This window comes from Anabrus simplex, chromosome 3 (assembly GCF_040414725.1).
Source record: "Anabrus simplex isolate iqAnaSimp1 chromosome 3, ASM4041472v1, whole genome shotgun sequence".
NCBI lineage: Eukaryota > Metazoa > Arthropoda > Insecta > Orthoptera > Tettigoniidae > Anabrus > Anabrus simplex.
In genome coordinates this window covers 57,274,511-57,516,887 of record NC_090267.1, presented here as the reverse complement: position 1 = coordinate 57,516,887, position 242,377 = coordinate 57,274,511, and the positions used below count along the sequence as shown (strand labels likewise).

General features: G+C 40.0%; 1 protein-coding gene across 1 annotated transcript; it reads right to left on the bottom strand.

The window, feature by feature from the left end:
* Nucleotides 1-74,011: 74,011 nt before the first annotated feature.
* On the bottom strand, nucleotides 74,012-216,184 carry LOC136866997 (neurobeachin). The gene is made up of 16 exons (XM_067144093.2): nucleotides 216,090-216,184; nucleotides 201,586-201,701; nucleotides 132,376-132,488; nucleotides 132,085-132,225; nucleotides 125,853-125,972; nucleotides 120,811-120,963; nucleotides 120,140-120,212; nucleotides 118,554-118,648; nucleotides 108,658-108,747; nucleotides 101,153-101,330; nucleotides 95,370-95,450; nucleotides 92,181-92,348; nucleotides 90,363-90,626; nucleotides 85,332-85,528; nucleotides 82,107-82,258; nucleotides 74,012-77,324 (listed from the first exon to the last, which is right to left on the bottom strand). The coding sequence occupies exons 1-16, from the start codon at nucleotides 216,182-216,184 to the stop codon at nucleotides 77,234-77,236; spliced, it is 2,127 nt and encodes a 708-aa protein (XP_067000194.1). The 3' UTR covers nucleotides 74,012-77,233.
* Between the last annotated feature and the right edge of the window lie 26,193 nt (nucleotides 216,185-242,377).

Below are 242,377 nucleotides of genomic sequence, written 5' to 3'. Positions count from 1 at the left end.
GCAGGTCTTTTCCCCTCCACCTGCCTTGCCAAATTTATTCTAGCTGTTCTTGTACGCTCCATCCTCATCACATGCCCATACGATCGTAGTCTGGATGTGCCGATTTGGTCTAACGGATGTCTTTATTCCAGCTTCTTTCCTCACGTCATCATTTCTTAACTTGCCCATCTTGGTCTTCTGGTTGGCAGATCTAAGAAATTTCATCTCTGATGCTTGCAGTCTTGATGGATCTCTTTTTGTGGGGATGCACGCTTCAATACCATAGGTCAATATTCGAATGAAATAGCTGCCCTGCCTTAAAAATCATCAGTTTGGCCGGTTTTGGAATTGTCATCCCATGGCCGGTTTTTGAATTGTCATCCCATAAGTGTTCTTACTTGAATTCTGATTCCTTTTGCACTCTGTAATTTCCTTTCTGACCAAATTCACTGGACATTACACTTACAAGGTAAGGGAAACTATCCACACACTCTGGTTGGTCGTCTTCTAGTTTTACACTTGCTGGACACCCTTCTCTGTTGACTGCCATCACCACTGTCTTGGTCTTGCTGATGTTGGTTATATTCCAGGAACTGGGATTTCCATACATTGATTCTGGTCTGTACTTCCTCTTCTCTTTCACCCCAAATCATGATATCATCAGCAAAGGCCACTGCATGCAGCTGACCTAAATTTTCCTTGACGTTCTTCATTATATTGTCCACTAGCTGATGTACCCGTGCTTTGCTACGGAATTCAACATTTTATACAGAATTCTAGGTTAGGTAGTGTACACGTTGTGGTCAAGATTGTATTAAACTGCATGGCTCTTGATGTACCCTAGAAACACGATGGAGAAGTCGCCAAACGTCTCTTCTCATATGAAGACTGTATTGGAGAATATTCATTGTAACGGTAGGCCCTCTTGCCTACCATCAGTCACAATCAAGCTGGGGAGCGTTATAATGGCAGACATTAAATCTCCACCTGCCTCTTTACATCCTCAGAAAGACTAAGTAATTTTCGCAACTGAAATGAACACAGGTCATTACAATGGCATAAATGAGAATGAAGTCCGGCTCCATGGCTAAATGGTTAGCATGCTGGCCTTTGGTCACAGGGGTCCCGGGTTCGATTGCCGGCAGGGTCGGGAATTTTAACCATCATTAGCTAATTCCACTGTAGTCTTCATTTCATCCTCATCACGACGCGGAGGTCGCCTACGGGAGTCAAATCAAAAGAACTGCACCTGGCGAGCCGAACATGTCTTCGGACACTCCCGGCACTAAAAGCCATACGCCATTTCATTTCAGTACGAATGACACTATTAAAAGAAATATTTTCATATGAAATACTCTATCAAATAAAAAACCACGCATTTTCTTGCTTTTAAAGAACAGTACTATGCTTCCGATCTAACAATCCAAATTTTCAGGGCTGGAATGACCAAGCCGCAGACAGCCGTGATCCATGAACACTCTTAGTCTTTTTTTCGGCAGGGGAGGTCGAATAGTGGAGTCCCAGGGCAAAAACTATGCCCTTTTACTAATCTTTCCTAGGAATATCCGATGAATCGGAAAATCTTAATTCACTACACTGGCGGCAGAAAGAACTATGACTTAGAGGTAAATTCTCCCTCCAAGCCAGAGGAGAAAGCCCCTCTTCACTGCTTAATTGGAATAAAATGAATGTAGATTTAATAAAAGTGAAGCGGAAGAAGCTTTTATTAGAAAACGGCTCATTTCAGGGTTGAATTTTGAACGATTTAGTGATTTGTGGTGCTATAATTTGGAATAGGCCTAAATTTTTTTTTTCTTTTCTTTACGTCGCATAGACACAGATAGGTCTTATGGCAACGATGGGACAGGAAATGGCTAGGAGTGGGAAGGAAGCGGCCGTGGCCTTAATTAAGGTACAGTCCCAGCATTTGCTTGGTGTGAAAATGGGAAACCACGGAAAACCATTTTCAGGGCTGCCGACAGTGGGTATTATAATTCTGGACCAGGTCATAATAAACTACTACTACTACTACTACTACTACTACTACTTGTACAGGCCAGACTACTCGAACATAAGATTGAAAGATGGGAATCGCTAACTGGGACATTAGGAATGCTAAAGAAGATAGTTTTCTAACTCCCCAACTATTTCCCGCCAGTATTCAGTTAGGCTGTTGTACTCGGTACGCAGCAGTAATCCCATCTATTGGAGTTGAGTGGCAGCATAAGACATCAAACAATGGTCAATATAATATTATTGTTGATGAATGTTATGCGTTTTCGATATTGTAGGCCTTCACATTGTTTTCTTCCGACTCTTGAAATACCACTCTGATCATAGTCGGTACGGTAAAACTGAATAAAACATAAATGATCGGAAATTGTATTCTCTAACTTTTGTTATGCAGTACTTTTGGATAGGATCAATAACATACTGTAGGTATTTAAAAATTAAATTTTAGGTGCCTTTCCCTAAACTACAATTTCATCCAGGATGAATAAAATTGTTCATAGCTTAGACTGTAGTTTCTTATTCCCCGACTTTGTGTACTGATTTTCATTAAATTCTGTTGACCCATTTTCTCCTGGTTCGGCGTTGATATGGACTTAGCAACAAAAATACAAATTCATGAATATCTGTTATCATAGCCGGTACGGTAAAAATGTATGACATAAATGATCGGAAATGTAATTCTATATAACTTTAGTTATGTAATATTTGTTGATAGGATCACTAATAATATAAATATTTGAAAATTAATTTCCAGGCCTTCCCCTAAACTACCATTTCACTCAGCGTGAATAAAATTATTTATAGCCTAGATTGTAGTGGTTCATCCCCCGACTGTACATACCGATTTTCATTAAATTATCTTCAGCCGTTTTCTCGTGATGAGTGTACATACAGACAGACAGACACAGACAGAAATTACGGAAAAGCAAAAACGTGCATTTCCTTGTTACTGTGGATATGACCGATACAGAAATACCATTCTTTCCAAATTCTGAGCAATGTACAGACAAAACTCTTTTATTTATTTATATATATATATATAGATAGATAACGGTGAACAGTAGTGGGGACAGTGTACTCCCTAGCTGAACTCCACTCTTGATCTCAAACCATGATTACCTTCCCCAATTTGTACACAGCTAGTACAGTCTTCGAACAACATCTGAATTTTCCTTACCAGTCCTTCAGGCACGTTTTTCCTCACACTCCCAGATGTTATCTCTTATAACACTATCATAGGCCTTTTCTGTATCCAGGAATGCAATGACTAGGTTCTTGCCTTTCTGTCAATACTTTTCCATCAGCATGTGGGTGCTAAAAATTAGAGCCATTGTTGATCTATTACTTCTGAATCCATATTGCTCCTCTTGGTTCAATGATGGTTCTCGATCTCCCTTCTATGATCTCTAGAATTCTTAGCCCATGAGACAGCAGGGTTAATCCTCTATAGTTGGTGGCTTTACATCTGCTGCCTTTCTTAAACAGGGGAATTATAACTCCCTTGCTCCAATATGCAGGTATTTTGTTGTCTGTCCATATGGCATTTAGTACTCTTTGCAGCCATTGTATACCCTGGATGCCTGCTGCCTTTGTCACGTCTGCATTCACTTCATCTGAACCTGAATATTTTCCTTTAGGCATAGATTTTAAGGCTGTCTGTTTCTGTCCAGGTGATGGGAGGTTCTTCATTGTAGGCTTGGATTTCTGGTTCTGTATTTTGTTCTTAAACTGGTCTATTCAGTAGGTGGTCGAAATGGTTCTTCGAGACTTCTCTCGTGTCACTTTCTGTCCTAACCAGATTTCCATTTTCATCTTAAAGTTCCTTTACGGTATTCATTGGTTTCCTTTTACCTCTGATAACACTACAGTAGTTTCTTATTGCCTCTGTCTTCCTCCAGTTTCTGAGTTAATACATTACATGCCTTGGTCTTTTCTTCTGTAACTGTTCTTGTAACTTCGTTTCGTTATAATTGTTAGAGGTTAGAGGTTTCTGATCTTTCTCATCTCTTAAGATCCAGTATATTTTTCTCTCGATCCCTTTATTTCTGCAAGAGATTTCTTTTCCTGATTGTTGCTCTAGTTCATTCCACAAAGGGGTTTCCTTCTCTTATTTTCATACTTGTCTTTCCACAAACTTCAGTTGCTTCCGTAACTAATGTGTCCCTTAGTCTGGTTCATTCTGCCTCTCCATTTTTCTTTTCATCTCTTGGTAACAGGGTTTTTATCTGGTTCTGATATTCAGTTCTCTTATCTGTTTTCTGAAGTTCCCATACTTTGATTTTTGACATTTTCCTGTTCTGTTCTTTTGGCACATAGAAGTTTCTCAGGTCTGCTACTAACAGACTGTGGTCACTGTTGCACCCGCCTATCGAGCGGTCAGTGCCAAGTTCTCCCGGTAACTCAATTTCTTCTCAGGGTATTCTATCTATCGCTCATAAAATCTGTGATTTTATATGGGTTTGTTTTTTTACGTGGTTTCGCAAGAGACTCGGTCTGTTGAGATGCACATCATGGGAATACCTATACGCTCAAGTAAGGACCTGTGGCCGATAACCTCAAAAAGAATCTTTCTTTTTGTCAAACTCATCAATTACTTATATCTACAAAACTTATTAGCTAACTTACAAACTAGCCGTTACCCAAAAGGAATTCAAAACACAGGCACTTTCTAAAAGAAAAATATAAGAAAATTTATTGAATAAATCATATTCAATGTAAGTTAATGTGAATTCTGGGTAGTATTATCTTAATAATATTTAAGCATAAAGAATTAGTCAGCGCTGGCTCAAATAAAAGTAAAATAATTAAGCTTTAAATTATTTACATTCTTTCTCATTTAATGTTAAAGTTCATATTAGTTATTTACTTCTATATTCGTAGCCATATTCCGAAGTGTATTTGATTTACTCGAATTATATTCAAGAGATCACTGAGCAATTTCGGTCTCCATATAAATACTCGTGAATACCGTCACGATAATTATATTATTCTCACCACATTTAAGTCATCTCACTGTGATAAAAATGGATGGTTTGCCAAATTGAAACGTAATAAAAATTAAATGGGATAAAGTCAGATTGCGAATGTAAATCTGATTATATCTTTGCGCATGTATTTCCCAAACAAACTCTTGCGTGAGTATGAAATCGTAAAACTGCTCTCAAAATTTCCCATTCATAAATCTGAACTCTGATTATTTGGTCACCCATCTTGAATACACATAAATAACAACTTACGGGCTAAGACAATACCTCCCTAGAGCCTACGACATATGGCTCCTAACTAACCATTATCCTATTCTCTATATTTAAAACACTTCAACTGAAATCATATCTGCGTGAAAAAATGAACATCTATCTAACTGTTCAAGTAGTTTCCGATCCACACACTCCTCCATCAACGGCTCAATGTGCTTTAGCTAACTGCTCTTACTCAATATCTCTTATGTGTACGAGCTACACAACTCGTATGGACAGTACAGAATGAAATTAATACGTATTATATTGAAACGTCACCGCACCAAAGAATATCACATGTATACTTAGTCATGAGCCTAGTAAACCGTATGTTAAAGAACTCTCTTATACTCGGTACATGCCATTTATCAATGTCAGATAAAAACTGTCACGATTCACAATTCTACCATAATACATGTCAATCTTACCTTGAAATGATCATCTGCGCGATGTTCACACTTTGACATATTCTTTCCATATGGCACAGAAACGCACCTCATGTAAATCTAACACGTTTCCTTGGCGAATAGCAATTCTATCTCATACCGTAGAATATAAACAAACATCTGTATTTAAAGTATTCCTTAATATGCTCCAAGAAATAACCACATTTCAACACCATTCAAATATACATTATCATACCACCGGCATACATATTGCCGTACGCATATAGCTGAATACACCCAAAACTATATGCCAAACATTTTAGAATTGCCTTGTAATAAACGCATTTTAATAACCTTTTATCTTAAAAACAGCAGTTTGAGTTCAATGCCCTCTTTCTATGAAGAAAGGAATACGTAACTTAACTATATTCATCTGTGTCGCGCAGGTAAATTCGTGACGTAATCTTTGTACAGGTAAACGAGATTAATCGAAATTTCACTAGTTATATAGACTCATTGCTATTGAATACAAAACTCAAGAATACAAACCTCCGCTTTACCCTTACACAAAACAAACCAACAACACGCACATTTTCAACTGAGGAAAGGGCACGAAGATCGGAGCGTCTGAAGAAGTACTGGGAGGACCGCAAAGCCCAAACAATCCCTTCAAAGAGACCTGAACGACGGACTGACTAAAGTGATCCTATGTGGTCATAAAAGAAGAAGAAGAAGAAGAAGAAGACTCATTGCTATTAGGTCTTCACAAGTAACACTTCTTTCATTTACTCATGCTAGTTGCTACTGTATGTATGCAAGTGCGGTAGCCTGTATATGATATAATAGAATTCTAATTCTACACTGCCATCTTATCTTATAGCCTTAAATATCTCACACTTCACTTTATGTTTCACACACGTTCTTAATTAATTCATAAATATCACCAATTATTCAGCACATGCCGAAATTAGATTGAGGGTGTAGATTGCAAGGAACTACTCTACTAAAAAAATGTATGGACTTAGCTCGTCAGATGCTACGTTTGGTCTGGTTGTCGCTCTATTCCTTGGTTGTGGTTAGACCCTCTGTTAGGATCTGGATCTCCGGTTGGATAACGTCTTCCTGGTCATCAGCTGGTCACATGGCTCACCGGTGCATATCCCCAGTTCAGTCCATCATGTAGATTTAGCAAACAGTCATGATATATTCCATAGTTCTACTGCTATTCTAAACGACGAAGTTTTCTTCGGTTGGAATAAGTTCTCCGTATATAGATATTAAGTTTATAACCACAGGGGTAACTTTCTTCTCATACGAAATTGTCGGTTCTGCAATATGGCGAGTCCTTATTCTTCAATCGCAGAGTGGTTGCTCACCGGACCCAAGTCAGACGTATCTCACCACAAATTATTTATTTCTATGATATCTCGTCTCTTTATAACATACGTAGGTGAATTATTTTATCGGATGTTATCGCCGATTGTAAACAGTCTATCTTCCTCGGGAGTTTAGGATAATCTTCAGATGTAAAGCTTCGCTTGTATTTGCGTCTTACTTCTGCAGTTGAAATTTTTTGAGAATATTTTTAAACAATCATTCCGCTGCTATATTTTTTTCAAAACAATTCAAAATGAGCCTCTACTGTCCTGCAGTGTCTTCCAAATCAGTCCGTTCCGTGACGTGCATGGTCTCCTATATGCTGTATTAATAAGAAGTTCATTGCCTTAATAGATCGCATGGGCCATACCTTCCTACGCCGCCATTTTGTAAATGGTCTACGAGATGCGAACGGGCACACTGTCAAGGCTCTGGCTGGGTATTTCTCAGACATGTTACCGTTCTGCTCCTTCATCTGAGATGACATAATCAATTACAGTATTTTGTAGTCCATCCCAATTGTATCGTGTTATCTTATGGCTCTCTCTTCTTGAACCAACTATTTTTTACCACCAACCCATTCCACATTCAGAAGTTAAGATGTTCACCTTCTATATTTCGTCCACCATATCCATGAGGTCCCATTACGTTCTCATATCCTGTTCTATCCATCCCAATCTGTGCATTCAGATCTCCTATAATGATTACTCTCTTTATTGATAACTTTTTCCAAATCAAGAAACTGGTTCTTATCCTCTTGGCAACATCCAGTTTGAGGTGCATACATCTGTACCAAAGTTAGTTTTCCTTTCCCTAAATGCACAGTCACCTTTATTATTCTCTCACTAACATAGTGAATGTCAGACACCTAGATCTTTATTCATGATGAAACCAGTACCATTCTAAATCTTTCATTTCCATGTCAATACAGTGCATAATGTTTAATTTCCTCCTTTCCATGAGGTCCACTAGTTCTCACATTTTCCTGCGAGACCGAGACTGAGTAAGTTGATGGTCCCAATCAGTGTTAGTCTCGTCCGGGATTTTTGTATTTTTGCAGGACCCTGTTTATCATCAGGCCATAAACCATCGTCCCTGACATGAGTCTGCTCATGCTGGCATCATAATTTAGTTAATAAATGCATTCAAAGGCTCTTATGTGTTTTGGAAGCAACTACAAATAAGCTAACTCATTCTTGGTTGCCAGCGTTTCACCCTCGTGTGCTAGGGTAAGTGGCTCCAGTTAGCCTACGCAGTGGCCTCCACGGTATGCACTAGCCAGCGTATTGGTAGGTGTGCTAGGTACCAACTGATGAGCCCACCCTAGCACACGAGGGCGAAACGCTGGCAACCAAGAACGAGTTAGCTGGAAAATTTACAATGTCCAATGACGGACCATTTATATCGGTATTATAAATTTACTCATTCAGGACAAATATTTCAGATTCCCTATGGGAATGAACATCTATGTCATACAAATAAGCTCTCGTACTGGCTTGCTAGGCCTAACGTAATTGAGGAATTTCTTTTGGGGTTTACTTCCTTAGCCTTTGAGGATCCTTCCTCATCCCACAAGGCAGTGGATTACATCTGTACTACCCCCAGAGGAATGGGTTGCCTCCTCCGCCAGCCCCACCGAACCGAATAATATTCTCCACTTTTGCTGCCGTTGAGGTCTTCACTTGTTACCCTGAGCTGGGACCTTTTACCAGATGTTACACACCAGGTCAGTGTGCTCTGGAACTCGCATAGGCAGGACACCATTCCCTGGGCAGGGCTGCCTCTAAGAGGGTCCCTACATGTTGTATCATAATTATATTATCCGTTTTGTATGTGTTTTGCGTGTTTCTGTGCATTTGTGTTCATTCGTACTTCATAATTTGAATGAGTTGAATGTATTTCACCAGGTCTAGAAAGCCAAGAATAACAGCCGACGAGATCAGTCGTGCTGACCACACAACACCTCTTAATCCACAGGCCTTCGGGCCGAGCAGCGGTCGCTTGGTAGGCCATGGCCCTTCGGGGCTGTAGCGCCATGTGGGGGGTTGAATGTTTTTCAGGGAGTGGTGTCGGTGACATTTTCTGGTATTTTCTCTTCACGTTATGGCCAAAAAACGTAAAAGTTATCAGAGAGAGAGAGATATTATTCCTATCTCATAAATGAGAATGATTAGGTACATTTTCTTGTAACCAGTTTTGTGTTTTCTTAGTTTGATTTTAAATTTAATGGACAATTCGCATTGTAACTGTAGATATGTATTGCACCCGCCCTACCCATGAAGGCACCGGCGTGAGATATCTACAGGGCGACAAAGGGTTGAAAGTGTATTAAAATAGGCGCTTATCTAACATTATCTTAAAGGTATACTGGGTAGGAAATACAGGTCATACCTAATTACAATGAGAACATATTCGGGTTAAAGTTTAGATTAACACAAGCGATTTATTAGGCCTTGATGATGATGGTAATGACGCATTTATAATTACAAATGAATTACATGGATTATTATCAATTGTGGTTTGTTATCGACCTTTAGTCGTGTGTGATGGATCCGAGTATTGTTTATCGCAGAGCGATTCGCCACGACGTGATACGAACGGAAAACATTTACCACAAACACTGAGGCTATATGATATTAACTAATAAGAGTAACATGCATGCAATAAGTCTGAGCAATCCCTATCTTAAAACACACAATTATTACCCAACGAAATACCAAGAAAGAACTCGCATAAATATGGAACAAACGCCCGGGTTTGAACCGACCCTCACTAGGATACAATTCGCCGCCCTGATGGTCAGGACCATCGTCAACACGAATTATCACAACATGATACATAAACAACTCAATGAAACACAGATTATATACAGTAAACACGTGAGACACCCCTCCTTCATTTTGGCATTTTGGAGTACCAATGCCGACGCAGGGAACTGAACTGACACCCCGGTGGAAGTAGGACACTGAAACCCTAGCTACATTATACTCAAATGAATAATGACAGTAAACTAACAAATATTGGTACCAATCACCGTGTCATTTAATAACGAACACCTCATTCTGGCGTGTTGAATATTTCCACTATTAGCCGATTCCTACAGGCCTTGTTTCCTTTAACTCATGGCTCCCCTCTTATACGAGCGGTCAGGCACACACAAAAAAAAAAAAACGCTTTTCTTTACTAGGTCAAACGCCCCAACCCCCTGCCGTGGGCAGTTGATGGCTTTGGCCTTGACATGCGTAACACGGCCTTTCTTAACAAAACACCCCATCTCGAGGTTCGTTCACAATAAACTGAGCTCTGTTGCTCATTAAGCAAATTGCATCGGCCCTTAGTACTTCCCCTCAATTCAACACACATATTCCTTTTACATTATCATGACTTCACGACGTGACACCGGTTTCGATGATACCAATACTTGCATGATTACCTTCATTACAATTTATTATTATCATCATCATCATTATTATTATTATTATTATCATTATTATTATTATTATTATTATTATTATTATTATTATTATTATTATTGGATTCCTCATTACACTATCTTCCTACAGGTCTTACCTGGTAATTAGATCATACTGTGTGATCATACCGAACTTCTCGTAATGACGACGTAATCAATCGCTAATAAATTTGTGATTAACAGTTAATTTCTAATTACGTCACACGGTAATACAATAATAAATTAAATATTCACAGTGACCAACCCAATTAAATTTTCATACAATGATTACTCAATTAAATATTCACATTCAATTATCCTCACGAGACTTACCTCATCCTCATATTGCACTTAACTTGTGATAAGCCTGCCAATTTATTGTAACAATGCCTATCTAAATATTTCAGTGGGAGGCCTGTGGTGTCAGTTCCGTAGTCATCTCTCGTAGTACTGGGTGCTCACGTAATCTAATTACACTATTTATCAGCCATGCATTATCAACGCTGGACTAACTACAAGCTAACTTGAATTACTCCAAATTACTAAAAATTGGTCTCATGGCGCATCAATAATTACAAGTTCCCCAAATAAAATGAATAAGTATTATTAATTAAATAAAGTAAATAAAAGCTACGTGCATCATGATAGCACATCTACATTAACTGAAGTTACAATCTCTAACATTATAGCGTCAGGTTATGATAACTGCTTCCCGCCCCATCTGATCATGTCATATTAAATATGGTTAATACTCATCTCCATCACTTGATGACCCGTTGTTGGCTTGGGAAGTCCATTGCTGGTTTAGTGCTGACCCATGGGTACCAAAGCAGTTACTGGTGGCACCATTCTTCCTCCAGGCTGGGAGTCCATAGTTCTAGGTTGACGAAACCGCTGGCAGTAAATCCTGTGCACAAACACGTCACTATTTTAATTCCACACTCTGGTTAACAGCGTTCAGCGGAACGTCCGGTCACGATCTCGGATACGACTATGTAGTCCGCGGTTCAGTACCGAATCCCGTCTATCTCTCAGCCACTATTCAGTCTGCTGCTACGTAATACTATCGTGCTATAGTAATAATAATAATATTGCTTTCCGCACTGAATGTTCGCGACACATCACGGTTTTATAAAAACTAACACTGGTGTCACGGAGACCAAATCTATACACTGTTTATGCGAATTCTATTATTTCACTTGAAATTGAAGTTAAATTCACTTGAACAAAGAACTAATGAGAGCTTAACCAAACATAGCTTCGCCGTCGGTAAGCCGCGAGTCCCGAGTGACGCTCTTCCCTTACTGCAGTGGTTTTTACCAGGGAGCGATTCCCCTTCCACAAATTTGCGTATTGCCTCTCCACGGCACATTAGAGGTGTAATAGTATAACTTATCAGGTGACCAATATCTGGCTTATGTGATCGAGACATATCCATACGATTATTCTTCGCAGGATCTTCTGTAATTAATTAAAATTTGTCCGGCTTCCCCTACCACGCGGGGTGAACTCCCTTCGTCAAGTAGGTGTCATGAGAATAAACAGATGGCCCCAGTACTTTTCCACACAGAAACACCATATTCTTTCTTCGTCCGTTAGTTATCAAGAAAGGGGACATTAGACACTCTAAATAAATGTCCTAGTGACATTTATCTCTTTTAAATCGGGAGACGACTCCAGAATCCTAATTTCATTAATTTTTAGATTGTAGATAATTAAGTTGGCTATTCCGAATTCAAGATGGCTCCTATATTTCGTTTCGAAAAAGTTGGTTTCCCCTCATTCTCAGAGTCTTGAGGAAGGGATGTCTTCTCTCGAGTGATGTCATAGGGAATCCCCATTCATAACCCCTCCTGCTAGGGTGGGTCGGCTTGGCGTCTGCCGCGAGTTCCAGTTACACAAAGGACAATATTGCGCGATAGGTCACAAACAAAGAAATCTTGTAAAATAACTTTAAAAGACTCAATTTATCTATCTTAATGGTGCGTATATTAATTAATTTCGGTCTCCCTTTCTTTAAATAGCATTGCGTCCATAATTTCAAGGATCAGTATTAACCAAAGGTCCTTGGATCATGCCCCTGTCGGTTGCAGTATGGCTTTTATCCTGTACCTTTTTCATCTAGACAGTGGTGAAATCCAAGAATTTACAAAATCTTCCTATTTTTTATTTCTAAAAGTTGGCAGGTATGAATCGTTTAACTGTCTACTTAGGCCGTTTTCACCTGCAAACAAATAAATTAACCCTGCTTTACAATACATTCATCTGTTCTGTAATGTCAGTTTTCTTTCCTCAAACTAATTATGATATTGCATGAAAAAAAACAATCATTCTACCTTTCTGTCAGTCTAACTTGATACTTTCCCAAAATTCACCTTAACCCGGTTACTGTAGATTTCTTGTTCCTTCAAAAAAGGTATTTAGATCTTCACTTAAATCAAATATTCGAACTAACGCAAAAATATACAAAAAAAATCAGTACCTTCAGATATCGGGGTCTTTCTAGACATCCTCAGCTGTACTAGTCATTCAGCTAGTGCATGGCGATTCTGCAGTACGTACGGTAGGAGAGATCAAATCCTCGTATTTAGCTTTATTCATTTTTCTTCTTGTAGGATGAAAATAATGGTACAAGGACAGGATGAGATGGAGGAGGCTCATATACCACACCTGGGAAACTGGAGATGGTTTAGGATGATGATGAGAATGAAAATGTTTCAGAGAATATGTGAAATTTTATCAATTCTTTTCCTGAGTAAATGCCACTGCATTATTGCTGCCTCCTCTGTTCAAAGAAAACAAGAATTTTGTGCATTAGTCACAAATTTTATAGAAAAAACAATATTTTTTAACGATTATAAGTTAGTGGCACGCAGCTGTGAGTTTGTATTGGGATAGTCCATTCGAATTCCCACTGTCAGGAGATCTGAAGATGGTTTTCTGTGGTTTCCCATTTTCACACTAGACATGCTGGGGCTGCACCATAATCAATCCTTGAACTGTTAGTTGAAATCGCTCTAACCGGTGGGTGAGCACCACACATTTGGAGTACCTGATGTATGTCACTCTGACAGATGTATTCACAGAATATGCACACATAATACACTGAAACATTCAGCATGAACTGGACTATTTGATTAGTGGTTTGCATTTACCTTCAATATAATATTTTTAAAAATTTTCCACCCCTTTAAATTCCCCCTCAAATCGAGTATTTCTTACTTACGCATCAAATATGACTAATCAGTTTTTTTTTAAATTTCTTAAAATATATATTTTGTAGAGAAATTACTTCTGATAAGCATGCAAATTTTAAATGAATAGTGTTATACTTCAGGAATGATTAAATAAATAGTACAGTAGTTGATAGAGCTCTAACTGGTGGGTGTTCATAACCTAACTCAGGTGGCACAACACTCATCCATTCTGCTGCAGTAGGCCTTGAATTTAGAGATGCATTTAATTCTATTACAATATCTTCATCATTTAAATCCAAAATCAACACGGATTTTAAAGCTGTACGAATTGTGACCTTGATTTTTTTCAAAGATATCACAAGTAAATGGATGTATTTAACACCGAAACATTCCACATTCCAAGGAGAAAATATGCCTGAAGGCTGCCATCTAACGGAAAAAAATTCTCAACTTCTTCTACCTGAATTTACTGGTAAAGTGGACCTGACGATCTGTTGTCGGGGGGGGGTTGAGATCTATCGTCAGCTACCAGTTCAAGGGTTAAGGCCACGACCGCTTCCTTCCCACTCTTAAGCTCTTTTCAATCCCACACAACACGGGGACGATGCTCTCGAGATCTCTCTGAATTTCTCGCGAGAAACAGTGTCTGCGCTGGTCTCGAAATCCCATCACTAGGGCAGAATACATTGAGTGCTTCTGTCTGCTTGGCATAGCTCACTGTTTCACAGTACAAACATAAGATGAGCAATTCATGTAAAGGAGAGAAGGATTGTATGCCTTACTCTAGGGTAGTGATGGGCAACGCTCTTGATCGAGATTCACGAGACTGATGTCGCAGATCTCGAGGCTCTCGCGAGAATCTAGAGACCGATTCTCCTGTAGTGCGAGCTGTGTGACGTACCTGTAACTAAGAGTGTAAACTTGATAGTATATCATCAGCAGTTATTGCATGAAATAACGTTCTCATATGGAAACGTGCGAGTCAATAAATAATGTCAAAAGCCTGGAAATGTACTGCATGTTTAACTATGAACCCCTTAATATTATTATTACAAACTTCCCCCATCCGGAGGCTGCCACAAGGACAAAGTATGTCAACTACACGGTATTTTGTTTTCTAAGTTACTGTTGACTTTGCTAGTGTGCCAGGTAGAAAAATCACAAGGCTCAGGAATAAATTTGCAATATTGTTGTTCAAATGTTATATAGATGATTGTCGAGTATGGTCACTGAACCTCGTATTGCGGCGATAGCGATGTCGTGAAGTCGTGTCCGGCTGAGGCCGAGAGAATCCCATAGCTGTACAAGAAATTTAGGGATTGTGCCTAGAGCTCCGATCATGAGTCCATGGACGGAAATATTGTCTAGGTGATATTTATCTTTATAGTAATTTACAGTCGGCTGGTAAATTGACTTCTTTTCGGCGTCCACCTCTTCGGGCTGGCCAATGTGCGACTCGAAGCGCATTGTGGGATCTAAGATTAGTCCTTGCTTGCTAGCTGGTTGAAAGGCTATCATGTCAATACGCCTGTTACTCCCGTCAGTAGCTAGGCCAGAGACCTCTTCGAGCACCGTGAAACCGTGATCCCTCAGCGAGGTCGCAATCATGTGTCGTATTGTATGATGGCGGGAATTTCTCAATACCTCCCCGTGAAGGCAGGCTCCCAGGACATGGGCAAGAGTTTCGTGCTCTCTGTGGCAACGCCGACAGAAGGTGTTGTCCTGGGACCTTCCCGGCAAACGGCGCACACATTCGCAGTCATCTTAATGGCCTCTCTCCATTCCGCACAGGATAAGCCTCGGTGATCTCTTATCCATTTGTTCCCTGGTGTGTATTCCTGGAAGAGTCCAACGCCCTTTCCTTTGTGCGGCAACTTCGTCCATGACTGAACTTCTCTGTCTCGTAGTATCTGTCGGACCTTCCTTACATTGGGAAGATGGCTATTTTTGGACATACAGTAACTCGATCATTTATTTCTATGCCTAGATCTTGCAAACAAATTGTACGTTCTTGTTCCAAGTTCCTAGTTGCATTAATGTAGCCGTTATTTTGCAAGCGATAATTTATTGCAGATGTTAATATGCTGTAGTTTGGCTTCCCAAGTGGCGCGAAACAAACCGAGGCCTTTATATTTCCTTTCGGTGTATACCATGAGATCCGGAACGTCTGCTGGTAGTTGTAATAATTCTTTAGTTCCACTCTTTAATATTTTATCCGCATCTGATAGAAAAGTTTGAGGTATCTTGTTTAGGGGAGTAACTTGGAGTGGGTAAATAAGAGTAGGTGATATTGAACTTTTTAAAATTGAAAATTTCTGGTCAGATTACAGCAATGGTGAGCTAACAAGGGTGAAAACAGAATGTCAGTATCGTAAACTATTTACAACTTATTTGGGGTGGACATCTTAGCTGAATAACCCTGCATAATTTGTGAGTAGATGGGATGCACACCTACTTGGAAACAAGAGGCGTGCATTAATTCGAACTTGAGACGGGGAAAGATGTGCTTTGCTACATACGCAACTGCCATTACACGAGTGGAACGTGTAATCTAAAATGCCAGAGTTTGCTCCAATTCTTTTGACACGGATGATGGGCAATGCTCTCAAGACCAATTCTTGTGTGCTGCAAGCTGTGCGACGTCCCAGAAACTAAGAGCGTAAGCTTCATAGTATATCATCAGCAGTTCTCGTATGGAAACGTGTGAAGACTATAAATTTTGTCGAAAGCCTAGGATAGCACTACATGTTGAACTATGAGCTCCTTAATACCATTTTCGAAAGTGAAAACAGAATGTCAGTATCTTAAACTGTTCACAAGTTATTTCAGGTGGACTTCTTAGCTAAATAACCCGTATAATTTGTTAATAACTGTAGATAGGATGTACATCTAGCTGGATACCTCGCAGTCGTTGTCGATAGGGTAACTTCTTGTGATGCAGACCGGGCCGGAGGTGTTCTGAGACTATTCCTCATCATTGATATTATGCGTTTTTAAGTGCCGGATCATCCCAGAAGTATTTCTGCCGATGTATTTTACTTCTTTTGAACAAGCAACACAGCGGGTTGTGCTATGTGATCTCTCTTCAAAATAAGTCATCCACGACTTACGTTGTGTTTCGGACATCGTCTTAAAGTTGTCGCGTACAACTAGACACAATTACACATTCCACCATCATATATCTAAGTACGTAATTATGACGCGACTACTGTAGAACATTGTAAGGAATTATTTCAGTTGTCACCAAAATATCGGTAAACGCAAGCAGTGGTCATATGATATTGAATATGGGGTCTGATAACGATGTATACCTACCTATCGAAAGAATTGGAGGAAACTCGAGCATTTTAGATTACACATGCCACTCATGCGTAATGGTGGTTGTGTATGCAGCAAGGTGCATCTTGCCTTTTCCCGAGTTCAAATAATGCACGCCTCTAGTAAACAGATGCGTATACCTACAGTAGCAGTCAGTTTCTGTACTTAGCCTATTATGCATGTTCTTACCAATGCATGCAATGCCAAGATGTGTATCCTTTACAAGTATGTTATACTGCGTCAAAATAGACCTCGGTAGAAATGAACACCCTAGTCGCTTGTTGACACACATTTACGGAATGGAGAAGGCGCACGATTTGCTATTCGCATACTCGGCACAAACAGCATTCAGCTCCAACTACCTGTAGGCCTACGGCACGCTGCTCGCCATACAATGCGGGGACAACGCTCTCGAGATCTCGCACGATTTCTCGCGAGAAATAGTGCCTGCGCTAGTCTCGAAATCTTGAGAAATCTCGACGTGTTAGACTGCCCATCACTACTCTAGGATACCAAACATTCAAATTGACCAAATTCTTGGCGTAGCCCACTCTCACTTGCTGTCTCAGTTACTTCCTTTTTTTAACATTGTGGTGAAGGAGCTAAGCAGCAAGTTGGAACAAACTTCATTGACTGCTTCTCTGCCTGTTAAGATTAACAGATGGGGAAAGGTTTTCCTGCCTCCTGCTGTTTTTGTGAGCCTAACTTTAGGGCTGTTCCCTGGGTTTTACTACCAATATACTTGACCTGTTCTGAGACTGTGAAGCAAGTTGTTTAGTATCTAGACTACAGAATACTGTAACATAATAGAAGCAAGATTGAGAGCTCATGAAAATTAAACGTGGGAAGGTATAGTGAAATTAGCGCAAATTCACGTGTTGCACAATACTGACAGCCTGGATTTTGTATAAGTACAACTAATATAGGGTGGTGTAAAGCAAATGGAGATGCAGTTAAAACGAGTAATGCACCTATGAGGCATCTGAGCATCATAGGGTTGCTTCAAGCCCAGGAAAAATGCAAGTGACAGGAGTAGATTATGGACACAACAGAAATACCTCATTAAGGTAAGGCTGCTGATTAGATTATATAATGTGAGTTACATTATTTCATTCATCCTGGGGAATAACCAGTCGTCAGTTTTTTCGTTTTGTTTTTTTTAATTTTTTGCAGCAACCTAAATTCATTGCTCTCTATCCTTTGACACTAACAAGATGAGTCATTTTGTCATAATATTTAAAAAAAATAAAAGACAAATTTTATATCCAGATTATTCAACAATACAAAACGGTTCTCGGTAAGAACGATAGGAGTTATCTTGTTAATATTCTGAATATTATTAATAAAAATGGCTTCAACCCCCGGTCTAGAAAGCCAAGAATAACGGTCAAGAGGATTCATCGTGCTGACCCCACAACACCTCGTAATCTGCAAGCTTTCAGGCTGAGCAGCGGTCGCTTGGGAGGCCAAGGTCCTTCATGGGCTGTAGTGCCATGGGGGTTTGTGGATTTTGGCTTCAACCAGATAAAACAGTTTCTTATGTGTAATACATTTTCTGTGGTTATTGTAATCGTGTCCCCCCTGTGGGTGGGGACACAGACGAAGAATACACCCAAGGTATCCCCTGCCTGTCGTAAGGGGCGACCAAGGAATGATCGAATTAGTACCACCACGCGGGAACACCATGGGTCTCTTTTACTTGTGCGTAATTCTACTATGTTACAGTAGGTACAAAATAGGTTTGTGATTAGTAGCAACAGTGCACTTCCAACTTTTACAGTACCTGCGACTAGTACCACTACATGAGCGACACCATGGGTAGCAGCACCATGGTTGTGGCTTGCCCATGATTAGTAACCACCATATGAGGAACACCACAGGATAGTAATAGTCCCTGTGGTTAGTACACTTCTGTGATGAACACCATAGGTTTGCGTTGTCTGTAAATGGCGCCACAATGTGCGAAACGCCATAGGTCTGTATTACATGTGCGAATTTCATTACCTGTGAGTAGTACCATAATGTATGGAATACCGCGAGGCCACGCTACTTTTGATTAGTACCATGGTTCTACTTTCCTAGCGATAAGTAGCATTATGAGGGGCCGATGACTTGGATTTTGGACTCCTTTAGACTACAAGCATCATTGATTCAGTATTATGGTATAGGAGCAGTCCCTTGGTCAGTAATACTCTTGTTTTACGTCAGTTTCTGTGAATGTGAGGCATTGCGGGTCAGATCCACTGATTGTTTTAAATTCATTTCCATCCATTCATTCTTCGTCCTCACGTTTTGAATTCTGATCAGTGGAGGATTTTGGACTTTTAATTTGTCATTACATTTCTTCTCATGTCGTACCATTAGGGGCTGATGACCTAGATGTTAGGCCCCTTTAAACACCAAGCATCATCATTGTGGTCGTGGACATTATCGTGTAAATGAATTGTTGGCATTATACAGCTACTTTTGTTAAAGAGAATTATTAAATCTTACTGTACTCCGCACGGCTCTACTTCTAAATTGACGTTTTGGCAGATTTTGGCTCTGTCTGGTGGTTATGCGCTGAAGCATAGGCATCTAACCAATCCCAATCTGCCATTCATATCGATTTATATCGGCAGAGCACGATCTCGAAACCCAGTTGTCAACTCTAATATTTACATTCGCCACGTGGTTAACCTATCTCGCTCAGCATGTATGATATTTGGTTCGCTTCGCGATCTTCGCATTTTCCTTCAGTAATTAGTGTGTTTTTTCATATTGTTGGAGGGTTCTAATGACTGAAATCAGTGGAGTGCTTCCTTTGTAGGCCATAACTTCCTTCCTGTGCCAGCCATTAGCGGTAATCTCTTTTATTCTTAATAATATATTCTCTTATTAGTGTCAGATGTTGTTAGTAAGTGTAGTTTTTTCACCGAGCTCGATAGCTGCAGTCGCTTAAGTGCGACCAGTATCCAGTATTTGGGAGATAGTAGGTTCGAACCCCACTGTCGGCAGCCCTGAAAATGGTTTTCTGTGGTTTCCCATTTTCACACCAGGCAAATGCCGGGGCTGTACCTTAATTAAGGCCACGGCCGCTTCCTTCCCACTCCCAGCCCTTCCCTGTCCCATCGTTGCCATAAGACATATCTGTGTCGGCGCGACGTAAGCAACTAGCAAAAAAAAAAAAAAAAAAAGTGTAGTTTTTGTGAATTTGTTTTCAATCCATATTCATTAGTTTTTCTGAGTACGCTATTACATTTTACAAGGGCTGTTTACCACGGGCGTATTGCATCAGCTGTTCTCACGGGCGTAGCGCAATGGCAACAGAGGAAATGCGATGCTCATTTGTTTTGCAAAACTTCAATTCAGAAGTAAGGCCGTGTGGAGTATAGCTAACAATACACAAATGTGACTTACATACTTTGATTTTTACTGGTCTACATAAGAAAATAATGCCTGGTCAACGTCGGACAAGTCAGTTGCCTTCACAATCCAAGGCAGATACTTCATTCATTTTTTTAATTAGACAAAATCCAACCAAAACCATTATTTAAAAAGCTGTTCATATAATGCAGAATGGTTTGATAACATTTAGTGAATTTCTGATTTTGTATTGTTTAAAAAACAAATTGCTTTCCCTGAGAACTTCAATTTCTTTTTCTTATCTTGTTATTCCCTAGGATGAGTGATTTGATCAGTTAAACATTTGCACAATGTAAAGATTTTATGAACTTCGAAAAATGGAATGTGTTTAAGTCTTATAATGAAGTTGTTTATTCTTTTTAGCAAGTCATTTTCTATTAAAATCATATTTTAATTATTTTCAGTAGTAACAATTCAATTCATTGCTGTAACTTTGCGGAACAGGAAAGAGTTTACAGATATTTTAATTATGGTTAATTTAATTAAAGCCACATAGTTATAGTTTCCCTTTCCTCCATCAAATTAGGTCACAAGTTATGGTCATGATTGAAATATCTAAATTTATATTCATACACATTGTAACGAGTTGGTGGGGTAGTAGGATCAATTAACACTAGACTGGTAGCTCCAATACTAAGATTCATTAGCTACGCACTAAACTACACAAGACTACACACAACTTTCGCTCATAACACAAACTTACACAGTTCGCGCGCTCTCTCCCCCTTCGTTTCTCACTTGTTCTCTCACTACACAGTTTTACACTCACACACAAGGTCCCACGTCGACATGGCTACACGTTCTCTCCTTCACTGACAGTCCGCACTGTAGCACACTAGTCCGATAATCATGGCAGTTCACACGCTTCACTACACTGGCAGTTGCTCACGACTGAACCACACCAACTTCTAACTCGGTCTAACTCTCACTGACTACAGGCAGGTTGTTCCTCTCTTATATACCTGCAGTGGCCCTTCTAGAATAGTCCGGATGCTCGATGGATCCAGGAACATCGTGAGATGGAAGACTCCAGATTAATCGTGGAGTCATTTCCATACTCCTCTGCTACGGGACCGCGGGCGGAAGCGAGTAGGGCTGGCCTAGCACTCAAGTGCTGCTCGTGATTGGCGCGGTTGAAGCGTAACGGGTGGGTGTATACGGTGCCGGGCTGGGCCCATAGCCTGTTGGCATGGTGGACGCTATAACCATTACAATATATTGTGCACATTTTCTGGCATAAATTCATTTATTTTAGGTTAGCATTCCCATTGAGAAAGTTGAAAATCCTGCTGTAAAATCATGGATGAAATTATGTCTAATCTTCAGGAATTTTACGTACAGTGGACTGGCTAAGTAAACAAATCTCCCAGTGCGTGTAGAAGCAGCTAATTTAGAAATTATAACTATTGCTGTACTTTAAGGGGCTTTAAATGGTGAAACTTGCCAGCAACTATATCTGGTTCACTAGTTTCTTGGAAGTAGCAAACACAAGCATATCATATCGTGCAGTTTTGCAGACTTTAAATGACTTTATTGATTTCAATGATGTTAAAGCCATTTGTACTGACTGCACCTTATGCTGAAATGTATGAAGTCTTGAAGTAGTAATTGGGATACTTCTATAGTTTCACTTACAGAAGCCATAAATTCAGTATGTTAGAAATGTGGCAGAAAAGCTTGAAAGAAGAAAGTATTATCTCTGGGCTCAAGAATATGTTTCAGAATGCATGAAAGTTGAAAAATAAATATAAACATTACCTCACTTGCAACCATCCAGATTTAGGGGTAAAACTTTTCCCATTGCCTCTATTTGACATGTTGGTCTAGCTGGTTTCATTCTAAATATTTTGATGAAATTGTTAATTTCTTTTCTGAAAAAAAAAACATTCAGTTCCTGCACAAAATGTATAATTGTCAAGATACGAGTAATATTCATTTCTAATAATTGCATGTTAATATCCGATCACCGTGGTTCAAATCTCGGTGACTCCATGTGCGATTTGTGCTGGACAAAGCAGAGGCAGAACAGGTTTTCCTCCAGGTACTCCAGTTTTCCCTGTCATCTTTCATTCCAGCAACACACTCCATTAACATTTAATTTCATCTGTGACAGGCTTCGGCAGCCGGCACATCTATCCTCGCTGCTAGATGAGGGCTTCATTCATTCCATTCCTGACCCAGTCAAATGACTGGAAACAGGCTGTGGATTTTCATTTTCATAATATCCGATCCAATCTTGCTACTTTTTTTTTTTTTTTTTTTTTTTTTTTTGCTAGTTTGTTTTACGTCGCACTGACACAGAAGATAGGTCTTACGGTGATGATGAGACGGGAAAGGCCTAGGAATGGGAAGGAAGCAGCCATGGCCTTAATTGTGTGAAAATGGGAAAGTGCGGAAAACCATCTTCAGGCCTGCCAACAGTGGGGTTCGAACCCACTATCTCCTGGATGCGAGCTCACAGCTGCGCGCTCCTAACCGCATGGCCAACTCGCCCGGTCGATCCAATCTTGGAGTGTCAATCCGAAGCAAAGCTCATAGATAACCTTGTTTCTTCTTGAATTAGCTCTCTGAGAACTAGTTGGCTAATATGTATGTTTCAAAACACTGAGCCAGCGCAGTCAGCTGTTTCGATGTCTCGACACATCATCGCTTCACTGTTTCCAAGCAGTGAGATTGCTTCGTGTGTTGTGTCGCATGAACAGAAACAACAGTTGTTCCGTACATGTCAGCTACATCGATGCTTCGAAACAATGATGGTGCTTCATCTTATCACCTCAGTATAGACTCATCACATGTATGTGTATGTACGTTCAGTCTTCAGCCCTAAGGCTGGTTGGATTCTCAACAGCTCTGCCATCAGCTGTCATAGATGACCTACGCATCACTGAAGAGGCGTACTAGGGAAATGAGGAGTGAGGTAGTTTCCTGTTGCTTTCCTCACTGAGCTAGAAGTTGCTATTACATATCAGTCTGCCAAGCCCACTGAAATGCATGCACCGACCGACCCTATGAGCAACATTTGCACACCATTCATAGCAGGGACTGGCTGCAGAAGGAATGGCATTACTAGCATCGCTCATACCTCAGTAACTTTCATATTGTCAAAGCCAAGGATAAGACAGAGACAGATCAATGAAAGTAACAAAATTACTCTAGCCCATACCAGAAGACATAGTGCACTGTAAACACTAGGTCCTGCCAGCAAAATTCAAATTACTAAAAGAACAATATACTCCGCAATGTAAGGTCTTAGTTTTACACAGAGAAAGGACATTGTTTCTAAAGCAGGGTCATACTATAACAGAAATATGCTCCCGTTTGTCAAGTGCAAAATTTTCGACAGTTATGTTATTAAACTTCAATTTGAAGTAGATTAAGTCAAATTGTTACTTTACATATAATACCAGCCTTGGACTCTTCTTAGATTTAGGGCCGGTTCTACCACCTACTGGTAAAGTAGCGCGTAACTTGCCCTCCGCGTAAAAGGATGTTTCCGTTCGACCACTCCCAGTTAGCATTATCGGCAGCATAAATCGTAGTTACCCGCCACGTAATTTATCGGCCACCTCGAGGGCCAGAGAAGACTTTACCTTAAGTTAAGAACTAGTGTTAGGTTTAATGGTCCACCCAATCATTACACTTTACAAGTGAAAACTATTTAATTTTAAAATATATTAAACATACTTTGGAACATGCTTCATCTAATTTAAGACTTCTTCAGCCATAATGTCTCGTAACAGATGACGATACTCATTGTTGCTGTCTAATAATTTAAAAAAAGGAAGAACCAGTGTCCTTTACGAACTGTCTGAGAATACACTAAAGACAGTAAATAATATTTACATAAAATTGTCCATCACTTCTTGTAAAAAAAATTCTTCAAAGTTAAAATTTGAACGACATTTCTTGAAAATATGACATACAGTGCTGGTAGCTGGTAGCTTCAGTGTACTGACTGAGGGAGATTTGAATTCTGTTCTTGGAATAGGAAAATGGGACCATATCCACATCAGAATACTTAAAAGCTAACCGACCTTGATAGCTGAGTCGCTTAAGTGCAGCCAGTATCCAGTATTCGGGAGATAGTGGGTTCAAACCACACTGTCGGCAGCCCTGAAGATGGTTTTCCGTGGTTTCCCATTTTCACACCAGGTAAATGCTGGGGCTGTACCTTAAGGCCACGGCCGCTTCCTTCCCACTCCTAGCCCTTTCCCGTCCCATCGTCACCATGAGACCTATCTGTGTTGGTGCAACGTAAAGCCAATAGCAAAAATCTTAAAAGCTTTAATTCTTATGAAATTTCCTTTCAAAAAATAAGCTATTTCTGGTAGAGAGAATCTAATGATTCTGCGATAGCCTGTTGTATGGCAAAGATCTGCACTGCATGACCATATTGATAGCTTAATTCTTATGAATATTCCTTTCAAAAGGCAAGGTCATCAAAGTTGGTGAAACTCCCTATAGCTGGTTCACATCTGAGCCTCGCTCTGACTTTCTTTTCGCAATAAGCCTTTTGAAAGGAATATTCATAAGAATTAAGCTATCAATATGGTGGCCATGCAGCGCAGGTCTTTGCCATATGACAGGCTATCACAGAGGCATTAGATTCCTTCTACCAGAAATAGCTTATTTTTTTGAAAGGAATTTTCATAAGAATTAAACCTTTTAAGTATTCTAATGTGGATGTGGTCCCATTTAACTATTCTGAGACCAGAATTCAAATCTCCCTCAGTACATTGAAGCAGCCAGCTACCAGCACTGCATGTCATATTTTCAAGAAATGCCATTCAAATTTTAACACTGAAGAAAGTTTTTTTACAAGAAGTGATGGACAATGTTGTGTAAATATTATTTATTGTCTAGTGTATTCTCAAACAATTCGTAAAGACATGGGTTCTTCCATTTTAAAAATTATTAGACAGCAACAATGAGTATTGTAATCTATTAAGAGACGTTATAGCTGAAGAAGTCTTAAATTAGACAAAGTATGTTTTATATTTTAATATTAACTAGTTTTCACTTGTAAAGTGAAGTGTATTGATTGAATGGACCATTAAACCTAACACTAGTTAATTTAAACTGTATTAACACGGATCTATATGGTGAAGTTTGTAAATTGTAACAAGACTTACCTGCTGGGCAAGTTTTTGAGAGCTGAACATTATTAGCTGGATTTATGGTGATATACAACTTAAATTAGCTTAGTATACTGATAAAAGCATGATACTGTAACAGTAATCGATATTGTATTGCAGGATTTTTAACATTAATGCTTCCCTTGAGTTGCAACGGTCACACCAGCCTCCTGCATTGACAGCGTCAGAGACACGTTTTATACGTCAAGCTTTCGCAAAGAAACTCTACAAGGATATAATTAGAAATCATCTCAAATGGGCTTTAATTTTCTAATTTTAATTTTTCAGTTGTCAGACACCAGGTATAAGTTAGTATATGTATCTCAATTACCCCAAGCGTTCTCATAGTGTAATGGCTTACATGCTCGCTTCGTAATACGAGGTATGCAGTTTCGAGTCTTCATTAAGCGGAATATTATTTTTATATTCATTATTTGTGCTGTATTCATCTGTATGTCTCTTTTCATACATTCTTTTGTTAATAATATATTTCACTGAAATGTTAAATCAATATTATGTCTACTAGGAAAATGCTTTATGTGTGTGCTACTTATAGAAAGTGATGTTATAATTAATTCCAATCATCATTAGAGTAGTAAAGCCTATAGGACTGTCGCCCAGGTAGCAGATTCCCTATCAGTTGTTTGCATAGCCTTCTCGTAAATGATTTCAAAGAAATTGGAAACTATTCCATTTCCGAATTCCTCTTCCTCTGAATGGATATTTATCCCAAATAGTTCCTTACATTTACAGTATCTTCCAACTTTATCATCATAAAGTTAAACATTAGAATGGAATGCATTATCAATAAATGGAAGCAAGTGGAACTAAACGAGGTCACAGAGCTAGTTGCAAATACAGGATCGTGGAGATACAGAAGCCTGCAGATAGAATGCTCAAAGTCCATAAGGAAAATGTGTGTGTATGTGTGTATATGTATATGGAAGCGCGTAAAAGAGCATTAAGAACAACGGCAGGGAACAAAAATACATTTTAAAATGTAAATTACAAAGACAAAGACAACCTGTGTATTTTCTATTACGGAGCAAGCGACTTGACCAACTTACTACGAGAATACTATAATGGTCATAGCGTCCGCCATATCAACTGGCAGTGGGCCCGGCCCGGCACCATATAGACCCACCCCTTATGCTTCAACTGCGCCAGTCACTAGCAGCGTTTAGTGCTAGGCCAGCCCTACTCGCTTCCGCTCACGGTCCTGTAGCAGAGGAGTATGGAAATGACTCCACGATTAATCTGGAGTGTTCCATCTCGCGATGTTCCTGGATCCATCCAGCATCCGGACGATTCTAGAAGAGCCAGCGCAGGTATATAAGAGAGGAACGATGTGCCTGGAGTTAGTGAGAGTTAGACTGAGTTAGAAGTTGGTGTGGTTCAGTCGTGAGCGACTGCCAGTGTAGTGAAGTATGTGAACTGCCATGATTATCGGACTAGTGTGCTACAGTGCGGACTGTCAGCGAAGGAGAGAACGTGTAGCCGTGCGACGCGGGACCTTGTGTGTGAGTGTAAAACTGTGTAGTGTGAGAACAAGTGAGAAACGAAGGGAGGGGGAGTGCGCAAGCTGTGTAAGTTTGTGTTATGAGCAAAAGTTGTGTGTAGTCTTGTATAGTTTAGTGCGTAGCTAATAAATCTTAGTATTGAAGCTACCAGTCTAGTGTTAATTGATCATACTACCCTGCCAACTCGTCACAATACTTTCCAAAAACGCTGCCTTACAGGACAGATTATAACTGAGGTAAGAAAATGTAATCTCAAGATTTTAATCCCAGTTAGGTATTGATTTTGAAGCTCACAGATTAAAATCACGAAAGCTTGATATAAATAGCTTTCCATAACTCTTAAGACTTCCCTTATTAGGCTTTCTGGTGATAATCAGCAGATGCAAGCACAGGAAAATAAAATAATCGAAATGAGCTTCATACATCTAACCACGGCCGACTTGATGCATTGCTCTAGCTAGCTCCTTATCGGCCTTGACAGTCAGGTCCACGCACTGTAATCGGAGTAATTTCACGGCTCGACACATGGCACTGGTGGCCTAGTTTTTGCGGTAGAAATGCCTACTCCTCTATGGAAAAGATATTGACCTTGATTGCTGATTTATCATAATTTAGAGGTATGGAGTATGTTACATATGTTAATTCTGTTAAAATTATTAGTCCTAAAGACTACTTTAGTTGACATTCACCAAATATTGTCGTGAAATGAAACTTTGGAGAGGTGGTGTAGGCCAGCTGACGTTCTGAAATGTCTTTGATAGTCGATTTATTTTAAAAGAATGAAGGAGTATGTTATATTGACTAATACTGTTAAAATGATTAATCCTAAAGGTTACCTTCGTTGATATTTACCAAAATAACATTGTGAAATGAAACTGTGGAGAGATGGAATAGTTCAACTGACATTCCTTAACTGTGAGGAATAATAGTAATTACACAGGAGCCTCGTTTATCCAGATTAAGTGGGAGTGGAACTGATCCGGATTATCGAAAATCCAGATAATCCGGCAAAACAAATACAGTACATGTTATTTAATCTATTGTAAAATGTAACAAAGGCTTTTCAGTCTGTCAAACGCACAGCAAATACAATGTAAATTATAACACTATAAACATATCTGTAAAATACACACTAACATACAAAGAATGACATGTTTCGTTCTACAAGAACATCCTCAGATTCTATCAAATCACTTAAAAACAAGCTTATATATGTACAGTATTATTTACATAGCATAAACTGTACATATTGATTGAGTTTTGGTTGGCTGCACAATCTCAATGAAATCTCAGAGAAACCCAACATAATCTTCGATCTATTTATCACCTTCCTCAGAAACAATAATGCAGCCAACCAAAACTCAATCCTAAATTTAATCAAAGGTACTTTTCCGAGACAATTACCCTTTCTCCCGCACCCTTCAACCCCACCTTAAGCCCTCTTCCCCTCCTAAACCACCTCCACTCTTCCTATGCCATATATTTTATATGTGTCATTTCACATTGCATTCTTCATTATAAGGACTTACTGTTTTCCATGATTATATCATTTTTACAACACTAAGCCCCCTTTTATACTTTGTTCCAAACCTCTTATGTATATTCCTTGTATATTTATTAGCTATTACTCACCTGTCACATACTAACATCTCTTTTCATTTACCACATTCACTTTCCATAATAATCTTACTGTTAAATTAACTTGTTCTTAGGATTTCGTCAAGAGTGATCTTTGCTTTGATGTGGCTGATGATGACCCCTAGATGGGTCGAAACTAGTTCCATGTAATTTTAAAATATTGTGAATATATTTTGTATTGAATAGGTGGAAACCTTTATTGTGTTGTTACAGTTATTTTTTCACATCTATTTACTAATTAACACACACATAACCTTAGTCACAGTATCACAAACAAAACACGTCACTTCGAGAATATCAACAAAGCCGCCATTTTAAAACAATGGCCTATCGCTTCAACATGAAGACTACAACCACTGCATGTCAACACGAGTTCACAAGTATATTCGTGCTACACCATAACTCTACTAAACAATAACTCTTCTTTCTGTCAAGATCGCTTCCGTATATACGTGCCCGGCCAGCTTCTAGAAAGCTACATTACAAAAAAGTACCTTATTGAGAATTCTAGAGTGCTTAATACATAGATATAGTGTAAGCGTGCAGAGCGAGGGAAATACCAATGGAAACATTGGGAAAAAACACTTCTCAGTGCTTCTAAACAGAGAGAGCAGGGAAACGTGACACCGCAAACCACTCTGTCAATCCAAACACGAAATTAGACTAACCATGGGGAAAGTACAGACGGCAATCAGTAAAAGAAAAAAGGGGAAGACAGCAGGACCGGACAAGATATATAGAGAACACTTCAAAGCTGTAGTAAATAATCTTGAGTACTTTTTGACAGAACTATTCAACAAATGTCTAAATTTAGGCAAAATACCAGAAGTTTGGGAACGGCAACACTGAAGATACTCTACAAAGGGAAAGGAGAAACTGGCAACCCCAACTCGTATAGAGGTATAGCTCTAGAAAGCAATCTATATGAAGCATTTGCAACTATTGTAGCGAATCACCTGAATAACAAAATAAACCCATTCATACCAGAATGCCAACTAGGCTTCCGCAAAGGAAAAAGCACATTACAAGATGCAGCATACCTAAAAGAAAAAGTAGAAGAGGCACTGAGGCACCCAAAAGGGAAGTACTATGTCGTCTTTGTTGACTATAAGAAGGCTTTTGATCTTATCGACAGAGATATCTTGATAGAAAAATTAAAACAAATGATTGGTGACAACATGCTCGTGAGAATTGTTGAGACCATACGAGACTAGAACCTAATCAAAACTGAAGATGGAGCATCCTCATCCGGGAAAGTAATTCAAACAAATGGGGTACCCCAAGGAGACCCCCTAAGTCTGCTACTATTCAACGTAGTGTAGAATGTTCCTGACTCTCTTACTGACTTTACAAACATACTAATCTGAATTAAATTGAAAAATATGAAAATTACTATTCATTAAATAAATTACTCAATCGTTGGACCTTGTACTCACACTTGGTACTTACCTGATTACTTACACATACGTTATTTGAAGGGCACCAGCTACAAGTCAGTGCAGCAATAATAGAATGAGAATCTTGACTATCTCTAGTGGTGTGGGGTAATAAGCTTACTTTTGACAACATACCATATAAGTTCTGGGAAAAGGAGATTGGCGTTCGGTTTCCCCATTAAATTTAAGGTTAAGAAATTGTACTGTTTAAATAAAACGATGAATTAATTTGATGGAACAAATTATATTCTTTAAATAATTTCAATAAAAATAGTGAGAACTGCTGTGATTAAAACAGATGAGAATATGAAATTATGACATTGCAACTGAAAGAAACTAGGCATAAATCTGAATTCTTCTTGACCGGACATTTAACAATTATACATGAAATTTACTGACTTGACTGTACCTTCAACACTTCGAGTGTAATTACGACGTATTCCTTTGATCTGGTGTTTACTGTAGATGTATCAAGCCTAATTTGGTGATGTATCCTCTTTATTTCATTGACGCCTAGGTATCCATGTGACTGCTTTGTTCTCCATCCTGAGGACTTCTTGGTAAGTCTGTTCTGTATGACTTCATTGCAAGTCTATGCCTCTAACTGAACTGACCGACTGAGGTCTTGCCTTCCACTTGACTCCATCACTGATCACTTATCCGCTTTACTTCTTCTCTCTTCACCTTCTGTTTGGTTAATGACTGACGCTACAAGATACACCCAGCTTATATAGGCGTTGGTTGACACACCTACGCAATCTCCAGGAATAACTATGATCTACTCCCACCTCGCGACACATGTTTCACACTATGGCGAAATCGCCCGCAGCACACTGGATTACTCAAAGAAAGTGAGCTCATCGCTAAATGTACACGATGACGTAGTGATGACTTGGTAGTAACGCCAGCAGTATTTCACAATATAGCAATGTCATATCCACATCTGATATATAGCAACTCTTACTGTACATGTTTTAAGTGTTAATCTACACACACGTATATATGCATACAGTACATTTAACTACAATGACGCAAGCAACAAGCATTGCCGAATTGAACTGCATAATACTAATAATAATAATAATAATAATAATAATAATAATAATAATAGTAATCTCACAGATAAAATAATAATAATAATAATAATAATAATAACAACAACACAGATATCATCTTGTAATGGGATTTGAACTGTTACAATTCGCCTCCCTCATAAATAAATCGAAGAACAAAGAATCGATTGATTTATGAACAAAATGATATATATAACACTGACACATATGAACACTTGAAATGAGTATACAACAATAATTGTCTTTTTCAACATCCATTCATTTTATAAAATATCACAAATATGAGAATTTTTCTCGCACATTGTCATCATAGATAACTGTCCAGTGTCCCATTCTCTCCTTCTCATACAATTCACAAGAGTATAGCACTTAATTTAACACACACAAATAATTTTAAATAAATATACATTCTTTTTTTTTTTAACATATCAAAACATTTTATGAAAATTCACTTATATATGAGAACTTTTCTTGCATATTGTCATCACAGTTAACTGTTCAATGTCTCATTCTCTGCTTGTCATACAATACATGACAATGTAGCACTTATTCTTCCCATGCACTAATATGACACTTGGTTCACATGCAAATTCACAGATGTTAGTTTTATTTTGCCAGTTTCTCACAAAAATTAATCATCTCAATCTTATCTCAACAAATCTCACGTGACATACTTCTTCAAATTTTTTATGTTATAAGTACCGACAATCTTCCCTTCCTGATCTTTTAAGGAATATGCACACTTCCTGATACGGTTCACAATAGTGAAATACCCCTGATACAAAAGAAAGAATTTTAGACATATTTCCCGCCTATGCAGATAATAAAAATGGAACTCTGAGTAGCACTCTGTCACTCAAACTGAATCATTTTGCCCTTATTAACTTACATATCTCAATAAATCACATCCTTCTTGGCAACAATAATTAAAAGGATCAATACTATGGCTACAAGATGGTTCAATTATTCCATAATCCAGCATAATGTTTATTTGTTCTTAGACGTCACTAGCATTTTTATGTTGAAAGGGGTACTTACCTCCCACAAATTATGAATGGTCATGCACAACAAATTTATGTTCATATACGTTTTCTTCCTGACTTACCACTAAATACATCTCGATGGTTACCTAACATCGAACATGATTACTCCTCCTGTAATTCACTGAAATTACCTCACGTCGCTGCCTCATACCGACTATCCCTCGGATCCTGGTCGTATAGACACGTGACACACATCAAAACATTTCCACTCACTAGGAACACCTTCATCTCATCTCATTAATAGAGCACACATTACCTTACCTCACACCATCATAATTAATATGTACTTCTTTGCTAGTTTTTTCCAGAACAAATACACACTACCTAAATCAAAGTCTATTCTACCTCCATGATTTGCAACCAAGTCAGCTCCTAAAATAACTGAATACACAAGCTTTGGTACAACCAGCCATGGCTGAAACTTACAATTATCTTCAATATTGATTGGTACCGCTGTCATCTTGTTGACTCACTGTGACTTACCCAACGGCTGTTATAATATCTAATAGTACCTTCACATACCTTCTTCATATCACAATTTCCATCATTGGAGTTACTACCTCACTACTTGCATCATATTCTCAGTATTACAAGTACTTACATCACTTAACATCTCACTTCTTACTAGTATCATTAATTACTTCATTTCCTACGACTATGTCACTACTTAAATATCTCGCTTAACACTATTTAGGTCACAATCACACTGTACTCTTAAATCTACTTTCACTACATAACTACTTATACTAAATACCAGTTCAACTTCTACCTTCGGCCTGTTCACTTAACTTACTTTATCCGATTCCCTTTGCATCTGAAATACTCTGGCTTGATGACTCTTCCTGAATACCATTAGCATTTGGCCTATTACTCTCTCTCTGATGATTTACATCCTCATGCCTTCCGTCAGTTTGGCCTATAAAGTTTCCTCGCCTTCCTTCTCCGGATTGCCCCTGGTAACTCTGCTGAACCCTATCACTATTGAAATGTCTATTAGTCGTCTGCTGATCATAATTATTACCTCTCCAGCTATTCTGTCCATAATCCCTCACATAATTCACATCCGCACGCCTCCCATCTTCGTATTGTCTCTGGTAACTCTGCTGACCTCTATCACTACTGAAATTTCTATCATTCCTCGGCTGATCATAATTATTCCCTCTCCTCTGATAATTATCTGACCTGTTTCCCCCTTCCTCTACTGTTCTACTTTGTGGTCGATTACCACCTACACTACCATTCAGAGCGGAAATTCTAAGTTCCCAAGGAGGAAATTAGATATTCTTCCACCAATAGAGCATGTCAAAAAACAGATCAGATGTAAGGCTTTTCAGGTGTTTGCTCTATTAACCAGCGTTTCGTCTTAGGTCTGACACTAGACTCATCAGAGTGGGATGTGTCAGACCCTACCCACTGACGCTGGGGTGTATGCAGGTGAACTACTACTACTATTAATGCTTTCATTCCCCACCCAGAAGGGGTGGGGCGGACCACCTAGAGGGTAACGCCCTCTCTCTGGGGAAGATCTTGAACAATGGCTGCAGGCGCTATGCTTGGATCCACACCGCGAATAACACAGCTGTAGGTGGAAGAAAGTTCAGGTGGCAGTGAACGTACCACGTTCGTAGGAGGAGCGGTGGAAGGTCCCTTGGCAGACGGCTGAATAGATGTAGGCTGGAGATTCATGGGATCAGGGGTGGGAGGGTTGGGGAGAGAGGTTATCAATAGGGGAAAAGGATGGGATGTAGTGGTATTAGTAATAGGAAGGATGGGAGAGGAGTGAGCAGAAGTAGTGGTGGTGGTGGTGGTAGTAGTGGTAGTGGGGACAGGTATGGTAAGAGGAATATTGAGGGATGGGTAAGCAGATGCGGTGGAGGTGATGGTAGTAATTGTGGATGATGGAGGAGGTGGGGGTGAGAATTACAGAGGAGGCGTACTTGCAGCAGGCATAGCAGGGTCTTCAACATCCAAGATCTGGGCGATGACTTGTGAAGGTGTAGATGTCGCTTGGTGGAGACGGCGATGAAGAAACACTCCATTAGTCTGGACATGTTTGCAGGCATCTAAAGTGTGGAAAAAGTGAAGCACCTCCGGTGCGAGCTCGGGGCCATCATAAAGTCTGGTTACACTAGACACCATGTGTGCGAAGGGCACTGTAAATGTCCTCGTTCGAGATCGCTGGGTCAATGTCATGGATTATACAGGTAAACATGGCTGGGGAAGGCTGGCCTCCAACTTGGTGCCAGCCGATATGCTTATTGGCTTGGCGAGGTGCAAAGTTACAGGTGTGGCGTCATCCCGGCCGGTCAGAAATTGGATATATGGTAGTAGAAGCGTGTCGGCGTCTTGTGTTGCGTGCCGCCTGCAGGTGAACTTATCAGAAGCCCATTATAAGAGGCACAGTCTGATAACTGCATACGGGAGATAAAACTCCACAATGGAATTATTGCCCGCCTAGCAATTCTGAATGGAAAATTCTAGTTCCCATGGAACAGATGACACCACTAAAAACTATGATCATGCACCCTGGTGCGAAGTAAAAGAACTTATAATTTAAAGAAGTTTTGTATTTCTAGGTTTTTGTAACTGATTGATGCTCATTTATTTTTGGTACACCTCAACGCTGCGCATTCAAAATTGGCGCCTAAATGAACTCCTCTACTGGTAAAACAGTGCAACTGAAACTACACCAACTTGGAACTTTAATCAGAAGATGTCACCACTAAAACATTGAGTAATTTTGTTATTGTGAATTTTCCTAAACTGACTGAATTTCTCCTAGTTTTGTTTGCTATACATCAAGAAGTTTGGACATTTTTCCATAGATGACACCACTAAAAACTATGATCATGCACCCTGGTGCGAAGTGAAGGAACTTATAATTTAAAGAAGTTTTGTATTTCTAGGTTTTTGTAACTGATTGATGTTCATTTATTTTTGGGTTGGCAATATTTACCTGTTATTTCCACCAGTTTTGAATCTAGCCAATCCCTAATTTTTGTAATTAATTTTCCACCTATCACAGGCTTCTTCTTCGATTCTGAGTGTTACTTTTGAATTTAACCAATAAAATTAAGAGGGTGTGTCTTGATTACTCGTGAATGATCTCGAATCTTCCCTGAGGGTTTATAAACTGCGGCTTTTCACGTTTCTTGGCCAATTGATCGTCATCTTACTGAGTGTGTGTGTCAGAGCAGGAGGCGGGGTGGCCTCTTTCGTCGATCAGCAGAACATGTACAAGGTAATGGCCACATAACTTCTTTCTTTCTTGCTACCTCTGCAGTTTAACCCGAGGGAAAGGTCCGAATCATTAACTACGTAACCTACCTTTCTAAAATGTATCTTTTCTTTTGCTAATGTAAAATCTCCTAAAATCTTTAATTGTAAACCGGGGATAGAGAGTAAAGTACCCTCTCGAGCTCCCCTTCATCTTGGTTTGGAGTGACTACGTTTTCCTCTAATTATTTTTCCTACTGTAATGTGTTAATGTAATTTCTATACGAGTCACCTCAGTAGTTTGGTAATAGCACCTGTTTCATCGCCCTAGAGCCCCTCAAGTTTTTGTAGTGTGCATATCTAGGAGTGCAAGTATTCGCCTCCATTCATTTTTGTGTTTGGGCCATTAATTTAACCTGTTATTCTTATTCCACGAAGGCCCCGTAGGTTGGGTATTATATACCCCTGTAAAAATAAGTCCAATTTGTAAATGGTGGTTTGAGAGACCAGAGATTGATGTAATGTTGCCTTGAGTAGGCAGTAAGAAACTGAGAGCTGGTTAGCTCTTTTTATAGTTTGTAATTGTAATGAGTGCCTCTGGAAGGCTAGATATTGTATTTTGGGGGCAAGTGCTCTGTGAATTAGGGGATTTCTGCCCTTAACTAAATATTTCTTCTTCCATTTGTAAAATTGTAAAACTAGAGGCTTAAAGCCCAAAAGTGTTAACGTTCTGAATCTTGAATTTTCCCAACCTTGTTTGCTAAATTGCTAATTGTACCTGTTATGTTTTTTTTTGTTGAATTTTGAAATTCTAAAGAAATATAACCTTTGTTAAAGTTTGAAATCAATTCTTGATAATGTAGATAGACTCATTCACCCCGGCACCTTCTTTAACCTCTTTCTGCTCCATGGGCAACCCCGGAACAGAGGGAATTAGATATTTTTCACCAATAGAGCTTGTCAAAAACAGATCAGATGTAGAGCTTTTCAGGCATTTTCTCTATTAATCAGCGGTTTGTCTTAGATCTGACACTCGACTCATCAGAGTGGGATGTGTCAGACCCTACCCACTGACGCTGGGGTGTATGCAGGTTACATGAACAGTGTCTGAATAAGGTAAAAGATGGAAGTTGTGAAGAAGGTATGCATTATGACTGATTGTTGGACTTCCATAAACAATGAAAGTTTTTTGGCCATTACCTGTCATTTCTTTGACTGAAATTTTTTTATTAAAGTTAAAAACTTTTTATTACCACTTATTCAATACAAAAATAATGCACTCAATTATTTATAAAATATTCATGAGGTACATTGGTTAATAAGACATGTTTCATTCATCTTTGCGAACATCATCAGCTATAAATACACAAAGCTTAAGGTCAGGGCCCTGAGTTTATTTAAATGGTTAAAAATGTCATTATATTAAAAGAATGGTAAAGTTGTAATAAAAATGGTTGTATAGTATTAAAATTAGACTGTAACATATTATACAGATTAGCATCAAAGATTTTTCATAAAGTACAATGAATATTAATAATCTGAAAAGTAAAAACAATCATAAAGGTTGTTAGAATAGAAATGATGTAATAGTAGACATTAAAAAGAACTTCGATGTTTGAAGCGTGGATTAATTGTAGAGTTGTTGGGTATAAACTTGAAGTTTGAAATCTGAAAAGAAAGAAAAAAGGGGAAGAGTGAAGTAATGTTTTACGAAAATAAAAAGGGGATGGAAATTGTAAAAAGGAGAAAGCTTACCCGTTAGGCCGGTGAAAATATTTGCTAGCGATGACAGCGTGAATAGGACAAGGCGGGCTACTTGTTATTGCCTCTAGTGAATTGTGTTGAATTGAGACAGATAATATTGTAGGCACTAAAATACGTCCATATGTGACGTGTGGATAATGTTGAAAGCATGAACTTGAAAATTATTTTTAAATCTGAAAAGAAGGCAGAAAAGGGGAATTGAGGCCATGTTATGACGAAAATTAAAAGGGAGAGAAAGAGAAAATTGAAAAGGAACTTACCTGCTGTAATAGAAAGGGAGTGTCCGCTAGCGTTAACTGCGTAAGGCAAACTGGCAAGCGGCTTTGTTATTGCTTCTCGTGTTGTAAGTGTGTATACGTAGAGGCGGGGAGTGAGTCATGTGAGGAGGGGAAGTAGCTAATTCCTTAGACGCGCCAGATGTACGTGGAGGGGGTGTCACATGGGAGGGTGGTGGAGTAGTAACTGTTGTTACCGAGGAAATGCTCTTAGCGGTTGGATAATTAAAAATGTTCATAAAGTTGTTGTTATTTATATTAAAAAAAGAGAGTAATTCTGGGATTTTCTCAATTAATGGGCTTTTGATTTCTGAAATTTCGTTTAAGTTTTGATTTCCATTGAAATGTTGGTCCAAGGATATGTGAATGTTCTCGAACTCTGTCATTAGTTTGCTTTTACTGACGTATTTTAGGATTTGAAGATCTTTTTCAATCGTTGTAAAACTGTGTCCGGTTTCTTCCATGTGAATACTCATGGCGGAATATTTTTTGTGTTTTGAGGCGTTGTAATGTTCAAGATACCTAGTCAAAAAACTGCGTCCAGTCTGTCCGATATAAGAAAAATCACAATGAGTACATTTAAGTCTATAGACACCAGAGTTCGAGAATTTAGTGTGATTACTGTTAACTATATTTGAATTGAGAAAAATATTACGATTCATGTATCGGGTTTTATGGGCGATGTTGATATCGTATTTTTTTAGGGGGTTGGTGATTTGAAATAGGCCTGGGTTTGTGTAGGTGAAGGCAGCATATTTCGATTTCTTAGGTTTGTCCAGAATCAACTTAGTCGCAGTTTTTAATTTTACCTTATTGATGATTTTGTTAATCATCAAAGGGTTATAGCCGTTAATTCTGGCCAAATCTTTGATGTAATTTAATTCTTTTTTACGATTTACGGTTGTGAGCGGGATTTTTAATGCTCTATAAACGAGACTGAAAAATGCAGCCTGTTTATGGGATTGCGGGTGTAAAGAGTCGTTTCTTATAGTGATGGGGGCGCAAGAAGGCTTTCTATATTTTGTAAATTAAACTTATTATTCTCTCTTGAGATGTTTAAGTCCAAGAAGTTTAAGGAACCGTTTATTTCGTCTTCCTTAGTGAATTTGACATCGTTGTCAAGTTCATTAAGGAAAGTTAAAATATTGTGACTATCATTTTTTTGAGTATCAATAATAGCAAAAGTGTCATCAACATATCTTAGCCATAATTGGAGGCCGTTGATGTTATTAATTATTTTGTTGTTTTCCAAATCATCCATGAAAATATTGGCTAGAATGCCCGAGATTGGATCTCCCATTGCTAAGCCCTTTTGGTGATATATTTTATTATTAAAAGTGAAATAATTGTTATTAAGGACAAATTCTAATACACTAATGACATTTTCTATTTCACATTTGCTCAAGTTGCTGTGTTTTAAAAGGTTTGTTTCAATAATTTTAACTGAAAATTTTGAGCAGAAATCTGTCCTGTTAGAATGTTGTGTTTTAGAAGGAAGCCATACAAGTGAGAATTTATCACAGGAATTAGAAAGGATTATGAAGGAATACAAATTGGAAAATAAAATTGTGCTTGCAGTGTCAGACAATGCAGCCAACATCAAAAGAGCTATTACAGACCTTCTTCACTGGAAGCATTTTGGCTGTTTTGCTCACCAGCTGAATATTATTGTGACAAAGGCTATCCACCTAATCGATGGGCTCCTGAACAAAATAAAAATAATAGTGAAATTTTTTAAAAGGAGTTCTCAAGCAACTGAAAAATTACTGAATTTCCAGAGAAATAGTGGAGTCGCTCAAGTAAAAAAGTTAATTCTTGATGTACCAACAAGATGGAACTCCACACTCTACATGTTAGAACGGTTTTGCAAGTTAGAAGATGTCATCAAAAGCACCACAGCACTCATTGACAAAGATCTACCAGTTCTGAACACCCAAGAGTGGAAAGTTACGATATCTGTGAAATGTGTAAAATATTAAAGCCCCTTGAAATTGTGACAAAAGCAGCTAGTGGTGAAAAGTACATGTCTGGATCACTTGTCATAGTTTGGGCAAATGGGCTACAGTCAGTTTATGAAAAGTAGGTACTGAAAGTTTTACTGACTTGTCAGAAAATATCATACAAACATTAAGCTCTGGGCTCAAGGAGAGATTTGGACATATTGAAGAGAGCAACACTCTTGCTTTATGTACCTTTCTTGATCCAATATTTAGAAAGTTTGCTTTCCAAAATCACCAAGCACTGGAAAACTGTAAAAGAAAGCTACAATATTTGATAGCTTCGAGAATTAGGTCTCTGGAAGGTGATAAACCCCGAAATCTCATTGTTGAGAACAGAGATGAATTTTCACCATGGTCACTAATAGACAAATGTCTTTCACGAGCACTTCCACAAGGGACTCCTACATCCAGGTCAATTATTCAAGTCCAGAGATACTTAGAATGTGATATTCTAAGTAGAACTGAAGATGCATTAAAATGGTGGTATGAACACTAAGTTCAGTTTCCCTTCTTGAGTGAAATAGCTCAAGAAATTTTGTTTCATCTAATTCGGTACCATGTGAATGAGTCTTATCCAATGACAGGAGAACGAGACTGCATGGAAAAAAGGCACAACAAATCATGTTTCTCAATTCCAACCTTGGAGTGTAGAAAAGGATTCTTTCATTGTCTTGTGTAAGTCTAGATACTGCAACTTCCAAACCTAGCAACATCCTACATTTGTAGTTATAGTTTCTAAGGTGTATATTTCAATGTATTTTATACTTGCTACTAAGTATGTGATAATCAATGTTTATATTCTGAGCGTATTTGTTTCATATTTATTATATTATTCTATAAAATCATGTTTGCTTGTATATTCATTCCCCTATGCTTCAGTTATTATTGTTATTCCACTGAAGCCCAACTTGTAGGATTCAAGCAAGATATAGCAGATATCCTGGATTCAGGAGGTCAATTGGACTGTATCGCGATTGACCTGTCTAAGGCATTTGATAGGGTAGATCATGGGGGACTACTGGCAAAAATGAGTGCAATTGGACTTGACAAAAGAGTGACTGAATGGGTGGCTCTGTTTCTAGAAAATAGAACGCAGAGAATTAGGCTGATGACACACGGAGTGGTTTTTGCCGAGTCGGCAGCCGCGTCGGCCGCCGCCTGTGATTGATACGCAGAGCGGTTTTTGCCGACTGTGACGAAACCAATGCCTGCTCGAACTGGATCTAAAATGACTGCTTATAAGCAGTCATCAGGTGCGTATCAAACAGGCAGTGGACAAAACACATTAGTGAGCATGACGTTAGGTGAGGAAGCTAGCTAAAATTACCGAAAAATAAAGGATTGTTCTTATTCTTATTCCAAAAGTCTACTTACTCTATATGTCCTTTTACGTGTATATAATTGAATTTCAAAGATACTTCATGATATCTAATACAAGAATACCTACCAATGATGCAATCGCCGCGTAAATTCAGCCACGCCCGACTAGAGCGAAGCATCAAGTCGGCCGTGATTCAGCTGAATGTATTAAATCTATGGTGCTAGAGCGCGCACAAAGTCTTCAAAACGCTCGCTGCACCGCCAGCTACACGACAGGCCGAGTCGGCAAATCTGCCGCCTGTCGGCGAGCACCGCTCTGTCTGTTTCATCCCATCTGATACAATAGAAACATGTGCCGACTCGCCTGCCGACTCGGCGAAAACCACTCCGTGTGTCATCAGCCTTAGTGTAGGTGAAGCTTTATCTGTCCCTGTAATAATTAAGAGGGGAATTCTGCAAGGCAGTATTATTGGACCTTTATGTTTTCTTATATATATAAATGATATGAGTAAAGGAGTGGAATCAGAGATAAGGCTTTTCGCAGATGATGTTATTCTGTACAGAGTAATAAATAAGTTACAAGATTGTGAGCAACTGCAAAATGACCTCGATAATGTTGTGAGATGGACAGTAGACAATGTTATGATGATAAACGGGGATAAAAGTCAGGTTGTGAGTTTCACAAATAGGAAAAGTCCTCGGAGTTTTAATTACTGTGTTGATGGGTTGGGGATTATTGTAAATATCTAGGTATTAATATAAGTAAAGATCTTCATTGGGGTAATCACATAAATATGATTGTAAATAAAGGGTACAGGGTATTTATGGGTTGTAGTAAGGATGTAAAGGAGAGAGCATATTTGTCTCTGGTGAGACCCCAACTAGAGTATGGTTCCAGTGTATGGGACCCTCACCAGGATTACTTGATTCAGGAACTGGAAAAAATCCAAAGAAAAGCAGCTCGATTTGTTCTGGGCGATTTCCGGCAAAAGAGTAGTGTTACAAAAATGTTGCAAAGTTTGGTCTGGGAAGACTTGGGAGAAAGGAGATGAGCTACTCGACTAAGTGGTATGTTCCGAGCTGTCAGTGGAGAGATGGTGTGGGAGGACATCAGTAGACGAATAAGTTTGAGTGGTGTCTTTAAAAGTAGGAAAGATTACAATATGAAGATAAAGTTGGAATTCAAGAGGACAAATATTCATTTATAGGAAGGGGAGTTAGGGATTGGAATAACTTACCAAGGGAGATGTTCAATAAATTTCCAATTTCTTTGCAATCATTTAAGAAAAGATTAGGAAAACAACAGATAGGGAATCTGCCACCTGGGCGACTGCCCTAAATGCAGATCAGTAGTGATTGATTGATTTCACAACACTTCAATTAGCACTACAAATTTCCATCTGTACATTCTTGGCAAATCACCATTTATACGTGTTTCTGCCATATACAGCTGATGACTCGCCACAGAGTGACCGCAAAGTTTCTTGTGAATTTGGTGTACCGGTACTCTCCTCATTTAAGTCAAACTCATCCTCGGATGCAGAATCATGCATAGAATTAAAATCAGGATCATCATCATCGCGATCACTTTGGTCACTATTATCAGCATCCTCGTCGAGGACAATATTTAACTCATTTTCAATCATTTCTGAAAATTAGGGTCCAGAACTGAAACACCAGCTTCTGTTTCCGATGCCATCACATACCTAACCTACCCACAGACTCCTTCAGTCACTCACAAAAGTTAGTATATACAATGAACGAACACGCATGACAACATTTTCGACATAAACTGTGTCATGGGCTCGAATGTGGTACCACTAACGATTATCACATTGTTACAAAATGAATTAAACTGAGCACAACCTTGCTAGCCTGGCAACAGTTAAACGGCACAAAGGTGAGAAGGTACAGTGACTACCAACAATAGAATACGAGACTATAAGAGCAAGTTAGTTCAGCAGAGTCCGATTCGTTGGCTGAACGGTCAGCGTACTGGCCTTCGGTTCAGAGGGTCTCGCGTTCGATTCCCGGCCGGGTCATGGATTTTATAATTGGTTAATTCCTACGGTACGGGGGTGGGTGTATTTGTTGTCTTCATCTTCATTTTATCCTCATCACGACGCGCAGGTCTCCTACGGGTGTCAAATAGAAAGACCTGCACCTGGCAAGCCGAACCCGTCCTGGGATATCCCGGCACTAAAAGCCATACAACATTTCATTTCAGTTCAGTATTATCATAAATGACCCTACGGCACAGTTTGAGGGTTAATAGTATATCTATATACAGTATATAAAATACATTGCTCAGAATTTAAAAAGGATAGCATTTCTATATCGGTTGTGTCCACGGCAACAAGGAAATGCACCTTTTAGTTTTCCGTAATTTCTGTCTGTCTGTCTGTCTGTCTGTCTGTCTGTCTGTCTGTCTGTCTGTCTGTCTGTACACGCATCACGAGAAAATGGCTGAAGAGAATTTGATGAAAATCGGTATGCAAAGTCGGGGAATGAGTCACTACAATCTAGGCCATAAATCATCTTATTGACACTGAGAGATTTGGTAGTTTAGGCAGCAGCGGCCGTACCTTTATGTGCTGAAGTGCTGCAGCACATTGTCTATTTGAAAAATAAATTACTTGAATAATATTATCTACAATCAAATACAGTGCAATGAAAAAGACGCCAGCCAAAGAATAACAAATCATTCAACTCTCCTCGTGTGCTCCACGCCGGGTGCTGGCTGTGCAGATCACAGCTCAGCGTGGCTCGGCGAGAATTTCTAAGCCTTTTGCCAGAAAGCAGGAACTCCGCCTTTTGCGCATGAGTGCCTAACTTCTTTGATAGGCTGTGGAAGGAACAGCCAAGACATCACTTCACAGCGAGTCTTCGTTCGACCACATAGAGGCAGCACTGGTCACACCAGCATTTCGACGGGAATGAGAACGTGGCATCATCATCATCATCATCATTTCTAGTTTTCATTCCCCTCCCTGAAGGGGAGGGGCGGGCCACCCTGAAGGTAACGCCTTCACTCTGGCCAGGAGTTTCGGCAGGTTGGAGAAGGAGTGATGGTATGGGGAGGAGGGTAATTTGATGTATGGAATTAGGAGGTGTGTGCGGATAGTATTTAATTATTGGGGATGTGTGCAAGGATTAAATATAATGAAAAAGGGTAAAGGAAGTGAGAAAATGAAGGAGATTTGGTGGGGGGAGGTTGCCTCTTGGGTGAAAGATTTTAGACTTTATTTTATTTCTTGCAGTAACAATAGCTATGATAGAGATTGATTGTATACATAGATTGCTATATATATATATATATATATATATATTTAACAAACGAGAGATGAGTCTTTATTGAGCTGAGATTGACCGATGATCCTTCTGGAACTGGAAGAGCGATGTAAGTTTGTCACTGATGTGATACTGGAGCTTTCTTCCATCACCATTGTTCTGTTTGCTGACTGGATGCTGCAGTGTTCACTGAAAAGAAGAGTTAGAGGTGGGGGCAGAAGGACGGACAGGGTTCAGACAAAAGTTTCCAATGAGGTGAAATGGAAGTGAGTATTTAGGCCGGAATATGCTGTTTGAAAGTGGACACTGAGGGTTTGGTTTGCGGCAGCTTGTAGGACGAGACGACGGTGGTACGGGTGAATATTGTGGTGACGAATCGAATTAAATCCTCGACGGTAGGAGATGGGAAAAGAGAGCGGCTGGGACTGGTAGGTGAATTGACTGTGTGGATAGGTGCGACGAGTTCGGGGTTATCAGGAGGAGGAGCAGGACGAGCTTTACATCTGCGGGCGTAGGTCGGATGTGCTTCTCCACAGGAGTTGCAGACAGGAGGTTGCGCTGTGTTCGGGCACTTGTACGTTGGATGTGCTTGTGAACAATGCCCGCACATAGGGTGCGGAGCTTGACAATTGTTGGTCGTGTGTGAGTTGTAAATCAGACATCTTTTGCAGCGAGTTGATTGCGGTGGTGGCGCACGTGAGGATTCAACTTTGTAGTGGTGTCGGTAGATGGACACACCCGAAGCTAGCACCCTGTTGAGATCTGCGGTGGTAGGCAGTAGAATTCTCACCATGTATGTTGGGCCTGTTGCATTCCGGATTCGGTAGGCTTTACGAGCTGGAATACCTTCGGTGTTCAATTCGGTGACGATTTCCTTTTCGGTGATAGTTGGATCTATATCACGAACCACACAGCTGAAGAGGCTATGTCTGGGTGGCGGAGGTGTTGATTTGAGCGCTGGTTGTGACAGAAGCTTGAAGGGAGTGGTGGAACCAAGTTGACCTATTCCAATGGATCGAGTGAGTTTTTGGGCAGCGAGGTCTCCATTCAGTTTAATGAAAATACCGTTGGTGGTTGGCCGTATGTCTGCAATCTCTTCACGGCACATATTAAACTTAAGGAGGGTGAAAAGAATGTTGCGTGGGAATCGAAATTGCTGAGTTGGATTTTCAAGGAGATAGACGTGGGTACCAGTAGGTGAGGTCTGAAGAGAGCGTGACTTGTTGAGAGGACGGCGGGCTCCTGAGACTGGAAGTGAGTCGCTGGTGGGAGGAAGAGGAGGTTCAGATGCAGTTTCCTGACGAGTATCTGTCATGTTGAATTCCAAGCGTCGGGTTGGTTGTGCATCTTCTGGAGGGGTGGTTGGGGCGGACCTTTTATACTGAGGGTTGTAGGTGTCCCACGTTGGAGATGGAACTTGAGGTAGAAATCTCGCCTGGTAGTTGGGATCAGCAAAGGAGGACATGACGGCAGCACGGTAGGCTACGGTGGCGGAGTCGAGGGCGGCTGACGCAACAGAAGTCGTCGATGGAGTGGTGGTACAGGTCCCATTGGTGGTGGTGATGGTGTTATGATACATGATGATCCAGTTCGCTGCTCTGCAATATTTGGTGGAGAAGGCAGAGATGTAGACTGTCCTCTCGGTGAGCTTGGAGCAGAAAATAAGTCTCCCTGAAGTAGGAATACCAGTCCTGAGGTCTTTCTTTATTCGTGTCAGAAGTATCAACTTTACTTACAGATATTTAACAAAAAACAACAAGTATCTACATTCCTACTATACAAATATACAAGTCTATTATACAATCACAGATAGAGCAACAATATTCGAGAGCTAGATGATGCTTGCCCAGTATTGGGCGACTCAATAGCGTTGGGGGAGGCTGCAATCAAGTCTTTCACAGTGCACATTGAAGGACATAAAACACACTGACATAGATGTTGGATCGTCTGCTGCTCTCCGCAATCACAAAGTGATGAATCACTTGAGAAGCCCCACTTCCGCAAATTTACTTTTGTTCTGCCGACTTCCGTACGGAGTCTGTTAAGGGCTTTACATACTGTCCACTTCTCCTGGTGTCCACATGGAAGACTTTCCTTCGGCTCTATCCAGTTGGAAAGGTGGTGGATTCTTTCTTTCCACATTGTGACTCTAGCATTCTCTGCTTTCCCCTCAAGGTTAACTGATGTGCGGAGAAAACTTTTTCTAGATTTTAGCCTCTGTGTGGCTGGTTGGTATCCATAGAGAGGATGTGCTTCTGAAGAAGATGACTGAAGCCTTTCTTTGTTAGCTGCTACCTCCCTACGAATCTCACCAGGAGCAATACCAGCTGAAAGTTGGACCTTCTCAATGGGTGTAGGTTTCAAGCATCCAGTAATGATCCTGCAGCTTTCGTTTCAAGCGATGTCGACCTGCTTCGTATGAGCTGACCTGTACCAAACCGGGGAGGCATATTCTCCTGCAGAAAAGTAGAGAGCTAGAGCTGATGTTCTAATTGTTTGTGGTTGTGTTCCCCAACTTGTTCCTGATAACTTTCGTAGAATGTTGTTTCTGGCAGCTATCTTTTGTTTCAGGTTTTGGCAATGTTTCTTATATGTTAATGTGCGATCCAGCATAACTCCCAGGTACTTTGGTGTAAAGCAGTGTTCCAGTAAGTTCCCCTTCCATAGTACTTTGAGTTTCTGAGAGGCCTGTGCATGCCGCAGATGGAACGCACAAATTTGAGTCTTAGCTGGATTTGGTTTGAGTTGGTTTTTCTCATAATAGGTACCTAGCTCTTCTAATGCAGCAGTTAAAGAGATCTCTGCTTCATCAAAGGTATCAGTTTGAGTAGTAAATGCAAGGTCATCGGCATAGATAAAGCTTTTAGTATTTTCTGGTAATGGCTGGTCATTAGTGTAGATGTTGAAAAGAATAGGAGCCAGTACACTGCCTTGAGGTAGTCCATTCCTTTGATTCCTCCATCTGCTTCGGCATCCTTGGAATTCGACAAAAAAGCAACGATTTTCCAGGGGAGTAACTATCATCTTGGTTACCTTGATGTCTGTAATCATTCTATAAAGTTTGTGTAATAATATCCTGTGATTTACTGTATCGTAGGCAGCTGAGAGGTCCACAAAATCCACACCAGTAATCTTCTTCATTTCAAACCCGTCCTCGATGTGCTGGGTTAGATGTAAAACCTGTGCTGTGCAACTCTTTCCTGGGCGGAAGCCACATTGCTGAGGGATTAGGACTTGGTCTACTACTCCCATTAAGCGATTGAGCAACATTCTTTCCATTATTTTGTATAGGTGGCAGAGTAAGGAGATTGGTCTGAAATTTTTGGGGTTCGAAGATTCCTTTCCAGGTTTCAGAAATGCAATCACCTTGGATTTTCTCCATATTTTTGGAATTTTTAGGAAAGTAAAGCAGTTGTTGAAGAATTTTAAAAGCCATGCCTGTGTGGTTGAACTGAAGTGTTTTATTTGTTCTATTGTGATATCATCTAATCCTGCCGCTTTTCCATTTTTGGTACATTGAATCGCTTTCTGTAATTCTGTTATTTCAAATGGCCGGGATAGGTTACTGAACTTCATTACCTCGCTTTTTAGGATATTATGTTCCATCTTCCTTATTGGGTGATTTGTTTTCCCATTGATGACAAGCTGATTTGCGATTTGGTTTGCCGTAACATTTGCATGGACTGGTCCCTTGGTTGGATCGTTGCTAAGTCGTTTGAGAAGCTTCCAAGCCTTTCGGCTATCCCTTGACATGTCTGTTTCCTCCATAAGTTTGATCCAAGCATCTTTCTTTGCCTCTGCAATTGAGGAAAGCAGTTTCCTTCCAGCTGAGATAGTGTCTTCACTTAGTGGATCTTCCTGAAACAGTGAAATATATGTGTTCATTTGGGCAGCTTGTCTGAAGTTAGACCTTGTATATAGTTAACTCTGCATCCTCGTGGTATGGAAGCGCGGGAAGCTTTCTTCACAGCTTCAACAAACTGATCATAAAACTCTGGTGTTGGGTGGATATCTGATATTGTTTTATCAAGGGTTGAGCTGAACTTCTCCCAGTCTGCTTTTTTGAAATTATATCTCCTTCGAAACGGAACATTTATTGGTTGAATTGCAGAGAAAAGTTGACACATTATGGGCCGATGCTGGGTATTTGGAATGGGATTGCACATTGATTTCACACATTGCTGTGCCACGTGTTCACTCACAAATATCAGGTCTGGGTTGAAGCCTCGTCGCCATCTACTGCAATTAAGGATGGAGGTAGTTTGGGATCATGAATAAGTTGTAATTGGTAATCATCAGTATGTACCAGTCCTGAGGTGAAACCTCAATTCGAGCATCACTCAGTCCACCTGTCTATACACTTTTTAAGCGACTATAAATCACCGTGCAGAGTTTGGTGTGCGGATGTCGACGGATGTGAAGACTTATGCAGTGGTATAAACTGTCACTGCAGTCGATGAAGGATGGAATGTGGCAGGTGAGTCAGCGGTAGTATTTAAGAGTGGATCGCTCAAAGCAATCAGGAAACAAAATACTGTAGAGAAAGCCATCAGCTGCAGGTCTTACAATACTCCCAACTTGCCTATTCCATACCCACATTTGTAAATCGATGGACTAAAAATAATTGTACTTTTTATGTTGTCAAAATAAGGACATGATATTATGATGTCCTATAATTACAAAATGTCTACATTATGAATTTTACTAAGTAAACTCGTGTCCTCATCCCGAGGTGGTGCAGTTCTATTCAGGTACACTCCCAATGGAGGTGAACTGCATGTACCATTTTAACCACATACCAGCCCTCCTGACATTCTTAAATTTCTGGTAATAAGGGGAATCGAATCCGGGCCCCCGAGGACAACAACTAATAACGCTAACCGTTACACTACGGAGGCGGACATAAATTTCACTATAACAACATAACATGTAATTTTGCATTACGACGTTACTGATTTTATTTCAATGATTTTTATAACGTTGCGAACTTCTGTTTTTCTGCGCGCGCCCACCAAGTGTTCCTGAGTTCGTGAATGTTTTGTAATGGAAGGTGTTTTTTATGTTTAATTAGTTTTGTATGAGGAATGTGTATATGTGTTGGGTTGTTCGCGTGTTTGTTCAGTATGAAAACTCAGTGGAGAGTCTCCTGAAAACCGCATATGTTTGTAAATATTTTTATTTTTGGACAGGGGATGGAGAGACCACCTCTGTGGTATAGTGGTTAATGTGATTAGCTGCCACCCCCCTGGAGGTCCAAGTTCGATTCCCGGCTCTGCCACAAAATTTGAAAAGTGGTACAAGGGCTTGAACGGGGTCCATTCAGCCTCGGGAGGTCATATGAGTAGAGGTGGGTTCGATTCCCATCTCAACCATCCTGGAAGTGGTTTTCCGTGGTTTCACACTTCTTCTCCAGGCAAATGCCAGGATGGTACCTAACTTAAAGCCATGGCCGCAACCTTCCTCTTCCTTGTCCACCCTTTTCCAATCTTCTGATCCCCCCGCAAGGCCCCTGTTCAGCATAGCAGGTGAGACCGCCTGGTTGAGGTACTAGTCATCCTCCCCAGATGTATCCCCCGATCCAGAGTGGGAAGCTCCAGGACACTGCCCTTGAGGCGGTAGAAGTGTGACCCCTCGCTGAGTCCGAGGGAAAAACTGACCCTGGAGGGTAAGCAGCAGAAGAAGAAGAAGAAGAAGAAGAAGAAGAAGAAGAAGAAGAAGAAGAAGAAGATGGAGGATGTGTTACAGCACACAACTGATTTTCTCCACCAGCCACCACTGAGTTTAGGGGAAAACCTAAAATTTGATTCTCGAATATTTATTATTAATGTTCCTATCTTAATGAAGACCAGTACGCAAAGTCGGTTAATAAGTCGCTATAATATATGCCATAAATAATTTTATTCATGCAGCATGAAATTGTAGTTTCGGGGAAGGCCTAAAATTTAATTCTCAGATATTTATATTATTAGTGATCGTATCGATAAATACTACATAACTAAAGTTATATAGTATTAAATTTCCGATCATTTATGTCATACATTTTTATCGTGCCTGCTATGAACACAAGAGATATTCCTGAATTTGGATTTTTTTTTACTAAGTCCATATCAGTGCCGAGTCATGAGAAAATGGCTAAATAGAATTTAATGAAAACCGGTATGTACAGTCGGAGAATAAGGAACTACAGTCTATGCTATAAATAATTTTATAAGGCGCCCTAATAACACAGGGTCCGAAGAAAACTAAATGTGAAGGCCTACAATATAGAAAGCTCATAAAATTTATCAACAATAACATTACATTGACCATTGTTTGTTGTGATGTGCTTTGTGTCTTCTGTTGCCACTCATCTCCGATAGATAGAATTAATGCTCCATACCGAATTTTTTTAAAATTTGCTTTATGTCGCACCAACACAGATAGGTCTTATGGTGATGAAGGGATAGGAAAGGGCTAGGAGTGTGAAGGAAGCGGCCTTGGCCTTAATTGAGGTACAGTTCCAGCATTTGCCTGGTGTGAAAATGGGAAACCACGGAATACTATCTTCAGGGTTGCCGACAGCAGGGTTTGAATCCTCTATCTCCCGGATCCAAGTTCACAGCTGCATGCGCCTAATCACATGTCCAACTCGCCCGTTCGTACCGAGTGTAACAGCCTGCCTGAATATTAGTGGGAAGTTTATGGGGAGTTAGAAACCTTTCTTCTTTACCATGCCATTCCTCTGTTTCATAAATGAAATGAAATGGCGTATGGCTTTTAGTGCCGGGAGTGTCCGAGGACTTGTTCGGCTCGCCAGCCCGAAATTGTTTTTAACAAAAAACATTTCGAGAAGGAGGAGTCGGACGGCCCCGCGCGGTCCTCTCCTCCGGCGAGGCTCCCTCGAGGAGCGAGACTCCTGCCGAGCCCGCTGTTGCGAGCTCAGGCGAGTCCTGTTCGTACTGTGTAAGCGGCGGCCCCAGCCGTCGCCGACAGGGGGAGTGTCGCGGTCCACGTCCTTTGATTTGATACCCGTAGGCGACCTGCACGTCGTGATGAGGATGAAATGATGATGAAGACGACATTTACACCCAAACCCCGTGCCAGCAAAATTAACCAACCCTGCCGGGAATGGAATCCGGGACCCCTGTGACCAAAGGCCAGTACGCTAACCATTTAGCCATGAAGCCAGACTGGTTCATACATTTTCTGATACTACTGGTACATAACACACTGGTTCATCATAGCAATAGAGCTATTCACTCACTACTCTGAGGCACTGATTGGAATGAGCAATGTGCATATTTAACCGAATAATGACAGAGGAGTGGTCACGGCTGTCTGCGGCCTGGTCACTCCAGCTCTGGAACTTTGGACTGTTAGATTGACACCATAGTACTGTTCGTTAAAAGTGAGAAATGTGCGGTTTTATATTTGATCAAGTATTTCATATCATAGCATCGCTTTAAAATCGCTACATTCCTACTGACATTTTTGTAATGTTGACTTCAGTTAGGAAAACCACAAAGACAGTCTTTCTGAGAATCCCATGGCGAAGTACAGGTACATCAGCTATTCTTGCACTATAGAACGGGATACTAGTTGTTAAATGAATAAAAAAGATGGAATTTCATTATTCAGTCAATTTCATTGATCAGAATGCAATAGTTTTGTGCAGAATTTGCTTTAGAATCTTCACGTACAGTATGCTGGGTCTCAAATGGTGTAACCTTGAGAGATATGAACAGGTTATATTCCACAAAAGGGATTTATAGTGCCAATGATATTTTAGTATAATTGGCAATCTGCAACTACAACTACTTTAGGGCATTTGTTACAATCATTATTTTCAGTCTGATGATTATTTAAATAATTGTGTTGTTAAATTTCAAGTATATCCAGAATAAAAATTGATCCCAATGGTGTCGACACCATCCTGAGTTTATTAGAGTACGGTGACATGCTTGATTTAAATGTTCTGGTGATGAGGAAGATGTTCAACCAGAGGAAGCATCTCAACAGCTAAGCCAGCATATTGGTAAGTGTTGTATCTTGAAACAAAACCACTGGTTTTAACACTTCGGATATATTTGTCAGGTTGTAAGAGATCGTTTATAGTAGAATGTTTATTATGATTCATTTAGCTCCATCATCTTATTGTCGTTTGTTTGTTAACTTCAGTGGCTGACAAGGAGGACATTCCATCAGAGGAGTTGAACTTTGGCAGTGAAAATGAAGATGAAAATGACAATGAAAATTCTAGCACTCACTTTGTTAACAGAGCGGTCAAATGTTAGGATCAAATGCAACAGCTGTAATTTTTCTTACGTTGGACAGACTGGAAGGAATTTTAACACAAGATACTTAGAACATGTCAGTGCCCTGAAATATAATAAATTTTCAGCAGTAGGACAACACATGCACGATTACAATCACAAGTTTACTGACATTAAGCAGGATATGGAAATCCTCAAGGTTATGAATAAAGGACCCCTCCTTAACATAACAGAAAGGTGCTTCAATATTTTAATCCAAATTACAATCTGAATGACATTTCCAAAAAAACAAATATTTTATATGACTTGCTCATTCATATTTTCAGACACACAAAATCAAATAGTCAAAATCCGATTTTTCATTCTATTCAAGGTATCTTACTTCTGCAATTGTCTGTGTTCCCACATCCCTCAGCCCCGCCTTGATCCCCTTCCTTTCTGCTTCCCTTCCTTCCCCACTCTCCCCTCTCTTCCTCCCCTTCAACGCTTCTGTAGAACCTCATCCACTCGTCAGTCGCGCCTCACATCCAGCTTCGCTCCACACTAGAGGCGACAAACTATCGATAGCAATCGCCATCAATATTTTCCGATATTATGAGCTCTACTATCGATGGTAATCGATAGTTTTCAAAAAGTGGAATGAATCATATCATTATGCCCGAAAACAGAATATTTATTGAACACAATCCACAAAAAATCAGTAGAATGCACAACTATTTCATGCTACGTAATTTCTGAAATTCAAATCGGAATCACTCATAATCTCATAAATCTCTTCAGTGGCACGTCCGAGACATTCTTGGGCTGCACGCGCTTGCCCATAACATGACCACACGAGAAATTCTCGTTCAGCTGCAGTGTTCATTTTGCGATCGCCCAACATTTTCTCGGGTATTGTAATATCTTTGGAAAATGTTTTACAGCGTTCTCAACAGATGGCAGGAGAATTTTCAGTTGCTTTCATGAAGTCTTTGACCTAAGATGTGCCTTATCTTCTCTCGCCTACATACAGTAACTGACAACATATAAATCTCATATAGGTCATAATCAGCCATAAAGCAAATCACACAAATACAACGAATAAAATATACAATGTACAGACAGAATAGCCTTAAAATCTGTATGCACAATCCACAGAATTCAAGTTGAGACTGCTTACATAAATACATTCTGTTAAAAATTCAATCGATTTAAGACACAGTGCAGTATCAATTAAATGAAATGTACTTACCATGTGTATGCCTTTGCTGGCAGGACCTAGTGTTTACAGTGCACTAGGTCTTCTGGTATGGGCTAAAGCAATTTTGTTACTTTCATTGACCTGTCTCTGTCTTATCCTTGGCTTTGACAATGTGAAAGTGACTGAGGTATGAGCGATGCTAGTAATGCCATTCCTTCTGCAGCCAGTCCCTGCTATCAATGGTGTGAAAATGTTGCTCATAGGGTCGGTTGGTGCATGCATTTCAGTGGGCTCGGCAGACTGATATGTAATAGCAACTTCTGGCTCGGTGAGGAAAGCAACGGGAAACTACCTCACTCCTCATTTCCCTAGTACGCCTCTTCAGTGATGCCTAGGCCATCTATGACAGCTGATGGCAGAGCAGTTGAGGATCCAACCAGCCTTAGGGCTGAAGACTGAACATACATACTTACCATGTATGCATCAAAGTGAGGCTCAAGAAATGCATTGCACTATGTTAAAGTGTTGTTTTTGATAGAGATTCATAAAATGCTGGTCAAGGTTTACACATAGAAATTTGATTAATGCTGGCTCCTTACATATGTTGCATTCAATTGAGCCGAAGTCAAGGTTTCTTCTCAAGATGTTAAAAATATTTGGGTTATGTACACAAACACGTATTCAATACACATGGATGCGATGCGTGATGTTACAAGGGCTCTTCTGTTTAAAGACTCTTGAATGCTGATGACCTAGGGTCAACACTAGTCCCTGAATGGAGACGTAATGTAAACATTGCATAGTTTGTATTGAAAAGGTGGACCTTAAAAATAAAATATTTAATTATTATTGTAATTACAGTTCAATACCGGTACATGTCAATCATCATGAAATTATACCTTTTGATAAAATATTAGGTGGCAGCACAGACCAATTATTCCTTTTGATTCTGATTTCGATTCTACCACAAATGACTTGTGCATGGAAGTTCCATGACCAATTGAATACTGTATAAAATACCAACGCGAAACCTTATTTGATGAAATATCTGAAAAAAGCAAACATGTACCTATGTGCTGTAGAAAAACACTTCCTTCAAGCATACAACAGCTGAAGAAATTAAAACATTATTTTGTTTGCATATTGCTATGGGAGCAGCGAAATTTCCTCAAATAAGAATGTATTGGGATAATATGACAGGACTTGAACATTTCAAGGACAGTATGAATAGAGATAGGTTCTTTCAGCTTCGAAATAATTTACATGTAAATGATGCTCTGAATAAACCAGATTTGTATTGATGAACAGATGATAGAATTTTCTGGAAGACTGAATGCGAAGCAATATTTGAAAGGAAAGCCAAATCCTTGAGGGATAAAATTATTTGCACTTTGTGGTAAATCAGGTCTAGTATATAACTTTTTATTGTAGCAGGGTATTGCATCTGTGTAAGAGGTTGTCTTTGTGTGGACATGAACTCTTTTCATGATAATTACTTTTCTTCCTACAGTTTACTACAGCACTCAAGTATTAGAATATATGTGCTGCAGGCACCATTAGAATAAATAGATTTTGTAATCCCCCTGTGATAAGTGACAAAGAAAGCAGAAAGAAAAAGCAAGGATACAGTGAAGAAGTATGCAGTGGTGATGGTAATATTATTGTAGTCAAATGGTTTGATAATAGAGGGGTTGTCCTTGCTTCTAACTTCATGGGAATTGGGAAAGAGGATAAAGTTAAAAGGTGGGACAATGTTAATGAAAAATTAATTGAAATATTAAGGCCTGAAATAGTGCAAATGTACACTGACTGACAGAGCAAATGCAACACCAAGAAGGAGTGATCAGAACTTTATGCCAATTGCAGGGTAGACTGACGTCACTGAGGTATGCTCATGATGTGAAATGCGCCGCTGTGCTGCACACGTAGCGAACGATAAATGGGACACGGCGTTGGCGAATGGCCCACTTCGTACTGTGATTTCTCAGCCGACAGTCATTGTAGAACGTGTTGTCATGTGCCACAGGACACATGTATAGCTAAGAATGCCAGGCCGCCGTCAACGGAGGCATTTCCAGCAGACAGACGACTTTACGAGGGGTATGGTGATCGGGCTGAGAAGGGCAGGTAGGTCGCTTCGTCAAATCGCAGCCGATACCCATAGGGATGTGTCCACGGTGCAGCGCCTGTGGCGAAGATGGTTGGCGCAGGGACATGTGGCACGTGCGAGGGGTCCAGGCGCAGCCCGAGTGACGTCAGCACGCGAGGATCGGCGCATCCGCCGCCAAGCGGTGGCAGCCCCGCACGCCACGTCAACCGCCATTCTTCAGCATGTGCAAGACACCCTGGCTGTTCCAATATCGACCAGAACAATTTCCCGTCGATTGGTTGAAGGAGGCCTGCACTCCCGGCGTCCGCTCAGAAGACTACCATTGACTCCACAGCATAGACGTGCACGCCTTGCTTGGTGCCGGGCTAGAGCGACTTGGATGAGGGAATGGCGGAACGTCGTGTTCTCCGATGAGTCACGCTTCTGTTCTGTCAGTGATAGTCACCGCAGACGAGTGTGGCGTCGGCGTGGAGAAAGGTCAAATCCGGCAGTAACTGTGGAGCGCCCTACCGCTAGACAACGCGGCATCATGGTTTGGGGTGCTATTGCGTATGATTCCACGTCACCTCTAGTGCGTATTCAAGGCACGTTAAATGCCCACCGCTACGTGCAGCATGTGCTGCGGCCGGTGGCACTCCCGTACCTTCAGGGGCTGCCCAATGCTCTGTTTCAGCAGGATAATGCCCGCCCACACACTGCTCGCATCTCCCAACAGGCTCTACGAGGTGTACAGATTCTTCCGTGGCCAGCGTACTCTCCGGATCTCTCACCAATCGAACACGTGTGGGATCTCATTGGACGCCGTTTTCAAACTCTGCCCCAGCCTCGTACGGATGACCAACTGTGGCAAATGGTTGACAGAGAATGGAGAACCATCCCTCAGGACACCATCCGCACTCTTATTGACTCTGTACCTCGACGTGTTTCTGCGTGCATCGCCGCTCGCGGTGGTCCTACATCCTACTGAGTCGATGCCGTGCGCATTGTGTAACCTGCATATCGGTTTGACATAAACATCAATTATTCTTCCGTGCCGACTCTGGTTTTTCCCCAACTTTCATACCTTTCGAACCACTCCTCCTTGGTGTTGCATTTGCTCTGTCAGTCAGTGTATAACCGTGGGATGGGTGGTGTAGATTTATTTGACCAGCTTATTAGCCTTTACAGGTTTTCATGTGCTCTAGCAAATGGACTCTTAAGAATGATTTTTTGTGCTCTAGACTTTGTAATAGTAAATAGCTGGATAGAGTATGGAGGAGATGCAGAAACAGCAGGATTACCACCGAAACAAGTTATGGATTTGTTAGATTCCAGAATCAGAACAGCTGAAGCTTTTGTAAACATTGGTAAGCTTGTCCATGGTTCCAAAAGAGGCAGGCTATCTTTAAGACCAGGTACCTCCCCTTTGGTATATAAAAGCAACATACAGAGAGGAGACCACTAAGAGAAGTCCAGTTGGACAACATTGACCATTTACCTGAACATGATGGCAACAAGGAACCTACAAGGTGTAAGCAGGCTAATTGTACTCGGAGGTCACACATTTTCTGTACAAAATGCAATGTTCACCTTCGTGTAGATAGAACTAGGAACTGTTTCAAGAACTTTCACAGATACTAGGTTTGGAAGTTCCTAAGTGTTCAGTTAGGTTTGGGAGATAATCTATAGTAAAATTATAATACTACTTTTTTCCACGTGCAAAAAATTATAATTATCCAATGTAAATATTATGGTAAAATATATTCTATTGCCTAGTGGTTAGGTTTTGTCATTATCTGATACGAGCCTACCCATTATAGTGTCCATATGCCCTTCATTTCCTCCTAACACTGACTGATCTGTTTGTGTCAAATAGAGACGAAATGTTCAATATACTGTACATGCTCTAATTGCAAAACAATGCATCTCTAGTGGGCTCAATTTATACATAGTAGAGACTCTTTAAACGAATAATTTAGTCAGAAACATTTTTTTTGACCAACCAAAACAAATTCAGGTTTGAAGGGCTTAAATTTCAGTTTATGTTTTTTGTAGATACCGAAAAACATAGTAAGAACTTAGTTGTAACTCATGGAGAAAGGAGATAAACCATAAGAAAAACCTCTGAATGAATCGTAGTTTTCTTCTTGACATGATGGTCATTTCACTGGGCTGTAGGAAAGTTTTAAGATGCATAATTATTTCCACCTTAAAATTAGGTAAGTATTAGACTTTATCCATTCGTTTCTTGGAATTACAGCTGCAGACTTCCCCGGAGAGTGAAAGACCTGCTGCATTCCAAAGGGATTATATACACAGACAGACACAAGTGTTCACACAGAGGCCCATTGACCCATTAGTCAGTATAAAATATGCAGGTTAGCAAACTGCATACATTGTTCGGTCCGTCATGAACTGAACGAGAGGCTACCTTATGTATACAAGCTAAAATATGTATAGTATGTGAACCTTTTCTTAGAGCCGTAGTTCCCATTCAGCACTATGGAGCTCAGGGCTCAAGAAAAGTTTCACATACTATACAGTAAAATCCTGATAATACGTGAAGAGATGAGGAAAATAAGGCTGGGCAGTGGTGGTATGCCTGGACAGAAGTCTACACACACCGATGAGAGCTATCAATGAAACAGAGTAGTACGCATCACTTCTGACTTGAACATTGAGGAGTGAACACAGTTACGAGCCTTGTTTACATTAGAAGTGGAGACTGGTGAATCACGGTGGAATGGGGAAAATTAGGAAGGAAACTACAATTGAAGAAAGAAAAAAATAATAGTAACTTTGCATGAAGAAGCAAACCATATGACAAAATTGCACAGATCATTACACTAAGCAGATACACAGTGTGCTGTATCATTAAGTATAAAACTTCAAAAACATTGATAAATAAAGGAGAGAAGTGGACGTCTCCGTAAGCTCACTCTGAGAGATGACTGTACTTAGGACAGTACAAAAGAGTCCAAAAAAATCATCTTCCGAAATTGCAGCAGAACTTCAGGAGTACCATGGTAAACAGGTACATCCTAAGACCATTTGTAGAACTATTCATGAAGCTATTTATCAGCCCAGTAAACAAAAAAGAAGAAATTGGCATTTGCTCAAGAGTACATAATGAAGGGTGACGACTCCTGAAAAAAAGTTATTTTTTCAGATGAAAACAAATTTAACGTTTTTTGCCATGATGGAAGAATGTCAATGTGGAGATTTGTGAATACAGAGTTTGAAACGGCCAATCTCCAGGCTACACGGTGGTGGAGGTGTTATGGTGTGGGGGTGTACATCCTTCAGGTGTTGGAGACCTAATGTTTATAGATAGAAAATGGACCAGTATGTTTATTTGGATATTTTGATAAACAATTTATGACATAGTGCCCAAAAACTGAGTCTACAGGCTGATTACTACTTTCAGCACCACAACAACCCGAAGCATACTGCTAATAATGTTCGTTATTGGATAGTTTATAATACACCTCATACCCTGAAAATCCCTTCCTAATCCACCAACCTTAAATCCCATTGAACATCTATGGGATGAATTCGAACGATGTGTCAGAAAACACTACATGTCCAGCAAAAACTAGCAGAAAGAATTGCTTCTACAAGTGTATTTTCCGAAAACAAAAATACATGTTTCTTTATTTTTAAAGGAGATTCCAAATACCAATTTTCATGTCTGTTACATCTTTCAGTTTTTAAGATATAAGTATCCTCATATAAAATATTTCAACTATTTTTCACTTTTTTCACTCCCCGTTAAGTGCCTTCTCTGAAAACAAAAAGGTACACGTTCCTGTATTTTTAAAGGACTTTCCAAATACCAAGTTTCTTGTCTCTAACATGTTAAGTTTCTGACATATAATGTAGATACACCAGTACTCATTTTAAAAATTCACCCGCTTTTCCAATTCTTTTCAGCCCCTTAACTGGATTTTCCAAAAACAAAAAAAAATACGTGTTTCATTATTTTTAAAGGAGATTCCAAATACCAGTTTTCATGTCTGTATGTCTGTAACACCTTCAGTTTTTGAGATAAATGTATACTCATAAGAATAATTCAACTTCTTCTTCTTGACTTCTTTCCACCCCTCTCCCACCTTAAGCGAACTTTCCAAAAACAAACAAATATGTGTTTCTTTATTTTGAAAGGAAATTTAAAATACCAACTTTCACGTCTGTAACAGCTTCAGTTTTTAAGATAAAGTATCCTCATAAACATATTTCAACTCCTTATTTACTTATTTTCAACCCCACATCCTTTACGTTGATTTTCTGAAAAGAAAAAAACAAATATGTGTTTCTTTATTTTTAAAAGAGATTCCAAATACTGATTTTCACGTCTGTAGCATCTTCAGTTTTTGAGATATAAGTATCCTCCTCAAAGTAATTCAACTCCTTTTTCAACCCCCCGCCCGCCTTTCCTACCCATTAAGTTGACTCCCCCTCCCCAAAAGTGCGCATTTCTTTATTTTTAAAGGAGATTCTAAATACCAATTTTCACGTCTTTAACATCTTTAGCTTTTGAGATATATGTATCCTCATACGAAGAATTCAACTAATTTTTCAATTCATTCACCCCCCTTAAGTGGATTTTCCAAAGACAAAAGAACATGTGTTTATTTACTTTGAAAGAAGATTCCAAATACAACCCGAAGCATACTGCTTTTTTTTGGATATTTTGATAAACATAAAAAGAATTCAACCCCTTCCTCACACCAGCCCGTTAAGTTGATCCCCCTCCCCCCCTCCTCTCAAAAAATGCATGTTTCTTTATTTTTAAAGGAGATTCCAAATACAAATTTTTACTTGTGTAACCTTAAGTTTTTGAGATCTAAGTTTCTCCACAAAAAGAATTAAATTTTTTTCATTTCCTTTCACCCTCCTCCCTTAAGTGAATTTTCCAAAAACCAAAAATACTTGTTTCTTTATTTATAAAGGAGCTTGCAAATGCCAATTATCACGACTGTAACATCTTCAGTTTTGAGATATAGGTACATGTATCCTCATAAAAAGTATTTAAACTCCTTTTTCACCACCCCTGCCCCCAAGTTGATTTCCCCCCCAAAATAGGTGTTTCTTTATTTTTAAAGGAGATTCCAAATACTAATTTTCACGTCTGTAACATCTTTAGTTTTTGAGATATATGTAGCCTCATACAAAGAATTCAACTACTTTTTCGATTAATTCACCCCGACTTAAGTGGATTTTCCAAACACAAAAGATTATATGTTTCTTTACTTTGAAGGAAAATTCCAAATACAAATTTTCATGTCTGTAACATCTTCAGTTTTTGAGATATAAGCATCCTCATGAAAAGAATTTAACTCCTTTTTCACTCCACCTCCGCCTGTGAAGTTGGTTTCCCCCACCCAAAAAATGTGTGTTTCATTATTTTTAAAGGAGATTCCAAATACCAATTTCCACGTCTGTAACCTTCAGTTTTGAGATATAAGTTTCTCCAGAAAAAGAATTCAATTTTTTTACTTTCTTTCATACTCCCCACTTAAGTGAATTTTCTAAAAACAGACAGTATCCGTTTCTTTAAAAGAGCTTCCAAACACCATTATCATGACTGTAACATCTTCAGTTTTAGAGATATATGTATCCTCGTAAAAGGAATTCATCTCCGTTTTCATCCCCCCCCCCACCACCACCAAGTTGATTTACCCCAAAATGCGTGGCCACGAACCTACTACGCTGGCGTAGCAGGGGGAGAGGTGATACTCCCACGTGGTGCGTCCCAGGTGATGGATAGGAGGGTCCTACTGGCTTGCCAGCGGACTTGAGGGAAATAAAATACCTTTCGCAGACCAAATGCACAACCCCCTGTGGGTGGGGGCCGCAGATGAAGAATACACCCACGGTATCCCCTGCCTATCGTAAGAGGCAACTAAAAGGGGCAACCAAGGGATGATTTTATTAGAACCATGAAACTACTTGTGATTAGTACCACCTTGCGGGGAACACCATGGGTCGCTTTTGCAGATATAGTCTTTTTTAATATTCACCCCCTTTGTCACTCTTGTTCACCCCCTATTCATTGGATTATCCAAAAACATTAAATTACATGTTTCTTTATTTTCAAAGGAGATTCCAAATACCAATTTTCATGGCTGTAACATCTTCAGTTTTTGTGATATAAGTCTCCTCATAATAGGTGTTCAACCCCTTTTCCCCCTTTTTTCATCCCCTCTCCCCCAATGGGATTTTCCAAAAACAAAAAATACATGTTTCTTTATTTTCAAAGGAGATTCCAAACACCAATTTTTACATCTGTAAACTTTTAAGCTTATGAGATACAGATATCCTCATTTTAAAAATTCACCCCCCTTTTCACCCCCTTAGCGATGGAATATCCAAAACTCCTCACTTAGTGAGCACCTACACCCTAATATAAATGTATCCCCAAAATTTCATTTCGTTATGTACAGTAGTTTTGTCTCGGCGATGATGAATCAGTCAGTCAAGTCAGGACATGTTATTTTATATATACAGTATAGATCAGTGGCGTATGCTGGTATCAAGACATGGGCTACCACTAGACTTAGGTTACCCCTTTTCAATAGTTGATTTAGGGAACATCAAGCCTTAGGCATTTTGATCTGCAGCCAATAGCCAACAGAGAAGTCTACTGTGTTGTCAAGGCTGCTTCACAAGCTACTGCCCTGGCCTCTGCCACTGCCAACACTCAACACCTGATCAAACAAGTTGGTAGCCTAAGGGTTTAGCAAATTGAAGTCCAGCTTTGAGGCTAAATGGATAGAATGCTTGCCTTTGGTCCGACGGCCCCGGTTCAATTTTCAGAATCAACCCCCTCATACTGTTAATTCCCTTGGCTTGGGGACTGGGTGTTTATGACGTCTTCGCCATTCATTTTCTCCTCATTAGGTCATCACCAATCCTATACAGATGCCATGCACCATCATCATTATTATTAATGTCATCATCGCAATCGTTAAATAACAATGTTGAATTTTACAGCGGTCGTACCCATCGTTCACTGGTTAATTATCTTCCTCGGAAGATCAGTGGTGGTGTCCAACCCATGATCACGGGTTCAATTCAATTCCAACCAACAAAAGAGAACACTAAACTTGAAAGATTGCATTTCATTTTAGCAGATCTACCTATAAAAATAAAGCTATATTACCCCTATAACAGCAGGCCTGTAAGGATGTAGAAGTAAACGGGAGTGAAATACCAGCACTCCATTATCTACATAATTAAGTCAGAAGGATGAGGTGAGGAAGTATATACGATGATTAACGCATGTTTGTTAACAGTGGCGACCTGACAGACTGAAGCTTAGCACACCTGTCCCCCCGATCCCCGCGACTAGTAGGTATTCAGCAGCAAGCCGCGTGAGGTGAGTCGAGGGGAGTGGGACGAGAGTGTGGGCTGCAATATCAGTCTCCGAAGCTTTGTTCGCAGAAATACGTGCGACGTCTTTTCTCATTGCTTTCAAGGTTTGCAAATGGAACAATTGTGTCAGATGCTTACAATATAATGTGCTTTAGATTTCCATCGCTCGCACTTGAGGTTTGGGCTTCACTGATAGCCTTGGTAGCCCTCATTATACGCCACTGATATAGATGATTCTTCCTTAATATCACTAGGTTTGATTATTTTATTAATACTATTACCGTTATTATTGTAAACATTTTTTTCAGATTGTCTTTTTCTTGTGTGCATCAATTAAAATTGGGAGTTATTAAGCGTGTTCTAGGTTAAGACTGGTTAAATGTGGTTTTTCTCCCTTTTACAATTGGCTTAATGTCGTACCGACACAGATAGGTCATATGGTGATGATGGGATAGGAAGGGCCTAGGAGTGGGAAAGAAGCAGCTGAGGCCTTAATTAAGGTACAGCCTGGTGTAAAAATGGGAAACCACGGAAAACTATTTTCAGGGCTGCCGGGTTAAGTGTAAGAAACGGAGTACGTCCCCGACCTCGCCAGGATAAATAACACATTATCTTATCTTATGGTATAACGGTACCATTGCAGTCGACTTAGGACAATTAGGGCAGAAGTTATACGATCTGCGAATTCTGTAAATCATCAAATGCATTGAAACATAATATCAAGCTGTCGTCTCCATACTGGCCATGAAGGTCCTTGGTGACCATGAAGGGGTAGAAGATAATGGCTTCCACTATCCGTAACTTGGTGGGGGCCCGAAAACTGTAAAAGCAGTTAGTGTGATGTAAAACCAATTATTCACTTGGTGGGATAGAGTCTCGTCATCGTCCAGTTTCTCATGTTATTTAATTGTCATTACATCTTCGGTTGTAGAATTATGTGCTTTTCGTTACGCAGCACGTGTTCATCTTTTGAGCAGGTAGCGGTAATGCTCACTTTTTCTGTTTGCGAGATACGTTACATTCGCCGGTAAACTCACATTTCAAAGGCTTCCTGTTCCTTGCCCAAGACCTTGGTTAAATTCCACACAACAGCTAGGAAATGCATATTCCCTGATCATTCGCATCCAATAGTCCAGACTTAAGTTGTGGTTTCTGAGAAGGTTCTTCATTTGAACATTTGAACTGCTTTTCTAGTTTTCAACTTTTGTATCTTATTGTAAACTAGCTGATGTACCCGTGCTTCGCTACGGGATTCTCAGAAAGACTGACTTTGTGGTTTTCTTAACCTGAAATCAACATAGGTCATTACAAAAACGTAAGTATGAATGTAGCGATTAAAAGCAATGCTATCATATAAAATACTCGATCAAATGGAAAGCCGCACGTTTTATCACTTTTAACGAACAGTGCTGCGGTTAGATTGCGGTGCCAATCTAATAGTCCAAAGTTCCAGAGCTGGGATGACCAGGCCGCAGATTGCCATGAACACTCATCTGCCATTATTCCGCTAAATATGCACACTGTTCATTCCAATCAGTGCCTCAGAGTAGGGACTGAATAGCCCGAATGCTATGATGATCCAGTGTGTTACGTACCAGTAGTATCAGAAAATTTATAAACCAGGAGAATGTCATGCTAAAGAAGAAAGTTATCTAACTCCCCAGCTACTTCCCATCAATATTCAGGCAGGCTGTTACACTCTGTACGACTGGGCAAGTTGACCATGTGGTTAGCGGTGCGCAGCTGTGAGCTTGCATCCGAGAGATAGTGGATTCGAACCCCATTGTCAGCAGCGCTGGTGATGGTATTCCGTGGTTTCCCACTTTCACACCAGTCAAATGCTGGGCCTAAGGCACTCCTAGCCCTTTCCTATCCCATCGTCGCCATAAAACCTATCTATGTCGGTGCGATGTAAATCAAATAAAAAATACTCTGTACGCAGCAGTAATCCTATCTACCGGAGATGAAGGGCAACATATGACACAAAGCACACCACGACAAACAATGGTCAATGTATTGTTGATCAATGTTATGAGCTTTCTATATTGTAGGCCTTCACATTTAGTTTTCTTTCATCTCTGTGATTTGTAAAATATTTTATACCATAAACTGTAGTTTCTTATTCTCCGACTTTACATACCGATTTTCATTAAATACTGTTTACCCATTTCTGGTTACTCGGCGCTGATATGGACTTAGTAACAAAAATCCAAAATCATGAATATCTTTGTGATCATAGCCAGTACGGTAACAATGTATAAGACATGAATAATAGGAAATTTAATACTATATAACCCTAGTTATGTAGCATTTATCGATTACACCTCTAATAAGAAATATTTGAGAATTACATTTTAGGCTTTCCCCTAAACTACCATTTTCACTCTGCGTGAATAAAATAATTTACAGCCTAGACTATAGCAACTTATTTCCTGACTTTGTATACCGATTTTCATCAAGATAGGACTACTAATAACAACAATATTTGAGAATTATATTTTAGGCCTTCCCCTAAACTACCATTTTTCTCAGCGTGAATACAATTATTGATAGTCTAGATTGTAGCAACTTATTCCCCAACTTTGCATACCCATTTTCTTTAAAATACGACCAATAATAACATAAATAGTTGAGAATTCAATTTTAGGCCTTCCCCTAAACTACCATTTCACTCAGCGTGAGTAAAATGATTTATAGCCTAGATTGTAGAGGCTCATCCCCCGACTTCACATACTGATTTTCATTAGACCACTAATAACATAAATAGTTGAGAATTCAATTTTAGGCCTTCCCCTAAACTACCATTTCACTCAGCGTGAGTAAAATGATTTATAGCCTAGATTGTAGAGGCTCATCCCCTGACCTCACATACCGATTTTCATTAAATTCTCTTCAACCGTTTTCTCGTGATGCGTGTACATACATACGGACAGACAGACAGACAGAAATTACGGAAAAGTAAAAAGTGCATTTTCTTGTTACTATGGACATGACCGATACAGAAATACCTTTCTTTTCAAATTCTGAGCAATGTACAGACAAAACTCTTATTTTATATATATAGATGTCGTTATCTTAGGTAAATTTTAAAACTTCTTTAGCATTAGTCACCTCCTCTATCTGGACATTATCATTGTACCCAACAATCTTTACATACTGCTGACTGAATACTTATGCCTTTTGAAGATTCTTGCACACACACTCCCCGTCTTCATTAACGATTCCTGGAATGTCCTTCTTGGAACCTGTTTCTTCCTTAAAATGCTCATACCCTTCCATTTTTCACTAAAATTTGTATGACTGCCAATTATGCTTGCCATCATGTTATCCTTAGCTGACTTCTTTGCTAGATTCCTTGACAACTATCTGAAGGGAACATTTTCTCCAGCGTGAACTTTCACAGTTGCTGGAACATGTGTCACTGCTTGACTGATTGAGGGTGGAGGATGTGGTTTCACATGATGGGCATCCACCCTGCACAGTGGTAGTTGTCTGAAAACATCTCGATGTTATATATCCTGGAAAATGGGTAGGAAGAGGAGGAGGACCTGTCTCCTGGCCTGCCAGATCACCTGATCTGATTTTTTCCTGCAGAGACATTTAAAATAAATAGTGTATACACAAGAGCTGGAAAATTCTGGTCGCCTTCAATAGCTCATCACTGAGGCCTGCCAATCCGTTTCACTGCAGATGTTGCAATAATCATACCTGTCCTTAGTACATGTTTTTATGTTGTATGTGTATTGACAGAGAATTACTCAATGAATGACGTATTGAATAAAACAACACCAAAGAAGCGCTTAACACATTCTGGTCTGGACTTGAAATCTGTTTTAATCACTCTAGTCTATTATTTTTCTCTTTTTTGTTGAGGTTTTCAAATATTCCTTTTTCTCTGCAATCATCATAGTAATCTGTGAGCTTTTTTAAATTTCTGATTGGGTTGAGTTTGGTATATAAACGTCAAACACAGGCTATTTTCTTATTTTTAAAATTTATGACCATGTTTACATTCATTGAAACACAAAAGTTAACAGATGGGTGTTATATAAATTTCTGTTGCAAAAAACAAAACAATTTACAGGTTAAATGGGGTAGAAGATGGCAAACGCTATGAATAAACAATGCAGTTGTAAGGATTTTTATGAGTGCAATGTCCAAAATTACACCCGCATCTAGCACATCTCCATGTTACGTAATCATGTTTAGAGATAAGTCTTTCATGATGGAAACAGTCAGAAAATATCACACATCATTGACTTAAGGAGTAGTACTGCCAATGAGCAACACATAACCCTAACTGAACTCTCTAATGGCGTGCATACTTCGTTACTGACTTTAATGTACAGTACGACTGGAATATGTTAAAGAAGCTATTTGACAGGAGTACGCTATGTGTCGGAACTTTTTTTCTTAACGTCGCACCGACTAAGATAGGTCTTATGGCGACGAATGGATAGGAAAGGCCTAGGAATGGGAAGGAAGCGGCCGTGGCCTTAATTAAGATACAGCCCCAGCATTTGCCTGGTGTGAAAATGGGAAACCACGGAAAACCAACTTCAGGGCTACCGAGAGTGGGGTTCGAACCCACTATCTCCCGGATGCAAGCTCACAGTTGCGCGCCCCTAACCACACAGCGAACTTGCCTGGTGAACCTCTCCCTTCCTACTATCGTATATCATGTCATTCATTTCATTAACTCCTCTGATGAGATTGATGCCAGGAATCACTACAAATATTCATCTCATTTCATACCTGAGAAGTGGGACATGGGTTGGATATACAATACATTCACTGGTGGATTATTTTAATATGACTTTCTTAATTTCCAGATCTAGTTTGAAATACGTCTTTTTGTACTCACATATAAGGACAGCATTTAAAGATCAGAGTCAGTCTACACAGGCCATTATTTCACTTACCACCCTGAAGTGTATATGCCACTAGATGTCAACACTGATGGTGAAATTCTGAAGTCTGTGGAGCAAGTGAAGTTCGTGGAAGTTAACCATCAAATCAGCGTTCTTTCTGGAAGCTTAGCCAGTGTGTCTTCTTGTCCCATGAACTACAGATTCAGACAATACTGGCTGTTACACTCCCGACTCTCCTGTATGCTTCCAAGACTTGGTGTCCCTATCGATGGCATATCAAGATATGTGACTGTTTCCACCTGAAATCTCTCAGATCAGTCCTGTGTTTCAAGTGGGATGATTACATCAGAAATACTGATGTACTTCGTAAGGCAAACTTACCAGATATTGCAACGTTGCTCACTCAAAGTCCGCTACGATGGACAGGTCATGTGATCCGCATGCAAGATCATCACTTCCTTATGTAGTCTCTTATGTTGGGATACAGGGCAATAGATGAAAAGTTGGAGGACAGAAACTTTGCTTCAAAAATGTGCTGGAACATCGCAACATAATAACGTTGAATTTTAGCACTTTGTTGGAGATTGCTCCAAATTGCATCAAATGATGAAAAAGAAAACTGAAGCTGGATGATAAAAGAAATGAAATGAAGAATAGGCAGAGGCAGCATATTATATAGACCTACAATGCTCTACAGTCGCTGTCTCTTCAAAACAAAAATTGGGTTCAGCAGTTGTTTCCGAGCTCAGGAGAGAAATAACTATGACAGTGTGCGGTAAACACAGTGACGGATATGTCTAGGAACGTACATGAAGATGTGTTAGAGTAAATTTACCACAATCACTGAAGAAATAATCCTGCCACAAAAGAGGAGAAAATAAGGTTTAAAATATGGGACCCCATAACACTTCCCCAATGTAATATTTTTTTATTAATTTCTCATAACTAATACACTACAAGTATTGTTAAGTACAGGTCGTTGGCCAATGAATGAATTGTTAAACTATGAGACATTGCACATTAAGCATCAGACATTCTGTTTGTTGGTTTATTTCTTTTTTTTTTTTTGCACATAATCAAAAGAGATAAGGTTCATGCAGATTCATAACTTCCTTCTCATATTCTGAGCACACCTCTCGTAATATGAAGACCAACAAGTTCCTAATTTTATATCTTCTACACACAGTTCATTTCATCAACAATAATCAGCAAAAGCAATGTTGGGCACTGCACTCTACTGGGGTTTTCTTGATTCGCTTCAAAATATGGACCGGATTTTGGTTTGATTTTTCCTTTTTTTCCCGCTTTTGCTTATTTACCGATATTAGTATTATTATTGCCAACATCAAACATACATATACAAAATAATAATTCAAAAAAATAAACTGGGAAAGAACTCATGTGTTGCACTATTTGATAGAAAGTCTCAGTCCCTTATTTACAATAACAAGTTCTTGCGATGTAAAATGGACAATATATATATCTTACATTTTTTTATTCAGTCTGGAGGGAATGACTCAAAAACCAAGCCGAGTGCATTCGACTAGAGCAGCAATCCACCACGCAAAACGTTTATCAAACACACTGAAGACAAAGCATTTCCTTCTGGTAGATATTGCCACCACTTAGAGAAACCAATTCTACAGCTTGGAAATGATGCGAGCGAGCAATCTTGACGTTGGAGGTGCGCTGCTACCTACAGCACAGTGCTCACTAAGTACAACAGGGTCTGGTTCTCAAAGTCAGTAGCCTAAGTAACAAATTTACTGCTTATCTTTATTTTTCTGAGCAAACAATCTGGTTGAGTATAAAGAGCATATAAGTTAAAAATTTTGTTTTTAAAACTTTAGTCAGGTAGTACACTATTTATAACACATACCCTTATCACATTATGAATCTGCCACAATAATACAAGGCTAACTTAAAATGGTTGTTTACATTCTGAAAGCATTTGATTCCAAATCAAAAGTTGTCTTTTATATATATATATATATATATATATTTTCTTTTAAGTTGCATGCTCACTATACTGGAATTCAACCTTTCAGAATCACAATTATTTTAAAATATTCACACAACAATGTGCTAAAATACTGTATCTACAATATGCAAGTGAAGGGACACTCTCAAAGCCAGAGTGAAATAAAACAAAGAAAATGTGTAGTTAAGTACAGTCAGTTTAAAGTACAATGCTGCCAGAATTAAAGTGTAAACCAGAGGTGCTCACGCTGGGCATTTCTTCCCACGGGTGCCCAGCGGTGAAGCGGGCGGGCAGCCAGGCGGTGAGCGTACGTTATTCAGCCACAGTGATGTTGTTTGTGGTTATGTCACAAGCCGTGAATGTTGGGCGAAGTTCTCCCAGTCAATCTCGATCACTGCGGTGAAATACAAGTTTGAAATGCAGGCAGAAAATAATTAAAGGAAGAGAGCCGCAATCCACGTCATTTTCAATTTACGCTGTAAGAAATAAGTCATTTGTGTTCATTCTAGTTTGTGTATTTTGACCAGATACGATAAAGAGTCTCGCCTACAACCTCAAATATTTTTGTAATGTATGTAATCAATTACACTTTTGCTGCTTTAGAAGGACTTCTAATGTAATAGAGAGTTAAGGTGGGTAAGCTGTGGCTTATTGTTGTTTGGGTTTAAATTAACTCACCAACAGTCCAATCATGCTTACCGGGAATAACATCAGTTTGGTTGTTTATTTGAAGGCATACTGTACATCTATTTGGTACGTACATTTACATTGTTGTTGTTGTTGTTGTTGTTGTTGTTGTCATTGAAACTTCCTCGCCATTTAGAGGCTAGTTATTATCATCGTACGCCTGATAAGTTTTAAATACTACTTTCAAATTCAGTGAATAGGGAAATTAAATGTGCAAAATCAAACAGTAATCTTATTACTTTTTGCTGAATGAATAATCGGAATGGAAAAACTGTAATTACAATCCAAGGAATTGTAAATTAGAGCTTATATGCTTAAACCCTGTACCTTTGTAAATTGTGACATAAAAATTGTAAAATGTTAGTTTTCTTTGAATGTATAAATATGAGAAAATAAAACTGACTGCTTATATCGAGCGCAGTATAAATCAAACTGGAATATTTTGCTGCTTAGTGGAGGAGAGCTTCATAATGACAATTGAAAGTCACTGTTCCTTTCCCTGCAAAGTGCATTCGCTCTCTCGTTTCACTGTGACGTAAGCTGCCCGCATTTACGTCACGTCAGCCCGGACGCACTGGGCTAGCCTTAACGGGCGCCCAGCTGAGCACCTCTGATGTAAACCCTTCTAAACTAAAAACAATTATAATTATGGCATTAATGACAAACATATCACAACTTCACACTACTTAGGAATTTGAAGTAAATTCACTAGTTAACAAATTCAAAGAGACATAAGATATCACTAACATGACCATCTTACATAAGTACTAACATCTTCATACCTTCACCAAAGTCAGAATTCACTAAATAATCACAGTATATGGAATGTTCATGTTACTAAACGCATCCATTTGATTTCAGTTAATAAAAAATGTATGATACAACAAAGAAGTTAAGAGCTTGGTTATTCTTAAAAATTAAATATTGGAAATTTAACATAAACATTATGAGGAGGCACAATTAAAAAGTTACACTCATGATCTCCACAAAATATCTGGTAGTTAGCCACTTAATCGTATGGAGAATGGAACAGAGGAATAATCATGGCTTTCTCCTTCAAGAGTGAGGGTAAAGAATTATCAATGAATGATGTAAACTTTTATATCAATTGTGATGATGATGATGATGATGATGATGGCATGTGGCTCCAGACAGGCCTGATGCAGGTCTTTAGAGTTGACATCTTTGACATCTGTGCATCTGTGAGGATGGGGCCCTTCTAATGCTGAATGTTGAAGATAGCATATGCACCCAGTCCCCAAGCCATTGGAATTAGCCAATGAATGTTAAAATCCCCAACAAAGAGGTAATCAAACACAGGACGCCTTGGACCAGACGCCAGCATGCTAACCATACAGCCATGGAGCTGGACACTGTGATCATTACACCTAATTATTCAGTTCTACATAAATCTAGATTTTCATATCAATTTGTACACCCAAAATATATTAACAAACGTCTGACTTCCAATTTAAAATCTGAGAAGGAAAGAGAACATTTCAAATCAGAGTGTTTTAGATGCTGCAGTCAGCTCTTTAACATCTGTTGTGTCAGAATGGATGACTTTTCATAAAAATAAATCACGTATAGAGTTTTCTGCGCTATGAAAGTTAACTGCCACATTGCCAAGGCAAGACTGCTTTCGTGTAGAAACACTTTGCACCAGTAAATTAAATCTTCACACATTAATTAGATTGCTGTACACATTTATATGGACAGTTATAATAATGCCTCAGAAACCTGTACACTACACAAGGCAGAAATTGACTGTATGGAAACATTTGAATTGTGGTGCTTCCAGGCTACTGCTAGTTTTCCCAGCCAGGTACAACTCTGAATACATCTATGATCATGGTACAAGAAGGAATATGCAACAGAACAGATGAAGAAAGGAAGGTGAAGAATGGTATTTACACTTAAACATGGTATAATCCAATACTGATATGGAAATATATTGGTGTTCTAATGTCCACGTATTTGGACACAAGATCACCACTTGTGATGATGAGCAGTTTGCAATCTTCATTAGTTTGTCAAGGAGTTAGTTGCCTCAGAAACAAAGATTATTGTGTGAGTGTGTGTGTTTCTGTGTACAGTGCAATGACTGTACGTTACATGTTGTAGAGAGTGTGATGATGAAGAGGTAGGGAGGGGTGAAACTCTTGGTCGAATAACACCAAGGGGTTTGCCCAAGGCTTAACATGCCCATCTGATGGACGAATCACCGTCAACAGCGTCAAATGCCCTCATTCCATATGAGCACTGCAGAGATGTTTGGAACTAAGCCCAGGCTAATCTAATCATTAGGAATTGTACACCACCAGCTCTCCCACTCTGCCAGCCGACATTCCGACAGTGAAAAGTATTTTCCACTTACAGCATTCAAACCAAACTTACCATGGTATCCGACCAGACGCTTAACGTTCATGGCCACCAGGTGGGATTGATATAAACAATAATATAATCAGGATAACCAGCTTGTAATCACAAACTTCTTTGCTGTATCACTTCTGTTATAAAACTTACTTTCAATGGTTACAGAATCAAATGCTTAAAAACTACAACTCAGACAGACATCACACATACACAGGGAACTGGTATTAAGAGATCTCAATTACTAAAGCATGTGCTTGGTTTTTAATTATTATTTTTGTAAATTTTTGTAACCTTTTATCTAAATGCTAGCTTTACAAGGTATGATTCAGATTCAACTGTCATCCTTCTTAAATATCTCCCAAAATTTGGTTAGAATTATAAACAGCCAATATGCACTAAGCAGGAAGTGAGTAAGCAATATTATTGGATAGACTTGATTTTCTTAAATATTCCCCATCACTGACTGGTACTTATCACCTATATAGCACATAATGCCCACTAAGCTAACATGGTTTCTCACTCTCAAAATAATACAGGAAAGAAAATAAATGCTGCCAAGTTGCTGAGTATTCAGAAGACCAATATGAATCTTAAGTGCTTTGTATGCATTCAAAGTTTCATTACATGAAATGTAATTAAAATGAAGCAAATACCCAGATAGTGCCACTGTCATAGATGGCACAAAAGAAAACAGCCTCTAAAATTTAAAATACTCCTGTTTCAACACAGACTTGTAAGAAAAAAAGAAAAAAAATAGGTTCCATACAATAAGTACGGAAATTCACCAAGGAGCAGAGTATATTCAGAATAATGAAGTACATCCACTAACTTTCTAAAACATTTCAAAACTCCAATTCTGTAAGTTTACGTGTAAATAACTGTGTTGCTTGCTAAATATTATACATGATTTGAATTTAATATCTTCAAAACAGTTTTATATGAAATGCCGAAGAGCATGGGACATAATACAAACTCATCAATAATGGTACTGCAGATGCAGATGCCATCCAATATTTTGGATGACATTCTCAGTGTCTCATGCTCCTCAGCATTTCATTAAAAAAAAAATAATAATAATAATAATAATAATAATAATAATAATAATAATAATAATAATAATAATAATAATATAATAATAAATTGTAAATATTAAATTCAAATCAAGCATCCAATTCCGTTTTAGACACCACGGAAAACAGTCATGTCAATAACAGTGTGTAATGTTTTCAGTTTTGAATTTTATTATGTACTTTATTCACTAAGGGCAGTGGCCACGCATGTTAATGTGCTGCATTTGGGAGACGAGTGGTTCAAACCCCACCATTGGCTGTCCTAATAATGATTTTCTGTGGTTTCTCATTTTCACTTCCAGTTCCTATTCATAGCCACAGATGATTCTTTCCACTCTCTTATCCAATTTAATTCACTATCATTCACTTCATCCTCATGAGATCCTTAACTGAGGTTGGTGACAGGAAGGGCCATAAAAAAAAAAAAAAGCCATATAATTTCTTCTCACCTCATTCCCAACCCCGTACCAGGAAATGGGACTAAGGGGTGGTGAAAGCGATGACCAAGGAATTGGACCTGATGACCAAGAAAGTGGGGCGGAGGTGAAAATCCTCAGCCCTAACACTCTCAGAAAGACAGACGTGTAGGCGGTAGCATATTTTCTTGAAGTGTTACACATTTCATTTGATTCTGTTGAATAATTTGCATGGTATTTTAAATTTTGTGATATAGTGTGATTTCCTTCATATTGCTCAATAATACTGGGGCATAAGGTGCCTGAGAATGCGTACATGAAGCTGTTAAGACATATATCTTTAAGATATAGTTTAACGCAGACTTACGTTCCTCAACAACAGGTACATAGAAAGAAAAAATTTAAGACACTTTTAGTGTTTGGGTAGAACGCGTATATTGCCAAGAGTATTTAACTTCTGATTATGTTTAATGTCTCAAATGACAGAGAAAAGAGGAGGCTACCTGTTACAAAAGAAACATTGAAAATCTGAACTGTAGTATTCCTGAAATAGCGCGCTTCAAAGTAAGGCGACATTTGTGCTAATGTGACATCGCACGCACACTCTGTTATTAATTGTGTTGACTTGCACACTCAGTTAGAGGTGAATATATTATGGTCAGTTGTATAGAATAATAAATTTAATAATGAAAAAGAAAGACTGATGTCACACGCATACTCTCTTATAAGATGGCGCTGTGTTGGCTCGCATGCTCATTGGAAGTTGTGAATACATCGTGGTCAGTTATATAGAATAATAAATTTAATAATGGAAAAGAAAGATTGACGTTACATGCATACTCTGTTATAAGCTGGCACTGCGTTGACTTGCGTGCTCAGTTGGAGGTTAGCTGTCATCGTGAATTTCTAATAAGTAAGTCTATGAAGCCCCCAAAACCCTGTACCCGTTACGACAGTGACGGCCTACCACAAATTTTTTCTTCTTTAGATTCTCATGCTTATTGATCCCCATCTATTTTCTTACCTTACGTTATAAGCATGGTGTGCACTATAAACATTCTTGATGAACATACAAACCCACATCAAGACTGATTTAAAAAGAGAGTACTGAACCTTTCTCCACTGCCCTTAAATGTAACGCTGCTGTGAGTTAATATTTCAATGCTCCCGGTGCTGTTGTCGAGCAAATTGAATTTATTTGTAACATTCTTGTCAGTGGCTGCAATCTGTTCGCCTATGATTTTTACTACTTAGTTCTTTTGTTTTATAGATGCTGACAGAATAAATATGCTTATCTTCCGTTACCCAGTACTGAACACTAAACTCACAGCTGAGAATCATGGCTTCCACATACAACCGTAGTATTTGTCTGAAGGAAATTCTTTAGTTTATAAAATACATTAATTCAGATGTGGAACTTGGAGCGGTAAAATTGATGCTGGAGAAGCTGGGGAAATTTTGGAAAGATATAGTGGCGATGAAGTGTCATGGGAGAGAAGTGGTTGGAAAGTCGATATGACTTTTACGTGATCTGACGGTGAGTTTGTGCCAGGAGCCAAACCCAGATATATCTTACCAATTTGACTCCAGAATCCCCAGAAATTGAGTTTTTTGAACTTTTTGTGAAGAAGAGAATTTTAACAAATGTTGCGGACTTAACTAACATATTTTATAAATGGGCAGTTGAGGGTAAGCCAAAGAATCTAGCACTAAAGGGTGCAGATTCTCATCTGGGAATCCAGCAGTGGAAAGGTATTTGTTTGCTATGCAGCTTTCTGTAGAAAACTTATTTTGTGACAACGTACGGTAATTCAGAAGGGAAGAGCTATACTAAAATATCATGACGTATTGTTTACTTTGGTTCCTTTATGTTAGATACAACTTTTAAATGATTTAAACGGTTCTAATTTTTGGAGACAAATTTTTTTTTTTTTTTTTGCTAGGGGCTTTACGTCGCACCGACACAGATAGGTCTTATGGCGATGATTTGGAGACAAACTAACATGAAAACACTTCAGAAGTCTGGATCATACTGTCATAGAAATGAGGATAGCCGAGTATTATGGAAATTAGTAATGAGATTATGGTCCGAGGTTAAATAATTCAGAGATGATCTGAAGGAATATAGAAGGTAACAAGCTTTATAAAAACCATATGCCATATAATGTGCAATGAAATGGACCTTAAACCTGTGATATGATCTTTGATGAAATAATATAATATTAATGACTACCTACGGCTTGACATCTCTTGATCTGGGCATATGCTTCATCACATTTTGATTTTTTATGTGCATATTTGTGTTTTTACTTATAACACGCCTTTTTTCTTTCCGTCACAATTCAGCAGCACTAACAAATATATGTACAGAGCCATAATTTCTGTTTCACTTTTGAGTCTTCTTAAGTACATAACCTTTTGCTATTATATAAAACATCAGCAACCTTTAAAAACAACTTAACAATTCTAATGAAATAAAGCTCTGAATATGTACAAGCACCTGTGTTATCTTATGATCTTGATAGTAACAAAGTCTGAAGAAAACAGTTTTGGCCATGTGCTCATGTTGGAACACATTTTTCAATCTCTTTACAACTGCCATGGTGGATTGGTATAAGCTAACTTGACATGCGATATTAGAACTATTCCTTTTCTTGTAATGAAAACTTCACTCAATGGTGTTCCATCTTTGAAATATACATAATATTACTCATCTGCATAACATTTCAGTGAACTATTACTCTTTTTTTTCTGATTGCTTGAAAATACATCTTTTAAAAAATTGGAATTTATTTTCCTATTTTTTTTAAGTAACTTTATCTTTTAATTATCCAACAAAACCTACTGCATTACACAACAATCTAGTAACGCTGCTGGAATTCATGGTGCCATCGGTTGAAGTCAATGTGGAAAACAACAATGGAACCCGTCGCTAGTCCTGCGAGAAGAAACCTGCAAATAGATGACAAGTAGTTAATAACATTTGTAAATATTACAGGTTTTACATCCCACTAACTACTTTTATAGTTTTCAGGGAAGCCGAGGTGTAGGAAATCTTTTACATGCTGGTAAATCTACCGACACGAGGCTGACGTATTTGAGCCCCTTCAAATACTGCCAGACTGAGTCAGGATCAAACCTGCTGACTTACGCTGAGAAGGCCAGCACTCTACCATATGAGCTACTGAGCCTACCTTCAGAATCACTGGGGAGAAATGCAATACAGTGAGCGATGACAAAAGGAGAGGGAAGGGGAAAAAAGTAATAAACATCAAACATTACTGTCATCCAAGAAATGAGATGGAGAGGTAATGGAGTTTTTAGGAAAGAAGGATTATTTAGTAGCTACACAAACCAAACCAAACCCCATGGCACTACAGCCCTTGAAGGGCCTTGGCCTACCAAGCGACCACAGCTCAGCCCGAAGGCCTGCAGATTACGAGGGGTCGTGTGGTCAGCACGACGAATCCTCTCGGCCGTTATTCTTGGCTTCCTAGACCGGGAGTAGCTACACATATTTAGGAACAGTTTTATTGTCAATATGAAAAGAAAACACTTCATTTTGGATTTTTAACATAAATCACACAGACTGAACAGGTTAAGAGTTTGATGTTGCCAGAAGGGTCTTAGAAATAGTAAGTTGGTAGGACAAAGCTGAGGTCAGCATCAGGATATCAGGATCCCGGGAATTAAGAACTGGAGGAACTGGATACCAGTATTATTTTATTTTCAAGTGAGAAATCTACTCTGGGATGATAAAACACTTCAAAATGCAAAATTGACATGTTTCGTACCTACTTCATTCCAGTTCTCACATATGGACTGGAAACATGATCCCTGCATAACAAGGCAAATAGTGAAATCCAGTCAACAGAAATGAAGTCAACAGGTAGGAGGCTGGCATCAAAATACCTGTTACCGAGCTTTTAGGAAGACGCAGGCTACAATGGTATGGACATGTCATGAGGATGGACAGAACGAGAACAGCAAGGAATTACTCTGACATAGAAGTGAAAGGGGAGAGGTCAGTTGGAAGGCCAAGGAATCAATGGATAGACAGGTCAGCAAGACGAATGTCAAGTGGGAGGACATAGAGCAGAGCCTCTCAGGGTGCATTGCACGGTGCAAGGTGCATAAGACGACTTTTCTAGGTTGACCAGAGTGCAGATCGCCCACTCCTCGATTTTGAGCAATACAGCTGTTTCTCTCTTCCCTACGCCTTTCTCTCTCGCCTTGCCTGTTTTCCCCTTCCTCACTTGCTCTGCAGCGGTCCTCCATCCAAACCGAATTGAAGTGAGTCGAGCAGAGCTTAGCCGAGTCACCCCGAAACAAAAAGCTGGTCCGAACCGAGCTGAGTCAGACCAATGCATGGTGCACAGAACCCCTGCACCTCGGTTTGCACGCATGAAATTTTGGGTGTTTGAGAGGCCCTGACATAGAGGAACAGGAACTATATGTACTCTGACAGGAAAAAGTGGCAAGTGCTTGTACACCACACTCGGGAAATAGGAACTGGGAAATAATCATGATGATGATGATGATGAACTGGAAAACAGGAAAGACTGGCAGAAACTTTTGAGGAAGCCCAAGGCCTACAAAGGGCTGGTTTGCCAATAGTGATTAAAAGATCACCTCACCTAGTCAGTTTCTGGATCTTCACAAGTGTGGGCGGGAAGAAGTACCAGGATCACAAGAACCATTTGTCTTGGACACGAATGAAGAATTACTGTTCTTCATATTGTGTCATTATTTTCCTTTTTTTTTTTTTTTTTGCTAGTGGCTTTACGTTGCACCGACACAGATAAGTCTTATGGTGGCGATGGGATAGGAAAGGCCTAGGAGTTGGAAGGAAGAGTCCGTGCTAATTAAGGTACAGCCCCGGCATTTGCCTGGTGTAAAAATAGGAAACCACGGAAAACCATCTTCAGGGCTGCCGACAGTGGGATTTGAACTTACTATCTCCCGGATGCAAGTTCACAGCCACACGCCCACAACCGCACGGCCAACTTGCCCGGTGTGTCATTCTTCACATTCATTCTCGTTTTAAAACAATATGTATATTTCTCCGCTACACAGAAAAGCAAAGAATCATGGATATGTGTTTGGGTTTAGAAGACAAGAGAGCGAGTACAGATTCTTTGTTTGTACCCTCTTAGCAGCCTCTTACGACATGCAGGGGACTCCATGTAGTTCGATGATCTACGTCCAACAAAATGGCAGCTCATCCTGTCACAGGATAGCCTCACCTGTCAAGATCTATGTCCAACAAAATGGTTGCTGATTTAGCACACACAATTTTATGCCCATAAATATTTGCAAGATATGTATTATGAGAAAAATTCTGCTGCCTTTGGTGAGCTTACCATGTGAAAGGGGCTTTGCTGTGATCTAGACGAAATGCCAGTCAAAGACAATGGAAACTCATTCAAAACACAGTGCCATTTGCACCTACTTTATATAGAAGGTAGAGTTCTGGGACACAGTAATTATGTGAGGAAGAAGATGACGAAGACTTAGTATAGATGATGAACACTGATTGCCTGATTACAGCGGTGTTGGTTTTCTGCCGATGTTAAACTGATGACTCTAATTCCAGATAGACCCAAGTTCAAAAATACATCCATGTTAAATGGCAACTCTCTGGAACATGTATAACCAAGTGAGAAATGCTTCTAGGTAAGACTCGTCTGAAATGATAATAGCAGCAAAGGTATTGAATGACAACTTGAAGTAATACCCTGAAAACCAAGTGATATAAGCGCTAGAGCAGGGTGAGTATGAGAGAGTAGACAGTGAACACACTGTTGCTATTTCTCTCCCTTCACTATGAACAACATCGTTTTTAGCATTGCCATTAGTTAACACACGGAGATAATATACTTCCCATAGGATAAAATGTCATATTCCAGAAAAGTCAGCGAAAATCTCGCACTCAATTCAGTGGAACACTCAACGTATGAGAGCCCGCAGCACTGACGGAGCTAGACCATTTAAATGCTGCCTTAACAGAAGCATCTCCTGTGAGGGCTAGGGGAGAACTGACCTGCGTACACTATTCGGCAACACAGAGCAATCTTCACTTTGATTGGCTCATAGCAAGACACTCCCCTGTATAGATTAGAACGCATGACTATGACTATGGCTAGAAGGGCAGGAGGGAGTTATTCAAAGTTTGCATTTCTTGTGGGGTTTCACTTGGATTTGTTGAACTCTAAAGTATTTCTCCTTGTTAAAAAAAAAAAAAAAAAAAATAGAGAGGCAGTGCATTTGGATTTGCAGTAGAAGTATGTTACAGTAGACATGAAACAGTGAGAAATGAAGACATACAAAAGGCATTAGATGTGAAAAAGAACCAATAAAAGGGAGGAAAACTAGAATTGAACATATTAAATGACAAGTGAACAAAAAAATGCCAAAATAACAAAATAAACTATGAAATTACATAAGAAAGGAAGAGTCACATTACAATGGATGAATATGTTTAAAAACAGCAGGACCTGGACTGGATCATGATGATGAATGGTGAAAATAAAGTAAAATGGGGAAATTACATTTGCCCTGGCTGTGGATGAGGGGAAATGAAAGCGGTGGTTATAAATGGATAGAGGTGTGAAATTATAGCATTATTTTTTTCAGTTTATAGTGAAATGATATTAGAAATAACATGTTATAGCATTAATTACATGAAGAAATACCATTATTAGCTACAACTTATTTTTGCCATATTATTAGGTCTATTTGAAACGGGTAAATGAAATTAAAATATTAGGCCTAAAATGGACATAGTATATATCCTAACAAACCCCATGGCACTACAGCCCTAATGAGCCTTGGCTTACCATGCGACAGCTGCTTAGCCTAAAGGCCTGCAAATTACGAGATGACACGACAAATCCTTTCGGCCGTTATTCCTAGTTTTCTAGAATCTCACCGTCAGATAGTTCCGTAATTGTAATCGTGTAGGCTGAGTGGACCTCGAATCAACTCTCAGGTCCAGATAAAAATCCCTGACCTGGTTGGGAATCAAACCAGGGGCCCTCAGGTGAGAGGCAGGCATGCTACTTCTAGACTGCAGGGCCAGCACATAGTACATAACCTAATCATTATTACATTGTTTGCTAAATAACTAGTCCTGTAATAGATTTCATAATGTTGCCAATAGAATAAAGAGAGAAACAAACTATAAACATGACAATTTAAAAAAAAGATTTTTAGAGACAAATGCTTGGAGTTTTGCAGATAGGTTTGAATTAGATAACACTGTCCAAATTTCAATAGTTTCTTCCTTCATTGCTTCCCAGAAGCAGAACAACATTGTGCATATGCATTTTATGGTATATTAGCTAACTTCCTGTCAAAGTTTCCAACCATGACTTATGCAAAGAACAAAACAAAGTCTAAAACTTAAAAAATAAATTCAAATAAATTCTTTGAAACTGTTTATATACAGTTTATCACTGTTAATATTCACTTATAGCAGTAATTTGCAATAACAGAGCTGGCCTTTAAGGGTTGCAGTTATGACGAGATGTAAAGAAAAATGAAAAAAAGACACAAAAATCATGTTTTTAATATTCATTGCAGTTGTGAAATTTTGATGCCTCTATAAATGGATAAAGAAATAAGCATTTCTTTAGTATTATAGTATAATAAACACTTAGAAATTTATTAAGAGTGTTATAAATTATAATTATGTTTCCTAGTAAAGTTTAATATGCACTCTAGTGAACTTACTTCTGATCGTGGGACAGAGCTAAAGAACGTACACTGCTGTCACAAGCCGGGAATGCATACAAAAGAGCCAAGTTGAAGGTCCGCCACACTTCGACGATACCCTTGTCACCTCCCGTCATGAGGTACTCGCCGTCTCGACTCAGTAACAAGCACTGAAAGAAAAAAAAGGCACAGTGAAGGATTTTAAGAGGAGGAAAATTTTAAAAACTATGTAAAAATCAATTAAATACCAAAGGTGATAAATATACTTAATTTCTTTAAGTTGTAACACAGCAGCTGCATAATGGCTTACTAAACCATCTGTAGTATAAGATATTTCAAAAACCTGGTACAGCAGATAGTTATAAGCTAAGCCAATGTCCCTTCATGCCATTGGCTATATGAAGTAGTTTACCCAGCACCACGAAGGTTAAAGTGAATTTTCTTTTATTGTAATGACAGAAAGCTTCCAAAATGTGAATCATAATCAGTTCACACATTGATTTCTCATAAAGTATATGCCAGAACTACATAAAATCATAGATAGCACAGGTGGAGCATATGCCCACAAGAGATCTCATGTTCCAACCTCTAAATGGTTCTTTCTATGATCATTCTATCATTTATCTCCTTCAGTTCCTCCACAAGTCTGGCTCAATGGCTAAATAGTAAGCACGCTGGCCTGTGATCTAAGGAGTCCCCAGGTTCAATTCCCCAGTCAGGTTGGGAATTTTACCTTTCATTGGTTAATTCTTCTCATTCACTGTATGCTGTCTTCAAGATTAGAATTCAGATAAAGCCCCATCCACAAAGACATGCAAGTCACCTACAGAGTGTCAACTCGAAAGACCTGCACCAGGCCTCACTGGAGACCACTCGCCTCCAAAAATTCCAGGGCATCCTTCTCAAATCATTCCTAATCCATTTCTGAATCCTTCCTTCAGTTTTCTCTCACCCCTCCCAGTATCTGAAGAACTGTGCGACACCTGCAGGGCTAGCATTTTCCAAGACTTCTGCACTCATTGTAGGCTATTACAATATTATGACGAGCTTGCCACACTCAAATGCCTTTTAGAGCTAACTGCCAGCAAGTAGTACAGCTGCTATGGCTTCCTGTTCTCAGCAATATTCCACCTCCAGCCCTAAGATGATCAGAAGCTCTCCTAAAGGTTTGGAAGAACATTCAGCAGAACCCCAACTACCCATCCATCAAGATATTACGCACACTGAACATCAACGACTGAAATCAAGGAAACCACTCTGGCATACAGCACTCGATCTTGAACGAAGCTCTTTTCATGTTAACAGTTCATGGAAAGCCCAGTGGGATCAGTCTTCAATAGTGAACAAACATCTAGTTGAGAATCCTTCCAAACGAGTACAAGGATTTGATCTTCCAAGACAACAGTGGAGAATCATCAATCGAATAAGAACTGGACAAGGCAGATGTGGTTATCTGTTGTGCAAATGGGGTTGGACTAGCTCTGCAGATTGTGAATGTGGTGTCTCTTCTCAGTCAATCCAGCACATTGTTGCTGACTGCCCAATTCGAGCTTTCAAAGGAACGGTAATGGACATTTACCGCACATCGGATGAAGCAGTTGATTGGGTCAAAATGCTAGACCTAGAGTTATAGTATTGTACGGACTTGTGACTACGCACATTTATCCTAAACTATATGCATGTGTGTACATAGATTCATCATACGATAAATAAATAAATAACAGCTGCTACTAACCTGGAGACCAGACGCCTCATGTACCCACTCCACTGGTGTTCAGATGGTACCATCAACGGGATTTCAGAGCATTTCCTCTACTGAGGGCCTAAGGGCTCTACTCATCCGTCTGAAACCGTTTGTCCTTGTAGTGAGTCAGATTATTTCCCACCGCCTGACACTCGGCATTGAGTTGCCAGGAATATGGCCTACACCATTGCAGAATTGCTTCTGGCCAGACAATGTAAGATCCTTAGTGTCAACATGAGTAACTCCACTAAATAAGGCTCACTTTTGAAATTATATTAATGGAATAAAAAGCCACGAGTGGTACAAAATAAAAATATAATATCTTCTTATTGGTTGAAAAACTATCATTAAAAAATAGAACTAGAGTTGAATCAAACAGGTAGTGTATGAAGCTGTGGAGATTGTCCTTGTTCTTTTGTGTTTCCTTTCCATTTCTCCCCTTTCCCACACTGATCTGACATAGTGTTTATCGTGTTCTGTGTTCCTTTCAATGTTCCTATCTTTCTACATATGATTATATCAACAGGTCAAGAGCCAAGGATGTCACTGTCAACAAGGAAGAGAAGGTCCACCTATTCAATAACCTGAAGCTACACCAAACGGACATCATAATAATGTACTGTTTTATATTAAGACTACGATTTCCTTAGAAGAAAAAGTAGACATTAGTTTAAGAGACATCAATTTTAATGGACTCATGTGTAACCACAACATATTTCATCAATGCTTCAAGAAATTCCAATAGTGTTATATTAAGTGTTGGTGTTTTCAAGTTACATTTAATGTTCTTTTCCATTTATAATTTAAGGCTGAAGATGACCCAATACAAGGGTCGATACTAGTCCCAATGTAATAAATAATATTATATACAGTACTGAATATGTGGACCTTCTCATCCTTGTTGATAGTGATAAATCATCAATAGGACCAAAATGAAATTTGTTTCATATGAGCCAAAGATGTGGCAAAACAAAAGTTATCTGTTGGAGGTTTACTGATTTCAGTCTAAGTTATTGAAAGATACGTAATATTTCCTCAAGGTCGTACGAACCTTAAGATTGTCTGAGTCATAGAGAAGTATGTAGTATTTCTTGAAGGTAGTATGAATCTTAAGATTGTCTGAGTCATAGAGGAGTATGTAGTATTTATTGACAGTAGTACAAATCTTAAGATTGTCTGAGTTATAAAGGAATGTGTGGTATTTCTTGAAGGTAGTACAAACCTTAAGATTGTATGAGTTATAGAAAAGTGTGTAGTAGTTCTTAAAGGTAGTACCAACCTGAAGATTGTTTGTTATAGGGAGGTAGTATTTCTTGAAGGTAGTACAAACGTGGAGATTGTCTGAGTCATAGAGAAGTATGTAGTAGTTCTTGAAGTTCGTAAAAACCTGAAGATTGTTTGTTATAGAGAAGTATGTAGTATTTATTGAACGTAGTATGAACCTGGAGATTGTTTGATTCATAGAGGAGTGCATGGTATATCTTGAGGATAGTACAAACCTGAAGATTGTCGTTGTGTGACTCGTGCCTCAATCTCTTGCCATTAATGGTAAAAGCTGCCACATGTCCACGTTCATAGTTCACCACAATCACACCTTCACGAGACATGGCAATGTTCTCTGGTGATAAGAAACCAGTTGGAGGCTCCAAGGAACGCAGGAGGTCACCGAATGTTGTGTGCACAAGAACAGGACCATCTAAGTAACAAAGAATAACACAGACATGTTACAGCAGTACGCTAGAAGGGATGAGGCATACCATTGAGTAATAAGCAAAAATAGAATGATTTAGATAAAATAGGTACATTTACAATTTTCTTGAGTATCATAGTGTCAATGAAGAGGTGTGTTTAAAACACCTAGTTATTTTAGATTTTTTTTTTTTTTTTAACTGGGTGCAAAATCAACAGTATTGATTAATAATGTTGCAAACAATATACAGTATATTAAAAGAATCATAAGTACAAATCACATTGTAGGAGGGATACTGACTGGAGGGTGATTGGGGATTTAAATGAGACTATGGAGTGGGTATGTGGGAAACTGGGAGTGAAATTTCTAGATCCTAATGGGTGGGTAGGAGATAGGGATCTGCGCTCGGATGGCCTTCATTTAAACCGCAGTGGTACGTATAAGTTAGGAAATTTGTTTGGAAGGGTAATAGGGAGGTACATTCAGGGAAACGGGATGGCCTAGGGAGCGGTGATAAGGGAACAGGGAACTGGAAATCAAGTAGGGATGACATAAAATTGTTAGTGTTGAACTGTAGAAGTATTGTAAAGAAAGGAATAGACTTAAGTAATTTAATAGATATATATTTACCAGATATCGTAATAGGAGTTGAATCATGGCTGAGAAATGATATAATGGATGCAGAAATTTTCTCACCGCACTGGAGTGTGTATCGTAGAGATAGGATAAGAATGGTGGGAGGGGGAGTGTTCATTCTGGTGAAAGAAGAATTTGTAAGCTACGAAAAAGTTAAAGATGAGACACATGAAATTCTAGGTGTAAGGCTCATTTTTAAAGATAATAGGCAACTTGATATATTTGGAGTGTACAGATCGGGAAAGGGTAGCACTGACGCGGATTCGGAATTATTTGATAGGATAGTCAGCTATGTGGGAAATGACATGGAAAGAAATGTGATTGTAGCGGGAGATCTGAATTTGCCAGATGTAAATTGGGAAGGAAATGCGAACGACAGGAAGCATGACCAACAAATGGCAAATAAGTTAATATGGGAAGGACAGCTAACTCAGAAAGTGATGGAACCAACCAGAGGGAAAAATATCCTGGATGTCGTGCTGATAAAACCAGATGAGCTCTATAGGGAAACTGAAGTAATAGATGGTATTAGTGATCATGAAGCTGTTTTTGTCGTAGTTAAAAATAAATGTGATAGAAAGGAAGGTCTTAAAAGTAGGACTGTCAGGCAGTAGCATATGCCTGATAAAGCAGGCATGAGGCAGTTTCTAAAAAGTAACTATGATCGGTGGAAAACGGTAAATAAAAATGTAAACAGGGTTTAAAGAAATTGTTGAGAAATGCGAAAACAGGTTTGTTCCTTTAAGAGTGGTAAGGAATGGTAAAGACCCACCTTATTATAATAGAGAAATAAAGAGACTAAGAAGGAGGTGCAGACTGGAAAGAAATAGAGTTAGAAATGGCTGTGGAAGTAAGGAGAAATTGAAGGAACTTACTAGAAAATTGAATCAAGCAAAGAAGGCAGCTAAGGATAACATGATGGCAAGCATAATTGGCAGTCATACAAATTTTAGTGAAAAATGGAAGGGTATGTATAGGTATTTTAAGGCAGAAACAGGTTCCAAGAAGGACATTCCAGGAATAATTAATGAACAAGGGGAGTGTGTATGTGAGGATCTTCAAAAGGCAGAAGTATTCAGTCAGCAGTATGTAAAGATTGTTGGTTACAAGGATAATGTCGAGACAGAGGAGGAGGCTAAGGCCAAAGAAGTAATAAAATTTATATATGATAACAATGACATTTACAATAAGATACAAAAGTTGAAAATTAGAAAAGCGGCTGGAATTGATCAGATTTCTGGGGATATACTAAAGACAATGGGTTGGGATATAGTACCATATCTGAAGTACTTATTTGATTATTGTTTGGTCGGAGGAGCTATACCAGATGAATGGAGAGTTGGTATAGTAGTCCCTGTGTATAAAGGAAATGGTGATAGACATAAAGCTGAAAATTACAGGCCAGTAAGTTTGACATGCATTGTATGTAAGCTTTGGGAAGGCATTCTTTCTGATTATATTAGACATTGTTTGTGAAATTAATAACTGGTTCGATAGAAGGCAATTCGGTTTTAGGAAAGGTTATTCCACTGAAGCTCAACTTGTAGGATTCCAGCAAGATATAGCAGATATCTTGGATTCTGGAGGTCAAATGGACTGTATCGCGATTGACCTGTCTAAAGCATTTGATAGGGTGGATCATGGGAGACTACTGGCAAAAATGAGTGCAATTGGACTAGACAAAAGAGTGACTGAATGGGTTGCTATATTTCTAGAAAATAGATCTCAGAGAGTTAGAGTAGGTGAAGCTTTGTCTGACCCTGTAATAGTTGAGAGGGGAGTTCCTCAGGGCAGTGTTATCGGACCTTTATGTTTTCTTATATATATAAATGATATGAGTAAAGGAGTGGAATCAGAGGTAAGGCTTTTTGCGGATGATGTTATTCTCTATAGAGTGATAAATAAGTTACAAGATTGTGAGCAACTGCAACGTGACCTCAAAAATGTTGTGAGATGGACAGCAGGCAATGGTATGTTGATAAACGGGGTTAAAAGTCAGGTTGTGAGTTTCACAAATAGGAAAAGCCCTCTCAGTTTTAATTACGGCATTGATGGGGTGAAAGTTCCTTTTGGGGATCATTGTAAGTATCTAGGTGTTAATATAAGGAAAGATCTTCATTGGGGTAATCATATAAATGGGATTGTAAATAAAGGGTACCGATCTCTGCACATGGTTATGAGGGTGTTTAGGGGTTGTAGTAAGGATGTAAAGGAGAGTCTCTGGTAAGACCCCAACTAGAGTATGGTTCCAGTGTATGGGACCCTCACCAGGATTACCTGATTCAAGAACTGGAAAAAATCCAAATATAAGCAGCTCGAGTTGTTCTGAGTGATTTCCGACAAAAGAGTAGCGTTACAAAAATGTTGCAATGTTTGGGTTGGGAAGAATTGAGAGAAAGAAGAAGAGCTGCTCGACTAAGTGGTATGTTCCAAGCTCTCAGTGGAGAGATGGCGTGGAATGATATTAGTAGACGAATAAGTTTGAATGGCGTTTATAAAAGTAGGAAAGATCACAATATGAAGATAAAGTTGGAATTCAAGAGGACAAACTGGGGCAAATATTCATTTATAGGAAGGGGAGTTAGGGATTGGAATAACTTACCAAGGGAGATGTTCAATAAATTTCCAATTTCGTTGAAATCATTTAGGAAAAGGCTAGGAAAGCAACAGATAGGGAATCTGCCACCTGGGCGACTGCCCTAAATGCAGATCAGTATTGATTGATTGATTGATTGTTAATTTATATCTCTGAAATAATCTGATTTTAATCTTATTACTGAAAAGAGAGAAGATTATTTTAATAATTATACAACATAATATCTAAACCGGATTTGTGAGTTGTTCTTAGTTATACGTAAAATCTGGTCTTAACCTTGATATACGTATTACTCCGGTTCAACTGTATTGGTCAATTGTTATGGTATCAAGTTAAATGGCAATGAAAGTCACTGTTGTCACAAATGTTTTTATAAGGTAAAAAACCATGTGATCATCAGCCCATATTGATCAGGAAAATAATTAAGATAACCATCAAAATGAGAAGGAAATTGTGAAGAAAAATAATACTAAATAGTACTGCAAAAGGGGGGTCATGTCAGCAGACAGAAATGAAAGACTTCCTTGACCTCAGATGCCCTACTATAGCCAAGTTGCAGGAAAACTAAATGCAGAGGACTACAATGAAACTGATCAACAATAATTTTACACTGATCGTTATTAGATGAGACATATTCCATCTCTTCAGCTGCCACTCATCTCCGCTATATGGCATTACCACTGCAATTGTATAAAATCTAACCAACCAACAGGGGATCAAGAACTAGTATATTTTATAAGATTATATATAAATGGTGGTACAGTCCTTCAACAGGTAGACCAATTCACCCACCTTGGTAGTATTCTAAGTACACACTGCAACTCAGAAAAGGGTGTGGAAAATACAATATGCTCTGCCCACGGAACTTAAGGCCGCCTCTTTCTTGAATAAGGATCTCACAATATATACCAAACTAATGGTGTACTGAGCTGTAGTCATAACAACATTACTATATGGATGTGAAACCTGGACACTTTACCATCGTGACATAAACTGGAAAGCTTCCATCAGCAGAAACTTAGATCCATCATGAACATCAAATGGGACAACTACATAATCAATGTGGCAGTTCTTGACAAGACGCATATGAACAGCACAGAAGCCTTCATCATCACTCATCAGCTTATATGGGATGGTCACATCCAGCGTATGAATGATAGCAGACTGCCTAAACAACTTCTCTATGGTGAGATAGGTCATGGCAAAAGGCCGCAAGGTGCTCCTTTGAAAGGTTACAAAGACCAGCTTAAGAAGACTATGAATAACACCAACATAAATGCTAACACCTGGGCAACAACTGCACAAAACCGTGTTCTTTGGCGCAAACCTACTGCACAAGGTGTCTCACTGTTTGAGCAGAAATTGAAACCCATGAAAAACGGAAACTACGTCAAATCCAACCGTGTCCTCCACTCGTCTTTAGATGTGACCTGTGTGGCCGCATGTTTCATGCGAAGATTGGCTTGATCAGTCATCAGCGACATCTCCACAGAGCCAACAGACTTTAAGAAGAACTGCAGGAGAAAAACTTATTGTCGGAAACAGGTAGCAGCCGACGACAAACGGTGTAAGAGGAACATGACTAAAGGTAAGAAAAACAGAACTTACTGACAGATCCTGACACGACAAGTCCCAACTCTGCTGAGATGACCACACTGGTGACAGGTTGTTCATGGCCTGTGAGGGTGGCTCTCGGTGTAGGGACTTCCCCTTCGCCGACAATCGTCTGAGTGCGGGCATTCCAATGCCATAGCAGAACAGTGCAGTCTGCCGAGCCAGACGCTATGTAGCAGTCGGATGTGATGTTGCACTCTGAGCGAGATAAGCACGTGACCACGCCGTAGTGACCGAACACTATTTGCACAATCTTAGCTGCAGACACAAACAATATATAGAACATATTAACAAATTTTTTTGTTAAGACACAAGCCATCCTTTTCAGCATCAACTTAGTTAAAATAAAGGTTTTCACAGTCTGTGAAACACAATATACAAATTTATAAAACACTGTCGCATACCTGGAAAAAATAAACAGTCTATTAATAACAATCTTTTAGCTGCAGCTCCCACACCCATGTTGACATATTTTGTGAATCCAAGCAATTGCGTCCTTTGAGTTTCGTAAAAGATCACTAAGTAGACACGAGGGTTTTAGCTATTGCAGTGAAATGGATTTGAACAACCTGGGATAAACCTTGCTTGTCAGAGGTTATACAAATACTTCTGGGAGGAATTGTTAAATATACTCAGGTTTCTTTGTTTGTTTTATTTATCTGTACTTCCTACTATGATAGACTGCCTAAATCTTATTGTTTCTTAATTCATCAACTGGAGATTCTGGAGCTCCTATTCTCCCATTTCCAAGGCCAAAGCTTAACTTCTATCTCATTCAGTACACTGAAGCTATGTCAAACCTCAAGCAATTAGAGGATAATGCTATGAAATCAAATTTTAACATATAAAATAATTTTTTCTAAGAAAGTGGTGGACAGTTCTAAAGTTACATGCACCACATGCTGCAACGAAAGGTTAACTTCAAGGACACTGTGTTGAATTGCGAATGTTACTTCTCTACCAGGTATAATTAAGAACGTGTCAGCTATTTAGACATATCTTTGTGTGCCATCCTTGTCTCAACCATTTGACAAATTCCAATAGCGGAACCTTTCAGTGTTTTCAAGACAATAATCAAGAGAGTTTTATCGTGAAGCATTAATGAAACATGCTTTTAACATGATGTAACGCATCTAAGGATTTTAGATCTCACTAAGAGCCCTATTTTAATTTCATTTTATATTTTGCGTGTTGTGCACATTGGAAAATTCTAAATTCCCATGGAGGGAATTAGACATTTTTCACCAACAGAGCATGTCAGAAATGTGCACATTGTTCATTTCAGGACCTCTAGACGCCTTTAATACCTTTTAATGTAATTTGTGTATTTTTGTACATTTAGTTATTAGATGTGTTTGTACAGATTTGTATTATGGCTGATGATTGCCAGCCAGAGCTGAAACCAGTTTTTTGACTAAAAAATGTAATCTAAACATTACGTAATATAGTAATGAAAAGATGGACCATTTCTGACATATTATTGTGATCACAATTCAATATGGATCAAAACATGAAGTTTATATCTTACAAGAATGAAACATGTCTTTCTATTTTAAGTTGTTTCTTTTTCAAGTGTAATACTGTTACTATATGTTTTTCTTTTTTAAGGTACTTTATAAATTATTACTCAAAATTAGTTTCAGCAGACTGAAGAACTAACAGTTAAAAATTAACTGAGTTAAAACTGAAAATAGATGGCTTCAGATATCACAAAAACTTAAATTTACCAACATACTTCATGTTCTCAGTATTTGAGAAGTTCTTGAAACATGATATCTTAATATACGATCATCTACACAGTTGAATAAATACCTGTCTCAGTGGAGAAGACTCGGAAACTGTTGTCCCAGAAGCCACAAGCCACCAAGAAGCGACTGTCAACCGTGGTGACAAAGCAGTTAGAACGGATACGAATCTTCTGACTGAAGTTGTCACCAAGGTGGCGTCGTAATGTGGGGTTTGAGCTGCTCCCTGTCTGAGCTAAAATATACAAAAGAACATGTTCACATTATACAAATTATCATAATAATATAGAGAATTCCATTATTAATTTGCATGTAATAGTATGATAAACCATGGCAACAGTCTATTCTGATTCATTAAAACTTCTTGCACCTAATGGAATATCATATAAAAAATTATCATGAAGTATATTTTTATGCGCCTGGTCAAATTCAGTCAAATCATTCTCCCCTCACCAATTTGATTCAGCATCTCTTCATTCGTGATTCAATCTACCCATCTCACCGTCAGCATTCTTCTGTAACACCACATTTCAAAAGCTTTTATTCTTGTACTTTCTGAGCTGTTTATTGTCTATGTTTCACTTCCATACATTACCACACTTCAGATGAAAGTCTTCAAAAACATCTTTCTAACTCCTTTACCAATGTTTGAACTGAGCAAATTTCTTTTCTTATGAAAAGTCTTCCTTGCTTGTGCTAGTCTACATTTTACATCCTCCTTACTTCTGACCATCATTAGTTATTCTGTTACCCAAGTAACAATATTCATCTACTTCCTTTAAGACTTCATTTTCTAATCTAATGTTTCCTGACTTTCTTCGACTGCACTAACATGACCTTTGTTTTGGACGTATTTATTTTCCCCTTTTACTCCTTCTCCAAGAATGTGTCCATACCATTCAGCACTTTCTCCAGAACTTCTGCAGACTCAGATAAAATAATAATATCACTGGCAAATCTCAGAGTTTTGATTTTCATTCCTACGACTGTGATTCCCTAGCAAGCGATATTACAAATAATGTAATATTTAAATTTTCAAATCAGACCACTGCTACTAAGCACTGTATATGTTCCTTACACAATTAGTAATCAACAGCCAATGGCTGATATTGTTGTTATACACATTAATACTGAATATTGTATTCTTTCCTTAGACTGCTCCTACTGTAAAAATGTTAATATTAGATCTTAGTGATTATACTTTAATTTCAAATCAGGTGCCTGATTTAATCTTGAGTGACTAATGATGCCTTCTATGAAAGGCGAAACATGTCTCACATTCTTAAGGTAACAATGATCAGTTCCTAATTGTATAAAAAATTTAATGTATTGAATAGGTGGTTAAATAATAAATTAATAAGCAACCTACAAGTGTGATTCCCTTTTCAAATTCCCCTTTGATTTCCTTTACCACCTGTTCTATATATAGGAGAGGGGACAGACTGCAGCTTTGCCTCACTTCTTTCTGAATTGCTGCTCTTTTCTTTTTCATAGCTAGATTGACTTTTGTACAGACTGTAGATAATCCTTCTTTCTCAATACCTGATCCTGATCACCTTCAGAATCTGAAATAGTTCGCTCCAATCAACATTATCGAATATTTTTTCTAGATCTACGAATGCCTTCAGACATTATATAAAGTTGAATACAAATTGTAAAAGACTACGAATACACTGCCATACAGATGGATAAGGAATAAATGATCCACTGGGTCAATATAAGGAATGAAAGGGAATAAATAAGTGTTAAATCAAGTAATTAAATATAATTAAATATGAAGTAGCTAATCATGTAACAGAAAACTTGAAGACACTATTGGAGGAGTATGAAAGGTGTAAACCAATAAAAGTTGGGTACAGACATCAAAATTCTGATTTTTACTGTTTTTGATTCTCTAATATGTGATAAACGTTATATTGAAGAATGAAATATGAGTTAACTTATTTAAATTTCAATTATATCTAAAATATGGCATTTACTTAGTAGCCATGTCCCCTAATATACTATCTGTCATTCAAGCAAAATTTTTAGGAAATATATACCCTACATACAGATATGTCTTATGGCGACGATGGGATAGGAAATGCCTAGGAAGTGGAAGCGGCCGTGGCCTTAATTAAGGTGCAGCCCCGGCATTTGCCTGGTGTGAAAATGGGAAACCACGGAAAACCATCTTCAGGGCTGCCGACAGTGGGGCTCGAACCCGCTATCTCCCGATTACTGGATACTGGCCGCACTTAAGCGACTGCAGCTATCGAGCTCGGTACCCTAAAATTTAAAAATATATATATTTACAAAACTTTTCTCAGTCGAAGGTTGCCACAATGGACAAAGCATAATGAAACAAATGAAATTATAATTTTGGTTTACAATAATTTTGTTGATAACATTATTCTCATAATGTCTTTTAAACTATAAGAGTTATATTTTACACATAACAATGATTTCTCAGTAATATGCAGTAATATACAGTTTATACCCAATTCTTGGAAGAGAAATGTTTCATCTTTACTGTTGACAGCACTATGCAACAATTGAGAATCAATCCAAGCTGTTCCTAGTGGGAACTTCAACACGTTAATGAGTTTGATACTTTTTTATGACGTGTCCTTCACTTTACCGGTTCTTGGTGCAGAATTCTCCTACAATATTTTTGCTTAAAAGATTGAAATTTCTAGTGTGTGTTCATTTATTATGCAGCTACAAAAATAAATAGGATTATAGAGCAGAATGATAGTTTTCAAAATATTGTAATTTAATTCAATGTTTACTGAACCAATTAAAATTTAGTAATTATGCTTTCCCTTAGAATAGCTCAAATTGAAATTGATAGGAGTTTCAAATAGATATCTTCATCCAGTCTTGAGAAAATTGTACCTGAAAACTGGAAAGTTAGCATGGGCAAGACACAGCAGGCTTATTCCCTCTTAATAAAAAGTGTGATTCATATGGATGATACGTACTCTTACTCAAAATGTGACTGGATGAAAACATTTTAATTCCTATGATAACAATGAGTAGAGATGTAGAGTTTGTCATTGTCCTTTTGTGTTTTAATGTTCTCCTTATCTCTCCTTTCTCTTGTTCTCTTTGCCTACACTAACCTGGGATTGTGCTCTCCCTTGTGTACATTCCTATAATACTGGTACTTCCTAGTTTCCAACCTTTCATTATTATTTAACTTTGTAAGGCAGTCAGTCTAAAGTTGCCCTTCCATACATTTCTATTATCTCTCTTCAGAAAGGATAATACTTACACAAAACTGGATCCATGGACAGAGGAAGATTAGCCGTCTGTGTCTGAGGAGCCTCAGCGTAGCTCGGGGACTGAACAGAAGCTGAAACAATATCAAGTGAATCAGAAAGACAACTCATGAATATTTTTATTATATTATTTTACTTTGTACTGGCTGGTCCCATGGTCAAGAAGTACTGAGCCTAATTTTTACCTGGAGGGCTGGGTTTGATTCTGGCCAGGTCAGGGATTTTTACCTGGGTCTGACTACAGCTACCTGGTTCGAGATCCACTCAGCCTATGTGAGAAAACCTCTGAAGAGCTATTTGAAGGTGAGATAGGATATCCAGTCTAGAAAGCCTGGAATAACAGCTGAGAGGATTCAGCACACTGATCACACATCACTACCTCCTACTCTGCAGGCCTTCTGGCTGAGCAGCGTTTGCTTGGCCAGCCACGGTTCATCAGGGCTATAGCGCCATGGGGTTTGTTTGTTTGCTTGCTTGCTTGTTACTTTGTACAAACTTTGTTATGTATAAAATTAAAATAATTAAGAAGAAAGAGAAACAAAAAGAATTATAATACAGTACGGTATACAAAGAATTAGATTAATTACTTCACTTTTGGATTAAATATTCTATCTGTTCACCACTGACAAGGAAATTAGCCCCAAGCAAGAAAACAATCCACTGAGTTCTTTTGTCAATAAGTATGGAAGATATATCATATTGTGGTATGCGAGTCCTTTTCCTTTGTTAATGGCTTTCAAAATAGGAGAAACCATGTTTAGGATTTTACAACAAGATGCACCATATTCCTGATCATACCATTTCAAGGAATAAAGTTATACGTTCCTGAAATAAGGACTTCTATCTCATGATTTATGAGCAAATTGTAAGGCCTCAGCCCTGAGTGCAGAAATTCAGATATGGCACTGCTTGCGAGTTCAGTTTCAGTTTATTCCAACAGACAAAGGACACAGGGTCACCTATTGCTGAGATTTTAATTTTGTCAGGAAAATACAAATGTGTCCCCAGAAATCTTTTATGTGCTGAAATTGTACAACATGAAGTGTTGAATAGACTTTCTTTCCCACTCTTACATCCAACTGTCTCTGCCAGGATTGAGCTCATGATCATTGTTGTTTGAGTCATTAGTCCATAGACTGCTTTTATGCAGTTCTTTATGCCACCCTATCCTGTGCTATCTTTTTATTTCTACGTATACCTTCCACATCTGCTCTAATCTGTTTGTCATATTCTGCCTTGGTCAACCCCTACCGATCTTACTGCCTACCCTTCCCTCAAAAACTAACTGCACAAGTCCTGGGTGTCTTAAGATGTGTCCTATCATTCTGTCTCTCCTTCTCGTCAAATTCAGCTAAATCAATCTCCTCTCACCAACTCGATTCAGTATCCCTTCATTCGTGATATGATCTATCCATCTCACTTTCAGCATTTTTCTGTAACACCACATTTCAAAAGCTTCTATTCTCCTTCTTACTCAACTAGTTATTGTCCATGTTTTACTTCCATACAATGCCAGGCTCCAGACGAAAGTCTTCAAAAACATTTAATTCCCAAATCAATGCTGGCAGTGAGCAAATTTCTTTTCTTAAGAACAGCCTTCCTTGCTTGGGCTAGTCCACATTTTATGTCCTCCTTACTTCTGCCATTGTTAGTTATTTTAGTACCCAAGTAAGAATATTCATCTGCACTATTTCTTTTAAGACTTCATTTCCTAATCCAACATTTCCTGCATCCCCAGACTTTGTTTGACTGCATTCCATTACTTTTGTTTTGGGCTTATTTATTTTCATCTTGTACTCCTTCCTCAAGACTCTGTCCATACCATTCAGCAATTTCTACAGATCTTCTGCAGACTCAGATAAAATAATAACAACATTGGCAAATCTCAAAGTTTTGATTTCCTCTCCTTGGATTGTGAATCTTTTACCACCTGTTCTAAATAAACATTGAAAATGGGAGTTGGGAGGGTTCAAACTGCAGCCTTGCTTCACTCCTTTCTGCATTGCTGCTGCATTCTCTAAGTCCTCAATTCTTATCACTGCAGATTGATTTTCATACAGATTGTACTGTAGATAATTCCTCTTTCTCGGTATCTGATCCCGGTCACCTTCAGAATCTCAAATAACTAGATCTACAAAAGCCATGTAAGTGGGCTTGTTCTTCTTAATTCAGTCCTCTATAATCATTACCATCACACAGTTGTATTCATAATGTCAGTTTAAAAGATATGAATGAATACTACATGATAATATTATGTTGTGACCTTTGTGAAAAAGAGATAGACATTTCAACTCATCCAGCACTGGCTGCTCTCTGTATTACTGAAATAACAGTTGTGTAGTCAATGTATTTCATGTTCAAGATGATAAAAGTTGAGTGATACATTTCCACATCAAGGGGAAGTATACCTACTAGAAGTCTGTGATGAACATTAACAAGGTGGTTCTTCTTCTTCTTCTTTCATTACAGCCTCTGTAGGATCACAGGAAGCTTTGTCATGGTTTGGGTTTTCTTCTTTTCCTCCCAGAACCTCTTCATCCACTCTCTCATTCTTCAGCTGACATTTTCGGTATTCTCTTCTCTTTTCTGCCCCACTGGTGCTCCTATTCCTATATCTTTCCCTGTCATTGAACTCTGGCACATTGGTTGGTGTATATTTATTCCTCCAGTTCTCTGTCCTTTCCACCTTGATCCTTATCTCAGTCCAGTCCTTCTGGAGTTTGACAACCCCCTTAGTTCCCGTCTTTCCTCTTGTCCTACCCGTTGTCTTTCAAACTCTTTTACTCGTTCTCTCCATGTCCATCCTGATCACATGTCCAGAAAATCTTGCTCTTTTGAGTCTTATTTCTTCAGAGATAGTCCTCATGTTCTGGTACAGTTTGTCCCTTGATCTTCATTCCCATCTTTCACCTCCTCTTTTTGGTCCCAATAACTTTCTCAGAATTGTTCTTTCTTCTTTTTCCAGTTGCCATTGTCTTGGCTACGTATTTATAAGGTTGTAAATAAAGGTTACAGATCTCTGCATACGGTTAATGAGAGTATTTAGGGGTTGATGTAAGGATTTGAAGGAGAGGGTCTCTAGTAAGCCCCCAATTTGAGTAAGGTTCCAGTGTATGAAAGCTATACCAGGATTACTTGATACGAGAACTGGATAAGATCCAAAGGAAAGCAGCACAAATTGTTTTGGGTGATTTCCAACAAAAGATTATTATTATGATAATGTTACAAACTTTGGACTGGGAAGACTTGGAAGGAAAGAGACTAGGTACTTGACTAAGCAGTACATTCCGAGCTGTCCATGGAGAAATGGTGTGGAATGATGTCAGAAGACAAAAATGCTTGTGTGGAGCTTCTAAAGGTAGGGAAGGTCATAATATGAATATTAAGTTTGAATTCAAGAGGACAAATTAGGGGGAACATTCATTTATAGGAAGAGAAATTAAGGAATGGAATAATTTATCAAGAGAACTGTTTGATAAATGTCTACGTTCTTCGAAATAATTTCAGAAAAGGCAAGATAAACAACTGATAGGGAATTTGCCACCTCGGCAACAGTCCTAAATGCAGGTAAACAATGATTGATTGGTTCATTGATTAATTGAATGATTGATTGATATTAGTCACATGCAGGTTTCCTCCCATGTTTCCCAATTCGTGAGCCAAGTACACAGTTTGCTTCTCCTGAGGAAGAGGTTGTCATCAGTTAGGGTAGTTTTCGTTTCCTCTTTTTCTTGGATAAAATTGAGCCAGTCTGTTTGTGCTACTAAATAATTTGATTTACAGTGCCAATGTCAACAAACTTTAGTGGCTATCTCCCTTTGTGTCTCAGAAGTATTCTGCGATAATGGTACAATCCCAGTATGTCTCCTGGGAGTTGTAGTCATGGAGAACAGATACATTATGAATCTCGGAAAAAAGCCTCAGAAGTACAACGCATGAATATAAATGCACTTTTAACAAACAATTATCTCACAGAGCAATTACTATTCAATCAACTAATAAACAATGCATAGAAAACACAGGATCTGAGAATAAGCAGTGTGTAGTACACTGTTGCCAACCCCTCAAAAAATTATCTGTATGGAACTGTACTCTTCTCCTGAATAGAAGCTGGAGACTGACCATGGGGTATTTGGAGATGCATGGGTTTGGACACCATCTGATTTCAATTTCAATTTCAACTCGGAACAAATGTCTAGATGGTGTCTTTCAAGTCAATTTTTTTAAACTTGCTTTACATCGCACTGACACAGACAGATCTTATGGTAATGATGGGATAGGAAAGGGCTAGGAATGAGAAGGAATCAACTGTGGCCTTAATTATGGTACAGCCTCAGCATTTGCTTGGTGTGAAAATGGGAAACCATGGGAAACCATGTTCAGGGCTGCCAAGAGTGGGGGTTTGAAGCCACTATCTCCTGAATGCAAGCCCACAGCTGTGTGACCTAAACTGCATGGCCACTTGCTTGGTTCTTTCAAGTCATAGGAACAGAAAATTGGATAAATAAAATGGCAGGTCAGTCTGGAAGACAGAGTAACAGAATAGGAGACAAGGACGAACATGAAAACACAGAAGGACAAAGACAATCTCCACAAGAATTAGGATTGATGAGGAAAGAGCCTGTCTATTTGAAAATGGCAGTATATGAAGAAGTGGACATTGTCATCCTTTGTGTTTCCATGTTTGTCCTTGTATCCTTTACAATTACTCCCTCTTCTAATGGACACCTGTCATTCGGTATCCTATTATGTTTTCCAGTTAACTTTCCGGCTGGCCCCACAGTCTTGGGGTAGCGAGTCTTCCTCTTATCCAGAGCCCCTCGGATCAAAGCTCGGCCAAGTCAGCAATTTTTATCTGGATCTGGGGGTTGGTTCAAGGTTCACTCAGCCTACATGAGAACAACTGAGGAACTATCTGAAGGTGAGAGAGCGGTCCCAGTCTAGAATGCCAACAATAATGGTCGAGAGGATTAGAAGTGCTGACCACTTATCACCTCATAATCTCCAAGGTTTCCAACTCAGCAGCGGACGCTTGGTAGACCAAGGTCCATCAGAGCTGTATCTTCGTTTGTTTCAGATTCCTATCTTTGAACGTATGAGTTGATATGTCACTTGACGCTGATGACCAAGAAATTAGGCCCCATAGAACAACAACAATCATCATCTTTTCTTTTCTATTACTTCAACTCTCCTTTCTTTCTTTCTTTCTTTCTTTCTTTCTTATCTTAACCCTGTGCACTCGTATGTCGGATATGTTCCGAAATACATTTATTCGAAGAACAGCACACGTTAATGGCTTCATCCATGCTTTTAGCAACTCTTGAACAGTATCGTGTCCATAAAGTACAGTCTGTGGATTTTTTTTTTTTTTTTTTTTTTTTCAGTCAAGATGAGGGGCCACTGAACGGAGAGACAGACTTCACCTAGTGATACACTCAGAATATTACAAAGGACTGTGCAAAGTGCAGTAATAGGCAGAACAAAGAAAGACAAAGAGAAACTTATTTCTTCACAATATTTGCAATGAAACTAGGCCTTCATCGAGATGTTTTCTTCGAGACATGGTATACAGAAGGGGACAGTCAACAACAAATTCTTCATTTCCAGTTTTACATAATCATGTAAAGAACTTAATTTCAATTTTTTGTTCAGTTTTAGCCATAAGAATAGATAGCACTTAACCCAAACATTTCCAAAAAATAAACAGAAATAGAGTTGTGCAACCAGACAAATTTATTTGAGCACTAAGTGTGGATACATTAAACAGATATCATACCTGCATAGCTTGTATTCCATCTGTTGACAGCAAACTGCTGATTTGCCGTTACAGTGACAACAGAAGGTAGAGGCAGCTGAGGGTATGTGTTTGCTGAGATGTGGCAGATAGGCGAGTTGGACGGGAACTTCATAGTCATACACACATCGTCTGGGATGCTCGAGAACATCATGGGGGACTGGAAAGAGAAACAAGCAATTCAAATTTGAAAAATTTATTCTAAACACAGTCACCGAAACTTATTTCTAAATTCCATTCTCACCACAGAACTTTAAAAAAAATGGAAGTTAAGGAAAATCACATGGTCGTTGTCTGCTGAGCAATTACAATCAGCACGACATCCTCAAACATAAATCTCTTTGAAGAAACTCAAGGGAGATTTCTTTATCAGGAAGGTGATGAAGCTTCATAGATGATTTTGTGTTTCTTTCATTTTAAACATTCTTAGAACTTCCAAACTACTTTCTAGTCATGATTCTCTTCTGCTCATGAGTAATTCTCCAGTTCCTCATTCAAAAATCCCATAACCACCACCTGAACATTGTAATCATTTTCAATATTTTACCTATCCTATAAATTATATCTTTACCAGAAAATCTATTTATGAATAAACTTGAGGGAGATTTCCTTACCAGGGAGCCAATAGATGGTATCTTTCTCAAATAGCTTCAATTCCTGAAAAACTTGAATTTTTGCTTCAACTGATTTTCTGTTTCAAAATTTGCATGGTACAACTCTAACACCTACATCACTTTACTGGATGTCTCTTCCTCCTCAGTGACTTGGACAAGTCCACAATAAATCCAACCAATCGTGAGTACGGTATTTCCTTCATTCTGATAGTTTTTATCCCTTCCATGTTAAATTCTCTGTATCTCATAATCTAGGAACGTGAGGGGAACAGATGAACAGATCTGTTCCATACCTAAAGCTTAAACCAGGAATTTCATCTCACTGGCTAGAATTCTAGTCTCTTGCCTACTAGTCAAAGTCCAAGTCTCAGCTACATAAGTCAGTATGGGTACATAGTACATTTTGTACATTATCTCTTGACCTTTCCTTGGTACTTCTTTGCTCCAAACAAGTTTTCTTACACTATTGTAGAATGCATTGCCCTGCTGTGCCCTCCTGCCAATCTCCATGTCCACTCTAGCATTTTGCATTAATTCACTTCCTAGGTATTTAAAGCTGTCCACAATTTCCAGACTCTCACTTCCAATGTTCACAGTGCCCTTTCCTTGCCTTTCCCCTCTTGACATAACTATAGTCTTGCTTTTATCTGTACTGATTTTCATGCCATATGTCTCAATTTTTTCATTCAGTACATTGAGCTGTTGTTGCACATCTTTATGGTTCTTTCCCCAGATCACAACATCACCTGCAAATAGCAATATCTTCATCCCTTTATCTGCATAGTAATCTTAACTAAGTAAAATATTTCTCAAGTAACTGTCACCGAGCCCAGTTACTTTTTTCTTGTATTCTTCCCATCACTGGTTATAGCATACAGGAACGGCGTCTCAGTAATCCAATGGATTCGCTCAATACACTGGTTGCAATGTTGATCATGAAGGCCTTCAATAACCAAAAGAGTTTGCAGAAGGTCTCAAAGAAATGTGGAAGGGTCTCTCTGGCACCAGTCATCAAACTGTACTTTTACTGATCCTCTAATCATAATACTGGTATCAGTGATAAACTTCTGGGGAATCTTATCTAGACATATTGAAATGTTCATGGTAAGAAATTTTGATCTGCTTGAAGAAGGGGCAAAAAAATGAGCATTTTAAAGAGTGCTCCTTCGTATGCACAAAATTTCAGTCGAGTTGAAAATCTCATCAAAAAAATTATACAGCCAATTAAGGAAGGAATATTTAGATTGATACTTTCACGGCCCATAATTGTACACATGATAATAAGCTTTTGAACTTTGACCCTGTCAAGAAAACAAGGTGAAATTCTTTACATTTCGCAGAGGACTTTGCTCCGCGTCTTCAGAAGAAAATCTCAACTGTTCACAAGCAAAGGCTTCCCTAATAATGAAGGTTTGAATTTAAGTGGTACTCTCATTCATTACTATATGGCTCACTGTGCACTAGCCTTCCGAGTGGAAGGTGACGATACCAGTGGCATGCGGTGAACATATTCATTACCCCAGCTGCTAAAAAGTTTTTAAATATAAACAATCGTAGCCCCACTACACTCTCTAAAGTCAACATTACCATTTTATAAGGCTGCATTTTTCGTGAAAAGGTCTACCTGAGAAAGATATTTCAAGAATATTTTCAACCACACGCTCGCACATACTTCCAAATTGATATTCACAGCAGTGACGACCCCATCATAACTTAATCTATAACAGATTTTAAACAATGTACTTACAGTTTCATCCGGTGATGCTTCATGATAGTACAGTCATGGTTTTCACAAAAATACACTGGATCTAAGTATTTCTTTTTTACTTAAAAAGCCTAATCTAAACTATTCAGCAAAACTGAAGTGCTATTTTACCGTCCTTGAAGTTTTATAGTTTCACTCGCATACCGAGTGTACGTGCATCAACGTCAAATGAGGGAAAATATTTATCACGACCTATAACACATGTTATATTCATGAAGAATGCCACAGAACTCACGAAACCTTCACTTATAATCCAAGAGGAACACTACAAAAATTCACTATATACCACCATCACAGACGACCATTCGCGCTTAACTCTGTGTTCATACTGGGCAACCTAAATATTTTTCTGCGGCTATCGAAACATATATAAATTTTTTTACAAGTTGCTTTATGTCGCACTGACACAGATAGGTCTTATGATGACGATGGGACAGGAAAGGGCTAAGAGTGGGACGGAAGCAGCCGTAGCCTTAATTGAGATACACGTGCCATCAATGAATTGCTCTAAAAAATTGTATACATTCTGAAAACGAAGACTAAAATATATTCTTCTATATTAAAATTGATATTTTTCTTGCAGTCTCTGGAATGTGGCACTGAAGACTTTGAGTGTCAAGTATTAAAACTAACACCCCTTAGCTAAGCTAGGTGGCCTGTCGCCGTAAACTGCTGTCGGGGAAGGGGCCACAGCTTTGCCCCAAGGAAGCTTCAAGTGCATGAGTCACCCAAGCGACCTTAAATTTCACTGGGGATAGCTCTCTATCGCGCTGGCAAGGAAACCCAGCTCGCTGGAGAAGCTGAACTGTGATAGTGCGAGTAGACTGTCGAGACAGCTGTACTTGGCTTGGCTTAGATGTTCACAATTTTTTGAAGATTATAAAAAAACATTCTAAGGAATAATTAGAAAATGTTAATACAAAGTTCTTAACCCCAGCAGCACTGGGGTAGATGGGGTTCAGTGCATGCCACTGGACGATACCATCTTAGCTGATTCAGATGTTGATTCCCATAGGGAACATGAAATATTTGTCCCAAATTAGTAAATTAATATACCGATATAGTTGATCCGTTATTGGACATTATAAATTTTCCAGCTAACTCATTCCTGGTTTTCAGCGTTTCACCCCAGTGTGTTAAGTTTGGCTCATCAGTTGGTAAATAGCACATAGCGAAGGGCAGAAAGAAGGATGTACTAGAGGGAGTGAAAAGAAGTAAGACTAATACCGTAACAAGTGTATACAGGTTATGAAAGTATGACCCATAGCACATAACCTTGAGTGAACCATCTAGTGAAGAGGAGAGTATGAATTTGGAAAACACTGTCATGAAATAATAGTGAAAACACAGGGAAGAGAACTATATAGTAAGGAATAGTTTCATTTTTCTTCAGACAGAGTATATTATTATTCTTAGCTGAAAACACATATAATGTAACATAGTTTTATGGAATATTATATTTATATACATAACATATGAGGAAATTGAAAAGTATGGAATGAAAAACAGTGCAGAAGAAAGCAAGAGCATGGTGATAACAAGAAGAGAAAGACAAGGGGAAAACACTGTGAAAACTGATTGTCAAGAACCTTGAAACTGTGAACAGTTTCAAATACATAGAGAGTGAATTAATGCAGAATATATGGCTAGACACGGAGATTACCAAGACGGTACAACAGAACAATGCATTCTTCCAGATTGTAAGAAACCTTGTCTGGAATAAGGAAGTGTAAAAAGATAATGTACAAAATGTATTAGTGACTTATGCAGCTAAGACATGGACAATGACAAAGGGAAGGGTGTAAAATTCAAGCCAGCAAAATGAAATACATAAAAAGTATGATAGGAAAAACAGAGTGAGAAATGAAGATGTTAGAAAGGAAGTTGGAATATAAAACATAAATGAGAGAATTGATAGGAGTAAACTAAGATGGTTTGTACATGTGAAGAGAAGAAGAGTATATCAATTTTTTTACAAGTTGCTTTATGTCGCACCGACACAGATAGGTCTTATGGTGACAATGGGACAGGAAACGGCTAAGAGTGGGACGGAATCAGCCGTAGCCTTAACTGAGATACAGCCCCAGCATTTGCCCGGTGTGAAAATGGGAAACCATGGAAACCGTATTCAGGGCTGCCGACAGTGGGGTTGGAACTCACTATCTCCCAAATACTGGATACTGGCCGCACTTAGGCGACTGCAGCTATTGAGCTTGGTAAAAGAATACCAAAACTGATGATGGAGATGAAGTTTGAGGGAAAGAGAGCAAGAGGGAGATCTAGAACACGGTGGATCAATTCAATAAAGAGGAGTGCAAGTGGACAAAATGATGGAAGCGGAAGATGGAGAAGTGCCATAAATGCCTGGCCCGGCATGAGCTGGATAATGGGAGAGGAGGACCTTGTCGTCGTCATTGTTATTGTTGTTATTATTATTATTATTATTATTATTATTATTATTATTATTATTATTATTATTATTATTATTATTATTATTATTATTATTATACCATTCTAATAACAACAACAAGAGATCAAAATACTGAGTATAAGAGATGATATTTAGGTCACAGCTGTAACGGATTTGGGATGTATTATAATGTACTTGGACACTTATCAAGTTACTATTTGGATCAAAACTATTATCATGAATTATTTAGGCCTATTGAGCTCATCAGAATTTGACTGGAATTATATTATGCTGCAGTCTCGTAATTGTACGGATCTCCCACGGTAGCGCTAGCATCCAGTAAGACATGCTTCCGGGACTGTACTGCCATCTAGCAGCAATGACGGAACTGAATTCAACTTCGTTTTCTCCATGCACAAACGACAATTGATGACGAGTTGTTGTTTTTCGGGTCTGCTTTGGAGTGTGAGACTGGACAGAGCGACTTCTACTATTGCTGGTGTATTTTAACTAATATTTAGAGTAAAGAAGAAAGCATGATGGTATTTTTTGATCCAGGGTGATCATGTCGTCGTGTGGCGATGACCTTATCGCCTTCCATTCATTTTCCTACAAGCTTTTAAAAATCTGTAAGTAAGCATCCGCTTTCTTGTTGACCCCGGAGATCAAACGATGTGACGAGCAAATCAGATAATTGAAGGTTATTGAGTGGATTACATAAATTCATCTGGCTTAACTGAACTGCTTAAATCTATAATATCCTACTATCCAAATCACTTTAGTACACAAGAAATTCGATTTACAACGAGATTGTAATCTTCGTCATTTTAAATTGTGAATTAACTACCTATTTATTGGGGCTTTAATGTAACTATTTGTAGAGTAATATGACGTCTTAATTCTTTATTATCTAAATCTCCCCATCAGGGAAGTGATTATATGAGTTGAAAATTGTTTCTTATGGCTAATTTTGCTGTGTATTTATCCTTTCTGGGTGGGTAGCCATTTTAGTTTTGGTTCGTCACGTGACCTGGTTGCCATGGTTGCACTATTTATATGTGGGTGGGCGTGGTCTGTATTATGTTTTGACATTTGCCATTTCTATTCTTTGTTATGTGGTGACAACTGACGTGCACCATGGGAGATTGTTAGGATTTTGTTCTTGGCGATAGATGTGATTCAGTAAAGGCATCTCCATTTCTCTGTTTTGCTTGGCATCTGTAAACTATTAATATTTTATTCTGGATTAAATTTGACTTGGCGACTCATTACACCTGTTGGTCACATTTATATTTGATTTAATTATCCCATTTCTAATGTTTGTTCATGTTGAACTTGTGTTCTGTGGATTTCCCATGCTACTGATCTTGACCTACAGTTGAAGTGGTTCTTAAGAAACATTTTTTTCACTCTCGAAAAGGGTATTGTGTGAAATCAAGGTCTTGGGTTAAGTGTTCAATTAAGAACTCCATTCTTTCGTTCATTTCTTTAAAATTTATTTTCCTAATTTATTCTGATTGAAGATTTCTTCAGGGGACTGGTTTGTAAACTCAGATTGTATTTCTTTTCCTGATTCTAATTTTAATGGAACTTAAAAGTTCTATGATTTATTTAATTCCGTTTTTCATTTAGTCCAACAGAATTTTAACTTGATCTTTTAATCACAATTAATGTCCGACTCGTTGGCTGAATGGTCAGCGTACTGGCCTTCGGTTCAGAGGGTCCCGGGTTCGATTCTCGGCCGGGTCGGGGATTTTAACTTTCATTCGTTAATTCCAATGGCCCGGGGGCTGGGTGTTTGTGCTGTCCCCAACATCCCTGCAAGTCACACACCACACATAGCACTATCCTCCACCACAATAACACGCAGTTATGTACCCATGGCAGATGCCGCCCACCCTCATTGGAGGGTCTGCCTTACAAGGGCTGCACTCGGCTAGAAATAGCCACACGTAATTATTATATCACAATTAATTTATTTTCTGTCAATTAAAGTTTGTGCGTGACTTAAACATGAATTATTATTTTAATCAGTAAGTATTATTTCTCGTCCAATCTACTCGACCTCTGTGAGCCTAGAGGTTTCCACGCTTCTTCTGTTGGGAAAATCTTGGTAAGTGCTTAGCTTAATTTATTTTCCCTGGTCGTGCAACTACTGTCATGTAATACCTCACTTGTAAGTAGGCGATAAAGCATAACTGTAGTACATTTACAATATAATAACCTGCCTCGGAGAAGTGGCAGTATACAATTTTTAATCACTAGATTGTGTGCCAAAAGTCTGGATTCGATTCCAAACCTCTCTGCAGTGCTCATATAGAATGAGGGCATATGACACTGTTGATGGTGATTCATACATAGGATCAGGATGTTAAGCCTTGAGCAGACCCCTTGGTGCTATTCGACAGGAGTAGGCTATGTGCTGGCACTGGGTTTCACCCTCTCTCTTCCTACTATCACATCACGTCATTAATTTCATTTCATTACTTCTCTGATTATGTTGACGTCAGGAAGGGCATCCGGTCGTAAAAACTGTCAACGGAAATTCATCTCACTTCATACCCAACCCCGTAGAGAAACGGGACAAGGGTTGGACATACATAAATTTACAATATAATACAAACTATGTGAATCATTCAATTTGGAAAGGAACATTTATGAATATATGAGAGAGGGAACTTATGTTGATGTTACTTACCAGATGCATTGCTGAGCTGCGAGGAGGATGGGGTTCCATGAGAAGCTGAGATGGAGTTTGACCGAAATTACGGATCTGGTTCTCAATGGCCTGAAAAAAAAGAATACTCTTAATTGTATAATATTCATTTTCATGGTCACAGTGGTTTATTGTAATTATATTCCCTTCTTGAATAAAGATGTAAAGTGTGAGTTTACATATTATATTTACTGTCAAAATTGACGGTGAATTTCATATCAACTTAATTATTTTAATCTCTTTTGTTTAACCACTGTTCGTTTTCTGCACGAGAAAGCTGTAAATTATTATTATTAATTTTTATTTGTATTCTGTAAGGTAAGGTGAGATGCCAGGCAGATATCTCATGATCATAAAAATAGATATAGGGGAGCATATAACAAATAAACTTAATAACTAAAATAACCCTAAAAGTACTCCAATAGCTGTACATCAGCACTAGAAACAAGCATCTAAGACCATGAGGATATTACATAATATTAATACCTATGTTGTAAAGTTATGTAATAATAATAATAATAATAATAATAATAATAATAATAATAATAATAATAATAATAATAATAATAATAATAATAATAAGTACATCCATATTTAAAAAAAAAAGAACTGAAAAAGATCCAGTGGAAAGCAGCACAATTTGTTCTGTGTTACAAAAATTTGCAAACATTGGGCTGGGAAGACTTGAGAGTACAGAGACTAACAGCTTGATTATGAGGAATGTTCTGAGTTGTCAGTGGAGAGATGGCGTGAAATGACATTAAGAGACGAATAACCCTGAGTGGACCTTTTAAATATAGGAAAGATATGAAGATAAAGTTGGAATTCAAGAAGAAAAATTAGGGCAAATACTCATTTATAAGAAAAGGAATTAGGGATTAGAATAATTTACCAAGGGAGAAATTTCCAGCTTGTTTTAAATCATTTAAGAAAAGACTAGGTAAACATCTGATAGGGATTCTGCTACCTGGGTGACAGCCCTAAATGCAGATCAGTGGTACCTGATTGTTCCAGTACCTAATGAAATCAGCATATATACACACTATGTACAGGTACACAACTTTTGTCACTAAACTTGGGAAATCACAATGCAATGCCCTAAATGATTGCTTCTATCATTATTAGGCTATTATTATTTCCAATTTCAGATCTCTGAAGGTGAGAAACTAACAAATAGATTCAATTAATAACATTTTTATACTGTTTTAATACTTCAGTTAAAAGAGAGAAGTTCAAATGTTCAAGAGGAGGTTAAACTCAGGAACTATCCCCATCTTGCATAAACCACTGCCTCCTGTCAATTGTTCTTGCTACTCTATATTTGTGCAATGCAGCGCATGCATTAGATTTCTGGTGTCTGTCTAACTTTCATATTTCAGCCTCTACATCTTTCACAATTTGCTTTACATCACACTGACACAGATAGGTCTCTTTACAAAGGAAAATTGAATATGTCCTCCTATTCAATACATACACATCTCCATCATTAGATGGAGTAATAATAATCAAACATGTTTTGACTCATCTGAGCCATTTTCAGTGAAAAAAAAAGGGTTAAAGTTATTTACCGATAAGAGAAGCTAAAAATATGTTGAAAACATGATGAAGGAACAAATGAAAAACAAGAGACATGACAGAAATAAAAACTAATTCAATATACACACATTTCCATCATTAGATGGAGTAATAATCAACTCGTTTGAGACATCATCAGTGAAAAAAGTTAACATTTTTACATAATTGAAGCTAAAAAGTATGTGAAAACCTATGAAGATAAATGAAGTACATGTAACGCAGTGCTTTAGACATAGTTAATCACTTCGAATGGACTGTTAACAACTGAACATAACACACCGTTACAAAAAGCATGACAAGACTGAATGCTTTGTAGTAAAACAATGAGATATTGGGGCATCAAAGTACATTTCATGTTTTAATATTGCTAGCTCTGCATAAAATGTTGAATGAATATTACTGTTTACATAAATTTTTTGATTCCGGAATATATAAACTCACATGCTTTGAATGTAAGAATACATACATAGGACAATCTGGCCGCAATTTTAAAGTTAGATATTTGGAACATGTGAATGCTGAAAAACATAGAAGATTCTCAGCAATGGGATCACACATGACTGCCACAGGTCATAAATTTACCAACTTAGAACAAGACCTGACCATCATAAAAAAGTTAAAAAAGGGCAGCTTAATGAACACATATGAAGACCTGTACATTCATCTAGACCAACTTGTAAAGAAAAATGATAACCTTAATGAGGCTGTAGAATATAAGAATCCATTATATTATCAAATTCTAGTATATTTGAAAATGCTTGAGAAGGATCACGAAAAAAGAATTGGGATTTCTCCACCTGCAGATAGCCCTACAACTTGTTCCTCCTCAGTTGAAGCTATAGGTGACAGCAAGGAAGTTCTTGACACACCTATATCCCCCGCTCCTCCACCTCCTCAGGTGCAAGAGCAAGGAAGATTACATCATCAATATTACACCCGGCGCAAAACTGTGAAAGAATGACAGGAGTTACTGTTCCAAAGGAAAGCAGGCTTAATAAGATTTGACAACTAGGAATTAGTTATATTTTCATCTACATTAATAATAAGAGCCGCACTGTGATATCAGGATTTCTTCGTTTCGATAATTACTTATAAATTGTATAATTTTTAATTTATAAATTGATCTTTTTTCATGAATTATTAAGAAAAGAATATTTATTAGGACAATTTCTCTACGGAATATTGTACAAGTGTTTCCTTGATGACTGCTTTCTATTGTAGAAATAATTTATATATTTTCTCTTGAGTTATTTGTTTGTTTTAATCTTGTCAATCTTATGTTAATTTTAAGGACACTTCCTCTAAAGCATTACTTTGTCAATTTTATATATTTTTCATCTAAACAATGTTATGTGGCTGAAGATGTTGATAATATACGAAACATGTACCACTTTTGACCATTAAAAATTGCCTTAAGCAATCATTGTATCGACTAGGTGGAAAATAAATTAAATACTTAATTGTGAATGAATATTACTGAGCGAAGACAAGGCAGCCAAGTTGTTGTACGTACACCATCCTCCTTATAACCTAACGCTTGTAAAACCTTCAATTATTATGTTTAATATATTTTAATTGTCTTTTATTAAATGCTAAGTACGACTGTATAAATATGTATTGTACATTTGTATAACCTCAAATACTTATTGTGAATACATCTAACCTCAAAGTCTGTGTAGTCAAAAACTGTAGAAAACTCTATAATATTAATATATTGGGTATAATCCACTATCATTCTGATACATAGGGAGGTTTCTGGAAACTTACTGTAATGACTTATCACCCAGGTACATGAAGAAACATTAGGAATTTTGTAGATTTTGTCACTATGGTTTGTGTATATGTAATCTAATATTTGAGTTTGATCTACTCCAATTGAGAGGCCGGTCGATCGATTGTTCCTTGTATGTTTGAGTGTGTTCCATTTAGAGTGTTGCAAGAAAATTTCCAGAAGTTGATATTTCTAGACTGTTTGTCGAACGGTATATATATCGAGCTGACAGGCCGAGAGGCCAGACAGTGACAGAGAGCAAGAGACAGTGCTGTAAGAGAATGTAGAACATGGGTTAGAGTGAGCTGAGGAGTTGGTTGATATCTGAACTTGTCAGAATTGACTTGAGAGAGAGAGTAGTCAGTCTTACCTTGTTATGGTAAAGTGAATAATCAGTGTGTAGATTTGTTGATTTATGTACTTTTCAGAATCGAATGTGTGATAGCGAAGTGAAAGATCAGTCTGAGGACTTGTTGATATGTGTACTTGACAGAATCGACAGTAAATTCCTTCAGTGTGTTTTCCTTAATAGTGTTGTGTTGTGTATAACTGTGTGTTGTCAAGGTGTAGACATAACAGCAATAAAATGTTGTTTTTATTTGCAAGGAAGTGAACGTATCTTGTGTGATATTTATTTACACCAAAAAATATCCCATTGAGAATGATAAAGTGCTCAAGGAAACCTGCGCAGATAGTATATTAGACCTTGAATATGATAATTACACGCAGCCATCCTAAGAAAGGTTTTCCCTGAATTTCCCTGTATAAATGCTGGAATGGTTAATAGTAGAAAGTAGCTACATAGGTCTCCCATCTATTCGTCAATATAAAAATTACACACACTATTGCATACCACATGTAATTTAGTCACATACTCCCGGCTGCCAAACATTCTCTCAACGGTAAAAGCTATACATTTCAGAAACCTTCGACCAAACTGCTGTCAATCAACCATAACTATAATAAATCTGTAAGGGACCAGCCTAAGCTTTAAGTAATGGATTGTGACTTACCAGAGACATGGATGGATGAGGGGAGGAAGAGGTAAGGGTCAGGAATCGCACGGCTTTTAAGAGAGGAACCAGACAGTAATGATCCTGCAATGAGAAGGACTTCTGTAACAGAAGGACTATTCTATATATCATCAAGTGATCTGACTAAGTAATTCTCAACTGAGCAAATGGAACATCACATCTCTTTCTTCCTGTGCTTCATCCAAAGTTACTGAATTACTATTCTTAGATCCCCATCAAGGACTTGCATAAAATACGTAGCCTCCCTCACCACAGTGTTAGGCTGATAAAAGAGCCATAAGTTCCACACTAGAACTATTTCTAATTGATCATAGCAGTAGGGTGTAAGAAAATGAAATGATAGAACCTATCAATATTCAGGACAGACAATTTGTCCCACAGAAACTTACTGACAAAGTAATAATCCAGAGTTCTCATACATATTTTAGGTAATTCCTGATGTAAAATTCTAGGTTTCAATTCTGATAAATCCTTGCTGGAAACTTAACCTGTCCATATCCAAATATTTCTCAAATAGCTTACTTCAAGTGAATCCTACATTCAAGTGAACATCATAAGGTTACTGGCAATTAGCAGCAGAATATAAGAACACTGCATTTGAAAGAATACAGAATTACTCCACATGTGCCATCAGATTTCCACTGTGCTTCTATATCACAAGCTAATTCCCCTTTGTGAATAGCTTTTTTTTCTTTTCTTTTTTTGGCAGAACTTCATGTCCATCAGGTTAAACATATCTTTTCTTGATAAATAATGTGTATATATATATTTAAATAGAACTTCTAATCAGTCAGTCAATTCTATTTATTACCTTTACATTGTGTAGACATGTTTTGGCCTATTTTGAAGGCTTCTTTAGTTTCTAGACATGTAAAAAAAAAAAAAAAGAAAAGTACTTGTCACTTTACAGAAAAGCCATTGTATATGAAATGTAATTATTGTGTTGCCTTAAAAAAGTATGTACTGTATTGTCCCTATCACGAGCCAGAGGCTCATGGGACCTTTTGTCACCAATAAATAAATAAATAAATAAATAAATAGATGAACATTAATGAAGGACTATGATATGCTCTCACATGCTTTAGCATTCTAGTCTAAAACTGTATTTATTACTTAACCTTCAGCTTTGAACTTCATGGATTTGACAAGGAGGGAGTCCATCTATTTGAAGACATTTGAAAACATTGACAGAGGCACAAATTGGGAATGAAACAATGCAGATGGTACAGTAATGGCATTGTATCAAAATTGCAAAAGCTGTGTTAGAACCAAAGTGGGTCAAACTGAATGGTTCAGAGTTGAGACAGGCTTAAAACAGGAAATTGTATAGTCTCCCTTAATCTTCATTATCATCATGGATAGAATTCTACATAATATCAAGGAGAAGATGATGGGCGAGCAAGTAAAGTCTATGCTCTTTGCTGATGACATTGTAGTTTGGGGAGATAATAAAGAGGAAGTACAGACACAAGTTGATTTATGGAATGAGGAGATAAGAAATTTTGGAATGAAGATTAGTACTGCGAAAAGTAAGACTTTGATCATGACAAGAGGTAACAAAAAATCCAGGGGAGTGATAAAAATAGGAAATGAACATCTTGAAGTAGTGAACAATTTTTAATATTTGGGCAGCGTGATATCACAAGATGGAAATTTGGATGGAGAAATTGATTTAAGAATACAACAGTCTGGAAGTTTCTACCAGTGTGTGAGAGACATTTTATGGAACAAAGATGTGCCAATGAAGTGCAAGAAGGTTTTATACTCGTCCTATTATAAACCTATACTGACCTATGTTTCAGCAGCCTGGACATTAACTAAGTGAAACCAAAGTAAGATACAAGCACCTGAAATGAGGTTCTTGAGGAGCATACAAGGAAAGACAAGACAAGATAGAATACGAAATGAGGAAATAAGGAGAAGCATGAGAGTGTGTAAACTTAAAGAAGAGATTGATATAGCAAAGCTAAAATGGTTTGGACACATGATGAGAATGCCAGGAGAGAGAATACCAAAGAGAACATTCATGGATACAAAGACTGGAAAGAAGCCTAGGGGACGTCCTAGAATGAGATGGAGGAGCTGACTGTGTTGCAAATAGGGGAGTCAATAGCAATAAAGTACTAGAAGAGGAATGGTGGAAAGATCGAGTAAGGTGGAGGGCTTTGGTAAACTACCCTACCCAGAGAGAATCTGGAAAAGGGAATGGAGGAAGAAGAAGAAGTACATAAAGATGTAGAGATTATTCTTATCCTTAAGTGTTTACATGTTTTCCCTTGTTTTGTCTTTCTACTGCTCCTTCTTCTGTTACTGACCTATGATTTACCCTATTGTGTATTCCTCTCTCTCTCTCTCTCTGTATATGTAATAGCTCATGGCCTTTGGAGAGGCCTGGTGAGGTCCTTCGAGCTGACGTCCTTGGGCGACTTCTGTGGTGTATGAAGATAGTTCCCAAACCAGAAGAATTAATCCATGAAGTTTAACATTCCCAATCCGGCCAGGAATTGACCCTGGACATCTCTGACCAAAGGCCAGCATGCTAACCAGTTACAGAGTTAGACTGTAAATTTGTGTCCTCATCCTGAGGTGGTGCAGCTCCTATCAGACACACCCCCAAGGGAGGTGAGTTGCATTTCTGGCAGTACCAGGAATCAAACCTGGGCCCCTTAGAATGGCAGCTTATAATGCTAACCATTATACTAAGAAGGTGGACTCTCTATATATGACTTTATCTGACAACTGTTCATCCCTTTCCATCACTTAAATCTACCAAGCTAGATGTGAATGATTGAACTGAGTGGGGAGCTACACAAATATCCAAGTATTGCTTTTAACAGAAAATTGTGCATGGTCAACTTTGATGGAAATTTAATTTGAAATATTTTGTTCTATTAACAATGGGGACCATTTCCCTTGCCTATCATAAGAGACTAAAAAGGGTAACTGCCAGGCGCTCTCAAATTGGCAGTGCGTGTTGGCAACCATGTGATCTCTAGCACCGAGCCTGTCATTGCTTTCACTTACTTCTGCCAGGCTCCTCACTTTCATTTCTCCTATCCGACCTCCCTTGCTCAATTCTTGTTCTTTTCTGACCTTGGTGGTATTAGCTTGAGAGTCTTTTCTTTTCACACCCTTTGTAGACCTTTCCTTTCTTTAACCAATAACTTTGTTCATATTTTCCTTCAATTAGAGAAGATGGTTGCCCAGTTGTACTTCCTCTTCAAACAATAATCACCAGCTCTTCAGCTGTCTCTGTGGATCAGTGATAGAGTGTCAGCCTCCAGGGTCGAACCCGGCAGAGGTAGTCAGATTTTTGAAGGGTGAAAAAAAGTCCATTTGACACTGCATGTAGTATGATGTCAGCATGTAAAAATCTCTGCTGACAATGAAATTTACTGTAACTCAGCCACAGACACCCAAGAGAGATTCGGTTTACTTTACCATTTAGTAAGCATAGACTAAAATGGAACGTTGAAACTAACAAACAGACAGCCAGATGGCATCAAATTAAAATGTCTACACACAGTAGCTGAGGCCATACGATGATGATGATGATGATGATGATGATTATTATTATTATTATTATTATTATTATTATTATTATTATTATTATTATTATTATTATTATTATTATTATTATTATTATTATTACATTATAGAACCTGCCTGGGGGTAGGTACTTAGCTAGCTCGAACCCCGTTGGTGGGGGGGAATATACACCATCAAAATGATGACCAGCAGGGTAGGAGAGGTGGTAGTATACAATTTTTAATCACTGGATTTCGTGCCAAAAGCCTGGGTTCAATTCCAAATCTCTCCACAGAGTTCATAGGGAGAGAGGGGATATGACACTGTTGATGGTGAGTCGTCCATCAGATGGAGACAAAGTGAGCAAACCCATTGGTATTATTCAACATGAGTAGGCTATGTGCTGACACAGAGTTTCACTCTCTTCCTACCACATCATCATAATTTCCCACCCAGACGTGCAAGCCGCCCATGGGAGTCATATACAAAGAACTGCACTAGGCAAGCCAAACATGTCCTTGGACACCCTGTCACTATAAATAAATAAATAAATAAATAAATAAATAAATAAATAAATAAATAAATAAATAAATAAATAAATAAATTGATTTGGCAGTGATAGTGATGATAATTTTAAAACAAATGTTGTTGTTGTTGTTGTAGTTTTTAGGGTGGGAAAATATCATTCATTAGCTGTCAATTAGTAGAATTAGCAGTTGCTACACTGCAACAATATTCGTTTAGAGGAAGAGGAATTATGGATTGGAAGAATTTACCAAGAGAGATGTTCGATGAGTTTCCAACTTTTTTGAAATCATTAAAAAAAGACTAGGTAAAGCAGTGATAGAATCTGCCACCTGGTCAGAAGCCCTAATGCAGATGAGTTGTTATAGATACAGGGATCTTAGGAAACCCTATGTAACTTGGTAGAAGTTCAGCAATCACTCAAATTAGAAGTTTTCACAAAAGATTTTTGTATTGTTCTCCCTTGTGGTCTTGTTGATAATACATCCCCTCCTTCCTTGATAAAGAAGAATTATGGATAACCCTACAACTCTTATCAAAAAGAATATACAGGTTGTCCCCAAAAAACACCGACAAGGCTTAGCATGTTGTGTGGGATGACGGACTGATCGGTTTTCAAGAAGACGCTCCTGACCGGAAATGGCATGGTCTGAATGCTGGAGAGTGTCAAAGTCTGAGAACGGTTATGACTGTTCCGATTTGGTTTCTTAATACAGAAGGTATGCAATCCTTTAGTCATCTGTGAACTGCGGATGGACGACTTAAGCCTAATAACATTCCTGCGCACGCGCTACATTCCTCCATACAGTCCTTGATGCGTATCCTAGTGCGTTACTTGTGTACTGTAGTCTGCCAATGCAGTCGTTGCTAACAGCGGTGCGATGTGTACCAGTATACAGCTGCGGAAATGACAGACATGGTGCTTGCATACGGCAAAGTGCATTGCAATGGTAGAGCTGCTGCAAGATTGTATGCGAAACATTTTCCAAACAGATGTACCCCACATCATTCCACGTTCACAGCCATCGGGAGACTATTAAGAGAACTGGACAGTTCCACATAGGTAGTGTATGACACTCCTGTAACGTCAGCGGAGGACCTCATTGCTCGAGTCAATGGAGCGATTGAAATTCTTCAATTGGGTCATGTGCATGAGGCTCAGCACCACCGATGTAGGCTCTGAAATGATATAGGAGGTACACAGTTCGAACTCCGTTTGTAATGAGCCTGATGTGCTATTCATGTTGGGTTTATTGACGACATATGCAACCCACACCCATCTCACAGCATCCAAGCCACGCTTTTCTGGATGTGGGTTCCTTTTTGATAACGGATCAGTTTGCCTTCCCGCACATCATACTAAGCGTTGTCGGTGTTTTTTTGGGACACCCTTAATAAGAAGCACTCATCAAAACCTGTTTGAACACTCATTATTCAATACTTACTTCTTTCATAACAGGGTCTGTGATACTGTCCATATCCACACTGCCTTCATATGTCAGGTAGTAGAAGACATTTGTTGCCCGTACAGCTTCAGGCCCTGCAGAGAGAGAGAGTAAACAACATGTAAATATGGAGTCACTGGACCTTGTATAACAATAATAAATAAATAAAATCATTTGTATGAATTTTAAAAGCAGACCCAACTTGTCATTGGTAACTACTGCATATGATGATACTGATGATGATGATGATGATGATGATTATTATTATTATTATTATTATTATTATTATTATTATTATTATTATTATTATTATTATTATTATTATGACGACGACGATGATGATGATGATGATGATGATGATGATGAAAGTATTTTAAGAAGTTTGTTTTGTTTACAACAAATTGTTTTACGTCGCACCAGCACAGATAGGTCTTATGGTGTCGATGGGACAGGAAAAAGCTAGGAGTGTGAAGGAAGCGGCATTGGCCTTAATTAAGATACAGCCCCAGAATTTGTCTGGTGTGAAAATGTGAAACCACGGAAAACCACCTTCAGGACTGCGAACAGTGGGGTTTGAACTCACTATCTCCCGAATACTGGATACTGGCCGCACTTAAGCGACTGTAGCTATAGAACTTGGTTAAGAAGTTATGCCTCCTGTCCAACCTCAAGCTCTGATAATTGGTCCAGATAATCAGTCATGACATAAAAACATCTTTTTTAAATAATGGTTTTACATCCCATTAACTACACTCATGGTTTTTGGAGACGCCAAGCTGCTGGAATTTTATCTTGCAGGAGTTCTTTTAAGTGCCAGTAAATCTATAGACACAAAGCTGGCATATTTGAGCAACTTCAAACACCACTGAAATGAGCTGCAGAATAAAATAAGTGTAACCCCTTATGCTGTCAAAAAATACACACATACACCTAACCAAAGTCTAACCTTATGCTGTAAAGAAATCTTGGTAATACATTTGCTTTCCTCATTCTATCATGGAGTGTTCTGTCAACATCTGGTAACATTGTGTGATCAACTGAGTACAGAGCAAGCAACAGCAGAACACTGACCCAAGTTCTGCAGTAGCATACTCAGACTGCATTGGTGAGGAGCTATTCTCAAGTTCTACTGAAGGTACCTTTACATCAATACAACATTGGTGAAATTTACTTCATAACTTTCATCATTACCTCATCAGTAATGATCCACCTTTGAGAAAGCAAAGCACAGTCTTCACAAAACATCACATTTATCTATAGTTTTTCTCATTTTGAACTGCATAAATCCAAAATAATGATAATGGTATTGGCTTTACATCCCACTAACTACTTTTAAGGTTTTTGGAGATGCCAAAGTGCTGGAATTTAAACCCGCAGGAAGTTACTTTATGTGCCAGTAAATCTACCAAGCACCTTAGCACCTGAACACCTTCAAATACCACCGGACTGAGCCAGGATCAAACTGCCAAGTTGGGTTCAGAAGGCCAGCGCCTCAACCTTCTGAGCCACTCAGGCTGGCCTATTGTCTTGTATTCCAGTCTGTGAATGAATGAAGGAATGAATTAATTTTTAAAAAAAGTACTAACCTCTCTGTTTGTAGCCAAAGGTCAGGTCTATCCACTGATGCAGCTGACAAGAAACAAATTCCGACTCCAGTGCCTGAAGGAAGAAATAAATATTAAGAGAAATAAGGACCATATTAATATGACAGTCAATTTTATATGACAAACATATGGATGTAGTTTTATCAAGACTTTGTAGCTCATTATTTTGACTGTTTCTTCCTTCCAAAATTGCACGTAGACCAAAGATAGACTGGTGGTATCAAATCCTCCTTTTAAATGTTGACTGAAAGAGAAATTTATCTTCTGATGAAATACTTGGAATATTTTTCTTAAATGTTAATCTTTTCAAAATGCATTAATGCTTCATGATTTAACTAGACAATAATATTTTGTTTTTTTTCCAAGTTTTGAGAATCCCATCCCATGCCTTGCAGCTGAACCGAGAAAAAAATATTCTGTCAAGAAGTTGCACCTGTATAATGTATGTCACAGGTTCAAAACCACTTTTAGGTTCGTACTTTGTGAAAAAATGGAGTGACCCAGTGACCTTAGGAGTGAAGAGATTAATGTGATCAATATCAAGACTTTACTGATCTTGGCTGCTAACATTAATTTAATTTCTTCTTATTGACAAGTTTTCAGTAAAAGCAATCCATATCACAACATAAAACAAAGCACAGAAACTCCCTTACCATTCTGTTGATGCGAATGAATTCCTCGGGTGACGAGGCCCATGGAGGTAGCTCTACATCTCCAACAGCTGTACCATCCTCCTGCTGACCCAGCCGGTACCGGTTAGAATTCACTAGCATCTCTGGCAGGAAGAAGAACTCTGGAATAAGTTCCTGAAACACATATGCAAATAGTGTGATACAGAAATCCAACACCAGTGAAGTGAACAACTGTTTACTCTGCTATGTAAAGAAGAAACGGGTGATGAAGTTGTTTCTGTTCTACTCAGCTTCCCACCCGGGCAAGAACAAACTTGGATTGTGTGGAGATCACTCAATCGTCTTCGATGGAAGATCCAAAAGCAATCTCCAGAAATGGCACTTCACTGTCGACAGCATTAACTGCGACTGCAGAGAACCCCAGACCACGGAACATTTACTGGATTGAATGCTGTGACCTGCATCTTGTACAGTAGATCTTCTCCTTGCGCCACCAAACACTGTTGTGGTTGCACGTCACTGGTCTACGGTGGTGTGATTTAAGATTGTAATTTGTTTGTTTCTGAATTGAATAAATAAAAGCACCCATTTCTGAACCATGTTTCTTCTTCTTCTTCTTCTTCTTCTTCTTCTTCTTCTTCTTCTTCTTCTTCTTCTTCTTCTTCTTCTTCTTCTTCTTCTTCTTCTTCTTCTTCTTCTTCTTCTTCTTCCTCTGACTTACTGTAGAGTAGGATAATGGATCAATGACCTCTATTTTGCCCATTCTTCCACCAATCCTCTCTAAATACTCTTGAAATTAAAATAACTCTCCTCTCTCCTCTTTTCTCCATTTTCTGTATCCATTTTCACCATAACCTACCCCTTGGTCTCATTCCATTCAGTGTCCATTTGAGCAGTGCCTTTGAAATTTGTCTTTCTGCCATCCTTCTCACCTGGCCATTCCATTACAACCTGCTTCTCTCTATTCTATCCTCCCAGCCTGTCCTGTATCTCTGTGTTCCTTATATGATCCTTCCTTCTTTCTTGTAGCATGCTTGCAGGAACTTCCTTTCAAATCCTTACATTTTGCTTTCCTCTCTGGCAGTGCTACGTTTCTAGAAAATAGAACTCAGAGAATTAGTGTAGGCGTAGCTTTATCTGTCCCTGTAATAATTAAGAGGGAATTCCTCAAGGCAGTATTATTGGACCTTTATGTTTTCTTATATATATCAATGATATGTGTAAAGAAGTGGAATCAGAGATAAGGCTTTTTGCAGATGATGTTATTCTGTACAGAGTAATAAATAAGTTACAAGATTGTGAGCAGCTGCAAAATGACCTCGATAATGTTGTGAGATCGACAGCAGGCAATGGTATGATGATAAACGGGGTTAAAAGTCAGGTTGTGAGTTTCACAAATAAGAAAAGTCCTCTCAGTTTTAATTACTGCATTGATGGGGTGTAAGTTCCCTTTGGGGATCATTGTAAGTACCTAGGTCTTAATATAAGGAAAGATCTTCATTGGGGTAATCACGTAAGTATGATTGTAAATAAAGGGTACAGACCTCTGCACATGATTATGAGGGTATTTAGGGGTTGTTGTAAGGATGTAAAGGAGAGGGCATATAAGTCTCTGGTAAGACCCCAACTAGTGTATGGTTCCATTGTATGGGACCCTCACCAGGATTACTTGATTCAAGAACTGGAAAAAATCCAAAGAAAAGCAGCTTGATTTGTTCTGGGCGATTTCCGACACAAGAGTAGCATTACAAAAATGTTGCTGGGAAGACTTGGGAGAAAGGAGATGAGCTGCTCGACTAAGTGGTATGTTTAATGCTTCAGATATTTTGACAGGATTGGGAAAAGAACATTTTCTCTGACCATCTATTGAGAAACCTGCACTTCAAAAATGCATACAATAAATCCTTGCTCTCCAATTGTTACAAACAATGTAGCTTCAAGTATTCTTAACAAGCTTCTGAAATTATATTCTTTTATCTTTATTTCACAAAAAAGTTATTGTCAATTTAGTGAAGAATACAATATTATTGTAATGAATAGGTGGTATTTAACAAAATTATAAGAATTTGTATCATAAGTGGTATGTTCCGAGCTGTCAGTGGAGAGATGGCATGGGTGGACATCAGTACATGAATAAGTTTGGGTGGTGTCTTCAAAATTAGGAAAGATCACAATATGAAGATAAAGTTGAATTTCAGGAGGACAAATTGGGGCAAATATTCGTTTATAGGAAGGGGAGTTAGGGACTGGAATAACTTGCCAAGGGAGATATTCGATAAATTTCCAATTTCTTTACAATCATTTAAGAAAAGGCTAGGAAAACAGCAGATAGGGAATCTGCCAGCTGGGCGACTGCTCTAAATGCAGATCAGCAGTGATTGATTGACTGATAGTAACCCATGTTTCTACTACGTATCATAGCTAGGACAAAATGTCTATATGTCTAAATATATGTACAACACCTCTTTGCATCATCTTCGTACCCTGCTGCTGACCACTGTCGGATTCAAAATGATGTAGACTCTAGTGTAAACCTCTACAAATATTGAACAAATGGGCCAATCTCAACTTAAATTACACCAAAAATTATCTTTCGTATATTTATAAATGGTACAGATTTTTTTTTTTTTTTTTTTTTTTTTTTTTTTTTTTTTTTTTTTTTTTGTACATTTAATGCTTCAGATATTTTGACAGGATTGGGAAAAGAACATTTTCTCTGACCATCTATTGGCAAACCTGCACTTCAAAAACTGCATACAATAAATCCTTGCTATCCAACTGTTACAAACAATGTAGCTTCAAGTATTCTTAACAAGCTTCTGAAATTATATTCATCTTTATTTCACAAAAAAGTTATAGTCAATTTAGTGAAGAAACATTTTCTCAGTACATCTGCTTTTTAGATCTTTTTATGCCACTTAATATGGTTAAATGTAACATCTGATTGCAGACTGACTGTTTGCAGATCTTGAATAACTGTGCAGATTGTAAGCTACCTGTACTATGGTGTTAGGTGCAGCTTTCTCGACATACCAACACCAGCAAACTCTAGAAGCAACTAATGTGATACAGGCCTGCCTGCCTGCCAAAAAAAAAATGTCGCCCCCCTCAAATAAAATGTGAAACCTATGAACAACTAATATAAATGTAATTACAGCAAGCAGACCTCATGCAATACATTATATTGTCAAATTATAAGAACAAAGGGATTATTTATTATTGTAATATTATTAAAAGATAATGTTTTAATAGGTTTTATTTGTCTACCTCCGTGGTTTAACGGCTAAGCTGCTGAACTGCCAACCGTACACCATTTAGTTAGATATTTGTACTTAAAATTGGTTTCATTTTTCAGTAACTACAGAATCATACTCATTAATACTGAAGTCACAGTTATAATAATTTATTTGATTACAATGCAGAAAATAATAGCAACTAGCAAAAAAAAATGTAACAAGTAATTTGATTTTTACTCAATTACTTTCCAACTTCTGTTTTAATATATACACTTACAAAAACAATGTCTACCTTAAGCTTGCCTATGAAGCAATAAATGTCTTTTAATTACCAATACCTATTTAGCAGCTTATGTTGGTAACAACTGGTGAATTATAGACATATTTTGTGCTCCTAAACAATTGAAGGTAAGTCTTCCTTTAAGGGTAATCATTAAAAATAAACATTTTTTGTCACACAAATGTAAAATAATGTAATGTACCGTACTACAATTGTTATGGATTTCCACCTTAAATAATCTTAAATTGGTTTTGTTTGATTAATACTACCTATTGTCATTTAAAGAAACCCAAGGGTGTTCAAAAACTTTCAAGTGATATTGCACATATGATACCGGTTAATGTATAAGTCATGTATGTGTTATGTATATGACATACCAGATGACTATAGTCACATATGCATAGGGTTGCCATAATCGAAAAATGTAAAACCAGGACATTGACACAATTTAGGAATTATAAAACAGGACATAGTTCACCTATTAGTACGGCAGATATAATGAAAAAAAATCACATTAGTATGTTTGCATCAATTTTTTTAAACTTTTTATAAGAAAGGGTTAGGAGTGGGAAGCAAGCAGCCATGGCTTTAATTAAGGTAGGTATATCCCGGTGTGAAAATGGAAAAACCACATAAAACTATCTTGAGAGCTGCCTACACTAGGGTTCGAGCCCACTATCTCCTGAATGCAAGCTTAAAGCTGCACGACCCTAACCACAAGGTCACTTGCTCTGTAAATGTATCAACTTCATTTAATGATGAGAATATATATAGTTCTACAAAAATATGTACTTATAATACAGTAAGCATCTGTACACCATTCGTACTTGTTAAAGCCAAAAACAGAAGAAAGGAACATATATGTGATTTTGAATGAGCCTTTGAAACTCACAACAGCTTACGTGTTTCATGTTGTATTGCACTTGCAACAAAGCATTTGCAAATTCTAGTGTTAGCTTGCTTCTTTATTCTAGTCTATCCATTTGGCAGACATAAGAGGATTTTTTTTTTTTTACATTCGCACAATGCCCAGAAACAGAAAAGTACGGTAATATCCTACAATTTTGAGCAGTTCATAATTGAAATTACCTGAAATTGACTTTCAAAACTTCTAAATAACTGCAATAAAGTATTGCAGATTTTAGTCTTTTCGGCCCAGATATTCTTCCTACTGTATACAATCCCAGACTGTCCGCAAAATCTGTGAGGTATGGTAACCCTACATATGCATAATGTATCAAGATTTAAAAGAAAATATATTTCTTTTTTGATCAGAAGGAGGGATTTAGTAACAAATACAAGAAATAATGAACTTCTGGAGAACTTGAAGAATTGATTCTCCAAATCTCACACTATAAAAGTATGGTACAGTGTGTTATTCAATGATCTGAGGTTGCTATTGGGATCCTCCTCAGCATATGCGGTGTCTGCTGGTAAACTTCATGAATGCAAGTTATCCTAACCTAAGGCATGGGAGTAAGAATAGCCAAAATTCAAATTCTTAAACAAGTCAAAGCTACTATAGTCTTTAAACTCAATATACTCACCTTAACATCTGATGTGTCTCTCTGGCAATTCTTCCAGGACAGAGCTACAGAGGAGAAGAGCCTGTTCGGATGATCAAACTTGCCTCCTTGCAGGGCGAGGAACATCGTTGTAAGCGGCTCCTGTGGACAAAGTATCACCAGCTTAGAACTCTGAAGCCATTTCAGGTTCTTCACAAAATCAAAATACATTTTTCCTTGTATATTCAGTTCAGTTCGATAGCTGTGACAAAGTAAGGAGAAACAAAGTTCACCTACTTCTCAAAAACATCTGTGTAATGTACTGAAATGTAAAAATGTAACACAGACATTTTGATTAAGAAAGGAAAGGTTAGCAGGAAACGTGGTGGTTTTTTTTACAATTGACTTTACGTCGCACTGACACAGGTTGGTCTTATGGCAATGATGTGACAGGGAAGGGCTCTAGGAGTGGAAAGAAAGCAGCTGTGGCCTTAATTAAGGTACAGCCACAGGTTTTGCCTGGTGTGAAAATGGGAAACCATGCAAAACCATTTTCAGGGCTGCCGACAGTGGAATTCGAAATGTGGTGTTAAGTTCTGATGTAAGCCACATGGTTTTCAGAACTAGTCAGTCAAGTGTGAAAGTGTATAATCCCCAGAAAAGAGGGAATATCAGGAAGGGATGGAAATTACACAAATATCCTACAATATCACCATCACTTATCAATACCTTCCTCTGTAACAGAGTGCTCCACAATAGGACTAAAAAGTTAAACCATTCACCGAGTCGAGGTTTGAATCCCAAGAGTGACAATGCCGCACCCCCCCCCCCCTCACTCTCTCTTACACAGGGATAGTCAGAAGGATTCTTTTGGCTGGAGTTGAATCACTCTTTTATTCCCTACTGTCAGCAATAATTATAGCTCCCACCCTTCTTACAAAACACAAAACCAAGATAATTATTTCTTTTTTGTTTTCTGTGACTGGGGTTGAAAAACAAAGAAGAATACAATAATGAGAATACAAACAATTTCTTTGGGAAAGCAGTGCAGTGGTGCATTTTACTGTATTGCTATACACAGTCAAAATTCACTATCATCATCATCATCATTCTACACATTGCTAAGCATTGTGACATCATTTCTTTTCTCTGTTAAAACAGCATCCCTGACAAGATGCTGCCAAGGTGGAAAGGCATCTTGTCAGGGATGCTGTTTTAACAGAGTCAAAATTCACTATCATCATCATCATTCTACACATTGCTAAGCATTGTGACATAATTTCTTTTCTCTGTTGATTGAACCATCTACGTGTTGTTCATCTTCAAGATCTTCTGCCAACTTCTTTTGTCCTTTCCTCCTCAAAATGTGCCCTAGGAACTAGCTTTTGCCCACAGAAGAAGATAGTTATTTAGTGATGTTCAGTTTTTTCTCCTTATTTATTTCCATTTTGTACCTTTTCTCCAAGACTGTGTCCATACCATTCAGCAATTCCTCTAGATAAAATAACTACTGTATATCATCAACAAATCCCAGAGTTTCTTCTTCTTCTTCTTCTTCTTCTTCTTCTTCTTCTTCTTCTTCTTCTTCTTCTTCTTCTTCTTCTTCTTCTTCTTCTTCTTCCTCTTCTTCGTCTTCTTCTTCGTCTTCTTCTTCGTCTTCTTCTTCTTCTCCTTGGTGATTCTTTTTCTAAATTTCTCTTTAATTTTTTTATAGCCTGCACTACATATACAGTGAAAAGGAGAGGGGACACTTGCAGCCTTGCCTCACTCCTTTCTGGATTGCTGCTTCTTTTTCATAGCCCTCAGTTTGCACCACTGCAGACTGACTATTATATAGATTGTAGATAATCCTCCTTTCTTGGTATATGATCTTGATCACCTTCAGAATCTCAAATAGTTTAGTCCAATCAACATTATTAAATGCCTTTTCTAGATCTACGAATGCCATGTATGTGGGCTTGTCCTCCTTAATTTGATCCTCTAAGGTAAGATGTAAATTCAGGATTGCTCTGCATGTTTCTACATTTCTTCTAAAACTGAACTGATCTTCTCCAACTCAGCTGCAACTTGTCTTTCCATTCTTCTGTAAATAATTTGTATTAACATTTTGCTCGTGAGATACTATACTGATGGTGCGCTAGTTTTTGCACTTTTTAAAATTGGATGGCACTTCTGCTTACACACTAAATAGAATAATCGAAACAGACTTTCAACGTATTAGGTCGTGTTACGTACATGTAGTACGTGTTGAAGAGATGTTAAGTACAGAACAAAAATGGCCAGCCGGACACCAGTGGGATCCGAACCCACAACCTCGCCATGTTGGATGCTCCCAAGGCGAATCAGTAATTCTGAGGATGTATCATCAATTCCAGGCGCCTTGTTCCTATTTAGGTCTCTCAATGCTCTTTCAAATTCTGACTGAAAAACTGGGTCTCCTATTTCACCAGTCTCATCTTGTTCCAGAATCTTATCATCTACTATTTACCCTTGATACGATTGTTGAATATATTCCTGCCAGATATAGTGAAAACATGGTTTTTAAGGCAAAAAACTTTTGGCTCGTATATTTCCCATCTCTGTCATGACACTACTCTTTTTTGTTCCTCACACTATCCTTCTTTCTCACAACCTCACAGTCCTCTCTCCAAATCTGCCTGGAAGCAGAGGCACAAAAGCAAGGTTTGTCTCTATTATATTAACACTTAGAAGGGGGTGGGTGGAGGATTAACAATGAATTTCTAAGGAAATCGTTCTTGCTAATAGTTACAAGATTACTTTCCTACAGTGCAGATTTCTGTCTACTCATGAAAACTGGTATTATAGCGAATGTTTTACATGTGTTTGTTATAGCAGAGCCTAAAACATCCATTTTATAATGGTGGGAAACAGTGTTATTCTCCACAAAACTAAGTGTTCAGGTTTTCCATCCGAGAAAAACACAACTGGATTCTTAGTGTCAGGGGATTCAGCAAAACATTGAACCTAGTGAGAAGCTGGCAGGGTCATCCCATTTGAGCAGGTGGGATGGCTGTGCCAGACCCTGCGCCCAAGAGTCCCTGTACCATGGGAGGAAAGAGCTAGATCCTTCAGAGAAAGTACCAGTAACAATTTAAAAATTCTCATTTTGTTATTATGATTCATATGTTTATTACTATTATTGTTATTATGTGCAATTAGGTCTCTTCTGACTGAGCTCGATAGCTGCAATCGCTTAAGTGCGGCCAGTATCCAGTCTTCAGGAGATAGTAGGTTCGAACCCCACTATCGGCAGCCCTGAAAATGGTTTTCCGTGGTTTCCCATTTTCACACCAGGCAAATGCTGGGGCTGTACCTTAATTAAGGCCATGGCCGCTTCCTTCCACTTCCTAGGCCTTTCCTGTCCCATCGTCGCAATAAGACCTATCTGTGTCGGTGCAACGTAAATCAAGTAGCAAAAAAAAAAGTCTCTTCTGAAAATATCCACCGTCTAACTTTCCAGACCACCAAGAAACTTGAAATTCGGCAAATCCGATAGCTATTAGGCTGTAACCCAAGGAAATATTCCAAAAAGTTCGAATTTTTCATATTTAGCCCCCCCCCCCAAACAAAATGGCGGGCTCAACTTTTGGGTGTGCTAGAAAATTGAAATTTGACAAAATTATTGCTGTTACCCTGTAACCGACGGAGAAATTATAAAAAGTTCCAATGTTTAACTTTTTACCCCCCACCCCCAAATATCGAAATATTGAGGCATTTTTCATGCCGGTGCAGACCTTCCTTTCGAGGTATTTTGTGTCTAAACTGTTATTCCTATCAAAAAATGGATAGCACTTTTGGTCCCTGGAATGAAGAGATCTACAACTTTGGTCCTATGACTTTTTGTCGTATCTCGACTCCTTCTACCTTAGATCGAACTTCATTTTCCGATTTTGAATCAATTTTTCTTCATATTTTATTTCACTACTTGAAACACTTATAAGACAGGTAAGATCACAAAATTCAGCAGGACCCTTGCCACGTCCATTGGTGATACGCAAACCGACTTTCATTATTCCTGCCGCCATGTAGCTATGGGAAAATGGAAGCGATATGTGGAAACACTACTCAAATTTCAGCCTTATCTTTCTAAAGCAATCTAAGGTGAAGCCGACAGTGATACGACAAACCGTCGAAGAACCGATATTACAGATCGTTTCGTAGTCGAAACTCCTGCCAAGTTTCAAGACTGCAGCTATCTGGTAAGTTGGCGAAATAATGTCTCAACTTGTGAAAAACGTACGAAATTTGACCTAGATCGAAACATTTACCTCTATCTATGCCATAAATAGCTAAGATACGAAAAAATGTCTTACGATAAAAAATGTAGGCTACTAAAGGGGCCGTCTTATGCCGCAATCCATTTGTCGATACGACCAACAGTTCCAAACCAAACCAAATCCCATGACACTACAGCCCTTGAAGAGCCTTGGGCTACCAAGCGACCGCTGCTCAGCCCGAAGGCCTGCAGGTTACGAGGTGTCGTGTGGTCAGCACGACGAATCCTCTCGGCCGTTATTCTTGGCTTTCTAGACCGGGGCCGCTATCTCACCGTTAGATAGCTCCTCAATTCTAATCACGTAGGCTGAGTGGACCTCGAACCAGCCCTCAGGTCCAGGTAAAAATCCCTGACCTGGCCGGGAATTTAACCCGGGGCCTCCGGGTAAGAGGCACGCACGCTACCCCTACACCACGGGACCAACCGTTCTGGCACAGTAAATTTCCAAATGAAGGTCTGGACTTATAAACGTGCACATCTTCAACACTTATCTATATTATATAAAACCGTACGGCTGACTGACTGACATTAAGGATTGACCACTTCCAGATGAGTTAGCAACTTGAAATTTGTCAATGTGATAGCTATTAGGTTGTAACCTGTGGAAAAGTTCCAAATGTTCATTGTTTTGTTATTTTTACTTCCCTTCCTCTAAATAGTGGACGATATGTTGCAGTGCACCAGAAAATTAAAATTTGAAACAGTTATAGCTCTTGACCTGCAACCGACGGAGAAATTCCAAAAAGTTCCAATGTTTAAGTTTTTACCTCCAAAAACTGTCGAAAAGTGGAGGCAATTTTCATGACGGTGCAGACCATCGTTTCGAGGTTTTTTGTGGCTAAACGGTAAGTCGTATCGCCAAATGGACACGACATTCGGAACCCATCATGAAGAGATCTACAACTTCGGTCCCGTGACTTTTAGTCGTATCTTGATCCCTTATGCCTCAGATAGAGCTACATGTTCGTATTTTACGTCAATTTTGTGCATATTCCATAATTAATTTTACTGTTTTACACACTTGTAAGACCGATAGAATCATGAAATTCGGTAGGCTCATTGGAACATCCGTGGGTCATTTGTGAGCAAAATGCATGATTCTAGCACTCTGTAAGAATGGAAAAACGAAAGGAATATGTGGACACTGTACTCCTAATCTAAGGTTCTAAACCAATCTACGGTGTACCCGATGCAGATAAGACGAAACATCAAGGAACGAAAATGTAGAACGTTTCAACCATGATACACCTACCACGTTTCAAGACTATAGGCTAGCTGCCCATTAGGTTAGGAAAAAAATTTCTCATCTTGTGAGAATCGTGCGTAATTTACACGAGGTCGAAACGTTTACATCTTTGCTATAAATCGTGAATATACAGTACGAGAAAATATTATAGGACCAAACATGTACGCGAATAAATGAGCCGTCTGGTGGGGCAATCCGTTTCTCGTAACGACGTACCGGTTCTTCACAGTAATTTTCCAAATGATCACTTCTAAAGTAGAGGGATTGGGGGTTTGGGGGCGGAGTCCCCAACGAGCGAATGCGAGTTAAAATATACAAACACAAACCAAAACAGAGTCAAATTAACAAAACGTAGTGAACAATAATACAAAGACTAATACGAAACACTGCGTTTGTATGCGATAAAAACAAACCACTATCCTTCATAAAACGGATGACGAGATCTGCTGACTGCTCGTTATCTCGCGGGATGAGTCAGATGGTACTCGGGAGTTTTAGACTACGTCGCAGATCGACAAGGTCCACGCACTCCGTAAGAGACATAAATGTATACGGTACTTTAAATGATATTCCAATTACGGTACCACACGGCGCATGTAGAAAATTAATTGGAAGAGTCTGATGGATCTAAAACTTTCGTCTCTTAGAACAAAGGCAGTACATTCACTTGTAAACCAAATACTGTATATTAATATACTGTCTTCTAAGAAGGTAAATTCTGATCTACTTACGACTCGTATGAGCCAGTTGAGTACAAAGGCAGCAGTGGAATAGTGTGTGCCGTAGTGGAAGGGAGGGATACTCTCATGTTCCCAGCTGTTGTAACGTTCCTCAAAGTACGCTCGCCGACTGGGATTCAGGGCTCCAATAGGCTGAAACAGAAAGACGTTCACAGATCTGTAACTACAAAAGAAAGTAGTCAAACTGCACTGTACCCGTACTGTAAAAAGCAAATGTTAGGCTGTGATGGTTATGAATGTTGTGTTAGAGGGCAATGCAGTGGAATTATTAGTCCCTGTTACCTTGGAAAGGTCCCTGTAGTTGCTCGGTAGGCTGAGGTCCAGCTCCTTAGCCTCGTAGTTGGTGAGAACCCACGGGAACACAGGGTACTGGTTCAGGTCGTTGTAGGTCCTCCCTGAAATAAGATAAACAGAATCTCTTTCATATAAAACACACACAAACAAACAATATTTCACCGCGCTGAAAAATATCTTCATCAACCTCAATAATTCATCTACCGCATATATTAAAAGAGTTTACTAAAAACAGTTCCGTCAAATCCGTTCGTCAGTTCTACTGGACTGATATGCTTCATTTTGGTTTTATTCTTTCCGGAATTACCTTCTCGTGAATCATGAGACATTGATAGTTCTCTAAGTTCAGCCAACTTTGAGGAATCATAAAATCAAATCATTAAATGATCACTCCAATAATTGCAGGCGAAGGCTTCCCTTAACCCGCAATACATTCTGTACTTAGCAGGTTGCTAAGCGACTAACACTTTCATCAATATTCTGATGTATGTGATTTTCATTTTCAGTAATGTCATTGGATGCAGCCATGTTTGATTACTACCTGTCAAGCCAGAGAGTATACACTTCCTCTGATCACGGAAGCTATTCCCTCGTTTTACACTTTCTGTTCTTCCAAGTGGTGTGCACTGAACCCCATCTACCCCAGCGCTGCTGGGGTAAATAATTTTGTCTTTACATTTTTTATTATTTCTTAGAACGCTTTTTACAAAGTTTTAAAACTGCGAACATCTAAGCCAAGCCAAGTATAGCTGTCTGGAAAATCCGCTCACACTACCGCAGCTTCTCCAGTGAGCTGGGTTTCATTGCCGGCGCGAAAGAGAGCTACCCCAGCGAAATTTAAGTCGCTTGGTTGACGCATGCACTTGCAACTTCCTTGTCCTGGGAGCGGGGCGGGGCTGTAGGCCCTCCCCCGACAGCAATTTACGGCGACAGGCCAGCTAGCTTAGGTAAGAAATGTTAGTTTTAATACTTGACACTCGAAGTGGTCAGTGCCAAACACTAGAGACTACAATAAAAATATCAAGATGTTAACAGTATAGCCACTTGCACATCGTCTTGCTAATAAAATTAAGCCAGTTTATGAAATCAATTGTAATATAGACGAATATATTTTGTTTTTGAATTTCGGCATGTATAAAGTTTTTGAGCAATCATTTCTTTTTTTTTTTTTTTTTTTTTTTGCTAGTTGCTTTACGTCTAACCGACACAGATAGGTCTTATGGCGACGATGGGACAGGAAAGGGCTAGGAGTGGGAAGGAAGTGGCCGTGGTCTTAATTAAGGTACATCCCCAGCATTTGCCTGGTGTGTAAATGGGAAACCACGGAAAACCATCTTCAGGGCTGCCGATAGTGGGGTTCGAACCTATTATCTCCCGAATACTGGATACTGGCCGATAGCACGTGTAGAGTGTGTTTCCCGATAGCCGCAGAAAAATATTTAGGTTGCTCAGCATGAACACAAAGCTAAGCGCGAAGTCAAATAATTTTGTACAGTGGTATATAGTGAAGTTGGATTACAGGTGAAGTTTTTCGTGAGTTCTGTGCCATTCTTCATGAATATAACGTGTGTTATACGTCGTGACGACCGAGCTCGATAGCTGCAGTCGCTTAAGTGCGACCAGTATTCGGAAGATAGTGGGTTGGAACCCCACTGTCGGCAGCCCTGAAAATGGTTTTCCGAGGTTTCCCATTTTCACACCAAGCAAATGCTGGGGCTGTACCTTAATTAATGCCACGACCGCTTTCTTCCCAGTCCAGCCCTTTCCTGTCCCATCGTCGCCCTAAGTCCTATCTGTGTCGGTGCGACGTGCCAATAGCAAAAAACAAACGTCGTGACGAATATTTTCCCTCGTTTGTCGTTGATGCACGTATACTCAGTAAGCGAGTGGAACTATAGAACTTCGGCGACGGGAAAATACCAGTTCAATTTTGCTGGTTTAGGTTAGACTTTTTAAGTTAAAAATAAATATTTGGTCCAAATGTATTTTTGTGAAAACCATGACTGTACTATGACGAAGCGTCACCGGGTGAAACTGTAAGTACATTGTTTAAAATCTGCTACAGATTACGTTATGATGGTGTCACTGCCGTGAATATTAATTTGGAAGTATGTGCGAGCGTGTGGTTGAAAATATTCTTGAAAGACCTTTCTCAGGTAGACCTTTCCACGAAAAATGCAGCCTTATAAAATGGTAATGTTGACTTTAGAGAGTGTAGTGGGGCTACGATTGCTTATATTTACAAAAACACATTTTTGCTCCTGGGATAACTAAGGTGTTCATCGCACGCCAATGCTTCTTTCTTTATCGGTCCGCCAGTTTTCGAAGGCGGTACCTTGAGCCTCTGGTTCAATAGAAAAGTAAGTTCAGGAGCTGGGTACATCGCAAAGAGTGAAAAGAAGAAATGGAGCAAAGTGGTCCAAAGAACTGAATTCTCTACTAAAATTGAGGACTACTGGAAATTCAGAAAGGCCGACAATAGTGTCAAATGTGGCCCTAAGGGGCCGAAACGATATGCATAACTTAATTAATAATATGCCATGTAAGCGGTGTGAAGGTACAGTATTTATACCCGAAAATCGTTGATTCAGAATGCCCATGATGCCACGAAATCTCATAAAGTATAATTTCAGCAGTTACCTGGATGAGTATGACTAAACACTCGTTATTTTTTTACAATATAATTACATCGCACCAACACAGATAGGCATTACGGCGACGATGGGATGGGAAAGAACTAGAAATGGGAAGGAAGAGATCATGGACTTAATTAAGGTACAGCCCCAGAATTTGCTTGGCGTGAAAATGAGAAACCACGAAAAACCATCTTCAGGGCGGCCGACAGCAGGGTTCGAACCCTCTATCTTCCGAATGCAAGCTCACAGTTGCGCGACTCTAATAACCACACGGCCAACTCGTTCTGTTCTCCAAATGTTTGCTATCAGCGCCAGGATTCGATGGGTCTTCCTCCTGTCATAAAGCTCCGCTTGCGAGGTTCGCCACGTTAACCTTGGCCTCCACTTCCCTCTAACAGCTGAGAGGAACACATTTAATTAAAATCTCTTTATACTTAAAGATCGTCTTTTCCTAAGGGTGATTTGTTGGCTCTTGACACTGTTGATCTGACGCGCAGTCTTTGAAGTTGTGCTCTATCAATGGAACAGGCTCCCGTTCTGAATTATTAGTACATGCACCTCTGAGGGAAACATGTGTTCCTAATTCCTGCGCTCGCGTGTACAACACTGTCGCATATCCGTCAGCTACTCATTACACTGTCAGCATCAAACGACACATTAAAATTTGTCTCCAAATTACTCTTTTTATTAGCCTACATAGGCCTATATATATTTTTTATGATTTTTCGTTCCCCGGCGGCGTCTCACTAAAAATAAGGCGCTGACATCACCGTACCCAAACCAAAGAGACAGTTACAACGGACATAAAGGAATTAAGTATTTATTTTATAAGAGAACAAGGCGTCGGAAAATAGCAAACACGATACGCAGTCTAAGGGATCAAAAATCCTATAACAGGTTGACAGTGAAACTTGTGTTGGTTCATTGTGCAGTGCAGTGGGCAGAGTGTTCTAAGGAGCTTTCTTTCCAAAATCCACTATGCCCAAAAATATGTTTATTGAGGAAACGCGAATTTCTGCTGCCATCGCTGTATACCTATACAAAAATTAAATAGAAATGTATCCTTACATTAATTTTTATTTTTATTTTGCTTCATTCAGCTAATTTATATTGCGGTTCCTTATTTCCATCCCTACATTAATTTTTATTTTTATTTTGCTTCATTCTGCTAATTTATATTGCGGTTCCTTATTTCTATCCTTACATTAATTTTTATTTTTATTTTGCTTCATTCAGCTAATTTATGTTGCGGTTCCTTCTTTCAAACAATTATTTAGAGCAAGTTTATTTTACAAAACTTACCATTGCCAGAAAATAGTAAATGTTGAGAAAAAATATTCTACGTGTATGTATGTTTAGTCCTCAGCCCGAAGACTGGTTGGATCCTCAACAGTTCCACCATCAGCTGTCATAGATGGCATAGGCAGAACTGAAGAAGCGTACTAGGGCAATCAGAAGTGAGATCGTTTTCCGTTACTTTCTTCAATGAACCAGAAGTTTCTATTACATATAAGTCTGCCAAGCCCACTGGAATACATGCACTAACCGACCATATGAGCAACATGTTTACACCATTCATAGCACGCATTGGTTGCATAAGGGACATTACTAGCATCGCTCATACCTCAGTCACTTTCATATTGCCAAGGACTGAGAAAGATTAATGAAAGCTAACAAAATTGCCGTAGCCCATACCAGAAGACATAGTGCACTGTAAATACTAGGTCTATTTTAAACCGTTTTATTTGGCACTATAATAATTTATAATTAACTCTCCGACGAGGGTGGGCGGCATCTGCCATGCGTAGGTAACTGCGTGTTACTGTGATGGAGGGTAGTGTTATGTGTGGTGATTTGACACTGAAGAACTAGTAGAATATCATTATGGAACCCTTCAATCAGACTTGTATACAACTTGCTACTTATATTTGGAACATGTGGCTGTTACAAATAAACAGAATGCAAGATGGATGCCCGGCGCTATGTCTAAATGTCAGCCCCAGGCCATCGGTTCGGAGGCTCAGAGTTCGATACCCAGCCGGACCGGGGATTTTAATCGCGTTTGGTTAATTCCTTATCTCAGGGGGCTAGATATTTGCGCGCATCTTAATACACATCTTCAAATACATACAACATATGACACGACATACCACCACAGAAACACGCATGACAAGTTGCAGGTCTATATAAGCCGGGCTTTAACGATCCGACTCGTTGGCTGAATGGTCAGCGTACTGGCCTTCGGTTCAGAGGGTCCCGGGTTCGATTCCAGGCCCGGTTGGGGATTTTAATCTTTCTTACTTGCTGGTCGGCGCTACAGTCCATGTAGGTCCTTGGCCTCCTTAATCACCTGCCTCCATTCGTCCCGGTCCTCGGCTTTCCTTCTCCAGCATTTAACTCCCATCTTTCTAAGGTCATCCTCAACATCATCGATCCATCTCTTCCTGGGCCATCCTCTCCTCCTTCTTCCTTCCGGTTTTCCTATAAAGACTTTTTTGACAGTATTGGTTTCTGCCATTCTCTGAACATGACCAGCCCATCGAATTCTTCCCTGCTTAATTTTAACAACAATATCTGGCTAGCCAAACAATCCTTGCAGCTCTGCATTTGTCATCATTCTCCATCCATCCTGATCTCTAACTGCTCCAAACACTTTTCTCAATATCTTCCTTTCCCACCGTAACAGCCACTATTCGTCTCTAGTAGTCATCACCCAGCATTCTGAGCCATACATCACTATAGGTCTTAGTACTGTTGTATATATTTTTATTTTGTATTCTTACTGACATTCTTGGATTTAAACATATTTTGCAAAGCGCAAAAGCATCGGTTCCCACTTGTTATCCTTTCCTGTATTTCCAAAGAGGTTTTATTGTCTGCAGTTATTATTGAGCCAAGATACTTGAAAGTTGTAACTCTCTGATATTCCTTCTCATGTATTCTCACTGTGGTGCTTTCTCTTGCTCCCTCTGTCTCTCCCATCTTCATATATTTTGTTTTATTTATATTCAGTTCTAGCCCTAAGTCCCGTGCTTTCTCTTCTAACACAGCATAGTTCTCTCCTAGAGCTCTTTCGTTTCGTGCAATAATTGCCACATCATCAGCATATGCTATCACTTGTGCTAATCTGTTCAGGAGGGTTCTCCCTGGGTTGATAGGTATCTGGCGTATAACTCTTTCTAGTGCTAAATTGAATAGGAGTGTGTTGAGAACATCCCCCTATCTCAGCCCCTTTTAAACTAAAAATGCCTCTGACAGATCCTGTTCCACTCTCACCTTGCATACTGTTCTTTTCAAGGTCATTTCTGTCAACCTAACCAATTTCCTTGGGATTCCTAACTATCTCATAATTTAATAAATTTTGCCTCTATCTAGACTGTCGTATGCCTGTTTAAAATCAACATACAGCTGGTGAAGCTGCTTGTCATACTCATAAAAATTCTCCAGTAATTGTCGCAATATAAAAATCTGATCCAGTGTAGAACGATTTTTTCTAAAACCTGCTTGGTAATCCCCTAGTATCCTTTCCATCCATGGTTCCAGTCTTGAGGCTAACATCTTACTGAAAATCTTGTAAGTTCCATCCAGCAAAGTAATCCCTCGGTAATTTTCGCATACTGCCTTATCTCCTTTCTTATGTATTGGACATATTATGCCCAATGTCCAATCCTTGGGCATTTCCTCCTTCATCCAAACCTCCTTTATCAACTTATGAACAGCCTTCTCTACTCCTACTCCCCCATATCTCAACCGTTCCGTCTCCATCCCATCTTCACCCCGGGCTTTGTTATTCTTTAATGCTTTAATTGCTATCCTGGCCTCTTCTAAATCTGCCTGCTCTATTGACTCTTCATTCAATTCTCCTTCTTCCCCACCATCACTGATGTTTTCCTCTTCTCTATCATCCTCATTATTTCCATTGAGCACCTTTGCTCAATGCCATCTTTCGAACACTTTGCTTTTGTCACCAATGAGGTTTCCGTCCTCGTCCTTAAAGAAAACAGCTCTTGGTTGGAATCCTCTCTTAAGATCTTTTGTTCTCTCATAAAACTTTCGTACCTCATTTCTATCCTTCATTTCATCTTCTTCGATTCTCTTTCTCTCAAAAGCTCTCTTTTTGGATCTACATATCTTATCGGCTCTTCTCCGCTTCTCTCTGTACTCTTCCACTGCTTGCCTTGTCCTCCTTTGAAGCATTATTTTCCTAGCTTCATTCCTCTCTTGAATTAGTGTTAAGCATTCTTCATCAAACCATTCTGCTCTCTTTACACGTTCCTTCTTCCCCAAAGTATCATCTGCAACTTCACTGATAACTGTTCTCAGTATCTCCCATTTACTTTCTACTTCTCCTTTCTCCCATAACTCCTTTCTTATTTCCAAAGATTCTGCTATTTTCTTCTTGTATTTCTCTTGCAATTCCTCGTTTTTCAGACCCTCTACATTATGCTTTGTCTTTCTTCTTACTTTTCCGTCCTTGCCAAGTCTATTTTTTGTCTGTATTTTATTCTTACAAGATAATGGTCTGAATCAGCAACAGCACCTCTACAACTTCTAACATCCATGATGTCTGATGCATGCCGCCTGTCTATAATAACATAGTCTATTTGATTTCTTGTTACACCATCTGGTGATATCCATGTCTCCTTCTTTATGTTTTTCTGCGGGTGCCAAGTACTTTTGATTAGCATCTGCTTCCCACTCGCAAAGCCAAAAAGTCTCAAACCATTTTCATTACTGACTTCGTGCAAGCTTTCCTTCCCAACCATGTGTTTATACACCTCTTCTCTTCCAATCTTTGCGTTTAGATCTCCAAGGATCATTTTTACGTCATGTCTTTGAACTTTGTTAATTTCATCCTCCAATTTGGTGTACCTCTCTAAAGAACCAGAGAAACAAGGAAATGCCATTTGGTCCTTGTTTCAATGACGGTGAAATCCTGACATTCACCTCCCCGCGGTAGAGAGGGGGCAACGACTGCATATAAAAATAATATTTTGTATGCAGGCGGCTAACGAATGATGGGACCGATTATCTCCCGGTATAAGGAGATCCCCTATACCAAGTGCCAACAGTCTCTTTGAGAGTGCATGAGCGGGTATGGGTAAGGGCACTCTATTGTCCTGGGGACAAGAAATTGTTCCCAAAGGCGGAGGAACCAGTTTGGTCAACGGCATTAGGATGCAGAAGGCAACGGGAAACCACTGCATTAAAGATCCTGAGAGATATTCCAATAAATCCACATGGCATGACTGCAACGTCAAGATCGGAGCTGGTCGTGTGGATCGTCTACCTCCGTTTGGAGACGACGTCTTAAGAAGAAGAATTTAGTATAAAATGCATCTTTTTCCTCCTCTTCTGCCTCTTCTGTAGGGGCATACACACAAAACATTGTAACATTGAAGAACTTTCCTCGAAGTCTCAAAGAGCACATCCTATCGTTGATTGCAGTAAAGTTGATCACACTTTGCTTTACAGACTTTTGTATGAGAAATCCAGTGCCATTACTGCCTTCTTCTCCTCCACTGTACATCAGGATATGTTGACCAGTCCCCTGCCCCTTCCATCTTAACTCCTGCAAGGCAGCTATTTTCACTCCACACTTATCCAGTCCATTCCTTAATTTCTTCAACTTGCCAGGTCTCTTTAATGTCCTTATATTCCACGTTGCTACTATGATATAATTTTTCCTTCTCTTAAGCCGTTTTTCTCGCCGGGTACTCACCAAGTTATCCGCTTTTCCTGTAGTATGTCTTAAGGTATCCGTAACAGTTGTCTTTTTACGAGGTAGGGGAGTTAACCCTACGCCCAACTACCAACGTGAAGGACCAGGGTATCACTCTTAGTCTGGATCATCACCTTAGACCTGTCCGGCTTGAGTGGCCCTACCAGGAGCGTGTGCTCCCGCCGGCATAGCTCTAAGGATCATTTAAACATGCAAGCCTCCAAACACCCGGCAAAATGTATTTTGCCTTCGTCAAGGTGGTGATAGCTTCGGGAGGGAGGATTTTAGTCGCTTCTGATTAATTCTTCTGGCTTGGGGACTGGGTGTATGTGTCCATCCTCATCATATTCAGACAACATACCACAATAACTACCACCACAGAAACACGCAATAGTGATTACATCCCTCAATACAGGGTTGGCGTCAGGAAGGGTATCCGGCCATAAAACAGGGACAAATCCTCATGTACGACGCAGTTCACACCCGCGACCCCACAGGTGTGGGAAAAAGTGGTAGCAAAAGAAGGAGGAGAAGACGAAGAAGAAGAATCTGAGCTTTGACGCGGACGAGGATCAACTATTTGTTTCTGTTGTACAGTAGGTTTTTTCCTAGTGGTTTAACGTCGCAGTAACACATCGAAGGTTTTCGGCGACGCAAGGATGGGAAGGTAGCGACCGTGGCCTTATTTAAAGTACAGGCCCAGAATTTGGCAGTTGCACAGTGTTCATGGGCTGTGTAACGTCTAGTACCTATCGAATGCAACAGCAGCAGCAGCAACAGCAACAAGAACAAGGCTGGTCCGTCAGCTGAACGGACAGCTCTGGGGGGTTTACAGGGCGTCTTTTATAAACCCAGACCGTCCAGAGGAGTTTCTACTCTCCGAGACCTAAGCAGCTGTACAGGAGGCGCGCGCATAGTTCTTGACCTTGCAAGGAGCTTGCACGTGTTCGACCTACCATCAATGGCCACTCTGAATCTCAGCTGTTAACATGGTGAGACAATTATCAATGCAACACCGCGTTTTCGTATGTAAAAGTTACGCGATTCATTTGTTCAGCAATTTCCTGGTGAAGTGCCACCTTCACAAGCAAAGATTCACGTAATTGTAAATACATTTGAAACTAACGGCTCAGTGCTCAATAAAAATCATGCGCGCACACGAACAGTTTTAACAGAAGAAAAGCTAGATGACATTGGTATGAATCTTGAACGGCCACAGACTAAATCACTCACAAAATTACCACAACAAGTAGGGTTTCGGTTTCTTCTGCACACAGAGTTACAAACTGTTACACATCTAACTGTACAGGTTTACACGGGCCCATTGTTTAAAACCTGATGATCCAGCCACAAGGGTGAGATATTGTGAGTGGTATACTGCGCCATTGAATGGTCGTTTATTCGACCCACAGCTTGTGTTCTTTTGGGATAAGGCATGGTTTCATCTCAATGGTCGTGTGAACAGTCATAACTCTCGCTATTGGTATGCAGAAAATCCTAATGGTGTTTATGAAGGACGACACTTCCAGCGTCTTTTATAAGGTAAGATTTCAACCGGGAGAGTTGGCCGCGCGGTTAGGAGCACGCAGCTGTGAGCTCGCATCCGGGAGATAGTGGGTTCGAACCCCACTGTCGGCAGCCCTGAAAATGTTTTTCCGTGGTTTCCCATTTTCACACCAGGTAAATGATGGGGTTGTACCTTAATTAAGGCCATGGCCGGTTCCTTCCCATTCCTATGCTTTTCCTGTCCCATCGTCATCATAAGACCTATCTGTGCCGGTGCGACGTAAAGCAAATACCAAAAAAAAAAAAAAAAAAATAATAGCAAATTATAAGGTAAGATTTCATACAAGATTGTATAGACGCTTAAAGCAGGGCGACCGCGCGCGACGTAAGTTGGGCTGAGGCAGCTGCCGTAGCGCAGAGTACAGGGTTTATAGGAGAGACCCTGTATTTGTAGAATAATTTAAATCAGAATGCTGTATGTGTTGTACGTACGTAATTGGGACCTTTGGAATATCCTGGTGCAAGAATCACAGCAATCCCAAGGGAACCCGCCATAGTTTACACCCGCGCCCCCTCACGAGCTAGATGAATTAACCAGACGCGATTAAAATCCCCGCTCGGTCGGGAATAGAAGCTGGGGCCTTCTGAACCGAAGGCCAATACGCTGGACATTCAGCCAATTCTAATCAGAAAAGAAAAATGGAAGAATGAAAGTAAAGGAAAGGAAAGAGCCATGGGGTACGTGAAAATGAATGTCTCTCTTATTATGATTATTGTCTAACGTCGCACCGACTCAGATAGATCTTAAGGCAACGATGGATAGGAAAAGGACAGGACTAGGAAGGAAGCGACCGTGACCTCAATTGAGGTACAGCCCCAGCATTTGTCTTGTGTCAAAGTGGAAAACCATGAAACCATGGGCTGCCGACAGTGAGGTTCGAATCCACTATCTCCCGAATGCAAGCTCACAGCTGCGCGACACTAACCGCACGGCCAACTCGCTCGGTATTCGATTTTTCTTTTTTAAATCACCTCTTACGACTGAGCTGAGTGGCCGCGCGTCTTAACGCGTTACGGCTATGAAGCCAAATTCTCCATTCGGGAGACGGGTGAATTCGAATCCCATCGTCAACTGTACTAAGAATGGTTTTCCATCTTTACTTCCACGGAAATGCCAGGGCACTTCCCACACATAAGCCAGAGCCGATTCCTTCCATTTCCTTATCCAATTCCATTCACCATCATTCATTTCATCTCTGTTAGCTCCTCAACTGTGGATAGCGCCAGGAAGGGCATCCACCTGTATCAGGAAGCGCGACTAAGGGGGTAGACATAACTTACAATACAAGTGCCTCTTATGATGGGCAGGAGATGACGCTGATGTACAGTATTCTCATCCATATGTGAGAGAGCTTTAAGGCTGAAGATAACGAAGGTAAGAATATGTCTTACGTATCATCACTTTCATGAAAGCATGACGTAATGTTTACACATTTTGGGGTGTGCCACACACATGAGGCCGGCCAACAATTAACAGAGAGTGGGAGTTAAAATTACCCGATTCTATTTCGAGATATGTATCAAAGATACAGCTGTGGGTGGCACGCCCTCGTGAAGCATCCTTGATGAAGTTGCTGTGGGGGAATTCAACTAGCACATATTTATTACAGTTCTATCATATCACTTCGTACCCGCATATCTGAAAGTGCGGGTCGATTTTCTGACGAACAGAGTACTGAGTTAGCAATCCGTAATGTTGACACTAACTGGCTGACTTGTTAATTTCTTGTATGATCATGATTCAAATAGGTGTGTTTCTGGTTATAAGCAATTTAGTTAGCAATTTATTACTTAATTGCTTATTTTATATCACTCGCTGCAAATGCATGTTTTTAAACAAGCTAGTAACACTTCACAAACTTTGCAAATATTCGTTTTATTGCTTAATGATTCCAAATAACCGTTCTTTTTTTCCTGCATGTTTGTATGTGTTTGCCTTTTCAGAAGAAATTTCATGCAATTTGCATATTTTGCATATTGTGGATTCAATAGCGAATATTTGGTCGTTTTATTGCATATTATGACTTTTCTTCTGACTTTGGCGCATATGTATTGTTAACTTGCATGACAGTACCATTTATGAATGTTGGTTTGCAGAATTTGGAACCGTTTTTCCACGCTTTTCAGTATGTCTGTTATTGAGAGACGGAGAGAATGCATTCCTGGCATCCTATCTGACAACCAAAGTTAGTACATCTGGTAGAGGTCCTATAAAACAATTAACCAAACACTTTCTTAACTGTTGTTTGCATAATAATAATAATAATAATAATAATAATAATAATAATAATAATAATAATAATAATAATAATAATAATGTTATTTGCTTTACGTCACAATAACTACTCTTTTACGGTTTTCGGAGACGCCGAGGTGCCGGAATTTTGTCCCGCAGTTCTTTTACGTGCCAGTAAATCCACCGACACGAGGCTGACGTATTTGAGCACCTTCAAATACCACCGGGCTGAGTCAGGATCGAACCTGCCAAGTTGGGGTCAGAAGGCCAGCGCCTAAACCGTCTGAGCTACTCAGCCCGGCGCGTAAACTTTGACGTAAAGCCGGAAGGCCCCACGTCGATCTCTTGTAATTCCTAGGAATAAGGTGTCCCAGTTATAAATTGCTATAAATTGAACTGTGAATTGTGCGTTACTAAATGACAGCTCATTTTTTCTTCTATGTTAGACGAACAAAACAGAACTTGTATCACACTTCTATAACGCCGCTTATTGAGATAACAGCTTACAAACCTTGGTTTTGCACCGAACTTTCCGTTGTTGTCCTGGAATTTCCTACCCTTAACTCTCACTTGTCACACGTCTTTGTTATCGCAGCTTCAATCTTTAGTAGTTATTGAAGACTTCATCTGCAATCATCGCACGGAGAAGTAGCTGCGGCCGCTAGAGATAAGCTGAGCAAAGTGATCCGTTCAAATCCTGATTATGAATTCGTCAAGCTTATAAAAGACGTATTGTAGTGAAAATGCAGACTTACAACTTGACCTCACTTTATCCCAAATGTCTTCATTTGAGTATTCACCTGTTACTTCTTGTCACGTAGAAAGGCACTGTCGGCAGCCCTGAAAATGGTTTTCCGTGGTTTCCCATTTTCACACCAGGAAAATGCTGGGGCTGTACCTTAATTAAGGCTACGGCCGCTTCCTTCCCCACTCCTAGCCCTTTCCTGTCCCATCGTCGCCATAAGACCTATCTGTGTCGGTGCGACGTAAAGCAACTAGCAAAAAAAAAAAAAAAAAAAAAATTGCTTAAGAATGTGCTGACAGAAAAACGGATGAGGTTAAATCAAGACAATTTGGATAAATTACGGTAGTTGTTGCACAATGTTTCTAAAGGAACTGAATTTTGATAGTGCACATTTTTCAGTTTATTGTGCATGTTTTGCCATACATGCATATTTTGATATTTGATAGTGCATGGAAATCCGGGCTCTATTGATTACCATTATAAAAAAAAACACTAGTCCCATACAACGACAATAAGCATGTCAGCGTGGTCTCAAATCAGCTGTTGGACAGTGCGAGTTACGGGTAGCGCCTGCGTAGCCAAGAGCGCTAATTCAAACATACGAACTTTAACGCTTTCTGTAGGTTGCACGAGTTAATTTCCGTAAGCAGTATTTTGGCCATTGTGTTATTCTTGGCTCGTGAGCAAAATTTACGTAATATCGCGATTCCAAGTACGCGCCCTTCCCTTGTTATTTGTACTTCCTCTTATATAATAATCACCGCCACCACAACCAACCTCAACGGTGAAACGTAAGAAAGGCCCAAGAAATCTTACATTTCCCACGTTCTATATGTATACCTTCCTACAATTGTTACCCTCAACTGTTAGGACAGGCGGGTAATGTCATTGTTGACAAACAACCATCAAGTGATTCAGGTCCATTATGAACATCCTCGAAACGCCCTGACTTCTGGAAAACACAGGTTGTATATTCTAGGAGGGTGCTCAGGCACTGCACATCTTGGAACAGCGTATCGTCCGAAGGAGGGTCTATTCCCGGAGCCTGGCGAGATGGGCCGAGTAATTGGGTCCGCCAGTGACGGGAGACATTGCTGATGTGTAGTGACGCTGATGTAGTGTTGTAGCACCAACAGCTGCGCTCACCACCGTACGGGATATGGGGATCTCAACACAACGCTCTAGTAACTCTAGCGAGATCCTCGAAGCTAGAAATCTCAGACGAGATTCTCGACGGTAAAATATTCTGTTGGCTAGAATGTACCAGTGATGGTTTTAAAACTGTGACAGAACTAAGGTTTTATCCCCCCACCCCCCAGCCGGCAAACATTGCAAGTAACTCATTCAGAGTTACTTAGAGAAAATACTGGAAAGTGCTGGCAGATAAGCACGGACACGATCCTATCCTATCATATCCTATCCTATCCTATCCTATCCTATCCTATCCTATCCTATCCTATACTATCCACTTTCTTGGTTAGATCTTCAGTCTCAAGCAGAGCGTCTTTGTCGTCATACCCGTAAATTTGTTAACAGGAAGCAGCCAAACAAATAAACAAAAACACAGCTTTCTTCCATTTATTTCAATTTCCTTATATATTAATTACTACACACTGCTTCACTGTAGGATTATGTTGGTATCGTTGTTTTCTCGTAAATAAAAGTCAGTTTACGTATTTTTACAGCGAAAATTAGCTTACGTACGGTATCTCTGCCCTTGAAATGAAGTGGTTACCTATAGAATCCGTTTCCAGAGAGCTGGACTTCTCAAGGTGAACGTACATGAATCAAAATGGTTTAGGCACATAGCAGTCACGAGCAAAATAAATAAATAAATAAATAAATAAATAAATAAATAAATAAATAAATAAATAAATAAATAAATAAATAAATAAATGGAACATCTAGAATACTCCCTCAGTTCGTAAACCAAACGATTTTGGAATAATGGATACTGTTGTTTCTGGATCTAACCATCAGTTAAACCCCGTATGTACCGGAATATTTAAAAATCTATTCTTATTGAACATTCAGAACATAAAAGAACATCGCGAGAAATTTCAGTTTCGTACGTGAAACGGTTTTGGAATAATGAATGTCTGAGTTCATACTGAGTTCAAATGAATTGTTAAATACGGAAACAAAAATATCCATTTCTCCAAAATCGTCGGACTTACGAACCAGGCGGACTTGAAGATGAGATTACTGGGCACCTTTCACTCGATTTTTACAACTACTAGTGGTTCCAAATTGGCTCCTGGCCTATTGATTCCCGACTTTGTCACATTGATTAACAATATTGTTACAGTAGTACAGTAATTCAGCAATTAGCTTCGACCTTTTCAGCCATTTAGTTGTTAGTTGGGTAATATTAAAATGTTGATACAGTTGGTCGGTTCGACTCCCGTTGTTGAAAACAGTTTCGCCATCTGAAAATTGGCCGGTAGGGTAGGAGAGGTGGTTGTATTCAATATCTAATTCAGGGCCTCTCAAACGCCCAAAATCTCACGCGTGCAAATCGAGGCGCACGAGCTCCGTGCACTGTGCATCGGTTCCACTCGGCTCAACTCGGACCAACGCTTCGTCTCTGGGCTACTCGGCTAAGCTCGGCTCAACTCGGCTTGGATTTGGAGCGCTATGGAGCAAGTTAGGAAGAGGGAGACAGGTGGAGCGAGCGAGACAGGCATGGGGAAAGAGAGAGACAGCGCTATTGCTCCAAATCAAGGAGTGGGGGTCTGCACTCTGGGCAGCCAAGCGAAGTCGTCTTTTGCACCGTGCACAGTGCATGCATCAGGCGCATGCACCCTGAGAGGCCCTGTATCTAATTACCAGACTGCGCTCCAGAAGCCTGTTTTCAATTCCAAACCTCTCCGCAGTGCTCTCAAATGTAATGAGGATATATAACGCTGTTATTGTTGATACGTTCCTCGGATAGGGACATTAAGCCTTGAGCAGACAGGACACCGGGTTTCATGAGGGAAGCACAATAGATGTAATTGGTCGCGTGCATTATCATGTATCGATCTCTCCTTTGTAAACAAATAAATCTCATCTTCCCACAATGAACCATTAAAGTGTCTTAGAATGGAATGATACCACTGCACTTTTCAGTTTCAAATTCTTCCAAGATTCTCAGTTTCCAGCCAGGATGTTGTGACAACTAGCATAACAACACTGATGATGTATTAACATTTATTTGAAAACGATCAGAAATACTACGCGCAAATGGAACGTGTCCCAGCAAATGCAGATACTCTTGAAACATAATGGAAGAGCCCGCATTGTAGCCTACTATATCAAGACTAATAATAACGTGCCTACACTGGGTAAAGATATAAAAAAATCGAAATTATATCATCGCTGGAATAAAAAATAAACACCAGTTTCCGACAATGCGGGTCATTATAGAAGCGATCGGTTTCATTTCTTAGTGGGTGGTTTCCGGGAACAAGGCGAGAGGTTTTAAATGTGAATCATTTAGCGCGATAAGAAAACGAACAAACCATTATATGAGAAACTTTTTTTGCTTCAGTCAGTAGATCAAGGTATTTTGCTATGTCCGAGAGCCTGGACGTCCAAGGAGGTGACGAAGAGTGACCGTCTCATCGCCCAGCACTTACTGAAGTGGATTTCTTCTTACAAGGGAGCTGTTGCATTGGTCTGGTCAGATTTGAATGAACCTTGGGTGAATTAAAATCAACGGTATTTTGTCCGGCTACATGGTTAAATAGTTATCTTGCTGGTCCACGGGGTCCTGGGTTCGATTTGCGGTCGGGACGAAGATTTTAACTCTCATAAGTTACTTCCTATGGCTCGGGGACTGGGAGTTTCTTCCGTCTTCAGCATTATCATTTATCTTAGGTAGGGTCCAATCTTCAGAAACGCGCAGGTCGCCTACAAGCGTCAACTCGACAGACCTGCACTAGGTCTCTCCGCAGGCCACACACCATTATTATTCTTATTATTAACAACCGTTTTTTTATTAATATTGCTGAAAAATAGGTCGGAGCAGTTAGCTGATATGTACTGTAGAAGTAAGCCGGTAGTTACAACACCAACAGAATTTCACGCTCTATAAATCTATTTTACAAACAAACGTGTAGTATATGAATATACCAAGAGAAGTAAGTTTTTTATACTTTATATCGTTTATAATGGAAGCTAAAATATTTCAAAGTAGGAAATATTGGTCTTCGGTATTTAAATGAGCATGCTATTATTATTCTTCTTAATTTGTTTACCCTCCGGGGTTGAATTTTTCCTCGGACTCAGCGAGGGATCCCACCTCTACCGCCTCAAGGGCAGTGTCCTGGAGCGTGAGATATTGGGTCGGGGGATACAACTGGGGAGAATGACCAATACCTCGCCCAGGCGACCTCACCTGCTATGCTGAACAGGGGCCTTGTGGGGGGAATGGGAAGATTGTAAGGGATAGACAAGGAAGAGGGAAGGAAGCGGCCGTGGCCTGAAGTTAGGTATCAACCCGGCATTTACCTGGAGGAGAAGTGGGAAACCACGCAAAACCACTTCCAAGATGGCTGAGGTGGGAATCGAACACACCTCTACTCATTTGCCCTCCCGAGGCTGAGTGGACCCCGTTCCAGCCCTCGTACCACTTTTCAAATTTCGTGGTAGAGTCGGGAATCGAACCCGGGCCTCCGGGGGTGGCAGCTAATCACACTAACCACTACACCACATAGGCGGACATGCTATTATTAATCTTTGATTAAGAGAAACGAGGTTATGGCTTCATGGCTAAATGGTTAGCGTGCTGACCTTTAGTCCAAAGGGTACTTTGGTTCGATCCCGGCTGGGTCCGAGACTTTAACCTTCATTGCTTAATTACGATGGGTTGGGGGCTGGATGGGTGTGCCGTCTTTAGCATCAGAATTTCCATCATAGATAGGGCGGTAGAATATAACCCACAATATCCCTTTCCTGTCCTAAGCGGCGACTAAAAGGGACCCCAGAGAGCGTGAGTTGGCAACCATAGGGCAGTTAGGGCTTTGCTTCCACTTACTTGTGCCAGGTCCCTCACTTTCATCTATCCAATTCGACCTCCTTGGTCAACTTTTGTTCTTTTCCGACCCCGACGGTATTAGTGTATTCGAGGCCTAGGGAGTCCATTTGCACGCCATTCGTGGTCCTTGTATTTCTTTGGCTGATACCTTCACTTTTGAAGTGTCGAATCTCTTCCTTTTTCTCTCTGATTAGTGTTATATAGAGGATGATTGCCTAGTTGTACTTCCTCTTAAAACAATAATCACCACCACCTCACCGATGCGCAGGTCGCCTATAAGAGTCAACTCTAAAGACCTGCACCAGGCCTCTCTGCAGGCCTCAGACCATTATTATTATTATTATTATTATTATTATTATTATTATTATTATTATTATTATTATTATTATTATTATTATTATTATTATTATTATTATTAGTATTATTATTAACAGAAACAAGCAAACCAGAACTCCTGTTCAAAATCACTCATTTAGTAACGACGTATACAATCTATGTAACAACAGCAGGCGTGCACCAATGTTCTGATGTCTTGATTGATTAACTGATCATCCTACAAAGTTTCATCGCAACCGATCTCTTCGATAGGCCCTACATCACATTCCACTTAAAACAGAAGCAACAAATTACTATGTGTTTGATCGTGGGTCTGCACAGTGATTGGATGTAGCAGAATACAAAGAGTAAGCCTGCCGCATCGTCTGCTGTCTGTTCCGACGATCATAAGTGGCCTATTACTCTCTGTTAACCAACGATATATCGGAAAAGATGTATATAGCGTCTTAAGCGCTTAAAACGGAATTTATCATAAAATAGGTGCTAATGGTAAAAATCCTTCATAATTTGACCTAAAATGATTCAGCAGTTATAGTAACAAATACGAAAGCAATACATTTAGCATTTGCTTATCATGTAGCTATATGGGGAGAGAGAAGAGGTACAAAGAATATGAGATGAAAGGAACATCAATCTTAATAAGTTACCAACGATCTGCATTTAGGACTGCTGCCCATGTCACAGATTCCCTATCAAATGTTTACCTAGCCTTTTCCTGAACGTCTTCAAACAACTTGGAAATACATCGAACATTTCCCTGAATATTTATTCCAAACGCATACTCCTCGTCATATAAATGGACATTTGTCCTCTTGAATTCTTACTCTATCTTCATATTATGAGCTTTCGTACTTTTAAAAGCTCCACTCCAGCTTATTCGAACAGCTCGCCTCCTTACTCCCAAGGCTTCCCAGTTTTCGTAAAACTGCTGTTTTGTCGGAAATCACCGAGAGCAAATCGTGCTGCTTACCTTTGGAATGTCCCCTGTTATCGTTTAAAGAGTACCGGCTGAGAATAAGTATAAGGGACGATCAAAGAGTTTCCGTTCGACGGCCGTACAGTCCTGAATCGGGATGCCAATCAGCCAAATCTCCATGAGCACTGAGGCACTCATCGCACCGACGCACCAGGTTGAAGATACCATGTCCTGCTGTGTGAAGAAATCCGTAACCGCCTGCTGCACATCCTTTATCGATGGGAAGCGTTGATCCTTACAGGCCTTTTTGGATAATCGCACGGGTAGAGATCAGGATTATAGGTGCGCTAATGGCCTCACCCACCACCCCCGCTTGTTGTCCGTATTGGGTGAGGGTGGCCTCCTAGATCGACCAGCATCTTGTGTCGAAACGCGACCAGCACGGAACTTGGCGCACCAATCCACAACGGTGGTTTTCGACAGACATGCTGCCCCATACACAGTCTTCATTCAGCGATGGATGTCCACCGGTGTTTGTCCTTCGGTAGCCAAGAACAGAATAACACCACGTTGGTCCTGTTTGGACGCATTTAGTAATAACGTCGCATAGTTTACATGGCCGTATTTCTTCACGCTCGCACCTCGGCACGACACGACTATCACACTAATCCCTTTGACTACATGTCCGTGCTTATATACGCGCATTGGAGTCGCGCTACGTTGCATGTCCGCTGCAGCAACGCCCTCGAACGGTAACTTTTTGTCACGTCTTATAAAACAATACTGTAGCAATGAGTATGAGCAGATCACGTATCCAGTGCAACCTTATGCTCGAGGGACAGAAAACTGAATGTGTCCGAAGTCTTCAGTTACCTTCAATATCAAATGATGCAAGTACCAAACTAGAAGTGCAGAATGGGGTAAGAAAGGGGTCCAAGATCTTCCACCAAGTACGGGACCTGTTTTGGAAAAGAGAGATCCTCTGAGAGCTAAACAGGCAATGTTTAAAATGTATCTCCTGCCTGTCACGACTGGAGTGCTGCGTAATTAATAAAGTGGCCGATGACCCAAATGTTAGGCCCCTTTAAACAACAATCATCATCATTAGGGGGCGGATTTCTATGACAAGTGATATTTTTTCTTTAACATTATATCATGTAGTTTTGTTTCAACACGTTTCCAAGCATGATTTATTGAGCATATGCATGTATAATTAGATCCGTTTTAGTTTTCTGGCTTATTCTGAACAAAATCTCATTATAACGACATATTTTGATAATTTTCATTTGAACTTCGTTTTTCAAAATCAGAGTAAGGTCTAGAAATTATTTTTCAGGATAGACTGGAATATACTACTTTTTTTTTACAATTGGCTTTACGTCGCACCGACAGAGATAGGTCTTATGGCGACGAAGGGATAGGAAAGGCCTAGGAATGGGAAGTGGCCATGGCCTTAATTAAGGCCCAGCCCCAGCATTTGCCTGGTGTGAAAAATGGGAAACCATGGAAAACCAATTTCAGAGCTGCCGACAACGGGATTCGAATCTACTATCTCCTGGATGCAAGCTCACAGCCGCGCGCCCCTAAACGCACGGCCAACTCGCCCCGTAGAATATACGTAGAATGAAGAACCATTGAAAAGTAGTGTATGGAATGTTTCTAGCAACTAAGAGCTATTGTTTGCTGGTTGGGTCAATTCCTGGAAACCGGGCTATTGTTTTCACGGAAGCAAAGGCAAGTCTGCAATTATTTGTCTGCAGATTTCCAGGAATGTTCTCCAAATGATTGAACTCTATTCAAATGCGCCCCTCTTACATCATGTGACGTTGAAGTAAGTTTTTCTCGCTACAAGACGATACTCAGCGACAACAGGAACGTACTTTCGTTCAACTAAAGATGCATGTGGCCATAAATTGCAACAATCCTGATAATCAATCAATCAATCAATCAATCAATCAATCAATCAATCAATCAATCAATCAATCAATCAATCGATCAATCAATCAATCAATCAATCAATCAATCACTACTGATCTGCATTTAGGGCAGTCGCCCAGGTGGCAGATTCCCTATCTGTTGTTTTCCTAGCCTTCTCTTAAATGATCGCAAAGAAGTTGGAAAATTATTGAACATTTCCCTTGGTAAGTTATTCCAATCCCTAACTCCCCTTCCTATAAACGAATATTTGCCCCAATTTGTCCTCTTGAATTCCAACTTTATCTTCACATTGTGATCTTTCCTACTTTTAAAGACACCACTCAAACTTATTCGTCCACTGATGTCATCCCACGCCATCTCTCCTCTGACAGCTCGGAACATACCACTTAGTCGAGCAGCTCGTCTCCTTTCTCCCAAATCTTCCCAGCCCAAACTTTGCAACATTTTTGTAACGCTACTCTTTTGTCGGAAATCGCCCAGAAAAAATCGAGCTGCTTTTCTTTGGATTTTTTCCAGTTCTTGAATCAAGTAATCCTGGTGAGGGTCCCGTACACTGGAACCATACACTAGTTGGGGTCTTACCAGAGACTTATATGCCCTCTCCTTTACATCCTTACTACAACCCCTAAATACCCTCATAATCATGTGCAGAGATCTGTACCCTATATTAACAATCATATTTATGTGATTACCCCAGAAGGTCTTTTGGCCGAGCTCGATAGCTGCAATCGCTTAAGTGCGGCCAGTATCCAGTATTCGGAAGATAGTAGGTTCGAACCCCACTATCGGCAGCCCTGAAAATGGTTTTCCGTGGTTTCCCATTTTCACACCAGGCTGTACCTTATTTAAGGTCACGGCCGCTTCCTTCCCACTCCTAGCCATTTCCTGTCCAATCGTCGCCATAAGACATATCTGTGTCGGTGCGACGTAAGCAACTAGCAAAAAAAAAAGTATTTTGTTATATTAACACTTTGGTACTTACATTCATTCAAATAACGCAAATTTTGTGTATAACGTAAAACTGATTAAATATTGAATAATAAAAGTAACTGTAGTGTGTATGTAGCCGGCTCCGTGGTGTAGGTGTAGCTTCGGGTTCGATTCCAGGTCAGGTCAGGTCAGGGATTTTTACCTGGATCTGAGGGCTAGTTCGAGGTCTAGTCAGCCTACGTGATTAGAATTGAGGAGCTATCTGACGGTGAGATAGCGTCTGCGGTCTAGAAAGCCAAGAATAACGGCATAGAGGATTCGTCGAGCTGACCACACGACACGTCGTAATCTGCAGCCCTTCGTGCTAAGTAGCGGTCGCTTGGTAGGCCAAGGCCCTTCAAGGGCTCTAGTGCCATGGGGTTAGTTTGGTTAGTAGTGTGTATGTCTTCCACAGAGTCCATCCTTGGCTAGGAGTGTAACCTTAATGAGTTCATGAACTATTTAGCATTATAGTTGATTTTTAGGTTAAGGATCTCGAAGAATTAAAACTTTTAATTCTATATTAATTGTAGCCTGTAGTAATCGCAAAGGAATGCAAAAATCAAAGGGGAAAGATCGAAAATGTCTAAACTAAATGCAGAGTTTCAGAAACTAGCTAGAAGAGATAAGAATGCCTTTTTGAATGAACAGTGCAAGGAAGTTGAGGAAAATAACAGACTGGGTAAGACAAGAGATCTTTACATAAGAATTGGAGACATCAGAGGGAAATTCCAGGCTAAGATTGGAATGATAAAAGATAAAAATGGAAAAGATCTTACTGAAGCAGAGGAGATTAAAGAAAGGTGGAGGGAATATGTAGGCAATTTGTATAGGAAAGATGGGAATACTCCTGATGATGAAGCTACTCTGCTGTCAGAGCCAGAACCAGATATCTTAGAAAGTGAGGTCAAGTGGGCCCTAGAAAGTATTGCAAACAATAAGGCAAGTGGTTACGATGGAATCCCAGCAGAACTGTTCAAAATCCTAGGAGAGGATGCTGTGAAAGTGCTACATTCAATATGTCAGCAAATATGGAAAACCCAGCAGTGGCCAAAAGATTGGAAAAACTCAGTGTTCATCCCAATTCCAAAGAAGGGCAGCGCTAAAGAATGTTCAAACTACCGAACAATCGCACTTATATCGCATGCTAGTAAGGTTATGCTCAAGATCCTGCAAAATAGGCTTCGGCAGTATGTAGATCGAGAACTACCTGAAGAACAAGCCGGTTTCCGCAAAGGCAGAGGAACCAGAGATCAAATTGCTAATATTCGCTGGATTATGGAGAAAGCAAGAGAATTCCAGAAAGACCTATACTTATGCTTTATTGACTATGCTCAAGCCTTTGACTGTGTCGACCACAATAAATTGTGGCAAGTACTCAAAACTATGGGAGTGCCAGATCATCTTATTTGCCTTATGAGAAATCTCTACTCTGATCAGGAAGCTACGGTGAGAACCCTATATGGAACAACTGAATGGGTCAAGATTGAGAAAGGTGTACGTCAAGGCTGCATATTGTCACCTTACTTATTCAACTTATATGCAGAGTATGTGATGAGGAATGCCAAATTAGATGAAACAGAAACTGGAGCTAAAATTGGTGGGATACATAAAAATAACCTTAGATATGCTGATGACACCACCCTGTTGGCAGAAAGTGAAGAACAACTTAAGTATCTACTAATGAAGGTGAAAGAAGAAAGTGCAAAAGCTGGACTAAGGTTGAATGTCAAGAAAACAAAGATCATGGCAACTAAACCTATCACCTCCTGGCATATAAATGGTGAAACAATGGAGGTTGTTCCTAGTTTCATCTACTTGGGCTCCAAAATAACTGCTGATGGCGATTGCAGCCATGAAATTAAGAGACGCTTGCTCCTTGGGAGGAAGGCAATGGCCAACCTTGATAACGTTTTCAAGAGTAGAGACGTAACTTTAAGAACGAAGATTCGTATAGTGAAGGCTATGGTCTTCCCAGTAGCAATGTACGGAGGCGAAACCTGGACAGTAAGAAAGGCTGAGCGCCGAAGAATAGATGCATTTGAACTATGGTGTTGGAGAAAACTCCTTAGAGTTCCGTGGACTGCGAAGAGATCTAATAAGTCCATATTACAGGAAATCAACCCAGGCTGTTCACTGGAAGGTCAAATACTCAGGCAAAAACTAAAGTACTTCGGTCATATCATGAGAAAACATGATTCACTGGAAAAGACCTTAATGCTGGGGAAGACTGATGGTAACAGGAGAAGAGGGCGACAACGGATGAGGTGGATTGATGACATCAAGGAAGCCACGGCTCTCAATTTAGAAAGACTTCGGAAAATAATATAGGACAGGAAGAAATGGCGCACTTTGGTCTATGGGGTCACGGAGAGTCGAAAGCGACTAAACGACTAACAACAACAACAACAACAAGTAATCGCAATAAAAGTGTTTCTCTATGCAATGTAGATGCTATTCATTAAGTCATATTTTGATTTTATAGGTCATTTTTTATGGTTTTTAGGTCATAAATGCATACGAATTTCATACATTTTCAGGTAATAGAAATCCGCCCTGTAATCATCAACATCATCTGGACTGCTGCACGTTTAAACAGAAGAACTGAGCGAATTACAGCTTGTAAAATGAAGTTTCTTCCGTTATGCACGTAGAAAACAACGAGAGATAAAATTAGGAATGAAGATGTCAGATTTAATTAATTAGATGTGGCTCTTTCTAACCGAGTGCAGTCGCTGTAAGGTAGACCCTCCGATGAGGGTGGGCGGCGTCTGCCATGTGTAGGCAACTGCGTGTTATTGTGGAGGACGATAGTGTTGTGTGTGGTGTGTGAGTTACAGGGACGTTGGGGACAGCACAAACACCCAGCCCCCGTGCCAATGGAATTAACCAATGCAGGTTAAAATCCCAGACCCGGCCGGGGATGGAACCCGGGACCCTGTGAACCGAAGGCCAGTACGCTGATCATTCAGATAAGAGATAAAGATGAGCCTGTCAGTGGCAGAAAGACGTTAGTGCTGCACGACTCATGTGATTTGGACATGTGAAGAAGAAGAAGAAGATGATGAGGGATAGCCGAAAACTTAGATAATACTTGGATAGGAATATACTGGGGAAAGGACCAATAGGACGACGCAAGAAGAGTTATTGGATCAGATCAAAGACGACCTAGGAACTACAGAATAAAATTAGGAAACTATAATAAGATAAGAAGTATATGAAGATAGAACAAAATTACGGCAAATCATACATATCCTACCCGGCTCTCTGGAAGGATACGATGATGATTATGATGATTATGTTAATGATAGTGATGAGGAGGAGGAGTAACAAACAGGTAATTTATAAAATCCTCAGCTTAGTTATAATCGACAGTCTTACTCCAGAAAATATTCACACACGAACCTCGTAAATGGTAGATCCTTAATGGCTGCTCACAACAAGCCAAGAAGCAGTTACATCTCCTAGCATTTAACGAGAAAGAAAGTGGAACTTGAGAGAGTTGGCGCAATAATGTAGAGATTGTTGGTGTTTTAAAGCAATAAAGAGGCAAGCATGGTGTCTTGCTCCACGAATATGTTATCGAGTTTATGTTATTTATGTGGCAATTGAGGTTAAAAGACAGCAGCTTCTGTAAATGCAACCACAAGACAAGAGGAGGTTTACGAACTTATGGAACTTGTTTCGAACGCACAGAGTGCGAATGATCATTTTATTTCTAAAATTTAAAACCGTGTCTAATACTGTAGTCGGTGATGAAACTGGGTCGATATACCAGCATAAATAAAAACATGCGGTTAGCATACTGGCAAAAATTGTGGGACCGAAAATAACCCTTTCCTATTTATTATAAATCTAAGTTATTTTTTATTTGAAAGTAGGTGAAATATCTTGAAGGGAGTTACTTCTCCATCGACAGAGACTCGTGAAGAACCTATCCACTTCCAGGTCGGAAAAGTACAATGCTGTAGATATTACTGAAAGCACCACACATCGTATGTTCAGTATAAACTATTCATGAAAAACCTCCACCTGTTGCTATTTCCTGCTGAGTACAGCAATGTATCTGTCTCCTGGCACAGGTCAGAGCAAAAAGTAGCTAAAGCCTCAGTCTCATCTATGGCTGCGACAGTACGGACACTGCTGAGGTATGAGTGGTACTTCGTAACTTGCTGTGTGCAGATCAGATGCAATGTTTCCAAAATTCAGCGACTGAGATGGTATTGTCAAGTTGTCCTGGGCTGTGCAGTGTTCACCAAGTCTACCACAGACCAGAAGATGTGCTTAGTCCTGGATGGCTCCACGCTGCTTCCTTCCGGCAGTAGTCCCCACTTCTTAAAGTTCGGCTTGCATCTTGAAACACTAGTTCTGGGCCTGTTAAGACATCTCCATGTGATGTAAGGGAGTCTCCTCCACGACCTAGTTCTTCGCTGACGAGCATTTCTGAATCACTCAGTTTTTTCTTCCACAACGTCATGCGAGTGCTTTCTTGAGATCCTTGAAGCACCAGAGATCTAGCGAAGAAGCTCTTCCTACAATTCAGGCGGATTTCAAGCGGATGGTGTCCATGCAGAAGGTGGCGTGAATCTTTCATTGGCTTTTTACGTTCGTCATCTATTATTATCTTGCTTCGCACATCAAGGGGTATGATTTCGATGAATGGGTAGAGTTTGTGAACAGGTGTTGGTTTAAGACATTCTGCGGTGATGCGGACAGTTTCACTGAGTGCGACGTCAACAACTTGGTTGGTGCCGAGTAATGACGGTCGGAGCACGACTAGTGTGTCAAGGTGTTATGAAAGATGTTATTCATAGAGTCAGCCGTGCTGTAATAACACGTTTTGGCTCAGTGAGTAATGCAATGGCAAACTGCCTCACTCATCATCTTACCTAGTACACGTCATCTTAGCGCCGATATCGACTTTTGCAATTTCCCTATAATACTTTAACCTTCGGTGGTGCCATTTGAGGATCTAACTAACCTGCAGACAAATGGCAGACAGCAGAATACAAGACAACGGTAGATAGTATACCTATGGGTGGTGAATAATGCTTCTGTCTCTGAATAAGAAGATTAAGAGACAGGAGTTACATTTTAGAGTGTGGTCATAGTCAGAGTTCACAAAATGTTGAAATCAAACTTTGCGTCATGAGCAGTCACTGCACCGATCTATAAAGTTCACTCCATATGAATCAAAAGTGAACTTCTTCGGTGAAGTAAACCAATCAGATGTGTAATCACAAACGTATCCCGTCTTTACGTATATAAGGCGGGACTGTGGAGCAACGGAACTGTCGTGTTGGAGGAGGGAGGCAGACAACTAGGCCCGTTCTAAACAAACTGTTCATTTCCCAGCTTAAAGTGTGGGATGAGTTCCTTTGCTCATCACTCATCAGTAGAGATGGTATATTTCAGCAATTAAAAATTAAATTTAGCGTTTTCTAGTAGCATTAATGTCAGCACTTAGCATTCTGTAGTCTTGTACAATGGAAGAAATATTTTTGAATGGAGAATTCGATGTTAAAATATCAACGTGTCGACTGTTAGATTTTCTAGATCTTCCAGTTTAAATTCAAGAAAGTAACTCAAGGAACATATAAAACTGAGGTGAAAATGTGGACATTAATAAACATGTAAAACTCATGTGGACTTCCTTACTCATAGAATAGTGCACATCTACACAAGTTTAGATAGAGACAAATTCCTAAGAAACGAAGAAGCAGGGGGGCTCACTTAAAAGACTACACTAGTAACCGGAACAAAACAGCAGTGAATTCGACACGTTTAGGAGTACCGGTACAGTATCTAAATTGCTCACTTAGTTGGTACAGACCTCTGGCAACGATGTCAAACATTTAACTAAGAATAAGCGCTAGTAGAGCCAAGAAATACTGTTTTCTGTGGAAAAAGTAGTTCATCTCTGAAAAAAAGTGAGAGGACGGTGTCCATCCGCGTTCTCCTGCACTAAAGCCCTGTATTTAGAAAGCAATATTTAACAAAAATAACTTAATTTTGTAATTTGAACACATCCCATAAAGGTTTAGCACCAACTATTCCAATTTAACTTTCATTAATATTTCTAGCCTGACAATAGAGAGTAACAAAAGGAGGATCAGGTTTTTCTCCGGGTTCTCCGGTTTTCCCTGTCATCTTTCATTACAGTAAGAACATTTAATTTCATTTGTCAGCCATTAATCACTGCCCCAGATGAGTACGTCAAGCTTCAGCAGCCGGCACAGTTCCTATCCTCGCTGCTAGACGGGGGGTTCGTTCATTCCATTCCAGACTCGGTCGTATGATTGGAAACATGTTGTGCATTTTCATCAGAGCGTAAAAAGACAAATGCATGGAGCGGTGACCAAACTACTTGAAGAAAAGTCAGAATCTGGCAGCCTTCTGATTTAAGTGAATTGAAAGTATAATGCCGGCGTTGCACATTCACAATGGACCTACAGAGTGTTCCCAAACACTGGGATATAGTCGGGTGGAGATGGACAAAACAAAAGAGGTCCCTATAAACATATTATGTCCTGCCGTTGGTCGTTTTCGACTTACAGACTTTCCAGATTTGTACGGGAATAGGTAATAGCCTTACCTTGCATATCCCATGTCGAAGAGCTGTCGCCATGTTCGTGTACCAGCAGGGATACTGCATTCTATACCCGTAATATTAAAAGAAGCGTTTTGACAGATAGGATTGGAGGGAGGAGCATTGAACGGTGGTGCCACACTCCTGCATTCCTTTGCCCTTCCCTTCGCTTCCGGCCGCTGTGTTCTGTTGTTCGTAACTGAGGAGTGAGATGTTTGGTAACTCCAAGCAACACAACCCGGCCAGCAGGCTCATCTCCATGGCAACCAAAGTGGGTCTGCCCACGTTTCCATGGCAACCATACTTCCTACTCTATTCTTCCCACCCAGGTAGAAAGTAAACGGACCTCCCTATAAGAACTGTCAGAACGTGTCTTCCAATTTTACGACTATAAGTCCTCATAATGTCCACCATGCGCCTGAATACGCGCCGCCTCACTGATAGTCGAACGCTCTAGGCCAGGGATGGCAAACCTATGCCACGCGTGTCACTTGGTGACACGCGAACACGATTTCGGTGGCACACCACATGCACATAATAACATTCTTATGTACGTCTTGTACTATAGACTAAACATATCTCGTGCATGGTATAGTTACAGTGTTTTAGGTTTAAGAAATATATACCGAAAATCTAAATTCTAGTTCCATTCAGACGTGCATTATGGCAACACTTCAACACTGATAGGTCCGGAAGTCAAGTGAGATAAATGTCAGAGGCATCCGACGAACCATTTGCTCACCCACATCAGCCAATTAGCGAAGTTTGGCTCATGTGTGGTTGCCAGCATCGCGTAATTATTCGTAGTGCGTAACTGTTAATTGTTTCGAATTTTGTAAGAAAAATAGTTGCCAAGATATTATCTCAACTTCGAGATTTGGACAAACTATCGCACTTTATTTCAAAACCTTATATTGCACAAATGAGTGCTATTAAGGCCATTTTTTGCGTGGTTTTATATTGACAGTTTAGAAATGGAGTTGACTGAATTTCAAGAAAGCAGTATAGTGCATCGGTAAACTAATTCCTACAACTTGGTGAAGAATTGGTGAAAATCGGGTGTGCTTTTGATGATGAATATTCTTTCCAGAAGCTAGAGAACTTAATACTTGAACAGCGGAACAGCCTCCCAGAGATGTTTTCGGCCATGAAGAAAGCTGCTACAGCGTTTGTTACTTTGTTTGGTTCATCATACGCCTGCGAACAGCTATTTTATGCAATGAACATGCGAAGTCAACTGTTAGAAACCGTCTTAGTTCAGACCTAAGAACTTCTGGTGTGTTATCGAAGACAACAAGTTAAGACCCTAACATAAATGACATGGCTACTAAGATTCAGCAACAAGTTTCACACTAAAGTTGAGAACGACATTTCATTTAAAGTCCTTCGGCAATATTAGTATTTTTGATTTCTATGTCCAATAATACGCAATGACGAAGTGTGTTACAATGGGCGCTTATTATATTAAAAGAAAAATTATGTTAGGTATTCTTAAAACTTACATATTAAAATGTATTTTTGCGGTATTGGTAAAATACTACCACGGAACATGCAATGAAATGTATTATTTTACGGTGTATGTGTAATTACATATTAACAAACATAATTTGGAATTAGGGATGGAAGTCGGTGGTGGATTGTGGGGGCGGGGTGATTGTAGCGATTCCATAAGAAAACAACAAGTGGCACAGTATACAGTTGAGAAAAATAAATCAGACATAAAATGGCACACTAGTTGGGAAAGGTTCGCCATCTCTGCTCTAGGCATTGCAAGTATTCGATAGCAACGTTGTTCCGCACGCTGGCGAAGTACCACATGCTTGACTTCAAACTCAATCCTAAATACGAACTCTCCACCACCATTCTAGCAAATAACTAAAACAGGGGCAACTCGTAAACGATCGATCGAAAGGTACAGGCTAGGCTGATAGGTACTTTTTGTGTTATTTCGGGAGGTACTCTTCATCCCCCCACCTCCAATTACTTCTCGCATGTTCGGGAACACCATGTATATTTCGCATTTTGTACGCAACTCAAACTTTAATTTTACCGCGGGTTTAAAAACCACAATGATAAAGGCTACTTAATTGGCTTCTAAACGTCAAACACGCTGGGATTTACAGCATTTGGCTACAGTGCTTATTTATAACGATTGTGAAGATGTACCTACTCTCCATATGTGATATTCAGTCACCTTCGCCAATGGCTGTTCGTTACATGAGGCTTTCTCCTTTTTTCTTTTCTTTTTTTCTTTTTTGACGTAAGTATGTCTTATGGCTGGTCCCCTGTGGATGGGGGTGGTAGAACAACACCCACGGTATCCCCTGCCTGTCGTAAGAGGCTACTAAAAGGGGCCCCAGAGGCTCTGAACACGGTGCCATCAGCTGAGTCCTGGCATTGCTTCCACTTACTGGTGCCACGCTCCTCACTTTCATCTATCCTGTCCGACCTCTCTTGGTCAACTCTTGTTCTTTTCAGACCCCGAAGATATTACGTGTGGAGGCCTAGGGTGTCTTTCATTTTCATTCCCTTCGTGGCCCTTCTCTTCCTTTGGCCGATACCTTCATTTATCGAAGTGTCGGACCCCTTCAATTTTTTCTCTCTGATTATTGTTATATAGAGGATGGTTGACTAGATGTACTTCCTCTTAAAACAATAATCACCACCACCACCATCTTATGGCTGGGGGTCCTGGGGGTCATCCGAAAATTTGTGAAACGTAACGCGATAAAATGTATGACAGCAGTGAAACCATAGCAAGCGTGCAGGCAGTGATGTAAGGTATGGATGGATGGTCAGACAATGTTACCTAGCAACCGTCCAGGCAGTGATGTAAGGTATGGATGGATGGTCAGACAATGTTACCTAGCAACCGTCCAGGCAGTGATGTAAGGTATGGATGGATGGTCAGACAATGTTACCTAGCAACCGTCCAGGCAGTGATGTAAGGTATGGATGGATGGTCAGACAATGTTACCTAGCAACCGTCCAGGCAGTGATGTAAGGTATGGATGGATGGTCAGACAATGTTACCTAGCAACCGTCCAGGCAGTGATGTAAGGTATGGATGGATGGTCAGACAATGTTACCTAGCAACCGTCCAGGCAGTGATGTAAGGTATGGATGGATGGTCAGACAATGTTACCTAGCAACCGTCCAGGCAGTGATGTAAGGTATGGATGGATGGTCAGACAATGTTACCTAGCAACCGTCCAGGCAGTGATGTAAGGTATGGATGGATGGTCAGACAATGTTACCTAGCAACCATGCGGGCTGTGTCCTACAGTTAGTTGCCATGTGAAGCCCTTGATGGATGGCTATGACCGGGAGACATATTTATGGTCATTTGATTTTGGTAAAGGGAAAAATGTTTTATTTTTTGCTAATAGTTTAAGGCCGCACTAACACATTGATTTTCGGCGACTCAAGGATGGGAGAAGGGCTAGGAGTGGGAAGATAGTGGGCGTGGCCTTAGTTAAGGTACACCCCCCAGTGTTTGTCTGGTGTGAATATTGGAAACACGGAAAACCATCTTCGGGGCTGCCGACGGTGGGATTCGAACTCACCATCTCACGAATGCAAGCTCATAGCTACGCGATTCTAACCGCACGATCAAGTCGTTCGGTCGTTACAGGATGATAACAAAGCACTGCCCCAACTTCGAGAGCAGGGGCAACTCGTAAACGATCGACCGAAAGGTACAGGCTAGGTTGATAGGTACTTTTTGTGTTATTTCGGGAGGTACTCTTCATCCCCCCACCTCCAATTACTTCTCGCATGTTCGGGAACACCCTGTATATTTCGCATTTTGTACGCAACTCAAACTTTAATATGTCCTAATAGATATTAAATCACGTGTTAATGTAATTTTGTCCCACATGTATCATAAATTTGGTTTGCAATAAATAAAGCCTTCATCTAGACAGGAATCGTCCAGAAACTCTTATAAACAATTAGGACGGATCGAGTTACAAGACAGGAGAAAAGCAATAATCGAGAGTTGGTCATCATGACAAGAACGTTCTAATATGTCCTAATAGATATTAAATCACGTGTTAATGTAATTTTGTCCCACATGTATCATAAATTTGGTTTGCAATAAATAAATCCTGTCTCCCCAGTTCCTGGTGTACAAGCTTAGAGAAACAGGATATTCTATGGCAGAGCGAAATTAGAAAGAAATTACAGTTTGTCACGAACATTACATCTCAACGTGTATTCGTAACAGCTGCCTTAGAGCACCACTTACTCGCTCCAAAATGAGAAGGAAAGAATCGATTTTCACATTTCATACTGCATGTTGCCCCATGCCCAAAATGTATTATCTCGGAGAATCACGTGATATCTTCATCTTCTTTTCGACAGAAATATTATTTTCTATCATAATTATATCTTCTTGCCTCTTCAGTTTATCTCAGTTATTTGTGGGGTCGATGGAGCCACCCAGGCTCAATTTTTGCCTTACCTGACGCCACGTGATTCTTGAGATGAAAATCTCGACCCAACATCTACCGGGATTCGAACCTCAGCCTTCCGGGTGGGAAGTCAGCAGCTAAACTACTGAGCTGATCACGCACCTCCCTCCTTTCTATATTATTATTATTATTATTATTATTATTATTATTATTATTATTATTATTATTAACAGAGCCTCTGTGGCTCAGACGGCAGCGCGTCGGCCTCTCACCGCTGGATACCGTGGTTCAAATCCCGGTCACTCCATGTGAGATTTGTGCTGGACAAAGCGGAGGCGGGGCAGGTTTTTCTCCGGGTACTCCGGTTTTCCCTGTCATCTTTCATTCCAGCAACACTCTCCATTCACATTTCATAGCATCTATCATTCATTAATAAATCACTTTGGGAGTGGCGACCCCATCACACTAACAGCCTATATCTGCTTCATTCATTCCATCCCTGACCCGCTCACTGACCGGAAAACAGGTTGTAGGTTTTCATTTCATTAATAATAATAATAATAATAATAATAATAATAATAATAATAATAATAATAATAATAATAATAATGACTGCGTGATACGGGCTGTGTAACTATTAGCTTGAATTCCGGAAATGGCAGCATCGGCATCCCTGAAGACTGTTTCCCGTGGCTCCCCATTTTCATACTAGGCAAAATGCTTGGGGTTGTAGCCTATTTTAATTGAGGTCACGGGCACTTCCTTCCCTTTCTTATCCCATCGTCATGCAGTGGTCCTACGAAGTGATAATCGCAGAGGAAGTCGCCATGATTCGAATCTGTAACACTTGGGTTGGGAGACGGGAGAAGGGTGTGTTTAACGTGGGAGCTGTCCATTGTCTTTAGAACGACAGTGCCACTTACCGCGTACCAACTGTTACATGTTGCCTATTGTCTGGTATATTGGATGTGTTGCTGAACTGCTGCTATACCAACTTGTTGCTTGTAACTACGCTTACGCAGACGAGCTTTGTCTCATTAGACGGAAGTCTTCTTAAGCCTGTTGTACTGATCAAATGATTGTAAAATTCAGGACTTCACAAGAATGTTCAACACTTCACAAGTTTACTTGCACGGGGCGAGTTGGCCGTGCGGTTAGGGGCGCGCAGCTGTGAGATTGAATCCGGGAGATAGTGGGTTCGAGCCCCACTGTCGGCAGCACTGAAGATGGTTTTCCGTGGTTTCCGATTTCCACACCACAAGAATGCTGGGGCTGTACATTAATTAAGGCCACGGTCGATTTTCCCACTCCTAGGCCTTTCCTATCCCATCGTCGCTACAAGACCTATCTGTGTCGGTGCGACGTAAAACAAATTGTAAAAAAGAAAAATTTTACTTGTCAAATCGCTTGTAATACTTCACAAGTCTTGAAAAGTCTTTAAGGTATTTTGGGGGGGGGGGGGGCGAGTAGATGGAGAGTCCCAGGGCGAAAATTGTGCCCTTTTACTCATCTGTTTCTGAGGGATACGCGGAAAATCTCTGTTCTTCTATACTGGCGGGGGACAAAACAATCTGTCATGGAGGTGATAATAACCTCCAGTCGGAGCTGAAACCCATTCTTCACTGATAATTTGGAAAAGTATTACTAGTTATTATTTAGTGTGGGTTGGGAGGCCAAGCTTCCTAACAAACGGCCCCTTTCAGGGTTAAATTTTGATTTTATTTAGTGAAGGAGATGGTGCAATTTGGAAAAGACCGAAATATTACTCAGACTAGGTCATAAGTGAGCCAACGGCCACGATGTTTAAGCGGAGAATTGGGCTTCTTGGTTCTTATGGCCTGTTTGAGGAGTGAGATGCCCGGTACGGCTGACGGGGTTCGCACGATTCTACACTTGGTCATCTTAGCTATCTTTTTTACCTGAGTTCGAATACGGAATGCGAAGTTCGAATGGTATCCGTCTGTTAGATCTCAGGATGGGGGCTCTTATCATCTTCCGTAAGAGTTTGTTTTGAAAAGTTTCTAATTTTGAAAAGGGAGTTTTAGGGATATAACACCAGGCCTCACACCCATACAGCAGCATGGGCCTAATACATGCTTGATAAAAATTTCTTTTGATGGTGGAAGATAAATATTTATTATAAAGCAGAGGTTTTAGGGCAGCCACGCGAGCTGATGCTCGTAGCAGGGCCTGGAACCATACTCTAGAACAATACCCAGGTTGATGTTTTGTATAATTTAACGCCGATTGTTAACGGCACACTTACAGAATAAAACGAGGACAATTGTAAAGTAACCTATGATTAACTAACAACAAAAATAATACTTGTATTCGGAAACAAATGCGTCAAACAATAAAACTAACACAATACCAATTCGAATATGACAAAAGCGACCGAGAGCAAGCCACGCTAAGCCATATGACGAGAGCATCCTTAAAATGCTGCACCGTTGGGATAGTTGCCATGGAAACGGAGCATTTTCAAGCAGCGTCAGTCAAGTTTTCCTCGCTTCTAGCGCTAAACTTCAGACTTCACCTCTCGTGGGCCTTAGTGTAGTTATTTGTTGGAATGTGGGGATAGTTGGTAATTATGATTAAGTTCGAAGTCGGGCATGCGGTATCATCGAATAGGCCTACATGCAATGCCCGGAGTGTTGGAACGTGTCCGACAATCAATTGGGCAGCGTGTTCAGGCGTGTCCAGGCGCACGGTGGGTAATAAGAGCACTTCTTGTATTGCAATGCAGCATTCCTGCTCGTTCATCAACATGGCGATAGCTACTCGACGTGGGATGTGAAGTAAGGCTATTACCAATACTTCCCTAACAAAGTTGGGAAGTTCATAAGTTTATAACTCGGGTATGTTCATAGGGACTTTTTGTGCTTCTGGGTAGATGTAGGGCCTACTATAACTTGAAAACAATATTCTCTCACCCATGGGTAACTACTGCAGATATCGAGCTCTAATTATTATTATTATTATTTTACGATCATGATTAATATCATTTTACGATTATTATTATTATTATTATTATTATTATTATTATTATTATTATTATTATTATTATTATTATTATTATTATTATTGTACCGGGCGGTACACCTCCGCGCCGCTAATTCAAACATTGCGCCAGTTGAAACTCCTCTACTGGAGGAAGCCTGAACTTTAACCACCATGTTAATTCTAAAGTTTCTCAGAAGATGTCACTATTGTAAATTTTGAAGAGTTCTGAACTGTGTCTTTTTCGATTTATATTAGTTTTCTCTGTAGTGAGAAGTGTGAACATTCTCTTCTAGATGGCACTACTGCAGAACTACAATTGTGCACCCTGGTGCGAAGTGAAGGAACTGTTTTTTGAGAAATTTTGTGTTCATAAGTTTGTTCTTTGTTAAATTTCTTTCAGTCATTTTTTTGGGTTGGCAGTATAACCCTTCTCTTTCCGCTTGTTTTGAATTTAGCCAATCCCGAATTTCTTTAATTAATTTTTAACCAATAATGTGTGTCTTCACCGATATGGATATGTTGCTTGACCCTAGCCAATAAAGTTGAGGGGGTGTGGGTTCTCATTCTTGAAGCGTCTCGAATTTTCCGCGAGGATATATAAACTGCTGATTTTCTTGTCTTCTGGCCACTTCAGTAACATCTTTCCTAGTGTGATTATGTAGCAGGGGGCGGGAAGCGCCTCTTTCTTCGGGCAGCAGTTCATCCATCAGGTAATGGCCTTTTAATAACTTCTTTGCTTGCTAGCTCAACAGTTTAACCCTCGGGGCAGGTTCGAAACTTTTATCATGCAACTTTCCTTTAAAATGTAAAAGACACTTGGTATAAAATTCTGTCTCTTTGACTACAAATCGGGATAGAGAGTGCCTAACCCTCTCGCGCTCCCACTCCTATTATTTTGAGGTGACCTTGTTTTCAGAACCGTTTCTTCCTTTCTTATTGTAACTAAGTCTTCTCATACAAGTCACCCCTTTAGTATGGGATTAGCCCTTGTGTATACGGCCTAGAGCCAAATAGGTTTTTAAAATAGTGTATTAGGAGTGCAAGTTACGCCTCCACTCAAGTTGGTAGTTTGGGGCCATGTAATTGTCCTGTTTCTTTATGGAATAGGCCTCAGTAGGTTGGGTATTTTTACCCCTGTTATTGTGTGCCTGGAAGGCAGCTTGAAAGTCGAGTTTGGTGTGGCCTTTGAATTGGCTTGAACTTTGAGAGCGGGTTGCTCTTTCTTAAATTTGGTCTCTGTGTGCCTCGAGCAGGCTTTACTGGGTAATTGGGAGCTAGAGCTCCTTGGTATGATTGGGGTTTTCTGCCCCTTTGTTGAACCTTGTGTATAAGTAGAGTTGGGCTCATTGCTCAGGGATTATGATTCTGGGGCTCGAAGCCCAAAAGCCATTAATAAACTGTAATTTTACATTCTTAACTTGTTGATATATATATAACTGAGTTCCTGTTGTACTTGTTATTTCTCGATCTCGAAAAGAAAATATAACCTTTGTTAAATTTTAAATTAACTTAATTTCGTAAGTTGAGACCTGTTCATCCCAGCACCTTCTTTCACCTCTGCTGTTCCACAGGAACCTCGGAACAATTATTATTATTATTATTATTATTATTATTATTATTATTATTATTATTATTATTATTATTATTATTATTATTATTATTATTATTATATATTTTGCGAATGAACCCATTAGGACTACGCAAAGTACTTAGAGACAGGCATTTGCCTTTCTTTGTGCCCACACTTCCTTCATTCGTTTGCTGTGTGCTTCTTTTCTCTCTTGAGACCATGTTGTTCCGGTCTTCTTCTTTGGTTTTTCCTCTTGGTCAACTTGCCACTTATGAACTTTGGTTCTGAAGATAACCCGGCTTTGGATGTCTTCAGGTGTAATTCCTGCCAGTTTGAGATCTGTTTTAATTTCGCCAATCCATTTTATTGTGTCCGTTTTGGCTTTACTTCGGTTTTCACAAAATTCAACTATTTGCTTGGTAAGTCTATCTGGGTTCATCCTTTTTATATGTCCAAAGAATCTTAATCTGCGTTTTCTGATGTCGATGTGAATGTTATAAAATTGTTTGATTTCCTGTTTCCCTCTAAGGCGGTACTGTTCATCTACGAGTTTTGGGCCTAAACTTTTTCTAATGATCTTGCGTTCCTTTTTCTGAATATTTTCTAGATCAGTTTTCCTGTTCAAAATTAGTGTCTCTGGTCCATACAGGCATTCTGGTTTTATAACTGTATTATAGTGTCTTAGTTTTGCATGCTTGGAGAGACACTTTTTGTTATAGATATTTTGGGTGAGCCTATAGAACTAAATGAGGTCACAGCACTAGTTGCAAATCGAGGATTGTGGCGACGTTTAGTAAATTCTCAGAGGCTTGCAGACTGAACGTTGAAAGGCATAACAGTCTATAATGATAATGTATGTATGTATATACACAGTTTCCATTTTTTGGCATCTAACTTCATTGGCTTTTGTTTCCATTCCATTCTCCTGAATTATTTCACCGAGATGTTTGAATTGCTGGACCCGTTTTATTTTGCCATATTTTGTCTCCATGAATTTAGGGGCTTCTTTGCTGCAGGTCATGTATCCAGTTTTTTCAAACGATATTTGGAGGCCGACTTTTTCCGCTATTTCTCTCAGGAGTTCGATCTGGTTTATGGCTGTTGAAACGTCACGAGTTAAGATTGCCAGATCGTCCGCAAATGCCAGGCAGTCTACTGCTAATTTGCCCCTACCAAGAGTGATTGGTTGGTCAATCTTGAGGACAGACTTCTGTTTGCGCCTTTCCTGTATTACCTTTTCAAGGACGCAGTTGAAGAGTAGTGGAGAGAGCCCATCTCCCTGTCTTACTCCTGTTTTGATCGGAAAAGGGTCTGAGATTTCCCCCAAGAATTTAACCTTAGATTTTGTGTCTGTCAATGTCTCTTTTACAATTGCGAGTGTTTTCCGGTCTAGACCCTGTTCTTTTAATATCTGAAACAGTGATTGACGATCAACTGAATCATAAGCCTTTTTGAAATCAACAAAAGTACAAACTACATTTTTGCTACAAATTCTCTGATGCCTTAGGATTAACTTTAGGTTCAAAATTTGCTCTGGACATGAACGGCCTGGTCTGAAATCTGCTTGATATTCTCCAATTTTTGGTTCTAGTTGCTGTTGGGCTCTATCGAGAAGGCACTGAGATAAAATTTTGTAGGCAACAGATACCAATGAGATTCCTCTGTAGTTATTTACGTCTGTTCTGTCTCCTTCCTTATGTAAAGGATGAATTAATGCACTTTTCCATTCTTCTGGAATTTGTTCTGTTTCCCAAATCTCTTGGACGATACCGGTGAATTCTTTTATAGTATTTGGGCCTGCTGATTTGAGAATTTCTGCTATGATCCCATCCTCACCTGCAGCTTTATTCATTTTAAGTCGTTTTATCTGTCTGGTAATTTCTTCTTCATCCGGTGGTACTGAATTTGGGTTTGTGAAGTCAGGTTCCTGCGGTGGAAATCTTTGTGTTGGCTCTGGGCAGTTAAGCAGTTCTTCAAAATACCTTGCAAGTTAGGTGCAGTTTTCTTGATTGTGCAGTGCAAATTGCCCATTTACTTTCTTAAAGCAAAGGTTTTGTGGCTGATACCCTGTTAGCTTTGTTTTGACGTTCTTGTAGAAATTTCGTGTGTGGTTTTTTCGAAGTCCTTTTCAATTATAATAATAATAATAATAATAATAATAATAATAATAATAATAATAATAATGTCCGGCTCCATGGCTAAATGGTTAGCGTGCTGGCCTTTGGTCACAGGGGTCCCGGGTTCGATTCCCGGCAGGGTTGGGAATTTAACCATCATTGGTTAATTTCCCTGCCACGGGGGCTGGGTGTATGTGTTGTCTTCATCATCATTTCATCCTCATCACGAAGCGCAGGTCGCCTACGGGCGTGAAATCCAAAGACCTGCACCTGGCGAGCCGAACCCGTTCTGGGATCTCCCGGTACTAAAAGCCATACGCCATTTCTTTATTATTATTATTATTATTATTATTATTATTATTATTATTATTATTATTTGATTCGTTGTGCCCAGCTGTGGAGCGCGTTTGAACTTATTTTGCACAATGTTTCTTCTTCTTTTCTTCCCAATATCTCTTCATTTTTTCACTGTGTTCCTTTCTGCGTGTTTCTGTCCAGCCTGTATTTTTTCTTGTTGGTTTCTCTGCAAATTTATGTTTGTTTACTAAGCTTCTAAATTTCATTCTATCTTGAATGGTTTCGTCCTCGATACCCATTTCTTGTAGATCTTCATGTATTTCTGCTAACCAATTGTTGCGGATTTTCAGGGTTAGAGCTAGGTTTAGAATTTTCTTTGTCAGCCTGTTGTTATCCATTCTGTGTAGGTGTCCGTAGAATTTTAGTCGTCTCTTTCTGATGGTATCTGTGATTTTTTCTGTGAATTGAAAAATTTCGTGTGGTTTCTTTTTCATCCAAATTCCATTTTCGAACTTTGGTCCTAGGATTTTTCTGAGAATTTTCCTCTCTTGTTTCTCAATGCTTTTCATTTGTGACCTGCCGCCAATGATCAGTGTTTCAGATGCATAAAGTGCCTCTGGTTTGATGACTGTATTGTAATGTCGTACTTTTGCATTTTTTGATATACATCTTTTGTTGTATCTGTTCCATGTGATTTTGTAAGCCCTTTGCAGTTTAACAGTTCTTTCTTTGTTAGCTTCCTGATTTAACCCTGCTGGCTGAATAATTTCACCTAGATACTTGAATTTGTCTACTTGGGAAATTATTCCACAATTGGTGATTAATGGTTGATTGTCGAATCTTGATTTAGTTCCTTCCATAAACTGCGTCTTTTCAAATGAAATTTGAAGTCCGGTTTTTGCGGCTATTTCATTCAATTTTTCTATGGATTGGATTGCTTCTTGTCTGTTGTTCGAAAGGATCGCAAGGTCATCTGCGAAAGCTAAGCAGTCAAGGTGAATTTTGTCTTTAAGAAGTCTGCCAATGTTTATACCTTTAGTTTCTTTTCTCCATTCACGAATCACTTTTTCCAAAACTAAATTGAATAGTAGTGGGGATAGTCCATCTCCCTGTCGGACGCCAGTTCTGATTTCGAACGGTTCAGAAATTTCTCCCAAGAACTTAACTTTTGATGTTGTGTTGGTCAGAGTTTGTTTAATCAATTCCCTCGTTTTCCTGTCGACTTGAAATTCCTCTAGTATGTTGAACAGGGTCTGCCGATCTATGGAATCATACGCTTTTTTGAAGTCAACAAAGGTGATTACTGTTTGTTTGGTTTTGCGAATCTGTAGTATGGTTTTTAGGTTTAGGATTTGTTCTGCGCAGGATCTCCCTTTTCGGAATCCAGCCTGATAATCTCCGATCAGGTGGTCTGTTTGTTTCTCTAATCTATTAAGTAGAGCTTTAGAGAAGATTTTATATACGAGTGAGAGGAGAGAAATTCCTCTGTAGTTATTAATATCTGATTTGTCTCCTTTCTTGTGAAGTGGGTGAATCAATGCACATTTCCAATCCTCCGGAATTTCTTCAGAAAACCAAATGTCCTGTAAGATTTTTTGAATACTCTGGGCCAGTTTGTCACCACCAATTTTCAACATTTCAGCGATTATTCCATCTTCTCCTGGTGCTTTGTTGTCTTTTAAATCTTTGATTATTTGTTTGACTTCTTGTAATGTGGGGGGTTCTGAATCTGGATTAGGTGTTGGTTTTTCATAGGTGAATTGTTCCTTTGGAGATTCACAGTTTAAAAGGTCCATGAAATGGTTTGCTAGGAGTTCACAATTTCCCTTATTACTTGTTTCTAAAGTCCCATCTGTACGTTTGAAACAGAGACTAGGTGCCTGGTAATTGGATAATTCTTCTCTGAATGTTCTGTAGAAGTTCCGTGTATTGTTTTTCTTGAAATCATCTTCTATTTCTACCAGTCTGTTTTGATCATATTTTCGTTTTTCAGATCTGATGATTTTTGAGGTTTGTTTCTGTGTTTTGAAGAATTCATCACGATTTTGATCAGTTTTATGGGAACTCCAGTTTAGCCAGGACCTAATTCTGACTTCTATGGCCTTGTCACAGGTGTCATTCCACCACCTGTGTTTGCGTTTCCTTGGGGGATTGCTGATGTTTTGTGAAGCTTTCAAGAGTGTGTCCTTGAGTTCTAGCCAGTTTGAAGGAGCATCGTTGGAGATATTCGCAAGGAAATTGTCTGAGTTCTGTCTCAGAAATTCAGGGTCGATTCTTGGGTTTCTGATTGTTTTGGTTTTCTTCCTGTTGGGTTGAAACTTTACTTTAACAAGAGATAGGTGGTGGTCGGAGTCAATAATTCCCTTTTTGACTTTAACGTTCATAATTTCTTTTTGGTTTTTCTTGGAAATAGCCACATGGTCTAGTTGAAATTCTCCTAAATGCATGTTCGGGGATCTCCATGTCATTTTCTTTTGTGGAAGTGCCAGGAAATGAGTTGACATCAATTTTAGATCGAAATTCTCGCAGAAGCCAATTAAACGTTCTCCATTTTTATTGGTTCTTTTGTGAGCAGGGTAAAGTCCTACAGTGGTCCTAAATTTCTTCTCTTTGCCAATTTGTGCATTGAAGTCCCCCAGCAGAATTTTGACATGATGTTTTGGAACTTTGGCTGTAGTTTCTTCTAGTAATTCCCAGAAGTCATCTACCTTCTGTGGGTCTTTTTGATTGTAATTGTTTGTAGGTGCATGTGCATTGATTAGTGTATAAGCTTTGTTTCCTGATTTGATTGTCATTAGCGAAATTCTTTCAGAAGGAGATGCAAAGTATAATACCGAATTTGTGATATTTTTTCTCACTGCAAAACCAGTGCCAAATTGTAATATTTTGTTAGGGAGGAGGGTAGCTGGTTTACCTTTATAAATTCTATAGTTTCCTGATTCAAAATGATTTTCGTCACTGTACCTAGTTTCTTGGAGTGCCAGAATTTGGATGTTGAGTTGGTCTAATATGTCTGTTAAGTGCTTCAACTTTCCAATTTTGCGAAGCGTGTTGATGTTTAAAGTGCCAATAAAATGTTTTTCCTTTGGGCGAAGAGATTTGGGAAGCTCCGATACATTCCCGCATGATGTTCTCGGTCCCCCAGAATCCGATGACCGAGAAAACCTAGTATGAATACTAGGGCCTGGGGTAGTAGTATCATTAACTGACGTTGCCATCATGCTAGTAAGTTGAAGATAATGGGGAGATTGATCTTTGTCAATCTCATAGTTACAACTAAGGTATTGAGCCTCAGAGGTTGCCTCAAGATGTTTTCTGGCTGTGCCTGTTTTTGGTCCGCGAGAGGTATTTTATTTCCCTCAAGCCCTCCGGACAAGTCCGGCGAGCCCCCCGATCCGCCACCTGGGACGCGCCCGATAGGGGAACAGGCAAAACCCCCATTATTATTATTATTATTATTATTATTATTATTACTTGTATGTATGTCTGAAGTGTTACATCCAATTATTATTATTATTCTATTAATTATTATTATTATTACGATACGATGGCGTTGTGTGTGAGGTTATGTCATGAAACATGTGTTATACATAAATATTCATTTGAGTTCAGTTAATGTAAATACCTGCAAATTAATATTTTATTCTTACCTGTATAATTTGTAATCCATAATTGTGAAACACACTGTAACTTACAGAACGGTAATAGTCACTAGAACGATTGAGAATAGTCCATCCATTGTAAACTGTGTATTACGCACTCTAGAATTTTCACAAATATATATTTTGTAATGTAACTTTCTAGAAGATTGGCCAGGCACATATATAAGAAGGACGATCTTGACTGTAAAAGTTAGTTGTTGTTTAGTAGAGTTATGGTGTAGCAAATATATATCCCGGGCTGACGTGCAATATTTGCAGTCTCCATATTGAAATACGCAGTCATCTGTTTTCAACTGTGTTTCAAAGTTATAACCTCCATATTGAAGTGTTGGCAGTTGTTTTTAATAATGCCTCCTTTGTTGATATTCTCGACGTGAAGTGTTTTGATACTGTGATTAAGGTTGTGTGTGTGTTAATTTTTGAATATATGTGAATAAAATTAATTGTAGACCCCTACCAATTGACAGCTTCTCGTGTGCGTCTGTGTGGATACGTTAATGTTTGGGAAGACCTTGAAGTCTGTGTGTTGATGCGTGGATAATGTTATGTAGCTAGCTGATTTCAAGCCAGTGCGGAGAAGTTATTTCAGATATATAATAAAGGTGCAGTTACCACCCGTTTCGTTGTTTTTAAGGGGTTAGGTAAGGCCCGAATCAGATGTACCAGAACAAAGCCTCATGTACAACGTCCTGGGAGAAATTATCACGCTTTATTCAAATTAAATTCGAAGGATCCGTTTTGGTTAACTCTGGCGCCCGAATTTACGGATCTTGTTCTTCGTTATGCCCGACTGAACTTATTTAGCTGATGCCGTTACCTTTCTCTTCTCCTCGCTGTGGCTTTTATTGCGATCTTCTGACCGGGCTTTGTTGGTGGTAGTGCTTGGATGGTCTGCAAAGCGGTGACTATATGTCTTTTCACGAGAGTTTAATCCTGATGTAAATATGGTATCTCCACACCTCCACCAAAGAAAGAGTTGTGATTCGCTGAGCGTGTAGAACCGACCTCCACCTCGTCAACGTCTCGTGTTCGGACGTACAGGGATGCGCACCACATATGACAACAGTGCGAAGATCTGAACTTCTGAATAAACTACTAAACCTGGATTCTGTTCACTTAGTTTATTGAACACATTCACGATGCACTGCCTATGGTCACTTCTGAGCGGTTTTCCTCTTTTGTCTTCTCTACACGCGATGGTCCTATCTCTTGCTCCATTTCTCTCACTATGAATACTGACACTGACTGCTGCTGCAAGATGCAACACCTTATCTCCACGCTGTACAGCTTGGGACTTTCCCTCACTACGAGAAGACTTCCTGTATTACACCTCGCCTTGTGCCTTCATTTCTCGTTATTTAATCACTATTTTATATTAAAAAACATATGTATACCGGTATATATGACAACCATATTTAAATTTGATTACGTACTCTTCCAAACTCTCTAAAAGTAATAAACTAAAATAAAATGAATGCGACGTACTACTTCGAGCTCACATACAGTCGAATGAGTACGACGGTTGCCTCTCCAATCAACTACGTCCTTGTCCACGTGCATAGGCAAGATGCACCGCCTATTTGTTTACATCAGGATTTAACTCTCGTGAAAAGCGGTATACCAACTAATTTTCTGAACTTAGATCTGTCTAATACAATGCCATCTGCGACGCTTTCCTGAAGATCTTTTCCAACTTCGAGCAGCCATTTTTTTTGTTTACTTTTGTTAATAGGGCAAGGTTCAGAATTATTTTGGTCAATATCTAATTACCCATTCTGAGAATATGTCCGCACCAGTAAATTTGCCGACATGAAGCCAACATATTTAAGCACCTCCAAATACCACCGATCTGAGCCGGGAATCAATGTCAGACTCCGCTTGGAGTCCCGTGATCGCCATGCACGCCTCACAAGTTACATACACATGGTAGAGAGCATGGATTCCCCTCGCCCAAGGGCACAATACTTGTGAGCATGTAATGGTTATCGTGAGACTCCTAGCTGAGTCCAACACCGATTCCACTTAATAACTTTCTTCTGTCTTGTCTGACTTTCTTTGATTAATCCTTGTTAAGTTACAATTTGAATTGTTCAGACGAATTCGATAAAATAATTACGGGTGAGGACGCTGGGGTTTCATGACAACCTTACCCGGCGGAAGTTTGACTTCGAGTAAAATGAAAGACACTTTAGAGAGTTAGTTCAATACTACAGTATTTTATTTGCAAGTAGTCGATGGTAACTACAGTAAAAGACCAATTGCATCAAAGTGTCAAGTTAACCTCTCGAGTCGCTACTTACGTAGTGTGACTAGTAGACTACCCTACAGGCGATAATTAAATTGCCTAGCTCAGCAAAATTTTGCGCATCATCACAAAATAACACATTTCAAAAACCATACAAGTTAGTGCTTTGATGTTTTCAGGGTCACATACCAGAGGTGCGTTTTCTCTCTCCATAGTGACTGACGGCCACATATTCCACTTCGAATTTTAATAATCGACGTGACTTCCCAGTTATAGCTCAGGACATTTCCCCTTACAAACACATTATTCACCTCGAGTTTCGATATCTATTGCACAAAGTTTGTATGTATGTTGGGTATTCAGCCCGAAGGCTGGTTTGATCCTCTGCAGCTCCGCCAACAGCTGTCATAAATAGCCTAAGCGTCACTGAAGAGGCGTACTAGGGAAATGGGGAGTGAGGTAGTTTCCCGTTGGTTTCCTCACCGAGCCAGCCGTTGCTATTACATATCAATCTGCCAAGCCCACTGAAATGCATTCACCAACTGACCCTATGAGCGATATTTTCACACCATTCATAACAGGGACTGACTGCATAAGGAATGGCATTACTAGCATCACTCATACCTCAGTCACTTTCATATTGTCAAAGCCAAGGATGAGACTGAGACAGGTCAATGAAAGTAACAAATTTGATATAGCCCATACCAGAAGACATAGTGCAGATGGCTTTCAGAGTGGTGGTTGTGGTGGTGATTACTGTTTTTTTTTTTTTTTTTGCTAGGGGTTTTACGTCGCACCGACACAGATAGGTCTTATGGCGACGATAGGATAGGAAAGGCCTAGGAGTTGGAAGGAAGCGGCCGTGGCCTTAATTAAGGTACAGCCCCAGCATTTGCCTGGTGTGAAAATGGGAAACCACGGAAAACCATCTTCAGGGCTGCCGATAGTGGGATTCGAACCTACTATCTCCCGGATTACTGTTTTAAGAGGAAGTACAACTAGGCAACCATCCTCTATATAACACTAATCAGTGAGAACAAAGGGAAGGGAACCGACACTTCGAAAAATGAAGGTATCGGTCAAAGAAAGGCAAGGGCCACGAAGGACGTGAAAATGAAAAACTCCCTAGCCCTCGCAAACCTAATAGTGTGGGGCTCGGAAAAGAACAAGAGTTGACCAAGTGAGGTCAGAGAGGATATATGAAAGTGAGAAGTCTGACACAAGTAAGTGGAAGCAATGCCAGGACTCAGCTAGGGGCCCCGTGGTCGCCAACCCACGCACCTAAGTTCAGACCCCTGGGTCCCTTTTAGTCGCCTCTTACGACAGGCAGAGGATACCGTGGGTGTTATTCTACCGCCCCCATCCACAGCTTTCAGAGTCCATAGGTTTCAAATTATTCTCAACAGATGGCATACGTTTACAACTACTTCGGCAAAGCATAATTAATTAAAGATAAGCCGATGCTCACTTGTAAGCAATCGACATAGTTTTTAAAATCGAATCATGTCTTACGTTGACATAGTAGACGGCAATCTAAGAAGTTTCCATTACATACGAGCAGTATTGGGCCTTGCATACCCCTGTACGGTCTGGCCGCTGTAAAGAAAGCGAGACGTTCGCGTACGTGTATTGCTTACCCCGGAGAGGAGTTTAAATATAATGAAATAAATAAAAACCGAAACACTGATTTTTATCTCTAAGTTATTGATATTATTGACTGCGAACTAACTTATGAGACTGGTCGTCTAGCGACACGGATGGCTAATTACATAGCTCGAGCGTATGTTTTAAAACTTACGGTAATTTTTTAAACTTTCGTACACCATGTAACTTGTCCTAAGTCTACAAGTTGGAATTTACATTCTAAGGGTCGCAGGACAATCATTGCAAGTTGGCTGAAAATATTTAGGAAAAAGCTATGTAATAGCCTCCGTGGCTCAGGCGGCGGCCTTTCACCGCTGGGTTCCGTGGTTCAAATCCCGGTTAATTAATTTGAGATTTGTGCTGGACGAAGCGGAGGCGGGATAGGTTTTTCTCTGGGTACTCCGGTTTTCCCTGTCATCGTTCATTCCAGCAACACTCTCCACTAACATGTCATTTCATCTTTCATCCATTAATCAATGCCCCAGAGGAGTGCGACAGGCTTCGGCAGCCGGCACATTTCCGCTAGATGGGGCTTCGTTCATTCCATTTCTGACCCGGTCGAATGACTGGAAACAGGCTGTGGATTTTCATTTTCATTAGGTACACAATTGATAGGGAATCTGCCACTAGGCCGACCGCACTCAATGGGCGAGCTTTCCACGGTACGCTATAGTATATGAGGGGGTCGGAACTGATGTTCAGATGGTCAAACGACGGATTTTTAAAACATTGCATTGAATATTTTGTCCGACTTGTTGGCTGAATGGTCAGCGTACTGGCCTTCGGTTCAGAGGGTCCCGGGTTCGATTCCCGGCCGGGTCGGGGATTTTAACCTTCATTGGTTAATTCCAATGGCCCGGGGGCTGGGTATTTGTGCTGCCCCCAACCCCTGCAACTCACACACCACACATAACACTATCCTCCACCACAATAACACGCAGTTACCTACAAATGGCATATGCCGCCCACCCTCATCGGAGGGTCTGCCTTACAAGGGCTGCACTCGGCTAGAAATAGCCACACGAAATTATTATTATTATTATTATTATTATTATTATTATTATTATTATTATTATTGAATATTTTCAATATTCACTGTCATTATTCACAAACTGTACTCGTATTCGCTATAATGTGTATTGGGAACAAAACAAGACCGGAACCTTTCAGTGAGCAAAATACGCAATAGTGAATAGGCCTACAACTCTCCACTCGACCGTAAAACTAAGTCGAATCCATACTAAGTTCCACCCCCAATAAAAATGGGAGAAGGGCAGGAAGAATAAGAAGAGGAGGAAGGAGAAGAGAGGGTTAAGGCAACAAGATCCAGATTAGAGACGAATGTTTTGGATAGACCTCAATAATTCGAGTGTTCAATGAAGGTTCAACTGCTTGAACGGATACGATTAAATTAGTCTTTTAGATACGAAACAGAAATGGTGACAGCTCAGCAAATTACTATACGTAGGCCTACGTTGGTGGCGGCGGTAGTCTGTTCATCCTATTATTTCGATGTAGGAAGAAAATCAACAGCACACCACGTCGCTCAAACCTATCTGTCTGTTAAGTGTTCAGCCTGCGTGTAAAATAATCTTGGTGAATATGTTCGACACAATTCTCTTGGCATTTTGATCTGTCTATACAGTTCTCGGTTTCGTTTCTAGGATCTCTGGCTGTAATAAACAACAGAGGCGCAGCCTGCAGACAGGGAACACCGAACTTAACACACACGTCGTCGAGTTGGCGTCGGCAATATGTACTTGCATTTCGGAAGCCGACGCTATATTTTATTTTATTTCTTCGGTTCGTTTTGGCCTACCAGGGACCGCGGGGCTCGTCTTAACTCTTAGCTGTGGTCTGCTTTTTCTTGGTCCAGTACGCTTTCATTGTGTGGCTGTGTGCCTGCTGCCTTCTGTCCGTCCACTTAGGTCTGGTGGTCCCTCTACTCTTTTTGCTCACGAGGGACAGTGGGAAGACTCCCTGTGGTCTCTAAAGGGATCTGGAGTTCCTCTAGGTCTGATTTTACTGAGGTGATGCACTTGGTCTTGGAAGCCATGTTATTATTAGTATTATTATTAAAAAGACGTTCGACCGATATTTTCGATTTTCAACTATTTGAGAGTTTCTGTAAAATTTTAAATAGTTTTTTATTAACTCTTTTTAACAATTTCCTTACTGAATGACTAGAATCGATGATGATGAAGCTTGTTGTTTAAAAGGACCTAACATCTAAGGTCATCGGGCCCTAATGGTACGAGATGGATGACATGATATAGAATATGATAAGAATAATTTTAAAAGATATTCACTGATAAGAGTTTAAAATAAATGGTGATGAAAGATGATTATGAAATTAAAACAATCAAGTGAATCTAATTCGCAATGCCTTATTTCCTATTAAAATTATAGAAAAGAATGACTAGAATCAGCTCGAATAAGCAACAATAGTACAGTCTATCATCATCATCATCATCATCATCATCTTATTATTATATTTTGTTATTATTATTATGGCCTTTTTTCCTAATTAATTGGGGTCGGCACTTGAACCTCACATTATGTGGAGAGATCTATTCACTATTTCGTGTTTTTGTGGCGATTGGTAGTGTGTTAAGACGAACTCAAACACCCAGTCCCCAAGCTAGAGGAATTAACCATTCGCAGTTAAAATTCTCGTCCCGGTCGGGAATCGAATCCAAGGCCCTCTGAACCGAAGGCGAATGTGCTGAATAATCAGCTGAAGAGCACCAATATTGCAGCCTGTCTGTGAAAGGAAATATAAAAGAAGACTCAGATCCCAGTTTAAAAGCTGACGATAGGTATATTCTGAACCGTACAACTGGTTAAGGTGCCCAAAATCTCCAGATGAAGACAGAGGTCCAATTTTAGGGGGTGACATGTCTTCCCATGTTTTGGGCAGCCCTGCGGTCCGCCGCCTGGGAATATCGAAAACCTGCTCCTCGACATGTTTATGCTCTCTAACCACGTTGATTTAACGTAATTGGCTTGGGAAATGAAGAACAGGTCGCCGACGGCATGGCGTACACAGAGTCACATTACACAAGCGATGTAATTAATTTTGAGAACACACTGTGTTTGTTTTAAGGCTGGCTAAGCGGTTGTATCCTGATAAAATATTCTAAGAGCGCTCAAATTTATAGTAATGTGATTTATTCACGACTTTTCGTGGCCGATAAACTTGAGAGTGATCTACATGCCGGCTTCATAAAGAAACATATTATTTATTTATAGTATTTTAACACGGACCTCGCCCACCGCACAGTCAGCTTAATAGATGTCATTGTTTAATGCTGAATTATGTTTCCGGTTGCGCCCAGCCCTTCAGTTCACACAACAGCGCTCATGGGACGCGACGGTGAACCCATCCCAATGGTATCAAGCGACGAAAATCCGCCGGCAATCGTCCATGTTCCGACATGAGATATTCTGGGTACAAGACATCAGCTCGTATATTGCTGTAACGTCATCCACCCTCCTACATATGAGGATCTCTTGAACTCTATGAGAAGTGTTGCCGTGATCACTAAAGCTAGACGTGAGGAAAAACTATGTTGAGGATGGGAAAGAAAGAATAATCTGCGAGAGAAGTTTAACTTCAGGTCAGTAGATCACTGAGGCATGCGTTATTCTACATTTCCAGTTCGAAATACTGCTTTTCTTTGCTTCGTTTCTCGTCCGAAGGACTGACCAGAAAACCTTTACATATCTCAGCGTAAGTGCGAGTCGCGAAAACCAATAGGCTCGAAAGAAATATGGCTCAAATCTCCAGTCGGTCATTCTGAAAATGTTGCTTTTAGTTTTTTTTTTTTTTTTTTTTTTTTTTTTTTTTTTTTTTTTTTTTTTTTTTTTTTCGATTTCAGCTCCATATAAATGCTGTACCTACCTTTCTAAAGACCTCGCCCACCCCCGACGGTCTTTTCCTCACAGGTATGCTGAAGGTAGAAAATGATACACTGATTGTAAATAAAGGGTACAGATCTCTGCACATGATTATGAGGGTATTTAGAGGTTGTAATACGGATGTAAAGGAGAGGGCATATACGTCTCTGGTAAGACCCCAAAGAGTCCAATGTATGGGACCCTCACCAGGATTACTTGATTCGAGAACTGGAAAAAAAAAAAATGCAAAGAAAAGCAGCTAGTTTTGTTCTGGGTGATTTCCGACAAAAGAATAGCGTTACGAAACTGTTGCAAAGTTAGGGCTGGGAAGACGCGAGTAAGTGGTATGTTCTAAGCTGTCAGTGGAGAGGTGGCGTGGAATGACGTCAGTAGGCGAATAAGTTTGAGTGGTGTCCTTGAAAGTAGGAAAGATAGCAATATGAAGATAAAGTTGTCATTCGAGAGGACAAATTGGAGGAAATATTCATTTGTAGGAAGGGGAGTTAGGGATTGGAATAACTTACCAATAAATTTCTAATTTCTTTGCAATCATTTAAAAAACGGCTAGGAAAACAACAGATAGGGAATATGCCACCTGGGCGACTGCCCTAAATGCAGATCAGTAGTGATTGATTGATTGATTGATTGATTGATTGATTATAATTTACTATTTCTACTGTTTTGGGCAGGCTACACCTATAAATATAAATAGGATCAGTTCTTTGTATATAGGCAATATTTCAGTACTTTCGTATCTTATTCGGATTCAATTCATCTGGCAACTCTGGTACGTATTTGAACTTTCGTCTGTTATTTTCGGTAGACCGGCTCCATGGCTAAATGGTTAGCACGCTGGCCTTTAGTCCAAGCGGCTCCGGGTTTGATACCCGGCAAGGTCGGGGATTTTAACTTTAATTCGTTAATTCCGATGGCACGAGGTGTGCGTGTATTGTCATAAGTTTTATAAATCTATTTCTGTGGTGGTGGCCAATGAGGTGTTTTATGTGTGAAAATGTGTGTCCTATGACAAACACAAAAGCTAACACTAATAATTAGTGGGTCAGAGGAATTAACCAAAGCAGTTAAATCGAACCTGGGGCCCTCCGACCCTTATCCCAATTATTTCTCACTGGACCCACCTGGTTCATTTTTGTTTACAACAACAACAACAACAACAATAATAATAATAATAATAATAATAATAATAATAATGTTATTGATTTTATGTCCCATTAACTACTTTACGGTTTCCGGAGACACCGAGGTGCCGGAATGTTGTCCCGTAGGAGTTCTTTTTTTCGTGCCAGTGAATCTACCGACACGAGGCTGACGTATTTCAGCACCTTCCGTACCACCGGACTGAGCCAGGATGGAACTTTCCAAGTTGGGCTCGAAAGGCCAGCGCTCTACCATCTGAGTTATTGAGCCCGGCATTTTGGCTTTTAACCAGAAGTTTAATGCCGGATATCCTTCCTGACACTGCGTGATTTTCCAGGTGAAAATACCAACTCCAGATCGACCGGAAATCGAACCTTGGCCCTCTGGGTAGAAAGCGAGCAACGAAGCCACTACATTTCCCGTTTTCACACCAGGCAAATGCTGGGGCTGTACCTTAAGTAAGGCCATGGCCGCTTCCTTCCCACTCCCAGCCATAAGACCTTTCTGTGTCGGTGTGACGTAAAGCAAATTAAAAAGAAAAAGCCACGACATTAATCTCGTACCCCGCTTTCACAAATAAAGTGTATTTCAAAAATGCACCAGAGAACTGTTTTTTATTTAAAAAAAGAAGAAAACTACTAGTCTCGCCGCAGCCAAATGCTGGGGAATGTATGGACTGGCGAAACCTGTCGCATACCTTAGGATGATGAATGATTATGAAATGTTACTGGAATTCAACTGGCAATGGAAACATGAGATCCAGGTGAAAACCAGTCCCACCTCAGCTTAACGGAATAGTCTAAAACCCATCACTGTGGCCTAGGATTGAACCGGTTAACTTTTGCTTTCTTCAACCCGGTCTTAAAACTCACTAAGAACTGAACAGTCAACTTCTCACAAAGCATGATCTATTTTTTTTTCTCAATGAGCGGCTCAGGGCTTTTCATGTAAGTATCCGCTTTGATCCATGAAAAGAAGTTACACAGTGTCCAGCTGTAGGCCACAAGCCCGCATACAACTCGACTTAATGTCATTAAGTAAACGAGGTCTGACGCCTAATTACGTGAATTAGCTGAAATAAGGAACATGCTATAGAGTCACATGTGAGTTTGCGCTGATCTATAAATAAAGACGCATTATTAAGTAATGATATCCCTTGTGTATGATCCACGTGGTCAACAAGTGATGGGGTCGCAAAGTTCACTACACGATCTGCTACTTTTAAGATCTCGATGAGGCCTGTTAGGGACCACATGTCATCCTTCCTTGTTGTTTCTTTTTCAGTTTTTTTTTTTCAAAATCCTTGATCATTGCAGTGTGTGTTATTCTTGTCTCCTCAGACCTCTTTGGACCGGATTTCCTTTTCATTCTTCCTTGGAATCCTTCCATTCTTAAAACTTTCTTCTTAAAATCTCTCTTTCTTTAGTTTCCTCTTCTCTTATTTTATTTCTTTCTAAATCTTTCTTTGACCTCTTGTATCCAGCTTGTTGTTGACTTTTTCTCCCAAAGGAGAATCTGTTTTGTCAATCTGTTATAATCTATTCTATTGATATCTCCAAAAAATAGTAATCTCGTTTTCCTTATTGTTTCTGTTATATTTTCTCTGTTCTGGTATATTTCCTTATTACTTCTTATTTGTCATTGTTCTGTTGTTTTCATTGGTCCTACTTTTCTTCTGATCCTTCTATCTAGTACTTTCAGTTTATCTAAACCATAGTTCAAAACTAAACATTCCTAGACATTCTGGTTTCACCTTTTAGATAAGCATTCATTGTTGTAAAGATATTTGCTTTACGTCGCACCGACACAGATATGTCTTATGGCGACGATGGGATAGGAAAGGCCTAGGAATGGGAAGGAAGCGGCCGTGGCCTTAATTAAGGTACAGCCCCAGCATTTGCCTGATGTGAAAATGGGAAACCACGGAAAACCATCTTCAGGGCTGCCGACAGTGGGGTTCGAACCCACTATCTCCCGATTACTGGATACTGGCCGCACTTAAGCGACTGCAGCTATCGAGCTCTGTCATTGTTGTAAAAATTCTTAGTGATGCCATACGCTCTTTCCATCTTGTGTAACCTTTCTTCTACAGCAGTTTTTTTTTTTTATAATCCATTCTCTTGAATTATTTCTCCCAGGTATTTGAATTTCTTCACTTTCTCTATTCGACCAATAGGTGTTGTCAAAAATTTTGGAGCATTTTTAATGTTTGTAATACATTTTCTTTTTCCTACATAGATTCTCAAATCTGTTTTGCTAGCTATTCTTTCCAAGAGATTCATTTATGTTGTTGTATCTGTCAGGCTCTCTGAAAGCATAGCAAAATCGTCTGTAAATGCCAGGAACGCATCTCGAACAGCAGCTCCTGCTTTTACCATCAGGCCGCGATCGACACGATATAGAATCAATCCTCTGGGCGCTATCCGCCTGGGAGCGTCTCGATCAGGCCCAACGAGTGTACTTCACCACCCGGGCCAACCTCCTTTACGTCGCCACCAACAAAGGGTGGGCTCAAGCCATCCAGTTGGACCAGGCAACACCTGAGTCTCTCGCCTGGACACCGGAAGGCTTCACATTTCAGCCAGTGGCTCGGCCTGCCCCGGTCAGCCGAGGCCGCTCTCGTGGACGGGGCCGCGGCGCACGGGGGGCCAAGCCAGCAGCCTCAACAGCACCAACATGAGCTTCGGGAACTGCGAGAGGACGCCCTGCAGCCGCCATCGGAGCCCGTCCCCGACGCCTGCAGGAGTCCTAACCCGCTCTCTTACGGGGCTGCCTCCCGTGGAGACGATCCAGGGCCCGACACCACAACGCCAGCAACAGCCAACCAAGGTTCAGTTGCCACCGGCCAGGTGGCGCATTTAACATTAGCCTGTTTTATATTGTTCTTTCTATTTACTGTAGTGATTTCCTTTGTTATGTTAATTTACGCATTTAGACCTCGCTCATGACTATGTACATGTTTATATTATGTGAATAAAAGCACTGGCAGGGCACAGCCTCACTGGCCCTGTCGCCTTTATCCCTCGCTGGCTCGCGGGCTGCGCCCCGTGCTGCTCTCATACACGCAAGCCGCTCGAGGCTATAAAAGGCGGGTGCTGAGGCAGCTCGGGGACAGTCAGCAGCCAGGGAGGGAAGAGGCAATAACAACAGAAGAATTCTCCGACTGATCCACAAGAATCGCCCCGCCGGCGACTCAACAAGCCTCCAAGACTGGTATGTCCAGACAACCGCAGATCACCGATTCATTTCCTCAGCAACGGACACCAGCACCCAAGACTCGAGCAAGGAGTCGGGACACTTCCACAGACCGAGAACCGTTGGAGGCAGGCCACACACCCCGCATGGCCACTGGAAGCACAGACTTGACAACGCTGCAAGCAATCCAGGAGCTCAAAACCCTGGTCAACAACCTCTCTCTCCAACAAGCAACATTCCAGCAACAACTAGAACGGATCCAAACCCGCTGTTTTGTGCAGAATAATATCGTAATTACTATACAAAATGTTACAAACTTCGAGACAAACTTTCAGGAATACATTCTTTTTCTCTTTTTTCTTATAAAGTCGCTTTATGTAGCATCGATTCCGACAGCTCTAATGGCTACGATGAGATAAGGTTAGGACTAGCAAGAAAGCGACTGTGGCCTTTTATAGCCTAGTGTGAAAATGGGAAACCACGGAAAACCATCTTCAGGGCTGCCGACAGCGGGGTTCGGACCCGCCACCTCCCGAATGCAAGCTCATAGTTTCGTGAGCCGAACCACGCAGCCAACTAGCTCGTTGTCTTCTTCTTGTTCTTGTTTCGTATAGGCCGACTAAGGACCACGATATTCAACTATTGCATTTGGGGTAGGTTTTGAAGTTTGTCCAGTAGAATAATTGCGCATCCTCCAGCAGGGTTGTTCATTCCTCTCCTTTGTACAGAGGATACTTGTCTTCCTTCTTGGTGGTTTGTCCTCGAACCTCTTTTGTTAGGCATCTTCCCGAGAAATGTCCGTTCTTTTAAGTCTTATTCTGTTCCTCCCAGTTTCTGCAGATCTTTGTTTACTTCCATCAACCATAATGACTTGATCTTCTTTTGCCAGTAAAACGAGAAGCTGGTTGGTCAACCTGGCATGATGCATCGTGTAGACGTGCCCATAAAATGCTAAGCGTCTCTTCCTGGCCACGTCCGTGATTTTTTCACAGTATTTGTAGAACTTTTGGTTGGGTCGCTTTTCGTATTCATTGCCTTCCTTGACTCGTCCTAATATCTCCCTCAATATGTTCTCTCTCCTGGATTTCGAGCTTGTCCGTGAGTCCCTTTCTGTTGAATATTAGACATTCTGAAGCATAATAAGACTTCAGGGCCGATGATTGTCTGGTAGTGCTTCATTTTGTGTTGTTTTTTTAAAATTTGCTCTACGACACACCAACATAGATAGATCTTATAGCGACGATGGGATAGGGAAGGCCTAGGAGTGGGGAGCATGCGGCCATGGCCTTAATTAAGGCACAGCCCCAACATTTGCCTGGTGTGAAAATGGGAAACCACGAAAACATATTTAGGGCTGCTGACTGTGGGGTTCGTACCCACTGTCTCCCGAATGCAAACTCACAGCTGCGCGCCGCTAACCGCACGGCCAACTCGCCCGGTTTTTAGGATTTATTAAAGATATTATTATTATTATTATATCATTATCATAAGAATTATCATCACCACTTGAGAAGAAGAAGAAGAAGAAGAAGAAGAAGAAGAAGAACGTAATAGACTTGGGAGAAGAGTTGTAAAAGTAGACTCCGAGCCCTCTCAAATGAAAAGGGAGGCGGACGCCAGTAGCAGCCACTAAAATGACATAGGCGTCATCGGGCTGCAACAGAACACATGTGGAGAGGGGTCGCGGCCCAGACAACATCGCATCCTAATTGTTGAAGACAGCTCAGCCTGCCTTCTTAATGAAGATGTAGTGCAAGTCAGGTACAACTTCCTTCCGCCACAGAGATCACTCCCAGGGGATAAGTCCTCTCCGGAACACTGCTGCGAATTTATATCCCATTCTTCTTTCAGGAAACTCACACATGTATCAAGAAAGATTTGAGTGTTATGGCTGCGGGGTGAGTTAATATTTTCCAGAAACATTAGCTTGAATGCATCTATGAATGAAACGTGTGAACGAAATTATATCCACAGAAAATCCACAGCCTGTTTCCAGTTCTTTCATCGGGTCAGAAATGGAATGAAGGAGGTCCCAATGTAGCGGCGTGGATTCTCAAATGTGCCGGCTGCCGAAGCCTGTCGCACTTCTCCGGAGCAATGATTAATGGCTGACTGATGAAATTACATGATACTGGAGACTGTTACTGGAATGAAAGATGACAGGGGAAAAACGGAGTATCTGAAGAAAAACCTGTCCCACCTCCGCTTTGTCAAGCACAATTCTCACATGGAGTGACCGGGATTTGAACCATGGAATCCAGCGGTGAGAGGCCGGCGCGCTGCCGCCTGAACCACGGAGGCTCTTGAATGAAATCAAATAGGCTATTATAAATTAATTGTAGGCCATCTTAAGTTATCCCTTCTACGTTTCAGAATAAAGGTCATATGTTATATTGGTGCCTTAGAACAGGGATAACAAGATGGTTCTTGAATCGATAGAGTATCATTTCATTTCTCCACGCCTCATACTCATTCTTCAATAACGTCTACTTTAAGCCAGTAACTAGATATTATAATATGAACTTAGGTATCGTTTTGGTATTGATTTAGGTATTAGACTATTACTTTATTATTGCGTACTTCCTTTCTAACTTACACGTTTTGTTTCACGACTTGTAGTTGATTACAATCATATTCAAAATAATAAGTTTCTGTTCAACAAACATGTGTGTGGTTAAGTGTGCGAGAGGGCCAAGAACCTTAACTTCGCCACTTTATGATGACATAGGTCTAATTAAGTAAATAAGCAAGTAGCAAGCAAGCAAGGAAGTAAGTAAGTAAGCAAGTGAGTAGGCCCTAAGTAAGTAAATACATAAAATAAATGAAAACATAAGTGAATAAATATAAACAAACATCTTAATTATAAACTGTTATGCCTTCCAGCGTTCAGTCTGCAAGCCTGTGTGGATTAACTATGTGTCTCCACAATCGTATATTTCGAACAAGCTCTGTGACCTCGTTTAGTTTCACACCTCTTACCATTAAATCATTAAAATCTAAGTTAACTCCTCGCTGTTTTGGTCCCCCTTCTACTTCTCTTACCCTCCATGGCCGAGCTCATTACTGTCCTAAGGAACCTATCCTCCTCCATTCGCCTTACATCACCCCACCACCGAAGCCGTTTATGCGTTCATCCATCGAGTTTATAGCTAATATGGCATTTAATTCTTCATTGCGAGTGCCCTCCTGCCGTTCTTCCCACCTGTTCGTACCGGCAAACATTCTCGCTACTTTGACGTCCGTTATTTTCAAGATATTCTCTGTTCACCCAGCTTTCACCCCCGTACAACAAAGTCGGTCTGAAAATGGATAGATGTGATGATAGTTTCGTCCAAGAGCTGATTTATTCCTTAGATAACAGCGTTAATCGCAACTGCGACCTCACTGCATTGGTTTTGTTGCACTTTCATTCAATCTCACGATACCACCATCCTAGGATAATCATCATCATCATCATCATCATCATCTAATCTTATCGATCCATCTTTTCCTTGGCCGACCATTTGATCTTTTGCCGTTGAGTTCCTTCTCAAACCACACTCTATATGTCTTTTCACGAGAGTTTAATCCTGATGTAAACAAATAGGCGGAGCACGTTGCCTTTGCACGTGGACATAGACGTAGTTGATTGGAGAAGCAACCGTCGCACTCCCTCGACTGTATGCGAGCTCGAAGGAAAGTAGTACGTGGCATTAATTTTATTTTATTTTGGGTTATTACATTTAGAGAGTTTGGAAGAGTACGTAATCAAATGGTTGACATATATACCGGTATATATATATGGTTTTGTTTTAATAAAGTAGTGATTAAATAACGAGAAATGAAGGCACAAGGCGTGGTGTAATACAGGAAGTCTTTTCGTAGTGAGGGAAAGTCCCAAGCTGTACAGCGTGGAGATAAGGTGTTACATCTTGCAGCAGCAGTCAGTGTCAGTATTCATAGTGAGAGAAATGGAGCAAGAGGTAGGACCATCGCGTGTAGAGAAGACAAAAGAGGAAAACCGCTCAGAAGTGACCATAGGCTGTGCATTGTGAATGTGTTCAATAAACTAAGTGAACAGAATCCAGGTTTAGTCGTTTATTCAGAAGTTCAGATCTTCGCACTGTTGTCGTATGTGATGCGCAGCCCTGTACGTCCGAACACGGGACATTGACGGGGTGAGGGTCGGTACTACACGCTCAGCGAATCACAACTCTTTCTTTTACATCAGGATTAAACTGCCGTGAAGAGACATATAGTTCAGGGCCTCTCAGGATGCATGCGCCTGGTGCATGCACTGTGCACGGTGCAAAAGACGACTTCGCTTGGTTGCCCAGAGTGCAGACCCCCACTCCTCGATTTGGAGCAATAGCGTTGTCTCTCTCGTTCCCCACGCCTGTCTCGCTCGCTCCCCCTGTCTCCCTCTTCCTCACTTGCTCAGTAGCGCTCCAAATCCGAGCCGAGCTTAGCCGAGCAGCCCAGAGACGTTGCGAAGGTCCAAGCCGAGCCGAGTGGAACCGATGCACAGTGCACGGAGCTCTTGCGCCTCGATTTTCACCCGTGAGATTTTGGGCGATTGAGAGGCCCTGCTCTAGTTGTTCTTTGCCGGCCCATTATTTTGAAAAGACCAAGCCATTTCAGCCTGCCTTCGAGCTTGATCTCACTAAGGGGTTGTTTCACTTGGACAAGCTGGCGTATCTTGTCGTTTCTTATTTTGTCTCTCCTCATTTTCTGAATCACAGTTCTTAAGAACATTTCCACATCTTGTAGTTTGCTGAGATTTATGTTGGTTTCGATGCAGGTTTCTGGACTGTATATGATAACTGGTTGAGTTCTGTAGAGTATTAATTTTAAGAAGTTTTCTCACAAGATGATAAAACTGTGCCCCATTACAATTTTGAGTCCATTAGATAAAAGAATGATGCCCGTGTAGTTGATGAGTTTCCGTTTGCTTCCTTTCTTAAACAGAGGCCCGATGACTCCTTTAGTCCAGTCCTAAATACTTGAAATGATCTAACTGTTCCAGTTTCGTATTTCCTACCTGACATTCAATCCTCTTTATTGATATCACTTTAGTCTTGAAAATGCTAATGTTTATATCACTGCACCTCTTTTCAAGCTCCTAGATTGCAGGATTTCAACACAATCTGCCACTAAGACCAAGTAGTCGGCACAGGCCAAAGTGCTTACTACATCTTCATCCAACTGAATCCCTCCCGGTCACTTTTTATACTTCCCAGTAAATTATCCATATATTCCACGAACAATGGTGAAGGATAACGGCCGTGTCCAACCTCTGTAACAACTTTGAACCAAGAACACATTCTATCATTCTTACTGCAGCCTAATTGCCAAAATAAATACCTTTGATTGCTTTTAGTATTCAACCCTTAGTCCCATAATCCCCCCAATACGAGTAACATATTTTCCCTCGGTACTCGTCATATGCCTTTAGATCTACTGAAGCACTTTTCAGTTTACTTTAAGCATACTGAAAATCTGATCTTGATATCTCTTTCGTGGTCTGAAACCACACTGGTTATCATCCGACTTATTCTTCACCACTGATCGTATTCTCTTTTCGAAAATGCCTGTGAACAACTTGCCTCGTATAGGCCTACTGATCAATGAAAAACCTCTATGGTTATTGCAATCCTTCCTGTTCCTTTGCTTACAGATAGTGCAGTTACTGCACTCGTCCAATCAGAAGGTAAAAGCAAAGTCCGTGCAGGGCATGAAGGCCCTTGGAGGGGTGGAAGGTAAGGCTTCCACTATCCGCAACCTCGGCACTTGATGGGGTAGAGTGGTTAGCTCTACGCCCGGCCGCCTTTGCCCCCAGGAATTAACCTGGTACTCATTTTTGGTGTAGGCTGAGTGAACCTCAGGGCCATGTGCACCTCCGGAAGTGGAAATTTCGTTTCTTAAATTTTACAACTTACTGGCGGAGATTCGAACCCACGTCCTTCCGGGCGAACCGAGCACGCCTTTACCGCCAGGCAGCCTCTCCAATCAGAAGGTATATGAATCAAATGTAATCGTTTCACTTTATGAAACAACTTCATACTACCTTCACACTATATTCCACCATTTCAGGTCTAATTTAATATATTCTTGCTACTTCCTGACAATGTAGTTTATTTACGATCCTTACCACTTCTTCACTACCAACGTCGCTCTCCTCCCAATGAACTCCATTGTTTGCCTTTTCAACAACATTTTTTTTTTACGCTGATAAGTTTTTGAAACTATTCCTTCCATTTATGCAGTGATTTCCTAAGATCTGAGATGAATTCACCTAATTTATCCAAAACAGTAATCATCTCCCGTTTCCCTCCCTGTGTAAAGTTTTCAGTACAGTCCAGAGAGGTTTCCCTTGTTCCTTGATCAAGCCTTTCCAGGTTATTACAGAAGGGAGAGGGTGAACCCGGTGCCGGCACATTGCCTACTCCTGTCGAATAACACCAAGGGGTCTGCTCAAGACTTAACGTCCCCATAAGACGGATGAATCACTATGAAGAGCGCCATTTGCCCTCATTCCATATTAACACTGCGGGGAGGTTTTAGCATTGGCCCCACGATTTTGGCACGCAATTTAGTAATTAAAAACTGTATACTACACCTTTCCAAACCCTGTTGCCCATCATTCTCATGGTGATTTCTTTTCTCACCAACCGAACTCGAACCAGGTAACCACGGTGTCAGATCATGAAGATTTGACGCCTTAACGATTATGGCCACCGGTAAATTAGATTATGCGAGACCCTGAAGCAGAATTGCTTACTCCAAAAACAATTCCAGCTGATAACTAGGGATCGGAAGTTCATGCATTTGCACATATTTTCTCCAGCTGCATGGATATGCTGGTAAATTATTTATGCAAATCATTAATATCTCAATAGAATATGGCCATTTTTATTGTGCATAAAAATGCATATTTTATCTAGATGCATCATATTTTGGATTGTATGCCCTAAAATGGCATATTAAAAGGATATGACCATTTGCATTATTCTACTGATGTGTAATATGCTCCAAACCAAACCAAACCAAACCAAACCAAACCCCATGGCACTACAGCCCTTGAAGGGCCTTGGCCTACGAAGCGACCGCTGCTCCGCCCGAAGGCCTGCAGATTACGAGGTGTCGTGTGGTCAGCACGACGAATCCTCTCGGCCGTTATTCTTGGCAAATAATGTTATTGATGACAATGATGACATAGATAACAGGGCTAGATCAGATAAGTAATGAGCATTTAGCTGCGCAGTATGAAGGAGTGGAAAATACGCTCCAGCAATGAACAGCAGGGTAGCGAGGAGGGAACCTATAACTCACCAACGATTCTTGACACGCCAAGCTGAATGCCATGTGTCTATGATGCAATGCCGGTGTTTCCCCATACACGCTTGGGAATCATTGTTGCCAATCTTGCTATTTTATAGTAGATATTTACAACAACAGCACCCGATACTTCTTGCCAACACATCCAATTGATCGCGCTGGAGATCATGGCTTGAGGCTGCGCTCTATTATTCTGAACATTTACCGAAAATTAATGAAGTTGTAAAAGCATTAGATCCTAATAAAGCAGCATCTATTGGGCTGGCTCAGCAAGCATCATCAAGCAAAGCATTAGAAGGTAACTTGCTGTTTGTAACATTATATTCCTAAAGCTATTACGACATTGGAAGCAGTTAGGATTCTTTTATACAAGTCATTTGTAAAATATGACAAAACGGTCTCCACTTTAAAAGCAGTTCCAGGGGTTTTAGGAGAAACAATAAAACGGAAAGTAACAAACGTTCTCTCCGAAAATCCTGAGTATAACGTACTGCTTGAAATTGTGTGTGTTCTAGAAGCCAAACACACACACACACAACACCAACAGGACAGTTAGCAGCATTTGCGAATGCCCCAGTTACTTCGTGCGGTGTAGAACGGAGTTTTTCGCACTACAGAGCTTTTCTTAAGGACAACATATGAAGATTGACCGTGGAAAACACCCGTCACTGCGTAGCTGTTAAGCGCAATAGTAATGAATTTACCGATAAAGAGGCTGGCAATTCAAAATCCATGGAATAACGACATACGTTACAGACACTAATTTTATTTTATGAAAAAAACTCAGATTGATGATGCATAATTTGTTGTATATTTACGTACTTTTTAGGGGATAAATGCATGCATATTTATACAGTTTTTCGGGCATGAACTTCCCATCCCTACTGATAACATAAGCAGACATAGCCCGTCGACCACAGGACGAAGTTCATAGGGACATTTTGTGTTGTTTTGGGGTGTACTGACCTCCCACATTTTTTCCCCCCGGAATCCTGCATTGTTGGCATTCCAACTGCTAACTCGATTAGCATGTTAAACTCTTCAGCGGTGACCATCGCCCACATTTTACACACTTTACTCTTCGGAGTTTTACCTTTATCTTCAGTTTTTACATATTGTAAAAAATAATTTTCGATTCTGTAAGATCGAGACTTGTACCAACATAATAAATCAATTAAGCTGGGCGTCTCCGAAAATCGTGAATGTTGTCAGTGGGACGTCAAACCTGTATCCGCAAGGTTCTGTCAATGAACTACGTGCCTCCACATCTTCTATCTGCAACTCTATGCTCACGTTTCGATCCACAACCACTTTCCTCTGTCACTAAGGTGTTGCGTTCTTCTTTATCTCTATAGGAGTTGTAATGGAAAATACGAATACTGGAATGTATCTCATTTCGCCTGTTTATCTCCACTAGATGGCATAACTTCCAGGCAACTGGCGGGCAGAGTGGTTTAGATGGTAGAACGCTGACTTTCTGAAACTAAGGTGGCGGTTTCCATCACGGCTCAATCTGGTGGTGCGTATCTGTAGATGCTCAAATGCGCCTGAGTCGTGCTGGTAGATTTACTGGCTAGTAAAAGAACTCCGTGGAACAAAATTCCAGCATCTCGGCGTCTCTCAAGACCGTAAAAGCATTCTGTGGGATGCCAGGCTAGGAGGCTCAGGCGATAGAGCGCTGGCCTTCTTACTGGCACGTAAAGAACTCCTGTGGGACAAAACTGCGGCACCTAGGCGTCTACGAAAACCGTAAGTTAGTGGGACGTAAACAATTATTATTATCGTTATTATTATTTTCTCGATTTTGGCCAACATAGGACCACGCACAATAACCCACTGCAATGATTCTTTGTGATTTTTCCTCCTCTCTTCTCTCCAGATATTATTCCACTCCTTCTTTTCTATCTCCTGGAAACCCTTAAAATTGTGTATCAATCTCCTAAAAGTTGTTCTCTCCTGTGTTTCTGTATGTCTGCTGTGATTCCCATCTCTGCCATATCTCTCTTTACAGTTTGCATCCACAGACTGCCATTCTTACTCTTGTTTTGTGAGTCTGGCATTATCCATTCTCATTATGTGACCAAAGAACTTAACTCTTCTCTTCCTGATTGTATCAGACATTTTTCAGTTTCTTTACTGTCGTATAGGTTTTCATTCTTCCTGTATCTTAACTCCCCATTTTCAGTCTTTAATCGGTCCCAGATTTTTTCTTAGAAGTTTTCTTTCCTTTTCCTCTAGCTTTTCTTCCTCCTGTTTTCATGGAGAACATACACTCTGTAGCATAGAGATATTCTTGATTCAATTACCGTGTCGTAGTGCCTGATTTTAGTTTTGATGGTGAGATTCTTCTTATCATAGGTATCCTCGGTCAGCTGGTGAGCTTGTTCCAATTTCCTTGCTCTTCATTAATTGTCTTCTTTGTCTAGACTATTAATTTGAATTACTTCCCCCATGTACTTCACTTTTTCTACCCTATCGATTTTCCCATAATCTGTTATTAGCACTGTACGTGAATTTCCAATGTTAGTCTTAAATTTGGTCTTATTAAAAGATATCTTAAGTCAAACATTTTATGCAAATTCTTTCAAAACGATTATCTGGATAAGTGCTGTCTATATATTCTCAAAAAGGATTGCAATATCGTCAGCGAAGGCCAAGAAATGTATGTCTGCCCCTTCAAATTTCGATTATAGCCTTATCTCATAGTGTATTCCTCCTTATTTGAGCTTTTCTTCCCATACTCTACTTACCCTTTCCAAGATATAGTTAAAAAATAATCAGAGACGACCCATCCCCCTGTCTCACACCAGTATTAATTGTAAATTCCCCTGAGATCTCTCCGATGAATTTCACTTTAGACTTTGTGTCCGCGAGAGTATCTCTGATTTTACTGACTGACTTTGAATCTACTCCGAATTCCTCCAGAATGTGAAATAAGGAAGTTCTATCTACTGATTCATAGGCTATCCTGAAATACACTAAGATTATGACGTAGTTGTTGCTCCTATTATTATTATTATTATTATTATTATTATTATTATTATTTTGTGGGATATAAAATAAACAGCATTACTGTAATTATTATTAGTAGTAGTATTACAAATTATTATATCCTCGCGTAGCACCTTCCCATCCGAGTGTCACCGAAAACCGTGTATCGGTATGTATTATTGTGATCTATCAAAGAAATAATCTAATTCGACAAAGTTTTATAGACAGAACTTCGTCACTTATTCTGGTTCACTCGATTCGTATGACAGAAGCACAATGAAACTGAGTATCAGTCAATATTTACAGAGCAGGGTCACAGCGTCTAATCCTTGCGAACCTAGACCATGGGATCTAACCGATGACAATGATCGATCCCACGACCTCACCGTTATCGTCGGCATGAGCCTACTGAAGTATACCTCCCCTAACATGTCATCTGGTGAAAGGCTCACAAAGCATACACGCATAGGAAAGATGATCGCCCAGCACTGTGTGGTCGAAAGACGAAGGAAGCTCTTCTCTCCTGGGCTGGTATTCAAAACGCCTTGCAGTGAAGGGGAACTGTTTTGTCACTGAAGAATGGGCTAATAAAGCTCGGCAGTAGAAACAATAGGTCGATCGATCAGGGGAGACAATGACAAGACAGCACGCGAGCTGTGTGGGGCGTCGACAACTGAAAGGCAGGCAGGAAATGTGATGTCAGGGCAAGTTATCGGCTGCCTATGTCTGGAATTAATAACAAGCCAACCTCGTGGGCCGATGAGTAGATAAGACGACGACATTTGTGGAGCAGACAAACCTCCCCATTTGTAATACGCTGTCCTTCCTATGACAGCCGTCATTTCGTCGTCTTGCAACTGCTAAGACCTTTCATGAATGTTCTGTTTCCATGTTGCAAATTATATCCTTGTTGACAACAGAACAGTTCCAAACATATTAGGCAACAATGCTGAGAACAAAATTCTGCAGCGGGCAACTCAGTACCGTACAGTGGAAATAATCTGAAACGTTATTCCTTAAAATGGATACTAGCAGGCAGCTCAACGACTTGTCACTAAATACACTAACAATTCCTGTATCCATTGGAGACTAGCAGCCATATTATCACGCTCTTGTCAAGGCTTCTCTAGGTCGCTTCAGATTCTTTTCCGGCCCCAGCGTCATTAGCTTAATCATGTCTATACTGCTAATAATAAGAGTTAGTGTTTGACATTTCTTAGAGGGAGGTCCGTTTACTGCCTGCCGAGGCGAGATAAAGGGAGTGGCTGTGTGATTGCCATGGAAACGAGGGTGGGGCGACTGCGGTTGCCATAGAGATAAAACTTCAGGGCAGCTCGTCTTGCTGGGAGTTGCCAAACCTGTCAGTGTCTCTGATAAGAACCTGATTGTTTGTATGAGAGTGATCGCAAATAGGACGACACCGCCTGGCCATGTAGTCTACAACAGATCACAGCGTTCAGAATGAAGGAGGGAACAAGTGAGTCGGAAGCGAGGGGTAAGAGCATGTAGAAATGAATGCTGAAATGTGGCAACATCGTGAAATGGCACGTGCAGTGCTCCTCCCTCCAACCTTACCTGTCAGATGCCAACTTTAGTTAAGTCTAGTATAGAAGGTCGTCACCCCCACCCTCTCAACGACAAAATTTGACATATTTCATTCGTCATTCTATATTTTGCCAAAAAACGGGAATATGCAACAGTATATTCTGATACAACGCGGTACAAAGAAATGTTTAACAGATTAAGTATAGGCCTACTACTGTTTGCTTCACAGATATATCTGATTTTTAACATTTACCTGTCGGTTATTAAATTCTTGAAATGTGTTTGAACTCGGTGGTAGACCTACTTATAGACAGAGAAGCTTTCAACCTTCAAGATCAGCGCAGTCGGAATTTGTGATACAGCAGATTAGAAACTAGCTTTTGTTCTTCGGCATGCCGGCCTTTGGAATTTAAAACATTTCTTTGAACAGCAGATATTTTAAAGTGAAGAAATCTGACGTTCTCGTGACTGCAATTTTTGTTTTGTTTTGCAAGTTGCTTTACGTCGCACAGACACAGATAGGTCTTATGGCGACGATGGGAGGGGGAGGTGCTAGGGGTGGGAAGGAAGCGTCCGTGGCCTTAATTAAGGTACAGCCCCAACATTTTCCTGGTGTGGAAAATGGGAAACCACGGAAATCCATCTTCATGGCTGCCGACAGTGAGATTCGAATCCACTATCTCCCGATTACTGGATACTGGCCGCACTTAAGCGACTGCAGCTATCGAGCTCGGTGGGAGATTGAAAGATCTTTGTAAATGGCCGCTAAAAGTGGAAAGAGTGAATTTGAATTCATTATCGTAATAATCATCGTTAAGCTAATATGGTCCGTTACGATCTCCGTCAATTTTTTCATTATACACCTAATAGATATTTTCGAAGTAAGCTCATATAGTAGGATTTGTTACGGTATGCTTCTTGTGTCCATTCTCAAAATATCTTCCAGTTTAGTTTTTGAGTGAAGCACAGTTCAATTTCTAAAGGCAATTTGTGGTTTATAAAACATCAGGTCAATGTGAATTGAAACAATTAATTATCTTCAGGTCAACACTTTGAATTTAAAGCAGCAGCTTGATACTGTCACTTTTGTTGACACACGGTTATTTTATATATTTCAGTTCAAAGTCTTGTCTCATCTACTTTACAGTTTTTGAGAACAATAGTTAGTTACAATTCTGAATTCTGAAATCATTTCATTTATTCTATATAATTAAAAACTTGTTTCTGAGCAAAGAAAATATTGCAACAGTAGGATGGATGGGTTTTAAAAATCTGGGCTTACCAAAGGGGGCCGCCAGCTGAATTCAAGAATGTAGAATGATATGCCTCTCAACTTAAACACTGAACTTCATCGAGTAACAAGTTAGTCCTCTCTGGTTTTGGAATCGATGAGACAGATATGGCAAAAAAAAAAATTACCTCCCATCAAAGCAAACTGTGTCACGCGAGCGACCTGTTGTACTCACCCGCTATGGTGTTGAGGAACATGAGGTACTCGAAGTTGGAGATCTCTCGACGCTGCCACTTTTGGGTCATGTTGGAGTTCCTCATGAGCTGTCGAGGTGACATCATGGAGGCTCTCCTGGAACATAGTTGTCAGCAGTCCACATCAGAGCTTCACAACTTACTGAGAGTACAGTAAAGTCAAATGACAAAATTAACATCATGATTACATGTTTATGACCAAGAGCTAAAATCTGATTAGTGTTCTGTTAGTGAGCAGCACATAAAACGTAGACAGCTGTAATAAACATACCTCCAGGATCTTAAGGTGGTGGTAAGTGACCAACGGATCAGTTCCAATATCATGCTCCACTATCAGAACCACAGATTCAAATGTAAATTGCAATGAGAATGTCTGCACACAGACAATAAAGCTCACTTTACAAGACAACCGAGCAAGTGGCTGTGCGGTTTGGATCACGTCGCTATCAGCTTGCATTCGGGCGATAGCGAGTTCGAACCTGACTGTCGGCAGTCCTGAAGATAGTTTTCTGTGGGTTCGCATTTTCACACCAGGCAAAATGATGGAGCTGAACTTTAAGTGAGGCCACGGTCGCTTCCTTCCTACTCCTAGCCCTTGCCTATCCCATCGTAGCCGTAAGACGTATCTGTGTCGGTGCGACGTAAAGCAAATTGTAAAAACAGAAAAAGAAATTACAAGACACAGTGGTCAAATTACTGTATATCTCAACCTCTTAGTCGCGTTTCTTGATACGAGGTCGCGGATGAGGTGAGATAAAATCATATCGTATGATGAAATGAAATGGCGGATGTGCCGGGAGTGTCCGAGGACATGTTCGGCTCGCCAGGTGCAGGTCTTTTAATTTGATACCCGTAGGCGACCTGCGCGTCATGAGTAGGATGAAATGATGATGAAAACAACACACACACCGAGCTCTCGAGCCATCTAAATTAACCAATGATGGTTAAAATTCCCGACCCTGCCGGGAATCGAACCCGGGACCCCTGTGACCAAAGGCCAGCACGCTAACCATTTAGCTATGGATCCGGACATATGGTATGATTTTACGACCGGATGTCCTTCCTGTCACCATCCTCACTTGAGGAGCTAATGAAGATGACATGAGTGATGGTGAGCGAAACCGGGTAAGGAAGAGGAAGGACTCGGCTGTGGCCTATGAATAAGAACTGTCCCGGCATTTGCCTCGAAGTGAAAATGGGAAACCACATAAAACCATTCTCAGAAGAGCCGACGGTGGGCTTCGAACCCACTCGCCTCCCGAATAGCTTGGCTCCATAGCCATAGTGCATTAACACGTGCGGCCACACCGCTCGATATACAGTAGTTTAAGTCCTGACATAAAACATTCCTTACCGCTGCCAACATTATAAATGAACGAATTTGTAAGCCTTACACTTTTAACAAAATAAGGTAAATCCGGGACAGATGCCGCCCCGGTAGAGATGCCGCATACACTGTAGCTAAAGGTTCCCATCGTTACAGCTAGATGGCAATATGTGTGGTTTTTCAGTCTGTGAGTGTGACGAAATTTGCTCGTATATTACACCAATTATAGCCGATATCATGAGGCGAGTACATGTTTCCTCCTGACAAAGTTTTTGCGTGTGTTAATTATTGTATATTAAGTTGGCTTCAAATGCTTAAATCAGACGTTTTTAGTACATCAGACGTCAGAAACATAACTGTAGTTGAGAGTAAGCTAATTTTGGGCCATGATAGCCTTGAGGTATGAAAACAGGAGGGTGCGGCGTCTCTCCCTGATAGTTGGCCTTCGGGCTGAGCAGCGGTCGCTGTGCAGGCCAGAGCCATTTCAAGGGTGTTAAGTGCCGTGGGGTTTTATATAACACAGTGAAGAATCCATTGCACATGCACATTTATAGTAAATCGAAATTAAAATATGATTTTAATGTTGTAAATTATCAGATAGATTTTTTCCATTGAATGATTATATTATGTGGATATAATTGTCTTGTAGTACGTTCTAGTGTTCGGTTATATTAAAGTTGAAGAAATTGGCTTAAATTTGATTTTGTCATTAATTATTTTACTCGCGGCATCTCTCCTGAGCAAAGTCGGCATCTATACCGGGATCCAGGGAGAGACGCCGCAGATGCAACAATTCCTTTGTTCACTCCTTTCTCCCATTTACTTTCAATTGCCAATATTTTGTTCATCCCTGATCAAATGCACATGTTTTCAAATTATGCTCGATGAATTTGCAACAATTTTTAAAGTAAATATACCGAGATATAACAAAAGACATAAAAAGTGCGGCAACTCTACCGGAATTACCCTACTAGAGGACCCGTGATGCTCCGCAGGTCAAATAACTCGTCTTGATATGACTGTCGTAGTCGTATTGGTTTACCTGACCTTTTTAATAGTTTTATGAAGTGCGTTTTATTTATTGATCACTGAACATCGCCCAGATACATGTTCACCATATCCATAAAAAAACAAATATACGATTCCTCTCACCCCGTCCTACTAAATATGATTCCTAATTTACATCTAACCCAATATACAGTACATAGAACTGCTAAAAAAGAGAAATGATTCGCTCCTTATCGGAGACCTTGGCAGAACGGCAACATGCATATATATATATAAATGCCTTTCGGAAAGTAAAAAAAAAGAAAAAACATTAAAATTAAAACATATCGGCACTCTAGGGGGGTACATGACCTGCCCCCATCCTTAGTGTCAGCAACACTTGTCCATTCACTTTCTCCTCACACTCAAACATCTTAGCAAGCAGGCACTGTCCTTGAACCCTGTTCAATATGGTTAGACTTGTCTGCTTGCTCTTAGACATCCTCTATTGTTCCATTACGCTGCACACACATGACTTCTATAGTTTGCTGAGTTAGTTTTATGAAGTGCGTTATGGTATTCCGCAGTTCGTAGTCGGAATTCATCCATTCTCACGTCATCATGCCATCTGTTTGGCAAAAATCTATCCTTATATTTGCCCCTTTTTTTATCCTGCAGTTCTTGATGTAAAGCTTGGTGTGTGGTAGAAGGTAATGGTATTTTTAATCGCAGTCCTAAATAGAATGGCTGTCTTGTGAGCTCATAGGTTGGTCTAGAAGGAGCAGTTTTTGCCAGACAGAAAAGTTTTCTAAGATACATGGCCTTCAATCTTTCTAATGTAGCTAGCCTTTGATAGGTGTTCCCAGGTAATATCTAATATCTGTTGAATATATTTGGAAGCTGGGAAAGGTTACATAATCAGAGGATTTAGCAGAAAATAGTATTCTTCAGTGATCAGAGGAAGTGTATACTCTCTGGCTGGACAGGTAGTATTCAAACATGGCTGCATGCAATGAGCATTACTAAGGATTAGAATATTAATTAAAGTGTTAGTCGCTTAGTAACCTGCTAAGTAGAGCATACAGAATGTATTGCGGGTTAGGGTAAGCCTTCCCCTGCAATTACTGGAGTGATAATTTAATGACTTGATTTATAATTACTCAAAGTCGGCTGAACTTAGACACTTATCAATGTCTCATGATTCACCGGAAGATGATTCCGGAGAGAATAAAATGAAAATGAAGCAAAGTGGTCCAGTAGAACGGACGGACGGATTTGCCAACGCTGTTTCTAGTACCGTAAACTCATTTAATATATAGATATATTTATGAGCTAACTATTAAAGTAGGAGATTTCAAATTACGAACATACAGAGGATAATGTCCGGCTCCATGGCTAAATGGTTAGCGTGCTGACCTTTGGCCATAGGGGTTCCAGGTTCGAATCCCGGTAGGGTCGGGAATTTTATCCATCACTGGTTAATTTCGCTGACACAGGGGCTGGGTGTATATATTGTCTTCATCATCACTTCATCCTCATCACGACGCGCAGGTCGCTTACGGGCATCAAATCAAAAGACCTGCACCTGGCGAGCCGAACTTGTCCTCGGACACTCCCGGCACTTAAAGCCATACGGCATTTCATTTTTTTCTTCTTTTTTTTTTTTACAGACAATAATGCACATATTGCAACCTAATGAAATATTCTTGTTCAAGTGTTTTACGTTCAGTTTATTTTTAACGTAGACTATCGTTCCTCGACAACGGGTACATGGAAGGAAATGTTTTAAGACGCTTTTAGTGTTCTGGTAGAACGCGTATATCACCGAGAATATTTAATGTCTCAATTGACAGATTTTTTTTTCTATTTGTTTTACATCGCACTGACACAGATATGTCTCATGACGACGATGGGACTGGAAAGGCCTAGGAATGTGAAGGAAGCGTCCGTGGCCTTAGTTAAGGTACAGCCCCAGCATTTGCCTGGTGTGAAAATGGGAAACCACGGAACACCATCTTCAGGGATGCCGACAGTGGGGTTCGAACCCACTATCTCTCGAATACTGGATAATGGCCTCACTTAAGCGACTGCAGCTATCGAGCTCGGTAATTGACAGATAAAAGACGAGGCCACCACTTCAAAAAATAATTGAAAACATCTGACACGTAGTTTTCATTAAATAGCGCTTCAAAGTAAGGCAAATTTGTGCTAAATATGGGACGTCACACGCATACTGCGTTATAAGATGGCGTTGTGTTGACTCCCACGCTCAGCTGGAGGTAGTTGTGCCAATCATCAAGGTGGCCTATTTTACTGTAATATAGACCTCCAAAGAAATGAAAAGCCATTTGACTTTTTTTTTTACAACTTGCTTTACGTCGTATCGACACAGATACTTCTTACGGCGAGGATGGGACAGGAAAGGACTAAGAGTAGGAAGGAAGCGGCCGTGACCTTAATTAAGGTACAGCCCCACCATTTGCCTGGTGTGAAAATGGGAAACCACGGAAAACCATCTTCAGGGCTGTTGACAGTGGGCTCGAACCCACTATCTCCCGAATACTGGATACTGGCCGCACTTAAGCGACTGCAGCTATCGAGCTCGGTCATAACAGTTTTTTCAAACATCACTTTAATTTGAATGTTGTGCCGAGCAACTATCCCAGCTCAGTGGGCAATTCATTTAGTGATCTCACTTTTACTCGTAATATTACTTCCGAACTATTAAATAATGTATCTTATTTCTCATATCACAGACCCATAGTACACCGAGTTATGACCCACATTCCATGTGTACCACGTTCTATTGAATATAATGTAATATCCACATAATATTTTCTTTTATTTCTAATAAGTCATCATCATCATCATCATCATCATCATCATTTCCCCTTATCCAACTCCTGCCGGGTCGGGCTATTTATGGCACTTCTCCATCGTTCTCTTTCCTTCCACAATCTTGTCCCAGTCTAAATTTCGTCTTCGTATGCCGCTCTTCACTGATTCAATCCACCTTGTTATAGGTCTTCCTCTTGCTCTCTTGCCCTCGCACTTGCCTTAGTGATGGGCAGTCTGAGACGAAGTCTCGAGATTTGTCGAAATTTCTCGAGACTAGCGCAGACACTATTTCTCGCGAGAAATTTCGAGAGATTTCGGGAGCATTGTCCCCACCTTGTGTGGCGAGCAGCGTGTCGTAGGCCTACAGGTAGCCTAAGCTTATTGCTGTATGTGCCGAGTATGCGAATAGCCAACCACGGGACTTCTCCATGGCGTCAATACGTGTCAAAAACGACTAAGGCGTTCATTTGTTTCATTTCTACCGAGGTCTGTTTCGACGCAGTATAACATAATTATAAAGGATAAGCATTCTGGCATTGTATGCAGCAGTGAGTACACGAATGAGCTGGCTAAGTACAAAAACTGACTGCTACTGTATGTACCCCTACCTGGATACTAGAAACGTGCATTATTCTAACTCGAGACGGGACAAGTTGCGCTTTGCTGTATATGCAACCACCATTACGCATGAGTCGAACGTGTAATCTAAAATGCCTGAGTTTTCTCCAGTTCTTTTGACAGGTAGGTGTACATTGTCATTAGACCCCACATTCAATTCATTCATTCATTCATGCATTCATTCATTCATTCATTCATTCACTGTTTGTTTTTACCGATATTTTGGGGACGAAGGAAATAATTCCTTACAGTGCCATAGAGTATTCGCGTCATAATTAGGTACTTCGGTACATGACGGTGCAATGAGTAATTGTGTCTAATTGTACGCGACAACTTTAAGACGATGTCCGAAAGGCAACGTAAGTCATGGATGTACGTTATTTTGAAGAGATACCACATAGCATAGGCAGCTGTGTTGTTTATTCAAAAGGAGTAAAATACGCCAGCAGAAATACTTCTGGGATGAACCGGCACTTAAGAACAGTAGAGGCGATAGGGGTGGAGGCAGTTGCATTTGTATTCAATTTTAGCCGGCTGAAACTGGTAATTGTTTTTTTAAAGCAAGTTATTCCAGCCCTGTTGTATTTTCAACTCTTACCCTATTTTCTTAAATTATTACACACGTTTTGGCGGAAATGCGCACAAAAAGTCGTTTGTCGCGCCTAACTGATTTACATAGCGCCACAGCAAGTAGTGAAGACTTTACATTTGCATGTGCTGTGAGGAAGGGTAGCAGTCTTTTATTTGCCAAAGTTATGGACAGTGAGGTATGATTCACCCACTTGCCGTGCGCATTCGTCAGTCTGACAGTCTCTTTAGTATCTGTTCTTAGTATGTGGCCCATTAATAAATGATTTTAATTGTTTTATCAAGCCTTATTTCTATTAAATTGAAATACATGTGTAACTGTTCCTTTGATGACAGTTTTATTGTATAGTATTGAATCAAAATCTCAAAATAACTCTTATTACCGCACTTAAGTTCGTAAACTGTCACCTTTCTGTCGAAATTAGCTCAGAGAGCTTCAGAACTTTCCATTTTGTAGATTTTTTTCACTTTTATGTGAACCTCCCCATCGCATTATCCCACAATCCCGGGTACTTATTGTTGTCTGTGCAGTTTTTGCCCCCTCACTACTAATTCCCAATCGCCGTTACTGCTTAAAAACGCATAATATCTATGAAGGGGAATCGTCACAAAAAAAAACTGTGGGTGGGGGCGGTATAATAATACCCACGGTATCCCCTGCCTGTCGCAAGAGGCGACTAAAAGAGGCTTTTAACTTGGGAAAGTGGATTGGCGACCACGGGGCCTTAAGCTGAGTCATGATATTGCTTCCACTTGTGCCAGGCTCCTCACTTTCATATATCCTGTCCGACCTCCCTCGGTCAACTCTTGTTCTTTTCCGACCCCGACGGTATTACAGCACTTGAAGCCTAAGGCCTACGGCGTTTTTCGTGGCCCTTATCTTCCTTTGTCCGACACCTTCATTTTTCGAAGTGTCGGATCCCTTCCATTTTTTCTCTCTGATTTGTGCTGTATATAGGATGGTTGCCTAGTTGTACTTCCTCTTAAACATAATCACCACCACCACCAATTGTCACAGAATACCTCCGGCTTGGTCTGCACCACAAGAAGCTACCCTACCGACAACCATTGCGAGGTATCCAGGCAGGTGTACGTCCTGTCTACAGTTATTAAGAAATTATAATGTAAGGATTATTCAGCTAATATGTCCACCTGAAATAACTCTTGACGCATTTAATACACTGGCATTCTGTTATCACTTTCGTTTATGGTATTAAGGGGCTCATAGTTAAACATGCAGTACTTTTCCAGCCTTTTGACAAAATTTATCGGCACACACGTTTCCAAATGAGAACTGCTGATGATGTACTATCAAACCTACGGTCGTAGTTACTGGGACGTCGCACAGCTCGCAGCACAGAAGAAACGGTCTCGAGAGCGTTGCCCATTACCCCTGTCGAAAGAATTGGAGCAAATCGTGCATTTTAGATTACACGTTCCACTCATGTGTAGTGGTGGTTGCATATGCAGCTACGCACATCTTGTCCCGTCTCAAGTTCGAATAATGCGCGCCTCTAGTATCCGGGTAGGCATACATCCTATCTGCAGTTATTCACAAATTATACAGGATTATTCCGCTAAGATGTCCATCTCAAATAAGTCTTGAACAGTTTAAGATACTGACATTCTGTTTTCACTTTCGTTAATGGTACAATATGGTATTAGGGGGCCACTGCTGAACATGTACTTTTCCAGGCTTTTGACAAAATTTAACGGCTCACACGTTTCCATATGAAAACGTTATTTCACGCAAACACTACTTATGGTACACTATAACGTTTACACTCGTAGTTACTGGGACGTGGCACAGACTGCAACACAGCAGAATCGGTCTCGAGATTCTCGCGAGAGTCTCGAGATCCGTGACGTCAGTCTCGAGAGTATCGAGCGAGAGCGTTGACCATCACTACTTTGCCTCCAGCATTTGCCTTGGAATTTTATTCTCCTCCATCCTCTTTACATGCTCGAACTACCTTAGTTTATTCTTTTCAACTGTCTCATTTAGCTTTCCTATCCCAATTTCCTTTTCATTTCTCACTCTGCCTTTCCTTGTCTTTCCTATCATACTTCTTAGGAATTTCATCTCACTGGCTTGAATTCTACTCTCTTGCTTGCTAGTCAGTCCAAGTCTCAGGTGCTTAAGTCAGTATGGGTACATAGTACATTTTGTACATTATCTCTTTACTTTTCCTTGGTACTTCTTTGCTTCAAACAAGTTTTCTTACACTTTGGTGGAATGCACTGCTCCGCTGTACCCTCCTGCTGGTCTCCATGTCCATGTGCATTAATTCACATCCTAGGTATTTAAAGCTGTCCACAATATTTCCAGACTCTGACTTCCAATTTTCACAGTGCCTTTTCCTTGCCTTTCCCCTCTCGACATCACCATAGTCTTGCTTTTTCTCTGTACTGATTTTCATGCCATACTTCTCCATTTTTTTGTTCAGTACATCTAGTTGTCGTTGCACTTCTTTTGATGTTCTTTCCCCAGATCACAACATCATCCGTAAATAGCAGTATCTTCGTCTCTTTATCTCCATAGGGTTCCTTTGTTTCCTTTACAATTTCGTCCATGACCATAATAAACAAAAGAGGTGACAGCACACTCCCCTGTCTTAGTTCAGTCTTATTCCTAAACCATTCTGTCTTTCCAGTAAGTAAGGCTACGCCATCAAAACGCTGTGACCGTTACAATAATGACAGCCTGCCGATAATTTTTTTCTAAAACTGTCAAAAGCAAGAAAACTATTATCTTTCTCTCAAAATACTACGAACACTACAACTATTATTGTTCATAAGATTATTGCAAGACAGCCTAGAAACAGGATCTTATAATATCAAGTTAATTTACGCGGTATTTCACATAAATGTAAGTTATGTTAAATGTTTAAGGTTTAGGAATTCGTAGGTTTATAGTATTGGTAACATGCTTTCATTCAGTTGGGTGGGGTGTAGGGGGCTGTGTGGTTGATAAGCTCAGTTGTCTAGAAAATAGCTTCCCAGCCGGAAAGCCGAAATTCAAATCCCAGTCGATTCTGTGTTGAGATTTTCATCTCAAAAGTCACGTGGTGTCAGTAAGGACCTCCGGCCAAGACCAAAAGCAGCCTGCGTGGCTCTAGTGCAGTGACCCCAGAAATAACTGGGATAAGTTAGTTATATTTCCTTTCAGGATTTTAACTTAAATTATATACGTATATACTGTACTGGGAATAGTTATGGGGCCAGAGCATGGGAAGGATCTCAGGTAGTGTGCGGTTACGATTGGAGTCGGTATAGAGAAGGATGAATTCGCAGAGCGAATAATAGATGGTAATTAAAATTTTTGACAATATTTATTGATTATCTCAAGCAAATCACCCTGCTTCTCCTTCATCAGAACTAAATTTTCAATTGATCACTTCAGAGTGCAAAGAAATGTATGTGCTGTTGTAATCCGATACATCCACTTGATGTTAATAATGTTCAAAATAAATACCAGTTTCCTAAGATCTCAATACACCCTAAAGTTCATCTACGATCTCTCATATACACTCAAATTCAAAATAACACTCTAATCATAGAACTTCATTCAACCACTTGTTGATTTACCAATATTTTTAAATTGCAAATTAAGTCCATCACTCGTGGTGAAAACCTAAAGTCTTACTAAAATTATTAACTGACATTTGCTTTAGTAATCCTATAGTTCAAATTATTTTTAATCACTTGCAGAATAAATCCTACAGTTCATTGAAGCAAATTACGCAACATTGTTAAATAGTGCACTTGTTATATGACAAGCCCTACAGTTCACCTAGTTATTGTGAAATGATTTCAGTTTACACAACTTCGAAGAGAAACCTAAAGTTCATTGAAATATGACTTGAAGTATCCTACAATTTCTACAAGCAGAATTCACACGATTAAAAATTACGAAGCACTTTTCATTTGATCAACGTAGCACTGTTGAGTGGGTGCATTATTAAAAGGTCAGTTATTGTCTAAGTTTAATTACTCTTTTAAGAAAAGGTAAACTACACTTATATCACCTGTGTTCTGCTCATAAGAATGAAGTACAGCTCTACAGCTTGGTGACTGGGGCTTCTGCGGCGAACAGTCTGAACTCGAACTCAGCACCAGCAGCGTACCATGTTTCATCCCACGACGACACCACGTTTAATCCCTCGTAGATATCACCATTAATCCCTCGCTGGATACCACGAATGTCCCTCGAAGACACCACGAATAATTCCACGCTGGATATGACGTTCTACGTAGTGTGATATTACGACACTTCGCCAAGATTTCCGGTGTTTTAAAAAGAAATCTTAAAACACGGGAAAGTTCAATTGGCACTATACAGCGAGTTGTAGGACTATTAATTATCATTAATGAGTAGTATTTCACACTAAAATAAGTCCCAATGCACAGTGTGTACTCGCACTTTAGCATTATGGCATTAATTACGTGACTTGGAATAGCACAGTCTATGTCACAGTTCGAGCTATAAGTCAAGTTACTGTAGTAATAAAATGGTTTCGCTTCTGCAATCGAAAGCACAGTCTTTCACCACACAGTTTATAAGACATGAAATGAGAAACTAGCACAGTTTATAATCATGACAGATTATGTCGAAATTCAGTATAAGAATAACTATCACAGTCCGTAAAATGCTCGGGCAAATGCAATTAATGTCACTCTAGAACAGTCTCTTGAATCCTAATATTCACTGCTTAAGTGGTTTTTATGAACGAGTTCTCATAATAAGAGTTCATATGACCTAATATCACCATAAAATGTCCTTAATAGTCAGTTCTTATGACACTAATCGAATGTTCAAGGAAAAACGTGAAATTTAGTCACATTCAGTACTATTAATTACTGAATATTTGAGTGGAATAGTACTTCAAATAGTTTACAGTTGTAATTGTACACGAGAAATGCGTCTCAAAATTAATTAAATTGTCACTAATTTTAAGTGTATCACGCACAATTTCCTAGTATGCTTGTCACCGTAAATGATCACGACAGATTTCAAATATATGGGGAATTAACACAGTCCATAATACTGTCGAATAGTAAATTAAACACTGGTATTCTCAGTTCTATCTAACTGCACAGTCTATATCGCAAGATAACTGATTCAAGAAATTCGTAACTCTTATACGACGAAACTAGGTTTGATAGAACTTTATAACATCTCACTTGTCCACGACGCGGTTGAAATTTCACTTACTACGATTTCGCACAAATTCAAAGTTATAGAATATGACTTACACATCTCACGCGAGGCGCGACGAAGCAGTATGACTTCTAGCCATGATCGAGTTGTAGATTTCAACTGACTATACCCTTGAGTCGTTGACCTATTTATATTCTGCTGGAAACGAACTCACTGGGTCAGGCGACAGAGGGGTGGTTGTGCATTCCAAACTTCTACTCGTCATATCTTTTAAATTACTAGGTGGACTGATTTCAAATTTTTAACATTGTGCATTTGATATGCGGGCTACATGTTTGTGTTTGTCTTGTTTTTATCCGTCGAGTCGTTTAGAATTTATAAAAATCATTTCTAGACGTTTCCATGGGGAGGTGAGATACATGTGGCGCTGACGTCACTTGACCTTGCTCCCCTCTCTTGCTGTCTCCCTCACACACACGGAGCAGTAGAGACGAGAACATTCCCTCGGACAGCTGTTTCTTATGTCACAACTCAGCCATTCTTTCATAATTAAAGATTTTATAACCTGGTGTGCCAGGGCCTATGCCTTCCTGGTACAATACACATTGATTACAATTGAATGAGTGGTTTTTGATAGTAGGACCATAATAATGGAACAGTCTGATACGCAGGTCACTTAGTGACGTCTTAACCGACAAAACTACCAAGTAGCTAAAATCAGCTGATAGAATTCTTGGCTACACTGAAGAGCTGCAACGGATAAAGTCGTCACATTTCCTGATCTGGATGGACACAAAATATTCTTAGACACGACCTTCCCCTCGTAAGTAGGCCACGTGTATACCTCGGTCGCAGCTTAACACTATGCTTCTGAACAATTTAACCCTACCGCAACAGACCTAAGAAACAGACAGATTGTATGTAGATTATTTAATTTAATTTACTGCGCGGATCCATCTCTGAACGGTAGTGTGTTGGCCTTTGTTCCCAGGGGTCCCAAGATTGATTCGCGAACGAACTATGAGAATTTTAACCGTCGATAAATCATTTTATTCACTGGCTCTTTGTGTTTTTGTGCTGCAGTTCTCTCAAACTCACCCAGATCACATTCCCACACTAAAACTACACGGAGAATCTCACGCGGCAGACGCCGCCCACCATCCATGGAAGGGTTGCACCATCCTGCGACAGCCACAAGAATAGTATTATTTAATTTATTAATTTTCTCCTACAACTTTGTAACAGTGTATGTTTTCTATATAGTCTACAGAAATGGCAGATAACTAATCCAGACCACCTGCGTAGTGTATGGTATACATAGAATGAATGAATTAAATAAATGATTATTAATAATTAATGCTATCATTGCGCAGTTACGGACATTCAATAGCTGAGGATATTCTGTTCATTAACATCTGAAATACAAATACATACAGTTAGTGGAGTGCAAACTTTACCTAAAATGGAATCTACACTTCTAAATGTCACCAACATATTATATAAAAATACCAGAATGAACATTAATACATAATAATAACTTGTGGCTTTACTCACAGTAGGTTTACGGTCTAGCATCAGCTAGGTATGTCATCAAAATAGACATACATGCCTTTCTTTCGTGTCATATTACATACTGGATACCCTGGAATACACTCATAATTCTCTAGGTGGTGAAATTATATGTAATAATAATTAATTAAAATGATTCCTACACACACTCAGGGTAATTCAAATAATACGGGTAGAGTTTCCATACAGTGGCCTTCTTGTGTCACTTGTTTCCATTAAGCGGCCTCATGAGTTTCCTCGTTGGTTGAACAGTTGTCATGACAACTGTGGAAGAGTTTGTGATCCCGGCCTCCTTTGATCCTCCTCTTTTATCATAAACATAATAGCGTTATCTATTACCAAGCGAAACGAATTATTTATTCTACGTCATGACCGAACTCCAATAGATGCATTCTAATAACGAAACATAAAAAATACTGAACAAGATATTTGTAGTGAGCGCTGACATTCCCTGTCTCTTTACTAAAATCCACCGTGCCTATGTAGGCCTACAGTAACTATAAAAATTCAGAACAATTAAACAGAAACAAACTTTTACACGCGAAGAAGAAGACGAAGAAGAAGAAGAAGAAGAAAGCGTTCGATGTATCTTTAACTACTGACATTTTAAAGAGATGCCAATAATTTGCCCTGAAAATTTAGTAGTTGCCTACTGACACGGGATTTCGTATTTACATAGCCTACCCTTATCGACCAATACTGCTGAAGTTTGAAACGCAGCACTGGTTACAGGAGGCGACTGCCTAACCAGCTTCACCACAAACTCGTCCACTTTATACAGAGATGTTCAAAAATGTACTTGCTGCTCGATAGTCCAGATCTTCATACAAATTTGACTTGCAGGTACAATTTTTGTCACTGAGGGAGAGTAATATTATACGTTTGAAATCACCACCAGCAGCTTCTAAACAACGCCGATGACACCGAACGCACACCGAATTACACCTGTCCGCGTACAAGACGCTACGATGTGAATGGTTCGAGCACATTGTTCGCGAAGATTAGGAGTTTGCAGGGAAATTTGTGTGGCCTGACAAGATGCAATTTAGAATTAAGGATACTGTCCGCCACAATTGTGTCTACTGGTCTCCTGTAAATCCTCACGGTCACGTGGATAAATTATAGCGTTATGTGGTGCCGTTACGCCAGATACACGGACAGCTATAATTCGGTCTGCAGTTTGGTGTCATCGGAATGGTTTAGAAGCTGTTGGCGGTCGTTTCAAACACGTAACATTACTCTCTCTCCGTGCCAAAAGTGGTACCTGCAAGTCAAATTTGTCAGAAGATATGGACTATCAGTTTTGGACCCCTCTGTATATACCGTACATATTATGTTCAATCTGTTTAGTTATTTAGTTCACACCCCTGACAATTAGTCAGAACCAACCTACTCACCTGGTCTGTGGGATGCCGTACTTGATGCCTACTCCAACACGAGGCAGCGCCTTGATCACCTTCTTCACCGTGGCCTGGTCCGGGAACGCGAACATGATGGACGCTGTAACAAACAAAATCATCATTTAACACCTTACAAGAAGAAATAGAAACTAAAATTGAATCTTAGAAATGGCTTTTCCTAAAGGGGTAGTCTGTAAAATTAAATGAGTGACCGCACCACCTTGAACTCATTCATATTTAAAGACAATGTTCCATCCGAAATCACACAAAAATACAACAGGCTACTTCTGAAACTTATAATTGTGGAATCCTTAGCTGAACTCTATCATACTACCCGATACTCAGTATTTTAGACTGGGCTCTATTGCTATTGAATCGATGAAAGAATGATGAATGAACAAAAGTTATTCTTTACGTCACCACCTCATCAAAAGATAAAGTGACCAGAAGGATTCCACATATGCATGAAGTACGTGGAGCTGATGACCGTTAAAGTTCGCTAAACTTTAAAATAAACAACAACACAAATGTTACTTCATACACACTGTCATAAATATAAATCGTCTGTAGACAAGAATAACTTAAGCAATATAAAAATAGATGTTTATCCCGAAATCAAAGAAACGTAGAAGACAGTATTTCTAAATCACGTAACACGAACCCAATAAAATCCTTCTATCACTTCTCAGAATTCATCTCATATAACCGAGCGAGTTGGCCGTGCGGTTAGGGTCGTGCAGCTGTGAGCTTACATTCGGGAGATAGTTGGGCTCGAATCCCACCGTCGGCAGCTCTAAAGTTGGTTTTCCGGGGTGTCCCATGTTCACACCAGGCAAATGGTGGGGCTGTGCCTTAGACCATCCATCCTTCCCTTCCTTCCATCGCCGGAAACCTTCGATGTATTAGTGCGGCGTTTCTTAAATATTCAAAGCGGAAGTCACGACTGCACTCAGGATGTTTTATATTCAGAAACACACTTCTTGCAACGCTGATTCTGGATCCCATCCTTGTATTAGCCAGCAGCCTGCGTAACTGAAATGTGACAGGCTGCCAACTGCCGAGAACTTAGATTTTAAAAGACCGTTATATGATTTTGATAGATTCCACTAATACGCTAAGGGGGAGAGAGCTAATTTTTATTTCATCCAAGATCATTTCGTCGACACATCAGTATCGCACTGTCGAAAGTGTTTGGTAGCTAATTTGGACGAGAGGGACTGTACTCGACAATGGGACGAGCCACCCACTAGTTTAATTTAGGACACACACACGCATTCCTGGCAGCAGCTCATTTCACGGTGCCTGCCCCTCCTGACAGCTAATCACGGCGCTAATGAAGATGTAGCGTCCCCACGATTAAAATAACAACGCCTCTTTCCCGCTTTCTCTCGTCTTATCACACCCAAATACTTGCTTCGGTCAATTTACTTAAACATTCGTGAATAATCAACACAAGTTTACGACGCTTGACACGGATGATTTTCAGTTTTTGCTCTTTTACATCCGGGGCTAGAAACATCACAGACTTCAACCTCATGTACTTACTGTAAGAGTAACAGTTGTCCAATAAGCTATGTTACTGTGGAATTTATACTGAACTAGCGTACTTACCTGTAATTAATTGGAAACTACGTCTTATTTTAATATTCTTGAATTCCCTAAAATAGGATTCTTTAACCATTTTATCAACTCATTTATATTACCGTTAGTCGTCTTTCAGTCCTTAATTTTAAATTTCGTAATTTGTAATGTTTTTATTTTATAAGTTTAGATTTTGTACTTTATCATCAGTGTAGAATGTATTTTTTGAGGGAAATAATTAATTATTTATTTTATCTTTCACATCCATATGGTCAGACTTCTCTAGTTGAGAAGTATATTTATAGCCAACAAGAGGATAGATCACGAAAAAATCCAGATAAGTAATTAATCATTTGTATGATCTACATTATAAAATATTATTTTAAAACTAAAAATGTAATGCAAGGGGAGAGTCGTTTTAATGATGCATAGTACAAATTTAAGTAGACTACAACATTTCTGACCGATCGAGTAGCTGCGCGGTTGGGGTCATGTAGCTGTCAGCTAGCATTCGAGAAATAGTGTGTTCAAATATCACAGTCGGCAGCCCGGAAGATGGTTTTCCGTGGTTTCCAAATTTCACACCAGGCAAAACGCTGGGACTGTACCTTAATCAAGGCCACGGGCGCTCCCTTCGTACTCCCCAATGCTATCCATATGCCGGTGCGACGTAAAACAAATTGTAATATATATATCATCCCTGCGCCTGAGAAAACCGCTCTGTGGTAATATTTTTTGAGAAATAATGACCCGCAGCACAGATATCATAGGAGCGAGAATTCTTTAACAATAGTCACACAATACTGAACCTTAGATTAGATGACAGAACCTTACCGGGCAAAATTTTAAGCTAAAACATTTCACACAGACTAGCGGTTTTTGCAGGGGCAAGGACGATATACTGTACATAGGGTAATTAAAACAAGAAACAACACAGCGAATTCATGAAGAGATTTTGGGAGAAGACGAAGAAGGAGGAGAAGAAGAAGTAGTAGTAGAAGAAGAAGTTTAGATTTTGTACTTTATCATCAGTGTAGAATGTATTTTTTGAGGGAAATAATTAATTATTTATTTTATCTTTCACATCCATATGGTCAGACTTCTCTAGTTGAGAAGTAAAACAAATTGTAATATATATATATCGTCCCTGCGCCTGAGAAAACCGCTCTGTGGTAATATTTTTTGTGAAATAATGACCCGCAGCACAGATATCATAGGAGCGAGAATTCTTTAACAATAGTCACACAATACTGAACCTTAGATTAGATGACAGAACCTTACCGGGAAAAATTTTAAGCTAAAACATAATCAACATAATTTACAGTTATGTTTGCTCTGCCGTAGGGCCTATTTTACACGTTTGCTCCGTTATATAAATTGGACTATCGTAAACCTATTCATTATATTTAAATCTTTCACGGGTCGTTTGGAATCGAAGCATTGTTCCCTGCGAAAAGGCAAGGATTTAACCACCATAGACAAGATGATTCAGTAAAAGAGGTTCTTATAGGTGTACTTTGGTCCATCCGAAAATACGCCATCTCCATTCCCCGCTGGAAGTCTTGACATTTAGGACTTCCACTTCTGAAGGGGGTTGCATGGCAGTCGGCCGAGCATAGGGTTAACCACTCTATCCGACTTATACAGTAGTTCCGAATTTAATTACAGTGAAAACCTCTTCCTCACAATACTCTATGGGTTTTCAAGGTTCGAATGGAGATCCCTTGGTCCAGCTGTGTGAAGTTCCAGTGCAGTCAGACACGATGTTAAAATTAATTTTAAGGAAGAACGCGTAAGTAGAACATATCTGGGAAAACGCGTGGCAGGAAACTAGATTTTTAAATAAATATACTAATTTCTCTCCAACCGTACGTACCTGATACCTTAATAAAAGTCACCCAATATACGGATTTTTAAATTTTTCTTCTAGTGGTATAATGTCGCGCTAACTCAGACAGGCTTTCCGGCGACGACTAAAAGGAGTAAATTAGAGTCCTCGTCCAGAGGCGGTGCTGCTCTTTTCAGATACCCCATCATCATCACCACCACCACCACCACCACCACCACCACCACCACAAATGGAGGTGAGCTGCATGAACTTATTTAACCACACACCAGTTCTCCCACTATTCCTACATTTCTGGCAGTAATGAGAAACGAACCAAAACCCCCGAGGATGCACCTAACAACGCTAACTGTTACACTGCGAGGATGGACTTCGGCGACGATGGAAAGGAAAAATCTACACTTGGAAGGGGAACAGCCGTGTGCTTAATTAAGGTACAGCTCCTGCAGCTGTCTGGTGTGAAACTGACAATTCACGGAAAACTATCTTCAGAGCTGCCGATGGTGGGATTCGAGACCACCATCTCGAGAATATAAGATCACAGCTACTCGGCCCAGCCCATGACCTAGATGTTAGACCGTCAACAGGCTACTCGGCCCGTAGCGTGCTCGGTGATAAGTGGAAATGCCTATGCCTGCGAGACTTACTAGTACCAAGCACTCTTGTCAGCTACCAGTGTCTAAACGTTTGACAGGGAAGTGGTCTTTTCACTGGGTGCCAACATTAGCTGGTTAGATTTTTTTTTTTTTTTACAAGTTGCATTACGTCCCACCGACACAGATAGGTCTTATGGTGACGACGGGATAGAAAAGGGCTAGGAGCGCGAAAGAAGCGGCCGTGGCCTTTGCCTGGTGAGAAAATTGGAAACCACGGAAAACCATATTCAGGACTGCCGACAGTGGGGTTCGAACCCACTATCTCCCGAATGCTACCTTATAGTTGGGTGTCCCTAACCGTACCATCAACTCGCTCTGTAGACTAGCTGGCTGGACATTCGACTCCTACCTGAATCGATGTATGTATGTTGGGTATTCAGCCCGAAGGCTGGTTTGACCCTCTACAGCCACCAACAGTTGTCACAGATAGCCTAGGTGTCACTGAAGAGGCATACTATGGAAGTGAGGAGTGAGGTAATTTCCCGTTGCTTTCCTCACTGAGCCAGAAGTTGCTATTGCATATCAGTCTGCCAAGCCCACTGAAATGCATGCACCAACCGACCCTATGAGCGATATTTTCACACCATTCATAACAGGGACTGGCTGCATAAGGAATGGCATTACTGGCATCGCTCATACCTCGGTCACTTTCATATTGTCAAAGCCAAGTATAAGACAGAGACAAATCTATGAAAGTAACAAATTTATTCTAGCCCATACCAGAAGACATAGTGCACTGTAAAGACTACATCCCGCCAGTCGAATCCTGGCATTATCGGCTAATATATTAAAGTTCTTACATCAGGATGACTCGTTTCAGTAGATTTGTCCTACTTTGTAACTTAAAAAAAAATGCTTTGTGTCGCACCAACACTGATAGGTCTTATGGCGAAGATTGGTACAGCCCCACCATTTCCCTGGTATAAAAATGGAAAAATCACGGAAAAAACATTTGCAGGGCTGCCAACAGTGGGATTCGAACCCGCTGTCTTCCGAATGTAAGCCCACAGCTGCGCGACCCTAACCGCACCGCCAACTCACTCGGTCATTTCGTAACTCTTAAAACTGAGAGTAGTTGAAGAGACAATGATAAAGTACCAAATCTAAAAGGTATTCCATTTCAAGCATCTACGATGCTGGCTAACACAATATTGTAATCTGGATGTAGAAAATGGAAACAATAGAAACGGTACTACAAGAAGTGTGCTTCTGAAATTAAGACATTAAATACGGAGCGAGTTGGCCGTGCGGTTAGGGTCACGTAGCTGTGAGCTTGCATTCGGCAGGTACTTGGTTTCGAATCCCACCGTCGGCAACCGTAAAGGGTTTTCCGTGGTTTCCCCATTTACACACCAGGCAAATGCTGGTGCTGTAAAATAAGGCCACGGTAGATAGCTTCACAATCCCGGACCTTTCCCATCCTCATGTCGCCGAAAACCTTTGATGTGATAGTGCGACATGGTTTATTACCTATTATATAGCCTATGTGTCTGCCTCTTACCTGGAGGGTCCGGGTTCGATTCCCGGCCAGGCCAGGGATTTTTACCTGGACCTGAGAGCTGGTGCACTCAGCCTGCGTGATTAGAACTGAAGAGCAATCTGACGGTGAGATAGCGGCCCCGGTTTAGAAAGCCAAGAATAACGGCCGAGAGGATTCGTCGTGCTGACCACACGACACCTCGTAATCTGCAGGCCTTCGGGCTGAGCAGCGGTCGCTTGGTAGGCCAAGGCCCTTCAAGGGCTATAGTGCCATGAGGCAGGGGATTATATAGACTATACTCTCTGCATGCCCCACTACATGCACTTAAGTAATCTTACATATTTTTGTGAAAAATTTTGATTGCATTTAACATAAATATTTGGTGATGGCTATTGGTTTTGACTCATCCTCAATGCTTGAAAGTTTAAAGAGTTCAGAAATGTTTCAAATGGTTTTGAATACTTTTTGATTAGGGCAGACTTTTGCATTAGCCAGTTGTCTACTATACTAACACTGTTCATAAACATTTCTCTCTCACTTTTCACTTCACTACACTCGAATATTAAGTGGTCTACTGGTTGGGGTCCTCTGTGTCAGGAACACTCGGGACTGCTTGTGCAGATACGATGCGATGTTTCCAAGGCCGATTACAATTGTTGTCATATTTGGCGTTAGGTTGATTTTGGTTGTTAGTCTACTTTCACCTGTTGGAAAGAATTTCTTTTTAATTGTACCTTTTGAGGTTTCTTCCCATTTTCGCTGCCATTCGTTAATAGACTCTCTAATGAGATTACTTTTAACTGTGTTGATGGATAATTTCTCATAACTTATTTCGTTTAATTTTACTGCTTCCTTTGCTAGTTTATCAACAGCTCATTGCCTTGTACACCTATATGTGCCTTAACCCATTTCAACTGTATGCTCCAATTATTTATTTTAAGTGTTGCTATAGTTTTCCTTATTTTCTCAACTAGGTGGTTATGGTTATCGTAATCCACTATGGAGTCAACTGTTATTCTACTGTCCGTATGTATAGTTGCTTTTTTATCTACATCGTCCTCTACACATGTTGTTCCTAAGGATTCCAAAGTTTTTATTATGGCGAATTGCTCCGCCTGATTGTTCGAACATCTGTCGTGGAGTTTAAATTTGAGTTGGTATATTAACTAATTTGATTTAGTGCAACATTAAAAAAGTAGAAAAAAAAACACCTTTCCCTTCGCGAAAATCAAATGATCATAAATATGTCTGTCGAGCACGGCCATCCATCAGCGGCTGTTGATTTCAGATGGCAACCAGCCATAAGACATTGTTGCTAGGTAATATTGTCTGACAATCCATCCATACCTTATATCATTGCCAGCACGGTTGCTATGGTTACACTTGCGTCACACATTTTGTCGCGTCACCGTACACAAATTTTCGGATGGTGGTGGTGATTATTGTTTTAAGAGGAAGTACAACTAGGCAACCATCCTCTATATAACACTAATCGGGGAGAAAAAATGGAAGCGATCCCACACTTCAAAAAATGAAGGTATCGGCCTAAGAAGGACTAGGGCCTCGGAGGGCGTGATTATAAGACTCCCTAGGCCTCGACACCTAATACCGTTGGGGTCGGAAAAGAGCAAGAGTTGACTAAGAGAGGTCGGATAGGATAGATGAAAGTGAGGAGCCTGGCACAAGTGGGGAAAAAATGTCAGGACTCAGCTAAGGGCCTCGTGGTCACCAATCTGTGCTCCCACGCTGAAATCCCCTGATGCCCTTTTAGTCGCTTCTTACGACAGGCATGGGATACCGTGGGTGTTATTCTACCACCCCCACCCCAAAAAACATAATAATTAAATGACCGATTCGAAACTCTTCATGAAGTGCCATTATATGCTTTTCAATGTCGAAAGATGGACACACACAATGACTGCAAGCCTTTGAATGTCGATGTGTCGCACAACGTTTTAGATCTCATGGGTAAACCACGTTACCAACGAGGAGGTACTCTACCGTGCCCGGAAATCATGTAAAGTCTTAACCCTCGCAAAACGAAAGGAAGCAGTCTATTTCAGTCACATCTTCCGAAATGACAAGTAGCCTGCCTGGTATAACTGAGCATACAAGGGAAAAGTGTACGTGCGGGGGTGGAGATTATCCTGCACGTGGAACCTCCAGCAGAGGTTCGATATCCACGATATGGAAACTCTGATACGAGAAACAAAAACAGGACGGGTTACTTCATGATGGTAGAGCCTCCGTGGCTCAGGCGGTCGCGCGCCGGCCTTCCACCGCTGGGTTCCGTGGTTCAAATCTCGCTCGCTCCACATGTTGGACAAAGCGGAGGCGGGACGGGTAGTCCGCTTTTCCATGCCATCGTTCATTCCAGCAACACTCTCCGATAACATTTCATTTCATCGTCAGTCATTAATGATTGCCCGAGAGGAGTGCGACAGGCTTCGGCAACCGGCAAAATCGGGAGATGTTGCTGGATCCTAACCCTGCTATCGGCAGCCTTGAAGATACTTTGCTGTGGTTTGCCATTTTCACACCAGGCACAACCTCATTTAAAGCCACGGCCCAGCCCTAGCCTTTCCTCCCCTATCGCCGTCCCACCGACAGTTTGTGCGACGTTAAACCACGCTAAACCTCGCCGCTAGATGGGTGCTTCCTTCCTTCATTCATTCCATTCCTAATCCGGTCGAATTATTGGAAAATGGCTGTGGATTTTTCATTTTCATTTCATGATGGTCGTCAACCTTCAGTGAGGAGACGGAACCAGAAGAGGAAGGATCTTACTCCAGTTATTTCTCAGATCCCTGGAATTATCCTAGCTCCATTTTCTTTTTAACCGACAGTTCAAGCCCAGATGCCATTTCTGATATCCCCTTATTTTTCATGTGAATATTCCATCATGGTATCCACTTAGGTTCGACCCTCGACCCTCCGCGTGGAAAGTCAGCAGCTGTTCTTGACTCATAGGCTGCATACTACTTTTAACTACACTAATCATGCTCCCACGTTAAAGGTGTGATTATTTATTTATTTATTTATTTATTTTTTGCTAGGGGCTTTACGTCGCACCGACACAGATAGGTCTTATGGCGACGATGAGATAGGATAGGCCTAGGAGTTGGAAGGAAGCGGCCGTGGCCTTAATTAAGGTACAGCCCCAGCATTTGCCTGGTGTGAAAATGGGAAACCACGGAAAACCATCTTCAGGGCTGCCGACAGTGGGATTCGAACCTACTATCTCCCGGATGCAAGCTCACAGCCGCGCGCCTCTACGAGCACGGCCAACTCGCCCGGTAAAGGTGTGATTATTATTATTATTATTATTATTATTATTATTATTATTATTATTATTATTATTATTATTATTATTATTATTATTATTATTATTATTACAGACTTATATTAAACTCTATTTTTAAATCAACTGAACTCTGCACTCAGGTTTTGTAATTAGGCAGTCCGAAAGACTGCGGTTTCAAATCATTTTATCCAAATGGACTGCTATAAATTTAAGCAATCTATGAAAAATGTTTGCCGTCACTTATGAGTTTGTAAGTCATGACATACCACAAGATGATTAATTTATATGTTCATCCGAAAAAACAAGCAGTATAAGCCTATGAGTCAAGAATAGCCCTCCCCTAGTTCCCGGAGTCTGTCCTGCGTGCTGCGTCTCCGGGCCCCCCAATACGTGGCGCTCTCTCATTGGTCGGTCTACCCTAGCTCCGGGTTGGCTCCGGACGCTCCCCTTCCTTTCCTCTCTCCCGGAGGAATCCCACAGGACTAACAAATCCCCCTCCCGCCCACGGTTGCCGGATCAATGAAGCAGGCCGCGGAATTTATTGATGAGCACGACAGTTTTAATCTCCCCGGTTCGCCTCTTCTTGCTCACGAGTCAGCTGCCCGCACTACACGCAGTTCATGTTCCTATTCCTCCCCGAACTCCATCAAAGAGCATTAATATCGCTTGTCTCTCTTCAGCGGTTTCTTAATCCCCACAGATGATAAAACTTCTTCCTCTTCTTTCGCCCCATTCTACTACTGAATGTAAGCTTCTTGCATGGTTGTCTTAATCTCTCTGATCGTAAGCCATCAAGCTGTTTTAGGATGTTCCTACGCTGCTCATGTGATACCACTGTCTCCAGGCTAAACTCCTCACGGTTCTTATGTTGAGGTTTTGTCTGGCCACGTGTCCGACCCACTGCCAATTCAATCCAACAAGCGATTTGAAGCTATGAGCTTGCATTAAGGAGAAAGTTGGTTCGAATCCCACTGTCGACAGCACTAGAGATGGCATTCCATAGTTTCCCAGTTTCATATCAGACAATTGCTGGGCTGTACCTTATTTATGGCCACGGCTTCCTTCTTCCCAGTCTTAGCCCTGTTCTATCCGATCGTCGCCGTAAGACGTCTCTGTGTCTGTGCGATGTAAAAGCTACAGGAAGAAAAGTCTAACGATTCTCTCCAGAATGTTTGTTGGGTGAATTCTTCGGATTAGGCTTACATCTCACCGTCTTTGAGACTGAATCTCACCAATATGTCGTATATGTTGTAGTTTACAAGCGTTGTCCCTGCCGAGTATCATACATTCTACACCCTAAGGTGTAGGACACGTCTTGTATACAGTGGTCTTCATACTAACTATAATGTCCTTGTAAGTAAAATGAATCTGAATTTCTTGAACTCTGTTTAACTCACTTCTCTTATTCGAGGAATTTTAGTAATTTCCTTGCATTTTGCGTCCAAGGTTCAATGTATTCGTTGCCAGTATAAAGTTAATTTTCACTCCCAATTACTTCCCATAAATTCCAGAAATTCAAACGATATATTCGGTTACAGTCACTAATACCAGAAACGAGTGATTTAACTACTTAAGTTCCCTTAATTAAAATAGACTAATTTTGCCGTTACAGAACATCTGTGCTGGATATGAAAAATGTATCTTGAATGCTGACAATTCTTATACTGCTACGAATGCAGAAACAAATTAAATAGAAACTCAAAGGGCCCGGACGTGACCTTCTGATCATAAAAAGTAGCATGTCGTGAGCTGTTACACAGCGCTATTTCAATGCTCCAAGTTTCAAACTGCTACTCTGCGTTTGTAGATCGATAAAAATCACAGTAGGGCCGATAACTCTAACTGACGAACTGACCAAAGTCTCAGCTCAAAATCATTGATAACTCAAAAGTGTGAGGAAAAATTTTCTGATCAAAATTTTACTATCTGATCGCAAATTGAGTAGGCCCTACGCCTAACTTGAATGGCGCCCAGACGATCCAAGGCAAAACCACAACGGTGAAGATTTAGTGTGAGAAAAGTGGCTGCTAAATTTATTTTAAGATATAAAATTCAGAGTCACATTAAGAAAATTCTTAAGATGAATAGCACACCATTAAAGCGTCTCAAAGGTAACACCAGGAAGACCGCTGTATTATTAACACGTGCTAGTCAGTTGTACCCGTCGTTTGATGATCTTACGTAAGGGAACTGTCTGGGTTAGACCAAACCCACTGCATTGACATTTGGTAAAATGATCATAAAACATCATAAAGTTAAAATTGATGGTCATCTTGCCGTAAAGTAATGTTTAAGATCTTAAAAATGAGTAAGCTGTCGTCCGTCTCTGTGCTGTAGTGGTTAGTGTGATTAAATGCAACCCCCGGAGGCCCGGGTACGATTCCCGGCTCTGCCACGAAATTGAAAAGTGGTATGAGGGCTGGAACGGGGTCCACTCAGCCTCGGGAGGTCAACTGAGTAGAGGTCCGTTCGATTCCCACTTCAGCCATCCTGGAAGTGGCTTTCCGTGGTTTCCCACTTCTCCTCCAGGCAAATGCCGGGATGGTACCTAACTTAAAGGCCAAAGCCCCTTCCTTCCCTCTTCCTTGTCTGTCCCTTCCAATCTTCCCACCCCCCTGCAAGTCCCCTGTTCGGCATAGCAGGTGAGGCCACCTGGGCGAGGTACTGGTCATTCTCCCCAGTTGTGTCCCCCAACCCAGAATCTGAAGCTCCAGGACACTGTCTTTGAGGCGATAGAGGTGGGATCCGTCGCTGAGTCCGAGGGAAAAACCGACCCTGGAGGGTAAAGAGATAAAGAAGAAGATGAACCTGTTGTTCCAGTTTTATGATGACGCTTGATGCCTGTTGTTTAAAGGGGCCTAACATTGAAGGTCATCGGCCCGTTCCAGTTTTAAATGGAACGTTGTGTACCGAAGGCATCAACTGAGGAGTGTATGTTCAAAATGTACTATTTCCACTTAAAAAGGAAGTATTTCGTTCACATGCATTATACCAGTTTAATACTATCGAATGCTATGAGCAATCCAGACCAGAAATGTGTAATTCCTTAAAAGTAGTACCATACCCGATCATGGGTACGTTCCACGTGCATTTTATAATAAGTTTCCCTGTGTTTTCTCACTATTTCCTTAGGGTGGAAATAGCGCCTTTTGGACAAACTCTTCTTAGTTGCAATGAAACTGGTAGGATGATCAACTGAGACATCAGACACTCCACGCCTACCGTTCTTACGTAGGCTATCCATCTGGAAGACTATTTTACTAGTATGCACGTTTATATGTAGTAAACCAAGACCGCATACTACGCAATATTTCAGCTTCCATTAAAAGCGATACAAAAGAATTAAAAATTCCAATATTTTGATACATTCATATAAACCTACTTCACATGTTATTAAATAGGTTTGTCAAAAAGTCATCTCCGTACAGGCCATGAAGGCCCTTGGAGGGGTGGAAGGTAAAGGCTCCCACTATCCGTAACCTGGGCACTTGATGTGGTTGAGTGGTTAGCTCTACGGCCGGCCGCCTTTGCCCCCAGGAATTAACCTGGTACTCATTTTTGGTGTAGGCTGAGTGAACCTCAGGGCCATGTGCACCTCCGGAAGTGGAAATCTCGTTTCTTAAACTTTACGACTTCCTGACCGGGATACGAACCACGTCCTTCCGGGCGAACCGAGCACGCCTTTACCGCCTCGGTCAAATTGGTAGAGCGTGAAATTCTGTTCGTGTTGTCAAAATATCAATTTCGGTATAAAGTGCTTTGTGTTAAAAAATATCACATTTGGAGGAGAGTTAAATTTTTACGCAGTCGCCAATATAGCCTAAACCGTGCCTGCTGCACTGCTATGCTTCGTCTCTACTCGCTGAACCTACTGTTGTTCTGAGGGAGGAATACCAACCCATAATGCATTTTTAATGAAGTGGTGGATGATTTAAAAAAAGGAAGGAACACTGCAAAGCCTGTTTCAAGGAATACAACTGTCGTATACAGAATTTCATCGAACAATGGCAAATGAAGCATACACGGAGTGGACAAACTATCTCCCAACGTGATCATTCAACCTACCATCCAACGCAAACCATGGTTTCTGTCTTTATCTCTTAACCGAAGACACTTCACTTCCATCATTAGGATAAGGCTCGGCATGCACGCTATCCAAGCCTTTAATGTAATGTCCATCTGTCCATCAGATGCCGGCGAGGTTGGGGGTCTGAACCACCTTGTAGAAAATACAACAGCAAGAAATTTATACCAAGCGCTCACAAAATTGCATGTACCACCAACTTTCCCTGCATTTTATATTTTGATGCCAAAATATGCCGTCGCATAGTTCAGTTTTTCATTGAGGCTAACCTCGACTTGTAAACGTTCAGCTTGTTAGTTTTGTCGAAACCATCCTCAATCACCACCATCTCACTTCCCTGTTGCCTGCCGTCCAGTACACTAGAGAAGCTCGCTACGATAGGCCCCATGACGCGAAGTGTTAGAATCCCACCTTCTACTCAATGTTTCGACAGAGCTGGCAGCATAGAACTTCGGACTGGATGTCAAATGAAGAAAGAAAAAAGAAAAAAACGAAACCTACTGTTGTTGTCAATCGTCATCTGCCCGGAACTTCCACGCCAGCATCGCACCCGCTCTGGTGGGGTTAGAGTTGGCCATAACTTTTTTTTGCTATTTATGCTATTTACTTTACGTCGCACCGACACAGATATGTCTTACGGCGACGATGGGACGGGAAAGGCCTAGGAAGTGGAAGGAAGCGGCCGTGGCCTTAATTAAGGTACAGCCCCGGCATTTGCCTGGTGTGAAAATGGGAAACCACGGAAAACCATCTTCAGGGCTGGCGACAGTGGGGCTCGAACCCACGATCTCCCGATTACTGGATACTGGCCGCACTTAAGCGACTGCAGCTATCGAGCTCGGTTGGCCATAGTCTTAATCGCCCTTCTGTTCGACCCTCAATTACAATAATTTCAATAATCCAGCTATTTCAGATGCTAAGTAATAAAAATAACGAACTTTTTCAAGGCCCGCATAGGCCTACTTCACAGCTACTTGAGCACTCTTTCTGCGTTAAGTCCTGGCTAGAAGTGATAAAAACGTTAGGAGTGCGGAGCATACAGCCTCTCGATGGGAGTGTTTCACCGCGGAGCGGAGGATGCTGTTTCTTGTCAACCCAAGTACGTCAATACTGTAAGTACACTTTTAATAAAAAAATATTCTCCCTACATCTTAGTTGTTTTCCTACACTACCTTATTGTTACCGCAAAGTTGAACATCGGTGCAATTCACTACTTATGGGGTCGACTGATGGTGACCTGTTCTAAACTTCTCTGACCATAGGATTTTTTTTTTTTTTAGCGTAAGGCTGTTAGTAACGGGAATGTCCGGGAACATGTTCAGTGGCCTTATGACCCCAACTTGGCAGGTTCGATCCTGGCTCAGTCCGGTGGTATCTGAAGGTGCTTCAGCCTCGTGTCGGTAGATTTAATGGCACGTAAAAAACTCCTCCGGGACTAAATTCCGGCACCTCAGCGTCTCCGAAAACCGTAAAAGTAGTTAGTAGGACGTAAAGCAAATAACATTATTGATAATGAGGTAGAGAGAGTGTGAAAACCAGGGTCGGCATATAGCCTATTCCTGCTCAAGGCTTTACGTCTCCATCCGACGGACGAACCATCATCAACAGCGTCATACATCCTCACTCCATATGAACAATGCGGAGAACTTTGGAATTGGATCCACGCTTTTGGCATGGAATCTAATTATTATAAATTGTATTTTTTTTTTTACAATTTGTTTTACGTCGCACCGACACAGATAGGTCTTATGGCGACGATATTAGAAATTATATACCACCACCTCTCCTACGCCAACGGCCGTAGCCGTGTTGAAACACCGGATCCCGTGATATCTCCAAAGTTAAGCAACATTGGGCGTGGTCAAGATTTGGATGGGTTGCCACGCGCTGTTGGTGGGGGGGGGGGGGGGGGAATGGCGGAGCGGAAAGGAACTGGCCACCCTACCGTACGTAAACTCCGGCTCAGGCACACCTCTACGGAGGTTCGGACTTGCCTTCGGGCAGAATACACCCTGACCTTACCTTACCTTACCTTACCTTACCTCTCCTAGCCAGCCGGCCTATTTTCTGATGGTAATTTTTTTTCCACCAAACGGACTCGAACCGGCTAACCATGGTGTCACACTTGACGCATTAACGATCACAGCCAAGTGGCACAGCAACTCAATATGAGTCGACGCGACATCTTCGAATACCAACTACGTTAATTAGGCCGCAGGAGACATGTCGTGTCTCCGACACTAAAATTTTCACTGCACTGTAAATAACAACAATATTTAGGCTACGAACGAGCGACAGTGTTTCTGACGTTATTATACCAGTTTAAGACAACTTTACATCAGAACTGTAAAATACTGCGCAAGTCTCATATGTCAGCCATGATGTTATAACACATGCATTATCGCTGTAATTAAAATAAGCCGGGGAGGATATTCGTAAATAAGTTAGGACTGCGCACCATTAAATGTCTGTACAGGTATTTACGAGCTCTATGAGATCAAAGAATTTCACCAGGCTCCACAATAAACTCATAAAGGCACTTAAATAAATACAAGATGATTTACACCGCCATAACGCTCTGGATCCTCCTCGTTAAGCCAGGAGTCGAGACCACGGCCCGTACCGCACATACACCGAGCTTCTCACAAGGCAGGCGAGAGTGCAGTGGTTTGATGCCAATCCACAGCGAACTTCAGCGAACGGAACGTCAATAGAAAGCGAATAACCCTTTCCCAGACTGGCACGATCGCACGAGTTAGTGGCGCGCTAATAAGTCGGTTCTGTCGCATCAACCCCGACTGAAATGACTGTGCGGGTCTCATCGAGTGTGTTTCTATAGCTTCTGTTGTTGTATGATGTTGTGGTCGGCCAGGAGGTGCTAAAGCTAGAATTTGTCAGTGCAGAAGTAGAAGCAAAACACACTTGTGAAGTGTGATTTACCCGTGTCTCTCTTTGTTTTTTTTTGCTATTTGCTTTACGTCGCACCGAAACAGATAGGTCTTGTGACAACGATGGGACAGGAAAGGCCGAGGAATGGGAAGGAAGCGGCCGTAGCCTTTAAGGTACATTTGCCTGGTGTGAAAATGGGAAACCACGGAAAACCATTTTCAGGGCTGCCGACAGTGGGGTTCGAACCCACCTTCTCCCGGATGCGAGCTCACAGCTGCGTGCTCCTAACCGCACGGCCAACTCGCATGGTAAGGAATTGTTTTAAAACGTTCCACACATGTAACTTATGTAGCTTTGATAAATGACGTACTATAGGCCTAAATGGAAATGGAAAATCTGACTGAATTTCCTTCATATAGCCTAAATTGCTTCAGTTACGTCAAAAAATTGACAGCAGTAGGTACAATTTATTATGATCATTTAGTACTCCCTCCCCCGCAAAAAAAAAAAAAAAAAAAAAAAAAAGGTTACGAGCCATTTAAATTATTTTACTTTTATCATCCTCTTGTACCAAAAAATGGGAAAACGGTCCTGTTTCATGGCTAAATAGTTAGCATGCTGGCCTTTGGACACAGAGGACCGGGTTAGATTCCCAACAGAGTCGTGGATTTTAACTTTCATTACTTAATTCCTATGGCTCGGGGCTGGGTATTTGTGCCGTCTTCAGCATTAGAAATCATCCTAGGTAGGGCCGGATCCTCACAGATGCGTTGGTCACCTATACGGCGTTATTATTATTATTATTATTATTATTATTATTATTATTATTATTATTATTATTATTATTATTATTATTATTATTATTATTATTATTATTATTATGGGAAAAGTAGCCTGCCTGGTGGCCGTGGTCCTTAAGCCGTTAAGTCTTTATGGTCCGACACCCTGGTTAGCCGGTTCGAGTCCAGTAAATTCGCCATCAGAATGTCAGCCAGCAGGTTAGGAGAGGTGGTGGTTACACAATACATATACCGCTAGATCCCGTGCCAAGAGCATCGATTCAATTCCAAACCTCTCCGCAGTGTTTATGGAGTGACGACATACGACGCTGCTGATGGTGATTCGTCCGTCAGATGGGGACGGTAAGCCTTGAGCAGAACCTCCCCGCCCCCGGTGTTATTTAGAGATCGAATACGCAAACTTGGGATCATGAGTCGGACAGTCTACCACTCATCGAAGTTAAATCGTTATCAACGCCCAGCTGAACTCGTAATTTATTGTCCAACTATCTTGAACTACTTTTTTCTCCGTTAAACCCTATGATATCTAGCCACATCTCAACTACGGACACCGTAACGTTACAATAACGAACATGAATGTAAACACATCGTCGTTCCGCCCGCCAACTCTGTACTTTCACCAGTAACTTACTGTCAGTAATTTTACGAAATTCTCGCTATTAGTGATATATGGTGCGGGTCAGTACTTTTTCCACAATATTTAACAAAACAAAATCAAATAAACATGGGTTTAGAGAGAATACTCACTCCTGCTGGCCAGGAAGATCTCGATGGCCACATTTTGCAGCAGATAACGGCGAGAGAAGATCGCCCGTACCTCTGAGAAGTACCATTTGCCATGGAGATGGTCACAGTACTTGAGGACCTGCAACAACAAACAAGAACATCAAACACCACTAACAGAGAAGCTACCACACTCCGAAAGAATAACTTAATATAACTTATAAAAACATGTCCCTTCTGGTTTAGAGGGTTTTCTGGTGACATTTAGAGGGTTTTATCAGCAATAACAGCAGCCAGTACCAGAGACAGATAACTACAGCGAAAAGTTTTTGAGTTGTGCTTCAGACTTTGTCTCCATTTGACAATTTTGTGTACTCTGACGATAACCACTTTGTTAAATGTAGGTAACTCCTATCTCTTATCGACCATCTTCCTAGATGCACTTCGTACCACCGTAAAGTAAATTTTCGATCATCAATCAATCAATCAATCAATCAATCAATCAATCAATCAATCAATCAATGATCTGCATTTAGGGCTGTCGCCCATGTGACAAATTCCCTATCAATTGTTTACCTAGACTTTTCTTAAATCTTTTCAAAGAACTTGGAAGTTTATCGAACATTTTCCTTGATTATTCCAATCACTTACTCACCGTCCTATTAATATTTGCCTCTTGAATCCCAACTTTATTTTCATAATATGATCTCCCCTACACGGCTCACCTTTAGCTCCGTACGGCTAATACCCTGGTTTATCGCTATTTCATGTGTTTTAAATTGTAGCATTTTGTGTGTAACACCATATCCACCACAACGTAAACATTTTATGTACTGAAGCAGTTAATTTCCGACCTTAGAAAACGTTCCACTTTTTGCTCCCTTTTGTGGACAAGGTTCTCCTTTAGCAGCTAATACAGTACTTTGCATTTGATCTGGATGGTGAGACCAGAAATAAACAATTTCTGGAAGAGTATGGTATGAAAAAAGCTTTTTAAGTACCAGTCAAACTATGCTATACCGTACTGCGAATTAACAATGTTCCTCATTTGGACATTGCAACATGTTTGTAACCCGAAGTGGATTAACTGCACTACAATTATGTGGCGTGGTGCTGCTTCAATGACAGAGAACATTCTCCTTACATAGTGCAAGCGCAATACCAATTATCTGCTAAGGCTAACCTCATTTGCTATAATTACCGGATAACACAAACGCTTTCAGCTTCTTCTCGCATAAATACTACACTCCTGACAGTGAAAGTCCAATATTCTTCAGATCAGAATGTAATATAACGCAGTTCCCTACACAGTCATGGGTACCCTCAGAGGCTACATGATGTGGGTGTTCCTAAGCACTTAACACAAATTATGCTAGTATGAAGAACTAAATTATCTGCTGCCGTTATGCCGGGCACAGAAGCTTAGTAATGTAGCAGAATTATTTGTGTTTGAGAACAAAATAACAGTGTAGCTAAATTTGTACACGTTGAGAAGTACCACCACCTAAAAATGACACATCGGAAAGTAACAGTTTCAAATCAACAAAATCACCAATAATTCGAAATCATATATTTCATTATCTCGTTATGCTTTGTTCATTGTGGCAACCTTCATATGGGGGGAGTTTTTACAGAAGAATACAACACTCCAAAAATAAATCTTCCATAACCATTATTTCAAAATGCTTAAAAACTATGTTGCGTCTTTCACTCTCCACGTCATCGTACTTCCTGTGAGAAAGAAATTCAGTACAGATAGCTGTTTAAGTGATAATAACCAAGCTGAGGTCAGTATCACTTGAAGGTGAAATGGCTTCCAGTACGACAAACGCTGACATCTTGGCGTCTGTTAAAATGTATAGGAACTAGAAGCTTGTGCAGCAAACGCTGAAAATATAATCATAGTTCCAAGGTACCTGGTGAAACTGCAGTCGATCTTTGCCATCTAACTGTTGCCGTCGAATCTCTCTGGGCTCGCTTTCTCTCAGATGGGTCTCCGCTACGATCCCCTAGCAGACATGGCAGTATATCGATTTTTATAATAAAATGCATATAAGGAAGGTAACTCCGTCAATTGGTAACAACAAAACTTCATGCCTCAGCTTGCAGTAACTTAAAGGTACGCTAGCACACTACTGTTTGAAACTGGCGATTCTCCCACTATACCGCTATAAGTAACAATGATACCGGCTGCTACACGGTAAGTAATGAAGGGCCTTGGAACTGCGCCAGCTGCCACATGGTACCTAGTGGAACATTTTTATACTTGAAGAAAATATGTAGTAAAACTGGTAATCGCATAAAGATACTATTTTTCGCAGGACCTTCAAATTGTACGCTTTAAAATAATAAATAGCTCATTGAAATCTCTTCAGCTGTTTTCTCAAAATTTTCATTATAGAAAATGGCTTATCAAATTATAGAACGTCTGGTCAACAAACTTCCCGGGATAGCTCTGTAATGTGTCAACAGCTGGCAGCTATAATGACCTTCAACATGGATAAGGCATGTACCAGGAGACATGGCTGTGTGAACACGTGTGAGTGGTAGTCCCCGATTTGGACCTACATCATGGGCAGACCTTTTTCGTTTCGCAATTTGTTTTACGTCGCGCACACATACACAGATGGGTCTTACGGCGACGATGGGATAGGAAAGGGCTAGGAGTGGGAAGGAAACGGCCGTGACCTTAATTAAGGTACAGCGCCTGCACTTGCCAGGTGTGAAAATGGGAAACATCGTGGACAGAAAGGTGGAGCAAAGAGCCAACGTTGTGACTTCCCCTCTCGTAGAACAATCATCAAACGAGAAATGCAACCAAGCAAGCAAAGGGCGCCAATCTTTAAGTTGAGGACTTAAAGATAAAAATTTATAATCAAGCTTGGACAGACTCTTATCACAGGGGTGGGGTGATAGTGCACTAATCATTAAGTAGGAGAATTAAAAATCAAAAGGCTAATTAAGGCAGATTGATTAAAGTGAACAAGAAAAATACTATTTATTATATTTAATATAAATGACGACGGTTTAACGAGAACTGAATTTAAAATAGAAAATGAATTTAACAAAAAAATTGAATGACTCTACTTCACGAAAACTTGCAATATCTTTAACTCGCTTGCTCACCATGTAGTCTTGTTCTGCTGGTCCTGGGAAAGTTTCCATCCTCGTAGCGGGAACATCATCGGTCGTCTTTGAGATCTCTTCATCTGCAGCTAAGTACCATTCCTGCCTTGCTAAGTGCACCGACCACTAACTGGAAGATGGCTTCGACACTAACACTCCCTATTATGCTCTATCCCATATATTGGAGATGAGCCCTAAGTCATAGTTAGAAAAACCACCTTGGGTTTTATGGAGAGGATACTCAATTAAGAATCCTTCCAACTTTACTGAAAATGTTCTCTGAAGTTTCATTTCTATCTAGATTAAAACTATCTATTGACTTAGACTGGTTCAAACCGGTCTTGTAGCCGTGCTGTACGTAATTCCTGATGAGAGTGGCTATACACCCCTCATTCAGAATTTCTAAGTATCAAGACGAAGAATCAAGTAGATTATCACGTAGAAGATCAATAATAAAATCACGTAGAAGATGTAGAATAACTCGCAGAAGATCATAAGATCAGTAGAGGATGAAGCCACGAGCTCCAACACGCCCTTTTATAACCTTCTCTCGCGCTAATTACAGGTCGCTACACATGGTCCAATCAGATGACACGTCTCTCCCCACTCCAGATATTAGAGTTGACGGGTCTTAACTATGATATCAACTGTTCTTCTATTCGTCCTTTCACTCAGTATCCATGGCAACATGACGCTCCTTTGAAAATATAGGCGTTGAACAGTTTGAATAATTCTGGTCGAAATACGGTAGCTTACGTTAGGACGCGTGAACACGTGCTCGCTTTTCTCAGAACTTGATGTCTAAATTTGTCCTTCCAACTTCCTCGGTGATGTGGCAAGATAGAGGAAATCTACTGCAAGTTAATTTTAACCGACTGTCGCAAGAATCTAAGTGAATATGAGGATATTCAGCCCTCGTTTATAAGTCGTAGTTACAAAGTAATGAAATGATAGTGAGCAAATGATTAAACATGAATTATAATACAATTACATACCAAAATAAATATCATGACGTTAAATTCCTGAATTAATTACACATAATAAAATTAACATAATAACACTGTAACGTCTGGAACGTTACATACGCCCCCATGAGTTCTTAACAAATATCACATGAGTTGAGAACTCACACACTTACTCCTACATTGACTTGAAATACCTCTATTACCTGCCCATTACGAGCGACAGTATTTTCATACAATTAATTATATCTCACTCTTCCCATATCTCTTTTAGACTGCTTACCATTGCGACTGTCTGTTATTTCAGTTCATCTTGAGGTTTAGATACAAAATTATGCCCAACACAAGCAACTTTCCATTTTTGTAAAAAACAAGATTACCCTAGAGAATATCACATAATATATATACAATTCAGATTACAAACTCTGCCGAGTGTCTATTTGTCCCTTTTACTTCCCATCTCTCCGACATTCTTTGCTAGATAGCAGTAACACGGTCTCTTCCAATCTTTTACATTAAAAAAATGGAAAACAAATGATACACACAATTTACACTTTTATCACTCTTTCGAATGTTTCAACCTTATCTTGAAGCAGGATGCAATACACTTCACACACATACACACGTAATTTAAGCTCACGGTAAAATTATTGCAAGTTAGAAATGCACATACGGGAAAATTAATTATTTGCCGTCGTCAGCTTTAATTAGCCTTCTGTAACATCTCAGAAAACAAATAATATAAAATTTCATGGCCTCACATACGGAAAACAGATGATCTATCGTCAATGAACGAGCGTAAATCTACCGCTACGCACAAACACCTTCCTTATTTTACAAACACAACTAGGAAATACCACCACAATTGAGACGTAAATACATACCGCTCGAAGTCTGACATAACAAGTAGCAACTTCCCCGAGTTACTGACCTATATCTCACAATCCGGTTCAGCCACCTCACACGACAGGTATCTCCGTAAACTACTAATGTTACATGAACCATTCATTACGCTCTCGCCATCCGCTAACTTGTAAGCACAGGGTCCAAGTTTTCTATGTACTTTATAAGGGCCTTGATATAAAAGAAAAAATTTCTTTGTTACCTTATCCTCACTATTTGACAACATAGGAACACTCACCAAAACCATATCACCTACCTCAAAGTTATCAAGTACCTTACGTTTCTGTTGCCTTTTACGTTTATCTCCAGATTTAATCAGGTTCTCCCGTGCCAGTCGGACGTAAAATTCAGCATTACGAGGTGGTTCCTCAGGCAAACCTAACACTCTCACTACGCTCTCGTATTCAATACACAGACGTATTGATCCATCAGACTTAGGCACGACAATTAAGGGATTAACATATTGACTGTTTGATAATTCAATCACATCGTCTGCTAACATAGCTTGAATTTGATCCTCTACGGCTTTTGCATATTTGTGTGGTATCGGATACCGCGGTCCGCTGAATGGAGTCTTATCCAGCACAGAAAAAGAATGTTCGTACAAATGGGTAACACCAGGTTTCTCGGAGAAAATCTCCACGTGTTCACATAACACTTCAAATAACTTGTCCTTCTGGATTTCATTTAACTCATTTCTACTTACGGCTTCTTTCAAGCCACATATTTTATCCTCATTAATCCACAACTGACACAACTTCAGGCCCTCACTAGCCTCTTCATTAACTTTAGAAACCTCTCTCATTCTCCACACTGTACTAACTTCCGTTTTCCTCTGAATTTCCTCCTCAAACTTGACCTTGATATCCTCATTATTCCACCTCAAATTTAGCACTAGATCATTGTAATTTAACTGAGCCAATTTTAACGTTAACCAGTCAGATCCCAAGATAAGATCAAATATTAAATGCGGAATTACCAAACATATCTGAACGCTAATAGAATTATTAATACAGATCGGGACAGCTACTTGTTTACAAATTTGCTTAGACCTCATTCCAACAGCCGTAATGATGAAAGTAGACTTAACAGGCATTTCCTCCAACTGAATACCCTGTTTCACTAATGACTCATACCACTGAGAACTAATACATGATATTTGGCTACCAGAATCAATCAAAACTTTAACCCACGCCCCCCAGACTTTCAATTTAACAACGGGATTGACTACTTTATTACTTGAATCTCCATTATTCTGCTCGGGTTCATACAACAAATCGTCTCTAACATCGAGGTCATATGGTAACACTTTCATGGCAAGACACTTCGCTACCTTCGTACTAGGCTGGAATTCTGACCTAACATTACAGCCTCTAGTTAGTTTAAAGGTTCCCTTTGTGTATTGACGTTGGACTCATTAGTACATTGCTCTGGCCTCCGTTGGGGATTTCCTGTCCTATATTCAGGTACTCCGCTCCTGCTGTTCTGCTGAGGTCTGAACTGATTGCGAGCTTCGTGATTCTGTATACTACCGTTATGTCTCATTCCGTTGTGATGACTAAAGTTCTGAATATTCTCCGTTCTACTTCTAAGGTTACCTAACGCATCAAAACTGCCTAGTAGATTCTCCATCTCCTGAATAGTACCAACTTTTTGCATGCAGGCCGCTTCTCTCACCCTGTCCGGAAAATGTCTTAAAAGTAGTCTTACTACATCAGACCCCTCGGTTATACCATCTAAGTTCTGACAAATCATGACATGTGCCAGGAAGTACTCCGTCATAGTAACTCCTTCATGCTGTTTGTACCTCCCAAATACCACCCTTTCTCTCTCCCGAGCTTGTATCGCTTCATTCCAGAATTTCTCTCTAAACTTATTTCTGAATTCTTTCAGGTTCGTCATCGTCTGCCTATATACCATGAACCAAGACCGAGTTTCTCCTACAAAAGCATGGTCAATATTTTCCATAACGTCTTCCCAGTCCATAGACCCTTCCTCTAGACGCTTTTCAAACCGTTTTTCTATCATCTTAAGGAAATCTAGCGGGTTCGTTTGTTTCCCATTAAATTTAGGTAGTTCAATTTCCCTAATGTAGCTATTTCCTAGACATTGCCTTCCCGTGAAAACCTGTTTATCCTTTGCCACCTGTTTTAACTTATTTTCTGCTTTCTCTATCCGGCATTCTACATCTCTGTCTCTCCTATCAATTTCTCTCTCCAAATTAACCTGCTTCTCTTTCAATGTCCTAATTTCAATCTTATTCTCTTCAGCTATCGCAAACCTTTCTTCACTTGCCCGGGTCTCATCTTCTATTCTAAGCTTTACCGTGTCAATCTCTTGTTGGACGTGGTCTTTAAATATCCGTATTTCCCCTCTTTGAGTCTCAACTCTCTTATCAATACTAGTGACCTGCCTCATTACTTCCTCCCTAGTAGAGTTGTTTTCCTTCCCCATTAATTCCAGGAATTCACTTCTCTGTTCCGCAAACTTTTCTTCTACCTTTTTCCCTTGCCGTACATATTCACTTTCCTGGTACTCTAATCGCTTATTAAAATGTTCATTTTTTACCACCAGATCGCGTAACTGCCTACTGTGTTCGTCCATTCTCCGATTCGCTTCCTCCTTATTTTCCCTCATCTCCCTGCTTAATTCAGCTTTAGTTTGTTCTAACTGTTCTTTAAGTTCAGATTTAGTTTGTTCTAATTCACTTTTAAGCTCAGATTTAGTTTGTTCTACATCTGTTTTAATTTGTTCCAATTCATTTTTTATTTCAGATTTACTGTCCTCTATCTTACTTAACATTAACTGCATCATTCCCATTAACTGATCATTATTATTACTTTCATTGTTAGTGTTTACTTCCGCTTCGCCCCCCATCCTACTATCATCTGACTCCATACTGACTTCTTTCTGCTTGCCTTCACTCTCCATACTACTTACACTTCTATCTTCAATTTCCTCTCCTAGACTACACAACTCTTCCTCTGAACTCAATACATTATTGCCTTTTATCGCCCGTCCACTGCGCAACATCCTCTCCTCTTTCGTCTGATCAGCCATGACCCTTCCCACAATCAAACACTCTTAATGAAACGTGGATATCCAAATTTTGCCCATAATACTAATTCTGATATCGTTACTGTCATTAACTGCTCCGTACTTAATGATTTTCTCGCCACACGTTGGAGCGGCATTTATGTGACTTCCCCTCTCGTAGAACAATCATCAAACGAGAAATGCAACCAAGCAAGCAAAGGGCGCCAATCTTTAAGTTGAGGACTTAAAGATAAAAATTTATAATCAAGCTTGGACAGACTCTTATCACAGGGGTGGGGTGATAGTGCACTAATCATTAAGTAGGAGAATTAAAAATCAAAAGGCTAATTAAGGCAGATTGATTAAAGTGAACAAGAAAAATACTATTTATTATATTTAATATAAATGACGACGGTTTAACGAGAACTGAATTTAAAATAGAAAATGAATTTAACAAAAAAATTGAATGACTCTACTTCACGAAAACTTGCAATATCTTTAACTCGCTTGCTCACCATGTAGTCTTGTTCTGCTGGTCCTGGGAAAGTTTCCATCCTCGTAGCGGGAACATCATCGGTCGTCTTTGAGATCTCTTCATCTGCAGCTAAGTACCATTCCTGCCTTGCTAAGTGCACCGACCACTAACTGGAAGATGGCTTCGACACTAACACTCCCTATTATGCTCTATCCCATATATTGGAGATGAGCCCTAAGTCATAGTTAGAAAAACCACCTTGGGTTTTATGGAGAGGATACTCAATTAAGAATCCTTCCAACTTTACTGAAAATGTTCTCTGAAGTTTCATTTCTATCTAGATTAAAACTATCTATTGACTTAGACTGGTTCAAACCGGTCTTGTAGCCGTGCTGTACGTAATTCCTGATGAGAGTGGCT

Coding starts and splice junctions, on each gene's coding strand:
- LOC136866997 (XM_067144093.2), bottom strand. CDS start 216,184: ATGTTCGCGTTCCCGGACCAGGCCACGGTGAAGAAGGTGATCAAGGCG. Junction 132,226..132,375: donor ACTACAGGGACCTTTCCAAG/GTAACAGGGACT, acceptor TTTCTGTTTCAG/CCTATTGGAGCCCTGAATCC. Junction 125,973..132,084: donor TCAACTGGCTCATACGAGTC/GTAAGTAGATCA, acceptor CTTTGTCCACAG/GAGCCGCTTACAACGATGTT.